General features: G+C 35.8%; 3 protein-coding genes across 4 annotated transcripts in view; 1 reads left to right on the forward strand and 2 right to left on the reverse strand.

The window, feature by feature from the left end:
- Window positions 1-11,639, reverse strand: part of LOC150079845 (lysosomal cobalamin transporter ABCD4-like) — a 14,161-nt gene extending 2,522 nt beyond the window's left edge. Inside the window, exons 1-2 of the mRNA XM_090383250.1 lie at window positions 10,478-11,639; window positions 6,616-6,958 (exon numbers count right to left, since the gene is read on the reverse strand). Coding sequence (XP_090239376.1) covers window positions 6,616-6,958; window positions 10,478-11,639 — 1,505 coding nt within the window. The remainder of the gene's footprint in view (window positions 1-6,615; window positions 6,959-10,477) is intronic.
- Window positions 11,640-47,513: 35,874 nt separating this feature from the next.
- On the reverse strand, window positions 47,514-152,138 carry LOC150079846 (uncharacterized protein KIAA0930 homolog). The gene is made up of 12 exons (XM_090383251.1): window positions 152,024-152,138; window positions 132,614-132,771; window positions 126,444-126,545; window positions 116,560-116,637; window positions 115,984-116,085; window positions 106,882-107,022; window positions 102,648-102,650; window positions 96,002-96,205; window positions 89,871-89,893; window positions 87,117-87,271; window positions 55,044-55,193; window positions 47,514-47,600 (listed from the first exon to the last, which is right to left on the reverse strand). The coding sequence occupies exons 1-12, from the start codon at window positions 152,136-152,138 to the stop codon at window positions 47,560-47,562; spliced, it is 1,272 nt and encodes a 423-aa protein (XP_090239377.1). The 3' UTR covers window positions 47,514-47,559.
- Window positions 152,139-155,518: 3,380 nt separating this feature from the next.
- LOC150079847 (NADH-cytochrome b5 reductase 3-like) lies at window positions 155,519-212,601 on the forward strand. 2 transcript variants are annotated; one of them, XM_090383877.1, is made up of 10 exons: window positions 155,519-155,556; window positions 174,321-174,414; window positions 178,483-178,629; window positions 184,546-184,618; window positions 188,145-188,251; window positions 192,471-192,600; window positions 194,789-194,872; window positions 195,060-195,145; window positions 203,535-203,634; window positions 212,019-212,600. In XM_090383877.1, exons 2-10 carry the CDS (start codon window positions 174,397-174,399, stop codon window positions 212,189-212,191), a joined length of 918 nt encoding a protein of 305 aa, XP_090240003.1. In that variant the 5' UTR covers window positions 155,519-155,556; window positions 174,321-174,396; the 3' UTR covers window positions 212,192-212,600. The 2 variants fall into 2 exon arrangements, with proteins under 2 accessions (XP_090240003.1, XP_090240004.1); XM_090383878.1 differs by lacking the exon at window positions 155,519-155,556 and adding an exon at window positions 155,653-155,672 and having other exon boundaries at window positions 212,019-212,601.
- The last annotated feature ends 21,149 nt before the right edge of the window (window positions 212,602-233,750 follow it).

Below are 233,750 nucleotides of genomic sequence, written 5' to 3' on the forward strand. Positions count from 1 at the left end.
AAAGGGAAAATCATGTTTAACAAATCTGGTTCACTATTTTGAAAGGATCACTCACAAGCTGGATTTAGGGAATAATTTTGACATTGTTTATTTAGATTTCAGCAAAGCTTTTGACTCAGTCCCACATGAGTGGTTGCTTTATAGGCTGGAATAGGTTGGAATCACTGGTAAAATCCTTAGATGGATAGCAGGATGGCTTCAGGGCAGGAGGTAGAGGGTTGTGATAAATGACTATTCCTCAGATTGGGTTGATGTAAGAAGTAGGGTTCCTCAACGATCAGTATTAGGACCACTGTTGTTTTTAATTTTCATAAACGACATCGATGAAGGGATAGAGGGCGTGATGTCTAAATTTGCAGATGATGTTAAAATTGGTAGCGTAGTTAATGATCACTGTCAAGCTGAGCTTCTTCAGAGAGACCTAGATAGACTTCGGGAATGGTCAGAAAAATGGCAGCTATGCTTTAATCCAACAAAGTGTAAGGTATTACACCTGAGAAACAGTAATCCCAAAATAACTTATTCACTTGGTGGAGTTCAACTAAACCCAGTACTGGAGGAAAGGGACTTGGGTGTTACGATACGGTCAGACATGAAATTCTCTGAGCATTGTAAACAGGTTGCAAGGAAGGTCCATGGTGTCCTATCGATGATTTATCGAACTTTTGCAAGTAGAGATAGGGACGTGATAATCCCATTATATAAGGCTTTTGTTAGACCACACTTGGAATACTGTGTTCAGGTATGGAGACTACACCTAAAGAAAGACATCGAGCTTCTTGAAAGGGTGCAAAGACGGGTAACTCGCCTGGCGAGATCGGCAAAAGGGCATCCTTATGAAGAAAGACTTCGAATATGTGGGTTGCAGAGTTTGGAAACTAGACACCTTAGAGGAGATTTGATTGAGGTGTTTAAGGCTCTGAGAGGCATCAGTAAAATGAATGAGGACGAAATTTTCAAGATTATAAATGATGCTAGAACTAGGGGACATAAATTCAAGTTACGGGGGGAAATGTTTAGATTGGACTGCAGGAAGTTTTATTTTAGCCAGCAAGTTATAAATTACTGGAATAAGTTGCTTATATGGGTGGTAGAGGCTGACAGTTTGGGGAGGTTCAAAGGTCATCTGGATAGTACCTTCGAGTGAGGGAAACGCATAGGATGATAGGTTTAATTTCCTTTTCTTTTATTAATTATTATTATTTTTTTATCATTGTTTTATTTTATTTTTTATTTTTATTTTTATTTTTTGGCTGGTGCAGCATAAGCCATAGGCTTTCTTGCACCATGTAGCCATTACTAAATACTAATATATATATATATATATATATATATGAAATATGAAAACGAAGAAGTGGAAGGAAAAAAAAAAAAAAAAAAAGGAAAAAAACAAGGAAAAACAGTACATGTACCTGAATGCGCAAAGCAGCAAAACAGGATACATGTATATAAATAAGTGTCACCAATGAAAGTAAAATAAAATAAAATAAAAATAAATATAGATGGAGAAGTTATTAATTTTTAATAAATTAAAATTAAAATAATTTTAATTTTTATTTTATAATTTTTATTTCTATTACCCTCCCCTCTTTTTCTTTCAGCTTTTGTACATATGATTGGCCTGTTAATTCGGCATTAATTCAGATTTAATTCTACTTAATTTTTTTTTTTTTTTTTAATATAGGTTCTTAACATTCTTTTTCTCTTTTTTCTTCAACTAGGCTCGGCATTTTGTGTTTAATAACTTCTCCATCTATATTTATTTTTATTTTATTTTATTTTACTTTCATTGGTGACACATATATATATATATATATACACTGGTGTTCACAGAAAGTGCATCACCCTTAAAATTGTAATTGTCATCTGAATAATGTAAGTATATGGCAATATTTCTTAAAGATTGCATCAGATAAGATTGACACACGTAGACTATGACATAATATTGCATCAGCTTTTACTTTTCAACTATATAAGCACACTCTGCAAGGTTTGCAGTCATTCCTTGCATGTGTCAGAATGGTGAGTTACATGCAGTTGATGCCACGAAGAAAGCGTGCTATTGTTGCTTTATGTGAGGAAGGATGTTCTTCCTATCATATTGCTCATAGATTGTCTTGTAATCAGTTGACAGTGAGTAGCTTTCTTTCCAAATTCAAGAATACTGGTTCTGCTGATAGGAAAGAAGAACCGGATGTAAACGAGTCTCTATGCCAAAACAGGACCGTGTTTTGAAGCGCTTATGCCTTAAAACCTGTAAAGCTTCTTCGTCTGAGCTGAAAAGAGAATGGGAAGAACATACAGGAGTGGCAGCAAGTGCAGTAACAGTCAGAAGATGCCTCTTCAAAAATGGACTTGTAGCCCATCATCCTAAAAAGAAGCTCCTCCTCACGCAAAAAATGAAAAAGGTCCAATGAATTTGGTGTAAGAAGCATATCAAATGGACCCCTGAGCAGTGGAAATCAGTTATTTTCTTGGATGAGAAGAAATTCAACCTGCATGGCTCTGATGGGAGTTGTTGTTGTTGTTGTTATTTGGTTTTTAGGAGCATTAGCAACTAAGGTCATATTGCTCCAGGTATATGCGGTGGTCATTCCCTGACCTTTCCGCATCCTCCATATTTGGTGGTCACTGGCTCGAACCCTGGTCTAATCAAGAAACGTGTGCTATGCACTGCTGCTCCTGCCCACAGAAGTGCCCTCTGATGGGAGACAAATGATTCGCTGTAAACGTGGTGAAGAATACCATCCAGACTGTATGGTGTCTACAGTGAAATTCCCTACCAGCCAAATGATATGGGGGTGCATTTTGCAGTTTGCACCTGCAGTTTATAAAAGATTCCGTAAATGCCAATGGATATGTGGCCATATTGGAAAGCAAATTGCTTCCAATCATTAGAGACCATTTCAACCTGCCAAGTAACTGCATCTTTCAGGACGACTCTGCTCCTTATCATCAGGCAAGTGTAAGTAGGCACTTCTGTAGTTACTTTAGCTTCATTTCTGCATTAGAGGTTTGGCAGTAATGTGTTTACATTTGTTACAGATGAAAAAATTATTGAAAGAACGGTCCATTACAACTCTTAGCTGGCCAGGAAACAGTCCAGACCTAAATCCTATAGAAAACTGTTGGCATCATGTGGAATCTGCAGTTGCCAGAAAGAAACCAAAGACCCTTTGTGAACTTCGGGAAGCCATAATTCATGTTTGGAACCACGAACTATCAGTTGATTATCTTCAGAAATTGACCTTGTCAATGCCTCGACAGTGTGCTGCTGTCATCAAGGACAGAGGCAGTTCAACTAAATATTAGTTTGCACCTGGTGAACTTTTCATTTTGGTTTCCATTTAAAATGATAAACTGAAACAAATTGAAGGCTTCTGATAACATTTCAGCCATAATTGTCGTGTTTACCAAAACTGTTGTACAAAGGTTGCAAATGCTCATTTTGAAATATTTTAAGAGCACCTGTCAAATATTACTTAGCTTTCCCTTAACTATTAATAAATATCTTTTGTTTATATTTCTATTCGTGATGTTAGTCATTAATGTATACCATCGCGAAAAAGGGTTAGAAATGTGGAATTCCTAGGTGATGCCCTTTCTTTGAACACCAGTGAGTGTATGTATGTATGTATATATATATATATATTTTTTTTTTTTTTAAGTGATTTTGAACACAACAAACATCAATGTTACCATTGAATTAAAATAACATACTGAAATATCTGCCTAACTTGCTGCTTGTGAGTGTGCTGCCTTTTTATTTTGTTAATTACTCCCTATTTTTTAAATTTATTTTTCGGATGGTGAAGTCTAAAAAATGGGATTTACTTTACAAAGCCATGCCTTCTTTTTATAAATTTATAAATGCATCATATATTTTATCTTGTGCAAAGGTCCTAAAAAGTGCCTTTTTTTTTTGACATTATGAACTCTAGTTAATTCCTATTAAACACTCAAAATTAGCATAATTTGCATCAGAAAAATCCTGCAAATTGATTAATTGTACACTATGCATCACACTGTCAATTATCTGATCAATGTTCCATAGTTTACTTCAGCAATTATGATGAATTTCTTCCAATTTTCTTTTGTAATTTGTCCAGTTCCAGCATTGAAGTGATGGTTTTATTTTTTCCAGCTATTTAACCTATTTATTTGACTTCAGAGCATCTGAATTGGTGGTTAAACTTAAAAAAAAAGACTTATCCATGGATCTTTGCAACAGCAAATGATGGCCAGATCTAGATCCATCCCCTGCTTCACAATGATCGGACAATCTATTCTTTTGTATAATTTTGTTTTCCGATTTAAAACCAGCAGTATTGGGGAAAAATTGTTTCCTGATTTTAAACAGGAAAGAAGAAAAGTTTCTCCCCTTTTTCTCCAAAGGGGATATTTTTTTTGTTGTTTTTGTTATTTGGTTTTTAGGAGCATTAGCAACTAAGGCCATATTGCTCCGGGATATGCGGTAGTCATTCCCTGACCTTTCCACATCCTCCATATTTGGTGGTGACGGGCTCGAACCCCGGTCTAATCAAGAAGCGTGTGCTACGCACTGCTGCTCCTTCCCACCTGGCTACGGAGGCGCCTAAAGGGGATATTGTTTGTTTGTTGTTTGGGCGCATTAGCAACTAAGGCCATATTGCTCCTGGATATGCGGTGGTCATTCCCTGACCTTTCCGCATCCTCTGTATTTGGTGGTGACGGGCTCAAACCCCGGTCTAATCAAGAAGCATGTGCTACGCACTGTGGCTTCTTCCCACTTGGCTACGGAGGCGCCTCCAAAGGGGAGAAACTTTTTTCCAAATAAACAGTTTAGGGGAATCCCCCCCCACCATGGGTTTTAAATTGTGCAAAGGAATAGATCATCAAATCGCCATGAAGCAGCAGGAGGAGCTAAGCTTATCCTTTGCTCCATGTTGCAAAGATCTATAGGTACAAAATCTTTCTGAAGTTTTAAGTGAATTGCTTAAGCTGGCAATGATCAGGAGGAAGTCACAGAATATATATAGAATAGTATGTCCAATTGATGATGTGACTGTATCAATAAGATTCCCTAACACTAACAGTCCATGCAAAGTTGTAATTTTCAAGATGATAAAGAAGTTTTGTGAGAGTGGATGAGGTGGGAATAAGGAAAATGAAAGGAGTGTTCTTACATATGACATTTTAGATGACATTAAAATGTTCTCCAAACAAATTTCTATGGAAACTCAGCATTCAAAATAAGATATCAGTTGGTTCAGCTCATTTCACTGTAAGGAAACCTCTAAAACTTTTTCCACACCAAATCAACAATACGCATGAGCTTCAATTTCAGGACAGTGTTAAATGATTATGGTACCATTGCTTGTTTAAAAGTTTACTTTGCTGTGAAGGTACTGAAATTTTGGATAAAAGTCATTTCACTGGTGAAGCATGGTTTCACTTTAGTGGCTACATCAACAGTTAAAACTGAAGAATATGAAGTGCTGAAAATCTGTACATTTTTTGTGAAATTCCCTTACATGCCAAAAAATCAATGTTTGATGTGGCATATCTCGAAAAAGGATAGTTAGGTCCACATTTTTTGAACAGTCACCTCTGATGTTTAAGAAGGCATCATATGCAGTTTATTGCACTGCTAGAGGAAAATGAAAGAGACATCTGGCTCCAACAGCACAACCTGCCATACCACATGCTCACTACTAAAATGTTGCAAGAAATTATTGGGGAACTGAATCATAGCACAAGGGCTTTGGCCACCTGGACATCCTAATTCAACAACCCTAGACTTCTTATGGAGATTATTAAAGCAGAAAGCTTTCGAGAGCAATCCATGAGGCATTCAGCAACTCAAAGCACTGAAAATACACTCATAATATGGTCAACAGAGTGAAATTTATGAACTGCTAACAAAAGAGGACACTTCCAGAATTTTTTATAAACTATTAAAAATTACATTTCTGATACTAAATTGTATTTTCCTGTGATCATTTTTGGATTTACTTTTAAAATGAACACCCTATATATTTTCTACACCATGCAGTAATGTCATTCCTCTATATCATTGCTGAATTCCTGCTGCTACTCATAAAAACAAAGTCTATATGATGCACAAGATGTGCCATAAAATTATGTTAGTGATGCTTTCAAAACAAAGTTCTGCATTTTCATTAATTTCTGCAAAAATTTTGTTATGAGTATGAGTTTCATTATGACTGAGGAAATTGTGAACTTTTAGATGAACAGCTGATAAAGCGAAGTCATCGTACCTCAATAACACTTGGAGGGTATGTGTTGTATTAATGAGTTAATTTTTTAAATGAGTATAATAAGCTTCTCATGGCCTAATTATGGCAATATACATAACATTTTTTGTACAAGGATGAACATCAGGGCTTGAGGAAGGTGTTCATATATAACTAGATGTTATATAGGAATATCGAGTAGGGCTAAATGTTGAAATGCAAGTTCAGCATGTCAATGGTCTACTATTCAATAACCTGCATCTATCAAAAACTAACTTCAGCAACACTTTCTCAACAACATTTTTATAAGAGAATACTCTCCAAAGCATTCAATAGCAATCAAAAAGTATTTTTAATGCTGATAGAAAGGATTACTTACTTGGTTATCACATTATCTTCCTCCTCATCAAACTCCTTACCATAAGGAGCTTCCAATGGATAAATTATCTGTTGTCTCAGGCTACCATCAGCTAATGCAGGCTTTTGTGGCAAAACAAATACACTAGATGGAATATTTGGAAGGCCTATATGTATTTCCCCAGAAAGAGCAGACCAAAGTTGTTTTATTACCCTAAAAAGAGATGTCTTACCACTACCACTACTTCCTGTTACTAGCAAGTTGGTACCTTTGGTAATATGAAGGCATACTTGAGACACAAGAGGCCGATTCTGTCCAGGAATGCAGTATGTCACATTGGTGAGCTCCAAAAGTATATCACCATCTGCATATAATAAAAAAATGCAAGGATTAATTCTATACAAAACTAAAAATGAAGTACAACATTATAATATACAGTATTTTAACCCATTGACAAGCAGTCTTAAAGACTACCTGAACTTTTTGCCTTTATATTTTATTATATGCACAAGTTAGAGGCTTAAAAATAAATGGTTTCTGTTTAATATCTACCCAATAAACAGAATCCTGTTTTAGGATAGAAAATTCACTAAACAAGTCATTAATTTGGAATCATTTCCTAAGTCGTTACAAAAACAAAGCGTAAAATCAAAACTTCAATTTTACTATAGCATTATAGGGGTATATTTCTTTTTAACACAGTCTTTATTTAGTATAAAATCAAAATGTCAACTATAAATTGTTAGTTCCAGAAGAAGTAGAGCAATCTATTCTGATTATACTTTTATAAAATTAGGAAGAATAGAAAGAACATAATACACAAAACTCACAATGTGTATTATGTTCCCAAATCTAATGTCTTCATTTTTGAGTAAAATAAAATGGGTAAAACGACATGAAATTAATAAAACTAGTGCATAGTTCCTGTGCTATTTGATTGCAGTAAGGGCCACTACAATCGAAATGATATAGTTGGATGCACAGTATTCTGATTTGATAATTGATTTTTCTTGATAAAATAGTAACGAGATCACAAAAATCACAATTTTAAAAAAAGCAACGTACACCAACCACTTAACAGAACATACTGTTTTATTAGCCACCACTCACGTAATCTGCATTATCTCAAGTAATTGGAAACAAAGGATTTAACTCAAAAATTAACCAATAAAGAGTGAGCGTGTTAAGAAAAATTACAAAACTTAAGAAACTGAAAAATTAAGAACACTTAAGGCTTCAATAGATTACAAAAATAAGTCTTTTCTTCTAAAATAGCTGAACACATCAGGGTATTTAAAAAGTTTTTTAGTTCATCCATCTGTTATTGCACAGCGATTATATTATCCATTAAACTACTAAATTTAAGTTTTAAAATAATCATCTATTAATTAATTATGTTCAACAGAATAAAAAAAAATTTAAATTCATTTAAAACAAAAATGTTTCAAATGAATTAAAGCTACTTTCATCTATACCCCTCAATAAAAGTAACCTGATCAAAACGAAATTAGGTGAATCCTGATGGGCAAGCTTCAATGAGGATCTTAATATTGAAATTATAAAATGAACTCAAATAAACTGAAAGAATAACAAAACACCAAAGAATAAAAGGTTAGTTATTTAGAATAACTAACAGAAACATCTATAATTTAAGATATGCATATGATACAACTCTGCTTGCAGAAAATGAGAAAGAATCTAATACAATTGATTTTAATAGTTAAAGATGAGAGCGAAAAAGCAGGACGGTAGCTTAACATCAAGAAAATAAAAATTATAACATCAGCTGGAACTGGAGAAGCTAAAATTAACAATGAAGAGGTCGAATCTTTCCGGGACTTCGTCTTTCTTGGATCTAGGATCAACTGGGATGAAGAATCTGGCTCGGATATTAAAAGAAGAATTTCACCTGGACAAAGCGCAATGATCAGCATGGAAAAGATCTGGAAAGACAAAGACGTCAGCCTTACAATGAAGATCAGAATGGTTAATGCTATAGTGTTTCCCATAACAACTTACATATGTGAAAGCTGAACAATGAAAAAAGCAGACAGAAGAAAAATTGATGTTTTTGAACGCTGGTGAAGGAGAAAGCTGCTTCGCATACCATGGACAGTGAAAGTTACAAACAGAAAGGTTTCGGATTGCATCAAGCCAGAAATATCACTGGAAGCCAAGATCATCAAGCTACGATTTACCTATTTCAGTCACATAATGCAATCCAATTCATTGGAAAAATCGATAATGCTTGGAGAGGTCAGTGGAAAAAGGAGAAGAGGTCAGCAAAAGAACACGCCGGCTCGACAACATCAAGAGCAACACTGGCATGAGCATGAAGGACTTGAAAGGTGCTGTTGAAGACCGGACAGCATGGAGATAGCTCACCCATAAAGTCTCCGAAAGTTGGCTGAGACTGAAAACAACAACATCGTTTAGAATAAGTGAAGGCCACCAAGGCATAAGATGTCAGTGTACAATGTTTGCAAATTGTGCAAATTCTGCAACTGATCTGTGCTTTTTTTATGGGAGGGGGAATGCAATTCTTTCTGAAGACTAAACCAGCCACTGTGTGAAAGCAACCATTAAAAGTTCCTCCTGTGAACACAAGTATCAAACCTCAGCCTTTTCCTAAGTGATGCAAAAGAATAGTGGCCATAGCTACTGTACCAGTCATGAGAGCAAGAAAGTAAGAAAAGACTAAACCAGGCTGCACATCATATTCCCTATAAAGGTAATAAGATGAATTAGTTTCTCAAAATATACTGCTTATGCAAAATATGACCCGAAAAATCTAATTTACGATTTCTAATGAATTAGACTCATCTACTAGTATAATTGTAACTATCTCAGGTTCACATTTGCAACTTTTAATTTCTCCATATACATACACATGAGGCCAACTGGAGAGGGAGGGGGGGGTAAATGGCTAAAAGCGTATATTAAATAAAAAAACATTCAAATTTTTTTCTGTATCCTATTTTGCTCTCATATATCCCCACTTTTTATTATATTTAATTTATTATAATTATAGTTAACCTAGCCACATTTCCCAATCTATTAATTTTTAGAGATAAGCCTTTGGCCTATAAACTATCTTTCAATAACATATTATGCAATTTTTACATTAATATATGATAATTATGAAACTATGAACTATTTTTTCTCAAGTAAATACTCTTTTTTTTTTTCTTTTTTTTTTTAATTACAGAAACAAAGCTCATTGTCAGCTTATTATTATTATAAAGCTATCAAATAGCACTATGCATAGCCAAAAATAGGCAATCATAAGAGAATTTGCATAATTTATAATGGTCCATTTCTACACTGATTTTCTGTTATATGGTATCAGAGCCACCTGGCAGAAGAACTCCCTCCCCATAGCCCTAATACATGATGAAAAAAAAAAAAAAAAGAAAAAAAAAAAAGAAAAGTTTTCTTTTCCCCTTTTGAAAAAAAACAAACAAACCTATAGCTATTCCCATTTTTGTGCACATCCTAATAGATTTAAAAATTATTAATTACAATTTTCATGGGCCCCATGCAAGTACCTTGTGTGCCCATGTATGAAGTCAGTCCTGTCAGGAACAGTTTTATATCAATTTATAACTGGGATATAATTTTATATATATTGTAATTACAATTCAATCATCTCCATCTGTGCTTTGCACATTATGGAGTAAGTGTCAACTAACTAATACATTTCAAGACTATTTCCACTATCTATTTATATTAAATATTTATTTAAATTTTTTTTCCTACAATTTTTTTAGTTTTTAATTTATAAATTAAATATAACATACATAAACAGAATGCCTTACACAGTAAACAGTTAAAAAAATTGTCAAAGTCAATTGCACTAAATAAAATATAGCACAATTCTTACCAGCAATATCCCTCAGTTCCTTGTTAGTTATTACAGACACTGTGCCATCAATTTTGGCTTTGTCTTCTTCATCATCCTTTAATGTCCTTCCAGTTTTTTGCATATACTCCAGTAATTCAACTACACGATGAGTAAGTCCTGCTGCACTACTGAAGGTAACAGACAGATCAACAAGCTGGCTGAAGCATGATATCAAATAAATAGAAACAAAAGCATTTTTACTGATCACAGAACTTATATCTGCAGCTGACAAATTAGAATATTTTCCAACAAACACTGGTCCAACAATAAGGAGAAAACTTAAAATACTTCCAAGATAATCAAATATATTAACAGCGATGTTTAAAGGAAACTGCCTCAAAAAAAGTTTTTGTTGAATATTTATGAGATTAGTTAGTTTTTCAGTTACCTGAGTATATTCAAAGTTTGCAGCATCCTGAAAAGCTATAGGTTCTGCATTAACCCTAATATGCATGTGCTTGAAACGGAAATAACCTTCAAGCTTTTCCTGAAGAAATACTAAGGTTACTAATGGAGACAGAAGTACTTTATTAATAATGGAAGAAATTATGAAAAATAAAAATATGCCACATGGGCCAAACCAGCCAGTTGTCATATAGGAGGAATATGTATAATATGATATTGTGAATGGTGATGTGATGATTACTGGAACAACATTACTGATGTTAGAACACAGCTTATCTACATCCTGTGTAATACGTTGATCAGGATTATCAATATACGTATCTCTTGAATTTAAATTGTAAAAGTTATTCTGGGATAAATAGTTTTTCTGCAATTCTTGGGTTAAAATCTTACGCCACACAACATACAGCATGCTAATGATGTAGCCTTTGCTACTTTTAACAACGGCAACTGCTATAATAAGAACAACAGATTTAAGTGTATGTTCCCAGAAACCATTCCAATCCCTGTCGGCAAGTGTTCGGTAATATTCACTGCTAATGAGGCCGACAAAATAGACAACAAACTGTTCTAACAGTGCTATGGTAACAAGATATGTAAACAACAAGGCACTAGCTTTATCATTCATAAGAATTTTAAATACAGTCCAAAGACGTTTAAGAAAAAGAAGATCAAACTGATACAGTTTGGATCTGTCCGTGGTTTTCTCACTGCGAAACAGTGGCAATGCCTCCATTATAAAATTTAATGTGGGTATTGTGCACACCAATTGATAAGAAAATTCAGTGTTGCAGTTTTGACAATCTCTAACTACATATTAACTTCTACTGAACATTGAAACTTTGAACAAATTATCAAAGAAATTCATTCAGTACACCTCAAAAATTTTTACTACTTATATATTTTATTGTGATGTATATATATGATCCACATCCAAGACAAAAGTTAAACTGACAATCATTTTGTTGAAAAATCTCAAGCGTTTGCAATTATCCTAAACTTCCAATTCTACTTTCTTTCGTCGAAATTGTGCATTTTCGTAAACTAAATTCGTTCTTGATATTCATATAACAGAATGCATAATACAACCTTAATGTACTAAAATCATAAATCATAAAATAAACTATTAAGCTTGGCTGCTTCACATGTCAATATACTTTCATCAGCGAAGAAATTATTCAAGAGAAATGAAATTTCTCTCCTATCAGGACAGGTGACAAGAAAAGACTGCATGATGCAGGAAGCCGCCTCCTCCTCACAGAGTAGTAACATAATAGTAAGATATTATTATTATCTTACTTCTCTGTGCTCCTCCTCCTCTTCCTCCTCCAAGTTCAGGAAGCACTCATCAAAATATTAAAATGAAATACAGCAAAAACGAAACATTAATTATTGCTACATATTACACGTGCATCTTAACATTGTCAAATTAGAAGGGGGAGGTAGGAAACAGCTACCGACTTATTTTCATTAACAGTGCTTTTCAGCGCCACCACCTTTATCAAATAATACATATATATATTGCTATAAATTATTTAATATTTATTTTAGAACAAAATAGTCAATTTATGGATGTTCATTATATAAATAGTTTGCACTATAAAAGATAAGTTGTGTTCACTGTAAATTTTACACGTGACCTCTCTGCAGTAGAATCAGAGATAAAAACACATAAAATATAACTGTACTAGACGTATATCTGATAGGTTTATGTTCAAATAAGGGTGACCAGATTTATAAAACAAAACAAAAAAAAAAAAAAAAAACCCGGACACTCATGGCGAGTTGACATGATTCGACTGTCATACTAGTTATAACGATCCTTTTGTATTCGTTTCATGCCAACTACCCTTTTCTCTGTTTAGCTTGATTAAAATTAATATACGTGGGTACTTACATATTTATTGCTGTCTTAGTCTCACATTAACATTGTCAAATTACACAAATCTTTATTGAGCAGATGGTCCAGGATATACACTATTAATATTTTAGTCATATTTTTTAGATGACTGAATTTCTTTCAAAAAGTCTGGCTATTCCTTTATGAAATTGTAAAAATCCATACAAGAAATGTCTTTAAAATGTGTTTTTGTTATTAATATTGTCTATACAGTTTCAACTGACAACTGGTTCCTTTCATCAGTCCAAAATGCGTTCATTAAAGAAAACGCCCTCTCTAGTGATGCATTTGTGCCCGGTATTCTTAATACAAAACTCACAATGTGTATTATGTTCCCAAATCTAATGTCTTCATTTTTCATTGTATGAATTGTCTCAGTCCACCTGTCACTAATCGTCACACCACATTTCTTCCAATGATCAATCTCAGACTCACATGCATCACTTCATCTATTACTTTTAGTAAACTGGTGCCAATTTTGGTTATGTTTTGCACACACTGTTGAACAACACCCCAAGATGGAGGGATATTTAACAAAACCCATTTAAAGTCACATAGCTCTGCAAAAGGCTTGGCCCAGTTTTCCACATATTCTAGGAAAATATCATAGAAATTGGTGACAGTTTCAGAAAATTCAACATCTCTGATGACACCATCCTCTATCAGTTGGTTTTTGAGGTACGGGACAGCAGATGTAAAAAAAAATATTGCTTCTTTCTGTTGAGCATTTGTTCTGTCAAGGCAATCAGTTCTTGTGCCACTTCACTGCCACAAATGTCCTCGCGTTCAATCTTTTTGATAGTGTTATTACACATTTTAAGTTGGCTATGAATGAACCTGAACCAAAGAAGGGACTGTGGATTATTAAAAAAATCCTTCAAGATTTTGAGCTTTTATCTTGTAATAGAAAATATGACTTGATACCATCAAACATTTTCTTTCCACTTCAGGTAGCAAGGAAAGCCATTGCGAATTCACACTTCCTAAAAATTGCAGGATTTCAGTGTTTCAACTCTAATAGTGAAAATGTTGAAACACTTTGTTAATATTTGATTCCACATCAATTGGCAACAACTCAGCACTTGTTTGCAAAGCGCTATGCATGATATGTGCAGCACAGTCTACTCCCAAGATGTTCATTTCCATTTTTCTTGCTTAACTTATGAAAGACATTATTCTTGCCTTTTCTCGCAATGCCTCCCAAGTTGATGTTGCAATTTTCACCACAAAATGCTGTTATCTTGTTGTTTAACTTATATTTATAATATCTCAGACGTTTCTCCTACGAGATTTTGGAACTCCAACAATTTCACTTCTATTTCTTTCGTAGATATAAAATACTTCACAAAACTGGGACCAACTTCGGGCTTGAGTGATTTGATGAATCTACCATAAGAGATACATATTCTGCCTCACGTAAGTCACTCATCACTTCACGAATACAAATGAAACCAGTACATTCACAACTATACACCCACATTTTGTTCTTGCACATGTGACTCCTTTTGAGAATAAGTTTCGTATGATGGTAGATGTGCAATCCACTGATCTAAACAAATGGTTATGCTTGATACTATAGAAAGCTAGCAATCTTTCTTGTGCAGCGAGACGTTTCCATTCACCATTTACACCTTGTTGTTTTGTCATGAAAGACTTTACGGCTTACACTTTTCGCTGAAACTGCTTCTTTGTGCTTCTTTTTAAGAGTATGCCGTGTAATATCTGAACGATCACCATGTTCGATAGAAAATTCAGCTGTACAAACAGTGCACAAAACTTTACCGTTAACATTATGCTTTCAGTTAGGAAAGGGAATTCTTGTTTCAACATGTCCGTGAAACTACACTTTCGCTTGTGCATCTCACGAACTATTGTCAATAAACTGAATTTATAATTAATTAGTAGACCCTTCAAATAATGCTACTGAGTTTACATCATCACCAACACATCAATACTTTGAAAAACACCAGATAAAATACTAGAATTCATTCGCACGTTTTCATTCACAGAGAACGTTAATTGGCAGGCAAGCTAAAACAGAAGAAGAAAACCTGTGGAACATTTGGCCGTCTCAATAAAGGAGAAACAAGAACAGTCTAATTTCAATAAAGTATGTATTAAAATAAAAATAATACACTAGCTACTCTACTGATATTATTATTATTATTATGCAAGGAAGTCTTGAGCTTTTGCTCCGCCAGCCAAAAAGAAAATGTCGGAGTTATCCTGAGAGAGAGAGAGTAGAAGGTAATCACCAAGAAAGAGGAAAATGATGATATCCAGCTAAGGACCCTGGTTGTGCCAAGCCCATACTCACCAGATATGAGCCCCTGGAGAAATAATAGACTTAGTCGCTACTCACGTCTGAGACTAATTTCACTTACTTTTTGATATATATAAAAAAAAACATCTATCCGTCCTTCCCACCCCTCAACCAACCAAACACATTGATCTTACAATTCTTTCATTATGGCCAAAATTATCGAGTTCCGTCCCAGCTGTAGTTTTTCAGCAAATTGCAAACCTGCTGATGACAATTGTCATCACTACACAAATAAATCAATCTCTGGTCAATTAAATTAGATCAGGGGGGGGGGGCATAGTTAAGAAACATTTTCCATTCCCGCACAATTAAAAAATGTTCATTTTGTTTCACAAATTTTTTTCAGATGTTTAAACCCTGTAATGACAAGTTTACTGTTAATGAATCCCTGCTGAAAATTACAAATAACAGTTTCACAATACATATAATCATTATGTATAATCACTACCACTTAACATAAGTATATTGAAATAAAAGAAATCGTCACTATCCATATCGTGGGGGTGCAGTGCTCCACAAAATCTGAAGTTGTTATTGGGTTTTAGGAGCATCGTCGACTAAGGCCATATTGCTCCGTGTATACTGTCTGTAAACTGCGAGTCCTGTGCTCGATTCTCCACTTGCTGGACAAAAAAAACCCCCTAGTTTCCGGGAAAAAAAAAACATGCTACCCTCGCCTGAGACCGACTAACTCAGCCATGTTGTGAAAAAGTCCCATAAAAATTCCTCTCGTCATCGACGGGACTCGAGGACTCAAAATCTGAAGCTCTTGTGCCATTCATGTGTTGCTACCAGGGGTTTGGCATTAGCTGTGAGTAGTACGGTTTAACTTTGGGAAGTTTAATTTTATTTTGGCTTGTGATTGGAACCCAAAATGGATAATGAAACAACCAGATCAATTAGTATAAATCTGTACACAGCGTTGGGAATTGCGCACTGCATAGAATTTAAAACTTATAAAGTCAGCTGGGATAAACAACTTGGTAAAAATTCACCAAGTTGCTTTTCTCAGCTGTTGTATACCACTGCTTAATAAAAAATATCAAACAGTGGTCATACATTCTGGTGTTTGTTGGGATTTCTTTTGGACTACATTAAAGCTAGGCGTTGGGCTAAGCAGCACAGTAGCTAAGGCCGAGGCATCGGTATGCCTGTAATTGTGTGTTCTTCAGTTAACTTTCTAGACAAAAAAACAGGCGTTTCCGGGGGAGGTAGGAAATCGTGCGACTGTTACCTAAGACCGACTGACAGCCATGTTGTGTCAATATACTGTATATATAAACACTATAAAAATTATTCCTCGCGTCATTTAAACTCTCCAAATCATTCTTACTCATTGTGGGAGGATAGCGATTATAATGACTATGCTTACTGTCCTCCAGAGGATTGTATGGTTTTATTGTCTGGGCGGTAGTACAGTGGTATCGTCACCATCCTCCCCACATCGGGTGGAAAAGGCCTGGGTTCGAATCCCGTCACTAACGCGAGGTACTTTTATGGGCTTTTTCACTCCGTGGCTGACTAGTCGGTTTCAGGCGTAGTGTGCCTGAAACCGACTAGATAGCAAGGTTTCTCCCTGGCAACTCAGATTTTTCGTCCAGCAAAACCGATCAGAAAACACACGCAATTTACGAACATAATACACAATGCACGGCAGATGAAATTAAATATTCGGGTGGCCTAATATAATAGTTTTTTTTTTTTTCATGGTTTTATTTCGAAACTAGTTTTTCGTGCAGCAAACATACTAAATAACATAAATACAGAAAACGCATACTAGCATCTTAGTGTTAGCTGCTTTGGCACTTAACACCCATCACTGTTTTCCCACAACTATTAAATTTATAATTTTTTTACATTGTTTTTTAAAGTTCATAAGGTGGGCAAACGTCAGCAATTTAGAGCATTTTGCTTGATGTCGAAACGGACTGACAAAAACGCGTATCATCACTCAAGGCATACCATTAACCCTTTCTCAAATATTCTTTTAATGATCATACATATTTTTCAGTAGCGTAGCTACCCTTTTTCGGGCCCGGAGGCAAAGAACATGTTGGGGCCCTACTTAATGAAAATTGCTAAAACAGGAGACAGCCAAAGACGCGGGCCCCTAAAGGGCCCAGAGGCAATTGCCTTGCCTGCCTACATCTTAGCTACGCCACTGGTATTTTTCTGCTTCGTTTTGATATACTATGAATTATTAGAAATCATTTGTTTGGCACGTAAGCGATATCAGGCAAACGATATTTATTGTTGTGGGGTTTTAGAAGCATCAGCGACTAAGACCATATTACTCAGTGTATACTGTCTATACATTGCGTGTTGTGTGGTCGATTTTCTGTTTGCTTTCGGGATAAAAAAACAAAAACATGCTATCTTTGCTCGAGACCAAATAACTCAGCCATATGAAAAAGGCCCATAAAAATTCCTCTCATCGATGGGACACGAACTCGTCTTTTCCACGTGGTGTGAGGAGGACCGCAATTCTACCAACTGTGCTACCCACGAGGACGATAGTTCTTGTACTCAATCTTGAATCTCTGGCATCTGTGAGACACCATTGAGAGCTAATCTTGCCAAGACTTTGGTTTTGCCTGCTAAACACACAGCTGACAAAATAATCACAATGCAAGAGTGACCTTAATTGGTTTATTATTTATTTTTTTTTAATATTGAGTTTAGTAAATCATAAGCAGCTAACTTTTATATATATACAGGGTGTTTCAGTTAAACGTTTCAGAACTTCTAAGAGGGGTAGGGTACATCCTGACAACTCGAAATCATATAGCAATGTGGGGTCGGAAATGCTTTGCTGAAGCGGTGTTGTCACAGAAGCACCATAAAGAAAAGAGACCTTCAGTGAGAAATCGTTTTAATAATACATGAAAAGAAGCAAAAGGTACATGGATTAAAGTAAGTGTTCGAAGTTTCTTCCACGGGCTACAATGCACGCCTCACATCTCCGACGCATGGACATCCGAACATTCTGGAATACTCCAGGCGAATTTCGAATTTCTTGAACAAGAACGCCAAGTTAGTAGGATGGATGATTACACGAACGCAGAGTTAGCCGATATGCATTTGGCGTACGGGGCTGCAAATTGTAGTGGGCCAGCCGCACAGCGTTTGTACGCGGAACGATATCCGACGAGGCGTATTCCCAGTCATAATTTCTTTGCAAGACTGCACCAGAGGTAAGCTGAGAGAGGTTCATTTGAAAGAGCTGACAGGGACGGGTAAGAACAGCACGGACTCCAGCCGTCGAACAGAATGTGCTGCAGCATGTACAGGGGAATCCAAGAACGAGTACACGAAGTCTAGCAAACGCAGTCGGGGTTTCCCATTGCAGCGTCTGGAGGATTCTCCGAGAACAAGACATGCATCCGTTTCACGTGCAGCGTGTCCAGACACAGCAACCGGAGGATTATGCACCTCGTATTGCTTTCGCACAGTGGTACCTTCGAAAATGTGCTACAAATCCCCTTTTTCCTGCTGAAGTGTTGTTTTCCGATGAGGCATCCTTCACAATGGAAGGAATTTTCAACATGCATAACGACCATATCTGGGCGGTTGAGAACCCGCATGCAATACGATGTCGTGCAGCACAGATTCGATTTTCGGTCAATGTATGGGCCGGTATTATGGGAGATCACCTCATCGGACCTTACCTGTTACCGTGTCGTCTAACCGGACCTATCTACTTGATCTTTCTGCAGCAAGTATTGCCACAACTTTTGAGAGATGAACAGATTTCTGCATCGACGCAACAGACAATGTGGTTCCAACACGATGGAGCCCCTGCCCATTATAGCGGAGATGTTCGTAACTACCTGGATGTCACATTTGGTCAACAGTGGATCGGACGTGGTGGTCCCGTGCGTTGGCCTGCTCGGTCACCCGACCTATCATGTCTTGATTTTTATTTCTGGGGTCATATCAAATCGCTAGTTTATGACACCCCTGTTGACAATGCTGAGGAGCTAGTTGCAAGAATCGCAGTAGCTGCCGAAGAAATTCGAAATTCGCCTGGAGTATTCCAGAATGTTCGGATGTCCATGCGTCGGAGATGTGAGGCGTGCATTGTAGCCCGTGGAAGAAACTTCGAACACTTACTTTAATCCATGTACCTTTTGCTTCTTTTCATGTATTATTAAAACGATTTCTCACTTACGGTCTCTTTTCTTTATGGTGCTTCTGTGTACAACACCGCTTCAGGAAAGCATTTCCGACCCCACATTGCTATATGATTTCGAGTTGTCAGGATGTACCCTACCCCTCTTAGAAGTTCTGAAACGTTTAACTGAAACACCCTGTATATATAATTAAAACAAAAAGATGTCCCAGAGGCCATGGAAACATATTTGTCCTATTTTTCACCTGAAAGATGCCAGTGTATTTTAATGGAAGATTTGAACATATAGATCACCATGAAGCTTGTACTGTTTCACTCCTAAGGTTGTAGAAACTGTTATAATAGTTCCAGAAACAAAATTATCCCAGTGAAAGGACATCTTCTCCATGTCTTGTGGAGGGGAGGGTGAGTGAAAGCAGATTAGATGAAGAGTGCATTGGTTTTGACAGATTTCCTTTCATAATTGTTCAAGAATTCATTCCTGAGGACAATCTCTGATAGGATTTTGTATCGTAAAGCATTTGAGAAGACATTAGAAAAGTCAGAACTGGTATCTGCATACTAACTGTACAGAAACCAATTCTTGTACAGTACAGGACCATGAACCTAGCCATGTTTCCAGTCCCCATACTTCCCCCACAAACCCTGGAGTGCCTGTAATGTAGTTCTATTTTAGATGCAAGGACATTCTTGTATCCTAGCTTCCCACTGATGAGGAGCCAATCAGCACCAAAACAGCCAGTTGGGGGGGGGGGGGAATGGCTAGTTTCACAATCTAAACAATAGCCAAACCTGGTTTTCTGTTCTATTCATTAGCAGGTCTCACAAATTGAGATTCATCTCTATGGATTTTGTTCTGTTGGGATCCAGCTCTTATGACTTCACTTGGAGCTGGGTCAAGATAAGGTTTACAAACCCAACTAGACTTAAGATTTAATTGCATACAGGGTTACCAAGGAAAGATGCAAGTTCTGAATGACTCATTTTGATGTATTGAACTGGCATTGGTGACATTAAATAGGTAAGCCATGGAGTTTGACTCAAGCAAGTGATCTCTGTATCCAAGACTATTGTAGATCACTGGCATTGAAGTTAAAAAACAAAAAAAAAAAAAAATTGTAGTCCTGTACCACACAAATCAGGAGTTATGTAGTTGTGGTGCACATGTATTACTAGACTCCTGCATTGCATACTGCGGGCTATGCCAAGCCTTCCTTAACTGCTGTTTCTTCAATTATGCCTTCGACAGCAGCCATAACATGACCTTTTAGTTCTTTAACAATATGTTGCTTATTTTTCATCAAGAATCTCCAGAGGAAATAATCACAGGGATTCAGATCCAGCAAGTGCAGTGAAACTCACCCAATTTCATATCATTCAATATATCAATTACAGATGGCACAACCATTAAAATGTTCCTTCAGGAAATGACAAGCCAGATTGTTCAAACTTCATTACTAACCTCTTAATTGTTGATCTTTCTTTTCTGCAACATGTTGCTTACAGAATTTTCCCACTAGGGTGCTCACTAACTTGCTAAAAAAAAAAAAAAAATCCCACTTTTATGCATGCATGCATGCATCTTTTCTCAATTACCCTAGACGTGCTGTACTTTTGTAGGTTTTTTTTTTTTTTTTTTTTTAAATCAGTTTCATCCTGGTGGCTTCCTATCTAATTCCAAGTCACAAGAATTCTTTATAGTTTTATACATGTGAATGGCATTCTTCCTCTTGCTGAGACCACACACAAGGGGCCATGATACTCCTATTAATTTAAATAGGAGTGCATCTTGTAAATTTAAGCTGAGGAAGGACGGTTGCTGCTGTTGTGGTATTTTCTGGTGTAAGGGCTACTTTGGCCATATTTCACCTCCCAAATTAATTGAGTCACATCTGATGACTGCACGGGGAGCAGTTAGAAACAGTCATACATTTGAATTTGTTTTAATTACAGAAAGAATTCAGAGACAAGCTACATTCAAGGAGTATATGTTTTACTGTAAATGGTTGCGAGCAGTGTGCACACTGTGGAGGATCATTTCCTGTAAGCAGGTAGAGATTTGTGAGGCGTGTATGACCTATTCGGGTTTTGGCTTCTTTTCTATTTTTATGAAGGCCAGATGCCCATACTTGTGGTTCAGGCTTTAGTTCAACTAGCTTATTTGTTTGCATTTTCCACAGAAGTGCCCATTGTTCCATACATCTTCTCCATACATTGTAATCAGAATATGGGACTAGATCGTTTGTTGAGGCTAGGCTGGAGGGATGTTTTGTGGCATCATCTGCACATTCATTTCCTGGAATACCACTGTGACCTGAGATCCAAGAGAAGACAACAGTTTGCTGATGCTCACAAAGAAGTATCAGCTCATGTTTTATGAGGTTTAATAAAGGATTGCAAGGTGTGGAACTGCTTTTTCAAAGCTAAAAGAGCACTTGGTGAATCAGTATGTATTATGCTTTTATTGACAGGATGAGATCTTTTTCAGGGCAAGCTTGATGACATGGAGCTCCACAGTATAACTGCTGCATTCAGCCGGAAGTGACACTGAGACAGTTGCATTCAGGAAGACAGCAGCTGCACCTACTTAACTGCCAGACTTTGAACCATCAGTGTAGATCTTAGTAAAGTGGGGATACTTTTGTGTGAGCAAAATGTAGTTGCTGGATGTTAATATTTGCTATAGAACCTTTACCCCATTGCTCAAAGTATTCATCACAAAGTGTGAAGGTAGTCCACGGGGGATCCAGATCTTTTGATTCTCTGAAGATATTATCAAGTTTAATGTTCCAACTTTCAGGACAGTTGCAGGATAGATGTGCGGAAGTTTACCTTCAGTCAACAAGTCGTTGATTGTTGGAATAGGCTTCCATCTGTTGTTGTGGAAGTGGATGGTCTGAATAAATTCAAGGAAGAAGTAGGCAAATTGCTGGAAGGTAAGGCAGGTGTGTGTGTGTTTTTTTGGCTGATGCTATATAAGCTTGCTTTCTTGCATCATTTTCCACTACTGCTACTAGTGAAGAAATAAGAGAAACCACTTTAAATCAACACTTAAAACCTATATAAATCTTTAAGTGTGAAAAGTCATGCTAAACACTAAAACCAAAGACAATGATTACTAAAAACTTTTTTTAATGTTATAAATGGCAGGAAAAGTGAAAGCACTACTTATAATGAAAACTTTTTTTTGGGTTCATATACTAGTAGAAATACACTACACATGTGTTTTGCTCTTCAAAGGAAAATATACCAATTTTAAGGTGTTAAAAATTTACACTACCAAGATTACATATTTTCTGACAGATTATAGTAAATTAACAGTTGTGAATTTTTAACAACAGGATTTTTTTTTCCTTCTTAATTGCAGGAAGACCTCATTTGTGAATAGAATGGCTTTAGAAAAATGATTAGAAGGGAAACCTGCCATTTTAAATTAATTTGGATTCAAATACACACAAACATCAAAACATCTGGAAAATTGACAATTTACAGAGCAACAAAAAAAAAATAATGATTTATGCAGACCGACAAGATTCATTACTTCAGATAAATATTTAAAAATAACTATATATATATATATATATATTACGGTATTACATGGTACTGTACATGACTATGTGAACCCCACTATGGAAAACAAAACATATTTGAGCAATTATATACATGAAAATTATTGCCAACTTACAAAATCAAATCTCCCCATTTATTTATAATACATTAACATCTCACTTTGTAATTCAAATTTAAGTCTGACATGAAAATCACAGCACAAAAACACTGCTTTAAACAGGGCATTTATATTATACAAATCCATCAAATATGAAATTTTTTTTTAAGAAAGGAGATATAAAAATATCTTCTTATATAAAACATTAAATGTCAGACAAGAAATGGCAATACGTGAGGTTTCAGGTTTGAGATGGTTTCTGTTACCTTAAATTACATAAATAATGTGTATTACATTAAATAAAATTATGAACATTAAGAAATAGTCCTGTTTATTGGTAAATAAAACTCACTATTGGAAGTTCAGATACAACTTCTTATTCTTCATACAAATGGCATTTTATTACAGAATACAATATATTGTGAAATAAAAGATGAAGATATGATGTAAAGAAATGAATCAACGTTACTTTCATTTCCAAGGTACATGAATGTGAATAAAAAAAGGATATACATAATGAGTAAAAATCAATAGGATTTGTAGAAATAATTTTTACAGTCTCACTCACAACTGACATTACATAAAGAATAGCTATATTTCACATTACAATATAAAGCCTTATAAAATTAGCAATTGCCTTAATTTTCCATACAAAACAAAAATTTAAGTCAATTACTAACTTAAAGCTTCGGTAGTTCAAGAAACTTGAGGCTTTTGCGATTATATTACTTATATAATACATGCATATTTGTACTTAAGTTAAACAACTCCATTGGACTACAGCCATAAACAATATGCCTGAGTAAGTACATTTTAAGGAACTTTTTAACGGGATTCTTATATCCATGAGAGTTCTGTAGTTAGTGATTTGTAGACTGTTTCTGATCATAAAGTAATATTAAATAAAGCTCCTTTCACTGTATTTTTTAAATGAACATGGTGAAAGGAGCAAGAATGTTGTGTCTATATATAACTTAAAAAACAAACAATTATCCTTTAAAAATTACCAGCTGATTATTAATGTTATTAAAATAAATAAACAAGGATGAAATCTTCAATCCATATTATTTCAAATGAAACGATGAATACCATTCTGTCCAGAGAACGATAAAGATTGAAAAGGTTGTTTGTAATGTTTTCTCCTATTTCAAAATGGGCTGAAAGTAAAATACAATTTTTTGAACTTATTTAAGTCCAAAATTCTTAAATGAAAAAGAATCAATTTCAAAATGGCTCTCAATGAACAATAATAATATTGAACACTTAACTAAAATCATTAATATTTTATATCATAATCCTACATTTGTATCTAATTAAACAATCTTTTAAAGTAACCACAATGGAGAGCTAGAGTTAATTAAAAAAGAGGAGAAAAATTATTCATCTAGAACAGTTTTTCCCAACCTATGGTCCAATGTTTTTTTGTGAAAATTGCACACAAAGGTATGCAATAATATTCACAAAAAAAATAAAAAATAATCAAGTTCATTGGAAACAAAATCTTTAAAACAATTTTTCATTGTGATCCCCTGGCAATTTTCAAAAATTTATAAATGATCTTTATAAATTTATAAATACTTAGTAACTAAGACAGTTCCCTCAACCAACTACAGAGATTTACTCCTGGTCCTTGCAAACATGAAAAGGTTTGGAAGCCACTGATCTAGATTTGTACTGGAAATCTTACATAACTTAACACAGACATGTAAACACAAGAATCATTAAATAAGATGATACATGTTTTAAACTAGTTTATTGAAAGTCTGCTTGTAGAAGGAACTGCAAATGCTTATTGTTAGAATGACTGTTGATAGTCACTCAAGGGATAGTTCTGTCATTCCTAACAAGTGCTTTTTAATGAGCTAATTTAAAGTAAACTGTATGTAGTTTTGTGCTAAACCAAACTTATCTGATATCAACTACTTAAATAAAAATAAAATAAAACCAGTTAATAAGAAATTTTCACTTTCTTATTAATTGGTTTTTATTTTATTTTGATGTTACTGTAGCAAATTCAAAATATATATCCTAAATCATTCTCCTATGTGCCTCAGAAATTACCAGAAATTGTTAGAACTATCATATTTTTAGTCTGGCATCATTTTATTAAATTTACGTAGGCAGCCTTATGTCAGTGTGAAGACAGAAATTCTATAGTTGAATTGTCATCAAATTAGTTTATTTTGATACTGTACAAGACTAGGAAATTTGCAAATTTCTCACTTTTACAAGCCAATCAACCATAAATTTGTCATTGAAAAAAAGGTGTCTTATTTAATTATAGTTATAGAAAATTAAATTTGCTACTTAATTCAAACATCCCCACCTCTAATCAATTTAAATCTTTAGTTATGGTCTTTTGCATGGTTTAAAGATTGCTTTATTAAAAGAAACTCATAAATATTCTAGTAAAACTGGAAAACTTCTAAATTAAATTTCTTAAGTAAAACTAAGTTCATATCCTTTTGTATACTTAATGATAACAAATTTCAAACTGGTAAAACTCCACTTGTCCTATATGGCAGTTTTAAAGTATAAGCAGAAAATTTTAAATTTATTTATAATGCAAATTTATAAAAGAGAAATATGCGAAATGGAAACCACAACTAATGAACATTTTGTATGGGCAACACTGACATTCTTGACTACTTCAAGTAAAAACATGCCTATCTAAAGTTTAAACAAGAATATTTAATCACATTAAACTCAAACTTAACTGCTGCCAGACTCTGTACACCTATTTGAAAAAGTAATTCTTTAAATAATTTATGCTTAAGATAAGAAAGAAGGTGGGGGGATTTTGTGATCAGATTCAATAAAAAAAAAATGCTTTTTATGCGATTATTTCAAAAATTGTATCTATTTCCAAACTTCTATATGCAGATTACACTTAGATATTAACATATACCACTGCAATTTTTAACTACAGTTTTAAGGTTAAAAGTAAACAGATTTCATAATACTAAGTAGCTCATTATGAAGCCTTTGCTCAGAAAATAAAAATATCTTTATTTAAGTATGTTTTTATGAAAAAGGATACTACATTTTATCTTTTGTTTTAATTCAAACTTTACATAACACTGAACGTGTCATTATCCTCATATAATTTGTTGTTATATTAATTAACTTACTTAATAAGAGCAGGCCCTCACTGATTGATTTGCCATCCTGATTTAATTATTTGTGGAAAATTTTATGACACCACACTTCACCCATCATTGTAGTCAGTGGAAGAATATCTGTGACAAACCCACATAAGTGAGATGTTCATTCATTCTCAAACACCAAATTTTCATCTCATGCAATTTTCACAAGCAGACTGTAATGTGCTTAAAATTTACACAGAAGGAATACATGCATGGATAATGTATGAAAAATTATTTTTTTGTGTATTCCAATTTGAGTGTCTTTCTAATAATGCTGAGTAATGAACAAAGATTTAAAACAGCTATCAGAAGTTGTAAAATCAGTATAACCATATCAAACAATATAAAATAATAAATACTGGAAATCTTATAATTAAAAACATGTATCATAATAATATATGAAATAAATATCAGTTAAAAAATGCATTAAAAAGGTAAGAAGCTAGTGGAATTACCAATAACACCATTTAAAATAAAATTGTTGTTAATATCCAAACAAATTCCACAATCAACACTTCTATATTCTCAAAAAACCTGGCAAAAACAAAAAAAAAAAAAAGCTAATTCAATGTGTATAAAATAAAATACAGTTTATATAAAACTGTATTTTTTTTGTATTTGTTTAAAAACTGTATTTGTTTAAATACAGTTTATATAAAACTGTATTTAAATATTTGCTAATTAGGGCCTAACCCTACTTTCTTCTCATAAGACTTTAGTTACTTTAGTTTCCTGATTGAAAAGGTATTCAGGAACATGACTGAAGCAGTCAGTGAGGCCCTACTGCAATTAGTAGCAAATTATATATCAATAATCCTCCATCAAAGAGCACAGGGAATTATATTAATTATCTCATTTAATTATTAACAAATCTATTTCAATAAACTCACTTAACTTTTACCTATTATCAGCATGTTGCTGTATTTCTCCTCTCCAAATTCTTTTAACTTTTTATCAAGGGAATCATGAAATGTAATTATGCTTATTATAAGGGGTGATCAAAGATTGACACTAATATTTTACTACACATAATACAGAATCAGTGCTGTTCACATGGAGGAATTCAACGTGCAGGGAGGAAAATTTACTTTCATAAAAATAAACTTTCAGCAAAAATGAACATTTGTTATTGAACTCTTAACAGTTTACAAAAGAGGTGCTCAATCTTTTAGGCAGGGAGGTCACATGGAAAGACATGCTACAAGGGCTACAGGATTCGAATAAAAGGTGCGGCTAAAATGAAACGAGGATTGTTGCTACAAGTATCAATAACATTTATATCATGCTGTAGCTTGTTTTTTTTCTGTATAGATCAGTTTTTCATTGCAATTGATTAAGTTTTGATATTGAACCATGCCTCTTTAAATGAATCAGTGTTTTAACCCTTTGGTGGAAAAATGAGTGATCACAATTTAGAGCAAAGAACTGTTATTAAATTTTTGATGAAACTGTAAAAATGGTGCAGAAACTTTAGAGATGTTATGAAAAGTGTATAGTGTTGAAACCATGAGTCAGCCACATGTGTAGGAATGGCACAAACAGTTCAGAGAGGGAAGGGAAGATCAAGATGTCCACAATGACAAGACCACCAACTTCAACAAATAGACAAAAATGTTGAAAAAATCTGAAAGATTGTGCACCAAGACCACCGGATAGGCATTCAACTAATCACAGAACAGTTACACATTAACAAAGAAACAGTAAACAGTAAAAACAATTTTGACAGAGTGGTTGGGCATAAGAAAGATGTGCATGCAATGCACCATATTATTCTTGTATTGCAGTGAGTTTCTAACAAAAAAAAAAAAAATCACAACATTGGAGCCTTATTTGCCAGATCAGGTGCTGTGCAACTTTTTTCTGATTCCCGAAAATTAAAATCCACCTCAAAGGAAAATAATTTGAGGACTTAGTAGATATTCAGAAGAACGCAACACAGCAATTAAGGTCAGTATCTTCCATGGACTTACGCTTTGTTTTAGATCATGGAAATTGTAAATGGAGCACACCACAGGTGTAGTTGGCGAGTACTTTGAAAGGGATAAACATTAAAATTGTATTTAAAATAATAAATGATTTAAAAAATATTTCTTGTTTCTTTTTAACTGAACCTTGTATCTTTATCATAACCAACACAAAACTGAAAATTACTATAAAAATATCCCGAGTTTATCATATTAATGTGAAACCTGGGCCTGTCTTTACATGTAAGAGAATTAACACCTGGTTATATTTTTGAAGTGCCAATTTGCATTATATCATGTAAGTGCACATCAGTGTTTCTTGAACAGACCTTCAATTTATTTTGTTTAATGTGTGAAAAAATGCTTGTCCACCTGTATATGCATAACCAAATACAGTAAACCCCCGCTATTTGCGTATTCGCGGTCGCTGATTTAATATAAAATGCGCTGATTTAATATAAAATGAAACCTAAAAAAATGTGAATTTTAAAGCGCCGTGAACATTTTCTGCCATAAAAAAAGGTGGGCAATTTGCATTATATCATGTAAGTGCACATCAGTGTTTCTTGAACAGACCTTCAATTTATTTTGTTTAATGTGTGAAAAAATGCTTGTCCACCTGTATATGCATAACCAAATACAGTAAACCCCCGCTATTTGTGTATTCGCGGTCGCTGATTTAATATAAAATGAAACCTAAAAAAATGTGAATTTTAAAGCACTGTGAACATTTTCTGCCATAAAAAAAGGTGGGCGTGGCTAAAATTATCTTTCCCGGTCAAAACAGCGCTCAGTGGGTGGGGGCTGAGGGATGACAAAATCGCAAGCATGGATGTTTCTCGCTAATCCTTGTTCAGTATGTGTTATGCGCTTGTCATGGAAGGTTTCGTCATTTGCTTTTAATTTATATGCTTGTAAATTGAATAAATTTATCAATTTATAAATTGATATGCTTCCAAAAGTGATAAATCTACCGTTTTGCAGCGTAAAACAGACTTTTTTGAGTGTGTTAACGGCAGAAAGTGACTTATTGTGGACAAGTTCTTTCTAACCCGTACAAAAATATGGCTACGAATAACCAGGGAAATGTGAAAAGATCAAAGAAGGCGATGACATTAGCGAATAAAATTGAGTTATTAGACAAAATTTCTAATAGTGAAAGTGTCTCCTCAGTGGCAAAACATTATAAAATCAATGAGTCAACGGTACGATCAATAAAAAAATCTGAAGAAAAAATCCACCATAGTGTCCGTAAAAATGCGCTAATTGCTTCAAAAATTTGCTCTGTAACTCATGGTGTTAAATTAGAAAAAATGGAAAAGGCTTTAAATCTGTGGATAGAAGACCGAACTCAAAATAAAATTGCGTTAAGTTCACTCATCATTCGTGAAGAGGCAAAACACCTTTATCAACACTTTAGCGAAACTGGTGATAGCACTGGCGGGATAAGTTTTTTAGCTAGCAAAGATGCTGTTTTGAAAGATTTGTTTGAAATTTCTAATAAATATTACATTTAATATTAAATTGTTTTTTATTTTCATTTCGATGCCATATGCTTACATTTCACTATGTACTGTCTATGTACATAGTCATATTATGAAGGTACATATAATACATACATAGACAAAATTTTAGACTACTTTTTCTTATATATTTCATACTTTGGAACAGAACCCTTTTATTACTATGGGAGCCATAACTCAGTATTTGCGTTTTCGGTATTCGCGGCATTTCTCAGGAACGTAACCCCCGCGAATAGTGAGGGTTTACTGTATACTCCAAATGTGCTAACTTATGTAACTCTGAGAACAGAATTAATGGCAAAGAAGCATAAAAGGTATTTAAAGCACCTGGTTGAAATACAGCACAGAAATTAGTCATATTGCAGTTCTATCAATTCAAATTCCAATTTTTCAGGAGAAGTGCTAATTAAGGAAGAATGGGTTTTCGAAAATACATATATTTGTATCATGGACACAAGTCACTGAATCTCATTTTAAAATTTTCAGCCAAGGAATCAATCATTTCTACAGAATTAAATTAGAAAGAAACTTACTGATCCATCTTTATGACACAAATCATAGGAATAAAAAATACACTGTTCCATTTATCATCTGTTTTTTGAAATAGTTCCAGCTTCATTTAAAAAAACAGTGACAGCTCCAAAAGTATCAGAAATGAGTTTGAATTTCTGTTTGCCTTGAAGCTGGGCATTTAAACCATTAATAATATTTAATGATTGTCACGGGTATTCATATACTTCTTTAGGTGAGTGACTAAAACTATCTTACTAAAACCAAACTGAAGGTTTTCCAGGCCACCTGTTTTTGGCTACTGTTGATACCTCAGTCTTTCCAAAAATTGAACTTACTGCTCAACAAAATCAAATTGATTCAACTGCAGAACTTGTGCATTTGCCCCGATTTGCTGCACCCTAGGAACAACTTAAGCTATCTTACACGTTAAGGGTAGGGGTCATGTGAAAATGCAATGAAAGCTGTAGATTGAGGGCCTTGGTTTCACTATTTTCACTATTTACAAACAGTAAATAGTAAAAATATTGTTATCAATAATAATAATAATAAAAAAAGCATTTTTGACATTTTAATTATATCCGAAGACCTTAAATCACACATTGTAGTAATACATAAACAAAATTAACAGATGCTTCTTTGAGTAAAAGTGATATAGATAATGATAAACTTATTTGAAGGGTTTGAATCATCAAAAACAATTAAAAATCACTGAAGTGTGAGAACATGGGCACTTAGAATTCAATTTAACAAATTACTGTAATACCAAATATTGCAATTACATTGCAAATTTTTTGACCCTTCCTGTTTCTGTTGAAACCAAAGAAAGGTATTTTTCAAAATTTAATTTCATTAAGAATTATTTAAGATCAACAATGCTTCAGGACAGACTTTGTGATCTTGCAACAGAAATAGGTATTTCAGAAAGCGTGGATGACATAAATAAAGAATTTGCAAAAGCTAAAACATAAAACATTAACATGTTAAATTATATATTATGTATTTTTAAATTCTTTTTTGTAAAATTAAAAAAAAATTAAGATTGTTTTTCATTTAATATTTCAAAGGACTCATTTTTAAATCTGCACAGATGTGTATATAACCCCAAGAAACAGGTCTGTGTAGAATGATTATTACTGAAAACTACATTCATTTACACCTCTCAGATATTCATCTTTAACACACTTTTTTTTTTTTTTTAAATCTCTACAGGAGGTGTGCAGTAATTTAAAACCAGTAAACAAATGTAAAATTCTGTGTTCCATTGAAAAAAAATCACAAAATAAAAAAATCAAGTCTCAAGAATCTGCTGTATTTATATAATATAAGCAGATCAGAGAAGGAAGAAAGTGCACAGAACACGACCCTAACCCAGAATGCGCATCAACATCAATAAATGGTATGACTATTGATAAATGATCTGCTATTGTCCTTGAAAAACAAATTAGTAAAAAAAAACTTGAAGAGGTCTTGGATATTAGTTATGGGAATGGATCGAGCACTTTGAAAGAAAATTTAGGAATGATATTTGTTCACTTCCTCGAGTATTTACACCTAAACAAGAAGCAAATGAGAGCTGAAATCTGTATTCACTTTAAAAACCCCCTTACCAACATCACAAAAGCATTTTTTTTAAAGCAGAATGATCATGATCACTGGAAATGTATCCCAAAGTCATTGCTATTATCCCAAATCAAATCAAACATTTTCAATGGAAGCATGGTACACCTCCACCTCAAAAGGGGGTGGGGCCTGTGAAGTCTCTTGGTGACCATATGATTACCATTTTTGATACAAAAAGTGATTATTCATACTCATATTGTGGAAAAATATAGTGTCTAGACATTACAAGGAAGTTCTAAAGAAACTAGATCAGCAAGTGACCAAAAAACACTGATCTGAAAATGTCCATGATGGATGGCTGTTGTATCTTTATATAAGAGTATATACAGAACCAAACATTCAGGAAACACTAGAAGTTAAGAATCAAAACAATTCCACCCTCTCTGTAGTTCAGACCTTGCCCCGTGTGACTTTTTTCTATTTGCGAAGTTCACGGGTGAATTAAAAGATAGGCATTTTCCATCAGTTAATAAACACCACTATGGGTATCTTAACTCAATTCTCAAACAATGGCTTCTCTACAGTATTTAGAAAATGGGTGCAGCGATAGGACAAGTGTATTGAACTAGATGAACGTTATGTAAAAAAATGAATAATTATCAGAAGCCCAATAAAATATTTTATATTTAATTTAATTTGCCTCAAATCTTTTTTTTTTTTTTTTTGATCACCCCTTATACTTTTTAAAATTACACTTTATTAAGGATAAAATCACCTAGAAGGAACATGCAAGAATGGGCTAATACTTCTATAAATTAGTGCTTTTTTTGAAGTTGCAACAACATTTTACCATTTTTTAACTTAACTTACAATCTTTATTTATTGGCAATCTTAGACTTTATGCATTACATTACTAAGAATACCTCACATAATTCCTTTGTAACTTTCTAACTTTCTAAATAAATTATATTGTGAAGCATTAAAATGGAAACGAAAATTCTAAAAAGAATAAAACTCTTTATATTTAAATTCATATTTATTAACTCCAGTTTAAAGATATTCTTTTTTTTTTCGCTTAAAATCTCCAGCCAGTTTGTATGCATAAAATAAATATAGGCAAGTTTTAACTATCATTGAAATTTGAATGCGAAGGAAGAGAACAAAGTTTCTTGAAAACTGCTAAACTTCAATATTTAACCAATTTGCTAAGGTTTTTCAATGATGAGAGGTAAACATATTTCACAATATTAGAATAAAATCATGTAAATCTAACTTCCATTTCACTCATTACTCTGTGAAAGTCTTTTTCAAGTATTAGAATTTTAGTAATTAAATTATACAGTACTGGCAGTTGTTACATGTCAACTACCCAACATTTATACAGTAAATACACAGCCTATATCAGTGCTGATTTTGAGTATGCAAACAAATACTATATGTTAAATACTAAGTAATATCAATGTCAATTTTTCCTTTTACAACAATTACTATAAACAATACTAGGTGAAAAAACTCACACTTCTAAAATATAAAATTCAAATTACTAAATACCCATGAGCCAACTAACTATAACCAGGTTTTTTGCCTCTTCACTCTTTACATTAACATTTCCAAGAACATCAATCACTGGTAATGAAACTTTCATCACAATCACATACCTTAAGGAAACTAAGCTAGATAATTGCCCTACTGCTGAAACTCATAGGGAATCCATCTTCATCATAAAAAGCTATAATATTTACATTCATTACATTTCTTAATTGACCCCTACAATGAATGCCCCCCTCATGCTTTTTCAGACAACGAAATGATCAAATCATCTTGTCCATCTGATTCCTAAGCTTTAAATCTGTAGTATATAGCTAACTACAGTCCAAATGCAAAATTATCTTGTTGTGGAAATTCCATATTATTACCAAACATAAGCAAACGAATTCTTCCTGAACCACCATAACACATTACTGGTCACCATCATTGGCTGTTAAGAGGCCATCATCACCACCTCTTAACAGCCAATATACATAATATATTAAAAGTCAAATTGATATAGTATACACTGTTATCTCATCTGTGTTTGATGCAATGAATCTTATTACTCCCTTCCTCCTCTGGAAACATTCTTTGAATTTTTTTCTGCAGACATATTAGCATTCTTGTCCAATTCGCTCTTAAACAGAATAATCACTGCTAATGTACAAATCTCACTCTCAAAAGAATTGAGGTTAGTCTTCCACAGTGAGACACATTTATCTACCATTTCTACAAAATAGCCACAATATCATATATATACTGATGATAAACTGTGCACCTGATTCTTCTGACCAAGCAAAACTGAACTAAGACAAACCTAACTAAAAATCTTCTCAATCTAGCAAATTATTTAAATCAATTTTATTTCAAAATTAATCCAATCCTAAGTAGTCCAAATACCTGTATAATTAAAATATCTTGGGATGATACATGAAATATTCCATTCAAAAATATATAGAAACCCTCTAAGTTCAATATATCCTTTTTATCTTTAAGCCTGATCTAGATGAGTCGTCAACAGTGAGAGTGCAGCAGCACGCACTCTTTTGTGAACCGTGGTTCAAGTCTGTGACTACTAAATTATTAGTGATTATATTCATGATTTATTGCAAACCCCTCTGACCTGGCAGTCATGCTGGAGTATAAACAAGAACTTTTTTATAACTAGAACCATATCTGTATTTTTTTTTTTTTTTTTTTTTTTCATACAAAGGGTACTAGGAAAGTTTTGCAATATGACGCAACAATGAATCACAGAAAGCTGCTTGTTGCTGCATGTTGAGACATTTCATACGTGCATAGTAGCCGCAGCGCCAAGTCGATGGGCTCAGTTATTCAGTAGTAGTGAGAGTGTAAAGTGCTTGCGATGGCATCGTGGTCACGAAATGAGATAAGGACAGTTTTGCTGTATAATTTCGTGCGTGGTTTAACCATAGACCAGTGCTTAGAAGAAATGACTTTGCACTAGATGATGATTGTCCACATCGTACAACGATATTCAGGTGGTATAGAGAATTCCAAAGGGGAAATTTCACTCTGAAGGATTCTGAGAGGCCGGGAAGGCCACGAACCTCAGTTACGGAGGAAAACGTTACTGCTGTGAGGAAAATCCTTGACGAAAACAGGCGAGTGACCTACCAACAGATAGAAGATACTTTGGGCCTAAATGCACCAGCAATTCGTTCGATTCTGCAAGATCATTTGCACATGAAGAAACTTTGTTCTCTCTGGGTGCCGCATCAACTGACTGAAGAGCAGATGACACGACGTGTGACTTGGTGCCGGGAGATGTTAAAAAAGTTTGATAAGGGACAATCTCGGTATGTGAACAACATCGTGACAGGTGACGAGACTTGGCTGTACTATTACGATCTGCCGACCAAGGCTCAAAACAAAGTTTGGGTCTTTGATGATGACGACACACCCGTAATTGTCAGAAAATCCCGATCTGTAAAGAAGAAAATGATAGCTGTATTTTTCCAATCGAGCGGAATTATGGAACGTGTCGTTTTGGACACGCAGAAGACAGTCACAGCTAAGTGGTATACTGAACAATGCCTGCCTAAAGTCATTGGATCTATGAAGAACCTGCGGCCAAAGTCAAGAATGGACACCTGGTACCTCCATCACGATAATGCTGCAGCTCACCGCGTCAAAGCCTGCACCGAATATTTGACCACGACAGGACTGAAACTTCTCGAGCACCCTCCCTACAGTCCAGACCTTGCTCCCTGCGACTTTGCACTGTTCCCGCATGTGAAAATGAAGCTAAAAGGGAGGCGGTTTTCCAGTGATGAGGACCTTCTACGGGCTTGGGACGAGTGTGCTTTACTCCCTAGTGAAACTTGGCAGAACTGGTTTAAAGATTGGTTTCGGAGGATGGAGAGGTGTATTGAATGTAGAGGAAATTACTTTGAAAAAATTAAATAAACAAAGCTGTATTGCAAAACTTTCCTAGTACCCTTTGTATATATCTGTGTGTGTGAAAAAAAGCAGGAAAGTCCTATTTTAACTGAATGTTTGATTCTTAGAATATCAAACATGGACCTGCCTTGATAAATTTTGAATTTGAACAAGCTCAAAGATGCTGAATAGGTATTTCATAACATCAACAGGGGATGTATAAAATGTTGAGACATTTGTATCATCAATTAAACCTCAACTATTAGCTGGATTTCTTTTAACGTGGAGGCGGGTGTGCAGGATCTTTTAAGGATACACACGATTTCAGTGATTTTATGCTCTTAACTACTCCATTCACACAGCTCAATCTCTTAATACCTTCCAATAAAATTGCTTTCTTTTTATTTCGCCAGTGAAAATTAATTTCATAAATCTTAGTTATCATGCAAATAGGAAAAATGCAGGATTAAGTATGAAATGCTACAAAACCTTTAGTTTATTTCCAATGAAAACAAGGGGATGCTGCCTTTGAAAAGAAGCTACCTCATTTGTTGGATGGATTTTTTCAGTATATAAGGCGGGACATGTGTAAGTATGTGGTAGACATTACTGATCCACTCAGTTAAGGCATTCTCCCAAGTGTTTACATCGGATAGAGAAAACAAATTAAGTTTCTTTGTAAATGAAGAAAAATAGTACTCTAACAATGAATTATTTTTTTAAATAAAAAAAGTTATGTATTATATATTTTTTTATTCAGTATGTATTGTAACTACTAATACAAAATTTCAAAGATATCATCTCTTTATGGCAACCCCAAGTGCAAAAGGCATCGGAACCTATAGTAAGTTAGTATCCTGTATAGATCCTCCATCTATTGGTACCTGCATTATAAATCACAAAAACTGGTATCAAACAGAAAAGACTTCACACACTGAATGAGTTCCAAAAAGCAGTGCCTAACATGAAACTTTGCATGAATTATCAGTAGCACTTTATCCTATAGGCAAAAAAGACATCAGCCTAAGGCCCTGATCAAATGAGGCCCTAAACTCACTGTTTCAGAAACTCATTGCTGTTTTTTACTAATATTTTTAAGTGATTTTTTATTGGAAACAACTTTCTACCTGTCAAGATCAATGAACTTTACATGAAGATTAATTTGAAAATTGTTTTTTTTTCAAAAATGATTTTACCGATTTTTATGAAATTTTATATTTAGTTCTTCCTTAAATAGTTGAATTAATTGAAAAAATAAAGACTGCCATGTGTGTAACCGGCATCCTTATGCTTAAGGCAGTACAGCAGCAGGGAGACAATACCAATAATGGAACAACCACAGCACTCATCACTCAGTGATACTCTGGATACGACCAAACATATAGTAAAGATATTGCATTACGGCCAAAACCCATCACAAATGTCTTTCTTGAATTTTGTCTTTGTGATTTTTCTAGGAAGAAAAAATTACATTTTGTGATTTTTCTAGGAAGAAAAATCACAAAATGTAGGCAACATAAAAAATTCAAAAATAGATTTTAATGAATGGGCAAATTAGTTACAAGAAAACTTAACGAATCACATTTCTGTTTAACTAGAGCTAATGGTACTCAGGAAAAAAGAGAATGGTTAATATTTTCAGAAACAAATTAACTATACTGTTTTATTTGCAAATTGTTTTCAACCAAATGAATGTGTTACTGGATGTAGTAATTGGAAAAATATCAGTGATATTTTAAAAAGGCATGCGAGTCTAAAGAATATAAGGAATGTATGTGTGTGTGTGTGTACATAAAGCACTCGAAAAGTGTAGGAAGAATTGATTCTGAGATAGATAAAAGCATAAGAAAAACAAACGAACTATTGGCGTGAGGTTTTAAAAAAGGGTTGTTGCTACTGTGAAACTTTTAGCTATATTACGATTGGGATTTTGTAAGAACTATTCTTACATATATTTTAGGAATTTATAATTTACAATATCTAATGTTTTTGTAGATAAGCACTCAGCAGATTTGCTTGTGCGGTGCACCTTTCAATACTGAGAGATTAGCTTAACAGCAGGGGGAACGCTGACCAGACTGTGATACAATGGGTAGGCCAGTTTGACACAGTTCGTGTGTACAGAAAAAGGGATGTGGCTGCTGACGGTAACGGGGGACAAAAGAACGCCCACACCCCTAAAGTGGTTTCGGTACTCCATCCAAAGGGAAGACCCAGATCAGAGAACTCACCGTGTCCGTGCTGTAAACAAAGTACAAACAGGCCGACACGGGAGGCACTCTCACAAATTTCACAGGCGGTGTCTTGGAAGGAAGCGTGACGGAAGAGGTAAGTGGTAGCGGGCATCCCAAAGATAGTTCTACAGATTGCTTAGTGCCCGGATGTTCTCGACACAAAGAAGGGAGCTCAACCTACCAGACGTGGGTCCAGGCGACGAGAAAAAAAAATAAGCGAATGAAATTAAAGATGAAGAGAGAGAGAAAAATATGATTGGACGAAAAATAAGGGAGAGTTGGAAACAAAACTCGGATGCAGGAAGAAGACGAGAGAGCCCGAAAGTCAGAGTCCCGAAGCCTGGAAGGAGGATCCGGAGGAAATTCCGGGGAGAGGCGTGAGAGTGGCGGAAAGATATTTTTGGGAGTGTGGGGAGCGCATATAGAAAGTTCCGAAAAAATGAAAGTATAGTGGGTAGAATAATAGTAAAAAAAAAAAAAAAAAAAGGGCGGAAGGGTCAGAGTAAGGAAGGTCGTTCGAGTTATCCACTGAGGTAAAAAAAGCAACAGTCCTGGAGGAAGATCCTGTGCGCAATAGGAACGTCTGAGGTCGAGCCGGGAGCACATCTAGCGAGTTTGCGGTGGCCAAGTCCAGCGAGGAAATAGCTGAAGAAGCAAAGAAGGAAAACTCATCCAGGTGGTAGAAAAGGAAAGCAAGTAAGTTTATGTAGAATATTTATTAACAGAAACGGTGTTATAAAGAAATAAACGAAAGAAAAAGTAATGGACAGGACAGTCAGTAAAGAACTGAAACCAGATGAACACTATCGTAAGTGATAGAAATGAGTCACTAACTAGGGAAAAAGAGAGAAAGAAAGTGTGTGAGTGTTACTCATCTGTGATTAGAAGTATCTGAGAAATAAGGAAAGTTGTTAAACCTGAAAAGGGTCAAGTTTATGGAATGTATAACTGTATAACTTAATTGAATCACCCCTTGTATATTAATAAGTAGTAGTAAGAAATTGGATATTATGAATTATATAGTGTGTGTAAATATCTTGTATAAACAAGTAAATAAATCTAGTTTGTTTTATCATGAGCTTTATGTGTGATATTGACACCAAGCATTAACTGTAAGTCACGGGAACTATTCTAGCACGGGGAGATAATAACACAAATAAGAGAAAATTAGTATTTCCTCCAACTTGGATCTTCTGATACAAAAAAAAAAAACTTAATGACAAAGGAGTGAGTAAGAAGGGTGCCGATTAACTGTGCAGCAGATAGTTTGTGGGTCTTGGAAGGGAAGTGAGGACCCCCCCTGTTCAAAGGAATAAAGAAAATAACAACAACGGCCTTTATGGTTCCAAGAAAAAGGGGGAAAGAAATAGCTAAGGGATAGAGATTAAAATAAGGTCTATAAATAAAAAATAATAATAAAGAAAATATCCTCCTTCCACAATTTCAAGGGCACGATAGTTCAAGTAAAGGAAATATTATGAGTTGCTCAGAGTACTTAGCAGAATTTGATATCTTTTTAAAAACTCATTTAGAAACATATAGCAAATGTGATAAAGGATGTAAATTATCTTTCAAATACCACGTGTGACGAATTCATTGTTTTAATAGACACAAACCAATGAAATATAATTATTAACTATATCAAACAATCTAAATACTTTTCACTTATTGTTGACTCAACTCCCAATGTAAGTCGTGCAGATCAGTTATCTTTTATCATAAGATACATAAATAAACAAAGCCAAATACAGGAACATATCTTTTCTTTCATACATATTGAAAAACATGATGCTAGTTATTTAGAAAATATTATAATATCAACCTTAATGGAGTATGGTCTAGATACTCAAAATTGTTGCAGCCAATATTATAAAAATGTGCCAAATATGTCCAGTATATACAATGGATTGCAGGCAAAGATCAAGAGACATAGTAAAAATGCATTTTTTATTCCATGTGCAGCTCATACCTTAAATTTAGTTGGAAATTCTGTTGCAGAATCTTGTTTAGAAGCAAGTCATTTTTTCAATTTTATTCAAAATTTGTATTTTTTTTCTTCATAAACAAAGAGACGGGATCTTTTAATAAGAGCAAACTCAGAAAGAAAATATTAAAAAGAATTAGTGATACCAGATGGTCTGAAAGGGCAGATGCAATTCTAGCTGTTAAGGTGAATTTTTTTGTCATAAAAGAAGCTTTATTTACATTCTCTAATGATTCAAATGAAAAACTTTTGACAAAATTAGAAGCAAAAAAACTATGATTTCTTTGAAGATTTTGAAACCACTCTTTTTCTTTTCATATGGCATTCAATTCTACAGCGATTAAATTCCACAAATAAAAATCTTCAAAATAAAAATTCAGATTTACAACATGCTGTAAATCTTTTAAAATCATTGTCATTATGTATATCAAGCATTCAAGGTAACAATGAATTTTTTGATGCTATAGAAGCTGAAGTTTATGCATAACTGGAAATAAAGATTATAAATCCAATAAAGTTAGCAGTCAACAGAGAAAATTACATTTTGATGGAAAAAGAGATCAGGGTGTGCAATTGACAGGCAAATAATCATTTGTTGTAAATTGTTTAAATGTTATTTGTTATTGTAAGTAGAAATTAACAGAAGTTGAGGCATATCAAAATATTTTAAATTATTTTGCTATATTTGCAAATTTAGCAAAATAATTATTTAAGGGAAACACCACCAAGAGAATATGACAACTGCATTATCAATTTAATAAATACTCAGATGACCTTGACACTAATGTTTTTAAAGAAGAATTAATGCATTTTATCAATTTTGCAAAACGAAAATTTAAATTCACCTTCTTTAATGTACAAAGCAATTCAAGGACTAGTATCAACGTTTCCTAATGTGGACATAATTTTAAAAATATTTTTGTCAATTTCTATTTTGAATGCATCAACAGAATGATCATTGTCTGTGCTTAAAACAGTTAAGAATTATATAAAAATTCATCTGGACAAGAAAAACTAATTTGGCAGTAATTTGCATTGAGAATGATATTACAAACAGGATTTATTATAATCAACTGATATACAATTTTTCAGCCCAAAAAGTCCAAATAAAGTAGTGTAAAAATACTTATTACATTAAGTGCATGTATTATTTCTGAATTATTCTTCTGGGGGTTAGATATTTTTTTTATGTCATATAATTTGTTTGTTTTGTTGTCACAATAAAATGAAATTAAAAATGTTTTTTATTAGTTTTTCTTTAGATGGGGGGCTGTCAAATTCCATTTTACCTTGGGTTCCATGAAGGTATAACTGCACCACTGTGCATCATTACCTTGCAATGTGAAACAAAAAAAAGTGAATGCTACACACTATGGATTTTTTTTTTGAAATTTATATTTTCACAAAAATTTTCCTTGATATGCACTTGACATACAAAATTTCAAGGAAAATTTCTCTCTTAGTTATTGTGCAAACAGGAAAAATGCAGGATCAAATACTGGTCAGTACAGAATATTATGTAGCATGTAAATTAGTATGCAGCTTCATTTACAATATGTAAATACAATTTCAGTTGTAAAAATGGTTATGTACAGGAATGTTGGTCACGCTTCTTTCTGGTTTTAGAATATATTAACATTTTATTATCAAAAATATTAAAATTAAATTTTTTAAACTTGTTTTCACTGTGTTAAAAAATATAACATTAGCCAAAAATTGTTGATTTTTGGGGAAAATATTAACCAATTACAGCCATTGGTAGTTGACAGAAAAAAATAAAATAATAAAATAAAATGACTACTGCTACTGGCAAAAAAAAAACCCCTGAGAGCCTACAAGAAGTAGTCTTTTTAGTTCAAACTTGAATAACAGCTATTCTACATATGAACTAATAAAACCTCATGAAATACTGTAATTCATTTAGCAGAGGACATAACAAAAAACTGTGTGCAAACATTATACTATTCCTTGTTTACTCCTAAGTGGATGCAGCCTCTGATTGAGCCCATCCCAGTACCACCTTAATGAGTTATTTTTGTAATTCTTTCCCTTCAGGATCATACTGGAAAGAAAAGAGCACCCCCCCCCCTACAAGCAGAGAAAACTTTTTTTTTCTTTTTTTGTTTGTTTGGATATGATACCTAATGATTTATTTTTGGATATGATACTAAGTGATTTAGTAAGATGTTGAGAAAAATTTGTCGCTGTCCGGTCTGTCCCTGTTTTCCTTCATTTGGTAAACTACTACTCTTCTACTTGTAGAAAACAAAATGGAAGAAAAAAAGAAGAATGATGTCTGGCAAAAGTTCCATTTCATCAAATCAGTGATATACACAATTTGGAAAATCAAATTATACTGTGATGCATATGCAACTAATATATGCTTCTAGTCAGGATATAAAAAAAAAGACCATCACTTTCTTTTTTGAATAATCATTAAATTATGGGGAACTTTGTTTTCATAATTTTTTTTTACAAAAGAAAATTACTGTAACAGTCAGTGATTGTGCAGGCAGATACAATAAGTATAAAACATTAATAAATGGTTTTCAGATGAAACTTATTTTCATTTAGACAGGACTGTGAACAAACAGAATGTATGGTTTTGGGCAACAAAACTTTTGCACCAGCTTCACGAGAAAAAGTAGTCGTGGAGGAAAGTAACTGTGTGGGTAGCCATCGTGTCAGTTTAATTGGATTCTTCTTCCTCTTAGGTGAAAAAAACTCATAGAAGTAACTGCATATTCTTCAAAATGACTTTCTACCACAACTCATGGAAACTAAGCTTCCTGTGGACACCTAGTGGTTTATGCAAGACAGCACACAAAGCTAATGTAGTGTTGGATTTTTTGCACAGGTTTTGGTTCTTGCATATTGTCATACCATTATGTTGCTCAACACAACTGCAGGTATTTTTAGCTACCTCAGAGTCGAGGCTTAAACCCATGTTGTTTTCTTGTGGGGTTTCTTGAAGAGAAGTTGTTCTGCAGGAAATCTGCTATGCTCATGAACTTGAAAGTCATGACTGTCTGGTTAAGTTGGGAAATTGACAAAGCTGTGTTGTCACATCATTACAAACACTGGTGTGTGAATTCAGGAATTTGTTTGTCAAAATGGATGCCATATTGAACATGGGGTAAAATAAGAAATGTTTTCCAAGAATCTGAACAAAAAAATTCATAATGTTTGTAACAATGAATAAATGAGTTTCTTAGGAAACACTTAAATGCGTCAACATTTTGTAAGCCACCCCTGTATATGAATGTAATCAATAAGCATCCTCATATCTATCTTGTTTTCCTACCCCATGATAATCAACTCAAAAAAATAATAAAATAAATAAATAACTGCTAGCCAATGTTAGTATACTAACTAATCACTTGATTTTGCCTCATACTATTTTAAAGAGCTCTGGTCCATATACAAAACTCACAACGTGTCAACTTTAAAAAAGCATATAAAATAAAGAAAAACAAAAGAACCAAATATGTTTTTATATGTATTTTGCAATTTCTCTTTAGAAATTGTAAAGCAAATGCAACAAAATGGAAGAAAAAAAGAAGAATGATGTCTGGTAAAAGTTTCATTTCATCAAATCAGTGATATACACAATTTGGAAAATCAAATCATACTGTGGTGCATATGCAACTAATACTTTTATATTTAAAAATATAAAAAGCTTACAATTTTAGTTTAAGAACCATCAAAGGCAGCTACCAACATTTCACCATGTTTCCCAAAATGTCTTCACATGTTATCAAATGACATGCCACTAGTTTCCAGCGACTGTGTTGTATCTGCCCTATTTTAGTATGCACATCCTTTCACATTTTTATTCTTTACCAGATATGAAATTTCTTTAAATTACATTTGCAAAAAAAAAAAAAAATCTGATTACTTATTACTGAAACTTACTTCAGATGCTTTTCTTTTATATTGTTTCTTAACACAATATTATGATATTCTTAGTATTATTCACTTTCTTTTTAAATCATAGTTTGTTTTATCTCCCAAAAAAATAAGTCACGTTTTCTGCTGTATATTTTCATCTTTGTACCTATTTTATGGCTAATAAACTGGTACTAGTACTATTACTACTACTAACCAGTTTCTCTGATGAATTCCTCTAAATGTGATTCTTGTTCATGCGATACAAATTCAACTTCTAAATGTGATTCAAATTCAAATCCTTTGAACAATTCATTAGTTATTCCGTTAACTGGAATAGATTTGACTCGAGGAAATCTAGAGAACTTTTATGTGAATTCAATGTCCATTACTATACTCATTTCTGATACATTACTGCCAATGATTGCCTTTTACACAGTCACTTATGACATCAACTATAAACCAGTTGAAAGCAATCTAAGGAAGCCTACAGACTGGCAGACTAATATAATTCGCTTCCATTTGCCATCAACATACTAAAGGTTAGATCCGGTTCCATAAAGTATATGGAGACCCCAAAAGACCTTGCAATTTTAAAATCCATCTTCTATATCAATGGCATTTAAAATACTAAGAAAACAAGGCAGACACCAGGAAGCTCAAGCTAGGGTTTCAGCAATCTGCACTACTATGTTTATAGTTTGTGTGTGCACACATGTGTACTACCACATGAATGGAATGCCAGAACTTTTACACTGGCCAGAGTCATAGACTGTTTTGTCAGCTTTGAGAACCTAAATGGAGAAATAAAACATACTCAAATTAATAACTCTAAACCAGCTTGCCATCCACATAAAAGAACTCACTACTAACCCATAAATGTTAGAGATTTTACTGTCAACAGTCACAACATGAGGAAGGATCAAAGCAAGGGAAAAGACATCAATAAATCTTTTGTAAGCAGCATCTTTAGAAGGAGGATATTCTACCACTACATCCTCCAGCTGAATGATCTTTCTGAATATCCCTCTATTCATCCTTTATCCTAAAAGGATCTTTCCAATGCATGCTATCTAATCATTAGGATCTCCATAGCACTTAAAATGTTGCTAATACTTACTTCAATTCTTAAATTTCACAAAGCGACACTGTCAGAGTACATCATTTGTAGCAAACCTTACAGTACAGTCAGTTTAACATATTTTTTTTTACACATTACCTTTGGTTTCAAGCTCCTTTAATTAATATAATATCACTTTTAATACCAATACAAATGCCAACATAGTTTCTTACGTTACTTATCTAAGTAAATGTGCTTCCAAGATTGCCAAGAATATGCCAAAAAAAAAAATTATTTTACAGACATTGGGAAACTCAAACTAAGGTTTCAACTACCCCCCACTACACACAGCCATATTATATGGCTGTATTCTGTAAGATATGTGTAACTTTTGAACCCAAGCTAATAGGCAGAATGTTGAAATAATAAAAATAATTAGTTAATAAAAATTAAACTATGCATTACTTGTCAGGTTCATTTATTCTAACAAATTGTATAGAGGCACAGTCTCTTTTTTAAAGCAATGTTTAAAAACAATACAAACACTAAAGTAAATGCAGAAATACAATGAATACAAAACATTTAATATAATATCACTGTACCTATGCCTAGTTAGGTGTTTTATACACAGGGTAGGTAGGTAGCATGTATCTTCAATACTGCTTTGAAAAAGTGACTGTGCAATCTCAAAAACTTAAGCCTTGTTCTGTTAAGTGATGTGCTTTTCAATTTGTTAGTCTTAAAATAAACTATTATATTTACAACATCTGCTTCCAGTCTCATAGTGAATAACCAAATTAATTAGTTTTCAATTTTTAAAACTGAACTATTTAGATAGCAAAGGCTTAATTATATGGTTAGATTAGGTTACTAAGGTGATTGTTGAAAGAATAAGTTTTTGCTATCTAATTAATCTGGTTTAAAAATAAATCAATGTTCCTAACGTGTTATGCACAGTGATTTTTATCAACAAAGTTACCCTTTCCATTTCACACTAGTTAGCAACTACAGCAAATAACTATTTAATTGAATGGGATTGTCAATTACTCTGAACTGAAACTTTTTATTAAACTTTGGGGTAAACCAAGATGGAATAGCTTCTAACAAATGTAAAGAATTACAACATAGTGGCAGAGTTAATTATAATTATATAATTAATACAGTACACTGGACAGTACGGAAAGATATCTCATCAAAAAGCAATTGGAGTGTTTCTGGTGTATCAGATTTCACAATATAATTGCAAGTGAAAAGGATGTATTGGAGTGTTAGTGTATTGTACCTAAAAACTGTGTGACTTAAAAACATAAGGCTGGTTTGTATATTTATGGAATGAAAAGCAAAAGAAAATCCCAGAAAAAACTTCCTTTTAAAGTCCTGGTTGTAAAGTCCTTGAACTTCCAGCAGCAATGACAGGTTCAAACCAAGACCTTTCCAAACAGGCATAAAATGACAAATCCAGCTGCAGATAAAAGTGATAAAGAAAATGAGGTAGATACTGGTGTAGGGTAACTGGCAACTGCAGATGAGACTGTGGGCTTCAACAATACACTGACTGCTAATGAAAAGGTGGTGACAACAGCCATGCAACCTGTAAACTTGAGAATTTGTTTTGAAGTGTGGGAAAGCCCCCAAGTCTAGACAAATAAAACTAGGTTAGTTTTAATCTAAATTATTATTATTGTAGACAGATCTTGTAATAGCATCCAGTCACATGAGAAAATGTCTGCAAAACACAGCAAATTTTTTTTTTAAACCTGAAAGTCGCAGTTTTTTTTTTTTTAACTAAGAAAACTTAAAGTAAGCTTGAACATTCAATCTATAAATAGGAACACAAAATAAAAGTAAAAAAAAAAATTAAGCCTCATAATTTTCATAAATTATAATGATGATAGGCAGTTAGGGAAAAGTAAGAGTGGATGGGGCATCACAAAATTGTATGTGGTTAATACTTTAGAGCATCCCAAGTAAATTAACTGTAACAAATGCCATTTCAAATAACAAACAATAACTATGACAATAGTTAACATTTTAACTAAATTTTTGATCAGTGCGGTAAGTGAAATGAGGAAGAAGATTCACACGTAGTTAAATGTTGAGCAACATCATCTGGGATGTGAAGAATACAATATCAACCCTTCTACTCTTACTGCCTACTCTAAAATTTCATTATAAAAAGCTCTCAAGCAAAGTGGTATATTTCTTAAAGTGACAGTAACAGTAGTATATAAAATTTCAGTAATAACAGACACATGATCTAAAATTATGTTAATCACATTACTAATTGTGAACTATAGTTGTTATGCAAAACTAAGAAAGGGAACGTGAAGTCATTTGATTTAATATATAGAAAAATTAAATAATTATAAATATTCTCAGGTTGGGAAAAAAATCATTTTCAATATATACATAAAACCCAACGAAATATTCGAGTATTTTAAAAGAAGTCTAACTGCACTGAATATAACTGTAATTTCATATTAAAGTAACCACTGATAATTTCAGGCACTGAGTTTGCTCAATAGCTGCATGAGTTTTTTCCCTTCTAAAAAACAATATATATATATACATCCATCTGAAATTTTTCTCTGCAAGAGTCACTTATTCCAATTTAAACCAATAAAGCACCTGCAAAAGATTATTAGGCAGAGTCATCAAAAAAGCCATATCTGTAATGTACACCAGAATGTCTTGGCAATCTCTAAGGGGACTGATGGTAACTGGTATGGCTCTTGACAGAAAACTGTTTCTTCAATATATATTGAACTGCTTTGGAAGTGGAAGGAAGGTTTGTCACAGAGAAATGCAGATTTTCTGTTCTAATCACTGCTAAAATGTCAATACTGGTTCTTGCCTTGTATCTAATAAATCTGTAAAAATAAAATAAATAAATTAAATTAAACAGTGACACTGTAGGGAATTTGATTCAATTTGAGAAACTGATTAATAAGAACAATTTTAACAATCAAGATTCATTTTTGAAAAAAAAAAAAAAAAAAAATGAATGCTTACACAAGAAAGTCATATCCCTGTTATAAGCAGGACTTTTAGTAGTAAACATTTTTTAATTGGAATTTATTATGTATTTTGTGAGTAATATTAGTAACTGTTAATTTTATTGCAATTATACAGAACTCAAACTGTGCAAACTGGATGCCAGCTTACTGTGATGAAACAGTGTAACAAGTGAGGCATGTACTTCCCAAAATCTGAAAGAATCCATATACCATGTGTGAACTAGCTTCCATGAACTATGCTTGCCAATGTAGTGCTTTCTACTCCAAATCATTGATTTGGAGAAGTGTTATATCAGCATCTGCAACTAAAACCTCATAAATTACAGGTGTTGGAAGTAATCAGATAGCTAAAATACAAACAAAAAAAGTACTTTGTGATGACATGTTGGCATTGCCTGAAAATAATATACATTGAAATGTGTCATTTTCAGTGAAGAGTGTACCTTCTGTACTAGTAAGAAAGTCCACACACAAAAAAATATTAAGAATGTGGAGCAGTAAAAAGCTTAATGAGGATTTGCAGTGTGTGAGAGCCCTAACATTAATGTCTTCTGTAAAACAAAACTTTATACTTTTCTTTTTTGATGAAAAGACAGTTACTGGTGTTGCTTATCTGGATATGTTAAACGAATTTTGTCACCACAAATCAATGATGGTGATTTGGAAAGAAGAACTAATTTTTCAGTGATATGGCATGCTTCGCCATTACCTGCTGCAAGTGAGACTGTCTAAATCAGCAATTCCCATGATGCTAGAATAGTTGTGACAATCTCTTTAAGTGGCCTCTTTATTCAGCAGACTTATCCCTCATTTGATTTCATTCTGCATTATCATTCTGCATTCTGCATTTTCAGAGTTTCGAGGCCCGAAGCACAATTATGCAACACAGCCCCTGAACTTTATGACTAAATGGCTTTTCGTGTTCAGATGTTGAAATATTGATAAGAGGTTTAATTTTTTTTATACTCTCTTTTCAATGCTGATACAGCATCAAAAAGCCATTGATAAGCTCTGGCTGAAGATCGCATATCACTGATTCATTTTAATGTAAATGAATTTACCAGTAAACAATTTTTTTTAATCTACACCGATGAGACAAAACATTATGACTAGCAAGTCGTTATGAAAATCAAAACAAATGCAGGTGAACTATGGTGCATGTGTGGGGCGGGACATGGTATTAAAAGCACCTGATACTGAGCTCCATTAATCACTGTTATTCTTGTTCTTCAGAAGGGAAAGGCAACAGACTTAAGCGAATTTAACAAAGGCCAAATTGTAATGGCCAGATGACTGGATCAGAGCATACCCGAAACAGCATGGCTGGTGGGGTGCTCACGGTCAGCCATGGTTAGTACCTACTGATGAGACAAAACATTATGACTAGCAAGTCGTTATGAAAATCAAAACAAATGCAGGTGAACTATGGTGCATGTGTGGGGCGGGACATGGTATTAAAAGCACCTGATACTGAGCTCCATTAATCACTGTTATTCTTGTTCTTCAGAAGGGAAAGGCAACAGACTTAAGCGAATTTAACAAAGGCCAAATTGTAATGGCCAGATGACTGGATCAGAGCATACCCGAAACAGCATGGCTGGTGGGGTGCTCACGGTCAGCCATGGTTAGTACCTACTGAAAGTAGTCCGAGGAGGGGGAACCCACGAACTGCCAGCGAAGTGTTGGATGACCACGGCTCATCGATGTTCGAGGTGAGTGAAGGCTCTCCCAGATGGTATGTGGCAACAGAAGGGCGACTGTGGCACTACTCGCTAGTAATTGGAATGCTGGTGACGGGAGTAATGTGTCACAACACAGTACATCGAACCCTGCTGAAAATGGGGCTGTGTAGCCACAGGCTGCACCGAGTGCCCATGTTAACCATGGTTCACCAGCGACAGTGCCTGCAATAGGCATGCGAGCATTGAAACTGGACCTTGAGTGATTGGAAGGTCATCTGGTCTGCTGAATCTCGTTTCCTGTTGCACCATGTGGACGGCTGGGTACGTATACATCGTTTACCTGGGGAAGTGATGGCGCCTGGATGCGTTGTGGGACGAAAACAAGCTAGTGGCAGCGGTGTCATGCTTTGGGCAATGTTCTGCTGGGATGGGATATGATGGGTCCAGTCATCCATGTGCCAGGCACTCTGATGTCTACCACCTACCTAAATATCATTGCTGACCAGGTACACCCTTCCATGGCAACGGTCTTCCCCTCTGGCGGAGCCATCTTTCAGAAGGATAATGTGCCATGCCACACCGCCCGGATTGTTCGAGTCTGGTTCGTGGAACACGAGGAAGACTTCCAGATATTGCCCTGGCCTGCAAATTCCTCAGACATCAATCACATCAAGCATCTGTGGTTTGTGTTGGAACAGCAACTCCAATCTGCAGCGTCTCAACCATGGACCTTACAGGAGTTAAAGGATCTGCTGGTTACATGTTGGTACCAGATACCACAAGACACATTTAGAAATCTTATAGCATCCATGCCTCCCCAGGTACGAGCTGTTTTGGCTGCAAGTGGAGGACCAGCATCATATTTGGTAGGTGGTCATAATATTTTGGCTCATTGGTGTATTGTATCATCTCGTTGAAACAGAAAAAAGTTATACAAATTTTAAACAAATTGGAAAAATATTGTAATGCACCAGAACAAGGTTCTGCTGCATAGTTGCCAACTAAATTTAGTGAATGATTAGTACACGGTATATAAAATGCTGTGGGGCTGTGTTGTGTTATTATAGCTTGTAAACCCAAATATTTGCTAGCCACATGGGCAGCATTATCATAACTTTGCCCTCTGCATTTTGAGTCCAAAATGATTTTTTCAAGATATTCTGCATTGTGATATTCCATGGGAAGAAAACCTAAGAATCTTTCTTTAATTTTACCATCTTTTGAAACATCTGATTATTAGCACTAACTGATCAATGTTACTTAAGTAGGGCGTAGAGTCAATAACCATTGAAAAGTATGTAGCTTGTTTTACTTTAGATATTAAAGTTTCTTTTGTCTTATTTGCCATTAAATTTGTAAACTCATCATAGGCTTTGTATGAAAGGTAATTTGCTTTACCAGGTCCGCAATTTGTTTCTATATGATACATTTCTATATGATTTTTTAAAAAATATGTCAAATTGACTAAGATATTCCAAACAACTTAAAAAATTTCCTTTACGTTCAGAATATATATTGTCATTGCTACTTCTAAATGCTTTGCCAAGGTTTTTTTTTTTTGATTTGGTAGTTGTTGGCGCATCGGCTTCTGTGGCCATATTGCACCTCCCAAGGTTTTTGGAGTACTTTGATCCAAGCCCGAGGCGGGAATCGAACCCGCGACCTTTGGGTTGCTGGGCAGGTACTTTACCCACTCGGCTAGCCCGGTCGGCGCTTCGCCAAGGTTACCTAATAATTGAATTGTAGCAGTAACTCTTTTTAAAACATTGCACCAATAACTTTCTTGGGACTCGATTCATTTTATTAACTCTGTATCAATACGTTTGACACATTTTCTTATATATCCACATACATTGGATATGATCCTTTGAGTGCTTGTGTTCAGTCAAACCTCTACAGACATTTTTCCAGTCATTGAATCCAGTTATAAATTTATTAATGAGGTCAAAAATAATTTGCAAATGAAACAATACACTGACTTACTAGTCAGAAAAAATTAAACATCCTTGCTTTTCTTTGGTTCCATTAGTTTTCTCTCATTAAAAATTAGATTCTTGAATATTTCTATAGTGTAATCGGTCACACTGTATATATTTTACTTTCAAATTTTCAACTGTATCAAAATTTTGAGGTTTATTTATTAATCAGTATTCTACAAAATTACTACTTAGACTTGCATGTATATTTACTGATCATTCTGCAATATCTTTGGGGTAAATTTGAGGCATCGTACCTTCACACAAAGTAATATCAGTAGTTTATTTTACACTTCTTGCCTCTGTGCTTGTTCTAATTTTCTTCAAGTTGGTCATGTTTAGCTAATAGATCTGTATTCCAGCATACTCTATCTTTTTGTCCACCAGTATTTCCTTCAGAAATTTGATCCACTTATTCTGCCATTATTTTTGAAATTTTGAGGTTTATTTTGTCCATTGTTGTTTGCAGATCCAGAAGGCAGTTAAAAAAAAAAAAGCATTGCTTTGTTTTTTTTGTTGTTCATTTTGCTGCTCTTGATTCGAATCTTCTCATATTGGGTGGTTGAGGGGAGGGTGAACCAATTAACATTAAAATAAAAGAGTTGTTTATTTTTCATTATATTTTTATAATGGGTGTTCTATTATATTAAAAAAAGAAATAAAGTTATTAAATGGCAAACCATTTTTGGGAAAGTTATAATTAATTAATATTACATCTAGCAGCATATTCAATACAGTTAATTTCAAAGCTGGTAAAGGAACAATTAAAAACAAAGCAAATTGCTTTTTTTCATTTCATATAAAAATTTGCTGTTATTATGATTAATGTGTTTTTAAATACAGTCTGTCCTCGTATAGCACGATAGTTGTGTTCCTAGAAACCCTCGTGCAATGCAAAATCGTGCAATATAAACAACAGGCCCTATGGGAAAAGTGAGGTTAGGTGCCGACCACCCAAGATTGAACACACATTTGGAACCAAAACATTACCAAACACAATAAATAATCGGGTAATTTTAATCGTTATAAAATACGTAAGTATTTTATAACGATTAAAATACGTAATAAAAAATATAGTATATTATAATAAAGTATTTTTAGTATTTTTTAATATTAAAAAAGTATTTTTTACGAATAAAATACGTATTTTATTCGTAAAAAATTTATTATATTAAATAAAATAGTCATAATAAAATACGTAAGTATTTTATTACGACTATTACGTAATAAAATATTGCTAATGTTTTTGCTTCTATCGTAAGCAAACTTGTTTTTTGTTTGATTTTCTATCCAAACAGGTGACAACCGTTCCATCTCTTCCAATTCTTGTCTTAATCCAATGGATTTTAATTACACTTTGAGTTGTTCCTGCTATGAAAGTTGTTTTTATTTTCTCCGCATTCTTTGTAATTCTCGGCGTTGCCTCATTTAGGTCTGTAGCACGTGCAATATCACATGGTCTTTCATTTCGCTCAAAGCGTTTCACATTTTTCATATTTTTTTCTTTATCGACAGAGGCGGACTGGCCATAAGCCTTACCCGGGAAATCCCGGAGGCCGGTGTGATTTTGGCCATAAACCGTAGTATGAGGCCACTAAATTTTCTCGGGTAAGAATTTTTGACCCAGTCCGCCTCTGTTTATCAATATTGCTTTTTTTTCTCTCTCTCTGAATCTGCAGTGTCTTCACCAGGACGCTTCCTTTTCACACCTTTTAAGTATTTTACTCATTTTTAGGGAATAAAGCGCAATTACAAAACGAGGAAGCATGCTTAATACACATAAACAAAGCTGCGCGCGTATAGCAACTGAATAAACAACACCGTAAAGCCGAGATACACTATTAACACCTCACATTTTACTAAAGCACATTTCTGGGGGTTACTACCATAAAACAATAAAAACAATTTCCAGTTTTGTTTCTGCTAGTGGAATCTGTTATAAACTGGTAGAAAACTTGATCTAATTGCATTTGCGATTATACCGATAGCTGGAATTGTGTTGGTTTTTACGTTATTATGGTGGAATGTGTTTCCCCTTCACTGATATAAAAAACATAAATACATTTTCAGAATCTTCTTCATTCCTATCTTGTTGCGTTCGGTTGGGGTGATTCCACGTTCGACTGCCATTTCTTGTAAATGCAAAGGCGAATCGTGCATAAGCGAATTCGGTTCGTGTTATATAAGATATCGTTCCCTTATTTATAAATCGTGTATGATCGAATTCGTGTAATGTAAACACGTGTTATACGAGGACCGACTGTATTAATATATCATTGTTTTAATTACTGTTTCATTTAATTCGTTGTTTATTAACAATTTTAAATTTTCAATTCAAAAGAGATTATAGTAATATAGCTTAAGAGTAATATAACAGATGATATTGATTCAATATAAAAAATTAAATAAGTACACTTGAATCAATTCATATTTTAAGAGCGAGAAACCAAAAAGCTTTCAATAAAGGAAACGTATGCCACAGCCACAACAGATAATGAAGCATTACATAAGATATTTAAATTTGCTGTTACAACAGAATCAAAATTTATTAAACTACAACACTACTTTTACAGATATAGATATGTACCTATATTTACTTCAATGTGTGCACTTTTACATATCACACTTTAACTTTACACATCAACTGCTAAATTAAACTAAATTTTAATTTTCGGATCTAGGCTTATATAGATTCTGAAATCCATGGATGGTCCAATTAAAATAGTTTCCATAGAACGAATTTTATTCATTCTATGGAACAGGAAATTTGTTCTAAGGACCTGGGTATGCATCGTTTGCACCTCTGACTTTCAGGCAATAAAGCTGATGCTGTAGAAAGCACGAATTAAGAACTAAAGGGATTAACATTCCACAGTTTAGTGGTGTCTGTTAACACATTTACAACTGCCTCTCTCACATACTGTGCCAAGAATCCGTGCTGGTCAACTGCTCTCTTGTGCCATAGCCAGTGGAAAATATTAAGGCATATTCTCCGACACAGACAATACACCATGGCCAAACTGTGTTCTACTTTAAGCACCCTATTAGAGAATTAGGAGAGTGTAATTTTCCTTTAACCTGGAAATTAATCTGTTCTTTTATAAAAGAACATCCACATAAATTTCACCTGTCTCTTTTTACATTGTAGGTACAAGTGGGCCTTAGTTCGGATCAGAGCTAATATAAAAAAAAAAAAAAAAAAAAACACGCTTTAAAAATTTGAGATTACAGAGGCCGTACAAGAGCCCCTACATAGTGAGGTCCAAGGCTAGTGCCTCATGTGCCTGTTCATAAGTACAGCCCTGTGTGCAGGTACTACCATAAACTATTAGCTACACTTCCTATGCCACCTACTACTGACATTATGAACTAAGATGCATTACTTTTCAATCTGTCCACAAAATTTGTAAGTTACTTGTAGAAATGGTTTCCACATGACTATATCCTACCTAATCAATGGGAAATGACAAAAACATAAGGCCAATCAGAAAAAAGTATAAATTTAAATTTATTGTGAAAATATTTTACCTTATATATAATATGCCTTATAATTTATATGTGGAACAGAAATGAAACATATATGAGTGACAAATTTCATTTCTGTTCATTTAGCAATAATACAAATAACTATACCTTACCTGCAATAATATGATGCCATGGTAAAGTAACGTAAGTGAGATAGGCATGAAGTGCAGGTGAACTGGCACGGCGAGACTCTTTCCAAAAATGGAATGCCTGACTAAAACCCCTCATCATCCAGAGCCGATTGTATGTTGTATCATCTAATTCTAGAATTATAAATTAATTACAGGTTGGATCTTCAAACATCAAACAGTTATACTTTAATTATTAAATTATAATTTAATTAGGACTGATCTCTGAGTATGAAGCAAGAGATTCAGGTCATTTACTAACCAAGACATATGGGATCATTTAGAATCTATAATAATATAAAAATCTGTGTGTCTGTCTGTCAGTGCTACAGCCACAAAAGTGAAAGTGTATGAAAACTAGGGGAATTCTAGGGGTGTGCGACTGGGAGTTATTTTCTATTTAAATGCATTAATTCTTTCTTGAATTATTAAAATTTCTAATTAATACCATCCATAAGAGGGGTACCATTATCAACTAACAGATGTTGAAAATAAACATTTCTTTCAAATGAAACACAGCATACGTTTAAAAAAAGACATCTCTAAATTCTGCTTTAATATCTTTATTAAAACTTTGAACTGTATACTCAATGTCAAAATTATAACAAATCAAGATTTTTTTATAACCGAAAAATTAGAGAAAATGAATTGCATCATTATTAGTGTGTGAAAAGAAAGATTGTGGAGAATATATCACTTTATGGATTTAAGAACAAACTGCTGAATGTGACTGTGATGTGGGATAAAAGCAAATCATTGTGGCAAAATTAAAAGACTCAATTAGGCCAAGAAATGTTTCAATGTTTTAAGAGGTGTGCTAACCTGTATAGCTTACATATGAAGGAAGAGGTTTCCCAGATGAATAAATGACAACATAAGGGAAGGAATTGTGGAAAAACAGGTGTTCAATTCAGATGAAACCTGACTGTCCTGGAAGAAGATGCCATCATCATATCTACATATCCAAGGTGGAAAAGTCAGCATCAAGCTTCAAAGAATCAAAAGGTAGGTTTTTGTTTGTCCTTGGATGCTGTACAAAAGATGATTACAGTAAACCCCCGCTATTCGTGGGGGTTACGTTCCTGAGAAATGCCGCGAATATCGAAAACAAGAATACTGAGTTATGGCTCCCAGGGTAATAAAGGGGTTCCGTTCCGAAGTATGAAATATATAAGAAAAACTAGTCTAAAATTTTGTCTATGTATGTACCTTCATAATATGACTATGTACATAGACACTACATAGTGAAATGCAAGCATATGGCATCGAAATGAAAATAAGAAACAATTTAATATTAAATGTAATATTTATTAGAAATTTCAAACAAACCTTTCAAACCAGCGTCTTTGCTAGCTAAAAAACTTATCCTGCCAGTGCTATCACCAGTTTCGCTAAAGTGTTGATAAAGGAGTTTTGCCTTTTCACGAATGATGAGTGAACTTAACGGAATTTTATTTTGAGTTCGGTCTTCTATCCACAGATTTAAAGCTTTTTCCAATTTAACATCACGAGTTACAGAGCAAATTTTTGAAGCAATTAGCACGTTTTCACGGACACTAAGGCAGATTTTTTCTTCTGATTTCTTGATTGATCATACCATTGACTAATTGATTTTATAATATTTTGCCACTGAGGAGACACTTTCACCATTAGAAATTTTATCTAATAACTCTGATTTTATTCGCTAATGTCATCACCTTCTTTGATATTTTCACATTTCCCTTGTTATTCGTAGCCATATTTTTGTACGGGTTAGAAAGAACTTGTGCACAATAAAGACTTTCTTCCATTAACACACTCGAAAAAGTCTGTTTTACACTGCAAAATGGTAGATTTATCACTTTTGTAAGCATATCAATTTATAAATTGATAAATTTATTCAATTTATAAGCATATAAATTAAAAGCAAACGACGAAACCTTCCATGACAAGCGCATAACACATACTGAACAAGGATTAGCGAGAAACATCCACGCTCGTGATTTTGTCACCCCTCTCCCCCCACCCACTGGGCGCTGTTTTGACTGGGAAAGATAATTTTAGCCATGCCCATGTTTTTTTTTTGGCGGAAAATGTTCACGGCGCTTTAAAATTCACATTTTTTTAGGTTTCATTTTATGTTAAATCAGCGACTGCAAATACACGAAACCGTGAATACAGACACCGCGAATAGCGGGGTTTTACTGTACATGCATAAACTGATGTTAGTTTATCATTCTGGATTATAGGCTTAGAAAAAACATAGTAAGAGCAACAATCAGGTTTTATCAAGTGTATTATGTATATCATCTTATCTCCTTTCATCACAATATAATGTCCAAAATAACCTAAACAAGAAGTGTTTACTGATTATTTATAATGATCCTAGTCATCATATTGAATTCACAAAGACTTTGCTGATAACATCCGTACAGTTTCTTTTGCTTTCAAACACATCACATCATTAATTTGGATGACAAACTGGCACATTATTTCAATATTCAAACATCATTACAAGTGATGTGTCATGAAAAACTCATCTCAGAAAAAGATAATGGACATATGCCATTAATTTGTGCCCTTTGGGGGAATTATAACAATAAGCCATTGAATAACATATAGAAATCATGGAATGAAATAAGCAGCATAACCATGAAACAGAAACAGGTTAACAGATACTGTCAAGGTGACACGGAAAGAATGATTTACAGAAGTTGATTAAAATTATATTATCAGTTGCTGAAGTCCCACACTGAGGATCTAAAAGAGGGCTTATATACACAAAGGGCCATACAGGAAAAAGAATGATTTTCAAATACCCTTGACAAAATGCTTTACTGTAAAGTCTACATCTCATGCTGTTACAATATCTAAATAAGCCATAGGAGTCATTTTCAAAGAGGACCCGAACGTGGACCACAGCCATTACACAAGCAGAAAAACTGAACATGCCCTTTGTTGACATAGGACAACAAGTTAAGCAAATGTTAATTTATACTTTCCCCAAGCTGAGGAATCAAGCCAGTCTTCATTCATCAGCCTCAGAAACTTAGCAATTTCTATAAATATAAAAGAAATAAAATGATTTATTTATTATATGTTTGTTTTAATTTATTACTACAAAGTATATGTTTTATTTCCATGTGTGAAATTTCTTTCATTTAAAAAAAAAAAAAAAAAAAAATATATATATATACACACACACACACACACGTTTTTAAGCGAATCGATTGCTGTTAATGACAAATGGACGTGTGCCATAATTTAGGACTTGCAAGTTTAACTGTAAGAACAATTATAAAAAAATAAAGAATTAATTTTAGCAGTGGGAAAGATAGCTGTTCCACTGCAAGCAACTAGGGCTAGGCTGGCTATTAGGATTGAAATGGAAAAGACTTGAACTAATTTTATTGAAGATAAAGTTCAATGCAGAATTCAGTTGTTAAATATTATATATATAAAAAAAAAAAAAAAAAAAAAGAGAGAGATTAGCCAATATGATGATCTGAAGAAAACTCACCTAAAAAAAAAAAAAAAAATTGTGGAACCATTTAAAACTGGTAAGGGCTGGTTGAATAGATTTAAAATCTAGGGAGAAGCCGCAAATGCAGATCAAGGAGCCGAAACTTTCAAAAAAGAACTTGTTAAAATTATTGAAGAGGGATATTACGTGTTATACTTCTCAACAAGTTTATAACATAGATGAAGCAGGAATGCCTAAAAGAAGTTTCATATTGAAAGAAGCAAAAAACATGCCAGGTTTCAAAGCGGCGAAGGATCGGGCGACTTTATTGTTGGGTGGTAACGCTGCAGGGGATTTAAAATCAATACCCCATTTAGTTTATTTAGAAGAGGGCCAAAGTTCAACCCAAAATCGACACATTTTTCATGATTAAATTCATCAATCAAATTAAATCAAACAAAATCAATTTAGATCAATTAAATTCATGATTTTAATTGGAATTTTAAGTTTAATTTTGATATGTAAATAGTTACCACATAATTATATACGTATGTAATGCAGAATATTTTATATATACAAATATTTGAATATTAAATATTTTGACCGACATTTGTGCATCTTTTCACTACCGTTTATTATTGATTAGGAAATATCCTACGGCACCGACTGCAACTTACAAATACATATGTTACCCTATGGGAATGCAGAGCTCGCTTAGCGCGGATTCACTTAGTGCTCTGTTTTTCCGGAACGAATTATCAGTGTTAAGCGGGGGTCACCTGTATTTTTTTTTCATTCTTCTGAGGATATTATGTAGTTTCTATAATTTTGGCATATCAGGGATATAGTAGCAATATTTTATTAGTTGTTTCCGAGTTACGTAAAATTCGAATTACATAAGAAGTCCTGGAACTTATCTCTTACGTATGTCGGGGACTTACTGTATATATATAGTAAACCCTTGCTAATCCAGATTAATTGGGGGAGAGGTCATCCAGATCAGTGAAGCAAAAGATAGCCCTAAAAGACAAAATAACTTAGAACACAAATAAATGGAAAATTTAATGATACAGGTAGTGGTGATGAAAATAAATAAAAAAAATATCACCGTAGAGCCTTTACTTAAAAACTATAAAAAGATAATACATTTATCCATCAATAGAAGACTCAGAAGTTGTACTTGTTTTTGTACATATTAATGCAGGTTTGAAGAAACAGTCAAGTTTTGTCTAAACAGACCTCTGCTGCAGTTCTTTAATTAGGAACTCCCTCACAGTTCTTAGGTGTTCATAATACCACTGCAATTTTTGATTTGTTGAAGAAGAGTCCACATAATTGATTACTGCATCAATGACATCACTTGCGGAGCTAAGAAGTTTCTTCTTAATTGTAGATTCTTGTAGTTCATTATCTCATTCTTCTTCCATAGCAAAATCCTTAATAACATCTGCAGAAATTTCTTCCTCTGTCAGAAGCTGAAATCCAGGATTTCCTTCTTTCAGTTCAAAGACTGAAAGAAGCCAATCTTGGATATTTTATTGCATTATTTCAGTCACTTCCGCCTCTTGCAGGCCATAATGATGCCTTGGTACATGGGCTGTATTAAAGCAGTTGTGTTTGGCAGCAAAGCCAAGTACTTTATTTTACCATCCTTACTAGACATATTTTCAATATCTGGATGTGAGGGAGCATCATCAAGGATTAGGCATGCTTTTAACTGGTAATCTGAAAATTTCAACACTTCTTTCTGGTACCTTTTGGACTTCGGATATGAAGTAGTTATGGAACCAATTCTTTGTAATTTTTTGTGTGAACCAAGCATTTTGCGAGTTGTAGTAGACAACAGACAATATGCACATAGTCTTTGCCATTGGAGTTTTAGCCTTGCCGACGACAACAGACAGGAGCCGATGAGTTCCATCTGCATTGGCACAAAAGAGCTGAAAACTTCTCATTGCTCTTTTTCCAAACTGGTGTCAACTACGCTGTATGAGGAGCTTGCGTATTTTCTGGTAGACCACACCAAAACAGTCCCATTTCATTGGCATTATATATTTGAGAATAATAAAGACATGATTGTATTATTATTTCATTTAATTTTTTTTCTAAATAGCTCAACATCTTCAACATCACTTACTTAGGGCTTCAGCACAAATTTTTCTATTAGTGATATTGTGCCTTTGTCTAAATTGCCACAGCCATCCTGAACTGCATGTAAAATTGTGTAACTTCAAATGCTTTGCAAACTTTTCAGCTGCTGCCTTTAGCTCAACACCATGCATGGCAATGCCACTTGATCATTGCCGTGAATACCACTTAAATACAGCTTCTTCCAGCAACACTTCTTTTGATTTTTTTAATATGTCTATTTGATACACTGTTTTTATCACTCCCTACATTGAATGTTAAAGCAAATGCCTTTATAGATTCTATTTTGTTTTTTAATATCTGGTACAGCCTGTTGGCCAAAACCAAATTCTTCAGCAACTTTTTTTCCAGGAACACCATTTTCAAGTTACTCTATCACTTTGAGCTTGTTAATGATAGTTAAAATAAGGTGCGTTCTTTTTATTCCACTTTCAATTCTTTAGAACCCATAATTACATAAAATATGTTAACTTATGTACATATATACGTATAAAGAAGTACAGTAAACCCTCACTAATCCAGATGTCAGATAATCTGGAACAAAATATGAAAAATTCCGTTCACAGTTGAGTACTTGGAAAGACATAGGATTTAGAAAGGCAGATGAGTCATTTTAACTGCACAGAGAGAGAGATGGACCATGAATTACATTGTCTTTCATGTTGTTCAGTATCGTTGTTGATGCTGAGTCGGACAGATGTTATTGCTTATATCGCTTCATTTGCATACTTCTTTATAAGTATATACATAAGTTAACATTTTATATAATTATGGGTTCTAAAGATTTGAAAAGAGGAATAAAAATAAAACATGTTACTTTAACTACCATTAACAAGCTCAAAGTGATAGAACAACTTGAAAATTGAAGGAGAGTCTGAGGAAGAGGGTTTCCTGTGCGGACGTGCCTTTCTGCCGCTCTTGGAACAGAGAAGTTTTTTCTGATTTATTTTCTGCTTTATTAGTTTAAATTGACATATTAACTTATTTCTAGAGTAGCTTTATATTCCTATTTACGGTACTTAAAGTTAAAATAACTTAGATAGAGATTTTGTAGGTATTACTTAGTATCGGAAAGGGTATCAAATCCACGTGTTTACCGTTCATAAACAGCCGCCATTGTTACGTGAAAATTAATCAGTAAAATCTATTAATCTTGTCGAACTTCATTGGCAATTAAATTGTACTTTTAACTATACATATAACCACTTAGGTTACGGAACATAAATAATTAGTAAAAATAAATAATTAATACATAACTTGATACGGAAGTTATATAAAGGGATTTCGTAGATAACACTCGTTACTGAAACGCGATACAGCATATCCGGAATTCGATAGCATTAGCTTTGTATAGTATAGTGCATAATATAATATTGTCAATTAATCAGTACATCTATTAATCTTGTTAAACTTCATTGTCAATTAAATTGTACTTTTAACTATATATATATAACGACTTAGAGTACAAACGTAACAAATAATTAATACATACTTGATACGGAAGTTATATAAAGGGAACTCGTAGATAACACTCGATACTGAAAAATAAATATAGCGTTATAACTGTGTTAAGATACAAGTTTAAGGTTTTAATTTTGTTCTGAAATTGTAATTTTATTGACATTTAAATCGAAATCATGACTCTGACCAGAGCAGTAAAGCAAAAGGCTCAAGCTAATGGGAGTGCTGTGACTCGGGGGAGAACTGAGGGGGGCGGTTGCCCTCTGAATCACAGCCTTTTAAGATGCACTGTTTGCTTATGTTTGCGGAGCAATCGGGTACAGGACATGATACTGCCACGGGGGATGTCTTTGTGTGTGCACGATGCAAGGAGTGCAAGGAAATTAGGCGACAACTCGGCGTTGTTATGGGCCTATATGAGACCTTGAAGGACAGGGCGGATGTCCTCGAAGGAAATAAATTGAGGGGCCCATCAAGCTCTCAGCTGCCCACATCAACGCCACAGCTTGGACTTGGTCATCTTGCAACACAGAGGCAGCCCCCAAGGCAGAATGCGCTGGTCCAACAGGAACTAGTAGTTGTTGGTGACTCAATTGTCAGGGAAACGGGGAACATGCTTTGTAAAAAGGATAGGTGGAACAGGACCAGGGTATGTCTGCCAGGGGCAAAGGTTGATGACGTTGTAGAGCAGATATCATCTTTTAAGGGCACAAAAGGTGATATAGTTGTACACGTTGGCACTAATGATATTAAGAGTAGGAGACCAGCGGAATTACTTAACAAGTACAGGTCACTGTTGAAAAAAAGCCGTGAAGTAGGGTTGAATTTGAAGGTGTCTGCAATTCTGCCCAGACACGATAGGAGGGAGTATATGATGAGAGCCTTGTCGATCAATTCGGCCCTGGAAAGATTGTGCAAGGCTCAAGGGGTAGAATTTTTTTCAGCCTGGAATGTACTTGTTAACAGGAGAGATTGCTTCTACAGGGATGGGATACACTTAAACAGAAAGGGTGCAAGAATATTTGCTGATGCTATCGAGGCAGTGTTAGGTGGGTCGGAAAACTGTTAGCTTGGGGGGAGACAAAGACTAATGGATTAGCAGTAGCCACTGGCAGAGGTGAAAGAGATTCTTGCACTGCTTCTATTGGAATGAGCAGAAGCCTGAAAAACAAGATGCAGGATATTTCAGAGACTGCTGGAAGTCATTGCGGTACAAGTAAACACATGGGTTGTGTTAGGGTAGCTAAGAATAGAAACAGGTGAATGTATACTTGCGTGTACACCAATGCTAGGAGTTTAGTAAATAAATTTGATGAATTTGAGGTATTACTCAAAACATCAAAGGCAGATATTGTTGGGATATCAGAGACGTGGTGTCACACAGATATAAGGTATGCAGAACTGGAATTTGGGGAGTACAACGTCTACAGAAAGGATAGACAGGATAGGAAGGGAGGAGGGGTTATGCTATTAGTTAAAAAACACATAAAATCCAAGGAAGTGAAGCCAGTCGACATCGATGGACAGGGCAGTGTCGAGTCAGTTTGGTGTGACATAAGCATAGGTAAATCAAAATTGAGAGTAGGAGTGTGCTATAGGCCTAATGACTCTGATGAGTATAATAAGATACTGTACAGGGAAATAGAATGGGCCAGTAAATCAGAGAATCTTATAATGGGGGATTTTAATTTCCCAGATATTGACTGGAATTTGTGGGTTGGTCACTCACACACTAACAAGGCTTTTGTGGATTTATTGGATGATTGTTTTCTACACCAGAATGTTCGGGAGGCAACTAGAGGGAGTAATACTCTTGATCTGATTATCAGTAGTGATTCTTCATGCATTAGGAATCTGCAGATAAAGGAACCACTGGGTGGCAGTGATCACAGTGTGCTCAAGTGGGATTTACTCAAGGAGGTAAGTACCATCAGAGGTAAAGGGAAGGGTTTTTGCTTTCGTAAAGGCGACTATGATGGTCTGAGACAGTATTTAAATTCCATACAGTGGGACCAACTGATGATGTTACCAACAGCAAATTCAAAATGGGAAGCATTCAAGGAACTAATCTTGGAAGCTACCAGGCTTTACATACCAACCAAGAAATATTGTTCAAGGTTCAGGCCTAAATGGTTGTCAGATGAACTAATGAGACATATGGCAGAGAAGAAAAATGCATGGGATACATACAAATTAATGGGTGACATGGAAGCCTATGATAGATATAAGTTGGTCTGTAACCAAGTCACAAAGGAGATTAGGCAGGCGAAGGCAGATTATGAGAAATCCTTGGCAAAGGATGCAAAGAAAAACAGAAAAGAGTTCTTTACCTATTTAAACTCAAGAAGGAAAGGGATGAATCAGATTGGTCCACTGGATGTTGATGGTTCAACAGTTGAGGATCCAGCTCAGGTGGCTAACAATCTAAACGAGTATTTTGCATCTACATTCACACGAGGAGTTATTCAGGAAGGGGAATGTCGTAGGTGAAGTAAACATTGGCAGTGAGCTAGATGATTTTCTAATAACTGAGAGGAAAGTGGAGGAGAAATTGTTGAGGATAAACATAAAAAAGGCAACTGGGGTAGATGGGATTTATCCGGTTATATTAAAGGAGGCAGCAAAGGAAGTAAGCAAACCCCTAACCATAATTATGAGAGCTTCTTTGGACTCAGGGTAGGTACCCATAGACTGGAGGTGTGCAAATGTGACCCCAATTCACAAAGGAGGATCAAAGGCTGAAACAAATAATTATAGACCTGTGAGTTTAACTTCTGTTCCAGGAAAATTAATGGAGGCACTGGTTAAAGAAGCACTGCAGGATCATCTAGACAAGACTTCAGTTATAGCTCAGACACAGCATGGGTTTGTTAAGGGCATGTCTTGTCTGACCAATTTGATTGGATACTATGATGTAGTCACAAAAGAACTGGATGCAGGGAATAACTTTGATATTATATATTTGGATCTTAGAAAGGCTTTTGATACTGTTGCGCATGGAAGACTGCTGCACAAATTGGAGAAGTGTGGCATTGGAGGCAAATTGCTGCTATGGATAAAGGGATGGTTGAGTGGCAGAAGACAGAGAGTGGTAATCAATGGACACTGCTCAACGTGGACTAATGTTATTAGTGGAGTTCCTCAGGGTTCAGTGTTAGGTCCATTGTTGTTTTCTGTATTTATAAATGATACTGATGATGGTATATCAAGCTTAATGTCCAAGTTTGCAGGCAATACAAAGGTTGGCAGGATTGTTAAGGACACTACTGATACTATGCTGCTGCAACAGGATCTGTAAAGGTTGAGCAGATGGGCTGAGAGGTGGCAAATGAAGTTTAACATTGACAAATGTAAAGTACTACATACGGGAAACAGTAACCCCAGATCAACGTATCAACTCTGTGGTACTACGCTGACAGTGGTAGAGAATGAAAAGGACCTGGTGGTAATTGTGCAGGCAGATATGAAGTTCTCTGAGCAGTGCAGACGAGCTGCAAGAGTAGCTCATGGTGTCTTGCCAATGATATACAGGAATTTTTCTAGCAGGGACAGGGATGTGATTATTCCCTTGTATAAGGCATTGGTCAGGCCACACCTTGAGTACTGTATACAGGTCTGGAGGCCTCATTTCAAGAAGGATGTAGAGCTGCTGGAACGAGTACAGAGAAGGGCAACAAGATTAGTGAATGGAACAAAGGGTTGCTCTTACAAAGAAAGGCTTAAGTTTTGCAAATTACAGAGCCTAGAGACTAGGCATCGGCGAGGTGATCTGATAGAGGTGTATAAGGCTTTGAATGGCTTGAGCATGCTCAATGCCGATGGGATTCTTCCTCTTGCTCAGAATAATCACCTGAGAGGGCATAAATTAAAATTGAGGAAGGACGGATGTCAGATAGATGTGCGGAAATTTGCCTTTAGCCAGCGGGCAGTTGGTTTGTGGAATAGACTTCCATCGCTTGTTGTTGAAGTTGATAGCCTAAACAAATTTAAGGCTCAGCTGGACAGGTATTTCGAACGAATTGAGGGGTGAAATGGGAGTAGTGGTTTTTTTTTTTTTTTTTTTTTTTTGGCTGATGCTGAATAAGCTTGCTTTCTTGCATCATATGCCTCTACTAATGCTAATGCTAAAATTGTGTTCCTGGAAAAGAAATTGCTGAAGAATTTGGTATTGGCTAATAGACTGTGTTAGATATTAAAAAACAAAGAATCTATAAAGATGTTTTCTTTAAAATTCGATGTGGGAAGTGATAAAAGCCGTGTAGCAAATAGACAGACATTAAGAGCCAAAAGAAGTGTTGCTAGAGAAAGCTATATTTAAGTGGTATTCACAGCAATGATCATGTGGCGTTGGAGTGTGATGCCAGCACCACCTGATAAATGTATAAAAAGGCAATACATTTATCCATTGATAAATGTATTAGTGATATTTTTTTATTTATTTTCATCAGCACTACCCTATATTTTATTTATTAAAATTTCCATTTATTTGTGTTCTATGTTTTTGTTCTTTAAAGGCTATCTTTTGCTTCACTAATCTGGAGTATCGCTTAATCCAGATGACCACTTCCCCCAATTAATCTGGGTTAGCAAGGGTTTACTGTATGCAAATGAAGCAACAATATCTGTCCAACTATGAGTCAACAACACTACTGAACAACACACAAGACAATGTAATGTATGTTCCATCTCTCTCTCTCTCTCTCTCTGTGCAGTCAGAGTGACTCATCTGCCTTCCATGTGTCTTTCAAAGTACTCAACTATGGACAGAATTTTTCATATTTCGATCTGGATTATCCAACATCCAGATCAACTGTAACTGGATTAGCGAGGTTTTACTGTATGAATAAAAGTTCTGTTCAAAGTATCAAGCTATTATTCAATTATGACACATTTTCCTAAATCTTACTCTTATGGCTTTAGGGGGAAAAAATTGTAGTTAGGCAGCAAAGAAAATCTGTATTCATACAACAAAACACTGTTTCAAAATTATAAAATAACTAAAGCTATTTGGCCTAGTTGATATTTGTAAAAAACACAGGACTATTTCATTGTGGCCTTTTATATGTTTTTGGTCTGCAGCATTTGATAAGAAAATATCATGGTCTTGTTACAAAATAACACATAAGGAACAAGGATGTCCCATGCTTTTCACAAATACCATCTAGGCCAAATCAGTATATCAGTATTTTAAAATTTAAAGTAATCCTTCACATACCACATGGTTACTCACACTGAATATATACTTTTTGACTGTTTTGTACCTTGATTTTTTTACTAGAGACCACCTGCTATATGTTGGTAACTTGGTGGTCTGCACAGATTCAAAATCACACATCAGTGCTAATTGATGCTCAACTGCAGGTGACAAGCAAACCAAGATTTACACTAGTGAAATCTGTTTATTGCCTCTAGTTAAGTTTAATACTTAGTTATTAACCTTATCCATGTGCAATCAATGCAAGCTACCATCAAGTTGTAAAAAGCTATATCTCATGATGGACAAAAAGTCCCAAAAATGCTGTTGTGGCAGTAGCATACTTAAATAAGTAACAAAATAACCTAAGTGATGCCATTTGTTTGAAAGCAATGCAATACAAGAAAAAACTTGTTCAAAAGGTGCTCTCATTCTGCTGTGAGAAAAGATCATGGCATTTTACTATGCAATTTAAACCAAAAAAAGTAGGATACAAGTCCTATGCTGTTCTACAAACCCATACTTTGCTTTTTTTAAGAATAAATTGCAAAGCATAAGTCAAACAGCAGCAGTGGTGATGCATTTCAGCAAATGATTTTCAGAATTATGCTTCAATATATTTTATATTAAAAAAGAGCATAATAATAAATTTTTATTTTTCTGTATTGTTAAACAAACATCAAATACCTCACTTACCAAATTTTAAGAAATATCAAATAAATGTGTTCTAAATGTCAAAATTTCCCAAGGATTTCAAGATGTGATTTTAATTCTATTCCATACACAATTCATTATTTATAATTCTGTTTAATTTCATCTTAAATTGGATTTAAATTTGAAATACTATAAATATTACTTTATAATTATTAGTTCTTACCATCTGTCTTATCAGATTTTGATATACTGGCATTAGAAAGCATACTACAAGTTGAATGACTAATATTTGTCATTGTTTTAGAAGAATCAAATAATATTTTGTTTTTCTTTGGTTTATGTAAATTTGTAGAAGGTGGAGTTAAGTGCCCCTTTTTGGATGTGCCTAAAAACAAAAAAATAAAAAACAGAAACAAAAGAGTGCAGATAATTAAAATGAATAAAACTGCAAATAAGAAATGTGAAAAAAAAAATAAATAATAATAAAAATTTGAAGCAAAAATGTAAACAAAATTAAAGTGCATAAAACTATAAATGCAAAAATAAAATAATGTGCAAAGCAGTAAAGGGTTGGGAAAAAAAATGGGAAGGGTTAAGTATTTACATACATATATAACTAGACTACTACAAATGCTGGTCTTCTAGCAGTGCAATAGCTATGGCACTTTATTTAGAAAGGTCTGGGTTATATTTCCATCGTCAGATCAGAATGATTTATAATTACCAGTAATGGTAGGGACATTTAAGGGACTTTCAAGTGAGGCTAAGTTAATTAAATCTCAGGAAGAGGTATAGGATTAGTTCTCCTATATATATATATATATATATAGGTTTGTGATGATGGTTATATTTCCATCGTCAGATCAGAATGATTTATAATTACCAGTAATGGTAGGGACATTTAAGGGACTTCCAAGTGAGGCTAAGTTAATTAAATCTCAGGAAGAGGTATAGGATTAATTCTCCTAGCAATGTAGGTTTCTTAATACACGCAATTTACAAAAATAATATCTCACAGCCTCAATAATTACAGAAATCATCCCAGCTCAATCTCACAAATACTGAGCCATTGTTGTTCTAAGGCACAAGAGCATGAAAGGTTACAGTATCCTTAGAACGATCAGTGATGCTATAGCTGTCAAGTTACTAATAATGCTTATATTTTGTTATTTAACATTGTATTCATTTTAAGTAAGGAAAAAAAATTTTTGCTACTTCTTGTTTGTCTGCTAAATTTGCTGTAGAGGGAGTTAAGGACACTGCAATTGGATTAGGTCATCACATGCACTGGAAAACAATGTTCCCACTGGTGAGATGTGCACCTTCCTCACTGCCAAAAGTGCCTGCTCAATTCTAAAAAATTGTAAAATTTGTTTTCTCACTTTGAACTTAACCAAATTATCACCCTTGACTACTGTTGCAGGAAATCCATTCCAATGATCTATAACATGCTGCCCACAAATAAACTTCATGTGATCCATCCTTCTGTTCCTCCCCAAAATTCTGCATTTGTGCCCCGTCCTAGTTCTCTCATCTGTCAGTAAAATAATACCTTCTTCATTCATTTTACTGATTCCCTTCAGGACCTTATACACCTCTATCAGCAACCCCTCACTCAATCTGTCTAGTTGCCAAGCTTTGCAATCCTCACTTTCTAATTTGTTTTTCATATCAACATCAATTAGCATCCCTCACCAATCTGGTTGTCTTTCTTCAAACCCGTTCTAGAAGTTGTCTTTCTTCGAGTTGGACATCCAGATTCAGAACACACTATTCTAAATGTGGTCTCATCATCATCTTATACAAAGGGATAATGACATCCTTTTCCCTAATTGCAAAGACCTTGTATATCATAGACATCATGTGCCTTCAATGCTTGGGAACGAGATTAGCCTTGTGCAGGCGAAGTTTTTTACTGCTCCTGGAATAGAGAAGTTTTTTCTGTTTTAGCTTAAATTGGCATATTAACTTATTTTCTAGAGTAGCTTTATATTCCTAGTTACGATACTTAGTTTAAAGTTTAACTTAGATAGAGATTTTGTAGGTATTACTTAGTATCGGTAAGGGTATCAAATCCTGCAACTTGTCACGTGTTACAAGTTGCAGCTCCGCTGAACGAGAAGTTTTTTAGCCATATTTAGCCGCTTTATTGACCAACTGTTATAGCAAATTATTTTCTACAAGTAACTTATAGATCTAGTCAGGATCCTTAGTTTATTCTGAATTGAGACAGCGAGATTTGGAAGTTAATTAATACTTAAGTGTCCGTAGATTTACCATTCGTAACTTGCCGCCATTGTTATATGATGCAACATTATATCCTGAACTAGATAGCGTAACCTTGGTATGGTATGGTATGGTATGGTATGGTATGGTATAGTATAGTATAGTATAGTATATAATATTGTAAATTAATCACTAAAATCTATTAATCTTGTTAAACATCATTGTCAATTAAATTGTACTTTTTAACTAAACACATATAATGACTTAGATTACAAACGTAACATAATTAATTAATACATAACTTGATACAGAAGTTATATAAACGGAACTCGTAGATAATACTCGATACTGAAAAATATGTATAGTGGTACAACTGTGTTGGAATACAAGTTTAGGTTATAATTTTGTACAGAAATTGATATTAAATAGAAATCATGACTCAGAGCAAAGCAGCAAAGCAAAAGACTCAAGTTAATGGGAGTGCTGTGGCTCGGGGGAGAACTGAGGGGGGCAGTTGCCCTCTGAATCACAGCCTTTTAAAATGCACTGCTTGTATGATGTTTTGGAGCATTCGGGTACAGGACGTGATATTGCCATGGGGGATGTCTTTGTGTGTGTGCGAGCAATGTAAGGAGTGTAAGGAAATCAGGCGACAACTCAGCGTTGTTATGGGCCTATATGAAAGCTTGAAGGGCAGGGTGGATGTCCTCGAAGGAAATAAATTGAGGGGCCCATCAAGCTCTCAGCTGCCCACATCAACGCCAGAGCTTGCACTTGGTCATGATGCAACACAGCAGCGATCCCCAAGGCAGAATGCACTGGTCCCACAGGAACTAGTAGTTGTTGGTGACTCTATTGTCAGGGAAATGGGGAACATGCTTTGTAAAAAGGATAGGTGGAACAGGACCAGGGTATGTCTGCCAGGGGCAAAGGTTGATGACGTTGTAGAGCGGATATCATCTTTTAAGGGCACAAAAGGTGATATAGTTGTACACGTTGGCACTAATGATATTAAGAGCAGGAGACCAGCAGAATTACTTAACAAGTGCAGGTCACTGTTGAAAAAAAGCCTTGAATTTGAAAGTGTCTGCAATTCTGCCCAGACACGATAGGAGGGAGTATATGGTGAGAACCTTGTCGATCAATTTGGCCATGGAAGGATTGTGCAAGGCTCAAGGGGTAGAATTTTTTCAGCATGGTCTGTACTTGTTAATAAGAGAGACTGCTTCTACAGGGATGGGATACACTTAAATAGAAAGGGTGCAAGAATATTTGCTGATATTATTGAGGCAGTGTTAGGTGGGTCGGAAAACTGCTAGCTTGGGGGGGATACAAGGACTAATAGATTAACAGTAGCCACTGGCAGAGGTGAAAGTGATTCTTGCACTACTTCTATTGGAATGAGCAGCAGCCTGAAAAACAAGATGCAGGATATTTCAGAGACTGCTGGGAGTCACTGCGGTACAAGTGAACACATGGGTTATGTTAGGGAAGCTAAGAATAGGAACAGGTGCATGTATACTTGCGTGTACACCAATGCTAGGAGTTTGGTAAATAAATTTGATGAATTTGAGGTATTGCTCAAAACATCAAAGGCAGATATTGATGGGATATCAGACACGTGGTGTCACACAGATATAAGGATTTTTTTTTTTTTTTTTGATTTGGTAGTTGTTGGTGCATCGGCTTCTGTGGCCATATTGCACCTCCCAAGGTTTTTGCAGTACTTTGATTCAAGCCCGAGGCGGGAATCGAACCCGCGACCTTTGTTTTGCCGGGCAGGTACTTTACCCACTCGGCTAGCCCGGTCGGCCAGATATAAGGAATGCAGAACTGGAATTTGGGGAGTACAACGTCTACAGAAAGGATAGACAGGATAGGAAGGGAGGAGGGGTTATGCTATTAGTTAAGAAACACATAAAATCCAAGGAAGTGAAGCCAATTGACATCGCTGAACAGTGCAGTGTCGAGTGAGTTTGGTGTGACATAAGCATTGGGAGATCAAAATTGAGAGTAGGAGCGTGCTATAGGCCTAATGACTCTGATGAGTATAATAAGAAACTGTACAGGGAAATATAGTGGGGCAGTAAATCAGAGTCTTATAATGGGAAATTTTAATTTCCCAGATATTAACTGGAATTTGTGGGTTGGTCACTCACACACTAGCAAGGCTTTTGTGGATTTATTGGATGATTGTTTTCTACAGCATGTTCGGGAGGCAACTAGAGGAGTAATACTCTTGATCTGATTATCAGTAGTGATTCTTCATGCATTAAGAATCTGAAGATAAAGGAACCCCTAGGTCGCAGTGATCACAGTGTGCTGAAGTGAGATTTACTCAAAGAGTTAACTACCATCAGGAGTAAAGGGAAGGGTTTTTGCTTTCGTAAAGGCGACTACGATGGTCTGAGACAGTATTTAAATTTTATACAGTGGGACCAACTGATGATGTTACCAATAGCAAATTCAAAATGGGAAGCATTCAAAGAACTTATCTTGGAAGCTACTAGGCTTTATATACGAACTAAGATATATTGTTCAAGGTTTAGGCCTAAATGGATGTCAGATGAACTAATGAGACATGTGGCAGAGAAGAAAAATGCATGGGATACATATAAATTAATGGGTAACATGGAAGTCTACGATAGATATAAGCTGGTCTGTAAACCAAGTCACAAAGGAGATTAGGCAGGCAAAGGCAGATGAGAAATCCTTGGCAAAGGATACAAAGAAAAACAGAAAAGAGTTCTTTACCTATGTAAACTCTAGAAGGAAAGAGATGAATCAGATTGGTCCACTGGATATTGATGGTTCAACAGTTGAGGATCCCGCTCAGGTGGCTAACAAACTAAACGAGTATTTTGCATCTACATTCACACATGAGGATTTATTCAGGAAGGGGAATGCCAGAGGTGAAGTAAATTCTGGCAGTGAGCTAGATGATTTTGTAATAACTGAGAGGAAAGTGGAGGAGAAATTGTTGAGGATAAACATAAAAAAGGCAACTGGGGTAGATGGGATTTATCCGGTTATATTAAAGGAGGCAGCAAAGGAAGTAAGCAAACCCTTAACCATAATTATGAGAGCTTCTTTGGACTCAGGGTAGGTACCCATAGTCTGGAGATGTGCAAATGTGACCCCAATTCACAAAGGAGGATCAAAGGCTGAAACAAATAATTATAGACCTGTGAGTTTAACTTCTGTTCCAGGAAAATTAATGGAGGCACTGGTTAAAGAAGCACTGCAGGATCATCTAGACAAGACTTCAGTTATAGCTCAGAAACAGCATGGTTTTGTTAAGGGAAAGTCTTGCCTGATCAATTTGATTGGATACTATGATGCAGTCACAAAAGAAATGGATGCAGGGAATAAGTTTGATATTATATATTTGGATCTTAGAAAGGCTTTTGATACTGTTGAACATGGAAGACTGCTGCACAAAGTGGAGCAGTGTGGCATTGGAGGCAAATTGCTGCTATGGATAAAGGGATGGTTGAGGGGGAGAAGACAGAGTGGTAATCAATGGACACTGCTTATTGTGGACTAATATTATTAGTGGAGTCCCTCGGGGTTCAGTGTTGGGTCCATTATTGTTTTCTGTATTTATAAATGATATTGATGATGGTATATCAAGCTTAATGTCGAAGTCTGCAGATACAAAGGTTGGCAGGGTTGTTAAGGACACTACTGACACTATGCTGTTGCAACAGGATCTGGAAAGGTTGAGCAGATGGGCTGAGAGGTGACAAATGATGTTTAACATTCACAAATGTAAAGTACTACATATGGGAAGCAGCAACCCCAGAGTGACGTATCAACTCTGTGGTACTACACTGACAGTGGTAGAGAATGAAAAGGACCTGGGGGTAATTGTGCAGGCAGATATGAAGTTCTCTGAGCAGTGCAGACGGGCTGCAAGAGTAGCTCATGGTGTCTTGTCAATTATATACAGGAATTTTATAGCAGGGATAAGGAGGTGATTATTCCCCACTATAAGGCAATGGTCAGGCCACACCTTGAGTACCGTATACAGGTCTGGAGGCCTCATTTCAAGAAGGATGTAGAGCTGCTGAAACGAGTATAGAGAAGGGCAACAAGATTAGTGAATGGAACAAAGGGTTACTCTTACGAAGAAAGGCTTAAGTTTTGCAAATTACAGTGTCTGGAGACTAGGCACCGGTGGGGTGATCTGATAGAGGTGTTTAAAGCCTTGAATGGTTTGAGCATGCTCAATGCCGATGGGATCCTTCCTCTTGCTCAGAATAATCACCTGAGAGGGCATAAATTCAGATTGAGAAAGACAGATGTAGGATAGATGTGCGGAAATTTGCCTTTAGCCAGTGGTTAGTTGGTTGGTGGAACAGACTTCCATCCCTTGTTGTGGAAGTTGATAGTCTAAATAAATTTAAGGCTCAGCTGGACAGGTATTTCGAATGAACGGAGGGGTGAAATGGAAGTGGTTTTTTTTTTTTTTTTTTTTTGCTAATGCTGCATAAGCTTGCTTTCTTGCATTATATGCCTCTACTAATGCTAATGCTAAATAAAATAAATAAAATTTTCTGTTTATACTCCGGGACGACCAAACAGTCAGAGGAGTTTTACAAGATACACAGAATACAAGAAACAGCACCGTATTCAGCAGTCACGGGACTGAACCCCGGTCACTCAAGGCACATGTGCTTATGCACCCACGTGCCTGACCACTAGGCTACGGCGGCCACCAAATGCTTCCTAGCGGCGTGTTAACTACGTGGAAAATTTCATGTGGTTGACTGTGTCGCAACCACTGTCTTTTTCATGCTGCAACACTTTTAAATCCATTCAACATAGCTTGTAATTCCTGTATTTCTATTCCCTAGGTGCAAAACCTTACATTTAGAAGAATTTAACTTCTGCTGCCATTTTTCAGACCACCAGTGCAACTGATCTAAGTCATTTTGAAGCAAAAGGGACTGGCTGTGGTCGTTATCCACCCTTCCTACCTTTAAATCATCAACAAACTTTAACATCCCCTCCATTCCCTTATCAATATCATTAAGGACGATAAGAAACAGAAGTAACTCAAAGTTTGCGTGTTCAATTTTTTCCCAAAACATTAGCATACATTTGTTGTCTGGCTGATTTTTGATCTTCAACACTCAATTATTCTGGCACCCTTTTGGTATGGACCACCAGTGCAACTGATCTAAGTCAAAGATTCAAACCAGTTGAATTCAAATCATTTCTTAGATTCAAACCACTTGTTAAAATGTGACTTACTGTTTCTTTACCTGGATTTAATGCTTCCATTATAATTCCAATGCTCAAATAATGATCAATTTGGTTGAAGTTTGTGTGCATTCATCTACTCCACTGAATGTGTGCATCATCCCCCCGCCTTTTCCCGTCTGCCACATATATTTTTTTCCCCCGCCAGCTTGTTTCCACTACAACATTTCTTGAAATACTCCAGGTATCGTTCACTTTCACTTTCTTATCATACTTTTGGTTTCGTTTTAGATTCGTTTCTCGGCATGTTTCGACACATTTTTCGTTTCATTACAAGGATTTGGTATTAGTCCCCTTTTATATGAACGCTTACAAATGCCAGAGCCCTTACTATAAGGTTGGGCTTCACAACCTCAGCAAGCTTAGTGTTATTTAATAACTTTTTTTTTGCTTTTTATCTTTCTGCTGTCTATTTCTACTGTACTTCCCATTCATAAAGTTATTAGTGTACACGAGGGTGGTACGAACGTTCCTACTATCCTAATTCTATTGCTATTTTTCATCTTTATTTATTTAAAATACTACTTTTTCCCTTCCCAATCCTCAATTTAATACCTCACCCTACATGTGCTTGTTCCAAATTTATTTATTGAATCATTTAAATCCTATCTATACATAATTAAATCCTACACTAAATTCTACATATTCATTTTAACTTGATCCTTATTTTTATTGAAATAAATTATAATGCGTTTGGACTGCCTTGTCCATACTGTATTAGAATGTGCCAATTTCATTTTCGTTGCTTTTTGGCCTATCACTTTTCTTCTACTACTATGGACAAGTATAGAAACACAGTTCCTGATACATGGTGGTAGTAGTAGTAGTGGCATGTAAGCTTATGCCGCATCAGCCAAAAAAAAAAAAAAAAAAAAATCACACCATTCCGTCCAAATGCCTGTCCAGTTCCTCATTAAATTTATTCAACCTATCAACTTCCACAACGAAAGATGGAAGTTTGTTCCAGCAATTAACCACCCGCTGGCTAAAGGCAAATTTCCGCACATCTATTCTACATCTGTCTCTTCTTAATTTGAATTTATGCCCCCTTAGGTTCGTAATCTGAACAAGTGGAAGGATCCCATCAGAGTTCAGCGTGCTCAACCCATTCAAGCCCTTATACACCTCAATCAGATCACCGTGCAGGTGCCTAGTCTCCAGCCACTGCAATTTGCAGAACTTTAGCCTCTCTTGGTAAGAGGATCCCTTCATTCCCCTCACCAATCTTGTTGCCCTTCTCTGTACACGCTCAAGCAAATCAACATCCTTCCTAAAATGAGGCCTCCAGACCTGTATGCAGTACTCAAGGCGTGGCCTGACCATTGCCTTATACAGAGGGACAAATCACCTCCTTTTCCCTGCTAGCAAAATTCCTATATATCATTGACAAAACCCCATGACCTGCCCTGGCAGCCTGTCTGCATTGCTCAGAAAACTTCATATCTTGACTGCACAATTACTCCCAGGTCTTTTTCATTTTCTACCACCATAAGTGTAGTACCACACTTAAGGTGGTCAGGTGTAGTCCCGATGAAATACCTGAGCACTTATCGATATTTATTTATTTTAGCTAACATCAGATCACATGCTTGATGCCTTACCTATATTCGACCATTTTCTAAAGGTTGGGCTATTAAATAAATAAATCGATATTTATTTATTTTGGCTAACATCAGATCACATGCTTGATGCCTTACCTATATTCGACCATTTTCTAAATATATTCCCCTCCCCCCATATCTGATGACAGTATAAAAAACTCTCATTTTATTTTCATTTTCTATTTATTGATTTGCATTATTTTTATTTTATTAGTATTTTGATGTACTAATTTTACTTTACAGTTCTCCCACTTTCTATTGGCTTTGTAATTCAGCCCATAATTCTCTTAATTTATCATAACCTTTACGATTTAACATTCTTTCACCTTTCACAAATCTACTACACTTCTTTTTCTACTTTCCACACCCTCACCCTTCTAGTTACTGGCACTTTGTGTAACCTTCACATCCATTTATGCATACTTTATTCAATATATTAATACAAACTTATATATACTCTTGCATCCTTTAATGCTGCTTTGTGCTTTTAGGTGCATCTGTCATACCTGATTTATTAATCTTTTATTCATTGAAACCATTTCATCAACAGAATACCTCTTCATCATATGTAACTTCTTAAACATTGCCTTTAAGAGGTTACATTTAATAATCATTTATATATATATATATATATATATATATATATATACACGTGCTTTTTTTGTAAGAAAACAGGTGTCGGTATTCATTCTTTGCTATCAGGAAAAATTGAAAATTAAAAGGATATGAAAAGTACTCTAAAAAATTATTTCCTGATATTGTTACTTTCGTAGTAATGGTTTTAGAATAAGAACAACAAATTAAGTATATTAACACACAGTTTATTAAGCATAAATTTATTATTCAAGTATATAACAAAAATAAGTAAAATGTGTAAAAAATAAGTAATAAGTAAAAAATGATAAGTAAAAGTAATTTCATAATAAAGTTTTTGTAAAATATTCCAAATTTTTATTAGGTTCTCATCTGACACACTATGCTGACTTCTTTTCTTACTGTTTGTGTCGGTGCTGAATGCCGTTTCTGAAGCGGCCATGAATCGACGTATTTTGCTGGATTGAAGTGGGTCAATAGTGAGCCTACAATTGTTTTTGTCATCATCGAAGCTCTGGTTAGGCTGACAATCAGATTCATTTATGAAACTCCTCATTCACATTCACTTGAAATTGGTATCGTACTCAGAGCATCCATCAAATGCTTCCATTCTTCCAAAACTGTCTTTTCAAAATATTCCCGAAATCCATGAATTGTATCTCTTTCATTTAATTAACTGTAACCTGATTGACAATTTTCTAACTTCATTTTCATCAAATGCCAACATTTCATGTTTAGAAGGTAACAGGTTTAAATACTGTTATTGTCCTCATTTTCCTTCTCTCGTCATCGATATTGTCACTGGTTCTTTGAACTAGTTGTTAAATTTGAATTTTTTTCTTCTCTCTCTCTCTCTCTTTTTTTTTTTTTTTTTTTTTTTTTTGTTTTTTTTGAACCTGCCCAAAATGTCAGTTTCATTCAGGTATTCAGGTACTGTGACCTACGGAAAAATGTGGATAACACACTTCGGTGAAACAGATGATTATTTATCGGGGTAAAAGAAATTCACTCTCTCCTAATTCTCTTACAGTTGATTCACAGTGGTGTCCAACATACGGCCCATGCAGAAAGTGAACTAAAACAGCATTTTAAATTTTGTTAATTATCAAAAAAAATTTCTCATTAAATGTTTTGTTTAGTAAATGTAATTGTGTATGTACTTAATAAAATTTTTTAATATTTTCAATTTTACTTTTACATGTAAAAAGATATGGAAAATGTAACGCACTAATTTTTCTCAAATCACTCAGTGCGGCCTGCGAAAGAAATCTAACTTTAAAATTTTTTTAATATGACCTCTGTAAGGAAAAAGGTTGGACACCACTGCAGTAGAAGGTTGATCACAGCTCATTGTCAGCATTGGGAATACCCCTTGATCTGCTCACTGTTGACCAGCATGACTTCTCTGTATGTGGGGCAGGTGGTCGGATAAGTTTTACAAGTACCACTAAGTTGTAAATTGGTAATCTCGTTAGCTCTCCTAATTCGTGCAGCAGCACTAACTGCCTGAAGGCCAGAAATGTGAACAGTGCATACTGAGTTAAGTCTATCCTAATCCGTTTGTTATATGAAAATTTTATACGCTCAATGGAAACTATTTTAAATGCAACATCCAAGGGGAATTAAAAAAAAATTGCTATAAAAGGAATTTGTTAAAGGTCCAACTGAGTAATTTAGAATTCTAAAAATGGTTATAAAGTTTTATATAGAAATTATCTTAACAATAGACAGTGAAAAATGCAAATTTAGTTAAATAACTTTAAGCTTATTTGAATAGTAGATAAAAATTAAAATAAATTTACGGAATATTACAAATTTCAAATTGTACTGCATCCAAATGTCATCTGGTTAACTGCTGTTAACCAGATCCCTGATGCCATGGCGTGCCCTGCAAAATTAAATTTAAGAAAGAAGAGGGTAAACATGGCCACACGGAATGCAAAAAGTTTAAAAGAAGGCAAGATGGATATGGTCATCAATGAAATGGATAGGAATAAAATTGACATTTTAGGAGCAACTGAAGTCATGTGGACAGGACAAGGTCATTTCAAAAGTGGAAATGGGTTTTTGGTTGTTTTTTCTAGAAGTGACCAAGTAAAAGAATATGGTGTCACTGTCATTTTGAATAAGGAATGTTCAAGGTCTCTTCTTGGATACAATCCTAATAATATTAGAATGATGATGGTTAGACTTCAGAGCCAGCCAGTAAATCTCATAGTTTTATTTGCATATGAACAGACAACATCCACAGATTAAGATATGGACATTTATTATGAAAATCTCCAATCAGCTCTTGATCTGGTCCCAAAAAAGGATGTTTTGATACTCATGGGTGATTTTAATGAAAAAGTAAACAAGACAGTTTCTTCTAGTCCGGAATGTGGTAGGTTTGGTCTTGGCACTAGAAATGAACGGGGTGAAAATTTAATTGAATTTTGTCATCTGAACAGTCTTGTTACATCTGTTTTCAGCAGCACCTGAGAAGGCTCTACACATGGAAATCTCCTGATCATAAAACAAGGAATCAGATTGGTTACATCCTTATGCATCACAGGAGGCATTTCAGTGTAATCACAGCAAAAACATTTCCTGGAGCAGATTGTGGTAGTGATCATCAGCTACTCCACATCATTTGCAAGCTGAAGCTAAAAAAAGATCATGAATAAGGTTTTCCCTAGATGATTGAATGTAGAAAATATTCCAAACAATTATATACTTGAAACAGGCAATTGTTTTCAAGCTCTATTAGAACTAGGTGACGATATGCTGCCTGAGGAAATGTGGGAAAATACAAAAAACATTATTCAGGATTCAGCAAATAGATACATTAGAGAAAGGTCAAAGATCAGGAACTTACTGAACAGAGATCTGCAAGAGCCCAGGGTGTACAAGGAAACAAAGAGTATCAGGAACTAAGCAAAGTCATCAAGCGCTGTTTAAGCCAGGGCAAACAGGATTATATCAATCGAAAGTGTAAAGATCTCGAATACCACAACAAACAAAGCAACATTAAGAAGATGTATGATGTAATTAAGTCCTTAAGACAAAAGTTCTGACCAAAACTTATATGATATAATTAAGGACTCAAAGGAGAAATTTTAACAGAGGAGAACACAATTAAAGGAGGGGGAAAGAATATTGTGAGCAGCTCTTCCGAGCACCTGTTGACACTAATGATCTGCCAACCCCTTTTCAAGAGTGCGATCATGAACCAGTTCCACTGAAGGAAGAATTCGAAAAAGAGCCATCAGAGAACTGACATGGCAAGTCACCTAGAATTGATGAGATCCCAGCAGAATTGATTAAAGCTACAGGTGTGAAGCACTCTGAGTTTTTTCATAAAATGATTGTAAAAATTTGGGAAACAGGACAGTGCCATTAGAGTGGAAGAAATCAATTTTCATTATCTTACCAAAAAAAGGAGATCTGAAAATTTGCTCAAATTACAAGACTATTATCCTAATTTCTCACGCTAGCAAGATTCTTAAAATCATATTAAACAGAATCTCAAGAAAACTTGAAGAAATGCCAGAAGAGCAAGCAGGTTTCAAAAGGGGCAGAGAAACCAGAGAGCAGATCTTAAATCTTCGATTGATTATTGAAAAATGCAAAGAATGCAATGTTCCAGTCGTTTTGTGTTTTATAGATTATGTAAAAGCATTTGATTGTGTTCAACATGAGAAACTATGACTAATATGGGTTTCCCGATCCACATAATTCAGCTGATTAAGCTACTGTACCAGGAACAGGAAGGAACTGTGAGAACCAACATGGGAAACACTCTTTCACAATAAGTAACGGTGTCAGGCAGGGCTGTATTTTGTCACCCCACCTTTTTAATCTTTATGCCAAAGATATCATTGCATGAAGCTTTGGAAGATTTAGAGACTGGCATCAAAACTGGAGGACCGAAGATAAACAACCTTTGTTATGCAGATGATACTGTGCTAATTTGCAATTCTAAAGATCATCTCTTAAAGAAACTCTGAGGAGAGTATGTGAAGCAAGTAAGAAAAAAGGATTGTTTCTGAACATGTGTAAAACTAAAATTATAGCAGTAGTAGCATGTGATGCAAGAAAGCAAGTGTATGAGCTTATGCAGCATCAGCCAAAAAAAAAAAAAATTTACAAAATTTTTTGTAAATTGTGTGATTATCTCGGTTCTAGTAAAGTGAAGGTTAATGGGCAGGATATCGAAGAAGTTGATGAATTTGATTACTTAGGGTCAAGTATAAATAAAAATAGTGACTGCTCAAACAATGTAAAGAGACGACAGGCAATTGCTAAAACATTGGTCACTGATCTGACAAAATTATGGAGAGATCAAGAACTGCCCCTAATAACGAAACTGAGAATCATTGATTCGTTAATTTTTCCAGTTGTCACTTATGGATGTGAAGGATGGAACCTGAAAAGAGTTGACAGAAAGAAAACTGAGGCATTTTGAAATGTGGTGTTACAGAAGAATACTGCACATTTCTTACTTGGATTGAAGAACAAATGAGTGGGTATTGAATAAAATTGGAAGGCCTAAAATTCTTCTTTGTAGCATCAACAAAAGAAAACTCAAGTTTTTTGGTCAAATAATAAGAAAGGAAAACTTTCTGTTGAAGAATATAATGGAAGAAAAAATTGAGGGGAAGAGGAAGACCTGCAACTAGGTGGAAGGATGGGATCAGTGAACTTCTGGGTGTGACACTTTGCAATACCGCTCGTAGAGCACATGATCGATGCAGTTGGAGGAATCTGTTGGTTGCCACAACTGCATCTCAGGGAACTATGTGACTGGAAGAAGAAGAAGAAAGAAAGTGTGAAGTAGAAGTTGTTACTATTGAATCTATGGTATACACGAGAAGTGAACTAGAAGAAATGAATAAGAAATGTAGTGATATACGATAGGATAAATTAAAAAAAAAGATACAATAAAGCGACTAATTACGATAGGATAAGGCAACTGAAATAATACGAAGATAAAATAAGACCACGCTGAAGTGCTACTCACAATTTCAATGAAATTGTGATATTGAAATTGTGAGTAACACCGCAATGTGGTCTTATTTTACCTTCATATTATTTTAGTCACCTTATCTTACCTTATTTAGCCACTTTATCATATCTTATTTTGTTACTTTATCCTATCGTATATCACTACATTTCTTATTCATTTCTTCTAGTTTACTTCTCGTGTATACCGTAGGTTCAATAGTAACAAACTTCTACTTCACACTTTCTAATTATCACTATTTATACATTATGGTTGTAGGGTACATTTGCTTAAGTAGTGTCCCTGATCCATAATACTTATTATCTTCCTTTTTACTCCACTCGCTCTCCACTCTTTACTTATTTACTTACTGCTATATATATATATATATAAGTAAAAAATAAATATGAAATTTAATGCAAAAAAATAAATGTAAAAATAGTAATTTTTTTCATGACTTAAAATCAGTCTATTTTATCTTATTATTTATTATTTTTAGTTTAATTGGTCACATATTGTTGGTTGCGCACATTTCCAATTTGGTGATATTTCACACAATTTGGACACTGGTGCTGTCAGGGGGTGTCATTAAATTTCCTTATAAATGGCTTTCAAATTTAATTTGCTTTCATATTGCTTTGTAATTGACTTCCAAATTCTAAATTATATTAGGAATATTCCACAATACTCTCTCCTTCATTATTTTGTTTCCCCCCCCCCTCCCTTTTTTCTTTTCTTTTTATATTATTTTATGGGTTTAATAATTATTTTGCTCTACTGGCATACATTTTACTTTAGTTTCATAGTTTATATATATATATATATATATACAGGGTGTCTCAAAAATACATGACATAACTTCAGGAATGAGTTCCTCATATGTAGACAATAAAAATATTTTATATCAACATAGTTCCGGAAATGCTTGGTTCCCAAGTATTAACTGGAATGTCTTATCTCCCGCAGGTGATTTCCTTCATCACAAGGTACTGACAGAATCTGGTGGTTTTCCATTCCAACCATGTACTCAAATCAAGAGCAAACGGATATGCACTTTATGTATGGTTTGGCAGATGGCAATGCTCTGGAGGCTCGTCGTTTGTACCACAAAAAGTTCCCAGAACAATGTCCAGACAGGAAAACGTTTGAAGGTGTCCATCACCACCTTTGTGAACATGGGACCTTTACACCTCGTGTTGCTGACAGAGGACAACCAAGTATCTATAACTCCTGAAGTAGAGGTGGAGATTTTGGATGTTGTGCATGCCACTCATGGAATCAGCACACGCAGAATAGCAATGCAACTGGCTGTTCAACGTTCGACTATTTGGAGAGTGTTGCGAGAACACCAACTGTTTCCTTACCATCTGCAATGGGTACAGGCCTTGTCACCAGCAGATTACCCTGCGTGAGTAATGTTCTGCCAGTGGTTCTTGCAGCAGCGTGGTACAACTCACTTTCCTGCCTTAGTGATATTCACAGATGGAATCCAAAACTTTCACAATCAGCATGTATGGGCTGAGGAAAACCCCTTTGCAATTCTTCCATCACATCACCAACAGCAGTTCACTCTCAACATCTGTGTGGGTGTTTTTGGTGATAAGTTATTTGGGCCCCATGCACTTCGAAACAAACTCACAGGGCAGGCATACAGACGTACATTGATATAAAATATTTTTATTGTCTACATATGAGGAACTCATTCCTGAAGTTATGCCGTGTATTTTTAAGACACCCTGTATACATTGAAAACTTAACTAATTATGATAAAAAGAAAAGGAAAATTAGTATTGCAAGCATCAGTGGCTGCGTTAATGCATAATCCACTGAATGCTGCTTATAATAAATTAAGATAAAAGAATAGAACAAATGCCAGTAGCATGGCAAACCAGTAGAGCAAAAGTAAAAATAAACCATACATAATAAAATAAAACACAGGGGGGGGGGGAAGAGAACTAAGATAAAAGAGTATTGCAGAAGGAACACTTCTAAAGTAATTTTATGATATATGATACTAATTAACAAAAATATATTAGAATATGCCAATTAATTAAAATTTAGCAGCACCCATATATACATATTTGGTTCAACATAATTTGGACTTAGTGCCATCAAGGGGGTGCCTTTAATTCATCTTTAATGAAAAAATCAAGTGATTTACAAAACAGAATCTATCTGGTACAGGTAATCCTTGAGTTACATATTTTCTTAGAAACATTTTTTTGAAATATGCAATATATTTCAAGTTGACATGAATATGTAAGTAGCTCACCATTAGCACTTTTCTTAAAGGAATTTTTAGAATTGTACAAGTATTTTTTTGAGTAATACATTTATACAGAACTGCGCACTTAAAAACCATACCTGCCACAAAGCAGCTTTTTGTGACTACCAACATAACTAACTCTGGGTCAGTAAAGTAGCCCAGGATCAGGAGCTCCTAGTTTTCCCTATCTCATGAGCACACACTCAAGATACTCTGGTGCCTGTGAAATTTTTCACTAAAGTCCATTAAATCGAGGGCTTACTAAAAAATGTTTCTCTCAAATGAAATCTCGATCAAACAATTTCATTTGGCAGAAACATTTACTTATGACATGTTAACTGATAATAGTGCCCTCTATTGGAACACTAAAAAATAACAACACCCATTCCCCATACCTCTTTTTTTATATATAATTATTTTTGCACAAATAATTATTATTTATTACTATATTTAATACACACACTATGTACATAACAAATGTAATGTTAAGTGATTGCATCACCATAATCATATTCTACAAATTGTACATATGTACAATTTGTAGAATTTGTACATATGTACAAATTGGAGCAGAATGGTATTAACGGTAAGTTGCTACAATGGATAAAAGGATGGTTAAGTGGGAGAAGACAGAGGGTGGTAATTAATGGGTGCTGCTCTTCATGGACTAATGTTATTAGTGGAGTCCCACAGGGTTCGGTGTTGGGCCCACTGTTGTTTTGTATATTTATCAATGATATTGATGAAGGTATATCAGGCTTAATGTCTAAGTTTGCAGATGATACAAAGGTTTGCAGGGTTGTTAATGACAGTAATGGCAGTGTGCTACTGCAACAGGATCTATATAATTTGGGCAGATGGGCTAAGAAGTGGCAACTGAAGTTTAACCTTGACAAATGCTGCTGTTGTTGTTATTTGGTTTTTAGGAGCATTAGCAACTAAGGCCATATTGCTCCGGGATATGCAGTGGTCATTCCCTGACCTTTCCGCATACTCCGTATTTGGTGGTCACGGACTCGAACCCCAGTCTAATCAAGAAGCGTGGGCTACGCACTGCTGCTCCTTCCCACCTGGCTACGGAGGCACCTTTGACAAATGCAAAGTACTGCATATGGGTAGAAGTAACCACAGAGAAACGTACCAACTGTGTGGTACTACACTTAAGGTGGTAGAAAATGAAAAAGACCTGGGAGTAATTGTGCAGTCAGATATGAAGTTTTCTGAGCAATGCAGACAGGCTGGCAGGGCAGGTCATGGGGTTTTGTCAATGATATACAGAATTTTGCTAGCAGGGAAAAGGAGGTGATTGTCCCTCTGTATAAGGCAATGGTCAGGCCACGCCTTGAGTACTGCGTACAGGTCTGGAGGCCTCATTTTAGGAAGGATGTCAATTTACTTGAGCGTGTACAGAGAAGGGCAACAAGATTGGTGAGGGGAATGAAGGGATACTCTTACCAAGAGAGGCTTAAGTTCTGCAAACTGCAGTGGCTGGAGACTAGGCACCTGCACGATGATCTGATTGAGGTGTATAAGGCCTTCAATGGGTTGAGAACGCTGAATTCTGATGGGATCCTTCCACTTGTTCAGATTACGAACCTAAGAGGGCATAAATTCAAATTAAGTAAGGACAGATGTAGAATAGATGTGCGGAAATTTGCCTTTAGCCAGCGGGTGGTTAATTGCTGGAACAAACTTCCATCTGCTGTTGTGGAAGTTGATAGGTTGAATAAATTTAAGGAGGAACTGGACAGGCATTTGGAGGGAATGGTGTGATTTTTTTTTTTTTTTTTTTTGGCTGATGCTGCATAAGCTCATAACACTTGCTTTCTTGCATCACATGCCACTACCACTACTACTACTACTACTAATTAAAAATTCTTTTAAAACAAAGGATTTTGTCTGATTTAGAATAAAACCCAGGCTTGTTATTTTCCATGGGAATATTATTTCCAAGTGAGCATTTTTGTGCAACACAATTTCTAAGAATAAATTAATCATATAACTCAAGGGATACCTACTTGCAAAACAATGAAACATTTTTGAGAGATGCAAAAAGACTGCTGAAATACAGTAATGCTAGCTTAAAAAATATTCTCAGAGTACAGAGTTATTTTCAAAATTATTATTTTCATCTGATGAATTTTAATATAACGAAAAGATAAATTATAATTGCAAAAAAATTATAAATGTAGATGCATAATGAAAGAGAAGAAAACTTACCATCTCTTAGGTCTCCAGCCTCAATTTCATTTATACCATTTACAAAACCGTCTACACCTTCATTTTCTGAATGTGATTTTTTCATTTCCTGCCTCGTCCTCCAGCCTCGAACATAGTTATTTAAATTAGAACTAGGGTCTGACATTCTCCTTTGAAGGTAAGGGTTATCCTAAAAAATTATGTGCATTATTTGTTAAAACGTTTTTTTTTTAACTGCAAAAATAGAAAAGCAGTGCAAATTTGTGAATTTAGAGTAACGAGCAGTTTTTTCATTAAAACCTAAGCCCAGAAATAATTTCATTTTCTCTCATATGAGAAGGTGATTTATCATGTCATCCCACAAGTAATGCAATGTTTTTTTTTATCCTCTCCTTTTCAAAATAAACAGGTTTGCAAAGACTGAGGAAAATATTTAGAATGCAACACAGGAACTATTAGCAATTCCATAAGAAGTCTATCAGGAATGCTTCCAGAAGTTGCAGAAGCACTGGAATCATCATATGCAGTGTCAAGGAGATTACCTCGAAAGAAGTCCATCTGAATAATCAGTAAATTTTATTTTCCAAACTTAGTTTTAATTTCTAAATTTTCTGATCACACCTTATATGTACATTTTAACATAAAATGCAAATTACATATACATGTAATTTTACTAATGGCATTTCCATTAATCTTGGAAAGTAATACTATATTTTGAATATAAGCCACACTTTTTATTTTCCAAAATCAATGCTTTTAAAGCCTGTGTACAGCTTATAAGTGATTCTTTAAGAAAAAGATCATTGGATTACTTAGATTAAGAACAAGTACACAGTTTGCTGTTATGATCAAGTGATGATGATTTATCATCATCAGTTAAATGCTAGATTGATTTGAATCAATGATACCATCTAGAGGTTGGTTGGTTGGTTGGTTGGTTGGTTGTGTTTTATTGGCACATTAGCAACTGAGGCTATAATGCACCAAAACCTCCATCTAGTGGAGTCCTAATGGAAAGTTATCATACATAATTTTTTGATGTTATTAAAAGCATCAATCCAAAAATTTAAATGAACATGCTTTAAGTAATATACACAATTATGTGAAGAAACACAAAGCCTGTTCTGATCGTTGAGTGCAGAATTTTAAATGATAGTGTAGTATTCTAATGCACTTATTTTGGCAAAACTGAGTCATGAAATATTTATATTTTGACATTCCGAATATTGGTAGTCGTCAACAGAAGGCATTCATAGCTTCCTTGCCTCTAAATTTATCTTATTTTTCAAGTATTCTGTACTCTACATTTGCAGGCTGCACAATGAGTTTGACAGTGAAATGAGTTAGTGTTTTGCACATGTGATTTTTTTTTTTTTTATTACCTCAGCAGTTAGACTCATTAACACATTTTAACAAATCTGTAAATGAAAGATAAGCTAGTGCTGTGCTACAAATTATTACCAAACATAGAGAACCGCACTGAAACAAGGTGTATAAACTAAACGACTGCAATGTGCTTACAACGCCCATTTCAAAACAGCTGTCATGTGGCAATGTATGTATGTATGTATATATGTATTTAACTGTCGAAGGGTGGCACCCGGACATACATCCATCTCCACCAATTTATCATATAATATCATGTTCTCATAATGGCCTGTTAGTGTAAGTGTGTGTACACGTGTGTGTAATGTGTTATAAGTGAAACAGGCTACTCTGCCACCGGGTGATAGTCCATTGGGCAATTACCACCTGGTGCCCATCCCTGGCACGAGGAGCTATGCCTGGATCTATTAACTCTGGCTGTGCATATTGCACCTAAATCCCGCACCCACCAGTAAGGATGCAAGACTGGTGGGTGCCAGCAGTCCTGCTCCTGGGGTGCCCACACCCAAGAGCCTGCAAAAAAAAAAAAAAAAAAATGCACCAACTAGGAGAATACATCTTACTAGTGAGTGCAACAATCCCGCCTCATGGTCATTCCACAAGGCCAGCCAAAAAAAAAAAAAAAAAATTGTCATGTGGCAAGTGGAAACAGAGAAACTCCTAGAAAGTTTGGAGCTGGTGAATCAAATGTGCACCACTGGTTGCTTATGAAAGATAAACTCTAGTAGCCATTTCCATATGCAAGGCATCAGAGGGTAGACACCCAGAAGTTGATGAACATGCAAGTTCTTTTGTCCAAGAAAAAAGAAATAGTGGTATGCTTATCAGATGGAAAAAATTATTCAGATAAAAGCATCAAAAATTGCCAACTGTTTGGGTTTATCTCATGGCATACTTCCTTGGCTGGTGCAGATTTATGTGATGAAGCAGCCTTGCACTTTGATAGATTTGATTGATTTTGATTTGGTAGTTGTTGGCGCATCGGCTTCTGTGACCATATTGCACCTCCCAAGGTTTTTGCAGTACTTTGATCCAAGCCCGAGGCGGGAATCGAACCCGCGACCTTTGGGTTGCCGGGCAGGTACTTTACCCACTCGGCTAGCCCGGTCGGCTGCACTTGCACTTTGATAGAAAACAACAATAGCACAAAAGTTTCCAGTAGGTTTCTTCAAAAAATTCACTTTCTACTAGAACTAAGTTATTCTATGAGAAGAAAAACAAGACCATATAATTTTGGGAGTGAAGCTTATATCTGAGCAAATATAGCATATAAAACCTAAAAAGAATATACACACACATATATAGTGAAATGCTGTTATAACATGAATTTTCTTTTAAAATGGGAACTGTTTATATACTCATACAGCATGTATTATCAATATTATTTTCTGTTTATATGAACACAACTCTTGCTAGGTTCATTGATATATTCGATTTGCTAAACCACTACATAAAAGTTCTGAGCTCTTTAGTCTGAATGAAGAAAATAACTGCATAAAATCTTGGTTGTAAAAAGGATGTGTGCACTATATGAATACCACTGAATGAAAAGCAAATAGATTACTCATCACTTTATCGTGAGTGTGCAGCAAAGTTGACTGGCCGGTTGTTTTGGAGATTTTCAACATAGATTTGTCTTGTTCTTGGGAATCTGTGGTGCACCTCCTATGCAAGCCATAGTACACTAATTCTCACAATACTCTAGTTTATACAGTTTGTCATGTATTATGTTCCCAAGTGTGTCCACCAGCTGAAAAATCTAGAAAAATCTTGTTACTTCCACCTGAGATCACATATTTATCAAAATATTTAAAAAGGTATGGCCTCAATAATTAAAGTGATTACGACTATGTTTTGGAATACAAAAGGTGTTATTCGTGTTGATTTCTTAGAACAAAGCCATACGATTAATAATAGTTAATGTCATCTAAAAAGCCCTTTAAAACAAACTCTAAGGAAGAATGTGCTTTCTCCACGACAATGGTGTGCACCACGGCTACTCTGTGAATACATCGACTGAACTGAGATGAGAGATTTTCCCCATTCTTTTTATAGTCCTGGTTTGTACCCTGTGATGACTTTCAACCTAAAAGAACACTTATGAGACAAGAAATGAAGTGAAAAATGCAGCCATAAAGTGGCATTAATGTTGAATGACATTTTTCTTCAAAGTTGGAATATGAGAATACCCAAAATGCCAGAGAAGATGCCCAATCAGACTGCTTTAACTCAAAGATAAATTTATTTTACCAAATAAAATGCAAATTTTCTATAACCCAAAAATAACCTTTCTTGGTAAGATTTTTCTTTGAAAGTCACAATTTCTGAGGAAATATGAATAGGTAACTTTGAAAGTAGGGTCTAGACTCATTAGAACCCAATTACTGTAGATTTGCAATCCCCCCTCCCATCTCACAGAAATCAGTAGGCATCATGGGGTGAAAAATTATTCCTTGACTGACATGCATGCATGCACACACGCAAATTATACTGTATATCAAAGCAAGACTGATTTCACATTGGAAACTGACAGGAGTATTACTATAACTCTGAGAGGGGAACTAGTTATTTTATTACCTTTGCATTATATTCAGTTAGATTAATTTTTATAAACAGGACTTATCTAAGGCTAATTACTGTAGATTTGCATATTTCTTCCTTACTTCAACCTTAACTAGAGTTGCAAAAAAAAAAAAAAAAAACCATATCAACAACCCATTCATTTACATAAAAAAAAAAACCACCTGCCGAACCAGATATATACTTGTCAGTGTGGCTATTCGGTTATGATGTATATTTATGAAACAACAGCAAGACAGCCTTTTCTACAGTACGAAATAATATTTAGAATAGCAAAACTGCTAACTTGACAGAAAAAGTGTGCAAAAATTGACAAATAAAATGTATTTTATTGGAGTTTCTTACATTTTGTTGCATTTATTAGTTTGGTCGCAGTTACTGTTTACTGTACTTAATCTACTGTGACGGTTTGCCTGTGCTTTATAATCCAATTTCTCCAAACTACAATTACAAAAAGAGTGTAAAACTTTCAAGTAACTGTAAAAAAAAAAAAACACCCCTAAGTAAGAAGACTGACAAAAGTAAAAAAAAAAAAAAGGGGGGGGGGGGAATACTGCTGTTGATTTTGGAATTCCAGCAAGTCCTCAACAATTATCAAAAAAAAGGATGTAAGAACTGAGTGCAGCAAAAGAAAAGGTATGTCCTGACTAAAAAAAAAAGTCTGTGACACAGGAGGCATGACAAGCTGGATTACATTTATGAATGATAAAAATGATAAATATCAAGGCAATGTTAGGTGGGTTGGAAAACTGATAGCTTGGGGGGGGGGATTCACAGACTAATAGATTAACAGTAGCCACAGCAAAGGTGGAAGTGATTCTTGCACTGCCTCTATTGGAATGAGCAGTAACCTGGAAAACAAGTTGCTGGGGATTTCAGGAACTGCTGGGATCATGAAACAACAATCAGTTGTTTCATGACTCCCAGATGGACAACTGATGGAATCCAGTATGGATTCCATCAGTGTCGATCCACTGGTGATATTCTAGCTTATGTTACCCATTTATGGACAAATTTGATGGAAAAGTTCGGTGAAATGCAAGCAGTTGCTCTTGACATCTCAAAGGCTTTCGATCGTGTTTGGCATAAAGGTCTTCTAAACAAGCTTCCATCTTATGGTTTGCCAACTGTTTTTTGTAATTGGTTATCCAGTTTTCTCTCTGATCGCTCACTGAGGGTGATGGTAGATGGCTCTCTGTCTTCTAACTTCTCCACTAATGCTGGTGTCCCCCAAGTTTCAGTTCTCTCCCCCACTCTTTTCCTCTTGTATATTAATGACCTCCTTCCATTGACTGGAAATCCTATCCATAGTTTTGCCGATGACAGCACATTGCATTCCACTTTCCATTTTGAGACAACTTGCCCTGCTCAATCAGCTTCAACTTCTCGAATATCCATTACCAATTCCTTAAATGCTAATCTCCAGGTAATTCTCCAGTGGGGCAAAGACAACTTAGTTGATTTCAATCCTTCTAAAACTCAGTCATGTCATACATCTCACAAAAAGGATTCTTCTGCTCCTATGCTTATCTTTGGTGACACTCCGATTTCTAGGCAAGTTGATATATCTCTTTTGAGGATTCCCCTGACTTCTAATGTCTCTTGGCACAAGCACATTACAAACGTTGCTTCCTCTGCATCTAAAAAACTTGGTTTTCTCTTTCCTCCTCAGCGCTAGTTTTCTTCCAAACAGCTGTTCACTCTATACAAATCTATACAAATTGTTCCCACATCTGGGGCAATGCCCCCAAAACCTCAGGCTTCTAGATTCCATTCAGAAGAGGGCAGTTAGGTTAATTAATGACTCATCTCTAAGTCTCTCCACTCACTGCCTCATAGACACTTGTTTCTGCTGCATGCCTTTTCTACAGATACTTCCATGGGCATTGTTCTTCTGAATTGGCTTCTATAAATTCCTGTTCTCTCTTTCAAAACAGCCCAAACACGTGCAGCCAACGGCCAACATCCATTTACTGTCCAACTTCAAACTCACAGATTCAACTTTTCATCTTCCTCATTTATTCATTCAACTACCGTTTTCTGGAACAACCTTCCTTCATATGTCTTTGCTGAAAATTACAGTCTATGGAAGTTCAAGTCTAATATCAACAAATATCTTCTCTCGTCTTCTCAACCTCCAACCCAAGCACTGTACTAATTACTGTAGGTTCTATTTCCTCTCGTGTTTGGGGTTTTCATAAAAAAAAATGTACACCAATGCCAGGAGTATAGGATATAAATTTGATGAATTTGAAGTGCTGGTCAAGACATCAAAGTCAGAAATTGTTGGGATATCAGAGAAGTGGTGTCACACAGCTACAAGGAATGCAGAATTGGAATTTAGAAAGTACAATGTGTATAGAAAGGATAGGAAGGGAGGAGGAGGGGTTATGCTGTTAGTTAAGAAACAACATCTAAGGAAGTGTATCCAGTTGACATAGATGGACAGTGCAATGTTGAGTCAGTTTGGTGTGACATGTACCCAGGGGCTCACATCTAGTGAGTATGGGCTTGGCATACCAAGGGTCCTGAGCTGAATATCATCATCCTTTTCTACCTTGGTGATTCCTTTCTACCTCTCTCTCTCTCTCTCTCTCTCAGGGTAGTTCAGAAATTTTTTTGTTTTTTGGTTGGTGCAGCATAAGTCTCAGGCTTCCTTGCACCATATGGCTAATAATAATAAACACTGGGAAAGGGAAAATGAGAGGAGTGTGTTTTAGGCCTAATAACTCTAATGAGCATAACGAACAATTATACAGAGAAAGAGTGGGTTAGTAAATCAGTGTCTTATAATGGAGATTTTAATTTCCCAGATAGTGACTGAAACTTGTGGATTGGTCATTCACACACGAGCAAGGCTTGTGTAGATTTATTGGACGATTGTTTTCTACAGCAGCCTGTTCGAGAGGCAACCAGAAGGAGTAATATCCTTGATCTGATTATCAGCAGTGATCACAGTGTACTGATGTGGGATTTATTTAAAGATGTAACTACCATCAGGGGTAAAGGGAAGGGTTTTTGCTTTCGTAAAGGTGACTATGGTGGTCTCAGACAGTTTTTAAATTCTATACAGTGGGACCAACTGACAATGTTACCAATAGCAAATTCTAAAGGAAGCAATCAAGGAATTAATCTTGGAAGCTACTAGGCTTTTCATGCCAACTAAAAAATACTGTTCTAGGTTTAGGCTCAAATGGATGTCAGATGAACTAACGAGACTCGTGGCAGAGAAGCAAAATTCATGGGATGCATATAAATTATCAGACAACACAGAAGCCTATAGTAGATATAAACTAGCAAGGCTGTGACTTGATTACAGGTATAATCTGTAATCAAGTCACAAAGGAGGTTAGGCAATCTATACAGTTATATTAAAGGAGGGGGCAAAGGAAGTAAGCAAACCCTTAGCCATAATTATGAGCGCATCATCGGACTTAGGGGAGGTCCCCACAGACTGGAGATGTGCAAATGTATCTCCAATTCACAAAGTGGGATCAAAGGGTGACACAAGTAATTACAGACCTGTCAGTTTAACTTTTGTTCTGGGGAAAATAATGGAGTCGCTGGTTGAAGAAGCATTGCACGATCGTCGAGACAAGACTGCAGTAATAATTCAGACACAGCATGGGTTTATAAAGGGAAAGTCTTGTCTGACCAATCTGATTGGATACTATGACATGGTCACAGAGGAACTGGATACAAAGGCATCTCCGTAGCCAGGTGGGAAGGAGCAGCAGTGCGTAGTACACGCTTCTTGATTAGACTGGGGTTCGAGCCCGTCACCACCAAATACGGAGGATGCGGAAAGATCAGGGAATGACCACCGCATATCCCGGAGCAATATGGCCTTAGTTGCTAATGCTCCTAAAAAAAAAAAAAAAAAAAAAAAAAACCAAATAACAAAATAACTGGATACAAAAAATAATTTTGATATTATATACTTGGATTTCAGGAAAGCTTTTGATACTGTTGCACACGGAAGACTACTGTACAAATTGGAGCAGAATGGTATTAAGGACAAGTTGTTACAATGGATAAAAGGACGGTTGAATGGGAGCAGACAGAGAGTGGTAATCGATGGACACTGCTCTTCATGGACTAATGTTATTGGTGGATTCCCCCAGGGTTTGGTGTTGAGCCCATCGTTGTTTTGTATATATTTATCATTGATATTGATGAAAGTATATCAGGCTTAATGTCGAAGTTTGCAGATGATACAAAGGTTGGCAGGGTTGTTAATGCAGTATGCTACTGCAACAGGATCTATAAAAGTTGGGCAGATGGGCTGAGAAGTGGCAACTGAAGTTTAACTTCAGTTTTAACTCTAACAAATGCAAAGTACTGCATATTGGTAGCAGTAACCCCAGAGAAATGTACCAACTGTGTGGTATTACACTTAGGGTGGTGGAGAATGAAAGAGATCTGAGGGTAATTGTGCAGTCAGATATGAAGTTTTCTGAGCAGTGGAAAATGGGAAGTTTTTTTTTTTTTTTTTTTGTAGATGCTGTATAAGCTTGCTTTATTGCATCATATGCCTCTACTAATGCTAACATATTAACACAAAACACACAAGAATGAAAGATAACTTGGGATTTTAATAAATCCACAAATTTAATTTCAAAAAATTCAAACCATATCTGCAATAAGGCCTCTAAGGTTGGGATATTTATACCACAAATTTAAACAGATACACCAACCGTTTAAAACTGATTTAATAGTAAAATAAAATAAAATAAAATGATACAAAAGACTGTAAAATAATATTTACAAAAATTTAATTATTTACAAAAAACTAGTTTACAATAAAAATAAAATAAAATAAGTAAATAAGTTAAAATGCATTAAAATATAAATTTAAAAGCGATAAAAACACTATTGTAAAATAAAATGATACAAAAGACTTAAGCAGTTTAAGTTTTTCTTTAGTTTACCTTCCTTACCTCAACTTCTTCCCAGTCATAATCTGTAATAGAAATACCAGGTTCAGAAGTAGGTGTTTCAACACCAGATCCTTTTTGTTTCGTCACAGCCATTTCCGCATGTCCTTTACCCTGAGGTCCTTTCATACGGACAAATTCAAGCCTTTGCTGACCTTGATACCAGCCCATTGACATTCGTTGTGCTACTCTTGTTGTCAGACTTGCCTAATTTAAATGTAAGTAAATTATAATTAGCAATTTCAATCAAATTTCTATTTCATTTCATTTAATAAATATGTACACATTACAACAAGAGGAGAGAAATTGCTTAACTGTCCGTATGAATAATCAATACTTGGCAATGAGTGTCAAACAAAAAAATTAACCAACTTAAGTTTTTTTTGAATATCCAAATAGCAATAACCTTTTTGACCTCTATCCTTGAGAACCATTATTCACTCTCTTGGAGCAGGGATCTTAAAATGATGGCCCACAGGCCCAATGTATAAAGACTGTTAGCTAATGGGTCAGGGACTATATCACTCAAGTCAAGTGAGGATCAGCTGTAGGCAGCTTTCAAGTGCCTTTCATAACCTCATTACATGCATTCAACTTCTCATGTTTTGCTGTATTAATAAATTTAGTTGCTCTCCAAAATAAAGTAGAAACTTTCTAAAAGTCAATGAGAAAGAGTGAAAAATTTTACATTAATATTATTAAGATTTCTTCTTGGACTTCTCACCTTATTTTTTAAACTACAAATATCTTGTCATATCATGCTTTTTAAGCATGTTAGCATATATGCATAATATGCCTATCATCTTCACAATGTTGGTGTCTGTCCACATTTAACAACACAACTCCCAATGGAAGGATTTTCATTTAATTTTATATTTGGGCCTTCTTTTTAGATGCAAATGTAAAAAGAAGAAGGATGCCAGAAACTTTGCTCTGGAGACTAAACATGGGGTTCACTACTTCAAGCTTCCAATACAAAAAGCTGTGGTATAGCACTAGATGAGGGTCATCTACCATCTAGTGCTTGTTGAGCCATTCCAAATTTCATTAAAATCAGACCAATAAAAATGCAACAATTACTATATCTTTGTCTGTCTGCATGCAATAACTTGACTCCCAGTGAACAGATTTCATGAAATTTTATATATATAGGCCCTATCGGAATGATTTATTGACCCTTCTCGAATTTCATTAAAATCAGACAAAAAAAAAAAAAAAAAAAATCTGTCAATTATTTATTTTTTCATACACATCACATAACACTACCCATATACAGCATACTGTAGCTGAAGCACTGGATATTATGTCTGTTGTCATGTGCTGTTTGGAGAAATGAATGGACAAGGTGGCAGATGTGTAAAAACAAAATTTTCTTGGTTTGTGAATAAAATTTGTTGCTTTTTTATGATATAAATCATAAATTGCTACTTTTGCTAACATTCCTGAAATGTAATGCACTGTTTGTTGTCTAACTCCTGGTGCCGTCAGACAACAATGCACTGTTTGTTGTCTGACGGCACCAGGGGTTTTCCTACTGCACTATGTAAATTAAGGAACTTGTTTGAAAAGCAGATGTTTTAGAAGTGAAACCGTTGCTTTCTCAATAGTGAAAGGCACAGTAAGTAATTCTAGAAATTTCCAGACATAGCTATCTATATTTATATAAGAATATATGTTAGAAATGGCGTGAATTTTTTGAAAAATGACAATTGGTATAAAAGTAATTAGATATGTAGTTGCTACTGAACATTTTTTTTTTTTTTTTTTTTTGTTCCTGTCATTTCCTATTAATCAAAGTGTTATTTTGACATGTAAATTTTTTCAGTCTATTTCTGTAGAAGCTGCTGTCCGTGCATCAAAGATCCACATTCAGCTCTCAAACCATGGCTTCACCATATATGGTCTAAACCAGTAGTCACCAAAGTGTGTGCGAGATAATCCACAATAAATCAATATTTATTAATTATGAAAATTTTAGTTTTTTGAAACGTAATTGAAAATAAAAATTGTGTTTTTTAATAATTAAATATGCAGCTTTGTTTGATTGCACAACTTTAATGGATCATGCACGTTCAAGTATATGCATTTTGTACTTGACTTCAATTTAATTTTGTTTTGTATTTTTTTATTTGTGATCTTTTAAAATTATGTGATTTTAGATATAATGCCTTCCACTTAAATGATTTTAAGTGGAAATAAGAAAATAAGAAAAATAAGAAAATATATTTAATTTTTTATTCTGGGATGCGCACTAGTCTAAGTAAAATAAGGGTGCATGACCAAAAAAGATTGGAGGTCTATACACTGGTCTATACAATGAAACATTGAATGAGTGAAAGCTTTTTCCTGCCAGTGCCAACTTTCCTTGACACATTTCTTTTCTCTGAAAACTTTTTACTGCAGCAAACTGTTTGTTATTTGAGGAAAGCTTCAAAGTTGGTTTTCCTAGGGAATAAGAAACAATTTTGCATGTTTTTGAGGCTGTGTTGTAATAGTCAGCTTCTCAACCATTCTTATAATAAAAGTTATAATTCTGCTATGATCTTTAATAATGAGCCTGCCTATCATCTGGTATGTATTTTTGTTAACATGAGAGGAAAAATCAATGCTTCAAATATCAAATAACTCACAGTGCATTTCCCAACTTACAAGAATGTAAGTTGTTTACTTTATGACATTGCTTCTCCATCGACAGGTCATATACTGGTGTTAAGGGTGAAGCATAATATAAGTAGACAGCCTCACCAAACATACAGGCTCTGCAAATGCCTTTATGCTGTTTTATCTTATACTATGATAGCTCCATATACCCCAATCCTGCAATTTCAAACCGTAATCTATATTACATTGAACATCACTTAATACGTAGAAATAACACTGAGCATGCAAACATTAAGCAGGAACTATATTTCAATAGTTATGAATTAAATTGTTTTTAATTCTGTTAATAATTAATTCCTAATAAAAGTTTCTAGGAGTGGAAATAATAATGTTATTCAGTGAAAATAATTTAAGACTTCTTGTGCATTCATCTAGAAAAGCTGGGCAGATGGGCTGAGAAAGGCAACTGAAGTTTAACATTGACAAATGCAAAGTACTGCATATGGGTAGAAGTAACCCCAGAGAAACATACCAACTATGCGGTACTACACTTAGGGTGGTAGAGAATGAAAAATACCTGGGGGTAATTGTGCAGTCAGATATGAAGTTTTCTGAGCAGTGTAGGCAGGCTGCCAGAGTAGGTCATGGGGTCTTGTCAATGATATACAGGAATTTTGCTAGTAGGGATAAGGAGGTGATTATCCCTTTGTATAATGCAATGGTCAGGCCGAACCTTGAGTACTGCAGACAGGTCTGGAGGTCTCATTTTAGGAAGGATATGAAGTCAGATAGAGTTGCTAGAATGAGTAAGGAGAAGGGCAACAAGATTGGTGAGGGGAACGAAGGGATCCTCTTACCAAGAATGGCTTAAGTTCTGCAAATTGCAGGGTCTGGAGACTAGGCACCTGCAAGGTGATCTGATTGAGGTGTATAAGGCTTTGAATGGTTTAAATAGGCCCAATGCTGATGGGATTCTTCCTCTTGCTCAGATTACAAACCTAATGGGGGGGGGCATAAATTCGAATTGAGGAAAGACTAGTAGAATAGATGTGTGGAAATTTGCCTTTAGCCAGCAGGAAGTTGTTTGCTGGAACAAACTTCCATCTATTGTTGTGGAAGTTTGTAGCTTAAATAAATTCAAGGAAGAACTGGACAAATTTTTAGAGCAAATGGATGTGTGAAATGGGTTTTTTTTTTTTTTTGGCTGATGCCATATATGCTAATCTTAGCCCTCTAGCACAGGGGTGTCAAACTCAGAAGTGCTCGTGGGGTCAAAAAAAATTCTCCTGGAACATTTAAAATGGTGCACTTTAATTTTATTCAAATTTTATCTAAATAAAATTAAAGTACAGTAGACTCTCGATTTTCCGGGATAGACGGTAAAACAAAAATCCCGGATAATTTATTTCCCGGTTAATCCAAAAATACAGTAAATCCCCAACATACATTCCAGGACTTCTTATGTAAGTTGAGTTTTATGTAACTAGGGAATGACTAATAAAATATTGCTCCTATATCCGTGATATGCCAAAATTACAAAAACCACATAATATCCTCAGAAGAATGAAGAAAAATATAATTATATTTTTCAATTAGTTAGTTATTTAGAAAAAATAACTATATATTTTTAATTAGTTCAATTAAAAACTTTATCTGAGGACAGCAAAGTTGTTGGAGTGGCACATACAAAAAGAAAACATTAAAGGAAGAAATCGTACAGTAAAAACTGATATGTATTCCGTAGCCTTGGTTATCATAGTTGACTTCATTGGTGCCGATCCCTTTACCACTTCTCGTATTCTGTCTCTTTCCTTTATTATTGTGTTCTGTTGACACTGACAAATCTAAATTCCGTGCGATACTTTGTTCATGTTTGACCATTTTCAAACATCCTTATTTTAATTTTCTGATCCGAATCAATCACTTTCCTTTTTTTTTTTTTTTTTTGATAGATTTACTAGTACCGTTGTCACTTATTCTCTTCATTTCGTCCATGATAACAGTCAAAAGGAAATTTTATGTAAAGAATTTCACAGGGTTAAGGCGAAAACTCACTACTATCACCCCACGCGAGCTCACATTTTACTAAAACACTTTTCTGGAGGTCACTACCATAAAACAATAAAAACGATTTGCACTTCCGGTTTATTGGGCTTTTCTGTTACTGCAATTCATTATAAAGGTAGTGAACTCGATCATATTGCATTTGCAATAATATACAGATAGCTGGAATTCTGTGGGATTTTACGTTATTGAAATCTTCAGCCATATAAAAAAAAAAAAACCTAAATAAATTTTAAAAATCTTTTCTTCCATTCCTATTTTTAAGTTTGTGACTCCATATCCCGCTTGTGCAATTTGTGTGTGCCATGATCGTCTTTGTTGATTGCTTATTATTATTATTCTGTTTTAAATTTTAAAATCCTAAAAAAGAAAAAAACTGAGTGAAAAAATATATAAAAAATTAACGTAAGTCGGGGACTTACTACAGTACAGTATATCCAAAAATGTTCAGCAACCTACGTTAAAAATATGGCAATAGATAAAAATTTTACTACGCACTACTCGTGTGTCCAATACGATGCTTCCCTTTTATTTTTTGCGATGTCGATTTTAAATTAATAGCTTCCCTTTATTTTTTATGATGTCGCATATGGTTTTGGTCACCAACATTATAATGGTTCATTAGAGATATAACGGATGCACCATTTTCAAATTTTTGAATAATTTCAAGTTTTTGTTTAATTGAAAGCTCAACTAGTTTGCGTTCACCCATCATTTCCGCGATTTCTAAACAAAAATGAAATTTTTCGTTATCCATGACAAATAACGAAACAAAATTTTTCTCTTTACAGTGCGATGAAACAGAACAATCGAAGCAGCGCCCTAAAACTAAACATTTCTTCTCTCTCTCTTTTTTTTTTTTTTTTTTTAGCTTCGGGTGTAAAGACAGTGAGGATCGCAAGATAATAATCTCCCAATGATGACTTTATAAGGCCCTGCCTGTCGCTTATTTACGACTTGCAAAACATCTGTTTATACCTATTCTAGTTTTCTAATTATTACTTGAATTTTATGATTTCTGGTTGATTTATTTATTTTTTTTTTTTTTGGCCTCTTGAAATGTCCCGGTAAATCGAGAGTCTGCTGTACACTAAATTTTATTCTTTATTCTGATAATCTACTGATTCCCAAACTATGGGATCACCCCCACTTCTTGGGGAGGAGGGAATGTCCTCGAGGTAGGCACAAAAAAGTTTATTTAGTTTTAATAGGATGACCAGTTGAAAATAAGCAAATAAGAAAAAATATGTACTGAATTTGCAGTTTCTGAAAGGTTCATTCATCGTGATTCATTCATTCACTGCAGTTTCTGAAAGACTCATTCATACTCCACTATCTAGTAGTTAAGGTGCTGAATCGGCAGAGGCAAAATGTTAATTCTTGTGCATAGTAATAATAACAATAAAAATAGTCAATAAGATAAAATTTAGGAAAGTGGACACAATGATCATTATATTTTGTTTTCTTCTGAAATTTAGTTACTGTATATTCGGCATATAAGTCGACCTTTGAAGCACAAAAAAAAATCATCTAAAATTTTACGGTCGACATATATGCTAAGTATAAAATCTTAAGCTTGAATTAAAGATAATAATAAAGACAAATTAATACCAATGTATTTAGTATTCCTAAATATATTGGCGTTATACTTCAAAAATATACATGCAATAAATACATTTGTGAAAAATATTTCTCACAAATACACAGTTTGATAAACCTTTTAATTAAAACTGAAGAAGTTGTTCCTCTTCTTTAGACGAAAACAGTTCATGGAATTTGTTGGATGTTAAATTTCCAGATTTACTTTAAGTTCTTCCAGATTGTCAGTTAATAATGGCAAAATTCGATTCCATTATTGATGCACTGCTTACAGAGATATCAATCAGGCAATGGCTTAGCTACATAATCAAAGCCTCCAATGTATATACAGCTTCAATGAGCAATGTCATGTTGTGACCTAGGCCTGTAAGTTTAGTTTAGTGACCTGCTACATGAGATTACTTTATATGTTTGTTGCTTTCTTTACAGTTTAATGTGCATTGTACTAAAATGTCACAATGTAAGCTTCTAAAAGAAAGAGCAGAAATAACAGAATTAAAACACAGACAATGACACCAATCTTTGTTCAGTTCTTTCGCATCAGAGGATAACTAAAAAAGACAAATAATTGATGGCAAATATATGACTAATGATATAGGCCTCTGTAGCCGAGAAGTCAGGATTGACTGAATTACAATTTTATTGGCATATTAGCAGCTAAGGCTATTATGTGCCAAGACATGGTTATAGAAGTTTAAAAATAAATAAATTCTGGTAACCTTTCAAAAACGATTACCTCGTCAAAAGTCATAAGGGTAAAGTGGTCAGGAGCATGCAATAGCACACACTCTTTGAGTAGACTGGGATTCAAGCCCTTGACTGCTAAACATAGTCGATCTGCCAACTCGCACCAGACTAGCAGGGCATATTATGGTTCATTTCCTCATCATGACTTGTTGAGGAGGCCTCTATCCTGCAGTGGACTGACAATGGCTGCAGATTTATTTTATTTATTTATATGACTAATGACTAATTTTCAAGCCAAAAACTAAGGGTTGACTTATATGCTAGAATATATGGTACATATTTCAGTTTTACCTTATTGTTGTAAACATATGGATGCACAAACAAAGTCAGGTGTCCCCTTTAACAGTGATTCACTGTCTCGTTATTGTTATTATTATTGTTAGGTTTCGAATTAGGCAGTTCTGGACGAGACCCATAAAATAATGAAGAGGTTTCTGACAGGATAAAAATGAAAACCAAGTGACAAACCTGTTCCTTGCAACAGTCAAACTCCAGCATCCAAATTAAAATCTCATAATAACAAAAACCATACCTATCACATTTGGTTTCACAAGTGTTGTGATAAACAGGAAAGAACAACCTAAGTGTCCTTGCAGCTGACAGTCTGAAGCCAAATAAACTTAAATGGCACCTAGAAAAAAAAACATCCTAAAATGAAAAACAAGCCCCAGATGAAGTGCGTGTACATCTAAAATCTTTCCTAAGTACTACAACTGTTTCATCCAAAGCTCTTTTGGCATCATATCAAGTTGCAAACAGAATAGCACAAAATAAGAAACCACACACAATCAGGAAAAGTCTTGTTCTCTCTGCAGCAATTAACATGGTACAAACATTGCTATGTGACAAGAGTATTCAACACCTTCCCAATGTACCTATCTCAAATAACACAGTTTCACCGTGGATTTCTGATGTACCAGATTTGGAGGATCAATTGAGAAATAAACATTTTGAAAGGAAAAGCTGAGAAATAAACCCTTTGAAAGGAAAATATGAGAAATAAAGCTTTTAGAATACAGCTAGATGAAGCAACTGACTGCAGTGATATAGCACATTTAATAGCATATGTACATTGACAATAAAAACATTAATGAAGAGTCCTTTCCTGCAAGCCTATAAAAATTAGAGCAACAGTACTCTTCAAAACTGTTGATGATTTTGTGAAAGAAAAATGTTTAATGTGGTCAAACTGTGTTGGAGTGTGCACAGACAGGGCCCAAGTAAAGGCCAGAAATACTAAAGGAGTAAAGGATTAAGCAATCGGCACCAGAAGCTATCTGGACACACTGCATGATACACCAAGAATACTAGTGTCACTTGAATATTTATTCAGTGTCACTGGTTACAAAGCAGTTGTGCCAAGAACTGAATGAAGAGTTGAACTTTGAGTGAAACCATAAACCTCATCAAAATGGGGTTTATGATTTCTCCCCCTCTTCCCCTTCTCCCCCTCAGCCACCCACATTATAAGGGGTGGCTGAGGGGGAGAAGACAGAGAGTGGTAATCAATGGACACTGCTCATCGTGGACTAATGTTATTAGTGGAGTCCCTCAGGGCTCAGTGTTGGGTCCATTATTGTTTTCTGTATTCATAAATGATATTGATGATGGTATATCAAGCTTAATGTCGAAGTTTGCAGATGATACAAAGGTAGGCAGGGTTGTCAAGGACACTACTGACACTATGCTGCTGCAACTGGATCTGGAAAGGTTGAGCAGATGGGCTGAGAGGTGGCAAATGAAGTTTAACATTGACAAATGTAAAGTACTACACATGGGAAACAGCAACCCCAGAGCAACGTATCAACTCTGTGGTACTACACTGACAGTGGTAGAGAATGAAAGGGACTTGGGGGTGGTTGTGCAGGCAGATATGAAGTTCTCTGAGCAGTGCAGACAGGCTGCAAGAGTAGCTCATGGTGTATTGTCAATGATATATAGGAATTTTTCTAGCAGGGATAAGGTGATTATTCCCTTGTATAAGGCAATGGTCAGGCCACACCTAGAGTACTGTATACAGGTCTGGAGGCCTCATTTCAAGAAGGATGTAGAGCTGCTGGAACGAGTACAGAGAAGGGCAACAAGATTAGTGAATGGAACAAAGGGGTGCTCTTACGAAGAAAGGCTTAAGTTTTGCAAATTACAGTGTCTGGAGACTAGGCACCAGCAAGGTGATCTGATAGAGGTGTATAAAGCATTGAATGGTTTGAGCATGCTCAATGCTGATGGGATTCTTCCTCTCGCTCAGAATAATCACCTGAGAGGGCATAAATTCAAATTGAGGAAAGACAGATGTAGGATAGACGTGCGGAAATTTGCCTTTAGCCAGCGAGTGGTTGGTTGGTGGAACAGACTTCCATCCCTTGTCGTGGAAGTTGATAGCCTAAATAAGTTTAAGGCTCAGCTGGGCAGGTATTTTGAACGAACAGAGGGGTGAAGTGGAAGTGGTTTTTTTTTTTTTTTTTGGCTGATGCTGCATAAGCTTGCTTTCTTGCATCAAATGCCTCTACTAATGCTAATGCTAATGCTAAAAAATATGCCCATTGAAAAGCAGGTTTTTTGCACAGCTTTATGAAGAGATGGCAGCTCAACACAAGTCGATTCTGTTCTACTGCAATTCTTGGTGGCCATCAAGAGGAAATGTTGTGGCTTGAGTTTACCTCTTATGAGAAGAATTAACTCTGTCTAGAAAAATAATATATAAAAAAAAAAATTCTGAATATTTCCTCAATGAACACTTCCTAATGAAGTTGGTCTACTTAAGTGACATTTTTGAAAAGTTCAATTCATTGAATGCAGGTATGCAACACAAATGTTCTATTAGCGAATGATGAGGTCAATGCCTTTGTCAGAAAGATTGCCCTATGTCTTAGGAAACTGGAAAAAAACAGGATATGTTTCCCCACTTAAAGGATATTGTAGAGGACAATGATCTACAAACAAACTTCACTGAAATTAAACAATGTATGAAACAACACTTAAATAATCTTTAATCCTCGTTCACAAAGTACTTTTCAAAAACTATGAGCAACAAATAGAGCTGGATAAGAGACCCCTTTCAAGCTACTAATCCATGTTAAACAGTTTAATATTGAAGAGGAAGAAAGTACATTGAAATGATCTCTGATACTTCATTGCAACTTAAGTTTTGCAAGGAATCAGTAGTGCTCTGACCTCAGCAAGAAAGTGACAAATTCTCCTACCTTTTGCAACATCTTACCTTAAGCAAGACAGGATTCTCAGCTGCTTCATGTTAAAAACAAAGTATTGTACTCTGATGGACATAGATAAAGATCGTCGCGTGGCCATTTTAAGACTCAAACCACAATTCGAGAAATTATGCACCATGATGCAGCATCCTTCTCAGTAATGTAGGTACACTACTTTTTTTTATTAATTTAATACCGGTTTAAACAAATTAGTTTGACATTATATTAATATAGCTGATTTACTGCATTTTTATTTTTATTAATTTTTGGAAAAGGGGAGGATTGTGAAATTTAAAAAAAAATTTTAAGGGGTGTATAGTGCAATGGTTTGGGAAGCTGTGCGATATCCTACTGGATAATAGAACAAATATAATGCCATCATTTTTGAATTCCCCATGTGGCAGCCAAGTTTATAAAGAAATGGATAAAATATCCAGAATAGTCAACAGCAAAATTCTTCTGCATCCAAGCAAGATCACTACTGAGATTTCCTTGTAGCTCTTAAAAGCTACAAGGAAATCTCAACTGAGCTTTAAAGTGAATGGGAGGAATTATGCTAGGCCATCTATTTGAAGCACAGCATAAAAACAGCCATCAGTCATATGAGAGGCAATTACACTAATAAATAATAAATCTTAAGCAATATTTGCAAATATTCCTTACCCTTGCATCATACACCCTTTTTAAAGCTTCATAATGTATAGAACCAAGAAAAATAACTCCTTGCAAGCTTCCCCCTCTGTCTGTAGCTAGTAACTCCACGCACACCATTTCACCATCCCTTACCAATATGTCCTCAAATATCTACAAAAGGAAAATTAAAAGTTTTACAACATATTTTCATTTTTAAAAAAGTAAATTAAAACAAATGAAATTAAATTTATTAGAATAACTAACTACAGTATATACTGGTTTCCAAATAGGGAACCTGAATGTTATGAAAACTATATGAAGAATAGACAAAACATTTTGCTGGTTAATATGCTAAGTCAAGAGTACACTACAGAAATGTAAACAAAAGTATAAAAATCTATGCAAATTTATTAATGATTATTTAACAACTGTTTATTTTTTCTTCCAATGCTGTTTAGTATTAAAAATCTTTAACAGAAATTAATTTTCTGTTTTCAAGATTTTTAATAAATATTCCGAATGGATTTTACCAGCCACTGTCTGGAAATTAAGCAAGAGGGATCTGAGTAGAGGAGATGGGGAGAGGTAAACAAAATAAGAAATATTAAAACTATACACTGGGAAATGCACAATCAATATAGTTAGCAAAGCAAGAAAGATTTGAAATAGCCAGAAAATTTTGGTGGTCAGGTTCAACTATGATGCCTTTAGACAATGTTGTTCCTGCTTCTCAGCAGCAAGTCTTGTTGGCTCACCAAGAGGGACCTGAGTAGAAGGGCTGTCACCCACTCCAATCCAAAGAACCCTGTTGTCTGTAGAATGCACTTAGACAACAGATTTCATTTGGGATGCTGTTATAGAGTGATACTATTGTGTCATATTTTTTTATTTATTTAAGACAACTTTGCCAAACCCACTACCTAGGCTGAAGCCTATCTGTGGTTATGGTCAACGTATTAACTAATTACATAGTGTGAATCAAAGCTGTAATACTCAATATGTTCTACGTTGATATTAATATTCGTAAAATAATAAGAGGAGTTTACCTCAATATTTTGAATATTTTCGTTAGATTCTTTTTAATTGCGTTAAATTGATTTTTAATTATTTATTTTTTACTCTAATGTAAGTTTTCGATTTTTTTCGTTTTAATTTCTGGAGAGTATCATACGGAAGTGTTCTACGTACTATATTGGGGTAAACGCCTCTTATTATTTTACAAATATTAACTAATTACAGAGCTTCAAGTTCAAATTTGGTTAATATAAGTGTTAATATAACACAACACAATTTAAACAAACAAATATTTCAGCCACTTAGCCTCTAAGTAAAATCAGGTCTTAAAGATTTCCTTCCATCAATCTTAGTGAGAAGAGTTAGTTCCACTACCTACTTGAATCAAGGTAGGTCTTCTAAAATCAGCTGGAACAATTATTAAAATAAGTAAATAGCTGTCTAGCCTTGAACATGATCCAAAGTCTCTCGCTCACCAGAGTGCCTACAGACAACTCTAAATTCATTCTTAAATCAAGATATTGATTGCAATCTAACATAACATGTTCTGCGGTCTCATCTTCACCACAACTGCACGTAACTTGGTCCAAGAGTCCAAACTGAAAAAGCCTGTAAGATAGAACATGGCCTGTTATTAAAAAGGTAGCGTTCAACCAAAACTGCAACCGAGTTCTTTTCCGAGTATCTACTATATCCACATTTGGAAAGTATGAACCGGAGCTATAAAGCTCAATATGGAAATATGTGGAAATATGCTTTACACATTTGGAAAGAACATATAGGTTTGCCTACCTTTTCAGATTCTTGCCAGTTTATTTGCCACTTAACTTTGAGCTTCTCACATGTTTTTTTTCTCTTGTTTTATATCAGCTCTGGTGTAAAGCCTTCCTTCATCTGGGCAAGATGAAGTCATGCCCATAATGGTTTTCTTTATATTCTTTTTTGTATAATACATAAATCTAGACAGTAAAACTTTATACTGAACTGGCTGCCTACCAGATATAATTTGCAAGGCCTCTGTCAAGACAATTCGGCAAGCACAAGTAATACTAAGCAGGGCAAATCTATGTGCCTATAATAAATACTTATTAATAACCACCTTATCAATTCAATGCACCCATGCTCTGGAGGAATAAGTTATGATCGGGACAAATAGGCACTCAAAGCAAATTTAGGCCACGGCCTTTAATGCTCCAGTCCCTTCTTACAACCTGCTGGAGCTTGGAATAAAGTGTCCTAATTTTTGTCTTTAAATATTTTGCATGTTCTGTGAAGAACAATTGTTCTTCAAGCATTAGTTCTTCAAGCAACCTTTGTCACTAATGTACCAAACTGAATTGACCAGGAGTCTCAGAGTCGGTACTCTATTCATAATTAAATGGCCTTTCATCAACATCTGGACTGTCTTGTGCTGAGATATCTGCAGCTTATAGTCTGCTCCAATTTTCCAATTCAGTTAGAATTTCTTCAGATCTTTTCTCTAATATAGAACGAGAATTACCAAATACTAAAATTGCTAAATCACCAGCATATGCAATCTTTTTTATTCCTTCTTTCTCCTTAAGTAAGAACTCATTGAGGACTATGTTCCATGCAAAGGGACCAATAACTGAGCCCTGAGGACAACCTCTTTGTACCACTTTCTCAAATTTTGTATACATAGTTTCTACACTCACTTTCCTATCGTTAAAATAGTCTCTAAATACTTTATATAACATAACAGAGCACTCTGTTGCTCTTATACGGGCAAGGATGCCATCCCACCACAACCTGTCGAAGGCACCCTTGAAATCTATAAAAATTCCTAGCACATACTGATCCCCACAGCCCTCCAATGCCTGAATCAAGCTATATACGGCATCCTCTTTTCCATAACCTTTTTTGAAACCAGACTAGTTTTCAGAGGATATAGCCTTCATATTATAACTAATCATTAAGTGATTGATACACAATCGTTCATAAGTCTTTCCCAGTACAGATAGCAGAGTAATGGAGCGGTATGAACCAGTTTCATTTAAAAGTTTGTCAACTCCTTTCAAAATCAACTTCACATGTGCCTGCTTCCAGGCCTGGGGGCAGACACCCTCCTCCAAACATTTGTTATGCATATCTAAACATATTCTTGGCATAAGTTTATAAGACTTCTTAAGGACATCAACTTCATTTTTATCAGGGCACGACGACCAGCTTGTGTCTGCACAGTCTATAGCCCTGGCAATTTCCTCCAAAGTAAATAATTCTTCTCTGCTTACCGTATTATATATAGCATTTTCTTGCTTCATAACAAGTTGTTCCGATGTGTCCATAGTATTCATATCCTCCAGAAAGAGATCATTCAAGACCATGCTCACGGAATCAGCCCAATTTAAGGTAGCATTATTTTCATTACCTATAGTACAAGAAACATTGGCTAAGTACTTCTTGTTAGTCAAAATTTTAAACACGGAACTCCATGGATCTCGAGATCCTTGCTCCTCAACAAAAATTTTCCAACTACTTATCTTAGCATTACTGACGGCACCAACATATAACTTCCTGTGCTGACTGTACAAATTGCCATAAGCAGTTTACAAGTTCAAAATCACCTAACCTCCAGCATCTTTTTGATATTTTCTTCTTAAACTTAGTCTCTTTAAGGAATTAACACATTCGAGTTAATTCTTCATTCCACCAGAAACAGGTCTTGTTACAAAACATTTTTTCTTCATGGACACTTTACATGATTTTATCAATATATCAGTTAGTCTTTACATATTCACATGAGTTCAATTTAAGCCAGTCAACAGAAGATATTAAGTCTAAGTATTTTTCATTAAATTTACTCCACATAGCATTGTTAACAAGAAATCTACTTATATCATGCACGTCTCGAATTCCATCTTGTGCACATGTCTTGAAGGAGATGCTGTGATGGTCGCTGGTTGTATATCCCTCTAGCACTTTCCAATTCCTAATATTATTCTTAACTGCACCAGTAGCTATAGTTAAGTCTATATATGACTGCCCACGCACAGTCAAATAAGTGGGTGGATGTCCTTCATTAATCACTTCCATTGTGGAAGCAGCAAGAAAATCGTCCGGTAACATTCTTGCCATCAGATACCTCACTGCCCCACAACGGAGATTTAGCATTAGAGTCTAAAGCAACCACCACTTCACAAGAGCCAAATGCCTGCTGCAGCCTCTCAAGATATTCCACGTAAGGATCCATTTCTTCAGAATATTGACAATACATTGTCACGAGACATACTCTGCCAAAGCTGCCAATTATTTCAAAACATATAATGTTCTTGCTACAAAAGTTCATCACCTTTGTAACAACTAAATCTTGAGAGTGTACAATAATGGCAGCCATTGGCTTATCTCCTTCTGATATTACCTTATATCCTCGTGGATATCCTCTAACTTGTCCACAGACAACATAAGGCTCCTGCAAGAGGGCAACCGCTATATTATCTCTCTCCATTAAGTAATTTAGTTGAGATGCGATATTTTTTGCATGTTGGGCATTCAACTGCAAAATTGTAAGCTGACTAGCCATGATTAATTTTTTTCTTATAGATCTCCAGTGCTTTTTTATATTCAGGACATATTTTATCAACTGGTGCATGAGCAGCCTCAACTTTATTCCTCTTACAATTACAGCATACTGATTGTTGATTACAATTTGGGCATTCTTTATAGGAATGCCCTTCTTTGGCACAGTGGCCACACAGCCTCTCCCTCTTACAAAATTTTGCTACGTGTCCAAATGATAAACATTTGTAACATTGAGTTAGAGTTACAGAATATATTTCTCTAAATCTACATGATAACCAGCCTATAAACAATCTTGACATGTTCTTTATCTTCAACCACAATACTGGAGCCAACTGTATGACCCAATTCTCTGCTTGTGAGTTCTTGGTCTTATTTACTGATAATATTTCAAAACCGTCTATATTTCTTCCCTATCACATTAACGTCCTTAAAATTCTTCAACCACAGTTGTTTTAAAATAATCATCTTTTGTTATCCCCTTCTCTACATCAAATATCACCACTTTAGGCATAATAGGCTTAGGAACAGTATATCTTAATCCCACACTCTGTATTTTCGAACATCCTTTTAGTTTTGCAGTCTCAGCCTCCATAACCACACCACGGTCTCTTATAGGCCTAATATTTCTTACACACACACTGATGACAACATGGGTCTCATTTCCTTAAGGATATCAGCCTTGATCTCCTCACTAGATTTATATTGATCAGTCGTTGCCTTTATTATCATCACCTTTGGAACTTTTGGAACCATTACACCAGATTCAAGTTCTTTTCGAGTTACTGCTGCATAAGTTTCCTGACACTTTTTCTGACTTCTTCTTCACCTTTTCTTTTAACATTATGTTCTCCACTTGTACATTTTTCCTTTTGGCTTCCAACTTGTCCCAAAAATCAAGAATGATTCGTACAGCTGCAGTTGGAACCTTACTGTTAATGTCCCATAAAAAACTTCTTAAATGACTTTTTGCTTCTCTTATATATTCAAAACCTTCAACTTCAATTTTATCTGTAACACCTTTTCATCTTTTCAGATTCTTTTCTTTCTTTCCTTGAGCATTTGAATCAGAATTCATTTCTTTGGCTGATATCTTAGCTTCTTTCTTTTTAGAACCTTTCTCCTGTGTGCCTTGAGTAGGACCTGAAAGTGACAATGACCTGCCCTTAACAGGAGTTCTTGGTATACCTTTACCAGAAAATACTTCTAATTCAGTCAGTTCTTTGACCTGACTTAATTTCCATATGTTCATTCTCGGTTACTTCACTGGTAGCCACCATCAATTCTTCATCACACAGAAAGTCAACCTCACTAGAGGAAGACATATTTGTATAAATAAAATTAGTATATATACAATTAAAAACCAAGGATCAATAATGTTGATAACTGGTTAAATATATACAAAATGTTAAGGAGCTCTCAAGCTCAATCTTAAATAGAACAATTAAAATAACCACGAAATCTATCGTCGGTTAGTAAAATACTCCGCCACCCAAGTTAAATGGGCTGGCGGTCCCAGGGGCTAATGCCACAAGGGCACGGAATTGAAGGGACTAACAATCACCTCAGTACAATTTGGCCCATTTAGCCGAGCAGGAATCTCCTGCCCGTCCGCCCTAGACTACATGGAAGTAGGGCCAGCTACTTTCAGGCAATATAACTCAGTACAATAAGAGAAAAATAGAAATCTGGCTAAGCAACTTGTCTCACTAAGCTCAAGCTTATTGCACAAACTATCAGCCCTAGACAGCCCCTAGGGCATGATATTGTGTCATGCTGAATATCTACATATGATAGTGGAAGAGAGAGGTAGTAGTAGCGGCATGTATACTTGAATTTATTTAAGTTACCAACTTCCACAATGATAGATGTAAAAATTCCTCAATTTGAATTTATGCCCCCTCAGATTTGTAATCTGAGCAAGAGGAAGAATCCCATCAGAATTGAGTCTGCTCAACCCATTCAAGGCCTTATACACCTCAATCAGATCACCGCGCAGGTGCCTAGTCTACAGACACTACAATTTGCAGAACTTAAGCCATTCTTGGTAACAGGACCCCTTTGTTCCCCTCACCAATCTTGTTGCCCTTCTCTGTACTTGCTCAAGCAGCTCTACATCCTTCCTAAAATGAGGTCTCCAGACCTCTATGCAGTACTCAAGGCATGGCCTGACCATTGCCTTATACAATGGGGATAATCACCTTTTCCCTACTAGCAAAATTCCTGTATATCATTGACAACACTCCATGACCTGCTCTGGCAGCCTGTCTGCACTGCTCAGAAAACTTCATATCTGAATTCAAAATTACTCCCAGGTCTTTTTCATTTTCTATCACCCTAAGTAAACAGCTTGTACGTTTCTCTGGTTTACTTCTATCCAAATGCAGTACTTTGCATTTATCAATGTTAAACTTCAGTTGCCATTTCTCAGCCCATCTGCCCAACTTTTATGATCCTGTTGCAGTAGCGCACTGCCATTATTGTCATTAACAACCCTGTCAACCTTTGTATTATCTGCATACTTGGACATTATGCCTGATATCTGTATCACTGATAAATATACAAAACAACAATGGGCCCAACACCAAACCCTGGGGACTCCATTAATAACATTATTCCACTAAGAGCAGCATCCACTGATTACCACTCTGTCTTCTCCCACTCAACCATCCTTTTATCCATTGTAGCAACTTGCCCTTAATACCATACTGCTCCTATTTGTACAGTAGTCTTCCATGCACAACAGTATCAAAAACTTTCCTGATATCCAAGTATATGATATCAAAATTATTTTTTGCATCCAAAAAATAATTAGGTAACCAACTAATGATAACCTTTTTAAAAATGGAAAGATGCTTTGGTTTAATAGGTTTCCTGAAGCTGTACTTGACCATAGAATCAGAAATATTTGGGAAAAGTACTTTTGTATTATCTTCTCTGAAACTAGTAGTCAGCAATTATTAAACCACTAGTTCCTGTAAAGTAAAAGAGGAACAAAGAGATGCTGCAGTTGAGTTGGCTACCTAGGTTGTTTCTGTAGTGTAACTTGGCATGCTCTTGGTTTTCTCTTATGTGAGAGTAGTCCTTGCAATGCCTGAACAATATAGGATAACTAGCACTCACATAGTTTTTGGAACACAGCCTCCCTGATAAGGGGGAAGGGGACAGAGAAAACGTTAGAATGCGAACTGTCCTAGATCAAACACACATATAATAGGGCTTTGTATCTGATAAAAGAACATCACCATTATACCACATTATGCTATATCAGCATTTCCCAAACTTACAATAATTGCATACCCTTTTGAGAGTTTAGTCTAAGGGCATAACCAATCTCAGGCAAAATAATTTGGGGGTAGTTTTAATAATATTATTTTATCTGGACTAGAGTAAGTACAATACCATATATGGTACTCATTTATTAATATATAATAAGTTATATATATAGTATATACAGAAATAATAATTGAAAAAAAGGAAGTAATAAAATTTTAAAAACATTCTGACATGACAGCATAGATATATATGGTGGATTTGTGCCAGTCTGAAATTAAAGTACGCATGTTAGCTAGTGAAGAAAGAACATTTTTAGTACTTACTATTTTGGTATTGAAACTGAAATTGGTATATGTATAAATTTAAATTGCTATGTAACAAGCACTTTTTTTTAATGTTTTACAACAATTGACAACATTCACTGAGTAATAAAGGATTGGTAAAAATTTAACAAAAGCATGCTTTTTTTTAAGACTACTGTCACTGGCATTCTAATATTAACCCATTTACTGTTCATACCTACAACATAGTAGAGTTCATTCATAGAAAAGGGAGACAACAAGTAGTAAACAAATGGCTATAAAATATTTAAGGGCAAAGGCCTCATGCTACGAGGTAGAATGACTAACGTATAGGTTAGTGCAAAAGCATCATTTTAACGTAGCCATCTACCAAAGTAGTTAAATTAATTAGTTAATTAAATTGGCATCATTTTGGTTATATCTCATATTGTGAATGCCTTCATAACGAGTTGCCATGATATTGTACTACTTCAAATAAGTAACACTTCACCAGTGGAGAAGACTACTGTTACTTATTCTCAGCGGATACTGCCACCCAGACGGCACCGTTTCAAAGCTTGTTGGCTTCTCCTCGGTGGGTGAGCAGGTACCATGGTGTTGCAATAGTGACAACCCAGTTATGAAGGCATTCACAATATGAGATGCTCGATGGTGTGCAGTGATATAGACTATAAAATATTCAAGGGCAAAGGCCTCATGCTACGAGGTAGAATGACTAATATATAGTTTAGTGCAAAGCAATATTTTAACGTAACCATCTACCAACAAGCTTTGAAACTTTGCAGGTGATATCCATCAAGAAATAAACTATCCCACTACAATTGTGGTGTATAGTGTTAGAACAGTTATTTAATATGGTGAGTGGTTTCCTATAATTCATTATTATTATATGTGGATAATTCATTATGTGCCTTCATCACATAATGTCCTCATATCACATTAAAATAAAATTCCATTAAAATAAACAATGCTACTTCTAATAATGTTAATCTATAAATCTAACCTCATCATAATTATCCACTGTAAAGAAAATGTTTGGATAACTAATTTCTTCCATTTCTCCTTTGCAGTCCATGCTTCTTCTGCTTGGGCTAGCATAGACTCTCTAAAAAGGAGGGATAAAAAGAAGAGAATAAACCAAAACATTTATTTAGATATGAAGAAACACAAAATTCACAACCATTATCTATCTTTATTTGCAAATTTTTGCTACTATTCCTCTTTTGAACAATAAAAAATTCTGTGTTATTTTACACAAGTTGACATTACTGTATCAACTTGCCTCAAATAACAGAATAATATACATCTGCAGAATTCAGATAGTCTACATGTGGTATATTTGCTTTACAGCTATATTTATGCAACTCTGACTGGAGTGACCTCTTAAGTGAACTGCACTGATCTGAAAAATATATAACCAACCAGATCTACAGGTCCATCAGAAGACAACTATTCTGAGCAAATACTAATGACATTCTTTCAAACATTGGAAAAAAGAAACAAGATATGAAAATTTCAAAATGCATTCTTAATATTTAAGAGAAATCATATTATAGATATCAGACTTTTTCAGATTTACCTGTGAGTGCCTTTTTAAAATCTGTAGTTCTTTTGGACTAGTTCTTGTACAAACAGCACAAGTTAAAGTGTATTCAAACTGAAAAATATAAAATGTTAAATAATTTAGATATATAAGAATGTTAAACCAATAAATAACATGTAATAAAAAGGTCTGTGCAAAATATTAAAATGTTCACTTTAATATACACTAATTAAAATACAGATACAGTCAAATCCACCTCCATAACAAAGTGCCTAAAACCACAAAAATGTCATTACAGAGAAATTTTGCTATAGAACTTGGGCACTCAACCTTTCAGACAGACCAGTCGCAATTAAAGATGTAAAGTGCCATGAGGGTCAGAGCATTCAAATATCTCTGCCATAACCATATAAAACCGAATGTTACAATAAAAACAAGGCTAAACTTATGTTATTAATGTGAAACCTTAGGCCTGCCTTTGCTCTACATGAGAATTAAGATTTGGTTCCAATTTGGAAACACCAATTTGCACAATATCAAGTGCACAGCGATTCTTGAAGAGAATTCCAATTTGTTTTGTTTCATAAGCAAAAAAGCCAGTTCACTTGTATATGAGCCACCAAATACACTTACCAAATTTTGTGCTAACCTATGTAATTCAGAGAACTAAGATACTAGTAAACCCATATGCCATAATTTAAGCATTCCTACTCCATAATTTAAGCATTCCTGCTCTAAATCAAAACAGTGTCACACGAACAGTTCAATCGCATTACAATATTTTTGTAGCATTACAATTCACAGACTTCAATATTCTTTCAATTTCCAAAGAAATCTAGTTTTAAAATTCTCAGCCAAAGTATCTGTCATATCTATGGCAAGGACATGTGTAAAAGGAACACTTACTGATCCAACTTTATGAAGCAACTCAAAGAGAAAAATGACACAGGTGTCCAACTGTTTCCAAAATGGTTTCAGCTTCATTTCAAAAGCTCTGACAACCCCAAATATATCAGAAAAAATGTGCTTCTATTGACCTTGATGTGCAACTATTTTAGTCATTTCTGTTGTCTGATGCATGAGTTTAGGCTGAGCTGGGCAGCCGAGTGCTTGATGGGTGCTCTGAGTACTTTAGAGTTATGAAATATCTTTAAAGTAATAGTTACAGAAGCTGTGAATGTATATATATCACAGGTTAGTCGATCCATGATACACGGTGCCAAGAGCAGCATGTGAGCTTTTCAGTGGCATGCCTCCTTTGTAATAAAAAATGTTAAATAATTATACAGCCAATTAGGAAAATCAGAAATGAAACATATACAGTTTTAACTCCACTTTTATTTCCAGAAATTACGACCCCTATTTCAATGCAATGAAAAATTATGGTTCATATTTACTACCTTTTAGTGTTAATTTAGCACAGGTACAGTTGTTAGTGAGCTCCTTATTGGCATTGATTCTATATGGATGAACATTTATTTGTTAACCCATATTAAATTTATTTTAACAATATAAAAATATAATTCTTTTATTTTTTTTATTACAAGTGCTTAATATACAAAAAGGTAAATTCTAAAGGAGTTGTATAATAAGCACAAAATATTTTTGCTACTACTTAAAAGTAGAAGCAAAAATACTTGGTGGCACCAGAGAAATCAGTGGTAAGAGGTAATTGATTCTGGTAGTTTTGGGATATGTGGCATGCTTCATAAAAAGGGTGGTAATTCCTGATATACGTCAATATGAAAATTATAGGATGAGGAGGATATAGCATGAGGAGGATGCCAGGATGGATGAATATAGAACAGCCAGTTACAGAATGATGAAAAGTACAGAGCCTATAACAGCTACAAGCTGACTTTTAACAGCTACAAGCACTATAGAAAAGGTTAGGTTAGCAAAGTCTGAGTATGAGAAATCAATGGCTAATAGAGCAAAGAATAGGGACAAGGAGTTTTTCATGTGTTTGAATACAAAAAATAAAAATTATATCAGCCTCTAACTTAACGAATGTGGGAAAGTCTTAGATAATCTAGATGATGAATCGAACAGATACTAGAATCAATTTTTACATATAAAAGACCCCCCACATAGCAAGGAAAAGTAAGGCTGAGGAACGTGAAATTAGTGATAATGAAATTACAGATAGCTGTTTATTAAAAAAAATTTGAGCCTAAAAGCAAGTAAGGTTCTTAGAGCTGATGGTGGCATATACCCAGTAGTTTTGAGGAAGGCAGGTAGAGTGTATTGAAACACTGCAGTTAATTATGAGGACATCTTTGGACTCACAAGAGATTCATTTGAATTGAAAAGGTGTCAGTGTATCACCAATACATAATGGCAGTGGTAGGGAGAATCATGGAGCCAATCATAAAGAGTGCAATACAAGGACAGTTAGACAGAAATGGAATATTGCAAGATACACAATATGATTTTATTATGGGAAAAGCAGAAACTAACCTAGTTACCCATTTTGTAATTAACCTAGTTAGCTCTTTTGACACAGTTACTCATGAACTGGAGGTAGGAAATTATTTATAAACATTGTTTATTTGGATTTCCACAATGCAGTTTGATTTGATTTTTATGGTGCAAAGGCGACTAAGGCCATGATGCACCAAATCCACCACGATGCAGGTTACTCAGTTCTCAGCAGTTACTGTATAAGCTGGAACATATTAGGATTGTGGGTGAGATTCTAAGATGGAATGCAGGGTGGCTGCAGGGTGGGAGTCAGTTGAGATTAATGGTTTCTTGTCAGATAGGGATAATGTTAGAAGCGAAGTCCCAAGGATTGGTTCTGGAACAATGGTTGTTTTTGATTTTTTTAAACAATTGACATAACAGGACTAAGAGAAAAGTGATGTTGCCTGGAAATGGAGAAAGATGAGCTTCACTATAGTACAAACAATGGATCTAGAAGGGACAGGTATGAAAGAAAGAGTGTGATCATGCTTCTTATCAAAAGCAGCTTGAGCACAACAAAAGATTTCCCAGATTCAGAACTTATGCAAGACTGCACAGAAGCTGTGTGATCAGAAGTAGTTGGATGCAAAAGTAAAATAAGAGTGACAGCATACTACAGACCAGAAGACTGAGAGACATACAGCAAGGGCCTTTACATGTAGATGGAATGGGAAGCAGATGTAAATGTCTTATTGTGGGTGATTTCAATTTGCCCCTATTGAATATAGCAAGCAGAGAGAACTCACTATAGGGTAACAAAATTTTTAAATAAATTAGATTATTCATATAAATTAGAATGTTAGAGAAAGCACTAGGGATAAAATATTCTAGACCTGAGCAAGCTTATACAGCATCAGCCAAAAAAAAAAAAAAAAAAACACTTCCCTCCAACATTTTATCTTTTTATCTAGTCCTTCTTTGAATTTATTTAAGCTATCAACTTCCTCAACAGATGGAAGTTTGTTCCAGCAATCAATCTGGCTAAAGGCAAACTTTCACACATCTATTCCACAACCATTCTTCCTCACCTTCAATTTGTGTCCTCTCATGTGTGCAGCCTGAACAAGAAGAAGAATCCCATCAGCATTGAGCTTGGTCAATCCATTCAAAATCTTAAACACTTCAATCAGAAGTGTTTAAGATTTGTTACAAGTGTCTAGTCTCCAGATGCTGCAATTTGCAGAACTGAAGCCTTTCTTGGTAAGAGCACCCCTTTGTTTCACTCACCAATCTTGTTGCCTTTCTCTGCACTCATTCCAGCAGCTCTATATCTTTCCTAAAATGAGGCCTCAGGCCTGTATGCAGTAATCAAGCCTTATACAATGGGATAATCACCTTCTTTTCCCTGCTAGAAAAATGTCTGTATAACATTCACAAAATCTCATGTGCTTTTCTGGCAGTCTGTCCGCATTGTCAGAGAACTTCACCGACTGCACAATTACTCTCAAGTCTTTTTTCATTTTCCACTACAGTCAGTCCTCGTATAGCATGATAGTTGTGTTCCTAGAAAGCCTTGTGCAATATAAACAACAGGCCCTAAGGGAAAAATAGGGTTAGGTGCCGACCACCCAAGATTGAACAGACATTTGTAACCAAAACATTACCAAACACAATAAATAATCGTAATAAAATACGTATAATACGTATTTTATTACGACTATTACGTAATAAAATATTGCTACTGCTTTTGCTTCTATCTTAAGCAAACTTGTTTTTTGTTTGATTTTCTATCAAAACAGATGACAGCTGTTTCATCTCTTCCAATTCTTTGTGTCTTAATCTAATGGATTTTAATTACACTTTGAGTTGTTCCTGCTATGAAAGTTGTTTTTATTTTCTCTGCATTCTTTGTAATTCACGGCGTTGCTTCATTTAGGTCTGTAGCACGTGCAATATCACCTGGTCTTTCATTTCGCTCAAAGCGTTTCACAATTTCATATTTTTTCTCTATCCCAGAGGCGGACTGGCCATAATCACACCGGCCGCCGGTCCACCGGGGTGTGATTTTGGCCATAAATCATAGTATGAGGCCACTATAAATTTTCCCGGGTAAGAATTTTTGACCCAGTCTGCCTCTGTTTATCGATATTGCTTTTCTTTTTCTCTCCGAATCTGCAGTGTCTTCACCAGGACGCTTCCTTTTTAGACCTTTTAAGTATTTTATTCATTTTTAGGGAATAAAGCACAATTACAAAATGAGGAGGCACGCTTGATACACATAAACAAAGCTTGGGGCGTGTAGCAATTGAATAAACAACACCGTAAAGGCAGAGATACACTATTAACACCTCACATTTCTAGAGGTTACTACCATAAAACAATAAAAATCCTGTTGCATTTCTGCTAGTGGTAGTATAAACTGGTAGTAAACTCTATCTAATTGCATTTGCGATTATACCGATAGCTGGAATTGTGTTGGTTTTTACGTTATTATGGTGAAATGTGTTTCCCCTTCATTGATATAAGAAACATAAATACATTTTCAGAATCTTCTCTTCATTCCTATCGTGTTGCATTCGGTTGGGGTGATTCTGTGTCCGACTACCGTTTCTTGTAAACACAAAGGCGAATCGTGCATAAGCGAATTCGGTTCGTGTTATATAAGATATCGTTCCCCTATTTATAAATCGTGTATGATCGAATTCGTGTAATGTAAACACGTGTTATACGAGGACTGACTGTACTCTGAATATATTAGAATTACGAAATATCTTTAAAGCAATAGTCACAGAAGACATGTAATGAAGGGATACATGGTGTATCACTAAAGAAGGGACACAGGGTATGTCAAAATTTGCAGAGGATGTCTAGCTAATGATCAATGCCAAGCACTGATCATTATTCTGATAATTCTTCAGGATGATTTAAACAGGCTTCAGGGATGGCAGGAAAAGTTACAGCTATTTTAATGCAGCAAGATGCAAGGTTACACTTGGGGAACAACAACCCCAAAATAACAATATACCTTGCTGGGGTTGAATTAAAACCAACAGAGGAAGAAAGGAATTTGGGAGTTATATGCGCAGACAAAGTTCTCCAAGCAGCATAGAAAGGCACATGGTTGTCTATTGATGATTTAACAAACATTTGCTGGCAGAGATGTGGAGGCCATAATCCCATTGTATAATGCAATTGTAAAACTTCATTTGGAATACTGTGTCCAAGTATGGAGACTGCACCTAAAAAGACAATGTCCTGAAAGGGTCTAAAGGCAGGCAACCTAATTGGTGAGATCTTCAAAAGGGCACCTGAATGTGGAAAGACTAAAGATACAAACTACAAAGTCTGGCTACCAAACACCTTACGGGGACCTGTCTGAGGTCTGTAAGACCCAAGCATGGGAGTATTAAAATGAATGAAGGCAAAATTTTCATTGTTATAATTTATTCCAGACTTAAATACAATATATTCAAATTACAGGGAAAGAGGTTTAATTTGGATTGTAAGAAGTTTTCTTTTAGCCAGCAAGTTGTTAATTAGCGGAATAAGTTACCCCCATGGGTAGCTGAGGCTAACAGTTTGGGTAAGTTTGGGATGGATAGTTAATTACATGAGGAGGAAAGACAGATAATTTTTCTTTTTTATTTTCTATATATATATATATATATATATATATATATATATTTTTTTTTTTTTTTTTTGGCTGGTGCAATAAAAGCTTGTGGTATCTTTGCACTATATGGCTAATACTAAAATTCAAGATGACCAAAAAAGAATGCCACTTTCCAACAGGTTCATGCACTCACTCACTTCATTGGATATGTTCATGATTTTTTGGATGTCAACTTTCCTTGTTAGTAAATTGGATGAAGTGGTCTGAATGTATGACTTCTCCATTGCCCAACTTATTTAACACCGATAATTTTTTTCCTCCAGCAGTTCCTTAAGGATGAATCTATATCTTGTTTATATCCAACCATCACCAAATGACTTCAACAAGTTGCAAACCAAAATCACAGCTGTGACTCAAGGTGTGGCATCGTACATGTCAGAGCAGGATGGGGTAACTTTTTTCAATGTCTGCCAAAAAATATAAAAGAATATTATGGCAGACCACCTCCTTTCCATTATCAAAAAGCACTCATTAGAAACTTCCAAGTATTGTAGCCTTTTTATAATATCAATAAAGAATGCATGCTAATTTTAATCAGGTTCCCTGTCCCATGGCACACAAAAATTGTTATACTTTTGCTTGGAATAAAGGCTATAAATAGATTAAAATTGCAATCTTTGCTTTCCATGCTTTTAACATAAGGACATAATTATGAAAAAATCTATATCTTGTTTTAATTGCAATGTAATAGAGTACCAACAAAGACAGCCACCTTTGTTGGCTCAAAAAGTGTTACACAAATAGATGGGAGCACTTTGTACAGTACTCAATTTTTTTTTTTTGTCCTCACCTTTTCAGCATTTTTCACCAACAGCATTTTTATTGTTTTGGCATGCAATTTTTACGGCCGGATGCCCTTCCTGATGCCAACCCTCACCCTTTATCTGGGCTGGGAATATGCGGTGGTCATTCCCTGACCTGCCACACCCTCCGTATTTGGTGGGTACGGGCTCGAACCCCGGTCTAATCAAGAAGCGTGTGCTATGCACTACTGCTCCTGCCCACCTGGCTAAGGAGGCGCCTTTGTACAGTACTCAATATATCTTAAAAAAAAAAAAAAAAAAATTTGTTCTTCACTACTTCAACATTATTTTAATAAATAGGTTTCGATAATGATGCAGATCAAAATTCAAACTTACATAATGAAGGAATACTAAAAATTCACATGGTCGCCATAGTAGTGGAATACTATTGACATATCTACTGGATGACTACTTCTGTATTTTTCTCAATTTATACTTTGTTTTCTTAGAGCACTCCCTGACTTACGTAAAGGTTGCATTCCGCAGAACTCTGCGTAAGTGGAATTTTACGGGTCGAAAGTTCCCTAAATAAATGCTTACGCAGCAGTCGCAACTATGCGTGCTGAATTTGATTGAAGCAAAAAAAGAAATGTTTGACGAACATGTACTATTGAATTATTTATTCAATTTTTTTTTTCCCTGCGTAGAAAAAAATACGAAAGTGTGCAAAATTACAAAAATTTCAAAATTATAAAATTACAAAAAGAGAGAGGAGACAGGCATAATGTCAGCAAATTTTGCCTTTCGAGCATGGTTGCCAGAATTAACTCTCCAGCTGATAAGCACGCCGCTGTGGAAGTTGCGAGCTGTGAAGATTTAGAAGGTTTTCTTTTTCCAACACATCAAAATTCTCTGCAGCTGCAGAATCAGCACTGGCGACTTCAACACATACTTTAATGTTTTGGAAACCAGCGCAATGCTTGAAACTATTAAACCACCTGTTGCTTGCCACAAACTTGGCTTGGAGTTTGCCATACTTATCCTTAATATCTTCATAAATACTTCTTGCTTTTGCTTCTGAATCTGATTTTCCATCCATATTATTAATAGCTTTTCCATTTTCGATATAGCACCTGAACACTGTTTTGTGATCACTGTTGATCTTAAATGCGTTGATCCTTTAACATGTTCATTTATACGCACACTGTGCTTTAAAATAGTAGTCGCTGTTGGAGCAGCGAGACCTAATTTCGTGCAGATGACAAACTTTGTCCTACTTCGTAATTCTTAATCATTTTCATCTTCATTTCTAAATAAATTTTGGTTCGTTTCCTAGCACTGCACTTGCACTTTCCGTTGGCCCCTTTCCCTTCACCATTGTAATAAGTAAATAGGAATGAAGAGAAGATTCTGAAAATTTAATTATGTTTTTTATATGATTGAAGATTTCAGTGAAGGGGAACTCGTTGCACCATAATACCGTAACATAAAAACCCACACAATTCCAGTTATTGGTATTATCACAAATGCAAACGATCGAGTTTACTACACATTTATAAACCGGAAAGTGCCCGATAAACCGGAAACTACATAATAAACCGGAAAGTGCAAATTGTTTTTATTGTTTTATGGTAGTGAACTCTAGAAATTTGTTTTAGAAAAATATCACAAAGGTGTTCAAAATTGATTCTTATAACACAACATATGATAACAATGAAAGTGTAGTGCAATTTCCATTATAAAAATGACCTTTTAGAGAGATAAATAGGTTAGTTATATAGCAAAATTTTCAAATTCGAGGTCTTGGAATGAATTAACAAAAAAAAAAAAAACATGCTATTGGATTCACATTAGGATATTTTAACAATACCTCCATTTATTCCTACAGGATGCAAAATATGTTTCCAAGATTTTTTTAAGTTTGCACCAGCCGGCAAACTTTATGTAAGTTTTTTACATAAAGTCAAATTTCCGTAAGTCGAGTATTACATAAACCAGGTAGTGCCTGTATACTTTTTTTTTGTTTTTGCTTTTTACCATTTGCAAGATATTTTTATAGGTTATATTTTGCCTAGGATAATGAATATCTTCCAATTAACCAAGATTTAATAATCAAGACCACTCACACTCGCTGCCTCATAGATGTACTGTTTCTGCTGCATGCCTCTTCTACAGATACTTCCATGGGCACTGTTCTTCTGAATTGGCTTCTATAGTTCTCGCTCTCTCTCTTTCAAAACAGTCCAAACACGTGCCGCCACCAGCCAACATCCATTTACTGTCCAACTTCAAACTCACAGAACCAACTTTTCATCTTCCTCGTTTATTCATTCAACTGCCGTTTTCTAGAACAATCTTCCTTCGTACGTATTTCCTGAAAATTATAGTCTACAGAAGTTCAAGTCTAATGACAACAAATATCTCCTTTCGTCTTCTCAACCTCCAACCCAAGCATGGTACTAAGTACTATAACTTCCAATACCTCTCGTGTTTGGGGTTTACATAAAAAAAAAAAAAAAAAAAAAAAAAGACTTATGCTGTATTAATTTGTTAACAATTTTGAATTTTATTTTTTTAAAAATAAAATTCAAGATGTGCAACGTATTGCACACCCCTCTTCACTCTCTTTGATCTACATGTGAACTGAAAAACAAATCCTGCCTGTAAATAATACTTGCAATTGAAGTGCATAAATAACAGACATAACTATAGGATTTTTAATAAAAAGTTTTGGACCTATAGCAGTCATTTAATTATCATTGTTTTTTCTTTATTTTATTTTATTTTATTTTTTTCTGAAAACCCCAAAGTCAAAATGCATCAGAAACTATAGTACTTAGTGCCACACAAGGGTTGAAGGTTGAAAATACAAGATAACTGTTGACATTTGACTTAATATGCAAGCTCAGGAGCACAGATTTTGGAAAACAAGTGGAGAAATGCTATCGGGATCTAGAGCTTTTTTGGGCATCAAAACTGGTTAAATTCTTATGACATCCTTTTGACAGAAGACTATGGGAAACATTGAGTGGAATCTCTTGAAATCCCAAAGTACTGTTCCCATCAAACAAAATAAAAAAGCAATATGACAAGCTTACCTGCTGTAGTATAAGATTTAAATATACTGTTTCTTCCCAATCAACATCAGTGTCACCAATAGGAAGTTTTCTTGAGTCTCTACGGAAAACTTCTACCACTGTCTAAAAGAATAAAAAAAATAAATAAATAAAAAAAAAAAACATTAAACCTTTAAAAATCCAAGTCTTAAAATAAGGGAAACAGAAATAAAGATAGACATTTTCATTAGCATCTTTAACAAAATATGAAGATAATAAAAATTCAAAGAACTACACATCACTAGCAAAATCCTATGCATTGTCCTAGTAGCCTGTCTACACTTTCAGAAAACATCATATCAGATTGTATAGTTATTCAAGTCCTTTACATTATATACCCAAATGCAAGACCCTGCATTTTCTAGCGTTGCATCTCAGCTGACATATTTTAGCTCATCCAAATAATTTATCTAAATCTTGTTGAAGCAGCATATCCTTAATACTGTCATTAATTACCTTACACACCTTTATATACCGTATTTCCCCATGTATAAGACGCACCTTTTTTCGAAAAATTTGGGGTCTAAAAACTGGGTGCGTCTTATACCGTGGTTGTAGATTTTTTTACTTGCATTTCCCGCTTGTTGTTGTCTTTGCGCTCATTGTTTTGCACTTGTTACGTTTTGGCACGTTCTGCTAAGAAAAAATTTTTGTACAGTGCTGAATTCAAGTTAAAAGTGATCCAGTTTGCAAAAGTGAATGGAAATCGTACTGCTGAACGTAAGTTTGGTTCTCGTCCAGCTGAGAAAACAATCCGAGACTGGCTACGGGAAGAAGAAACCCTACTGAAAACGCCATGGCAGAAGGCCACAAGAGGCAAGTCAGAAAAATGGCCTGATTTAGAGAGGGAATTGAAGATATGGATTGAAGAGCAAAGGGCAATTGGAATTCCTGTGTCCACAAAGATGGTTCAGCAGGAGGCAAGAAGAATTGCTGATGAAAAAGAAGTTACTGATTTCAAAGGAGGACACAATTGGTGCTTCAGGTTCATGAAACGGAATGGACTAAGCATGCGTACATGCTTGCTTAGTACATTCCGTTTCATGGGCCCAAAAGATGGCTGAAAGCTATGAGCAAAGGTCTTGAATTTCATCGTTTTGTCATTCAATGTCGGAATACACATCGGTTTGAGTTGGGACAGATTGCAAATATGAACCAAGACCCCCTTCAATTTGATGTCCCAAGTAACAGAACTGTTGATAAGAAGAGGGTGAAAACTGTAACTGTGAAGACAAGTGGACATGAAAAGAGCCATTATACAGTTGTTCTAGCTTGTTGTGCCGACGGAACCAAGCTGCCTCTTATGCTGATTTTCAAATGCAAAACAATGCCAAAAGAAGACATTCCTCGAGGAGTGATTGTCCACGTTCATGACAAGGGTTGGATGGATCAGGATGGGATGAAGATCTGGTTTGAGAAAGTTTGGAGCAGGAGACCAGGTGGGCTCTTACGCAAACCTGCCCTACTGGTGCTTGATCAGTTCAGGGCACACATAACAAAAAACACAAAGAAGATTGTTGCAGAGCAAAAAACAAAACTTGCCGCCATACCTGGAGGCTTGACATCCCAGCTCCAACCACTTGATGTCAGCATTAACAAACCCTTCAAAGCTGCCATGAGAGACGAATGGAACCAATGGATGAAGTCTTCTGGGGACAATTTGACACCAGCAGGAAGAGTGAAGAAACCAACTATAGGAGAAGTTTGTACCTGGGTGAAAAGATCCTGGGATAATATCAAGATTGAGATCATTGTCAAGTCATTTAAGAAGTATAGCATTTCAAATGCCATAGATGGAACTGAGGACGAGGAAATATATGAAGACAGTGATTTGTCATCAGACACAGATGAGGACTAGCTAATAGATGGAAGTTTTGACAGTGATGAGGAGTTGTATGAACTTTATGATGAATAAAACTTGAGTTCAATAACTTTATGTAATACATTTTTTTTTTTTTTCAAATTTCGGGCCCCAAAATTAAGGTGCGTCTTATACATGGGGAAATATGGTAATCAGAAAATTTAAACTTGAAATACCTACATCAATATCATTAATGAATATTAGAAACAGTATGGGGCCAAGAACCAAAAAACCTGTGGAACCCTGCTCATAACATTAGTCCATGAATAGCAGTAGTAGTCATTTATTACTGTCTCCTACTGCTTAACCATCCCTTTATTCATCCTAGTAATTTTCCATTAATGCCATTGCATTGCTTTCCATTGCTTCAATTTACACAACAATAGCTCATGTGGAACTATATCAAAAGCTGCCGACTGGGCTAGCCGAGTGGGTAAAGTACCTGCCCGGCAACCCAAAGGTCGCGGGTTCGATTCCCGCCTCGGGCTTGGATCAAAGTACTGCAAAAACCTTGGGAGGTGCAATATGGCCACAGAAGCCGATGCGCCAACAACTACCAAATCAAAAAAAAAATATATATATATATCAAAAGCTTTACTGAAATCTAAGTAAATAATGCCAAAGTTATTTCTTCTGATTCTTTACTAAAAACTTTATAGTAATTAAGTAAATCAGTCAGACATAATCTACCCATTAAAAAAAAAAAAAAAAAAAAAAAGGCTGTGATTCCCTTATGATTCCATACCTTTACAGATGATCCTGCCGACCGGGCTAGCCGGGTGGGTAAAGTGCCTGCCTGGCAACCCAAAGTTCGCGGGTTCGATTCCCGCCTCGGGCTTGGATCAAAGTACTGCAAAAACCTTGGGAGGTGCATTGTGGCCACAGAAGCCTATGCGCCAAAAACTACAAAAAAAAAAAACAAAAAACAGATGATCCTGTATTGCATCTTTAGCTAAGGAGACTCCATAATCTCTGGTACAGAAGTCAAACTGACAAGTCTGTAGTTGCTCTTCACCCTTGGAATCACCTCTGTGAATAAGAGAGATATTTGCACATCTCAATTCTATAGAGAATGAATCCAAGAATGCCCTCATTATAGCAGCTGAAGGTTTGCTTACATCTTTTGCTGTTTCCTTCAATATAACTGGGCAAATTCTGTCAGCTCCTGGTGCCTCATTCACTTTTAATCATAATAACATTGTTTGTAATCAATAATTACAAGCAATATTATTACAATAAAGTTTGATTATTCTAGATTCGCTACAATCGTCAACTTCAAAAATTTTGCTAGTTGGTGATTCTAGCTTCAAATATTTCGCATCTGTGTGAACATAGATACAAAATATTTATTAAGCTTATTAGCAACTAATTCAGTAGCATCAATACTGTTATCAAGTAGCCCAATCTGGATGATTCCTTTTCAGCTAACATAAGCAAAGAAATTCTTGTTAATTGTTTTTTGTTTTTCACTCTTTGCTGAGGACTTCTCATAATCTGCTTTAGCATACCTAATTTACATTATATTTACTGTAGGATTCAGGGTTCACTGATAATTTATAATATCCCATTCATCTTTTTCTTCCCTGCCATCCATTTTGAACTATATCTTGAACTATACATTTCTGTTTATATAAAAAGCTTAGAAAAATCAAGAATAGCTTCCTTAAACATTTCTCATCCAGCATTTGTATTTGTTAAAGTTACCATTTTGGTTCCACTGAAAATAATTCATATCATATCAATGTTTAAGCCCATTATAATCCTCCTTTTGAAAACAAAAACCCTTTCCCTTGACAGTAGTTACTTCTTCAAATAGATCCCAGATCAATATACTGTGTCATTACTTGCTTGTGGTTACATTCATTTTTTTTTTTTTTCAGGATTCTTAAGGTAAGTAAGTAAAGAATATGCTGATGCTAGAAGCAGCCATCTAGAAATGCCTGACTAACAGGCACACCATGACCAATCCCCAAATTCCTGTCAATCTCTGTGAAATTAAAGTCTCTTATAAGACATTTTGATTTGCTTGCCCATTCTATTTGTTTATAAAGATGTTGATTGTACTTATCACAGCCATCTTGATCTCAAACACATTCCTACTCTCATCTTTGTTTTCTCAATGTTTATGTGACATCATACTAATCCAATACAGGTTATGCTTGTTATTGTCTCAAATCTATATGCCCAGAAATTAAAAACATTAGCCCCACCTCCTCTTCTGTAAAGTCTATCCCTCTTGTACATGTAGTATTTGCCATATTCAAATTCTGAATTCAGTATATGATAATGACATCATGTTTCTGATACTCCTATGATATCTGTATTTGCTGATTTAACCAGTACCTCAAATTCAAATTTATTAACTACACTCCTAGCATTAGTGTATGAACAAGAGAGGATCTGCCTTTTTATGTTCCTTGTGACTCTAACACAACTCATGTAGCAGCTCATAGGAGTACTTTCTCTGGGAATTTTATTTCCCATTCACTTAAAATATCACAGCTGCAGGTACCTCTTTCTGCCATTAAGCCTCTTTCTTTTCCAAGGCCTGATACAGGAACTTTAACAGAACACAGTCTGACACTTAAGGCAATGGTCAGGCCATGTCTTGAGTACTGCGTACAGGTCTGGAGGCCTCATTTTAGGAAGGATGTAGATTTACTTGAGCGTGTACAGAGAAGGGCAACAAGATTGGTGAGGGGAATGAAGGGATCCTCTTACCAAGAGAGGCTTAAGTTCTGCAAATTGCAGTGGCTGGAGACTAGGCACCTGCGCGGTGATCTAATTGAGGTGTATAAGGCCTTGAATGGGTTGAGCACGCTGAATTCTGATGGATCCTTCAACTTGTTCAGATTAAGAACCTAAAGGGGCATAAATTCAAATTAAGAAAAGACAGATGTAGAATAGATGTGTGGAAATTTGCCTTTAGCCAGTGGGTGGTTAATTGCTGGAACAAACTTCCATCTGTCGTTGTGGAAGTTGATAGGTTGAATAAATTTAAGGAGGAACTGGACAAGCATTTGGAGGGAATGGTGTGATTTTTTTTTTTTTTTTTTTTGGCTGATGCTGCATAAGCTCATACACTTGCTTTCTTGCATCACATGCCACTACTACTACTACTACATTTCTTTTTCAACAAAAATAATTCCATCAGGTGTAGTGAGAAGTTCGAGCATTTTAGCTCATGGTATATTTATTTTATAAATATAAATGGATAGTGTAATCTCTATTGTTTTTCCCTTTGTGGCAAGCTGACATTCAATTATAGACTGTTGTGGCTGACTATATTGGAAGCTAGGTCTATCTTCCTAGTTCTGAAAAGTCACTTTTAAGTCTCTTCTTCTTTCTATCTCTTCACAAATGATACCACATCCATGGGTCTTACATAACAATACATGTGATGCATGCATGGACTGTCTAAAGCTAACAATACTGCATTAAAAGAACATTTAACTTATGAATTTATCTTTTGCATTCAAATTGTACAAAAAAAAAAAAGAAATAATAATTGCCAGATTTCTGTTCATAATATATAATAAAGAAATTTGGGATGGCACTCCTTTGACAAATTTTTCTTCTGATGTTTATGTACAAAGAGAAGGTCATCATGAGACTGATTTTTCTGAATAGTATAAAAAATGCCTGATAAACAAATCTTTCCAAAATGTAGTAGTATTTAACAACACAAATCCTGATTGTGAAATAAGTTCAAGACATTGAAGATATCTTAACATAAATGCAACTAAATATAAAATTTCATAAAAATCCATCCAATGGGAGTCAAGTTGTTGCATGCAGGCATAAGGTGTTCATAAATCTGTACCAACACTGACCATTTGGCTACAGTTCAATCACAAATTCATTAAATATAGCATTAATAAATGATTAATATAAAGTAATTTATATTATAATTACATTTTAAAATAATAATTTTATAATTATTTATAAATAAATCAAATAATTTTATATTTTATTTTATAATTAATGTAAATAATTAACACAATTAATATAAGCCATTTAATATGAATAAACTTTTTAGAACATTGCTAGATTTATTAAAACTAAATTGTTAAGGTGTATACAAAATGACAGTTTTAAAAGACATTTGTAAAACGTCTGACCAAAACAGGGGTACAATTTAAAATATAAATAGAGCATTACTTTGGAGTAATGTTAAAGTAACAATAATTCTGACTGTCAACCTACTGGATTATGTTCAACTTATGGAATTCTGATATCAGATTAATCACTCCTCTGCATTATATTCTACTTATTAAGAATTATCTCTTACCTCAAACTGAGGAATATACCTAGCAGCAGTCTTCTTCTGATGTTTACGTACAAAGAAAAGAAGATCATCACGAGCCTGATCTTCTGAATAGTATAAAAAATGCCTGATAAACAAGTCTGTCCAAAATGTAGTAGGGTTTAACAACACAAATCCTGATTCTGAAATAAAGTCAAGACATTGGAAGATATCTTAATATAACAGGGAAAAGTAATATTTAAGTTAATTTATTAGTATTACAGGCAACTCTCGATTTACGAACATTCAATTTATGAACATTCGCTATAACAAAGATCACAATTCATTCAAAATTTCTTAGTCTCCAATAGATAGAGTCCCTTATAAAAAAATGAAATGCCAAACGTATAGTGAACATTGTGAATATAGTGATAATTGTAAGGTTTAAAATTATAAACTTTTAAAAATTTTATTTATTACAATAATTATCAGAAAATTATTATGATAATTATACTGAACTGTTCTTGGTTAATAAAACTAATCTAGCCAGTAAAAAAAAAAAAACTGTTGATTTACATGCCACGGCCACGTAGAACGTTTAAACGCTTTTAAATCAATTTGAGGGTTTGGCAATCTTTGAAAAAGATGCAAATATGGAAAGAACTGCAAAAGTGAAAAGAGGCATTTATGGCTTCTAGCATGCTACAGTGAGATTTTTGAAGAAAAAAAAAAAAGAAACTAACTGCGCAATCTTCTATAAAAACATTTTAAAAAAGTGGAAAACCCAGCTGTTTCTTCATGTCAGATGCCCTTCCATCTACCTTATCTGCACCTAGTGTCACTTATGTTGAAAATATTGAACTCTGATGAAGATATTAACAAGTAAAAGTTGAATACATATGTACAGTACATATATTATATTAGTACTCATTTTTTTTTTTATTCCTATTTTGTAAATCTGTTTTTAATTAAAATTAACAAGTACGATATCTTGTTTTTTTATTCTTTTCTTATTTTATTTTACAATACAATAAACCACAACACATATACATTAGCATTAGTAAAGGCATTTGATGCAAGAAAGCAAGCTTATGCAACATCAGCCAAAAAAAAAAAAAAAAAACCACTTCCACTTCACCCCTCTGTTCGTTTGAAATACCTGTCCAGCTGAGCCTTAAACTTATTTAGGCTATCAACTTCCACGACAAGGGATGGAAGTCTATTCCACCAACCAACCACCCGCTGGCTAAAGGCAAATTTCCTCACTTATATCCTACATCTGTCTTTCCTCAATTTGAATTTATGCCCTCTCAGGTGATTATTCTGAGCAAGAGGAAGAATCCCATCAGCATTGAGCATGCTCAAACCGTTCAAGGCTTTCTACACCTCTATCAGATCACCTCGCTGGTGCCTAGTCTCCAGACACTGTAATTTGCAAAACTTAAGCCTTTCTTCGTAAGAGCACCTCTTTGTTCCATTCACTAATCTTGTTGCCCTTCTCTGTACTCGTTCCAGCAGCTCTACATCCTTCTTGAAATGAGGTCTCCAGACCTGTATACAGTACTCTAGGTGTGGCCTGACCATTGCCTTATACAAGTGAATAATCACCTCCTTATCCCTGCTAGAAAAATTCCTATATATCATTTGACAATGCACCATGAGCTACTCTTGCAGCCCGTCTGCACTGCTCAGAGAACTTCATATCTGCCTGCACAACCACCCCCAGGTCCGTTTCATTCTCTACCACTGTCAGTGTAGTACCACAGAGTTGATACGTTGCTCTGGGGTTGCTGTTTCCCATATGTAGTACTTTACATTTGTCAATGTTAAACTTCATTTGCCACCTCTCAGCCTATCTGCTCAACCTTTCCAGACCCTGTTGCAGCAGCATAGTGTCAATAGTGTCCTTGACAACCCTGCCAACCTTCATATCGTCTGCAAACTTGGACATTAAGCTTCATATACCATCATCAATATCATTTATAAATACAGAAAACAATAATGGACCCAACACTAAACCCTGAGGGACTCCACTAATAACATTAGTCCACGATGAGCAGTGTCCATTGATTACCACTCTCCCCCTCAACCACCCCTTTATCCACAGCAGCAATTTGCCTCCAATGCCACACTGCTCCAATTTCTGCAGAAGTCTTCCATGTGCAACAGTATCAAAAGCCTTTCTAAGATCCAAGTATATAATATCAAAGTTATTCCCTGCATCCAGTTCTTTTGTGACTGCATTATAGTATCCAATCAAATTGGTCAGACAAGACTTCCCCTTAACAAAACCATGCTGTTTCTGAACTATAAATGAATTCTTGTCTAGATGATCCTGCAGTGCTTCTTTAACCAGTGCCTCCATTCATTTTCCTGGAACAGAAGTTAAACTCACAGGTCTATAATTACTTGTGTCAGCCTTTGATCCTCCTTTGTGAATTGGGGTCACATTTGCACATCTCCAGTCTGTGGGTACCTCCCCTGAGTCCAAGGAAGCTCTCATAATTATGGCTAAGGGTTTGTTTACTTCCTTTGCTGCCTCCTTTAATATAACTGGATAGATTCCATCCACCCCAGATGCCTTTCTTGTGTTTATCTTCAACAATTTCTCCTCCACTTTACTCTCAGTTATTACAAGATTCTCTAGCTTACTGCCAGAGTTGAATACACGTCTGGCATTCCCCTCGCTGAATAACTCCTTATGTGTGAATGTCGATGCAAAATATTAATTTTGTTTGTTAGCTACCCTGAGCAGGATCATCAACAGTTGACCCATCGACATCAAGTGGATCAATCTGATTCATCCCCTTCCTTCTAGAGTTTACATAAGTAAAGAACTCTTTGCTGTTTTTCTTTGCATCCCTTGCCAAAGATTTCTCGTAATCTGCCTTCGCCTGCCTACCCTCCTTTGTAACTTGGATACAGATCAACTTGTATCTATCATAGGCTTCTGTGTCACATGTTAATTTGTATGTATCCCATGCATTTTTCTTCTCTGCCATATGTCTCATTAGTTCATCTGACATCCATGTAAGCCTAAACCTTGAACAATATTTCTTAGTTGGTATGTAAACCATAGTAGCTTCCAAGATAAGTTCTTTGAATGCTTCCCATTTTGAATTTGCTGTTGGTAACATCATCAGTTGGTCCCACTGTATAGAATTTAAATACTGTCTCAGTCCATCGTAGTCGCCTTTACAAAAGCAATAACTCTTCCCTTTACCCCTAATGGTAGTTACCTCTCAGTAAATCCCGCTTCAGCACAGTGTGATAACTGCCACCTAGTGGTTCATTTATCTGCAGATTCTTAATGCATGAAGAATCACTACTGATAATCAAATCAAGAGTATTACTCCCTCTAGTTGCCTCCCGAACATGCTGATGTAGAAAACAATCATCCAATAAATCCACAAAAGCCTTACTAGTGTGTGAGTGACCAGCCCCCAAATTCCAGTCAATATCTGGGAAATTAAAATCCCCCATTATAAGACTCTGATTTACTGGCCCACTCTATTTCCCTATACAGTTCCTTATTACACTCATCAGCGTCATTAGGCCTATAACACACTCCTACTCTCAATTTTGATCTCCCAATGCTAATGTCACACCAAACTGACTCGACACTGCACTGTCCAGCGATGTCCACTGGCTTCACTTCCTTGGATTTTATGTGTTTCTTAACTAATAGCATAACCCCTCCTCCCTTCCTATCCTTTCTGTAGACATTGTACTCCCCAAATTCCAGTTCTGCATTCCTTATATCTGTGTGACACCACGTCTCTGATATCCCAACAATATCTGCCTTTGATGTTTTGAGCAATACCTCAAATTCTTCAAATTTATTTACTAAACTCCTAGCATTGGTGTACACGCAAGTATACATGCACCTGTTTCTATTCTTAGCTACCCTAACACAACCCATGTGTTTACTTGAATTGCAATGACTCCCAGCAGTCTCTGAAATTTCCTGCATCTTGTTTTTCAGGCTTCTGCTCATTCCAATAGAAGCAGTGCAAGAATCTCTTTCACTTCTGCCAGTGGCTACTGTTAATCTATTAGTCTTTGTCTCCCCCCAAGCTAGCAGTTTTCCGACCTACATTATAATAAAACATATTGTATAAACCATTCGATGTTTAGTACGTGGTTTTAATGCTTTAAAATGGCTGCTAATGTATAGAATACGTATCATAAAAGCTCAGGAATGCAAGATACACATAACAAACAAAACATATAACGAGCAAAATCTTGGAATGGAACTCATTCATAAACCAAGAGTTGCCCTTATAATTTAAAAGCATTACTTATAACTCTCACAATAAAAAGTTTGGAAAAATAAGGAAATAAAACAAAAGTGTGTGTAAAAAAGGAAATGAAGAAATTAAATAAAAGAAACAAACCTTATATATGTATTTACATAAGAGGCAGACTTTATTCTTATGGCATATTACATTCTTCAAAAAGGCCTCAATCAAAACTAATTTTCCAAGGGAACAAAGATATAACAGGAGATTGTTTTCCTGACAAAGGGTATATGATATGCAGGTTTTTATAGACATGAATACAAATTTTTTTTTTTTTCTTTGTTAGTTGTTGGCGCATTGGCTTCTGTGGCCATAATGCACCTCCCAAGGTTTTTGCAGTACTTTGATCCAAGCCCGAGGCAGGATTCGAACCGGCGACCTTTGGGTTGCTAGGCAGGCGCTTTACCCAACCGGCTAGCCCGGTCGGCTGCATGAATACAAATAGCATATTTCATCAATTTAATTATACTTATTCAATTAATCAAACAAGGTAAGATAAAGTTCCAAACATCAAATAACAGAAAATTTATTTTGCAACTTAGAATATTTATAATTTTTTGCAGTATGCAGCGTATGGATGCATGTGTCCAAAGGTTTATTTTTATCTGTTGTTTACAGCAAGTAATTTCATACTGTCATTTTTTATAATATTGCTTTTTGAACAATGATCTAATAAAATTCTGTTTTGGGAAAGAAATTAGTTTCAAAGCCTGTAAAAATAATTGGTAGGGCAACACACCGAGAAAATTTTATCAAGGGGTTGAGTATTTGAATGATACAATTGCTTCGAAAATATATGTAACAATCATTGAGGTGATGAATGAGGTGGGAGACCTTGTATAAAGAAATTACTAACTTGTCTTTGCATTATTCAGGCCATTAATAAAAGAAATGAATACAGCAACTCAAGTTTGAATATCATTCTTCAAGTCATTCTTTGCTTCTTTCGGTTTTAAGAGCAGATCAAATGGAAACAACGGATGAACTTTCAAAAGATTGGTTGAAATTTGTGACTGAGAGTCAGAATTCCTAAAAACAACAGACAGGATATGAAATGTTTATCTTTATGAATCAGACAAAAATGTCAATCTCTGAATGGAAGTCTCAAGAATAAAAAAAAAAAATTAAAGCAAAGTTATGTAAGAATTATCATTTGCCTGTAAAGGCAAATTTCATTATGAATTTATACCAGTGGTATGCAAACTTTTTTTCAGCAATAAACTCCTTCTGATCCCTAGCTTTACTGGCAAATCCCCATAAAATATTATGTTGTTTTATTGTTCTCAATAATAAAACACTGAGAATAACAATAAAAATATTTAGCATTAGTATTAGCATTAGTAGAGGCATATGATGCAAGAAAGCAAGCTTACTCAGCATCAGCCAAAAGAAAAAAAAAAAAAAAAAACACACCACTCCCATTTCACCCCTCCGTTCGTTCGAAATACCTGTCCAGTTGAGCTTTAAATTTGTTTAGGCTATCAACTTCAACAACAAGTGATGGAAGTCGGTTCCACCAACCAACCACCCGCTGGCCAAAGGCAAATTTCCGCACATCTATCCGACATCCGTCCTTCCTCAATTTGAATTTATGCCCTCTGAGGTGATTATTCTGAGCAAGATGAAGAATCCCATTGGCATTGAGCATGCTCAAACCATTCAAAGCCTTATACACCTCTATCAGATCACCTCGCCGGTGCCTAGTCTCCAGACTCTGTAATTTGCAAAACTTAAGCCTTTCTTCAGCTTAAGTTTTGCAAATTATAACCACTCTTCAAAATTTGCCTTTCTACTTTGTAACATGCAAGGACAATTTAAAGAATAAAATTAAGTCTGACTGTACGCAGTCCACTCCATACATAATCACTTATTACATTTAGACCCCCTCCCCTAATATGCTTCCAGAAATATTAGGAGAGGGGGGTCTAAAAAACTTGCTTCCAGGAATAATGTGACAGGTGAGCTTGTATCTTCTCAGAGTTCCCCATGGTTCTCTGCAGTCCCCTCCACCCTTGGTACACAGACCACAGTTTGTCCTTTGTTCATTGTAGACACTGACAAATTCCATGCAATACTTGTTAATGTTTGACCATTTTCATACATTCTTATTATTTTAATTTTCTGATCCAAATCAATCACTTTCCTTTTCTTGGTAGATTTACTAATACCGCTGTCACTTATTCTCTTATTCGGCACCATGATAACAGTCAAAATGAAATTTTCTGTAAAGGACTTCACAGGGTTAAGGTGGAAACACTATTTATTGCCTCATGCGAGCTCGCATTTTACTAAAGCACATTTCTGGAGCTCACTACCATAAAAACAAGTTGCAGTTTCTGGTTTATTGGGCTTTCTATTAGTGCAATTTATTATAAATGGGTAGTAAGCTCAATCTTATTACATTTGCAATAATACCAATAGCCAGAATTCTGTGGGTTTTTTCGTTATTATGGCGAAATGTGCGACTCCTTTACTGAAATCTTTAGTCACATAAAAAAAACTTTCAGAATCTTCTCTTCATTCCTATTTTTTAAGCTTCGTAAACTTGTTGCTCCATATCTGATTTGTGTAATTTGTGCATGCCAAGTCCGTCGTTATTGATTGCTCTTCTTTTTTTTTTTTTTTTACTGTTTTAAATTTTACAATCCAAAAAAAAAAAAAATTGAGTGAAAAATAAAATTTACATAAGTCTGAAGTTAAGTAGCTCGGGCTTATGTAAGTCAAGGACTTACTGTAATTGATAATGAAAGTAACATGAAGTTCTCTAAGCAGTGCAGTGAGTCTCCAGGAACAGCTCATTAAATTCTACCAATGATATATGTGAATTTTGCCAGCAGAGATAGAGGGGTGATAATTCCTCACGTATAAAGAAATGGTTAGGTCACATCCGGAATACTGTATACAGGTTTGAAAACGTCATTTTAAGGTTGCTGTTATTTATACAGTTGGCCTCCGTAGCCAAGTGGTCAGGAGCGGGAGTGCAGTAGCACACGCTCCTTGAGTAGACCGGAGTTCAAGCCCCTGACTGCTAAATACGGTCGATCTGCCAACCCGCACTGGACCAGCATGGCAGATTATGGTTTGTTGTTATTTAGTTTTTAGGAGCATTAGCAACAAAAGCCATATTGCTCCGGGAATACGCGGTGGTCATTCCCTGACCTTTCCGCATCCTCCGTATTTGGTGGTGATGGGCTCGAACCCCGGTCTAATCAAGAAGCGTGTGCTATGCACTGCTGCTCCTTCCCACCTGGCTACAGAGGCGCCTGCAGATTATGGTCCATTTCCCTCAACATGAATTGTTGAGGAGGCTTCCATCCTGCAGTGGGTTGATAATGGCTGCAGTTTACCTTTTTTTTTTTTTTTTATTTATACAGCACATTAGCATCTAAGGCTATATTGTGCTGCATATAATCTTCTTTATCTTCACCTTCTTCCCACGTTTATATGGGGTCGGCATTTCCGTCCTTAATTCTTTTCCTCCATTCCTCCCTTTCCTGGGCTTCCTCTCTCCTCCATCCTCTCTCTTTTAAATCCTCTGCCACCTTGTACTTCCATCTCAGCTTAGGTCTCCCCCTCTTACTCTTCCCCACACACTCCTCACTTCTTTGTTCCACATGTCCAAGCCACCTCAACCTAGATTCCTACATTTTTTTACTCAGCGGCCCCATCTTAACCGTACCTCTGATGTAGTCATTTCTTATCCTGTCCTTCCTCATCACACCACACATCCATCTTAGCATCCTCATCTCTGCCACTTCCATCTTCTTCTCCTGGGCCCTTGTAATCGTCCATGTCTCAGCACCATACATCAATGTGGGTCTAACAAGAGTTTTATACACTCTTCCCTTCATTCTACAATTTACTTTCTTATCACACAGCACCCCACTCATCTTTCTCCAGTTCAACCATCCACATTGCACTCTAAGCTGTATTTCTGCACTCAATCCTCCATCCCTCTCAATATTAGCATTAGCATTAGCAGAGGCATATGATGCAAGAAAGCAAGCTTATTCAGCATCAGCCAAAAAAAAAAAAAAAAAACCCACTCCCATTTCACCCCTCCGTTCGTTCGAAATACCTGTCCAGTTGAGCTTTAAATTTGTTTAGGCTATCAACTTCAACAACAAGTGATGGAAGTCGGTTCCACCAACCAACCACCCGCTGGCCAAAGGCAAATTTCCGCACATCTATCCGACATCCGTCCTACCTCAATTTGAATTTATGCCCTCTGAGGTGATTATTCTGAGAAAGATGAAGAATCCCATTGGCATTGAGCATGCTCAAACCATTCAAAGCCTTATACACCTCTATCAGATCACCTCGCCGGTGCCTAGTCTCCAGACTCTGTAATTTGCAAAACTTAAGCCTTTCTTCGTAAGAGCAACCCTTTGTTCCATTTACTAATCTTGTTGCCCTTCTCTGTACCCGTTCCAGCAGCTCTACATCCTTCTTGAAATGAGGCCTCCAGACATGTATACAGTACTCAAGATGTGGCCTTACCATTGCCTTATACAAGGGAATAATCACCTCCTTATCCCTGCTAGAAATATTCCTGTATATCATTGACAAGACACCATGAGCTACTCTTGCAGCTCGTCTGCACTGCTCAGAGAACTTCATATCTGCCTGCACAATTACCCCCAGGTCCTTTTCATTCTCCACCACTGTCAGTGTAGTACCGCAGAGTTGATACGTTGCTCTGGGGTTACTGTTTCCCATATGCAGCACTTTACATTTGTCGATGTTAAACCTCATTTGCCACCTCTCAGCCCATCTGTTCAACCTTTCCAGATCCTGTTGCAGCAGCATAGCGTCAGTATTGTCCTTAACGACCCTGCCAACCTTTGTATCATCTGCAAACTTGGACATTAAACTTGATATCCCATCATCAATATCATTCATAAACACCGAAAACAACAACGGACCCAACACTGAACCTTGAGGAACTCCACTAATAACATTAGTCCACGTTGAGCAGTGTCCATTGATTACCACTCTCTGTCTTCTGCCACTCAACCATCCCCTTATCCATAGCAGCAATTTGCCTCCAATGCCACACTGCTCCAATTTGTGCAGCAGTCTTCCATGTGCAACAGTATCAAAAGCCTTTCTAAGATCCAAAGATATAATATCAAAGTTATTCCCTGCATCCAGTTCTTTTGTGACTACATCATAGTATCCAATCAAATTGGTCAGGCAAGACCTGCCCTTAACAAAACCATGCTGCGTCTGAGCTATAACTGAATTCTTGTCTAGATGATCCTGCAGTGCTTCTTTAACCAGTGCCTCCATTAATTTACCTGGAACAGAAGTTAAACTAACAGGTCTATAATTACTTGTGTCAGCCTTTGAACCTCCTTTGTGAATTGGGGTCACATTTGCACATCTCCAGTCCATAGGTACCTCCCCTGAGTCCAAGGAAGCTCTCATAATTATGGCTAAGGGTTTGCTTACTTCCTTTGCTGCCTCCTTTAATATAACTGGATAGATCCCATCCACCCCAGGTGCCTTTTTTATGTTTATCCTCAACAATCTCTCCTCCACTTTCCTCTCAGTTATTACAAAATCATCCAGCTCACTGCCAATGTTTACTTTACCTACATCATTCTCCTTCCTGAATAACTCCTCATGCGTGAATGTAGATGCAAAATACTCGTTTAGATTGTTAGCCACCTGAGCAGGATCCTCAACTGTTGAACCATCAATATCCAGTGGACCAATCTGATTCATCCCTTTCCTTTTCGAGTTCAAGTATGTAAAGAACTCTTTTCTGTTTTTCTTTGCATCCTTTGCCAAGGATTTTTCATAGTCTGCCTTTGCCTGCCTAATCTCCTTTGTGACTTGGTTACAGACCAACTTATATCTATCTAGGCTTCCATGTCACCCATTAATTTGTATGTATCCCATGCATTTTTCTTCTCTGCCACATGTCTCATTAGTTCATCTGACAACCATTTAGGCCTAAACCTTGAACAATATTTCTTAGTTGGTATGTAAAGTCGAGTAGCCTCCAAGATTAGTTCCTTGAATGCTTCCCATTTTGAGTTTGCTGTTGGTAACATCATCAGTTGGTCCCACTGTATAGAATTTAAATACTGTCTCAGACCATCATAGTCGCCTTTACGAAAACAAAAACCCTTCCCTTTACCTCTGATGGTAGTTACCTCCTTGAGTATATCCCACTTCAACACACTGTGATCACTGCCACCTAGTGGTTCATTTATCTGCAGGTTCTTAATGCATGAAGAATCACTACTGATAATCAGATCAAGAGTATTGCTCCCTCTTGTTGCCTCACGAACATGCTGATGTAGAAAACAATCATCCAATAAATCCACAAAAGCCTTGCTAGTGTGCGAGTGACCAACCCACAAATTCCAGTCAATATCTGGGAAATTAAAGTCCCCCATTATAAGACTCTCTGATTTACTGGCCCACTCTATTTCCCTGTACAATATCTTATTATACTCATCAGAGTCATTAGGCCTATAGCACACTCCTACTCTCAATTTTGATTTCCCTATGCTTATGTCACACCAAACTGACTCGACGCTGCCCTGTCCATCGATGTCGACTGGCTTCACTTCCTTGGATTTTATGTTCCTTAACTAATAGCATAACCCCTCCTCCCCTCCTGTCCTGTCTATCCTTTCTATACACATTGTATTCCCCAAATTCCAGTTCCGGATTACTTATATCTGTGTGACACCACGTCTCTGATATCCCAACAATATCTGCCTTTGATGTTTTGAGCAATACCTCAAATTCATCAAATTTATTTACCAAACTCCTAGCATTGGTGTACACGCAGGTATACATGCACCAATCCCATGTTCAATCCCAGACACTTATATTTCGAAACTGATGGTAGCTTTTCCTCCTGCAGTTTTATAGAACTCTCATCTTCTCCATTCAATACCATATATTCTGTCTTTGTTCTACTTATCCTCATGCCTCTCTCTTCCAGCGCTTTCCTCCATTCCTCCAATTTTTTCTCTACCTTTCCTTGGGATGGTTCGCACAGTACGATATCATCCGCGAACAGCATACTCCATGGTGCTCTACTCTTCACTTCTCTCACCAACACATCCATTACCAGATCAAACAGATATGGGCTAAGAGCTGATCAAGCGCCTCCGTAGCCAGGTGGGAAGGAGCAGCAGTGCGTAGCACACGCTTCTTGATTAGACCGGGGTTCGAGTCCGTCACCACCAAATACGGAGGATGTGGAAAGGTCAGGGAATGACCACTGTATATCCCGGAGCAATATGGCCTTAGTTGCTAATGCTCCTAAAAACCAAATATCAAACAACAAGAGCTGATCCCTGGTGCAGTCCAATTTCTACAGAGAACCCCCTCAGTCATACCTACACTACTCTTAACCTGAGTCACCACTCCCTCATACATTTCCTTCACAAGCCTTACATACTTTTTTGATGCACCCTTCTCCCTCATGCATCTCCATACCTCTTGTCTGGGCACTCTATATCTCTATAATATGTCTATACAAGTGTATTCATGGGTTGATTTGCATGTTGTGCAGGCTGAAAAAGACAACTCATGGAGAAAAACCCTACTCCCTCTGTATGATATTGGATAATTACAGACCTGGCTAAAGAGGAATTAAAACATTCCTCCAGTCTCAAAGAGGACTCAAAACCAGGGGCCACTTCAAATAAGTAATGAAACTGCCATACCATCCTGGAGTCATCTTAGGAAAGATGTACTTCTGTTAGAAAGGATGCAGAGATGAGCAAATAGATTAGTTGTAGCATAAAGGGATACTTGAACCAAGAAAGACAGGGATTTGGGGATTTAAATTGAAAAAGAATGGAGGCAGAATAGATGTGTGGAAATTTTCCTTCATCCAGAATGAGTAGTTGATTTGGAATAAACTTCCACCTAATACTGTGGAAGTGGACAGTTCAAATTAATTTAAAGAAGTTTGGACAAATTATTATAAAGAACAGGAAGAAAGAAGTGGGTGAAGCTTTTTTTTTTTTTTTTTTTTTTTGATGCTGTATAAGCTTACTTCCTTGCACCATTTTTGAATACACCATGGATTATCAAACTAATAGAGCAAGCTTATCTGCGAAAAGACCTAAACCTCCCAAACACTTCCTAGTTCATTTCACAAATATACGTTGTCTCAGTTCTACTCTCAACGATGTCCATTTTTACTTACAGTCTGCCAAACCCCATGTCCTTTTTCGTGAAAGAATCTCAGTTATCAGTTGATTCAACTACTGCTCACCTCAGTTGCCCAAATTATTCACTGTATGATTCCTTTCACCTCAAAGGTGGTACCTTATGCATATGTCCATTCCGATATTCCCTGTCAGAGACTTGGTAATTTAGAATCTCCTTGTTTCCATCTTCTCTGACTTAAAATCTCTCTACCTCATTCTTTCAAATTCATCTGTTGTCTCTCCACTAATCACTTGGAACTCTTTGACTTCCTCTCTTTGCAACTTGACTTTCTCCAGTCCAACTTTCCTAACAGTGAGGCAATTTTCCTTGGTGATTTTAATGTTCACAACTCCAGCTGGCTTCCGTTTTCTAGTCACACAGACCCAGCTGGTCAAGTTGCTGAGGCTTTTACAATTACTAATGACCTCATACAGATTGTTCATTTACCTACTAGAATACCAGACAATCCTAACCATACAGCCAACATGTTTAACATATTTCTCACAAACTCGTAAGTACACGGTCAAAATGAGTGGTCCTTTAGGCACCTCAGGTGCTTAAAGGACCACTCACTCTAAAGGACCGCTCTCAAGGTAATTCTTCAGTGGGGCAAAGACAACTTAGTTGATTGTAATCCTTCTAAAACTCAGTTCTGCCATATCTTGCAAAAAGGATTCTTCTGCTCCTATGCTTATCTTTGGTGACACTCCGATTTCTAGGCAAAATGATATATCTCTTTTGGGGATTACCCTGACTTCTAATCTCTCTTGGCACAAGCACATTACAAATATTGCTTCCTCTGCATCTAAACAACTTGGTTTTCTCTTTCGCTCTTGGTGTTACTTTTCTTCCAAACAGCTGTTCACTCTGTACAAATCGCAAATCCGCCCTACCATGGAATATTGTTCCCACATCTGGGGCAGTGCCCCCAAAAACTCTCTCAGGCTTCTAAGACTCCATTCAGAAGAGGGCAGTTAGGTTGATTAATGACTCATCCCTAACAGAGTATCTCCACTCTCTGTCTCATAGATGTATTGTTTCTGCTGCATGCCTTTTCTACAGATACTTCTATGGGCACTGTTCTGAATTGGCTTCTATAATTCCTGCTTTCTCTTTCAAAACAGTCCAAACACGTGCCGCCACCAATCAACATCCATTTACTGTCCAACTTCAAACTCACAGAATCAACTTTTCATCGTCCTTGTTTATTCATTCAACTGCCATTTTCTGGAACAACCTTCCTTCATACATGTTTCCAGAAAATTACAGGCTACAGCAGTTCAAGTCTAATATCAACAGATATCTTCTTTTGTCTTCTCAACCTCCAACCAATGCACAGTACTAAGTGCTATGGATTCTAATACCTCTCTTGTTTGAGGTTTTCATAAAAAATAAAAAGGTGATACCAATGAAATGAAACCAAGGTCTGGATGGCCTCAAACTCACAACATGTTTAATAAACCATAAAGAGGGAGCTTCATGCATGTGATTTGCAGTAAACATCAGAGCAGGTCCAAAAGGCCACAGGAACATCTATTAGTACATCAATCATTGTCAGGTGCTGCATGGTTTTGAGTTCAATGGTGGGGCAGCTGCACATGAGCCCAATATCAGTCACCAATGAGAAACACCATTTGAAATGGTATCACCCCAAATATTCATGGATTCTGAAACAGCAGCAATTCTGATTTGTTTGGCAATTTTTCTTGCCAATCAAATCAGAATGTCTTATTATTGGGGACTAACCATCTGAACAGACAGATTTGTAGATAGGATATTCAATTAGTAGCAATTGTTTCTTGGATCATTTCTACAAGGTGACGTGCTTTCTACATCACCCATCACCTTGTTAAGGATGCCACCAGGGAATCAACATTCTTAACTTAGCCATTAGCAGATTCAAAATCAATTAAAAATTTAAGTTAGGGAGTCTCTAACTGGCAGTGACTATAAAGAAAAGTTTTTATTTTCTTTTTAATACAGATTACTATTAGTAGTGACAGATGATGCAAAGAAGCAAGCTTATACACCAAGCTTATTAAGCAAAAAATAAAAAAAATAAAAATACATCCCACATAATCTGTATATCTGCTTAGTTTCTCTAATCTTTATTAATTCAAACTACCCACATTTATAACAGCATTTATGAATGTGGGTAGCTTGAATTTGTTTGCTCCAACAATTACTCTCAGGCTGAAAACAAATTTCACACAAATTTATTCTAAAACCATCGTTTTTCAATTTAAATTTGTCCCCTTACATGTGTTATCCTAGAAAGAGTAAGGATGCTGTTAGTATTTAGTTTTACTCAACCATTTAAAGTCTTAAACACTTCAATTGGGTCTCGTTGCAGGTTCCCAGTTTTCAGTCACTGCAATTTAGAATTAATAGTGATAAATGATACCAGAAACAAGCTTATATAGCATAAAAAAGCAAGCACCTAATCTGTACATCGCACATAATAATTTGTCTAATCATTTCTTAAATTCAATCAAACTATCCACTTCCACAACACCAGATGGAAGTTTGTTATAACAATCAATTACTTTCTGGTTGAAAGCAAGTTTTAACACATCTATCATGGAGCCAACCTTTTTCAATTAATACTATTATGCGTGTTTTCTGAGAAAGAGTAAGGATACCATCAGCATTTAGTTTACTCAATCCAATTAATCCGATGATGGTGCAGGTCACCTGACAGGTGACCCTCAAAAAAATAACATTCCCAACCTTGATGTTAATGAATGATTAAAAATATGAAATTTTATCAATCTCCCTAAATATAGTCAAAATTTTCATTGAAATAGTTTTCAAAGGTTTTTTTTAGTTTTCATGTATAAATTGCACATCAGACATTGTCAGTTGACCTACTATGATCTTTGTAACTATTTTGCTTTTTTTGCTTGAAAAATGCCATGGTATTAGACAAGAACTGATGCTGTGTTTGTTTACAGTTGACTTGTTTTTAATTTTCCACTAGTTCAATAAATATCTACAGTCTTACCCTAGTTGTTTTTGAAAGATTTGTTTTCACACAGTAAAGATAACAACAGGAAACTTAATATTCTAACAAGCTGGATTTCTGCAAAAAGCAACACATGTAATTTCAAATTTTGCATGCTGTGAAACACGTTACTCTCTAAATTTAAAAAAAAACTTAGAAATGGAAGTAACTAATATTATCCAATGGATATATATATATTTTTTTTAATATTATTAATATACATAAGCTGAAATATATGCCCAATGCACATACATGTTTGAAATTTTGCACAAAACTCTTTTTTTTTCTATTTTATGTCTAAAACAGAAATATATAAATTATAAAAAATAAATTTATAAATTTTATAAATATAAAAGAAATTTATAATATAATCGTATTTATAAATTATTTTGTCTAAAATTTTTCCATTTGATGTCTAAAATGTTTTTTTTTTTTTTTTTTTGTAATTTTCAGCAGAATTTTTTTTTTTTTTAAATAAAAGGTGTGAAACAATGTTTAAAGATAAATTTTTCATTAAAACTTAAGTCATATAAAAATAAGTATTGTAATCCATTAAGAAAATGTCAAATACTGGTACTGTTTAAGAGTATATAAAAAAAAAAAAGAAACATTTTCCAGAAATTAAAAAAAAAAAGTTGAGCATCTGCCAGGAGACCCACCACCACTTTTGTTACACTTTTGGGTGCCATCATTGCTGAGATAAATCCTTAAACATCTCAATCAGATCTCCCTTGCAGGTGCCTAATTTAAAGCACATCAATTTGCAGAACGGTCTTTTGTAGTAAGAATTTCCTTTTATGTCCTTGATTAATCTTAATGCTCTTCTGTCCAACTGTTCCACGTCCTTCTATTTGAGCCTTCAAGACCTGCATGCAATACTCAAAGCAGCAGACTAACTATTGCTTTATATGGTATAATAATTAACTCCTTATCCCTTCTGGGAAAATTCCTGTATATCAGTGAAAGAACACCATGGGCTATCCTAGCAGTTTGTTTGCACTAATCAGAGAGCTTCATGTTGAACTATAAATTTATCCCAGGTCTCTTTTGTTCTCCACTACCTTGATGGTGGTACCACCCAATTGGTATGCCATTCTGAGATCTCTGCTGCCCATATGTAGCACCTTGCATTTATCAGTGTTAACCCTCAACTGCCAATTCTCAACACATCTAATTTTCTTATCTTGTTGCAGCAGTATGCCTTGATTCTTGTCATAATCCACTTTGCCAAACTTTGCATCTTCTGAAAACTTAAATGATAAGCTTGATATTCCATCATGAACACTGTTAACAAATACTGAAAACCATAACGGGATGCCACTAATAACAATCTAGAAAACATTTATTACCACTCTCTCTGTATTCTGCCACTAAACCATCCCTTTATCCACAGAAATAACTTGCCCTTAATGTCACACTGCTCCATCATGTGAAAGTGTGTCAAATATCGAAAATTACTTTTTTCAAACAGTCCCTTAGTTACTGCATTAGCAGTTAATTGGTCCGACAAGATCTTCCCTTAACAAATCCATGCTATGATTTCATATAACTGCTTTCCTGTCAAGATGATCCTGTGATACTTCTTTAACCACTTACTCCATTATTTCCCTAGAAGAAAAGGCTTACAGGTACCTCACTTTGCTCTTTAATCCCCCTATAGATTGGAGATATTTGAACATCACCAATCTATAGGAACCCCCTCCACTCAATCCATGCATACTCTCATAATTATGGCTAAAGGGTCGCTTACTTCTTTTGATTTTTTTTTAATAGAACTGAAGAGATTTCATGAGCCCAAGTGCCTTATTTCCTTTCAGCTTCAACCATTTCTCTTCCATTTTATTCTCCATTAATGCATGAATATAGATGAAAAATACATTTTGTTTGTCAGAAATCTGAAAAGGAGTATCAGCAGTTATGCCATTCATTTAAAAGACATTTATTGGCTAAAGCCTCAGAGTATGAAAGAGTTTATTTATGCATGGGTGCACACACATCATTTATATTACCAAGGTAGTTTTAATGCATCGTTTTAATTATATCTCATATTGTGAATACCTTCGCAATAATTTGCCATAGTATTGCACTACCTCAAATAAGTAATGCTTCACCTATGGAGAAGACTACTGTTACTTATTCTCAGTGGATGCCACCCTCCAGATGTCACAGTTTCAAGGCTTTTTGGCCTCTCTTTGATGGGTGGGTAGGTGCCCTGGTGTTGCAATAGTGACAACCCAGTTATGAAGTATAACTCCACAATATGAGAGATGCCCGATGATGTTGTTATTTGGTTTTTAGGAGCATTAGCAACTAAGGCCATATTGCTCCGGTGCGGTGATCATTCCCTGACCTTTCCGCATGCTCCGTATTTGGTGGTGACGGGATGCCCGATGATGTGCAATGGTTTAGTCCAAAAGACATTTCTTGGCTAAAGCCTCAGAGTATGAAGGAATTTGTCAAGTTATACTTCATAACTTGGTTGTCACTATTGCTACACCAGAGTACCTACCCACCCACCGAAGAGTGGTCAAAAAGCCTTGAAACGGTGCCATCTGGGTGGTGATATCCACTGAGAATAAGTAACAATAGTCTTCTCCATTGGTGAAGCACTACTTATTCGAGGTAGTGTAATACAAGGGCAACTCATTGTGAAGGTATTCACAATATGAGATATAATTAAAAAGATGCATTAAGACTACCTTGGTAGTACAAATGATCTGTGTGCATTAACCCATGCATAAGTAAACTCCTTTATGCCATTCATATTCAGTGGACCAATTTGTTTCTTCCCTTTCCTTCAAATGTTAACATAAAGAATCCTTTACTACTTTTCATTGCATTCTTAGGCAAAGACTTCTCATAATCTATCGACTTGCATAATCCCTTGTGACCTGATTGTAGACCAGTTTTTAATTACTGTTTCTTCTCTCTGATAATTGGCGCAGTAATCCCAACCCCTTGTTTGCAGGCTGCTGCATGCTCTATTAGAAGCGGTGTAAGAATCAATTTTATTTCTGCTTGCAGCTGTCAAACAATTTAGTGCTCCCCTCCTCCCTGTCCATAGCCGAGTGGTCAGGAGTGGGAGTTCAGTATGTGCTACTGAACTCCCACTCCTGACTTTTCCTTGAGAAGACAGGGGTTCAAACCCCTGACTGCTAAATACGGGCGATCTGCCAACCTGCACTGGACCAGCATGGCAGATTATGGTCCATTTCCCTCAACATGAATTGTTGAGGAGGCTTCCATCCTGCAGTGGGTAAATAATGGCTGCAGTTTACCTTTTTTACACCTCCCTGTAACTAGCAATTTTCCAACCCATCTAACACTGTCACAACAACATCGGCAAATATCCTTGTACCCCTCCTATTTAAATGTATGACTTATCAAATCCCTTGTGAAGGAAGAATCCCACATTACTCTGTCATATGAGAGTCAAACATTTAAAAGATGATCAATGACTGTTCCAATATTTGTGAATATAATTTTTTTACTATTGAAATATAAATAACCACAAGCACACTATATTTAAACCTGCATTCTGCACGGCACACCTACTAAGATATGTTGCTTATATTTTATTTTGTCTCTGGTAAGAGCTCATTAAAATCAGTGGATGCCCCTGGTTTGGAACTCTGATTCCCTCTTGGGGCTTGACCTTAACATTATTTTTGTAATATACAGAGAAAACAAGCAGTGTAAAGAAGTTTAAATTGTTTTTTTTATTTTTTATTATTTTACCTAACTGGGATACATCTGATCCTCCGGTAGTAACCAAGATATAACTCAATCCATTATAACTAAACACAACATAAATGAAAAAAATGCAGCCATCAGAATATGACTACCCAAAGTGCTATTCATTTTTTTTTTTTTTTTTTTAATAAAGGGTATTCAAACCTCAATAATTTACGACAGTATGTTGACAACGATCATACGTTGCAGGAATTACGCACAACATACCTTCTCTGGAGTACTGACGTATTTCTCTTGTTCTGTGATAAGAAATTTCAGTCAAAAGCTGTTCTAATACACTAGGTATCGTACCGACTTGACACAGACTACCACCATACGCCATGATGAACATAAAAGATGATGTCACGCCACCTTTTCTAATGACATAACATTTACTGACAGAATGGTGGGTTGCCAACTGGTCGGCTATGACGTCACTTGAGTTGCGAATGAGGAATTATAAAAATAGAAAACAAAATACATACGCACACAACTATTACCCTTTAAAAAAAAAAAAAAAAGGTAGAAAAAGGTAGAAGCAAGAAAAAATCACATGAAAATAATACCTATACTCCTGTTATAATTATTTTCTACTGGGGCCGAGTAAAATTGAGAAATGAAGCATTACTGGATAACTCACTTCGATTTATCAATATTTCAGTCTTCAATATAAATTCGAAAACGAAAAAAATCAAATATTAATTACTTCTCAAAATAAAACTTCAAAGGATTGACAACCTCGAGCAATCGCAAACAAAAGAATGCTAAATTTCGGGGTTTCCTGAACTGACAGTATAAATTTTAATTATTGTAATTGTAGCGCTTAGCTGTATGATTTTTATCTTTGCCATGAAACTCGGGTATTAACGCACCTAGGAGAGGGTGCACCTTCTTTGAGAGGGGTTGCGCATCGTAGCCAATATCTTGACCCCCGCGGAATATTTCTACTTTCTTTTTTTTTTTTTTTTTTCATTTTTATTGTATCTCTTGGGGTAGAATGAAGATTGGCAACCCCTCCCCCCACTTTCCCAGTGTACGCATGTGAATTTGTGATTTCTCAGTGAAACTGCATAGTTTGATTCTAGAATAGAATTTAATTCTTGTTAAATTCTCATTGTCGCTATTACTTCGCTTCGTGATACGCCATTTTTTTCATTATTTATTACGTTAATGATGTGGCTTTTGGTCTGGTTTTTTATTTGAGGTGATTTATGTGAAGTTTTTCATTTGTAATTAAATCAGCTACTCCAGGAGTAAAACTCACCAGTTCAGTTTACTGTACATTTGTACTTAATTTATATACGATACCCTATATTAACTGTTCCAGGTTGTTATTTATTTATTTATATTTTTTTTTCTGCATATATAGAGATCAGATTCATATACTTCGTTTATTTGTCTATCCTTGTCCAACATGTGTCTACTATTGCTTTAATCGTATATCTAGAAAATACTGCATTTTTTTTTTCAGTGCTCTAAAACAATTATTTTAATACTTGGATTCAGTACCAAACAAAAGGATAGATGAGGCGACTTCGTCATCGTAGTCTGTTTTTTCAGCAGGAAATATACTAGTGCGACAATTAAAGATGGGCTGCATATTTTCAGTGGAAACAAACGAGCTCGATATCTCAGAATGTGTACTGGTGGCCAGCACACGTTCTGTGATTTACTAAAGCATCCACACGCAGCGTATGCCCTGTTAACTTGTGATAAACGAACGGATATTCATTCGTATGGTACTACAATAATGCAATTCATTAATCCATGTAATCCTGATAAACAAGAAACCCACCGATTTGAATATGCTTAGATATTTTAAAACTAACAAAGTTGTAAATTAAAATAATGTAAGTATGCTATTTAGGCAATATACAGTAATTACTTGATATGAGCTGTTATATGGTAATATGGTAATGCAGTCTACTGCTAGCATGTTTTTATCTTTGAATATGATTTTGTGAAGTGTATGCGTACTAGGGTGCTTATGAAGTTTTAATAGTGGTGGTGGTGGTGGTAGTAGTTGTGTTCTGCATTAATAAATAAACGCCCTCGTGGTAGCACAGTTGGTAGGATCGCTCAATCTCCCCACACCGGATGGAAAAGAAAAATTCTTCCCGTTGATGACGGGAAGAATTTTTATGGGTCTTTTTCACAACGTGGCTGAGTTAGTCAAGGTAGAACAGAAAATCGAACTCAGAACACACGCAATTCACAAACGGATATACACGGCCTGAGTAGCCGATGTTCCTAAAACTTAATAACAACAACAACAATAAATAAATGTTAGTATTAGTAGTGGCAAATGATGCAAGCAAGGACGCCTACAAATAAATATCCACTTCATCTGGCCTTACACTCTAATATTTATTCAATTCTTTCTTAAATGTATTCAAACTATACACTTCCATAACACCAGTTGATTCCAACAATTAAATACTCTGTGACTGAAAATAATTTTCGCTCATCTATCCTGCAACTGTTCTTTTCAATTTAAATCCTTAAACACTTCAATGGGACCTCCAGGCGTTTTTTTTTTTTTTTTTTACCCTGATTAATCTTGTTGCTTTTCTATGCATCCATTCCAACAGATCTATTATTCCCAAAATGAAGCTCCCAGATTTGTGCAGTATAGAAAGCGGTTATCGAGCAAATAGAAAAAATGTTTCTCTGGTAAGTGAGCTACCAACCCAGAGTTTTAACTGATGACTGGAAAGTTAAAATTTTCTATTAATAAACATATCATTCAACCTTGCTATCCTCTCAAGAAACCACACTGGTTGGCTGGTTGTTGTAGGGTTTAGGTGCATTAGAAACTCAGGCCATATTGCGCGGTATATAATCATATGGTATAATCACAGTCCTCCCCAAACTGTCTCAGGTCTTAATCTGTCGCAGGCGATTGTAATATGGGTTTTTACTCCCAGAAACTCGGATTTTTGTCTAGGTAACAGCAACTTGACCACCAAATACATTGCATGTATTCTGTGGTCAAGTTGTGGTCCGTATATGACACAGAATACATTGCATGTATTCTGTGTCATATACGGCTCAATATATCATAAGTTGCTGATGCGCCTAGAATCGTACAACAACAACCAATCAGCTTTCTGCTTTTGCTTAAATTCTTAGCAATATTGCATATTCACGTTGCAAACGATAGACTTTACTTTTATGTTTAATTTTCTAAATGTTGAGATAAATACAAAATTAAACGAATTTGCTTATTTAATGCGCTTAAAGCTATTCCTTTTCTACAGAATGTTTGTTTAAAAAAATACAAAAAGTTATACAGCCAAACTTTGAATTCCATGTATAGTATAGAGTGTGTTTAGTTTCAAACAGCACCAGGGGTTCCCCCCCCCCATCTCCGCGTAGTATACACTGTGGGTGTGAAACAGAACACTATCAATGCCAGAGATTTAAAAGTGTATGGAGTCTGTTTATGTGTACCTGCACGTTCCATTTATAGTATAATGGTTCATAATTTCTTATGCTTGAGTACAAGAGCAGCAAACAAGAAGTTTGAAAGTCAATATCAAGAACCTCTCCCCGACCTCCAAAAAAGAACACTACTGGGCGATTAAGTATTTTTCATTAATCACTCTTCGCAAAGATCACATTGCAATGAAGCATGACGTCATAGAAACTGATATTGAAGTTATTTGTTCATAGTTACGAGTTGGCAACCGAGCTCACCTACGTGGAATACACATGCGCTTCACTATATGCTGGGTGTGCCATGCGGTGACTTCTGTGAGGTATATTATTTTTTTATATGTATAGTTGCAACATATTTGTTATTTACAAATTATGATTAAAATGTTTACAGATATCATTTAGGACGGATCGGTATTTCATTATTCTTTTATTCAATGTAAGATATTTCTAGAATTTAATGAAATTGCTTTTAGCGGCTTGCAATTAGAGTTGACAATGTAAAATGTTTGCAAGATATGTATTAACCCATGAAAACATGTCTATTTGTATGAAGGGCGTTTTGGTTTTGTTAGCAGTGGCTTCATGGAAATGAGCTAACACATCATTAGTTTTGTTAACAACAAAAAAAAAAATAATAAAAATACCCGCCTCCTTTTCCCATCCGTTTAAATAACTTGTCTGATCCATTACGTTTACTCACACTACCCACCCCTAACACTAGTCGGAAGTTTATTACAAAAATTAATTACTTCCTGGCTGAAGGCCAATTTCTGCACATTTATTCTGCAACCATCCTGTACTAATTTAAATTTGTGTTCCCACCCCCTTTGCAGTTTTTTTGTCTGAGAAAGAGTAAGGATGTCATCAACATTCAGTTTGCCCAGTCCGTTTAAAGCCTTAAACACTTAAATCAATATCTTTTCAGACACTGCATGAATTTATGGAATCCAAGGCTTATTAAGAGTACCTTTTTGTATTGCTCTTCTCTACACCTGTTCCTATAGTTCTACGTTCTTCCTAAAATGAGGTTTCTGTACCTGTATGCACTATTGAAGATACAGTTTAACCATTTCTTTATGTAATGGAATAATTACCTCTTCATGAACGCTGCAGTATTCCCCTATGCCATTAACAAAATCCCATGAGCTGGGGTTTTGTTAATGGCATTTAACAAAATTCCCATTTGTGATATCTTGCTAATAATGTCTTCCACAGAAGTACTTGGAGATTTGCAGCCCCTTGCCATTTAGCATAACATGAATGTGAAATTGGATAACCTTGCCTGATTTCAATTCCTTCCTACTTTTATTGAACTGCTGTTTTAAATTTCTGATCCTAAAATTTTCTCAGATTATGTCATTGAAATTATTCTTGTAGGAATAAAATCCTTTATTTCTCATTCAACCACCAATTCTTGTCATTTATCCAAACCATGATTTTCCAGTAAATGTACTCAAAATAAAAATTTAGCATAGTGAAGAAAGTGGCTTATATCCAAATATCCACTTTCATTTTCTGGCTACACTAAAGCTGGCAACAGTTTAAAAACAAATTAATTAATCTAAACTTGAGTTTGAAAAAGCTAAGAGAAGCAAACTACCTTGTCTTAATTGGAGTCAAGCCAGATATCTGAGTTTCTGCTAAAGCCACTGCCCAAAACATTTATGCATCCACAACATTATTTCCTGATGGCTCTATTATATCCACATCCAAAGATAAAGCTAACCTATTAGCGTCTTACTTTTCCTTTCACTTTTGTATTTGCAGTTTTCATAAATCTCCTACCATACGAATCTACCTAATATACATTCCATTCAATGGTGCTCTTGATTTTCTAGCAAGAGGACAGGAGAATCCTAAAAATCTCAATCCAAGATATGGTGGCATTTTCCCACTTATTCCTAAAAGCTGTTACAGGGTTATCTGAAATTTTCTGTCATCTTTTCATACTCTTATCCCACCAGTGTGGAAATATGCTCATATTCAGCCAGTTCCTAAAATTTGTGACAAATCTGTCTCTTCCAACTATTGTCTTATTGCTGTTACCTCAACTCTTAGTATTAGTATTGGCAAAATGATACAAAGAAGCAAAGCTTATACAGCATCAGCCACTCAAAAAAAAATAATAATAAAAATAAACACTCCACCTCCTAAGGTCATTCCTTCTAATAACCTGTCAAATCCTTCATCAAATTTATCCAAACTACCCATTTTCACAGCACCAGGTGAAAATTAACCCTAATAGTCAATTACTCTGTGGTTCAAGCAAATTTCAGTACATCTATTCTCAACCTCAAAAATAAGGTCTCTAAACCATATGTCCAGTTTCGGATACTTTACAGGACCCTAGCATTTCTTGTTTGGAATATCTGTTTGTGCCACCAACTAATCTTCTTGCTCTTTTCTGCACCCTTCCCAACAGATTTACATCTTTCTTGAAGTGATTTCCAAATTTGTATGCAGTATTCAACATGTGGCCTAACCTTTATAATTGATTCGATTATAATTCATTATAGTCAATTCAATTTGTTATATGATCAGAGGAAGAATCCCATCAGTCAATGCTGATGGGATGCTTCCTCTTGCTCAGAATAATCACCTGAGAGAGCATAAATTCAAATTGAGGAAAGACAGTTCTAGGTTAGATGTGTAGAAGTTGGCCCTTTAACCAGCGAATGGTTGATTGTTAGAACAAACTTCCATCTGTCATTGTAGAAGTTGATAGCTTAAATAGATTCAAGGCAGAACTAGATAAACATTTGGGTTGGGTGAAATGAGGAAGTTTTTTTTATTATTATTTTTTTTTTTTGACTGATGCTATATAAGCTTGTTTTCTTGCTTCATGTGCCTTTGCTAATGTTAATAAGTTCATAACTGATTGGATACTATGATGTCATGACAGGAAATGGATGCAAAAAATAATCTTGATATCATATACTTGGATTTCAGTAAAGCTTTTGATACTCTTGCACATAAAAGACTTCTGTACAAATTGGAACAGTGTGGCATTAAGGGAAAGTTACTGCTATGGATAAAGGGATGGTTGAGTGCGAGAAGACAGAAATTGTTATCAACAGACACTGTTCTTCATGGACTAATGTTATTAGTGGAGTACCACAGAGTTCGGTGCTGAGCCCATTATTGTTTTTATTTATTAATGATATCAATGAGGGTACATCAGGCTAAATGTCTAAGTGTGCAGATGATACAAAGTTGGAAGGGTGGGTAATGACACTAAAGGTGGTATGCTGCTGCAACAAGATCTAAAGAACTTCCTAATTCATTTCACAAATATACGTGGTCTCAATTCTAATCTCAACTATGTCCATTTCCACTTGCAGTCTGCCAAACCTCATGTACTTTTTCTGACAGAATCTCAGTTATCGGTTGATTCAACTACTGCTCATCTCAGATGCCCAAATTATTCGCTGTATGATTCCTTTCGCCTCAAAGGTGGTACTTGTGCATATGTCCGTTCTGATATTCCCTGTCAGAGACTTGGCACTTTGGAATCTCCTCTCTTTGATCTTCTCTGGCTTAAAATCTCTCTACCTCTGTGTCAAATTCATCTGTTGTCTCTACCGTTCTCCCAACTCCACCAATCACTTGGAGCTCTTTGACTTCCTCTCTTTTCAACTTGACTTTCTCCAGTCCAACTTTCCTAACAGTGAGGTAATTTTCCTTGGTGATTTTAATGTTCACACCGACCCAGCAGGTCGAGATGCTGAGGCTTTTGCAATTACTAATGACCTAGCACAGATTGTTCATTTACCTACAAGAATACCGGACAATCCTAATTATACAGCCAATACGCTTGATCTTTTTCTCACAAACAACCCTTCTAAGTACATGGTCAAAGTGAGAGGTCCTTTAGGCACTTCAGATCACAACTTGGTGATTGTCTCTTCTCCAATGGAACCTTTATCTCATGGCTATTCCCAACCTCATGTTGTTTGGCACTATAAGAATGCAAAATGGGATGACCTGCGAGACTTCTTTTTTTCTTTTCCTTGGTCGGATTACTGTTTCAAAACTTCTGATGTCGACGTTTGCTCAGATCGTGTCAGTGAAATTATTTTTGCAGGAATGGAATCCTTTATCCCACACTCCACTTTAAAATCTTGTCCTTTATCTAAACCTTGGTTTTCCAATAAATGTGCTAGGGCTGTTCAAGAGAAGCATGTTGCATATCGTAATTGGCTTGTTTCTAATTCTTCAGTTTCATTTTCTGCCTACACCAAAGCTCACAACAATTGTAAAGCAGTTATTAATCAGTCCAAACTAGAGTTTGAACAGGCTAAATGTAGAAAACTTGCTTCCTGCCGTAATGGTAGCCAAGCATTCTGGTCTCTTGCCAAAGCTATTGGCCGCAACTTTTGCCCATCTCTGCTCCCACCTCTGTCCAAACCAGATGGTTCTGTTGTCACTTCAGCCAAGGATAAAGCTGACCTGCTAGCATCCCATTTTTCTTCCAGCTCATGTATTAATGATCTTGGTAAAACACCTCCCACCATTCCCAACACGCTCCATTCAATGCCTCCTGTGGTCTTCCGTCAAAAGGATTTTGACGAATCTTGATGCTAAGAAAGCTCCAGGTCCCGATGGTATTTCTCCACTTGTTCTCAAAACCTGTGCTCCTGAACTTACTCCTATTCTTTGCCGCCTTTTTTCCCTTTCTTATTCCAAAGGTGTTTTTCCTTCTGCTTGGAAATTTGCTCATCCAGCCAGTTCCTAAAAAGGGTGACAAATCCCTCCCATCTAATTATCGTCCCATTGCAATTACTTCTACTCTTTCTAGTAAGGGAGAAATCAATTAACCGCCAACTCTTAAACTACCTAGAAACCTTCTGTCTGATCAACGATTGCCAGTATGGATTCTGTCAGTGTCGATCCACTGGTGACATTCTGGCTTATGTTACCCATTTATGGACTAATTCAATGGAAAGGTTCGGTGAAACCCAAGTAGTTGTTCTTGACATCTCAAAGGCTTTTGATCGTGTTTGGCATAAAGGTCTTCTTAACAAGCTTCCATCTTATGGTTTGCCAACTGTTTTTAGTAATTGGTTATCCAGTTTTCTCTCTGATCGCTCACTGAGGGTGATGGTAGATGGCTCTCTGTCTTCTAACTTCTCCACTAATGCCGGTGTCTCCCAAGGTTTAGTTCTTTCCCCCCACTCTTTTCCTCTTGTATATTAATGACCTTCTTTCATTGACTGGAAATTGTATCCATAGTTTTGCCGATGATAGCACATTGCATTCCACTTTCCATTTTGAGAAACCTTGTCCTGCTCAATCAACTTCAACTTTTCGAAAATCTGCTACCAATTCCTTAAATGCCGATCTTCAGGTAATTCTCCAGTGGGGCAAAGACAACTTAGTTGATTTCAACCCTTCTAAAACTCAGTCTTGTCTTATATCTCGCAAAAAAAGATTCTTCTGCTCCTATGCTTATCTTTAGTGACACTCCGATTTCTAGGCAAAATGATATATCTCTTTTGGGGATTACACTGACTTCTAATCTCTCTTGGCACAAGCACATTACAAATATTGCTTCCTCTGCATCTAAAAAACTTGGCTTTCTCTTTCGCTCTCGGCGTTACTTTGTATAAATCTACTCTGTATAAATCACAAATCCGCCCTGCCATGGAATATTGTTCCCACATCTGGGGTGGTGCCCCCAAAACCTCTCTCACGCTTCTTGATTCCATTCAGAAGAGGACAGTTAGGTTAATTAATGATTCATCTCTAACAGAGTCTCTCCACTTGCCTTCTCATAGATGTATTGTTTCTGCTGCATTCGTCTTCTACAGATACTTCCATGGGCACTGTTCTTCTTAATTGGCGTATATAATTCCCGTGCTCTCTTTCAAAACAGTCCCAACACGTGCTGCCACCAGCCAACATCCGTTTACCGTCCAACTTCAAACCCACAGAACCAACTTTTCATCTTCCTCATTTATTCATTCAACTGCCGTTTTCTGGAACAACCTTCCTTCATACGTATTTCCTGAAAATTACAATCTACAGAAGTTCAAGTCCAATGTCAACAAATATCTTCTTTCGTCTTCTCAATCTCCAACCCAAGCACGGTACTAAGTACTATAGGTTCTAATACCTCTCGTGTTTTGTGTTCACATAAAAAAAAAAATGAAATAAAGAGATTAGGTTGATGGACTGAAAAGTAGCAACTGAAGTTTAACATTGACAAATGCAAAGTACTGCATATAAGTAGCAGTAACCCCAGAGAAATGTACCAACTGTGCAGTACTACACCCAGGGTAGTAGAGAATGAAAAAGACCTGAGGGTAATTGCGCAGTGAGATATGAAGTTTTCTGAGTAGTGCAGACATTCGTTGTTTTTATTTGGTTTTTAGGAGCATTAGCAACTAAGGCCATATTGCTCTGGGGTTATGTGGTGGTCATTCCCTGACCTTTCCACATCCTCCGTATTTGGTGGTCACGGTCCCGGTCTAATCAAGAAACGTGTGCTACGCACTGCTGCTCCTGCCCACCTGGCACAGTGTAAACATGCTGCCAGAGCAGGTCATGAGGTGTTCTCAATGATAACAGCAATTTTGCTCTTAAGGAAAAGGAGGTGATTATCCCTTTGTATAAGGCAGTGGTAGGTCCACGCCTTGAGTACTGTGTACAGGTCTGGAGGCCTCATTTTAGGAAGGATGTAGAGTTGCTAGAATGAGTACAGAGAAGGGCAACAAGATTGGTGAGAGGAACAAAGGGGTGCTCTTACCAAGAGAGACTTAAGTTCTGCAAGTTGTAGCATCTGGAGAGTAGGCACCTGCGAGGTGATCTGATTGAGGTTTATAAGGCCTTGAATGGTTTGAGCAGGCTTAATGCTGATGGAATTCCTTCTCTTGCTCAAATTAGAAACCTGAGAGGGCATAAATTCAAATTGAGACAGGATGTTAGCATAACAGACGTGTGGAAGTTTGCCTTTTGTCAATGGGTGGTTGATTGCTGGAACAAGCTTCCATTCATTGTTGTGGAAGTGGATAGTTTGCATAAATTCAAAGAACTGGAGACAAACTAATGGAGGGGACAGATAGGTAAATAGGATTTTTTTTTTTTTTTTTTTTGGCTGATGCAGCATAAGCTTGCTTCCTTGCATAAATTGCCACTATTAATAGCATTAGCCAAAAAAACCCAACACTTCCCATTTCGCCTATTCATTCCCTCCAATAGGTTGCCTAGTTTTTCCTTGATTTTATTTAAGCTATCAAATTCTACAACAACAGATGAAAATTTGTTACAGTAGTCAACCGCCTGCTGCCAAAGGCAAACTTCTACACATCCATTCTGCAACCATCCTTTCTTAATTTGAATTTGTGCCCCCTCTTGTGTGTATTTTGAGCAAGACGAAAAATCTCATCAACACTGAGCTTGCCCAATTCATTCAAAGGTTTAAACACTAAATATTAATATTATTAAAAGTGAATAATCACCGCTTTGGCCTTTCTAACAAATTTACTGTTATCACTGACAGAAAAATGAGCTTTTTCTGTCATAACAGAAAACAATTACTCCTGGACTTTCAGGTTCAACCACCTTAAGTCCTTAAGTTTGTTATTGTTCAAATTCTATGTTCTTCTAGTATTACAAACTATAATAAATAATACAGGGATTACCTTGGTCGCTTTATAGGAATTCTTCTTTTCCAGCCCTCCTAGTCGATCACGTAAGAATTTAATTACAATAATAAAATTTAAAAATTCATTTTTTTAATGTGTTCCATACCGACAGCTCCTCTGTGATTCTCTAAATCGGAATCATTGTTGAGGCCCCAGCCTTACCCATAAAATACTAACCGCGACACAACTATCAACATAGAGAAACATTATGTCAGCATTAACAAATAAGTTGAAACAAATATGAATATGTGAAGACAGATATTTTCCTCCTTAAGTTGGACAAATACTTTGATGCCTAGTGTTCACAGGACGGAATAGAAATAAAAATGCACCAATGTGTGCTTCTATTTAAATGAAATTTAGTTCTCATCATGCATGGATTTATAGGATCAATCATCTTATATCAAAAAGGTCTATGAATGTTAATCGCATTTTTGCAGTTTCATTTCAAGGGTTTCAGCAATAAGTAACTTACTATAATTATGTTAGATTTTAATTATTTTAGCTTCATTAAAAAGTAAAGAATTTTCTTCATTAAAAAGGAAAGAAGTTTGTTGAAAGGAAGAATTAGCCATACGTTTCCTTAATAATGTATACAATGTATATATTAAGTGTAATAGCATCATTAATACACAGCCATTTCTGAATAAACAGAATATTTATAAAGCGGCATCGTTTAAGTTATATCTCATATTGTGAATACCTTCACAATGAGTTGCCATGATGCACTATTTCGAATAAGTAACGCTTCACCTAAGGAGAAGACTAATGTTACTTATTTTCAGATAGGTACCACCACCCAGACAGCACTGTTTCAGGGCTATTTGGCCCTTCTTCGGTGGGTGGGTGGGTATTAATGATGCTATTGCACTTAATATATACATAGTCTAAATTTGCTTGCAGCTTGAGGCTTTAGCCCTAAGCACATCTTAGTCTATATACTAAGGTGTGCTTAGGGCTAAAGCACATCTTAGTATATAGACTAAGATGTGCTTAGGGCTAAATGGTGTATGGCTGCATCAGCCATACACCATCAGGCATCCCTCATATTGTGGAGTTATACTTCATAACTGTTTTGCCATCATTGCATCACCTGGGTACCTACCCACCCACCCACCCACCGAAGAAGGGCCAAATAGCCCTGAAACGGCACCAGGGGGAGCCTGATGGTGTCTGGAGTTTCCAAGAATAGGTAACAACAGCCTTCTCCACTGGGGAGGCCGACCGGGCTAGCCGAGTGGGTAAAGTACCTGCCCGGCAACCCAAAGGTCGCGGGTTCGATTCCCGCCTCGGGCTTGGATCAAAGTACTGCAAAAACCTTGGGAGGTGCAATATGGCCACAGAAGCCGATGCGCCAACAACTACCAAATCAATCAAAAAAATCCGCTGGGGAAGCGTTGCCTATTCAAGGAGTTTTTGAGTGGTGTGAGTTGAAGAAGTTACTGTCCCTTTCATTCTTCTACACCATTTCTTTTCCTCTTCCACTCCTACTATTACTTTCCTTCTACCTTTTTGCTTTTCTAAGTCTAATAGGGACAAGTGGATAGTAGAGTTATTATCCCACACATATACAAAATAGCCCTGAAACGGTGCCGTCTGGGTGGTGGTACCTATCTGAGAATAAGTAACATTAGTCTTCTCCTTAGGTTTTTTTTTTTTTTTTTTAGGAGCATTAGCAACTAAGGCCATATTGCTCTGGGGATATTCGGTGGTCATTCCATGACCTTTCCGCATCCTCCGTATTTGGTGGTCACAGGCTCGAACCCCGGTCTAATCAAGAAGTGTGCTACGCACTGTTGCTCCTGTCCACCTGGCTATGGAGGCGCCTCTCCTTAGGTGAAGCGTTACTTATTCGAAGTAGTGCAATATCATGGCAATTTGTTGTGAAGGTATTCACAATATGAGATATAACTTAAAACGATGCCACTTTATAAATATTCTGTTTATTCAGAAATGGCTGTGTATTAATGATGCTATTGCACTTAATATATACATAGTCTAAATTTGCTCGCAGCTTGAGGCTTTAGCTCTAAATGCATCTTAGTCTAATGTATACAGTTTATTTGTGGGTTTAGCTATCTCTTTCATATCCGTGCCCTTACATAAATAACTCGGTGGGCACCTCCGTAGCCAGGTGGGAAGAAGCAGCAGTGTGTAGCACACGCTTCTTGATTCGACCGGGGTTTGAGCCCGTCACCACCAAATACGGAGGATGTGGAAAGGTCAGGGCATGACCACCACATATCCTGGAGCAATATGGCCTTAGTTGCTAATGCTCCTAAAAACCAAACAACAAACAAACAAACATAATTCAGTTTGTTATACCAGTTTTCAACATATGAATTTTGTAATAAAATACTTTTTTTCAATATTTGTTTTCTGATTATTATTGGTTATCTTTACTTGGGCAATCAGTTTAACTTTGTTGATAGAGTTAATTGGGTAACCTCTATTGAGGAATCTTTTTGTTAGTTCCTTAATTTCTAATTGTAGTGCATTCAACATGGTTAAATATTTAAAAGCATTTAAGAACTGATTAAGCATGACTGATTTTTTGTATATATATATATGGGTGATAGCTATTATAATGTAGTAGCATGCCCATATTAGTCGGTTTCCTGTAGATACTAAAATTTAGTTTTTCCTCCACCCTCTGTAATGTAAAATTAAGAAAATTAATAGATTGTTTCTTCCCTCTCGATTTCTGATGTAAATTTTAATCTAATATGAATGTTATTAAGAACTCGTAAAATAGAATTTATAGTACAGGTAACCCTCGTATAACACAGTAGTTTGGTTCCTACAAAATCTCGTGTAATGCGAAACAGTGTTATACGGGACTAAAAACCGGTACAAAGAGGGGGGGTTACATTCCAAAAGCTAACAAAAATACTTTTTTTTTTTTTTATAACTATTGGAAACTAGATAGTATGAATCAGAGATGTAATACTCAATATGTTCTACGTTGATAATAATATTAGTAAACTAATAAGAGGTGTTTACCTCAATATCGTACGTGGAACACTTCCGTATGATACCCTCCAGAAATTAAAACGGAAAAAACGAAAAAAAAATCGCAACTTACCGGTACATAAAAGTAAAATATAAATAATTAAAGAAAAATATAAATAATCAATTTAACACAATTCAAAAACAATTAAAATTCAAATTAACGCAATTATTTTCCTTCCTTAAGGAAGGAAAATCGTTTTGAATATTTTCGTTAGATTCTTTTAATTGCGTTAATTTGAATTTTAATTGTTTTTGAATTGTGTTAAATTGATTATTTATATTTTTCTTTAATTATTTATATTTTACTTTTATGTACCGGTAAGTTGCGATTTTTTTTTCGTTTTTTCCGTTTTAATTTCTGGAGGGTATCATACGGAAGTGTTCCACGTACGATATTGAGGTAAACACCTCTTATTAGTTTACTAAAACTATTGGAAACTTAATTTTTAGAGTAGTAATAACTTAATTCTTTAACTTTTAATATTTAATATTTTTATAATAGTAGTAACTTAAATAGTAATGTCTTACCTTACAAACCATGATACTTATATGTCAGATAATGTATGTTCATTTAATTTTATTCCTCTTCATCGCTGCTAAGCACAATCTCTTCTGCAGTATCTAGATTTCGTGTACCTTCTGCTGTCTTTAAAAGTCACAAACTGCACGCTTTGAAGTCACAATTTATGGTCTCAAATAAGCACAAGTTCAATAGCACATAACCTAACCCAGGGATTTCCCAACAAAATACAGTGAACCCCCACTTTAAAGATATAAAGCATAAATTTAACTTTATTACCTTACCAATTAAGAAAGTTAAATGTTATGTGAAAATTGAAAGAATATTTTCCAGTTAGCAAAATAAAAATAAATTTATGCCTATGTACAGTTTAATTAATACGTACTGTAATATGTACATACTGTACTAACTAATTGATATTTCTATTCACTGACTTTTTTTTTGTTGTAAAATTTAAAACAGTAAAAATGATATGCAATTACAGTAATAACAAAGAACAGGGCACACGCAAATTGCAAGTGAGATACGGAGTAATGAGTTTCTGAAATTTTATTTGTTTTTTATGATTGAATATTTCATGGAAAGGGAAACACATTTCACCACAATAACGTGAAAACCCACAGAATTCCAGCTGTCGGTACTATAGCAAATGCAAGAAGATAGTTTACTACCCGTTTATAATTGATTACGCTAACAGAAAAGACCAATAAGCTGGAAACTTCTAATTGTTGTATGGTAGTGACCTCCAAAAATGTGCTTTAGAAAAATATAGTGAAGGCAAACTAGTGAGCCAGCAGCAGGGATTCACAAAAAGGAATGGAAACATTGAAAATTACATCTAACATAATAGCAGGGTTTTCCCAACACAAAAGCTCAAAAATATCGTGTTATGCGAGATTCTCTGTAATTCTTAAACCACGTTAGACCGAAACCATGTTGTATAAGTACCGTGTTGTGTGAGGATTTCTGCAATTTGTCAATCGTGTTAGAGCAAAACTGTGTTGTAGAAGTACCGTGTTATATAGGGGTTGCCTGTAGTATGATTTGTTATGACAAGAACTTCATCCAAATATCTGCCGTAATATGAGATTTGTGGTATAAATGGATTCAGCTATATTATTCTCTATTTTATCCAGATATAGTTCTGAAATTAGTCCGCTAATACTAATGAAAATGATAGCTAAACCCACAAATAAATTGTATATATTATTAAGGAAACGTATGACCAATTCTTTCTTTCAACAAACACATGATCTTATTTATAGCATTTCTTGTAAAGATTGTGATTCGACTTTTATCGGATCCACTCGGGGAGTATTAGATTTTCACATGAAACAACATGAAGCTTCTGTATTACTATTTAAGTAATACATAGTAAGACATTACTATTTAAGTTACTACTATTATAAAAATATTAAATATTATAATATTAAATTATAAATTAAATAATAAATATTAAATATTAAAGAATTATTACTACTCTAAAAATTAAGTTTCCGATAGTTATAAAAGAAAAATGGTGTATTTTTTTTTTAGCTTTTGGAATGTAACCCCCCTTTTTGTACTGGTTCTTAGTCCCGTTACATTACATGAGATTTTGTAGGAACCAAACTACCATGTTATACGAGGGTTACCTGTACTATAAATTCTATTTTACAAGTTCTTAATAACATTCATACTAGATTAAAATTTACATTAGAAATCTAGAGGGAAGAAACTAAATCTATTATTAATTTTCTTAATTTTACATTACAGAGGGTGGAGAAAAAACTGAATTTTAGTATCTACAGGAAACCAACCAGTATGGGCATGCTACTACATTATAATAACTATCACCCATATACATACAAAAAATCGGTCGTGCTTAATTAGTTCTTAAATGTTTTTAAATATTCAACCACGTTGAATGCACTACAATTAGAAATTAAGGAACTAACAAAAAGATTCCTCAATAGAGGTTACCCAATTAACTCTATCAACAAAGTTAAACTGATTGCCCAAGTAAAGATAACCAATAATAATCAGAAAACAAATATTGAAAAAAAAAAAATTTTATTACAATCCCATGTGTTGAAAACTGGTATAACAAACTGAATTATTTATGTAAGGGCACGGATATGAAACCCACGAATAAATTGTATACATTACTAAGGAAACGTATGACTAATTCTTCCTTTCAACAAACACATGATCTTGTTTATAGCATTTCTTGTAAAGATTGTAATTCAACTTATATCAGATCCACGTGAGGAGTGTTAGATTTTCGCATGAAACATGAAGCTTCGGTACGTGTGTTGAGAATAAATGCCTCAGAGTTGGCATTTCATGCTGTAAATGAAGAACATTCTTTCCTTTTTAATGAAGCTAAAATAATTAATGTCCAACATAATTATAGTAAGTTACTTATTGCTGAAACCCTTGAAATGAAACTGCAAAAATGTAATTAACATTCATAGACCTTTTTGATATCAGATGATTGGTCCTATAAATGCATGTGTAATGAGAACTAAATTTCTTTTAAATACAAACACACATTGGCGCATTTTTATTTCTATTCCGTCCTGTGAACACGAGGCATCAATATATTTGTTCAACTTAAGGAGGAAAATATCTGTCTTCACGTATTCATATTTGTTTTAACTTATTTGTTAATGCTGGCATAATGTTTCCCTGTGTTGATAGTTGTGTCGCAGTTAGTATTTTAGACGTAGGGTTGGGGCCTCAACGGTGATTCCAATTTATTGAATCACAGAGGAGCTGTCGGTATGGAACACATTAAAACAATGAATTTTTTAATTTTATTATTGTAATTGAATTCTTACGTGATCGACTAGGAGGACTGGAAAAGAAGCATTCCTATAAAGGGACCAAGGTAATCCCTGTATTATTTATTATAGTTTGTAAAAAAAATTATAGGAAATATTGAGCATATAATAGCTTTTATTAAAACTTCTAGTATTACATACCAATATTAAACTTCAAATGGTTTTAAGCAAAATTCCATCTCACAGTCTGCCTTCTGACTTTTATAACTGAAAAAAAAAAAGCACAGTTTCTCTCAAACTGCATAGTGCATGATGGTGGCTGGCTCTCTGTCTTCTAACTTCTCAAGTAATGTCGACATTTCTCTGGGTTCTTTTTATCCACTCTTTTCCTCTTGTATATTAATGACCTCCTAATGACTTGAAATCTTGTGATTTTGTTGATTATAGCACACTAACTTTCCACTTTAGTAACTCCTGCTCTCTAAGTGCAGCTACAACTTCTTAAATATTACCAGTGCATTAAATGCTAATCTGCAGTAGGGAAAAGAAAACTTAGTTAACTTTAATCCTTCTAAAACCCAAATCTCTTATTTTTAGCAAAAAAAGTCTGCTACTCCAATGCTAGAGTTCTAGTAACAACATTCAAATTTCTAGGCAAGATTAAATATCTTTACTGAGGATTCCCTGACTATTTCTAAGCATATTGTAAATACTGCTGCCTCTGCAATGAAAAAACTAGTATTTCTTTTGCTCTTGGTGTTAAATTATCTGTAAACAAATACTGACTATGTAGAAGTTGGAAATTCACTATCACGGAATAATATTCCTACATATGAGGAGGTGCCCCCTAGAAACTCTCTTAAACTCCTAAATTCCACCACTCATAAGTGGTAAGGTTAATTAATGATCTCTCTCTCTCTCTCTCTCTCTCTCTCTCTCTCTCTCTCTCTCTTTCTTTCTTTAAATGACTCTCTTCATATATATATCATATATATATGATAAGGTGATATTAAGTCTATGTTGAGTGAAAGTGAAGTTCACTCATAATCGAACTTCTTTATATTACAATTAAAAATTTGATCCGTATAGTCCATGGTCCAACACTAAAAGTCTGGTACACTGCTATTAAATTGTCACAGAAATGACTACCAATCTCTAGCTATGGATCTATGTTGTTGGCCTTAGGAGAGCCTCAAGGTATAGAAAATTCAAACAGCACAATCCAAGCAATAGCAAATAAAAGCTTTGAAAGCTTTCGACCCAAAGTTATGTGAAATTAGCATTAGTAGAGGCATACGATGCAAGAAAGCAAGCTTATGCAGCATCAGCCAAAAAAAAAAAAACCTCCAATTTCACCCATCCATTCGTTCCAAATGCCTGTCCAGCTCAGCCTTAAATTTATTTAGGCTATCAACTTCCACAAAAAAAAAGATGGAAGTCTGTTCCACCAATCAACTACCCACTGGCTAAAGGCAAATTTCTTCACATCTATTCTACAACTGTCTTTCCTCGATTTGAATCTGTGCCCCCTCAGATTCTTAATCTAATCAAGAGAAAGAATCCCATCAGCATACAGCCTGCTCAACCCATTCAAGGCCTTATACGCTTCAATCAGATCATCTCGCAGGTGCCTACTCTCCAGGTGCTGCAATTTGCAGAACTTAAGCCTTTCTTGGTAAGATCACCCCTTTGTTCCCCTCACCAATCTTGTTGCCCTTCTTTGTACTCATTCTAGCAACTCTACATCCTTCCTAAAATGAAGTCTCCAGACATGTACATAGTACTCTAGGTGTAGCCTGACCATTGGCTTGTATGACGGGATAATCACCTCCCTGTCCCTGCTAGCAAAATTCCTATATATCATTGATAAGACTCTATGACCTGCCCTGGCAGCCCTTCTGCACTGCTCAGCAAACTTTATATTTGACTGCACAATTACACACAAATCCTGCACTTTACGATTTATTAACATGCCGCTAATTATAACTTGTCATGTCAGTTGCATGACAAGTTATAATGGTACTAAAAACAGAACTTGGCAATCATTGATGGTTAGGAAATGACAATATTAAAATTGTGTTATGACATTTTATACCATATGGGTTGGAAAAATAAAATAAATAAGTTTTTATTGATATTGTAATTGATATAAGTAAAAAACTACATGGTTGTTAAAATTAAAGTATTCCTATGTAGAGGGCTCTAGAGCGAGTTCTAAGGGTTGTACTGAAGAGAAATTTGGACAACAGGTACAATAAAGAATGTGCTTGTCATTTATTGGAAAAAAAAATTAGTTACAAAATTTGCCAGCTGTTTCTTGTATGGTGCTGTGTCACTGTATGTTGGGTAACTATCTTAGTTACGATTATGCAAATAACTTACGTTATTTACATAATCGTAAATTATTGCCACAATGCCACTACTCAGCTCCACTGTACTGTATAAAAGCAAAGCAGTCTCTTCAAAATCATACTGTAGATGTTTGCCTGCCCTACAGCAGTAATGCAACAACATTGTAGGAAAAGGTGCTATTAGTGATGCTGTACTGTCCAAAAAGCATCAATGCAGCTATCAGAGAATTCTGGCGTCAGAAGCGCATAAGGTGTGGACCTATGACTGTTTGTGCTGTCCGCAAAATGATTGTGAAATTTTAAGCGACAGGACATCTTGGTGTTCAATCAGGTAGAGGTCAAAAACGAGTGGACTCCTCTCATGTTGAAGATGTGGCTATGGTTGTCGTGGATTTATCAAGTCAATCTCCATGTGGTAGCACAAGTGGGCCAGCTGTTTCTCGTGAAGTGGACATGCTGTATTCCACTGTAAGGCTAGTAATGTGTCAGGTGTTGCAGTACTATCCTTACAAGATCCACATGCTACAGCAGCTAAAGCATGGTGATGCAGATATTTGTTTCACATACGCACATCAGTTTCTGGCTCGAATGACAGTGGATATCACTTGGCCATGGAACATCCTTTGGAGTAATGAAGCCCACTTCTGCTTAAATGGACAAGTGAATACACACAGCTGTCACATTTGGGCAACAGAAAACCCTCAAGTTATCCAAGAGGTTCCGTTGCATTCTCCAAAAGTGACACTGTGGTGTGGATTTACAGCCACATTCATGATTGGGCCATATTTTTTTGAACAAGTAACACCGACTGGGCTCCGCATATGTTCTGTCACTGGACAGCGATATTATGAAATGTTGGCAAATTTCGCAATACCAGAGCTGCAACAACGTGGGTGCCTTCAGGATACCATATTCGTGCAAGATGGTGCACCACCCCACATCCACCATTGTGTCCAAAGATTGCTAAGGCAACACTTTTCAGACAAATGGGTCATCAGCCGTTGTTTCCAGACATCTTGGCCACCTCGATCACCAGATCTCGTCCCATGCAACTTCTGGTTGTGGAGTTTTTTGAAGAACCAGGTGTATCAGGAAGGATGTCAAACTCTGGCAGATCTGAAGAACAGCATTAGACATCATGTGCTGGCTATTCCAGTTGACATTTTACGTTCTGCTGTAGAAAATGCTGTTCTTCGAATGGAAATGGCTACTTTGAATTTTACCTATATTTTTGAACAAAATCTAAATATTGTTACAGACTGGATGTTGCATCTGACATGAGAATTCAGTTGTCTAAAATCACTCACAACTTTAAAAGAAACGAAAATATAATACCATTCTTCACACTAGTAGCCTATAAGGTATGATCGATTGTATACTCAAATAGTAACAGTTTATTATTCATTTATTTTTTGTGTCAATCTGAAAAAGGTAGATTGTAAACATATAGTAAATCAGTTCTGAGATATAAATTTTTAATTTTGGATACCTATCATTCGGACACTCCATATTTAAGTGAGCTAATATGTGAGGATACATGGTTATTTTACGAAGCCAAAATGGGTCCTCGAGCAGACCTAACCTATTCTTTCAATGATACTATACCAGGAATACGTTTAAAATTGGCTTTCCAGTACATGACAGCAGTTGCTGTGTCTTTGTTTATTGTATTTTTTTTTTTTTTTTTTAATTTTATATTTAACAAATTGAAACTATCATTTACATTAATCGGTGGTACTATCATTTACATTATTATAAATGTTTACAAATGTAAATAAGTTCAGCTATTAGTGTTTAATATTCACTGAAATGTGCTTCTCCAAATCTGCTCAACCACTACGTATTCCTTTTTAAAACCTGGCACTCTCAATCCCTGAGGGTGCTGAATTTTAGAGAATTCACTGCATTGTATAATCTCATATATTCATCAGAAGACCAAAGTCACTGAATGTCAGCATAATCACATGAATCACTGGTGTCCAACCTCTTTTTTTTTTTTTTTTTTTTTTTTTTGAAAGTCAAAATAGACAAATTGCTGAAAGTCATAGACCAAGGACAGTTTCTTACCATTAATTATGCATTTTTCAAAGTAGGATAAAAGTAGGATTGTAATTTTTTGATCAATGTTTATATTTACTAAATTTCTTACATTTGTTAATTAAATATGAAAATTCAAACCAAGTTATTGCACTAATAACATTATTATTATGTGTCTGTAATAATATTTAAATATTGAGGAAGATACATGAACATTATAAGAAAGCAATACAGAAAAGTTAAATATTACTAAAAACTGATATTTTCAAAAGTAAATGTGACACACCAGTTTAACTTAAGAGCATATAATGCTTAAGGGCCTACAGACTGCATTTGAAGGAATAGGTTTCATTCAGCCTGTGGGCTACTGTTTGGGCATATTTGACATAAATCAAATTCTTAAATTCAATGTTTTGATGTAAAGAAATCAGATGTACTTCCGCCTGGTGACAGTACTATTTCTGACAGGCATTAAAGAAAATGCTGTGTTGTGTAAAATTTGTGGAGAGTTTTTGTCTTGGAGCTCGTATCTTTATTCAGTTTTAATATAATGAAAAATACCATGCTTAGCCATTGGAAGGAAAGGGAATAAGGGGTCAAAAAGGCATGTAAAATGTCTTAATAATTTTAAATCTTTACTTTATTAGATCATTGAACTGGATTTTACTTCTATTATAGTATAGTTTCTGAGTTAAGTTGATTTAAATTGATTGGAATGTGTGTTTTTGGAAATATTTTGTATAATTATTACAGTTACTTTTGGTAGTCTCACTTGTTCTGAATTGAGAAGAAAATTTTATGGACTTGGATATATGTTGAGGTAGAAAAAATGGCTAAGATCCAAAAGGTAAGAAATTTAGATTAATTTAAATACATTGTGATTGTGTATCAGTTAATAATTTATTATAGTCTGTATGAGATTGTGGTAATTTATTTGTGCTTTTTGTTTCTTTAATATCTCATTGAAAGAGAGCACTCGCCTTTCCTTCACATTTGCTTATTCTCTGAAAAATAGATAAATTATTTTATGAAAACAGTTCAGCTACAGATATGCAGATAGCTCTTGTATGCTCAAATTTGAACATTTAATGTAATTGCTTATTACAAGTATATTTAAAAAATTTTTTACATATATTTTTACTCACATATGAACTGCTTCAAGGATGGATCAGGAGAACCTTTGTTTAGCCCTTTGCCAAGTATGCATGTATTTATTCATTTTCAAGGTTCTGTCAATGCGTTATCAACAAATTATCTGTATATGTACTTATTTTCTTGAAACACTATATGTCTATAGTTGATAGATGGCAGCATATCTAGAGATATGTTCCCATCCATCAACTGTTTACAAATAATAGTAGCCATTTTTAGACTTACAATAGTTTAAAAGATTGGTGTAAGAGGGCATGACTTTTAAACAAGCATTGAGATGAATCTAAAAAACTTGGTTTTCTCTTTTGCTCTCAGCGTTACTTTTCTTCCAAACAGCTGTTCACTCTGTACAAATCGCAAATCCACCCTACCATGGAATATTGTTCCCACATCTGGGGCAGTGCCCCCAAAACCTCTCTCTTGGGCTTCTAGATTCCATTCAGAAGACGGAAGTTAGGTTAATTAATGACTCATCTCCACTCGCTGTCTCATAGATGTACTGTTTCTGCAGATACTTCCATGGGCACTGTTCTTCTGAATTGGCTTCTATAATTCCCGCTCTCTCTCTCTCTCTCTCTCTTTCAAAACAGTCCGAACACATGCCGCCAACAGCCATTTACTGTCCAACTTCAAACTCACAAACCAACTTTTCATCTTCCTCATTTATTCATTCAACTTTCGTTTCCTGGAACAACCTTCCTTCATACATATTTCCTGAAAATTACAGTCTACAGAAGTTCAAGTCTAATGTGAACAAATATCTTCTCTCATCTTCTCAACCTCCAACCCAAGCACGGTGCTAAGTACTATAGGTTCTAATACCTCTCGTGTTTGGGGGTTTCATAAAAAAAAAAGTAAAACACCTATTCTGAAAAGCTTGCAATGCTAGGGGATTTTTTCCATGGTGTGCAAATTTTTCCCATGGAAAATAGTTATGTGAATATAGTCTAATGTGATGTTGCTTGAGGTACTTATCAATATTTGTTAATTCAAAAATACTCTTTAGGAAGATATGCTGGTGAATGTTTGTCACATTACTGTTATTACTGAGACTGAGTCTGATTTTGGACTAACCTCATACTATTATGAAAATTCAGACTTGGAGACTGAAATGCATCTAAAGGGATAATATTGTTAATAGAGAAAATGCAAGTACTGATGAGTGACTGCAATTATACCAAAACATAATGTGCAGTCAATGAGAAGAGTTGATATATTCTCCAATGAGGGTACAAGTTGAAGTTTTTTGGAATAAATTTCATAGATTTTTGCTCCTATGAAATGTGTTAGTGAATGTATATACGGGATCTGGCATAAAGCACTGAAGTTTTATACAAGATTATGCATTTATATCTATTTATTACTATCCATTTATTACTGAAGTAGAACATTACTGATCAGTGTAAATGCTGTGCAGAGCACATGGTTACAAAGCTAGTGCTTATTTCAAAAAAATTACAACTTCAGGCATAAACCACTGATACAGTATCAATGACACTGGAGCCCTTAATACTGTACCAGTCCATTGTTCATTACTGCTAACAGTGTATCTTGATTAACAGTGCTGTTGATGTTTGTTATACAAGGATCGACTTATAAAACTCTCTCTTCAGAAATCCCCACAAGCAGACTCTTCTCTGGTAGACAGATGAGTCTTTTCCAAATTACTGGTGCAGAAATTGCATACATTTTCTTGCCGTGTGTCGCATGTATCATTTTGCTGAAACCATATGTTTTCTAACACAGTGATCTCCTCTTCATTCCTGATAGAAAAATTATTCAAACATGTAGTGGTAGCATTAAGAGTTGGTCATATTGGCCTCAAAAAAAAATATGGTCCAAATACATACAGTCAGTCCTCATATAACATGGGTTTATGCTACGAATTCGATCATACGTGATTTATAAATGGGGGAATGATATCGAATATAATACGACCCTAATTCACTTATGCACAGTTCGCCTTTGTGTTTACGAGAAATGGCAGTCGAATGCGGGAATCACCCAAACTGAATGTGCAACACAATAGGAATGAAGAGAAGATTCTGAAAATTTATTCGTTTTTTTATATGATTGAAAATTTCAGTGAAGGGGAAACACATTTCACCATAATAATGCAAAAACCCACAGAATGCCAGCTATTGGTATTATCACAAATGCAGATAGAGTTTACTACCTGTTTATAACAGATTCCACTAGCAGAAACGCCCAATAAACTGGAAATGGCAAATTGTTTTTATCGTTTTATGGTAGTGACCTCCAGAAATATGCTTTAGTAAAATGTGAGCTAGCATGAGATGATAATAGCGTGTTTCTGCCTTTACTGCATTGTTTATTCAGTTGCTACACACATGCTGCTTTGTTTATGTATATCAAGCTTGCCACCTCATTTTTGTTCTTTTTATACTGTAATTGTGTGTTATTCTCTAAAAATGAGTAAAATACTTGAAAAAATTGTGAAGAGGAAACGTCCTGGTGAAAATACTACAGATTCAGAAAGCAAAAGAAAAGCAATATCGATAGATAGATACGAAATTGTGAAATGCTTTGAGCGAAATTAAAGAACATGATATTGTGTGTGCTACAGGCCTAAATGAGGAAACGCTGAGAACAATTAGAAAGAATGCAGAGAAAATAAAAGTAACTTTCATAACAGGAACAACTCAAAGTAAGCAACTTTCATAGCAAGAACAAATAACAGTGTAACAAAATCCATTAGATCAAGATACAAAGAATTGGAAGAGATGGAACATCTGCTATCTGTTTGGATAGAAGATCAGACAAAGAACAAGTTTGCTTACGTTGGAAACAAAAGCATTAGCAATACAGTCGGACCTCTCTTTAACAAACTTCCATATAGTGAAATTTTCTATGTAGCGAACTTTTTTGATTTCCCCTTGGTCATTACACTGAAAATAGTTTCCATATAACAAAGAAAATTTCCATATAACAAACTGATTTTGAGAGACCTGGGTATGCATTGTTCGTACTGTTACAAATTTGTGTTCAACCTTGGGTGGTCGGCACCTAACCCTGTTTTTCCCATAATGCCTGTTATTTATATTGCAAGGTTCTGCATTGCACAAGGGTTTCTAGGAACACAACTATTGTGTTATACAAGCACTGACTGTACTCCCTTTTTCATTAAACTTTCAGGGCACCTCCGTAGCCAGGTGGGAAGGAGCAGCAGTGCGTGACACACACTTCTTGATTAGACCGGGGTTCGAGCCCGTCACCACCAAATACGGAGGATGCGGAAAGGTCAGGGAATGACCACTGCATATTCCCGGAACAATATGGCCTTAGTTGCTAATGCTCCTATAAAAAAAATAAATAAATAAAAAAAAATTAAAAAAAAAAAAAAAACAAATAACATCATTAAACTTTCCAGTGAAGAACAGATGTGTTCTGATGGGGCTTTTCTGTCAAAATGAGTGCTGCATTGCAGAAATGAACCTTGTTTGCATACCAAATTAATTCTCTTCCATTGTGTCATAATGCTCCATCCCTCTTATCTTTGTTTTAAAAAATTGTCCACAAGAACAAAACCATAAGGCTGTGAGTGTAAAAAAAAAAAAAAAAAAAAAATTGGGCTGTGCCAATATCATTTCCAGTCGCAATTTGAAATGTGTCAGAAACATGCTTCACACTATTTCAATAACATTTTATTGGAAAAGAATAAAAAATTTTAATATATCTGTTAATATATCATTATCTCGGGTGATATTAAATTATGTAAGGTACAATTTTTTATATTTTATAGGCTGTGCCAGTTGTTATAGGAATTGGAGCAGCGATTGCTACTGTAGTGTTAGTTGGATATTTCCTTTCAAAGAAAAAAAAGAGAGGACCTCCAAAATTGTTGCAAGATCCAGAAGTCAAATATGCTGTTCGGCTAATAGAAAAAGAGGTTAGTTTCGTAATGAGTTTTTACAATAGAATGAAGCACAATTTGAATTAATTTAATGTGTATAACACTAATTAAGCCATTTGAATTGTTATCAATTGAATGTTATTGTGTACAGTGTATTTGTGTTCAGTATAGGTTAATTCCACATAATAGAACTGCTTAATACTTGGGAGCATTTATTTCATGTTGTGAATCCTGTCATCAGGCCTAAGAATTGGATTATTAATGAACCAAAAATTACACAATGTTAGTTTAAATGTGGGGGTCTTCAGAGAATTGCAAAAAGATTGGGATAGCCAGTGGAACCCCCACATGGTCAGTGACTAAGGATTAATGATGAATTTCAGAAAAAGTTATTGCCATAGTGAGCTTTCAGTAGCTCACTACTGGAATCTACACTTATCCAGTGTTTGTTATTATGTACATGTGAGAGTAGATATACATATTTATATGTGGATGCACATATTTTCTGTATGCAAGCACACACATAATAAACTTCATTTAGTAATTTTCATATTATTTATCTATTAAAAAAAAAAGATATATATATATATATATTAGCATTAGTAGAGGCATTTGATGCAAGAAAGCAAGCTTATGCAGCATCAGCCAAAAAAAAAAAAAAAAAAAAAAACCCACTTCCACTTCACCCCTCTGTTCGTTCAAAATACCTGTCCAGCTGAGCCTTAAACTTATTTAGGCTATCAACCTCCACCACAAGGGATGGAAGTCTGTTCCACCAACCAACCACCCGCTGGCTAAAGGCAAATTTCCGCACGTCTACCCTACATCTGCCTTTCCTCAATTTGAATTTATGCACTCTCAGGTGATTTTTCTGAGCTAGAGGAAGAATCCCATCAGCATTGAGCATGCTTAAACCATTCAAGGCTTTATACACCTCTATCAGATCACCTCGCTGGTGCCTAGTCTCCAGACACTGTAATTTGCAAAACTTAAGCCTTTCTTCGTAAGAGCACCCCTTTGTTCCATTCACTAATCTTGTTGCCCTTCTCTGTACTCATTCCAGCAGCTCTACATCCTTCTTGAAATGAGGCCTCCAGACCTGTATACAGTACTCTAGGTGTGGCCTGACCATCGCCTTATACAATGGAATAATCACCTCCTTATCCCTGCTGGAAAAATTCCTGTATATCATTGACAATACTCCATGAGCTACTCTTGCAGCCCGTCTGCACTGCTCAGAGAACTTCATATCTGCCTGCACAACCACCCCCAAGTCCCTTTCATTCTCTACCACTGTCAGTGTAGTACCACAGAGTTGATACGTTGCTCTGGGGTTGCTGTTTCCCATGTGTAGTACTTTACATTTGTCAATGTTAAACTTCATTTGCCACCTCTCAGCCCATCTGCTCAACCTTTCCAGATCCTGTTGCAGCAGCATAGTGTCAGTAGTGTCCTTGACAACCCTGCCAACCTTTGTATCATCTGCAAACTTGGACATTAAGTTTGATATACCATCATCAATATCATTTATAAATACAGAAAACAATAATGGACCCAACACTGAGCCCTGAGGGACTCCACTAATAACATTAGTCCACGATGAGCAGTGTCCATTGATTACCAATCTCTGTCTTCTCCCCCTCAACCACCCCTTTATCCATAGCAGCAATTTGCCTCCAATGTTACACTGCTCCAATTTGTGTAGCAGTCTTCCATGTGCAACAGTATCAAAAGCCTTTCTAAGATCCAAGTATATAATATCAAAGTTATTCCCTGCATCCAGTTCTTTTGTGACTGCATCATAGTATCCAATCAAGTTGGTCAGGCAAGACCTCCTCTTAACAAAACCATGCTGTGTCTGAGCTATAACTGAAGTCTTGTCTAAATGATCCTGCAGTGCTTCTTTAACCAGTGCCTCCATTAATTTTCCTGGAACAGAAGTTAAGCTCACAGGTCTATAATTACTTGTGTCAGCCTTTGATCCTCCTTTGTGAATTGGGGTCACATTTTCACATTTCCAGTCTATGGGTACCTCCCCTGAGTCCAAGGAAGCTCTCATAATTATGGCTAAGGGTTTGCTTACTTCCTTTGCTGCCTCCTTTAATATAACTGGATAGATCCCATCCACCCCGGGTGCCTTTCTTGTGTTTATCTTCAACAGTTTCTCCTCCACTTTACTCCCAGTTATTTCAAGATTCTGTAGCTTACTGCTAGAGTTGAATACACCTCTGGCATTCCCCTCGCTGAATAACTCCTCATGTGTGAATGTCGATGCAAAATATTCATTTAGTTTGTTAGCTACCTGAGCAGGATCATCAACACTTGACCCATCAATATCAAGTGGACCAATCTGATTCATCCCCTTCCTTCTAGAGTTTACATAAGTAAAGAACTCTTTGCTGTTTTTCTTTGCATCCCTTACCAAGGATTTCTCGTAATCTGCCTTCGCCTGCCTAACCTCCTTTGTAACTTGGTTGCATATCAACTTGTATCTATCATAGGCTTCTGTGTCATGTGTTAATTTGTATGTATCCCATGCATTTTTCTTCTCTGCCATATGCCTCATTAGTTCATCTGACATCCATTTTGGCCTAAACCTTGAACAATATTTCTTAGTTGGTATGTAAAGCCTAGTAGCTTCCAAGAGAAGTTCTTTGAATGCTTCCCATTTTGAATTTGCTGTTGGTAACATCATCATCAGTTGGTCCCACCGTATAGAATTTAAATACTGTCTCAGACCATCGTAGTCACCTTTACGAAAGCAAAAACCCTTCCCTTTACCCCTAATGGTAGTTACCTCTTTGAGTAAATCCCACTTCGGCACACTGTGATCACTGCCACCTAGTGGTTCATTTATCTGCAGATTCTTAATGCATGAAGAATCACTGCTGATAATCAAATCAAGAGTATTACTCCCTCTAGTTGCCTCCCGAACATGCTGATGTAGAAAACAATCATCCAATAAATCCACAAAAGTCCTGCTAGTGTGTGAGTAACCAGCCCCCAAATTCCAGTCAATATCTGGGAAATTAAAATCTCCCATTATAAGACACTCTGATTTACTGGCCCACTCTATTTCCGTGTACAGTTCCTTATTATACTCATCAGAGTCATTAGGCCTATAGCACACTCCTACTCTCAATTTTGATCTCCCAATGTTTATGTCACACCAAACTGACTCCACACCGCACTGTCCAGCGATGTCGACTGGTTTCACTTCCTTGGTTTTTATGTGTTTCTTAACTAATAGCATAACCCCTCCTCCCTTCCTATCCTGTCTATCCTTTCTGTAGACGTTGTACTCCCCAAATTGCAGTTCTGTATCCCTTATATCTGTGTGACACCACATCTCTGATATCCCAACAATATCTGCCTTCGATGTTTTGAGCAATACCTCAAATTCATCAAATTTATTTACTAAACTCCTAGCATTGGTGTACACGCAAGTATACCTGCACCTGTTTCTATTCTTAGCTACCCTAACACAACCTATGTGTTTACTTGTACCGCAATGGCTCCCAGCAGTCTCTGAAATCCATGCATCTTGTTTTTCAGGCTTCTGCTCATTCCAATAGAAGCAGTGCAAGAATCTTTCACCTCTGCCAGTGGCTACTGTCAATCTATTGGTCTTTGTCTCCCCCCAAGCTAGCAGTTTTCCGACCCACCTAACACTGCCTCGATAGCATCAGCAAATATTCTTGCACCCTTTCTATTTAAGTGTATCCCATCCCTGTAGAAGCAATCTCTCCTGTTAACAAGTACAGTCCAGGCTGAAAAAAATTCTGTCCCTTGAGCCTTGCACAATCTTTCTAGGGCCGAATTGATCGACAAGGCTCTCATCATATACTCCCTTCCATCGTGTCTGGGCAGAATTGTAGACACTTTCAAATTCAACCCTAATTCTCGGCTTTTGTTCAACAGTGACCTGTACTTATTAAGTAATTCTGCCGGTCTCCTACTCTTAATATTATTAGTGCCAACGTGTACAACTATATCACCTTTTATGCCCTTAAAAGATGATATTCGCTCTACAACGTCATCAACCTTTGCCCCTGGCAGACATACCTATATATATATATATATATATATATATATATATATATATATATATATATATATATATATACACAACTTGTGATTTAAAAGTTCATACCAAGGCTGTAAATAACAACACAGGGTACTTGCAGGCTGCCTTCAAAGTAGTCTTAGGCCTTAACACAATGATTCCAATGAATTTTCACTTGTGGAAGCATTCCTTGAAGTCTTCTCTTTTTTTTTTTTCAGGGTCTGCAGAACATTCAGCACATTTTCTTGGATCACTTCGATGTTGTTACATCTTTCCCATCAATTGGCAGGTTCATATTTGGGAATGAATAGAAATCATAAGGATCTGACAAATAAGGGGCTGCAGAAGCAAAAGAACCTGACATTTAGTCAAAAATTTGGTTGGAATGCCAGTATATTATCTTGATATGGAGTCCAGGTCTTTTCACACCAAAATTCAGGCCATTTCCTCACTTTTTCTTGCAGTTACTTCAATACATTTGCAGGGTTGCCAATTCACTGTTGTAGAGTAGTTAATTCATAATGAATAATGCCCAAAGAAAAGGAAAAACATTGTTTTAATATTTGAGTAACTCCATCATGCTTTTTTTTTTTTATCGTGGGTGAACCATGACTCTCCCATTGTGAAGATTGCACTTTGGTTTCAGAATCACTACATTCATTCAAGCACACACATAATAAATATCATTTAGTAATTTTCATATTATTTATCATATAATATAATTTTCATATTATATAATTTGTGAAATTAGGATTATTTTCAATGCACTTCAGCAGTTCCTGACACACTTCATTGCATTGCATTGTCCCTTCTGATCCTTGGTTATAATTCTGGAAATTAATTTGATAGATGTGCTAATTGACAAGAAGGGAGGTAGCCAACAATCATTAACTTTGTTAATTTAGCATTCACTATGCATATCTCTCACTTTGTGTGATACTGACAACAACACAAAGTGAGAGAATGCAAGTCACCACCTCAAAAAGTGAATGGATGTCCAATGTGAAATCCATCTTAGACAAATACCCAGCCATCTTTGAATCGAGCATACCACTAACAAAAATGATAGTTTTGCCAAAAGCATGGTCCCAGGAGCTTCTTTTTAACATTTTGGTATTTTCCATAGCTGATTTCCCAATTTTTTCATCCATTTTTTGCACCATAAATGTGCCAAAGACAGAAGAACACATCTACACTCAATAACTGATTGCACTATATTGATACACTGTATGAAGATGGGCTAAGGGGTGTGACATACCGGATTAAACGGTTTCAAGCTCTATAGACATGCACATATTCTGGCCTTTGCCCACAACATTTTAGTCACACCGTATATATAAAAGAGAGATGAGGAAAGAAATTTCCAGTCACTGTTTTGGGTTCCTTTTACTAATGCTTATATTCAGAAATTAATTTTTAATTATAAAATATTCTTAATATTCTTTAGTCTGATGACAGGATTCAACATGGAATACAGAAGTGCTACCAACTGTTTAGTTCTTTTTGTGTAGGAGTTTAACTTACGAATTATAATACCTTGTAAACTTGATAATAATTCAAATTTCACAGTAATTCATTATGAACAGTAGCATAATGTCCTTCACAACAGGGAAGCAGTTTATTTTATTTATTTATTATTATTTATTTATTTATTTATTTTTTTTTTTTTTTTGAACTATAGTAAACTCTGTAAAATCTGACACTTTACAATCCAGAATTTTTTAAAATTTGCACATTTTAAAAAAAGAGGGAGCACTCGTATAATTTTTTTGTTTTGTGGCCAACTGGATTTACGCTGCATAAATAATGCAATTTTCTTAATTCTCGCAGCAGAAAAAACTTGCTCACCATTGTTGTTTTATATATATCTTTTTAATATTTTATAGGAGTTGAGTCATGACACTAGGAGATTTCGCTTTGCTCTCCCTACTTCAGAGCACATTTTGGGCTTGCCAGTTGGTAAGTGTTAATTTTTTTACTGCTAAACAGAGAGAAAAAAAATATATATATATATATAAATACAGGGTGTCTCAAAAATATTGGTACAAACGTTTAGGGGAGGTAGGTAACATCTAAAGGAATGTGAATCGCATAGGAACCCATAACTGGAAATGTCACGGGAAAGTAGTAGCAGAGGCACAAGAAGCAGAAATGACAGAAGACAGTAATTAGTGGCAAACATTTATTTGACATAATATTAACAATGGAGTACGAGATGGAGGCATTTCATGATGTTACAACAGATGCTCGAAGGTTCCACCATGAGACGTGATGCATGCGTGACACTGACGCAGCATGGATTGGCGGACACGGTCGAACACACCTGGAGTTTCTTTGACAGTAGCAGCAGCGCAGACGAGTCTCGCCACGAGATCCATTTCCGTCTCCACAGGCGATTCGTACACGATAGATTTGAGGGCCCCCACAGAAAGAAATCAAGGCCGATAAATGAGGTGAGTGTGGGGGCCAGGTAACGGGTCCACCATGGCCAATCCATCGACGCCCAAAACGCCTGTTCAAATGATCACGAACACACCTTCCATAGTGGGCAGGCGCCCCATCATGTTGAAACCAAATGTTGCGTCTCACATTTGCTGGAACATCGTCAAGTAACCCTGGTAGAACTTGTTCAAGAAAGATCCGATATTTAGCGGAGTTCATGCGGGATGGTAACAGGTATGGGCCGACTAAGCAGTCACTGACCATACCTGCCCACACATTTATTGCGAAGCGATGTTGTGCCACATGGGAGCGCACACTGTGTGGATTGCCGTGAGCCCACACATGAGCATTGTGCTGATTGAATAAGCCTTCCTGAGTGAAATAAGCCTCATCCGTGAACAAAACATAGGCTGGAAAATTCAAGTCTTGAACACTTTCTTGGAGAAACCACTGCACAAAAGCCACACGTGCAGGATGATCTTGGGGGAGCAGTAACTGAACCCTTTGGAGATGAAAGGGGCATAAATAATCGTCATGCCAGACACGCTGTACACTGCAACGAGACACTCCTAAGGCAGAGGTAACGGCATGTGTGCTGGTAGTAGGATTATTCTGGACGGCATTCAACACACTTTCTTCCATGGCAGGAGTTCGTGTCGAACGTGGTCTGCCCGCACTACTCCTGTTACCTCTAAATGACCCATAATCGCACAGATTTTGATGCACATGCGCAAACAAACGGTGGTCCGGTACATGTCTGTCTGGGAAGCGTTCTCTATAAATTCGTTGAATGGCTCGTCCATTGCCCTCTGTTAATCCATACACTAAGTGCATGTCTGCCAACTCACAGTTCGTATATCGATGCATACCCTTCGTGCGGCGACTGCTGCTTGAATGAGTAAACCAGAAAGTTTCCTTCTTGCGAACTGATGAACAGCGCCGTGTACCGACTTACGGTGACGTTTCCGGTTATGGATTCCTATGTGATTCACATTCCTTTAGATGTTACCTACCTCCCCTAAACGTTTGTACCAATATTTTTGAGACACCCTGTATATATATAATCCAAATTAAATCGAAGAATAAACAGCAAAAGTAAAATAAAATAAAGATAGTAAAGAAAACATCAGTGGCAGCAGAAATGCACAAACTGCTACATGTTGCATGTGATAAACTTAACTAAAAGGTAAAGTTAAAATAAAATATATGCCAGTAGCATGGCAAACCAGTAGAGTGAAAATGAATTTAACAAATAAAACTATACAATACAAAAGAAGGGGGGGGGGGGAATATAAAGAAGAAGAGAATAGTTGGAACGTTCCAACTATCCTCATGCTATTACTACTTTCGTCTTTATTTAATTATTACTTTATCCCTTCCCCATCCTCAATTTAATACCTTGCCCTATACCACGTGCTTGTTCTTAATTCTAATTTTAATTCATCTAATTTCTACAAAATTCCAACACTAAAAAAAAAATTTTTTTCCAAATTTACTTAAAACCTATATTAAATTCAAAAATATTATTTCCTACTCTGAAAATGCTTATTTATATTTTATTTTAGCTTTATCCTTATTTTTGTCTTAATTTTTTTATATCATTTACACTGCTTTGGGGGACTACCTTGTCCATACTATAAGAGAATATGCTAATTTTGATCTTTTTGCTTTATTTTGCCTCTCCCACTGTTATGGACAAGTATAGAAATTCAGTTCCTGATACATGGTCAGGTGTGTAATCCCCTGATGAAATACCTGACCATGTATCAATATTTACTTCAGCTTGCATCAGATTTTTGCTATCCCTATATTCGACTTATATACTAAATTTGCCCACCCATATCTGATGACAGCTAACCCACCTTTTATTTTATTTGTTTAATCATTTGATTAATCATTTTGCTTTGCAGTTCAGCCTATAATTCTGTTAATTCATCATAACTTATAGGATATTCACATTCTTTCTTCTTTTACAAACCTACATTACTTCTTTTTTCTGCTATCCTCACTCTTCTAGTACTTGCACTTAGTGTATTTTTCACTTCCATCTATGCAAACTTTATCAGACTTTTCAATTCTTAAATACTTATATAAACTTTTGCATCCTTTACTGCTGCTTTGTGCATTTTGGTGCATCTGTCATACCTAGCTTATTTATTTTTATCCATCAACTGAAACTCCATGTTTAATACTCATGATTTTATATTACATATAATATATATATGCATGTTTTTCTCTCTGTCTGTGTGTGAGAACACTGGGAATTTTCTGAAAAGAAAATTCAAAGTTTTATGTTTAAAACATAAAACTTTGTTCATTTTTACTTTATTCTTATTTTTACATAAATATAATAATAATCTTATTTATCATCAATTTGCTATACATAGAACAAATAATTTGACCAGTTCCAGAGAATGCGTTTTGTGGACCCCCCTGTGGAACTGGTCTATGGACCCCAGTTTGGGAAACGCTGTTTTAGATGAATAATTGTCTATCATTTGGAAATTTAACCTCATGTATCTGCTTGGCCCTTGCATGCAACCGCCTCCTTTCCATTATTTTTATGAGAATTTAATTATTAATTTGCACATTTTTAATTTACAGAACACAACACAATCCAAGAATACATCTAGCACATAAGTTGAGAAATGAAGAGAATGGGTTTTTTTTGATGAATTCTTTATGCATCTGCTTCATGTTTATAAATCTTTAATGCCAAAAAAGCATATATTTCAAGATAGATGCTTAATATATATAATTATAGTGCCAGTTTAAGTTGGTATAAAGTCATATTCCATGAACATGTTGGATAACATTTGCTGAAGAAAATTAAAATTTATGTGGAATTTAGAGCACTTCCTATAAAAGAATTGACAGATGTAATTGAATCACATAGGTACCCAAAATGAAAAAAAAAACAACAACACTGTGAAATTAACATAAATTTCAAAGCAGCCATAACTTGAATGACTAGATATAGTGAAAGAGCATTATAGAAGAAATTTAAGGAAAGCAAGTAATCCTTTATATTTATTTTAATTAGGGCAACACATTTATCTGAGTGCTCAGATTGATGGTCAACTAGTAATACGTCCATATACACCAGTAACAAGTGATGATGATTTAGGCTACTTAGATCTTGTAATCAAAGTATGTATTGCTGTAATGAATTTTTAATTACATATATTTCATAATTGATTGTTTATTTTTGTAAAGCTCGTTGAATTTTAGTTTTTAGGTAAGTAATAAGTAACGTGACATTTTATTTTGAAGAATGCCAGCAAGCAAATATGTCTGCTGTCCTTTTCCGACTAAGTGATTCAGAATTAACTCTTTTCCAGGGTATGTACCCCTCTGTATATTTTTCATGTGTAGTCTCTGAAGAGTATATACATTTATGTGTTTTGAATATTGTTTCAAATAATTTCTCCATTAATGTATGAATTGTCATTACATCTTCCAGTACATCTGCAAGGTTCTCAGGTGAGGGAGGATTTTTATCAGTGTGGACTACTCTTGTAGGTAAAAGGAATTTTTTTTGTAGAGATGATATTCATTTGAACAAAGGTGGTGCAAGGATTTTTGCCTGTATTATTGAGGATACCTTAAAGGTTCTGCTAGTAAGGGGGAGAAGGGTAATATAGATTTGCATTTATCTAATGATTCTTGCATGATGTTCACCTCAAAAATTCTTGTTTATCGCCGCAACAGCCAACGTTGGCAAGATATTCTGGGAGTAATAGCATTTCAAATGCAAACCAAAATTGAAATGTCTGCAGTTCAGATCCAGAAGTTGATGATACTGAATCGAGTGGATAGGTAAACAGATGTAGTAGATGTTATTGCTTCATAAGAATGTATTGATAATATTTCTTTATTATTCTGATTTTCTGTTTGATTGTAATTTCACTCTGATGTTGGGCAATCAAGTCAAAATTAAAAAATAATAATAATATTTAAAGTATATATAAAGTCTTCATTTTTTTATATAAAACTATAATTCCATGAACAAAAGTTGCTCTCCTGAGTTGCACAGAAAAAAAAAAAAAAAAATGTATGTAAACATGTCTTAAAAGTCTTTATTTCAAAAATATTAATCATAAATTATAAAACTGCATAAATGGAAACATTTCTATGTTTCCATTTATAAAAATATGACCATGTAAAACTGGTACTAAATATCAAATATTGTTTTCCTGCTGGATAAATCATGCCAATTACTCAATTGTGAATAACCAGTGTGGCACAGTTCATACTAATAGTGTCAATTTATCTTTATACTTTTGCCAAGTTAATTGATATGATTTTAATTTATAGTGAGGTTCATAAGAATTCTGTAGCTGCCATTTTCAGATATGCCAAAAAATTTCCAATTCAAAGCATACCAAATCATAAAAACATTTGCTGCTGTGGAGAGACAATTTAAAAAAATAAAAATAAAAAATATATGTTGAAACCATTATGAGGTGTTGAAGAGCACATACTTTGTGCAAAACAAATATCCCCTACCATATTTACCTGAAGGTTGTCAGGTCATGTAAGTTTCACATGGAGGACATCACATGAACAGCAGTTGTATCTATTTCATAATATGAATTGTTGCCAAAAGATATAAACACAAACATAGAAGCTTTTGTTCAGCAACTTATTTTACAGTGCATGTGATCCTCAACTTCTCAGCCATGTGTTGGTTACAGATGGATCACATTTTACAAGAAATGGAATTCTTAATTCTGAAAACACTCGTACCTGAGCCAAAGAAAGTCCACATACAATTTTCAACATGCCTTTTATTTGGTACGGCTTTGCTGGTCCTTATTTTTTACTACCAAGCCTTTCAGAAATGCCATACCTATATTTTCTGTGGAACAATTTGTGGGATTTATTGGAAGATATACCCCTTGAAAAGCAGCAGAGGATGTCATATATGCACAATAGTGCATCAGCCCACTTCACTTTTCCCTTGATATTTGCAACTTTTTAAATAAGGAATAAAATACGGATGGATTGGTCAGAGTGACTTTGTACAATTGCCACCATGATCACCTGATCTCACCCTTTGATTACTTTATGAGTGGTTTTGTGAAATTCATGGTTTATTATATACGTATTGCCATACAAGATGAACTTAAAAATCACATTTTTGAAGCTGCTGAAACCATTAAGAATAGTCCTGAAATGATAAAACATGCCAGAGAATCATGGATTTATCATGCTGAATGCTGCATTTAACAAAATAAAGGTCTTTTCAATAGCTGCTTCGGATATTTTTCTTTCAGGAATTTATTTCAGTTTCTTTTTATGTTTAATATCTTGGACATAAAGACTTTTGATATGTATGTGTATAGGAACTTTTTTTTTTCTTATTTTTAGCTGTAGAATATGCTTCATAGATTGTTCTCTGTAATTTTGAAATACCCTGTATAAGGCAAGCTTGAAAAAAAATTTTTTTTAAAAATCATTACGGCCTGATCCAGGTCTTCTCGTCACATCGCCAGTTTCACACTTTAATTTCAGCATCTGGGATGCTATTGACTTGTGGCAGCCTATTTTTATCAGCGATAGCATGGCGTAGAAAACCCTTCCTGGGACAGAGCAACAACAACTACACTTTTGTTTCTTGGTGTCAACTGAACATATGGAGCCATGCTTACACCTCCACAAAATAGGATACTAATAAGTGTGTATACCCTTCCAATGCCATATTTATAGAAACTGCTAATGCAATACCTTGCAATTACTGTCTGATGCAATAGAAGCATTATCTGACACAATATCTTATACGTTTCACTACATATGTTACTTTTTTAAGGCAATGCAGTTTTTTTTTTCTGCCACTGTATTTTAGAAAGGGAGTAAATTGCAGTGTCTGGATATTAGGCAGAATTTAAATGAGGGAGGGAGAGTCTGGAAGATTTATGCTGTGGATGACTGCGACATCCATCACTCACCTCCAGACATACTGTTGACAGTATGTATGATCTGGTGATGAGTGATCAGCGAATGACAGTTTGGTACATTGCTGGCATATGTGTACCACATAATAACGGAGGTTCTCACTACAAAAAAGGTGTTATCACTATGGGTTCCAAAGTTGTTGGTGACAGCAGACCAAAAACACATGTTATCAAGTCAGTCAAGTAACATTTGCATCATTTACAAGATCCAGCAAATTCCCTTGCAAGGTTTATGACCATGGATGAGACACGAGTCTATCACTTTCAGCCAAAGACAAAGGAGCAGTCCAAACAGTGAAAATGCAGCCCTTCTCCCTCCTCCCGAAGAAAGCCAAGTCCATTCCTTCCACTGTAGAGATGATGTCATAGGTTGTTTGGGATGCTGATGCAGCATTACAAATAGATTACCTTCAGAAAGGCCAAACAACCTTGTGAGACATTTGCATGAAAACATCAAAGGCAAACACGGAAGAAAACTCAGCAAAGGAATCTTGTTCGACCAAGACAACGCACCTGCTCACAAGTCTATCATTGCCATAGCTGCACTGCATGAGTACAGCTTTGAAATCTTGGACCAATCCCCATGTTCATCAAATCTAGCACCATTAAACTTTCACCTGTTTCCTAATTCCTAATTTAAAAAAATATTTTGCTGACATCCATTTTTCCCACTGACAGTGACATCGTTGCTGCAGTGGATGCATTCCTGGAGGCCCAAGAGAAAACTTTTTTTCACAGCTGGAATCAAAACATTGCAGCATCAGTAACAAAAGAGTATTGACTCCAAAGTGGACTATGTTGAAAAGTAACCTGTTACCAGACTCAACTTTTCAAATGCACCTCATAATCATAAATGGATTGAATCCACTAAATGCTGATAGCATCCTTACTCTTTCTTAGACAACACACATGAAAAGACATAAATTTAAATTGGAATAGGGTGGTTGCAGGTTAGATTTGTGAAAATTTGCTTCCAGTCAGAGAGTAATTAATTTTTGGAACAAACTTCTACTTGGCATTGTGGAAATTGGTAGTTTGAATAAATTTAAAGGAGGATTGGAAAGATTATTAGAAGAGATGGGCAAACAAAGTGAGTAGGGCTTTTTTTTTTTTTATTGTTGTTATATATGCCTGCATCATTATGTGGCTAGATTCAGAAAAGAAAAAAAAAAAGAAAGGGAAAGAACAACTTGTAAAATTGCTATTTAGCACTATCTGAAGTGCAAGTATTTTTATGAATTTATTTATACCTTTATTTAATTTATAGTATTCAGATTTGTTATAAAATAATTAATTTGCCTAAGTACATTGTAAACACAAAAAATTTCTTTCCAACTTTTCTTAGTTTCCATAGTTAGCTTTAAAATATCTCAATTTTTGAATCTAACTATAATTATTTGTGTTTGTTCCAGGTATACTTTAAGGATGTTCATCCTAAATATCCTGAAGGAGGAAAGATGTCCCAATACCTGAATAATCTGCAAATTGATGACACGATCGATATTAGAGGGCCTTCTGGGTGCCTAGTGTATAATAGCCGAGGTAATGTCCATGAAATTAATAATACATTTCATTGTATTATTACATTTTGCTTTGTAGTTGCTACTGCGGAAGCATGAAATAAATTGAATAGATGAGTTATGGTAAATAAAATAATTACTTGTTCTATTACCATAATTTCTATAATGAACAGTTTTTTTTTTTTTTTTTAATTTTTTTGCAAAAAAAGTCATTCATGCCAGAGTCATTCTTATATGAACCACCTTTAATTCTTCTTCTGTGGTTTATAAGTTGAGACAGGTTTCTGTTTCTCTGGGGCTACTATATTTAATAGCATTAAACCTTAGTTTCCTGTTTTTTAAGCCTGATCTGCAACCAATTTCATTATGAAGTAGCCTACACCAGTTATGGTCATTAATAACCCATCCTGCCTTAAAATCACCAGAAAACTTGGACAGCTTTCCCTGTACTTCCTCCTGAATATCACTAAAGATGATTAGAAATAGGAAAGGTTCCCAGCACTGATTTCTGAAAGATACCTCCCTGCTATACTATTCCATTTTGAAGAATGTTCAATTTTGACTATCCTGTCTCCTGTTCTAGTAGCCATGCCCAGATGCAGTGAAGGATCTTACCTGTAATACCAGTTTTCTCCAGTTTATATAATACTTTTGTGCGTGTGAAGCCATGTTGCCAAAATCTCTATTAAAAGGTTTTGACATGATTTCTTAACCACAGACTCCATGATCTTGGTTTCTTATATATAGTTCCTACATCTTTTTCATGCTATTGTGGATTGGGGAGATATTATCAATTTTCATTTCTCCAGTCCAAGGGTATTATTCCAATGGCTGATGAACTGATTAACATTCCCAGCAGACTGGTTTACTCATGTGCAGCCTTTTTTTGGTTTCGGTAAACTGGAAACATTTTTCTCAGTGGCTGAGTTATCGAGGTGTGAGTAATCTTGATGCACATCACAAATTAAAAAGAATTTTGCTAAAATTTTATTTTTGTAGCAAAACAAAATATTTGTAATGATTATATTCTTCATTATTTTGTTTTAATCTTTTTAATCTTGGAATTTGATGTTCTAGATGAACCCTAGTTTGCCTGTATGAATCGGCTACCCATGGAGCCATGGAAGCCATTACAAATCAGTGCATTACTTAGAATGATTTTTTTTTTTTTTTTTTTTGAAATAAAAGTGTAATATAATTTACATGCACTTTTTTTTTTTGACCTGCAGTACTCCCCAGTTGAAAGTTTTGTGTGCTTTACAATAGAAATAATTGAAATACAGTGTCATAGAAAAAGGTGTCCATGATTTCCCTTTTAATTATCTTCGGAAATATTTGATCGTAGCAGAAAACAGTGTGGTAACTCACTGTTTTATTTGACACCTCAACAATGACCTTGACTGCACCGTGAGTGTGCACAGAATAACTCTTACACGTACCACCTCAGCCAGTGTCAGTAAGATGGCCACCAAGAAATCCTGACCTAACACCATTAGACTTTTCCTTGTGGGGCTACCTAAAGAACATTGTCTATGCAGAAAAGATTGGCAATCTGCGCCATTTAAGAGAGCTGATCACAGCTGCAATAGCAACCATTATGCCGGAAATGATTCAGTGCACATGGACAGAGATCAACTACCGCTTGGATGTTTGCTGAGCAATGAACGCCACTCATTTCATTAAAACATACTAAGGTATGAAGTAAAACTTGAGATATTCCTGTAGATATTAACAAATAAATCAATTGATTAAATAAGTATTTGCATTGTTATTTTATCATGAAATCACAGACACCTTTTTCAATGACACTGTATGGTTACCTTAAAATTCAGAGTAACTGTTGCTGTGCTTTTCAACAATAATACAAGAGCAACTTATTGGTTACTTTGAAGCACTGTTTGTGGGAGGAAATCCTTTCTTGCCAAAACATGCTTTCACTAAACAACTTGTTTATATAAGGATAAGATAAAGGTAGATTCTGTTGTTATTGACCAAAGTATGATTTTTTTTTACTGGTGCAAGAATCACAGTGTTTATCTACCCTAGCAGGAAAATATACTGATTATTATCATATCCTTTGATGCAAAGTGGTATAGAATAATAAGTGATATGATGCCAATGATGGTGTTAAAATATAAGAAATCAGAAAAATAATAAATAAAAGTTTTTTTTTTTAACTGTAATGAATTTTTTTTCTCGTTTTGTTTCAGGTGAGTTTGCCATCAAACCTGAAAAAAAAGGTTCTCCTGTAATCCATAAAATTAACAAAGTTGGAATGATTGCCGGAGGAACAGGTAAATTTTGTTTAAAGCATTAAAAAATGAATAATTTTTTTTTTTTTTTTTTTTTTTTAATTTTTAAAATTTTCTCTCGGTCCGGTCCGGTCTGGTCGAGTCTTTTATTTGTTAACACCATTTATATGAATATTGCAAATTTGAATTTTTTTTATTGTCACCACTAAAAATAAATTTCTCATTCAAGGTATCACACCCATGCTGCAGTTAATTAGACAGATTTTTAAAGATCCTGAAGATGACACTAATGTTAGTCTTCTATTTGCTAATCAGGTATTTGTCACCTTTATTAAGTTAATGGGAATTAAGAATTACTTTTTAATTATTGTTGTTAATTTGACAATAAGGAAAAATGTGGACTTGCTGACTTTTGCCCACATGGAATAATTCAGTGATATAATTTTACTAGTGTTCCGTTATTCTCAACTAAGCAAACTTGATAGTTGAGACTTGAGTTTCACCATGCTGATGCCATATTTTTAAAAGACTCGTTTTATTATGAGGCAGCAGGGATGGGGAAAATAGGTGTGAATTTTACTGTATTCCAGAGTCCCAAATGTGCTTTGGGAACTACAAGCCTTCACCAAACAAGATGGTAGTATCATTCCAGGAGTGATAATATTATCACTTTGTATGTGCCAAGTAATACATTAAGAATACGATCAGAGAAATAGAAGAGCAAGAATATGGATATGTGCTGTGTAGTATCTGCCTTCTGTATGTTATTAACTCTTTCTTATTTTGTAAGCAATCTAGTTTTAATTATCAAATTAAACTTGATATACAATTAATTTTGGATATGCCACTGTATTGAAAGCTTTGATTAATTTAGCATCTTGAAAGGGGAATCATTCAAAGTTAGGTGATCTGTAACTAAGATTGTTAGGGCAAACATCCAAATTCAGTAAAATGACACTCAGTGGATTGGAATCATTACTAAATAAAAAAATGAAAATGATTCCAACTGAATTAAGTTATATCTACTCAGAGTTTTTGGTAAGTTCGGGACACATGAAGAAGGGAGAATGAAATTTTGCATAGAAACTAGTTATTTTATTTTAAGCTGTATCCAAGTTCATAAACACAAATACTATCTTTAAAATGTAAGAGATCGCACAGTAATTAGGGGAACAAGTGAGTAAGAGGTGGCGGTCAAGGAAAAATAGATTGTTCAGATTCAGGAGGGTTGGGTGCGAGAGTGCATTAGCATTAGTAGAGGCATATGATGCAAGAAAGCAAGCTTATTCAGCATCAGCCAAAAAAAAAAAAAAACACAACCACTACTCCCATTTTACCCCTCCGTTCGTTCGAAATACCTGTCCAGCTGAGCCTTAAATTTGTTTAGGCTATCAACTTCAACAACAAGTGATGGAAGTCTATTCCACAAACCAACTGCCCGCTGGCTAAAGGCAAATTTCTGCACATCTATCCGACATCCGTCCTTCCTCAATTTGAATTTATGCCCTCTCAGGTGATTATTCTGAGCAAGAGGAAGAATCCCATCAGCATTGAGCATGCTCAAGCCATTCAAAGCCTTATACACCTCTATCAGATCACCTCACCAATGCCTAGTCTTCAGACTCTGTAATTTGCAAAACTTAAGCCTTTCTTCATAAGAGCAACCCTTTGTTCCATTCACTAATCTTGTTGCCCTTCTCTGTACTCGTTCCAGCAGCTCTACATCCTTCTTGAAATGAGGCCTCCAGACCAGTATACAGTACTCTAGGTGTGGCCTGACCAATGCCTTATACAAGGGAATAAACACATCCCTATCCCTGTTAGAAAAATTCCTGTATATCATTGACAAGACACCATGAGCTACTCTTGCAGCTCGTCTGCACTGCTCAGAGAACTTCATATCTGCCTGCACAATTACCCCCAGGTCCTTTTCACTCTCTACCACAGCCAGTGTAGTACCACAGAGTTGATACGTTGATCTGGGGTTACTGTTTCCCATATGTAGTACTTTACATTTGTCAATGTTAAACTTCATTTGCCACCTCTCAGCCCATCTGCTCAACCTTTCCAGATCCTGTTGCAGCAGCATAGCATCAGTAGTGTCCTTAACAACCCTGCCAACATTTGTATCGTCTGCAAACTTGGACATTAAGCTTGATATACCATCATCAATATCATTTATAAATACAGAAAACAACAATGGACCCAACACTGAACCCTGAGGAACTCCTACAACAATAATAAGGAAATTAAAATCCCCCATTATAAGACTCTGATTTACTGGCCCACTCTATTTCCCTATACAGTTCCTTATTACACTCATCAGCGTGGACTAATGTTTTCTAATAACATTAGTCCACGTTGAGCAGTGTCCATTGATTACCACTCTCTGTCTTCTGCCACTAAACCATCCCTTTATCCATAGCAGCAATTTGCCTCCAATGTCACACTGCTCCAATTTGTGCAGCAGTCTTCCATGCGCAACAGTATCAAAAGCCTTTCTAAGATCCAAATATATAATATCAAAGTTATTTCCTGCATCCAGTTCTTTTGTGACTACATCATACTATCCAATCAAATTGGTCAGACAAGACCTACCCCTTAACAAAACCATGCTGTGTCTGAGCTATAACTGAATTCTTGTCCAGATGATCCTGCAGTGCTTCTTTAACCAGTGCCTCCATTAATTTTCCTGGAACTGAAGTTAATCTAACAGGTCTATAATTACTTGTGTCAGCCTTTGATCCTCCTTTGTGAATTGGGGTTACATTTGCACATCTCCCCTGAGTCCAAAGGTACCTCCCCTGAGTCCAAAGAAGCTCTCATAATTATGGCTAGGGGTTTGCTTACTTCCTTTGCTGCCTCCTTTAATATAACTGGATAGATCCCATCCACCCCGGGTGCCTTTTTTATGTTTATCTTCAACAATTTCTCCTCCACGTTCCTCTCAGGTATTAGAAAATCATCTAGTTCACTGCCAATGGTTACTTTCCCTTTCCCGACATTCCCCTTCCTGAATAACTCCTCATGTGTGAATGTAGATGCAAAATACTTGTTTAGATTGTTAGCCACCTGAGCAGGATCCTCAACTGTTGAACCATCAATATCCAGTGGACCAATCTGATTCATCCCTTTCCTTTTCGAGTTCAAGTATGTAAAGAACTCTTTTCTGTTTTTCTTTGCATCCCTTGCCAAGGATTTCTCGTAATCTGCCTTCGCCTGCCTAATCTCCTTTGTGTCTTGGTTACAGACCAGCTTATATCTATAATAGGCTTCCAGGTCACATATTAATTTATATGTATCCCATGCATTTTTCTTCTCTGCCATATGTCTCATCAGTTCATCTGACATCCATTTTGGCCTAAACCTTGAACAATATTTCTTAGTTGGTATGTAAAGCCTAGTAGCTTCCAAGATAAGTTCTTTGAACGCTTCCCATTTTGAATTTGCTGTTGGTAACATCATCATCAGTTGGTCCCACCGTATAGAATTTAAATACTGTCTCAGACCATCGTAGTCACCTTTACGAAAGCAAAAACCCTTCCCTTTACCCCTGATGGTAGATACCTCTTTGAGTAAATCCGACTTCAGTACACTGTGATCACTGCCACCTAGTGGTTCCTTTATCTGCAAATTCTTAATACATGAAGAATCACTGTTGATAATCAGATCAAGAGTATTACTCCCTCTAGTTGCCTCCCGAATATGCTGGTGTTGAAAACAATCATCCAGTAAATCCACAAAAGCCTTGCTAGTGTGTGAGTGACCAACAAATTCCAGTCAATATCTGTGAAATTAAAATCCCCCATTATAAGACTCTGATTTACTGGCCCACTCTATTTCCCTATACAGTTCCTTATTACACTCATCAGCGTCATTAGGCCTATAACACACTCCTACTCTCAATTTTGATCTCCCAATGCTAATGTCACACCAAACTGACTCGACACTGCACTGCCTAGTGATGTCGACTGGCTTCACTTCCTTGGATTTTATGTTCCTTAACTAATAGCATAACTCCTCCTCCCTTCCTATCCTGTCTATCCTTTCTGTACACATTGTACTACCCAAATTCCAGTTCTGCATTCCATATATCTGTGTGACACCATGTCTCTGATATCCCAACAATATCTGCCTTTGATGTTTTGAGCAATACCTCAAATTCATCAAATTTATTTACCAAACTCCAAGCATTAGTGTACATGCAATTATACGTGCGCCTATTCCTATTTTTTAGCTACCCTAACACAACCCATTTGTTTACTTGTACCGCAATGACTCCCAGTAGTCTCTGAAATACCCTGCATCTTGCATCTTGTTTGTTATACGATACATGTGCTAGCGTGAGGTTGAACGGAAAACTAGATAGCGAGTATAGTAGTATCAATTAATCAGTAAAATTTATTAATCTTATTTAATTTCATTGTCAATTGAATTGTACTTTTTTAACTAAATAAATATAGTGACCTAGTTATTACAAACGTAACATCATAAATTAATACATATAAGTCGACAGGGGATAAGAAAATCATATAACGTAACTCGGAGATAATATTAATACTGAAATACATATATATAGTGTTATAACTACATCAGGATATAGGTTTAGGGTTATATTTTGTATTGTAATTTTATTGAACTTGAATAGAAATCATGACTCAAACCAGAGCAGCAAATCAAAAGGCTCAAACTAGTGGAAGTGCTGGGGCTCAGGGGAGAACTGAGGGGGCAGTTATCCTCTGAATCACAGTCTATCGAAATGCACTGCTAGTTTGATGTTTGTGGAGCAATCAGAAACGGGACATGATATTGCCAAGGTTCTTTGTGTGCGCAATGTAAGGAGTGCGAGGAAATCAGACGCCAACTCGGCATTGTTATAGGCTTATATGAGAGCTTGAAGGACAGGGTGGATGCCCTCGAAGGATTTAAATTGAGGAACCTATCAGGCTCTCAGCTGTCCACATCAATGCCAGAGCTTGCACTTGAAAGTCATGAACTTGAACACAGTGGCAACCCCCAAGGCAGAATGCACTGGTCGCAAAGGAACTAGTTGTTGTAGGTGACTCTATTGTCAGTGAAACGGGGAACATATTGTGCAAAAAGGATAGATGGAACAGGACCAGGGTATGTCTGCCGTTGTAGGGCAGATATCATCCTTTAAGGGCACAAAGGGTGATATTGTTGTACACGTTGGCACTAATGATATTAAGAGTAGGAGACCGGAAGAATTACTTAACAAGTATGAGACAATGCTGAAAAAAAGCTGAGAGTTAGGGTTGAATTTGAAAGTGTCTATAATTCTGCCCAAACATGGTAGGAGGGAGTATATGATGAGAGCCTAGTCGATCAATTCAGCCTTGGGGAGATTGTGCAAGGCTCAAGGGATAGAATTTTTCTCAGTCTAGTCTGTACTTGTTACCAGGAGCGACTGCTTCTACAGGGATGGGATACACTTAAATAGAAAGAGTGCAAGAATATTATTTGGCAGAGGTAAAAGTGATTCTTGCAATACTTCTATTGAAATGCAATTGAGCAGCAGCCTGGAAAGCAAGGCAGTGGGCATTTCGAGGACTCCTCGTAGTCATAGTGGAACAAGTAAATACATGGGCTGTATTAGGGTAACTAAGAGTAGAAACAGGTGCATGTATACTTCCATGTATACCAATGCTAGGCATATAGTTAATAAATTCAATGAGCTTGAAGTGCTAGTCAAGACATCAACGGCAGATATTGTTGGGAATCAGAGACATGGTGTCACACAGACATAAGCAGTGCAGAACTAGAATTTGGGGAGTACAATGTGTACAGAAAGAATAGGCGGGACAGGAAGGGAGGAGTGGTTATGCTGTTAGTTAAGAAACACATAAAATCTAAGGAAGTGCGTCCAATTGATGTGGGTGGACAATGCAATGTTGAGTCTGTTTGGTGTGACATAAGCACTGAGAAAGGAAAAATGAGAGTAGGTGTGTCCTATAGGCCTAATGAATCCGATGAGTATAATGAGCAGTTGTGCAGAGAAATAGAGTGGGCCAGTAAATTAGTGTGTCTTATAATGGGGGATTTTAATTTCCAGGATATTGACTGGAATTTGTGGGTTGGTCACTCAGACACTAGCAAGGCTTTTGTGGATTTATTGGATGATTCTTTTCTACACCAGCATGTTCGAGAGGCAACTAGAGGGAGTAATACTCTTGATCTGATTATCAGTAGTGATTCTTCATGCATTAAGAATCTGCAGATAAAGGAACCACTGGGTGGCAGTGATCACAGTGTGCTGAAGTGGGATTTACTCAAAGAGGTAACTACCATCAAGGGTAAAGTGAAGGGTTTTTGCTTTCGTAAAGGTGACTATGGTGGTCTGAGACAGTATTTAAATTCTATACGGTGGGACCAACTGATGATGTTACCAACAGCAAATTCAAAATGGGAAGCATTCAAAGAATTAATCTTGGAAGCTACTAGGCTTTTCATACCAACTAAGAAATATTGTTCAAGATTTAGGCCTCAATGGATGTCAGATGAACTAATTAGACATGTGACACAGAAGCCTATGATAGATATCAGCTAGTCTGTAACCCAGTTACAAAGGAGGTTAGTTAGGCAAAGGCAAATTACGAGAAATCTTTGGCAAAGGATGCAAAGAAAAACAACAAAGAGTTCTTTACTTATGTAAATTCTAGAAGGAAGGGGATGAATCAGATTGGTCCACTTGATATCGATGGTTCAACTGTTGATGATCCTGCTCAGGTAGCTAACAAACTAAATGAATATTTTGCATCGACATTCACACATGAGGAGTTGTTCAGCGAGGGGAATGCCAAAGGTGTATTCAACTCTGGCAGTAAGCTAGATAATCTTGTAATAACTGAGAGTAAAGGGGAGGAGAAATCGTTGAAGATAAACACAAGAAAGGCACCTGAGATGGATGGAATCTATCGAGTTATATTAAAGTTATATTATATTAAATCATATTATATTATATTATATCGAGTTATATTATATTAAAGGAGGTGGCAAAGGAAGTAAGCAAACCCTTAGCCATAATTATGAAGGCTTCCCTGGACTCAGGGGAGATACCCATGGACTGGAGATGTGCAAATGTGACCCCAATCCACAAAGGAGGAACAAAGGGAGACACAGGTAATTACAGATCTGTTAGTTTAACTTCTGTTCCAGGGAAATTAATGGGTGCACTGGTTAAAGAAGCATTGCAGGATCATCTAGACAAGACTTCAGTTATAGCTCGGACACAGCATGGGTTTGTTAAGGGGAAGTCTTGTCTGACTAATTTGATTGGAACTATGATGTAGTCACGAAGGAATTGGATGCAAATTGTAACTTTGATATCATATATTTGGATCTTAGAAAAGCCTTTGATACTGTTGCACATGGAAGACTGCTGCAAAAATTGGAGTAGTGTGGCATTGGAGGCAAATTGCTGCTATGGATAAAGGGATGGTTGAGTGGGAGAAGACAGAGAGTGGTAATTAATGGACACTGATCTTCGTGGACTAATGTTATTAGTTGAGTCCCTCAGGGTTCAGTGTTGGGTCCATTGTTGTTTTCTGTATTTATAAATGATATTGATGATGGTATATCAGGCTTAATGTCCAAGTTTGTAGATGATAAGAAGGTTGGCAGGGTTGTTAATGACACTAATGACAGTACACTGCTGCAACAGGATCTAGAAAAGTTTAGCAGATGTGCAGAGAGGTGGCGAATGAAGTTGTACATTCACAAATGTAAAGTACTACATATAGTAAGCAGTAATCCCAGAGTAACGTATCAACTCTGTGTTACCACACTGACAGTGGTAGAGAATGAAAAGGACTTGGGGATAATTGTGCAGGCAGATATGAAGTTTTCTGAGCAGTGTAGATGGTCTGCAAGAGTAGCTCATGGTGTCTTGTCAATGATATACAGGAATTTTCTATCAGGGATAAGGAGGTGATTATTCCCTTGTATAAGGCAATGGTCAGGCCACACCTTGAGTACTGTATACAGGTCTGGAGGTCTCATTTTAAGAAGCATGTAGAGCTGTTGGAACAAGTACAAGAAGGGCAACAAGATTGCTGAATGGAACAAAGGGTTGCTCTTACGAAGAAAGGCTTAAGTTTTGCAAATTACAGTGTCTAGAGACTAGGCACCTGCAAAGTGATCTGATTGAGGTGTATAAAGCCTTGAATGGTTTGAGCATGCTCAATGCGGGTGGGATTCTTCCTCTTGCTCAGAATAATTGCCTGAGAGGGTATAAATTCAAATTGAGGAAAGACGGTTGTACGATAGATGTGCAAAAGTTTGCCTTTAACCAGCGGGTGTTTGATTGCTGGAACAAACTTCTGTCTGTTGTAGAAGTTGATAGCTTAAATAGATTCAAGGCAGAACTTTACAAACATTTGGGGCGAGTGGATAGGTGAAATATTGGGGTTTTTTTTTTTTTTTGGTTGATGCTATATAAGCTTGCTTTCTTGCATCATGTGCCTTTGCTAATGCTAAAAAAATGTTAGAAGATTGCTCATAAAAATAGACTACTTTGTTCTGTTTTCATATTTGTTTAGCAGTCTGACTTTAAATAGGAAAAAAAGTTTGTTGTATTCCAGAATTTTCATTCTCTGTTATTTTTAATCATACTATGATTATAAAATCAATTACAATGTGATTTAAATCAGTTACCACTGCATTTAAAATAACTTTTTATTTTAAGACAGAAGATGACATTCTGCTAAGGTCTGAATTGGACGATATCAGAAACTCATTCCCTGATCGCTTCAAACTTTGGTATACCGTAGATCGTCCACCAAGCAGTAAGCAGTTTACTTATTAATTTATATTATTAAATGAAAGGTTTTTTTACTTTATAATTCATGTTTCTATATTGAAAATAAAGAATTGCATTGACTGTCAGCAGTTCCTATAAAAGAAACTTAATCCCTTTCCAAAATCATATTGAAAAAGAATTAAGCTTTATAGATTGAAACAGTAACTTAAGTATATAGCATTACTTTGTAATACATGCCCCTTTTACACTAATCTGAGTTTATCTTCCTTTAGTCCTTGAGGTTTTTCATGGATATTCTTCCAGTGATGACAGCCGAGGCTAAACTTGAGAGTCTAAAGCTGATGAAATTCTTACCCCCCCTCATCTTTTTCATCATCTACATCAGTTTATCATGAATAGTCAAACCCTTTGCCTTAAAGGTGGAACCTGTTTATGTCTGATATGCACTCATTAAAAGTTCCTTACCCCATTTTGTCAAATTCATCTCTTGCCTCTATTGTATTCCAACTCTACAAATCACTCAAGTTTTTGATTTTCCATCTTTGAAACCTTACTTTCTACAGTCCAACTTTCCTAACAGTGAGATAATTTTCCTTTCTAATTTTAATGTTCACATCTCCAGTTTATTTTAATTTTCTAATTTCACAAACCCAGTTGAATAGAGATGCTAGACCTTTGCTGTTATTAATGGCCTTACACAACCTGTTCATTTAACTATTAGGATATCAGCAAATCCTAACTACACACCTAATACTCTTGATATTTTTCTCACTGGTGATAGCTTCCACTCCAGTGGAGCTTCTGTCCCATGGCTCTTCTCAGCCTCATTCATTTTGCATTACAAGAGTGTGAAATGGAATGATCTATGTGATCCCTTTTCCTCCTTTCCTTAGTTGAACTATACTGTTTTTAAATTTTCTGATCCTAATATTTGTTCAAATTGTGTCAGTAAAATTATTCTTATAGGGATGAAATCTTTTATTCTTCATTCTATCTTGAACTCTTGTCCTTTATCTAAACCTTGGTTTGAGGTTGAGGTTGAGGTTGAAATGCACTAAGGCTATTCAAGAACATATTGCAATTGTCTTGTATTCGAATCTCTAGCTTTATTTTCTGCCTATACTAAAGCTCATAACAGTTGTAAATAAGTTATTAATAAATAGTTTTAGAAAATAATAATATTCTGCATTATGTGGGGATATTGTAGTCCATCCAATGAAAGTGGCAGCACTTTGACTTTGATCCTTTAAAAATGTGTGTTTTTATCCATGAGTCAACCTAAAATAACACTAGTTTACAAATTTAAGTTTGTTCACTGGGATTTGAATTTCAATAGGTCCGAAATATGTTGCTGTGATTTCAAATATGACTTAGATTTTTTTTTATCACATCCAGATACATCACAATTTAAGCAATAAAAAAGTATTGTTTTTTATGAAAGTATATAACTTTATTGTATTTAGTAATGACAAATTCATAGGATTACATTTTCATATATCAAAAAATACGTGAATACTAACAAGTATTAATCAAAATTCTGAAACTTTTATTAATCAGACCTTTGTCTCTTTGTTTGAAAAGAACGTTTAATCGGTTTTTTTTTTATGTACAGTGCCAGGTTTCTCTCTTTTTAAACACCAGCAGTAGTTGGCAATCATGCTTGTATTCTACCTTCCCTGGTACCTCTGCTCTATTTCCTTTCAAGGCGCCTCCGTAGCCAGGTGGGAAGGAGCAGCACTGCATAGCACACGCTTCTTGATTAGACCGAGGTTCGAGCCTGTCACCACCAAATACAGAGGATGCGGAACAGTCGGGGAATGACCACCACATATCCCAGAGCAATATGGCCTTAGTTGCTAATGCTTCTAAAAACCAAATAACAAACAAACCATTTCCTTTATGTCCTGATGGAATCTCTCCCCTTGTTCTTTGCTCATCTGTGCAAGATTTTCGGGGGAAAAATCAAGATGGGCATGCAAAAAGTGAATTTTGATACTCATATTGCAACCTAAATTACGAAGCTTTTCGAGCATATTTTGAACAATTTTCTCATAATCCTGTGAATCCTGTGATTTTGATCCTGTGATCCTAGAAAGTTTTTCATTACACTTTTAAAAGCAATCCAGGCTTCCCTTTCAACGTCAGTCATAGTAGTTTCAAATTGACCATCTGAAACCAATTTTCTAATTTGGAGACCAATGAAGATACCCTCCTTAAGTTTTGCATCAGATAAACTGGGAAATTTACCGCAAAGGTACTTAAAGCAGTTGCCATCCTTATTCAATGCTTTAATAAATTGCTTCATTATGCCTAACTTGATATGCAGTGGAGGTAAAAGTATTTTATCTGGCTTCACCAAACTTTCGTGCACAATATTTTTTGATCCCGGTGTAAGATTGTGCCTCTGAGGCCATTGCTGCTTTGTCCAGTGTAGTGCTTTACCTCTGCTATCCCATTCACAAATAAAGCATGGCATTTTAGTGTACCCACATTGCCCCAACAACATACATAACACTTTTAAGTCTCCACATAGTTGCCATTCGTGATCTTGATATTTAATTTTCTCCAGAAGCAACTTTAGATTGTCATAAGTTTCTTTTAAGTACACTGAATGAGCAACTGGCACAGATGTGTACTTATCTCCATTGTACAAGAGAACACCTTTTAAACTAGTCTTAGAAGAGTCTATAAATAGTCTCCATTCACTATGAACATATGATGGAGCTCCTAAGGCACTTTAAACCAGCGATATCAGTGCAATATAGTATTAGTAATGGCCGCATGGTGCAAGAAAGCCTATGGCTTATGCTTGCACCAAATACGAGAGGACCTTCTTGTGAAAAATACTGTATAAAATCCCTTTCATGATTTCTGTACCAGGAAAATGATGTAACTGGAGCAAGTAAGTTCTTCGCTTGAAGTCTGGATCCCAGAATTTCAGCAGCATACTTGGGAAGACCTAAGTCCCTTACTAAATCGTTCAGTTCGACTTGCGTGAATTGCTGTGGCATTAAAATATTTTCTGGTTGATAACATTCCTCTTCACTAACTTCTTTAGCTTCTGCTTCGGTGGAAGAAGATGTGGCCTCCAAAGTTTCTGGTGGAGGTTTTACAGGCAGATCAGGTCCATGCGGAACCGGTTTTATGGCTGATGATAGATCTGGATATTTGATGTCCTTTTTATTTTTTGAATTGTAACCTTACAACGTCACATACACAAAAGTAACATGGCTTACTGGCTTCCGCCACACCATAGGAATAGCAAATGGCAAGCACACCTTTTTTCCTTGACTCCATTTTCTAAGATGTTCGACACATGTATGGCATACTTTATGCGATGCCCACGATTTATCCTGATCGCCTAGTTTTATGTCAAAGTATGCATAATACGATTTTTTTACAAAATCTGTAATATTTCGCCTCTGCTTTACAGGAACAAAATATGTCAGAACTGTTTACACACTTTCTGGTTGCCATACTAAAAGAAAACTAACACACAATGAGAGCTCATGACGGTTTTTACAGGAGTACTGTGACCGCATAAGGGATGTGTCACTATAGGCTCTGTGGTTGAGTGGACTGTACAAACAAGTGAGTGCATGCTCAGACAAGTTTAACCCGTAACTACACACAGGAGTCTCCCAGACTCCACTCGGAAAATAAAATTCTGGGAATCACAGATGGGCCGGAAGAGCGAGGTGGGGGCCGTCTACCTTCCTGGGTCAAGATCTGCTACCTTGAAGTGTGTGTAGTTACGAGTTAAACATGCACAATCTGTTGTATTTGAGGCAAATATTTGATACTGATTACGAATATAGGGGTATAAAACTTGTAAACCATTGCAGAAATTATAGTTATGTACACATTTGACATGCATAAATAACTGCCACATACTTTTACTCAAACCCGAGATACACTGTAAACCAGCGTAATTAATATTTTTTTTTTTAATTGGTTAACTTCGCCCAGTAGGTGAATCTGTTATTCATTAAAAACTCAATGGCGCTGCAATGACTGACTAGTCTTTCATTGAAGAGGATTGAACATTGGTTTCTCAGTTGTAGCCATAAGTGGGAGGGAAACACCATGGGGAACAAAATTTTTAAATACACTAGATGATTATTATTTGTACTGACATGTTTAGAGAAAATAATAGGGGTGAGAATATCCTTGATCACTACTCACAAATCAGATGAGATCATTTACAGCTTCCACCAGAGGCAAATTATGTACATAATTTGTATGATTGCAACAATACAGATATTTGTATAATCAAATACTTGTATTGTTTGAATCATACTTCCTGCAGTAGCAACTGCAAGAAGTATGATTTCAATGTCACAATCATACTTCCTGTAGCTACCATTTGATTGTAGGCATTCAAATGAGTAATTAGGTTATTGGCTTGGATTTTGCTGAGTTTGCGTCATTTAGGAAATGACAATTTGTGTAATTTCCGTGTCGCATTTTCATGAAAAATTGGTTTTACTTGAGTCCAAAATTTAGTAGGTGCTGCCAAAGATGTTTTTGCATAAAAAAAAAAAAAAAAAATTAAATAGTAAGTAGCTTGAAACCTGAAATGGCATGTTGAGGAAAGAAAAGAATATTTCACAATACTCATGCTGAAATGGATATCCAAGTAAGTTGTATGTTCTGCTATAGACAATATACATTAAAGCATACTTGGAGTGTCTGGATACACACTTACAGAAAAATATAACAAGCTGACCTACATCAGGTACAAAGTTGAAGTGATCATTATAGTCCTCAAGACAAAGTCCTTTATCTGGGTTGATTGGCCCAGGTTAGGGGACACTGATTGGTGGCAGTAATCATGCATACACAGAATCAGCCATATTTTCCACCGGTATCCTAGGATATTGGGAGGACACAGGACTGATTCTGAGTTAGCACCTTGAGAGGTGGGAAATGGAGGATGAAGTTTGATGGTATGGTTGTGGAAGTCTGGATGTTGTTAGATGCTCCATAGTAGTGGAGCATCTAACAACATTTAATAGTAGCATGGCCACTACTATTAAATTCTGTTAAATTCTGTACAGTGGGATCAACTGACGAAGTTACCAACAGTAAATTCTAAGTGGGAAGCATTCAAGGAATTAATCGTGGATGCTACTAAAAGTTTCATACCTATTAAGAAATATTGTTCAAGGTTTAGGCCTAAATGGTTATCAAATGAACTAATGAGACTTGTGACAGAGAAGAAAAATGCATGGGATGCATATAAATTATCAAGCGACTCAGAAGCCTATGGCAGATATAAGCTAGTCTGTAATCAGGTCACAAAGGAGGTTAGGCAGGCGAAGGCAGATTGCGAGAAATCCTTGGCAAAAGATGCTAAGAAAAACAACAAGAATTTCTTTACTTATATAAACTCTAAAAGGAAGGGGATGAATCTGATTGGTCCACTTGACATTGATGGTTCGACTGTTGATGATCCTGCTCAGATAGCAAACAAACTGAATGAGTATTTTGCATCTACATTCACACATGAGGAATTATTAAGGTTTTAAAATGGCAGAAGGTTATCAAATTGTAGCAGAATACTTAATGATTTTGTAATAACTGAGAGCAAAGTGAAGGAGAAATTGTTGAAGTTAAACATAAGAAAAGCACCTAGGGTGGATGGGATCTATCTAGTTATATTAAAGGAGGCAGCAAAGCAACTAAGCAAACCCTTAGCCATAATTATGAGAGCATCCTTGGACTCAGGGGAGGTTCCCATGGACTGGAAATGTGCAAATGTATCCCCAATTCACAAAAGGGGGGAGGGATCGAAGGGTGATTACAGACCAGTTAGTTTAACTTCTGTTCCGCGTAAATTATGGAGCCACTGGTTAAAGATGCATTGCAGGATCATCTAGACAAGACTGCAGAAATAATTCAGACACAGCATGGGTTTGTTAAGGGAAAGTCTTTTCTGACAAATTTGATAGGATATTATGATGTGGTTACAAAGGAACTGGATTCAAAAAATAATTTTGATATCATATATTTGGATTTCAGGAAAGCTTTTGACACTGTTGTGCATGGAAGACTATTGTACAAATTAGAGCAGAATGGTATTAAGGTTAAGTTGCTACAATGGATAAAAGGATGGTTAAGTGGGAGAAGACAGGATGGTAATCAATGGGTGCTGCCCTTCGTGAACTAATGTTATTAGTGGAGTCCCACAGGGTTTGGTGTTGGGTCCACCGTTGTTTTGTATATTTATCAATGATATTGATGAAGGTGTAACAGGCTTAATGTCAAAGTTTGCAGATGATACAAAGGTTTGTAGGGTTGTTAATGACAGCAATGGCAGTGTGCTACTGCAACAGGATCTTCATAATTTGGGCAGATGGGCTAAGAAGTGGCAACTGAAGTTTAACCTTGACAAATGCAAAGTACTGCATATGGGTGGAAGTAACCCCAGAGAAACGTACCGTGTGGTACTACACTTAATGTGGTAGAAAATGAAAAAGACCTGGGAGTAATTGTGCAGTCAGATATGAAGTTTTCTGAGCAATGCAGACAGGCTGCCAGGGCAGGTCATGGGGTTTTGTCAATGATATATAGGAATTTTGCTAGCAGGGAAAAGAAGGTGATTATACTTCTATATAAGGCAATGGTCAGGCCACGCCTTGAGTACTGCGTACAGGTCTGGAGGCCTCATTTTAGGAAGGATGTAGATTTACTTGAGCATGTACAGAGAAGGGCAACAAGATTGGTGAGGGGAATGAAGGGATCCTCTTACCAAGAGAGGCTTAAGTTCTGCAAATTGCAGTGGCTGGAGACTAGGCACCTGCGCGGTGATCTGATTGAGGTGTATAAGGCCTTGAATGGGTTGAGCACGCTGAATTCTGATGGGATCCTTCCACTTGTCCAGATTACGAACCTAAGGGGGCATAAATTCAAATTAAGAGAGGACAGATGTAGAATAGATGTGCGGAAATTTGCCTTTAGTCAGTGGGTGGTTAATTGCTGGAACAAACTTCCATCTGTCGTTGTGGAAGTTGATAGGTTGAATAAATTTAAGGAGGAACTGGACAGGCATTTGGAGGGTATGGTGTGATTTTTTTTTTTTTTTTTTTTTTTTGGCTGATGCTGCATAAGCTCATACACTTGCTTTCTTGCATCACATGCCACTACTACTACTACTACTACTTAACCCCACAGACCTTTTTTTATATATATATATATATATATATACTTAGCACTCCCTGCCAAAAAGTGATATCCCCTTCATATCATACAATACCATATTTAGAGATATAGATACATGAATCCACTTATACAATTTTTTTTTTTTTTTTTTTTTTTTTTTTTTGTCCTCAATTTTTCCCATTATGTATGGGGTCAGCGTTTTTTTTTTTATTGTTTTGGCATGCAATTTTTACAGCCGGATGCCCTTTTTGATGCCAATCCTCACCCTTTATCCAGGCTGGGGATAGAATCCACTTATACAATATACATAAATAAACAGACCTCTAAGGATCTGTGAGAAAGGTTACTGGTTTGGGTGGCAAATTCTTTTTGGTGGTTGGAAGAGGGTTTGGTGGGCTCCTTGAAAATAGGCATTGGGGGAAGGGGTTGTGTTTCCCTTTGTCTCTGAGGTTTGAGGGGATGGAATCTGGCCCATCATCCTGGAAATACATTGTTGAGGTACTAAGGTCGAACTTTACATAGTGTTTTAGATTCAGGGCCTGCAACAAGGAGAAAGCTACATTTTATTGCACCATACAACAAGATATTGTATCTCAGCAATGAATTTCTCAGATGAATTGATAGTGATAGGCCTTGGCTATCCTGTTTCCCAGCCGTACTCCCCCTCCCCCTTTCTGTTGATATTGCCATGTGGAGATTTTATGCTAAGGACATGGGGTATCTCATTGCAGTCATTGGACTTGGAGACCTGAATGGCCCCATATCATGATGCCATTGCAATGATAGATGCTAGTATGCTGCAGTGAACATTGTGGGAAATCGATTACTGGTTGTATATACTGTGTCAAAGAGTGCCCATGTCAAGGTATTCTGAGTTAAGCACTGAATTACTGAGTTTTAACTACAAATTACAGGGAACCACATGTCTATAGCTGCATTCATTTGTATACAGAATGTATCAAAAATCACAAGAGAATTTTAAAGATAACTTGTATTATACTGTATTTAAATATTGAAAACTTTATTCTAACTTGCTGTTATTGTGCTTATATATCTATTATTTGAATGGAAATGTAGCTCATATTTTACGAAGTAAGTACTAAAATTTCTGGTCTGTTCCCCCCCCCCCCATTCTTGAATCTCAATTTTTTATCTGAACTGAACATTATATGCTGATATCAGAAGTGAAATTGATGTCAGATGTTTGCAGACTTAAATTAGAAACATTTTTTCCTCTCTTTGTAGACTGGGAATACAGTAAAGGATTTGTGAGTGCAGAAATGATTGAACAACATCTCCCGTCCCCTGGTGACAGCACGCTAATTTTGATGTGTGGCCCTCCTCCAATGATTAACTTTGCTTGCAATCCTAACTTAGATAAACTTGGTTATAGTCCCCAAATGAGATATTCCTACTGAAATTAGCTTGTGATATATATCAGAGTATGTTAGTAAATGAAGTGCAACAATATTTTTTAACTTATAGTCTAGAAAAGTGGTCTAAGTTAGTTGTTTGTTTGATCAAGTGACAGCTAGTACTTTTTTTTTTTTTTTTTTTTTTTGTAATTTTTGTTTTAATCTGCATCTCTATGATAAATCTAAATTCATTGTATATACAACCTAATTAATTTCTCCTTCCTGTGAAAAATGCAAAATTTTTGTCAAAATAGAAATTGTAATATTGCACTGGCTTGAGCAAGATGCAGAGTTTTACAAATTAAAAAAAAAAGCAAATGAATTAGAGCAGTGCCAAAATTTATTGCATTCAAAAGTGCATAAGTAGACTATTCTTGTGATAGAAAAAAAATTGATCAACTTAAATGACCACAACGAGATTTAAAAATATTGTCTAAATTGTGAAAAGCAGTTTTAGATAATCTAAAAATAATTTGTTTTGTTGTTACTATTTAATGATTGTTTTAAAATGTCTTAGTGGAACAGAATAGGGCTTTCATGTATTTACTGCATTCCTTATTCCTCCAGCTTACAGTATTTAGACTAGTATTTACTTCGAAAGTTATTTTGTTATTTATTTTAAATAAATAATATTTATACAGAAGATGAAGATTTAAATTATTTTTGTAGAGTGCACTTAGGATGTCATAGTAATGCTGAAAAGATGGAAAGTATCGCACAGTACTCAGGTGTTTGTAAACATTGCAGTAACAGTTAATTATGTTTAGTAATTGTATATGAGACAGTTGTGCGAACTGAATCTCTTGGAAACATATTTCTGTATTGCAGTCAAAGGCATTGCATTTAAACATGCAATCACATCTGCAGATATGTGTGCTTTTATATTATGATAATAAACTTTCATAACCAGTGAGCTGAGTAATCCTGTGATATTTTCTCTTAATTTTGTTTTTATTTTTTTTGAACTAAGGATGTTGAAACTCATGCAGTATAATTTCTTTTTAACTGTTGTCAGTTTGTTTTAAATTGTACCAATGCAAAGTTAAATAAATTTTAAAAAAATAAACTAAATGGTTTTTTTTTTTTTTTTTTTTGGCTCTGTATTCTAATTGAAGGATTTTGGTTGTGTAGGTACGAGAGAAAGAAGGAATAACATAAATACAAGATAAATGAAAATCATTTTAAATCCAATATTAGATTTTGATATCCCTACCATTTAAATATAAATTGGTAAATTTGTAGTCTTAATTATTAGAATAAAGCAATGAAATAAATCTTAAATGATGTTTGTCATGAAACTGACGTTTATAAATGTGGATCACTGATATTTAAGTATTCAAATGACATTCAAACATTAAACAATTCCCAGAATGTTACCTACTTGTGTTAAATGATTTTTAATGAACTTATAAAATGATTTGTGAAGTTGGCAGAATTTTTTTTTTTTATTTATTCATTTAAGCTGACTGTTGAAATTGTAAATAAATAATACTTTTAGCAGTGTTGGAATGATCCAAAACATTCCCTACCGAAAGCATGTCTTAAATATAGTTCAGTGGGCCTTCACTGTCTGCTGTTAAATTGGTTCCCTAAAAGTTTGATGAATAAGAAACAATAGATTCACATGTTATAATGATAGGTAACTCCAGGGAAGTCATGAACTTGAGCAATAAATTCATTTCTTAAGATAAACACTGATAAAAACGAGTTAACAATAATTATTAATTTAAACATACAGTGCATATCAATTACAGGTGACCCCGCTTAACACTGATAATTTGTTCTCGAAAAACAGAGCACTAAGTGAATCAGCGCTAAATAAGCGCCGTATTCCCATAATGTAACGTGTATTTGTGAGTTGCGGTCTGTGCAATGGGATATTTCCTAATCAGTAATAAGCAGTAGCGAAAAGACACACAAATGTCGGTCAAAATATTTAATATTAAAAATTTGTACATAAAAATATTCTCCATTTACATATGTATATAATTATGTGGTAAGTAACTACATTATGTATCAAAATTAAACTTAAATCGTGAATTCATTAATCTGATGGCCCTGGGCTGTCGAGTTTTCGTAACTTTGGTCGATTTTGGGTTGTACTTTGGCCATCTTCCTAGTAAACTAGAAGGGGGTTTTACTTTAAAATCCCTGTAGCATTACCATCCAACAATAAAATCAACTGATCCTTTGCCGCTTTGAAGCCTGGCATGTTTTTTTTTTTTTTTTCCTTCTTCTTTCGATATGAAACTTCTTTTAGGCATTTGTTTCCAAAAAGTCCTGTTTCGTCTAGGTTAAAAACTTGTTGAGAAGTTTAACACCACTTTTCAATAATTTTTAGAAGTTCCTATTTGAAATTTTCGGTTCCTTCTTGATCTGCACTTGCGGCTTCTCCCTGGATTTTAAATCTATCTTACCAGCCCTTACTAGCTTTGAATGGTTCCACATTTTTTTTTTAAAGGTGAGCTGTCTTCAGGTCATCATATAGGCTAATCGCTTTTTCTTTAATAATATTTAACTTAAAGGAATTGTGTGTTGGATATTATCTTCAATAAAATTATTTAGAAGCCTCTCCATTTCAATTATAATAGCCGGCCAAGTTGCTTGCAAGGGAACAGTTGTCTTTCCCCCTGCTAAAATTAATTCTTTATTTTTAATTGTTCTTACAGTTGAACCTGCCAGTCCTAAATTATTGCACACATCCACTTGTCGTTGAATGGAATCAATTCGCTTCAAAACGTATTATTTAATTTTCAAATTCAGTATTTTTCTTACCTTAGTAGGCTTTGTACCGTGTCCAGACATTGTTCCTTTTTAATTCTTATCCGCCATTATTAATCTTCGAAAATGTAACTACATTGCATTAATTATGATATTACGGAGTGATGACTTGACTTCGTATAAATGCATATAACCCAAATATTACAAGCAATATACTTGATAATTTTTTAAAATGTTGATCATAACAAATCACCATAGTGCAATTAAATCAGCGTGGGAGAAAATTTCACTGAGCGTGGGAAAATTTCGCAAGTCAGCGTGGGAAACTTTGCTATTCATTTTCAAGCTACCGACTACATCAGATGAAATGTTTTCATTAAACATGCCAAAAAATTCAATCTGTACGCTGGTAAAAGAGTGTTATAGTGAGTTGTGACAGCGTTAGAGTGAGATATGGGTTATAAAATAAAAACAGCGTAAAGCAAACCGCATTATAACGAGAGCCTGCTGTACTCCTTGAAGGGTGATTCCCCATTGTCATTCTACATATTGGAAACTTAAAATCCAGAAATTGAGGGCTGTGGATTCCTACAGGTATAATCCTTGCAAAGGGAACCTTAGAGTCAATTGCATACTAGCCTTCATTCAGGACTTCTTTATTGTAGTGAATATCATTACAAGCCAGCATTTGTTGTTACAAGCAAGGCTCAGAATGGATGACAAAACACTTCTGTTTCATAAAATCCTCACTAATGTCATGTAAATGTCTTCTTCTTATGCATGTATTATCCTGACGAGTGATCTATTTCATAAAATTTTCCATTTTGAGCACTGGCTGCAAGATCCATCTGCAATCTAGACATGATGCAAGGTCATTTGGGGGGGGGGGGGGATCTCCCTACATTCCAGTATTCATCTAAAAGCTCTTTTGCTTACCAGTACTTGAAGAAATCCATCAGAATTAAAGTTCATAGTTTCTTCTCGGTTTGTTCATCAAATAACTCCTGAGGCCTTGAATTTCTCCAGTTCAGCTAGATTGAGTGTTGCACTTTCCAGAATGTGCCACCAAGTTCTTCAGGATAACTGGGCTCTAATTCCAAACCAAACGATCCTTTCTTGCATGTTTTCAAGTGTATCCTTGGAATTGCTAAGAGGATTAGATCATTAAAGGTTGTTTACATCCTGTAAACAATCACACAATCAGTCTACCAGATACACAAAAAAAAATCAAAAAAGCTAATCATTGGCATTTATAAATATTCCATTGAATTTTAGACCCTGGGATAATTATTATAAACAGTGTGTAATACTAAAATGTCATATGCATACATGGTAATATAAAATAATATTACCACGACATTACCATGTTATAGTCACTAAATATAGGATGTGCAGGATGCTGATAACGTGCGGGGAAGTGGTTTTAAGAATGATTTATTAAATTCAATAAATAATATTTAGGTCATGTACAAGTTAGTGCAATTGCATCATTTCAGTACGTAGCCAACTATTTAAATAGTTATAAATTGGCATCATTAAGTATATCTCATATTGTGAATACTTTCACAAGTTGCCGTGATATTGCACTACCTCGAATAAGTAACGCTTCACCATAGGAAAAGACTTGTTACTTATTCTCAGCAGATACCTCATCACCCATACAGCACCGTTTCAGAGCTTATTGGCTCCTCATCAGTGGGTGGGCAGGTACTTTGGTGTTGCAATGAGGACAACCCAGTTGTGAAGTATATGCCACACCATCAGGCATCTCATATTGTGGATTTATACTTTGCAACTGGGTTGTCCTCATTGCAACACCAGGATACCTGCCCACCCACTAATGAGGAGCCAGTGAGCTCCGAAACGGTGCCATATGAGTGATGGTATCTGCTGAGAATAAGTAACAATAGTCTTCTCCAATGGCGAAGTGTTACTTATTCGAGGTAGTGCAATATCATGGCAACTCGTGAAGATATTCACAATATGACATATACTTAATGTTGCCAATTTATAACTATTTAAGTAGTTGGCTGTGTACTGAAATGATGCAATTGCACTAACTTGTACATTAGTTACATATAGTTTAGCCCTAAACTATATTACAATATTTAGGTTTAATTTTAAAAGCTAAGAGCTACCCTATCTTCTGACCTTTCCCCTTGTCGATCTTCAGTGGATGTAACTAAAGAAAACAACCTTTATTTACTTTCCAAATAACTATTAACCTTCAAACAGCTTCTAATATCTCATTAGAATGATATATTATTAAAGCTGAACAAATCAGGTTATATGCAAGTACACATTGCCATTGCATATAACAAATATTACTAGCAATACTGCATATTTTGTTAATTCAATCAAACTTGAAAATGTGATTCCAATCATTGAAAACATCACAGTATTACAATAAGTGTTGAGAAATGTCTGGTGTTTTATTGTAATTCTCGTGCCATCAATAGTTTTTTTGCTAAAAAAAAATTTGCAGAATAGGCAGTTCGAGCTTTTATTCAAATTGTCAAAAATCAAATCTGCTAAATATATGGAATTGCAGATCAATCACGGAAAAAGAGTTCACTAGGGATAGCAGTATTGTCTTTTGTGTTGTTTGTGAAAAGAATATTTCATGTACGGGGTGAAAAAAAGTCCTGATCGGGGCAAATGGGGAACAAAAAAAAAAAAAAAAAAAAAACAGAACAGTCACTTAACCATTGAGATGAGCTGGTTCACACCAGTTAAAAAGTTTTACACAAAGGCCAAGTATCTTCGTTTCAAATGTACATATTTTAAATTCATTTAATTTTTAATTAAGCACTACTTTTTTTCTATTTTAATAAACATGTAAAAAATATTTTTTGTTTTTGTTAAGTATGATTTTAAATGGCTCAATGCATTGCCACTTATGGAGAAAGGTACAAAAAATACTGTGTTATTATCCCTTAAATCATAAAAATAAAATACAGTGACATTTTTAATTATAATTAATTATGAATTGCAGTACTAATTTTTAATTATAAATCGCAGTATTACCATTTAATGTACAAGAAACCTTTCAATCATAAGGTTCTGCGAGGGAAAAAAGTTATATTTGGAATGTTCCATTACAAATACTAATTGCAGTGATGCAACAAGCTATTTGGAGCATGCACATTATTACTCTCGATATGATTATAATGAATTTGCATATTTTCATAAAGTGTAATATATGTGCGTGGTGAGTTCATGTATAGATTTTTTAAATTATGAATTTGGCTTTTACCACAAAAAATTTTAATTATGCATACAATTACTGCAGACTGATTTAATACTAATTATTATTTATTATTATTATTATTACTATTATTATTACTAGCCATATAGTGCAAGGAAGCCTGAGGCTTATGCTGCATCAGCTAAAATAAATTTCCAAGTTAACCTGAGAGAGAGAGAGAGGTAGAAGGGAATCGCCAAGAAAGATGCTATCCAGCTCAGGACCTTGGGTGTGCCAAGCCCATACTCACCAGATATGAGCCCCTGAGGTGCATTTTGGTAATTGTATGCATAATTTAAATGCAGCATTTGTGTGAGAGTATTACTTTAAACATTTGGCATATTTATTGAAAATGTGATTTATAACTGAAATTTCTTTGTTGGATTTTTGTATTTTCAGGTAAATTTTCTGATTGAAAGGTAAGTGAGCCTCATACATAAATCTGTAATAGTGCAATTTATTATTGACTTTAAAAGAAATATTGAAAATTACATGATAGGTGAAAAGTAGGTGTTTTTTTATATATGTTAATCGGTAATACTGCTATTATAAATAAAAATGTCATTTTGTATTTTATTATTATTTTTCTAGATAATCCTTTATATACAGTATGTAGTGATATATATTGCTGTTGTAAGTGCAGAAAATTAGAAATGCAAATGTTAAAAATCGAAAAGAAAAAAAAAACTTTCTTTCTGAATTAACGAAAATGGTTGAAAATTGCTTTGTGGTGCTTACCCATGGATCTTTGTGACAAGGAATGGTGAGAAGGCCTAGCTCTGCCCACTGGTTTGCAAGGATTGGGTGATCTATTCCTGATTTAAGATCAATTGTGAAGAGGGAAAATCAGTTCCTGATTTTAAACCAGTGTCAAAAGGGAAAATATTTTCAGATTTTAATCCAGTGCCAAAGGGGGGAAATAGTTTTGTGGGTTCTCCAGTTTTGAACTGATTTAAAATTGGGAAACGAAGATACACACAGGAATAGATTGTCCAATCACTGAGAACTGGTGGGTACAGCTAGGGCAGCTCTTCACTCCTTGTCACAAAGATCCATGGGTAAGCACCATAAAGTAAATTTCAACCATGAAAGTATGTAAATTTTCAGCATAGAGATGCAAATTCTCCATCAAATAGAAGACAAACAGGAAAGCTCTATCGGAGCTGAGCAGTCATGCTATGACAGAGCAATGAAAGGGTTGCCATTTATAATACATATATTTATGGTGATATTCTTTACTTTTATCTGTCAACTCAAAATGTATAAATTGTTTAGATAATCCATTGATAAAATTTTTCTATCTTGTCTTGTTAACAATATGTATTAAATCACTGTAAACATGTGCACGCAATTGTTTACGTAATCTACTGCTACTCTGTTGAACAGCGTTAATCAGTTAAAAAGGGAGTATAATGGAGCTTTCAAACTGAAAGTGAAAATAATTCTTGTTAAAACGGGCAACGTTTTTATGTAAGAAATAGTTTGTCTGCCTCCTTTTCTTGATAAAATTTTAGATAAAGAAGGAAGGCCTTGCAATTCTTTAGAAATGTTCTTGTCCTTGTGGGTAGCGATGCATATAAGCATCATCCCTCACACCGGGCACATAAGGCATGGGTTCAAATCCCGACAATGGCGCAAGGAATTTTTATGGATTTTTTCCCAAAACATGGTTGAGTTAATTGGCCTTAGGCAAGGATTGAATGATTAATTTTTCCCGCTAGAACTCTAGAGTTAAAAAAAAAAAAAAAAAATTCATTAGAGCAAACAGGCAAATTGACCACAGAGCATTCCCAATTTACAGTTATAATATATACGGTGCAAATGGCCTAAGGCACTAATCCCTGTAAAGCCGTACAAAAACAAATGTGCCTGGAGAAATATTCCAAACTGAATCAGTTTGTACTGATAAAAATCAACATTTCATTTAAATAAAAAAAAAATCCTGTTTACTGAAAAAAATGGAACATGCATTAAAGATTTCTCCTTCTGATATGAGAGGCAATTCTTATGCGTGGATAAAAAAATTTATTGGTAATATTCACCGTTCTTTAAGTTAGTCCTACAGAATTTAAACCAGAGTGAGTCAATGTTTAAATAAAGAAAAGAGTCTGCTTACAGTGATTATCTGAAATGATTGAAATTTGTTTGTTTTGTCGGGATTACTGATACTAATGTTTTAGCTTATACTTAAGAGCAGTCTACAGACTATAAGTTACTTGAGGTCAGGGAGATTATTACTTTAAGTAATCTGTGACTTAAGGCCACTCACAAATTAAATGTTTGAAATGAGATGTCCTACCTGCTATAAGAAATTGCTAACTTAGCATTAGTAGGGCATACAATGCAAGAAAGCAAACTTATATAGCATCAGCTAAAAAAAAACAACTATCCCCATTTCAACCATCCATTCACCCCAAAATATTTATCTAGTTCTGCCATGAACTTCTTTAAGTTGCTGACCTCCACTACAATAGATGGAAGTTTGTTCCAACTAACAACCACTCGCTGGCTAAAGGTGAATTTCTGAACATCTATTCTACAATTGTCTTTCCTCAATTTGAGTTTATGCCCCCTCAGGTGAGTAATTAGCATTAGTGGACGGATATGATGCAAGAAAGCAAGCTTTCTTGCATCATATAGAAAGAAAGCAGCATCAGCCAATAAGAAAAAAAAAAAAAAAAACCACTCCCATTTCACCCCTCCGTTCGTTCGTTCATTCAAAATACCTGTCCAGCTTAGCCTTAAATTTTCCACCAACCCGCTGGCTAAAGGCAGATTTCCGCACATCTATCCTACATCTGTCTTTTCTCAATCTGAATTTATGCCCTCTCAGGGGATTATTCTGAGCAAGAGGAAGAATCCCATCCGCATTGAGCATGCATAAACCATTCAAGGCTTTATACACCTCTATCAGATCACCTTGCCAGTGCCTAGTCTCCAGACACTAATTTGCAAAACTTAAGCCTTTCTTCGTAAGAGCAACCCTTTGTTCCATTTACTAATCTTGTTGCCCTTCTCTGTACTCGTTCCAGCAACTCTACATCCTTCCTGAAATGAGGCCTCCAGACCTGTATATAGTACTCAAGGTGTGGCCTGATCATTGCCTTATACAAGGGAATAATCACCTCCTTATCCCTGCTAGAAAAATTCCTCTATATATCATTGACAAGACACCATGAACTACACTTGCACCTGTCTGCACTGCTCAGAGAACTTCATACCTGCTTGCAGCAGCATAGCATCAGTAGTGTCCTTAACAACCCTCCTAACCTTTGTATCATCTGCAAACTTGGACATTAAGCTAGATATACCATCATCAATATCATTTATAAATACAGAAAACAACAATGGACCCAACACTGAACCCTGAGGGACTTCACTAATAACATAAGTCCACGATGAGCAGTGTCCATTGATTACCACTCTCTGTCTCAACCATCTGTTTATCCATAGCAGCAATTTGCCTCCAATGCCACACTGCTCCAATTTGGGCAGCAGTCTTCCATGTGCAACAGTTTCAAAAGCCTTTCTAAGATCGAAATATATAATATCAAAGTTATTCCCTGCATCCAGTTCTTTTGTGACTGCATCATAGTATCCACTCAAATTGGTCAAGCAAGACTTTCCCTTAACAAAACCATGCTGTGTCCGAGCTATAACTGAAGTCTTGTCTAGATGATCCTGCAGTGCTTCTTTAACCAGCGTCTCCATTAATTTTCCTGGAACAGAAGTTAAACTCACAGGTCTATAATTACTTGTGTCAGCCCTTGATCCTCTTGTGAATTGGGGTCACATTTGCACATCTCCAGTCTATGGGTACCTCCCCTGAGTCCAAAGAATCTCTCATAATTATGGCTAAGGGCTTGCTTACTTCCTTTGCAGTTTCCTTTAATATAACTGGATAGATCCCATCTGTGCCAGGTGCCTTTTTTATGTTTATCCTCAACAATTTCTCTTCCACTTTCCTCTCAGTTATTATAAAATCATCTAGCTCACTGCCAGAGTTTACTTCACCTCTGGCATTCCCCTTCCTGAATAACTCCTCATGTATGAATGTAGATGCAAAATACTTGTTTAGATTGTTAGCCACCTGAGCAGGATCCTCAACTGTTGAACCATCAATATCCACCAATCTGAGCAAGAGGAAGAATTGCATTAGCATTGCACTTGCTCAATCCATTCAAGGCCTTATACACCTCAATTAAATCATCTCAGAGGTGCCTAGTCTCCAGAAGCTGCAATTTGCAGAAATTAAGCCTTTCTTGGTAACACCAACCCTTTGTTCCCCTCACTAATCTCATTGCTCTTCTCTGTACTCGTTCCAGCAGCTCTACATCTTTCCTAAAATGAGGCCTCCAGACCTGTATACAGTACTCAAGGTGTGGCCTGACCACTGCTTTATAGAAGGGGACGCCGACCGGGCTAGCAAGGTGGGTAAAGTGCCTGCCTCGCAATCCAAAGGTCGCGGGTTCGAATCCCGGCTCGGGTTTGGATCAACGTACTGCAAAAACCTTGGGAGGTGCATTATGGCCACAGAAGCCAATGCGCCAACAACTACCAAAAAAAAAATAGAAGGGGACAATCACTTCCTTATCCCTACTATCAAAATTTCTGTATATCATTGATAAGACACCATGAGCTACTCTTGCAGCCTTTTTGCACTGCTCAATAAACTTCATATCTGACTGCACAATTAACTCCAGGTCCTTTCCATTCTCCACTACCTGAGTGTAGTACCACCCAGCTGATACATTACTTTGGGGTTCTGCCACCCATATGCAGTACTTTATATTGGTCAATGTTAAACTTCAGTTGCCGCCCTCCCACCCATCTGCTCAATTTTTCCAGATCAAGTTGCAGTAGCGCACTATCATTGCTGTCATTAACAACCCTGCCAACCTTCGTATCGTCTGCAAACTTAGATATTAAGCCTGATACACCATCAATATCATTGATAAATACCGAAAACAACAATGGGCCTAACACCGAACTCTGCGGGACTCCACTAATAACATCATTCCATGAAGAGCAGTGTTCAATGATAACCACTCTCTGTGTTCTCCCATTCAACCATCCTTTAATCCACTGTTGAAACTTGCCACCTTAATGCCATACTGCTCCAATTTGTACAGTAGTCTTCCATGTGCCACACTATCAAAACCTTTTCTAAAATCCCAGTATATGATATCAAAATTATTCTTTACATCCAATTCCTTTGTGACCACATCATAGTATCCAATCAAATTGGTCAGCCAAGACTTCATTATAAACCCATGCTGTGTCTGAATTATTACTACAGTCTTGTCTAGATGATCCTGCATCACTTCCTTAACAAGTGACTCCATTATTTTGCCTGGAACAGAAGTTAAACTAACAGGTCTGTAATTACTCGTGTCCTCCTTTGTGAATTGGGGACACATTTGCACATCTCCAGTCCATGGGGACCTCCCCTGATGCCAAGGAAGCTTTCCTAATTATGGCTAAGGTTTTGCTTATTTCTTTTGCGGCAACTACCAGCTGGGCAGGAGCAGCAGTGTGTGGCACACGCTTCTTGATTAGACCGGTGTTCGAGCCCGTGACCACCAAATACAGAGGATGCGGAAAGGTCAGGGGATATTCATGTGTTGTTGTGGCGGACCCCAGGGTTTCCCCCATTAGCCGCTACTACTTCTTGTTTTGAGGCTCACGCCAGAACCGGCCATTTGTATGTATTGTGTTGGGTGTGTAAATGTTATGATGTGTTCTGTTGTTATGTAGTCGGCCGGTACCTGGCTCTTAGCAAGTGGGAAGCAGCAACACCTGGTCACAGCTTCCCACCCCCCATCCCCGCCACGTGGAGGCGGCCAGGATCTACTACCTTCATGCTAGTCTATACCAGAACAAAGTTCCAGGATAGGCAAAGTTCGGGAAAAAAAAAAAATATATATATATATATAAAAAATAAATAAATAAATAATAATAATAATAAAAAATAAAAAAAATAAATAAAAAATAAAATAAATAAAGGTCAGGGAATAACCACCGCATTTCCCCGGAGCAATATGCTCTTAGTTGCTAATGCTCCTAAAAACCAAATAACAACAACTTCCTTTGCCGCCTCCTTTAATATAACTGTATAGATCCCATCCACCCTAGGTGTCTTTCTTATGTTTAACTTCAACAATTTCTCCTCCAGGAGCAGCAGTGTGTGGCACACGCTTCTTGATTAGACCGGTGTTCGAGCCCGTGACCACCAAATACAGAGGATGCGGGAAGGTCAAAGTATTCAAAGTATTTTATTATTTTTTTTTGGCGGGCTCCAGAGTTTCCCCTATTCGCCGCTGAAAGTAATCTATACATTGTGCACAATTTATAATGATTAATTATACATGAAAAGACTATTTACAGTGATGGTACATAAAAAGACTATATACAGTGATGATACAGTGAAATATTGGACTTCGGAGTCCAGCAGACTGATCAATACATCAGGTAAGTGTAATCCAAGGAAACAGTTTAGCATTTTACTGAACCTCAGGAGCAAGAATTCTTTTTCTCCGTTTAAACAATTTCTCTGCATAGGTGGAGAAGGCAGTGTAATATTCAGAACAGTTAACCAATCTCGGCAGTTCGGAGCAGTCAAATACATTTGTGAGAAGTTGAAAGTCTAGTCTTAAATCGTCGTACAGAGGACAATGAAAGACGAGATGCTCAACAGTTTCTTGAGCACCGCAACTACAGAGAGGAGTGTTACTTAATCCTAGTGAGAACAATTTAAAGTTAAGACTTCCATGACCGGTATATAAAAACGTAACGTATAAACCAGGATTGAACCAGTCCATTTTCTTGTCGTAATCAACAACCTCGGGAAAAAACTTAAAGGTCTCCCTACCCAAAGTAGAGGTGGACCAGGTATTTTGCCACGCTCTACAACATTCATTTCTCATTCTTTTAATGTCTACATTTTCTTGCAAGTCAGTATTATATGTTATGCCTTTTACAATCGCAGGAATATTTTTATTTCAACAATATACAAGATAATGTAACATTACTTCATATTGGATTGGCAGTCGATGACTGAGGACCTGGAGAGCAGCTGTAGAGACAGTTCGACAAGTTCTACTTACAGCGAGAAGGAAGAATCTTTGTGCTTGTGTAAGATATTTTTGAACAAGGGAATTCCCGATTCTGTATCCCCAGGCCCCAGCCGCATAACACACAATTGGTATAAATATACAAGAGTAGTATAATTTAATGGAAGATTTCTTTACACCAAAAGTACTCCTGGTAATCTTACTAATTTTATAGGTCATAGCTTTTATTTTCTGAAGTATATATTTTGCATGGTAATTGAAATTAAGACGGTCGTCAAAATAAATTCCTAAGTATTTATGCTGCCGAGTGCTCCTAATCATTTCTCCATTCAACTTAATCACAGGTGGTCTATTCACATCAAGAGAGCCTTTTAGCAACATTTGTTTTGTTTTATTAGTAGAAATTTGAAGTTTATGTGTTTGACACCAGATATCCAAGTCCTCTAGAACTTCATTTGCTCTGCACTCTAGCTCCCGGCGGGAATTACCAAAAATCAGAATAGCAACGTCGTCTGCATAAGCATTCTGAAGGATGTTGTCTCGATCAACCGAGAGCCACCCATCAAGGACCATGTTCCAGCACACAGGGCCAAGAACAGAGCCCTGAGGGCAGCCCCTAGAAACAGATCTGGAGACAGAGCAGAATCCTGAAGAAACTGTGATGCTGCGAGAATCAAAGTAATTCGAAAGGAGACGGTAAATAGGAGCAGAGACCCCGGCCTCTCTGGACCTCGCCAGGACACTCGGCCACCAAACAGTGTCGAATGCCCCTTGGAAATCAACAAAGAGACCGAGGACATATTTAGAATTGGAAGTTTGAACAGAACTCAAAACCTGACGAATAGCATCAACAGAAGACCTTCCACGTGTAAAGCCAAATTGAAGTGGGGAACTTAGGTTTCTGTCTAAATAGTAATTTAGAAGACGAGAAACAATTAATTTTTCCAAGACTTTGCCAAGGATGGGTAGCAGTGCAATGGGCCTGTAAGAGGCCGGATCATTGGAGGGTTTGTCAAGGGACTTAAGCAGAAGTTTAAGTCTAGCCTGTTTCCAAGCCAGTGGGAATAATCCTGAAGACAGACAAGCATTCAAAAGATTTAATATAATTAATGAGCAATTTTTCCAAAATCTTTTAAGTACAGAAACCTCAAGGAGATCTTGTCCAGGACATTTACCATCCCTTAAAGTTGAGATAGCAGATTCCACCTCAGTATCCGTAAAAGGAGCTTCGGTTCGGGGCCCTTAGTAAGATAAATGATCTAATCTCATTGTAGTTTGGATGGTGTTTTCACAGGAGGCAGTGTTCTCATGGAGCAAGCCGTCCAAGATAGCATTTATGGACAAACTCCAGTCCAGGGTTTCATTACCATTTACAATAATAGAAGAAAGAACATCGCCGGGATGAACCGGAAAGGTCAGGGAATAACCACCGCATTTCCCCGGAGCAATATGCTCTTAGTTGCTAATGCTCCTAAAAACCAAATAACAACAACTTCCTTTGCCGCCTCCTTTAATATAACTGTATAGATCCCATCCACCCTAGGTGCCTTTCTTATGTTTAACTTCAACAATTTCTCCTCCACTTTGCTCTCGGTTATTACAAAATCGCTTAGCTCCCTGTTAGAGTTTGATAAACTTCTGGCCTTTCCCTCCTTTAATAACTCCTCATGCGTGAATGTAGATGCAAAATACTCATTCAGTGTATCAGCTACCTGAGCATGAACATCAATAGTCAAACCGTCTATGTTAAGTGGACCAATCTGATTCGTTCCTTTCCTTCTAGAGTTTATATAGGTAAAGAACTCTGCTGTTTTTCTTTGCGTTATTTGAGTGAGAATTTTGTGAAATACAGCAGTTTACTTTCTCCTTTTTGAAACGCATAGTGTGGTTTTTAAATGCATTCATTCAATAACCCCAGGGGCTCACATCTGGTGAGTATGGATTTGGCACACCCAGAGTCCTGTGCTGGATATCATCATTCTTCTCTTTCTTGGTGATTCCCTTTTGACTCTCTCTCTCTCTCAGGGTAAATCGGGAATTTTTTTTTTTGGCTGGTGCAGCATAAGCCTCAGGCTTCCTTGCACCATATAGCTAATAATAATAATAATATCCACCATATCAGTTAGGGGCTTCTCGTCAGTATTTGCTCTTGTCAGATTTTCGAAAACGTGAATTACTTCAGAATTGCAAAATTTGTGAATGATTCTTTAGCTATTATTGGACAGACTGAGAATCGGCCCATGGTAAAAAAAAGAAAAAAAAAGTCTGCATTTTTGTTAAGTGATGCGCTACGTATATGTTAAACAGCTTCTGCATTACAAGTTTCTGTCCAAACCTAATCCAAATTACTTGTGTAATTAAAAAAAAAAAAAAAATCCGCAGTAGCCATTTACAAAGATACGCAACCTGACCTTCCTCTTTCCCAAGTCTTTTTTGATTTTGATTTGGTAGTTGTTGGCGCATCGGCTTCTGTGGCCATATTGCACCTCCCAAGGTTTTTGCAGTACTTTGATCCAAGCCCGAGGCGGGAATCGAACCCGCGACCTTTGGGTTGCCGGGCAGGTACTTTACCCACTCGGCTAGCCCGGTCGGCCTCCCAAGTCTGTTGAAAGGGTAGAGAACATGATTATGTGCAGCATTGTTTATGACAAAACTTTGATTATAATAAAATAAAATTAAAAAAAGTCCGTGTTTTGGTGTCTTCAGATGCTGCAATTATTGGCAATGATAGGGCAATTCTTTCCGATTTTTTGTTTAGAAAACATTTGCTGTTGATTCAGACTTATTTTGTTTGGTTACCTAATTCTATAACCGAACTTGAAACGGACTTTCTTTGAGCAGCGCAATTGAAGAGGGAAAAGAAAGTTCAGATAGAAATATCAGCTGTTCCTAGAGACATGGTGGAGAAAATAAGAAACAAATTCCATAATGTTTTAAAAAAGAACTACGAGAGTCATGATAAGAAGAGCAATTTAGTGCAAAACATTCGTAGTAAATCACCGAAGTAGGTGAAATGGGATCATCCTTGTTACATCTCATTGTGAACGCCTTCACAACGAGTTGCCTATTATTGCACTACCTCGAACAAGTAACACTTCAAAAGTAGACAGGACTAATTTTACTCATTCTCGGTGAATCCTACCTCAGAGTGCACCGTTTGTAAATGTGTATGAGTTAATAAACTTTTATCCACATCTTTGTCCCTATTAGACATAGGAAAGTGAAGTAAAAGTGGAAAAGAAGAAATACCATCGATAAAGGACGGCATTTCTTCCCTCCCTCAAATAGTCAAAAGTTCCCCAGTGGGGAAGACTTGTTACCTATTCTCGGTAACAAGGGATACCATCATGCTTCCCCAGACGGAACCGTTTCGAAGCTTGTTGGCCGCTCATCGGTGGGCTGGTAGGTATCCCGGGTTGCCACTCATTGTGTCACTGGGGTGCTATTTGGGGTAGTGCAATAACTCGCAACTCGTGAAGGCGTTCACAATGTGACATAACAAAAACCATTCTTTTTCACCTACTTCGGTGATTTGCTACGAACTAAAATAATGCTTTGCACTAACTTGTTCGTCTAGTAAATTTCCTGTAGTCTGAGTTTCAGCCCTAAACCCTTTTTTTGTACTCATCTGTCGCACACCGGCTGCCACTGTCGTATTTGGAAGTTAAATTTCATAACTGAGTTGTCACTTATTGTATCAATAGGATACTTATCCGCCCACCGATGAGCTACCAAGAAGCTTTGAAACGGTACCGTATGTGCCGAGAATAAGTAACGTTAGTCTTCTCTGAAGTGTTGCTTTTTCGATTTAGTGCAATAACAAGCAACTCATGAATGCATTCACAATATGAGGTGTAACAAACACGATGCCATTTTACCTGATTCTGTGATTTACTACGAACTAAAATGATGTTTCGCACTAACTTGTTCATCTAGTAAATTACCCGGAAGTGGAGGTAACCTCTTTCTCTTCGTAACTTTGTGAATAATACAAACACTGTAAAGGCCAGATAATGTGTCGTTTGTGTGGTATAGTATTATGTTGTTCTTTTGGCCTATTAGCCTAGTTCCGTAGAATTCTACTGGCCTTTATTTCCCGTCCAGGACGCGAGGAGACCAGCCAAGTAAGTAGTGATTCATAATAGCTCTAGTGGGGCTAACCCTGGCGTCGCCTGAATTTGCCCCACCAGGAATTGAACAAACAGGACACGAGAGGGTGATTTGCCCTTAGTTAAGAAGTGCGTTAAATCTAATGTAATGCGTCCAGTCGACATGGGTGACCGATGCAATGTTAAATCAGTTTGGTGGAAAACAAAAATGAGAGTAGGAGTGTTATAGGCCTAATGACTGATGAGTATAACAGTTACGCAGCGAAAGACAGTGGGCTATTAAATTAGAATGTCTTATAATTGGGGATATTAACTTTCCAGATATTGACTGGAACTTGTGGATTTGTCACCTACCCACTAGCCAGACATGGATTTCTTGAATAATTGCTTTCTACAGCAGCACTTTAGAGAAGATTAACTTAAATACATAAATGTTGGGAAGGGCTTTTGCTTTCGTAAGGTGATCTCAGTTTTGAATTCTATGCAGTGGACCAACTGCCGATATGATAACAGCACCAAACGGGAAGAATTCAGGGAGGTAATCGTAGAAGATACTAGGCTTTTCCTGCCAACTAAGAAATAGTATCAAAAGGCTCAGACCTAAATGGTCTGAGACTTGATACTATTAATCATTTATATTATCAGCATCTGTATGCTGTAGTCACAGAATGCATTTGTTAAGGGACGATCGTGTTTGATAAATTTTATTGGATACTATTATGCATTAATAAAGGAACTGGATGCAAAAATATAATTTCGATCTCATATACTTGGATTTCAGGAAGGATTTTGATAATACTGTTGTGCATAAGAGACTGCTGTTAAAATTTGGCACTAGAATTAAGAACGAGTTATTGCTAAGGTAAAGGGATTATTGAGCAGGAGAAGTAGAGAGTGGTTATTAATGAATTCTGTTCTTCTTGGTCTATTTTTTTTTTTTTTTTTGGCTGGTGCAGCATAAGCCTCGGGCTTCCTTGCCCCATACGGCTAATAATAATAATGTTGTTCGGGAAGGTTCAGTGCTAGGCTCATTGTTGTTTACTATATTTATTAATGATACTGATGTAGGTATACTATACTTGATACTATTAATCATTTATATTATCAGCATCTGTATGCTGTAGTCACAGAATGCATTTGTTAAGGGACGATCGTGTTTGATAAATTTTATTGGATACTATTATGCATTAATAAAGGAACTGGATGCAAAAATATAATTTCGATCTCATATACTTGGATTTCAGGAAGGATTTTGATAATACTGTTGTGCATAAGAGACTGCTGTTAAAATTTGGCACTAGAATTAAGAACGAGTTATTGCTAAGGTAAAGGGATTATTGAGCAGGAGAAGTAGAGAGTGGTTATTAATGAATTCTGTTCTTCTTGGTCTATTTTTTTTTTTTTTTTTGGCTGGTGCAGCATAAGCCTCGGGCTTCCTTGCGCCATACGGCTAATAATAATAATGTTGTTCGGGAAGGTTCAGTGCTAGGCTCATTGTTGTTTACTATATTTATTAATGATACTGATGTAGGTATATCAAGCTTAATATCTAAGTTTTCAGAGAATAATAAGATTGGCAAGGGGGTAAATGACAGTAAATTTAACCCCGGGGGCTCACATCTGGTGAGTATGGGCTTGGCACACCCAGGGTCTTGAGCTAGATATCATCATTCTTCTCTTTCTTGGTGATTCGCTTCTACTTTTGACTCTCTCTCTCTCAGGGTAACTTGGGAATTTTTTTTTTTTTCCTGGTGCAGCATAAGCCTCAGGCTTCCTTGCACCATATGGGTATTAATAATAATAATCAAGGTAAGCAACAAAGTCTAGACAAAGTAGGTAGATGGGGTGAGAAATGGAGGTTGAAATTTTTAAAATTTGTGCCATAAATATCTTCATATGGGTATTGTAGGTTTTAGGATTATGAGCAACTAAGACCATATTGCACAGTATATACTGTCTATAAAGTGCATGTGTTCTGTGGTAAATATCCTGTTTATTATTATTATTATTATTATTATTATTAGCCATATGGTGCAAGGAAGCCTGAGGCCTACGTTGCACCAGCCAAAAAAAATTTGCAAGTTACCCTGAGAGAGAGAAGTAGAAAGGAATCACCAAGAAAGAGAAGAATGATGATATCCAGCTCAGGATCCTGGGTATGCCAAGCCCGTACTAACCAGATGTGAGCCCCTGGGGATAATGCTGGGAGAAAAACCATGCTACCCTCGCTTAAGACCGACTAACTAAGCCACGTTGTGAAAAAGTCCTATAAAAATTCCTCACGTCATCTACGGGATTCGGACTCAGGTTTTTTCAACCCGGTGTGGAGAGGATGGCGATTCTACAAACTGTGCTACCCACGACTTCTGCATATGGATCAGCAATCCCAGATTAACGTACCGACTGTGTGTTAGTACACTAGGGAAAATGAAAATGATCTGTGGGTTCAGTCAGACCTTATGCTCCTAGCAATGCAGAGAAGTTGGAGGGACAGCTCTTGGGATTTTTTCAATGGTATACAGGAACATTGTCAGCAGAGATAAGGAGATTTTCCCATTGTACAAGCCACATCTTGAATACTGCATACAAGTCTTGAAGCCTTATTTTAGGAAGGATGTGGATCTGTTGGATCGGTTGCAGCGAACGGGTGGTCTTACCCATTAAGGCTTCAGTTCTGTGATTTGCGTTGTCTGAAGACTAGGCACTTGTGAAGTGATGTGTTTGAGGTATGCAAGGCTTTATACGGATTGAACAAGTTGAATGCTCATAGCGTTCTTCCTTTTGCGCACTCTACACACATGAGGGTGTGTAAATTTAAATTAAGGGTGAATGATTGGTTGCAGGATAGGTGTGCGGAACTTTTGCCTAAAGGCAGGTCGATGCTTGTTGGAACAAACTTCTATCTACTGTTCTGGATGTGGGTAGTTCGAATAAATTCATGGAAGGGCTAGTCAAATTATTGGAGGGGATGGGCAGGTGATGTAGGAAGTTTTTTTTTTTCTGTTGAGATATATATATATATATATTTTTTTTTTACAAGCTTTTTTGCATCGTTTGCTGCTGCTAATACTGAATAAACTATATTGCAAAAAAATAATCGGACACTTGCATATTTCAAAGAACGTTATCTCCTCCCTTGAAAAATTACTCCAAGCAAAAGAAATATAATGAATTCAAGGAAGAGCTGGACAAATTATTGAAGGAAATGATTAGGTGAAATGGGAAGTGTCTTTTTTTTGGCTGATGCTGTATAAGCTTGCTTTCTAAACATCATTTGTCACTATTAACGCTAACGTTAGTTATGAAATTTATATAGGCAGTGTCCTGCGATGTATTGACTGAGCTTCGTGAATATGTTCTTGAGATCACTTAGAGCAAAAAATAGAAAGCATAAGTCTATCTGGTTCCTGAGTTAAACGCTAATGTAACGTAATAAATACAGAATTTGTTTTCAGTTCACCTTTATTATTATCAATACTTCAAAATTGACACCTATTATCCTCACCGTGCCCTCGTTGTTTGCCTTCTATATTCATTGTGGGAAGGAACCGATCGCTCTCAATGTTTTGTGCACTTACGAAACATCGTGGTCATTTTACGAAGTTTATTTGAGTTAGGCAGGATACGAAGGGAGGAGGTGTTATGCTGTCGATTAAGAAAAACATAAAATCAAAAGAAGTACATCCAGTTGATATAGATGAACAGTGCACTGTTCAGTCAGTTTGGTGTGACATAAGCACTGCAAAAGCAAAAATAAGAGTAGGAGTGTGTTATAGGCCTAATGACTCGAATGAGTACAATGAACAATTGTACAGAGAAATAGAGTGGGCTAGTAAATCGGAATGTCTTATAATGGGGGATTTCAACTTCCCAGATATTGACTGGAACTTGTTGGTTGGTCACTCACACTCTAGTCAGACATTTGTGGATTTATTGGATGATTGTTTTCTACAGCAGCATGTTCGAGAAGCAACCAGAGAAAGTAATACTCTTGATCTGGTTATCAGCAGTGATCATTCATGTATTAGGAATTTGCAGATAAAAGAACTACTAGGTGGCAGTGATCACAGTGTACTGACGTGGGATTTACTTAAAGATTTAATTACCATCAGGGGTAAAGGAAAGGGTTTTTGCTTTAGCCCAACTATTATAAAACCGGCTTTAGCCCAACTATTATAAAATCCCAGGATTTTATGATAGTTGGGTTAAAGCAGTTAAGGGGAGGAACTAAGACATTGTTCGGAGAATCATAAAGCTTTTATCATCATATAGCAGTAAAAAAAATGCACATTATTTTGATCACAGAGGGTGGGGGGTTAACGCACCTTTAACCTCTTCCTGGGCCTTCACTTCGGCCATAGAATGCAGCAAACTTATTTCGCCTTCCAGTGCCAAAAATCTTCGATACAAAT

Source organism: Mastigoproctus giganteus, chromosome 10, assembly GCF_048544385.1.
Source record: "Mastigoproctus giganteus isolate SK-2022 chromosome 10, ASM4854438v1, whole genome shotgun sequence".
Taxonomy (NCBI): Eukaryota; Metazoa; Arthropoda; class Arachnida; order Uropygi; family Thelyphonidae; genus Mastigoproctus; species Mastigoproctus giganteus.

What these genes read in the sequence shown, in the direction of transcription:
- LOC150079846 (XM_090383251.1), bottom strand. Translation starts at nt 152,138, where the DNA reads ATGGCGTATGGTGGTAGTCTGTGTCAAGTCGGTACGATACCTAGTGTA. An exon ending in ACGTCAGTACTCCAGAGAAG is followed by an intron (nt 132,772 to 152,023) that starts GTATGTTGTGCG and finishes ACTTTATTTCAG; the next exon opens with AATCAGGATTTGTGTTGTTA. An exon ending in GGCTGGAGACCTAAGAGATG is followed by an intron (nt 55,194 to 87,116) that starts GTAAGTTTTCTT and finishes TTATAATTCTAG; the next exon opens with AATTAGATGATACAACATAC.
- LOC150079847 (XM_090383877.1), top strand. An exon ending in CATTTTGGGCTTGCCAGTTG is followed by an intron (nt 184,619 to 188,144) that starts GTAAGTGTTAAT and finishes TATTTTAATTAG; the next exon opens with GGCAACACATTTATCTGAGT. An exon ending in AATGATTGCCGGAGGAACAG is followed by an intron (nt 194,873 to 195,059) that starts GTAAATTTTGTT and finishes TTCTCATTCAAG; the next exon opens with GTATCACACCCATGCTGCAG.